We start from the raw sequence: 278,515 nt of genomic DNA, 5'->3' as shown, positions 1-278,515 counted from the left end.
AAATTGTAATGCCTCTAATTCCCCCAAATATATAGAGAAATAAGTGAATGTGGGCTTATGGTGGAACAGTGGGAAATTCATATACAAAATTAATAAATTGTGCCTAATAAACCCCAATTAAACACCAAAGTTTTCAGCTAATTTGCCTTATTGCAAATATTTAAATAATCCTCATCCTCCTCCAGCTAAAACTGAGATTTTTGGACCATGGTTTAAGGAAAAAAAGACCTTAATTGAACAGACATGGAAATTATGAGATCCATGTTTTACAATCAATGGTCCTTCACTTCATACCATAAAAATCTTTTTGACACCTCCAGTTTTCAAAGTGTGCAAAAGCTCCACTCGTTTCACTATTTAGAGGAAACTCTTTGCACTGGACATGACATGAGCACATATTATTTTGTTTTCACGTGTCCCAGGTGTTAGGACATTTTAAACATTTCTTCTTGGGTAGGTAAAAAATAGTTTTTTGCTTATTTTTTAATCTAAGGGTTCTTTTGCTGAATATCTTGGATTTTTTCCCCCAGCTGTGTGAGACACTGTAGTACCAGCTATAAATAAACTCAGGGCATAAACAGAAATGTTCTGTGCTCCAGGAGTTTTCTTGTTTCTTTATAGTCAGCTTAGCAAATAAGGAGGAGAAAGTAGAGGAGCCCAGGAGTCACCTGCATTTATTTTGCTGGAAGAAGGGTCCTGAGCAAAGGGAAATGAGACTGGAAGTTCAAAAAGAAAAAGGAAGGAAGGAAATGTGAAGCATGCTCAGACAATTAATTGTGGTTTTAGTGATTAATGAATTCTTAGTCTTAGACTTGCAGTCCTAATGTATATAATCACATGATGAATGTTCAAAATAACATAGGGAATGGTCCTGTTTACTTATGGGTTTTTTTTAAAAAGAGTATAACATTAGATAACCTAAACATAGGCTACAGTTCAGAATATAGGCTCAGATTAGTTTTAGTACTTTCAAATCTGTGTGATTTTTGGTGCAGGTCAGGAAAAAAAGAAGTTTTAAAGTGTATGATGGTGATTATACTGTGATGAGCTTACACAAAATATCATGTAAATGATTTTGTTCATTTAAATTAAAATACTTTCAGTATGAAGGGCAAATTTCACATGAAAATATAAATTCTCACTTATTAACTGTGAAATAAAGGTACTGCTTTTCCTCCCCCTGTTTTGCTGAAATACATCAGCACTCATAGTCACTCATCTTCCTTTTAAATGGAATTCCATCAGTGACTCAATGGGATCCAATGTACACTTTCTTTACTGTAATTCATCCTAAATTCAGAATGAATATCTCAAATATTTTCAGTACTCCCCTTTACTCTTAAATATCCTCTTTAATATTTTTAACTGTGACTCACAAGAGACACTGAAAGCTTGAGTAAGAAGTGCTGAATGAATTCCTCTTTCATTACAGGAACAAAGATAAGTACACAAGAGTACTTCCAAATATGTGAGCATTAAGAAAAAAAGATTTCCCCTTTAGCAAGAAGATTTTGGGACATACATTAACTCAGGCTTCTAGATCAAGGCCCTGTCTTCAGAAGAGGAAATGATCCTTAAATTAACTCTGACTTAATGAACTTTCCTTCATAATGACAAAATACACTTTATGCAGTTCTTTGCCATGATTTTCATTGCTGTGTCAAGAAGAAAGGAGTTGCTTCTCAAGGAGCCAAGGACAGTGAATTTTTCTTAAGCTCCATGGATAAATTGCCCTCCTTCCTACAAAAAATTTTCCAGTTCTTCTGGTGGTTTTCCAAATTTTTTGCAACTCTTCAAATAATTTCGCTATCGAGACCTCTTTGGGTTTAAAACATTTGTTTCTTAGATTCTCAGTGCTTCTATTAAATCTTGTCCTAAAATAAACAAAAAATGTTTTATTTTTCATATTCTTTTATGGCACTCAGTCCTCACTGCCATACCTAAGATAAAAGATTTCTTCCTGCTAAAGACATTCAACCTTAATGAATTCAGTCTAAAGATCTTTAATATATTTGTTGAAGACCTCAAGTTCTATTGAGTGCCCTTCGGTACATTATAATTTTATAAATATACTGTAATATGTACTTAGAAATATTAATTCTACAATGAAAAAGACTGAAATTCACCATCTTGGCCAAATCATCAGATAAAGGGATATATTGCAAAATAAATCAGAAAAAAACTTTATCCTGAGGTCACTGTCAATGAAAGCTGAATTAAACCACCTTGATATAAGAATACAACCAGAAATCTGTTTAGACTCAGAAAACCTGAGTGAGGTGTTTGAACAAAAAGTGCTGCAAGTTTCTAACAAAAATCAGAATTTACATATTGACATCATTTTTCTTCTGGGAAATGAGACTAGACCATCCTACTCATAGGGTAGATTATATTCAGTACCGAAACTGTAACAAAAGAGAATGATTTAGACAGAGGGACTGAGAGATCACATTTGAAATCACAATAGTAAGATTTAGGAACAACAGCCCCCTTATTTCAGAGGAAAACTACAGCCAGTAACTTCAGTGCTAACTTAAAATGAGTTATTTATGAGTTTTCTATACAAATTCTGATGTTTCATTCAGCAAAATTACAGGACTTTCCATGTGGTTTTGAAAAACAAAAATGGGGTTATGGAAATTTCTGAGGATGGCTTCTGAGGTTTTGTAGAATTGCTGGTATCAGTCTGTTGTCCAAAATGTTAAATCAGTGAAGTTGTGTTAAAGATGATTCACATCTTCAGAGAAAACACTGAATGGGCCAAAGTCATGCTTGGTGCAACTCCAGTGCATTTAATGGAGTTACATGAGGGATTGATTTTTGTTAATCTTGGATCAAACTGTTCAGTTACATTAAATTTTAGCTTAAAAAATAATAAACTGAGAAGGATAACACAAGGGCCTGGAGCCTTGGGGCCCACAGGCCTCATTCCTCACGGACACCATGAGCTCATCTTGAAGGTTGGTTCACAGATATTAAACAAATTGACTTCCACCTCCTCCCTTGGAAATGGTGCTGCAGTGGGACTCTCCTCTGTTTGTTCCTGTTTTCTCAGGGATGAACGACTGGAGAGGCTGGTCCCCACTGTGGGGAGGTGATCCAAAATAAACCTGGTTCATTTTGGAAGGAGGCACAGTTATTGCAGGAAGTGGTAGAATAGGACTTGCAGATTTCTGAGTGCTCTGGGGCATGCTGGGTGTCCATCAGCTGCTTCCACGGTGTTAAATGGAAACAAACCTTTGCTCTGGTAGCAGCAGATGAGAAACTTCAGCTTTTCTCCACAGCAAACACTTTGAAAGCGGGCCATGAGAAATAATTTACTTTTAGCCCTAAGGAAGACACATTGCACTTTATGCAAAATAAAGCTTTTCCTCCTGCAGCCACACTCCCAGAAATCCATCCAGTGGGATCAATCAGTTCTTAGATGGTTCTCCCCAGGCTGGATGACAAAACAACTTGAAGATGCTCCACAGCCCTAATTAACAATGGCTACTTGAGGCCCAGCACCCCACACCCAGTGGGGGCTGGAACCTGGAGAACCCAGTCCAGGGAAACTTCTTTCTAACTTTTACCAGGTGGAAATCCCCCTCTGTTCAGAAATGGGAAGATTTGAAGCTGACATAATTTTTTGGTTCCCCTCCTCAGCCTCCACCTAAAGATAGCAGATGTTCAAATGACGTGCTTCAATAATAGCAACTGGAAAGCTGAATTATTTTTTTTTCCTTCTTTTCAGTCCCTGAGAGGACAAGTTTAAAGGACTGGTTTTATACATTTGCTGCAAAAAAAGGAGATAATGAGAGTGTTTTGTACAACAAACCATGCTGCAGCATTTCACATACACTTGGATCAGCTGGTGGCAGGACAAACCCAAAACATTTGCAGCAGCTCTGGCATTTCAGGGTTTCTTTGGGTTGCTTCCCTCACTTAAGTGCAGCAGGGACTTTTTAATCTTTGGGGGTTTGTTTTTTTTTTCTCACCATTCACAAGCCCACCCAGGCAGCATGTAATTCATCCAGACAGGAAATATTCCATTGTGTGGGCCAGAGTACTTGGAAATGATTCATTTGTACCTGAGTTCAAAGCTTCTGGCATAGATCTATGGTACATTCTAGTCTGCAGTCATTCTTGCCTCAGACTTCTGTGTTCCATGCAAATCAGCTGCGAGAGCAAGGCTTATGAAAGTTCAGTGGCTTCACACTATCCTGGATTTAAAAGTTCATCTGGTATTTATGAAAAGAAAACAGAGAATAAATCTTGTAGGGGCAAAACCCTGCAGGAAAAGTCTGCATTTCATGCAACTGCTAACCAAGAAAAGAGAGTTTATTTTCCCCCTAGGCTGTAAAGTAATTTGAAGTCCAATATCTTAACTCACCCCATAATGATGTATGTATTTCCCACTTTCCCAGCAATCTTCTTCCTGATTTCTTCAGTGCTACAGAGTGTGGCTGCTCAGGTGGAGGAAGTAAGATAAACATCACCTTCACTGCTGTTCTGTCTTCCTCTTAGTGCATGCAATGAAGGCATATGTGAGAAATCCACATTATGCCTGGATGCAAATAGGAATTATTTTCCCATTGCATGGAAACATTGGTGATGACTCTCTGTCTCTCCTCTTACCTGATATATTTTGCATCATGTTCAAAAAACAGATCCCTTTGAAGTGAAATGTAACAGAAAGATAAGAGCAGTAAAGGGTAAAAATCTGCATCCCTCAGTGACCCAAAACTTGTAATATTACAATTCTCCAAGAAGCAGCAAAGGCAAAACTTTCAACCCACAATTTCCCTCAGTTTTAGTGTTTTTCTAAATCACTAAACATATTTTTAAGTGTTTGGACAGCACCCTCAGTCACAGGGTGAGATGGGGATTATTGGGATGTCCTTTGAAGAGCCAGGAGCTGGATGATCATTGTGGGTCCCTTCCAGCTCAGGATATTCTGTAATTCTATGTATTCAGATGTAATTTTATGAACCTAATATAGTAAGGAAAAATCTACAGTCTTTGGCAGGCTCTGCACCAAAGCATCATCTGCACCAAAGTTGCTTAGTTCTTATCAATTTCCTGAGCTATCCAGTTTATTCTGCAGCCTGTGCTGATGTGCCCCACAGAAGCTCTCTAAATACCTCCTTTTATCCATTCTAGGTGATTTGAAGCATTTTTTTATCCACTCCAAAAAATGCCAGTAGAAAACCACTGGCAAAGAAAGGTGCATACTCTGCAGGATTGAATCATTCCACAGCATAGAACAACTCTTCTATCTGGATCACTGAAAATCCATGAGTTCACCTTAGAGATCAGCACCAGGTAGAAGATTAGAACAAGGAAATGGTGCAGATTGCAGAGAACAAACACGGAGCATCCTTTATCCCTGTTCCAAATTTCCAGCATTATTTTGCAAAGCAGTTTGAAAGGAGCTGAGGCCAAGAAGAAATTGGTTACCCAGAGAAGCTGTGGCTGCCCCTGGATCCCTGGAAGTGTCCAAAGCCAGCTTGGATGGGGCTTGGAGCAGCCTGGGATAGTGGAAGGTGTCCCTGCCCATGGCAGGGGTGGAACTGGATGTGTTTTAGTGTCCCTTCCAGCCCAAACCATTCTGTGATAATTTTGGGATTCTCTGAATGACTCAGAAGACTTGAATGCAAAAATACGGATCAAACATGCTTGACAAGCTGAGGGCCATGGGATCTGTCATTTCAAAATTATTCATTTTACTGTGGGAAAATAAAAAGCAAACAACTTTCCCACTGTTTCTTGAAAAAAAACCCTACACATGAGACTCAGTAACCCAGCTAACTACAGTTTTCAAAACACCTGACCAGCATTTTCTAGAAACATATTCATAAACCAAAATTTCTCTGACTAACGAGTTCTTCATGGGAAACTACCCTCAACAATGAGAAATGTTTGTTACCAGCTGAGGCCATGTAGTTCTGGAAGGAAAACACAGTGGGAAAATACCTCATATTGACAGTTCCAGGTGCACAAGATGTCAAACACCAGCAGACTTTTCAATAGTCTGCTTCCTAAATCAGTGCTTCTGCATCAGAATTCCTGATTCCTGATTTTGGAAGGTTACCTTCACTTTTGCTTCTGGGGTTTCTTTATTTTCCCTCACTTGTTGTCACTGTTTAAAAAATGTGAAACTTTTGACCTACTGCTTTTGTCTGGTAGATTTGAACTTGTGCCTGTTTACTCAAAGTGATTGTTTAGATACAACCAGGTAGAAAGGAGCAGCAGAAGTCAGAGGAGAGAAGATGAAGAGCTAAAGAGACAAAACCCAGCAATATTTCTTTTTCAAAGATTTTCTCTAAGGAATGAGGCTGGGTCAGGAGGTTCTTTATTTTTATGCCTCATCAGACAACCTCTGGCATGCTTTTGATAAGTAAATATAAACTCTGGGATTTTGCCAAGTGATATATAAAAGGGGAATCCTAATATTGATGGCCACTATTTCCTGTTAAAACATAAATAAATCAGCAGAAATCCAGACCTAGTATTTAGGTCATAAATTTCACACAAAAACCTGAAAACACAATCACTTCACAAAGAAAAGGAAAGTTTGAGCAGAAGGGAATCACTTTCTCAAGGTCACAAAGACAGGAACAGCGAGGTGCAGGGTTTGAGCTGGGTCACCCTTCCCCAACCCGAGGATTTGGTGGGGCAGGAAGGAGGGTGCACATCTGTACACAGCTGACAGTGGTCAAGGGGGAGAAAAGAACTCAGGATTTCATCTCCAGCAGCTGGCATTGCAAATTTCCCCATGATGGACTCCTGAATGGTTTGAAGACACAGAGGAAGGGTCTAAATTACTCAAATCTAAAGAAATGGTCAGAAACTCTGTTACTCACAGATGTTCCATAAAAGTGTTTCATAGGTTCAGTGTTTGAACCAAAGGAAAAAATCCACTTGGCTAAACTTGCTGAATATTATCAAGGGATTATAAACATCCTATTTTAAAATTATATGTCCATCAGCTAGTTGGTAATTACAAATCTAGGCTTTTGTGCTGGTTTTGAGAAATATCATGTGGATATGTTCTCCCAAAATCTTGTGTGGGAAGGAAACAAAAAAGAACCATCACAAAAGCTTTTGCTGTCAGTTATCACATAGACTGAGAATTTTCCTTTGTTCCATAGTAGCTGGCAAAGTAAATTTGGATCTCATGTATGCTAACTTAAAAGTCTGATGGGAAAGTAAAGTTTTTCCTTATGTTTGGAAAACACCAATGGACTTTAGTGTAGGGAAGAAAATTCACTGTGTACTAAAAACCAAAATAAAGAACACCTTGTATGGACCTCATTTTCCATCCAAACTATTTGAAAACTGGCAAGATTTTACCAGCAAAATCAGTTCATTTTGATGTAACCATTTTGTTCCTCTAATAAGCTAAATTATTTATATTTTACCTACTACAGACTAAAGACATCTGAATTTACTGTAAAAAATCCACCTCAATATTTCCTTTTTGCATCCAGTTCCTCCTATTTGGTTCATTTCTGATGACAAGCAGACTGATGGGAAGGGGAGAAACAAACACAAATGGTCTTTAAAACAGCCTGTTCTGATTATGGGTGTGCTTGTGACTAAGGCACTTGACTGGAACTCAGTTTCTGGTTCAGTTCTTGGCTCCTGCTTGGAACTGCACAGGTCACAGGATTTATCTCATTTTCTTGAACTGAAAAATGGGGATAGATTTAATTTTGTGTTGATTTTGTCAGGACAGCTTCACTTCTATCACACACACACCTGTATGAAAAGCGGTATCCCAGGTCTCATCACCATGTGGAATGTGCTTACTCTCAGAAATGTTTACGTTCTGTTTTTAAGGAATTGTTCTCAAATTCCAGCAAGTCTTGTGCTGATTATGGACATCCCATCTCTTATGGAAACTGAAACAAACTGCTTGTTTTATGGCTTTTAATCAGACAGCAGGCAGTAACAACATATGGCAATAAGCTAAAGAATCAGAATTATTCTGGCAAATATCTGAAATAACCCTGCACTGAGAAAAGAGACCCATTTGTAACCAGATGGTAAAGAAAAATAGGAGAAAGACGTCCTGTAATGCATATTACCTCAGCAAAACCATCCTTATCTTCAGCAGAGAGCCAGCTGTGTTGCATATAACTGCAGGAGATCTCAGGGCTGAGCTCCAGCTCTGGGATTATTGATGTTGGCCTGCAATGGGAAATACACTCCTAATAAGTGAAAGCTTCTGTGCTCTTCACAGATCTCTTCAGTCTTTTGAAAGCTGATAGTTTGTAGTCATTGTTAGCCTCTCAGGCCCACTTTATGTGCTACACAAAACAGATTTAAGAGCTCTCACTGTGCTCTCAGAAATAAACATAATTTCAGAGAAGTTAAAATCCAGGGATAGCAAACAAACAGGAGATGAATCAGGTCTAAATTAATGCCCCAGCAGTGGATGTTATGAATGAGCAGAGAAAACACCATGGTACTTTGCAGGAATTTTATAGGCAAAGTTCCCATGAGTGTCAGATTCTGCTGCCTAAAAAAGGTGTCTTGATACCCCATCATTTAAGCACAGTAGGTTTGAAACTGGCCAAAAATCTCATCATTTTTCTTCTCATTTTATGTGTGTACACACAAATAAGTTTGCATAGCTTTCTTTCTTTTTTCTCCTCACATTAAGCAGCATTTCAGAGCTGCACAGGCACTTTCATTTCTGTAACCTTGCTGCACATTTCAGCCCAGCACACCTGCAAGTTAAGGGCTGCCTGGAGAGCCAGCCCTTGGACTGATTGGAATTTCATTTAAGACAACAACCCTGGAGTGCCCTGGCCTTCTCCTGCCTCTAAAACACGCATGCTGAGCTTGGAAAAACAGCTGTAAATGTGCTGAGAGGAAATTGTAGAGTGCTCTTTGCTCCGTGTCCCACTCCATGGCAGGATTGGGAAGGGCAGGCTGGGAAATTCCTTGGAAAACGCTACCACATGAGGCTCCTAATAAACCCTACACTGGTCATTCCAAGGAAAGGCCACTGAGGGCTGGACTGCTGAGAGAACATTCCCAGATTTATTGCAAGGGCCACTGCAGCTCTTTTCTGAGATTTGACAACAAGGGGTCTGTCAGCATTAGAAATGCTTGGCTCCCTTTTTATTTTTTGCATCAAAGGACTTAGGAATGGCAAGTGACACCTGATGCTTGTCACAAAGTCTGTGGAATATCCGGGAATTTTCAATCATTTCACCTGGTCTACAATTTCCACAATTCTCTCCACAAAATTGTGGGAGACAAGAAACTCTATTTAGAGCCTTCACTATAGGCAGGAAGTTTGCTAAAATTCACAAACCTCAGCCAGGAATTCACTGTTCATTTTTGATTTAAACTACCACTTGTACAATACTATTTTCTCTTCCTTTTTAAGAAGCACTTAAATATTCTTATTTAAAAAATTCAACCATAGAAATGTTTCAATACTGAAATAAAAATCTCCTTTCCTAAAGGTAAAAAATACATGTAATACTGTGCTGTATAGTGTGCAATCCTGCTTTTATACACTAAGCACCAGATTTAAATATGTGTACCAGCCCTCTAACACTCCTGAAAAGTTTACCTTCCAAAAACATGAAATTAAGTGAAGTTTTCACTTGCAGTCTCTCATAATAGTGGCCATAATTTCTTCAATCAAAAAGAAAATCACAGTTCTTTTCTCATGTTTTACTCTATTTTTAAGCATTCTACAGCAGCTAAGGCAAAAGACAGAATGTCCTTAAGACATTAATTAATTCAGAATTTAATACTACTGGAGGCATTCAACAAAATATCCCATAAACATTATGTTTTCTAGAAATCAGCTACTTCTGGAAGCTTATATTAGATATAATTTAAAAATAGAGTTGAAGGGTGGGGTGATGAAAGGGAATACATTTTCTGTACAAATTTTATGGATTGTTTGTTCTAGAGTGCTGCTGTGATAAAAATAACCTAACATAACACTGGGGGTTTCTACCTTGCCTTTAGTATGTATGTATTTTCTCATATAACTCTAAAGCAGATATTGGAGAAGAAAGTGAAATATGATCCAAAATAAAAGATTTTGTGGTAAATGAGGGGAGTGTGCCACGTGGCAGAAAGAAAGATAAGACTTTTTTCTTAAAAAAAGATAGAAACATAAGAAAAACACATAAGAAGGAGAAGATAAAGATGGATTTTCTTCTCTTAAGTATTTTTTTTATTAATTAATTTTAGTTTTGCTCTGAAAAGAAATTGTCTTCAAGGTTAAGTTTATATCATTTATAGAAAAGTGTTTTATTTAGCATATCAAAGCAGAATAGCCTCTAAAATGATTGCTGAGAAAAAAACCAAATAAAAATAGATAAATAATATTACTACAAAAGCTTTGCAATGTTTTTTTGTTTGTTTTTTTCCAGGAAATATTTCATGTGTATCAACCCCACAGACAAAACCAGAGGGAGAACATAAACAAACCAAGTGGAAAGTGCTCCTGGCAGCAGATGAGCACAGCAGAGACAACTCACTGTCACTGGAAGCACTTTTTGTTTTTACAACCACTTTATTTATTTTTCTTCGATAGAAAACTATTTTAAGAGTTATTAGGGGACTTCAGAACTTTATAGGAAATGGTGATCATAGGTCTCTGTTACAAATGGGACCATGGGGGTTGTAGCTCACATGAATTTCATGAAGATGAGGATAGATCTGACACTGGAGAGGATGGCAGAAATTCTATGGGAATAAAAAAATGGCTTAACATCCCCCATAATGTATAAAATCTATAAATTGCCACCAAAGTCTGCTTAAAAATCTGAACGCTTCTATAAAAGATGAGTCATGGAGAAACCAGTTTTACTACAGTAAATTCCAATTAATTTGTTTAGCATGTGACCTGTGTTTGGCCTCAGACCTGTGGCAAAGTTTGGAGTAAAACATTCAGTCGTGAGCATATATTGACACAGAATATCTCCCTTTTATTCCCAAGAAAGATGAAGGAAAATATATCCCATCACCTTCCCAATAAAAAAAGAAAAATAAATTCTGATAGCAAATTTGCAATGAAATATATTAAAATGTTTCACAAAAGAACACCAAAAAACCCCTACTTCCCAAACAACATGAACAGGAATGGCTATAAAAATCAGGAACATAAAAGCTTTTTTTTTCCTTTTCCCAATTTTAAAAGGATTATAATGCTATTTCCTTAATCCAAAAAAAGGACATTAAATTGAATATTAATGTCTAATTGTCTTAAATTCTCTAAGATGCAAGTGTTTGGAATTGGAACTTTCCAAAAAAAGTACAGAGCAGGATTTTAAAGCTGGCCTGAAGCTAAAAGGAGACTTACATGGCACTGAATATCCACACATTTCTCTAATGAGACTTTTTTACTGCACAGTAAATCTTAAAACAGTTTGTATATGCACTGCAATTGCAGTATGACTCAAGCAGCATTAATCAAGTGTTATGGTAACCTCATTTTAAAGCACAGTCAAACATTTCTATCACTGTGCTTCATTTCTTACCGAGTTCCTTTTAATAGGAAGGGTTTTAGGATGTCCCATGCATTGGCTTTCCTTATAAAAATGTCAACCCTTGAAGTGTACCTACATACCCAGAATTCTTTACTGTGTTTTCTGCTGTGTGCCAGGAGCTGACATCATTTCTGCTGTGTTTGAACAGCTGGTCCTCACCCAACTGCAGCAGTTCAGAGGTGCAACCTAGGCCAAAACCTCGCTCTTCATAAAGAAATAGAGCATGAGGGAATAGGATGGATCTCCAAACATGTCCCTTCCCACGAGGGAACTTGCTCAGTTAAAAGTTGCCTGCTGCTTTGCCAGTGCAGATTTTGTCCCACACCTCAGAAATCCAGTGTGATACCACAGAGTTTGAATTTCAGTGGCTCAAGGATATGATACCATGGTTTAACCCAGCAAGTAGCTCAGCACCCCAGTGGGAAAGGGACAGAACTGGGGGGAAAATAGTAAAGTTTCCTTTGAGAAGAACATCAGGTAGTATTCACAGAGGGTTTCACCTGAGTTAGTCTTTGGTTGTTCTGTCTTTGGGGTTTTTCAGCACTCGCAGTCCCAACATTAACTGATTGCATGTTTATTGTCATTTAAGTTTATAACAAGGTTATAAAACAAAAACCAATTGTCCTCATCCCAATCCTTAAATCTACTTCTCAGTGAGGTGAAAAAGATCAAGACTCAAACACCCATCAAGGAAAGGAAATACTCCTTGGCTACCAGAGTCACATCTGAAAAGGGGAGAGTCCTGTATTCAGATTTTCATGGACCTGAACCTTAAATCTTCAGAAGCCCTGGAGAACCAACATTTTCTGCTTCATCAGGTTTGCTTTGAAATGTGTTGGTTTCAGCTGCGTTTTGTCAAATGACATCCATATTTCTAAGGCTGAATTCTGCTCAGTTCAGAGTGGATCAGTTGGGCAGGGGCCTGAAGATAAACCAGACAAACCTACAGAGATGTGCCCTGTCAGGATGCTGGGTTTCCTGCATGGAATTGTATGCACCCCTTCATCTTTTCAACTCTCCTTCTCCAGTGAAATGAAATATACTCATGGAAACACAAAACACAACTTCCTTCTACTCCTTTTTGATGATAAAGGAGCTCAGGAAACCCAGATGAAGCAAAGGACCCTGAGATGGTGTTTCAGGGAATGAATTAAAATAAAAAGCACGGTGCAGATGAAGTATGCAATTCATTTTCAGCTCATAAATCCTGATTTTTAAAGTGAAAAGGATACACAGAGGATGTATAAAAATTTAGTGGCTATGGTCCTTCTAGTGTCAAAAAACATGTGCTTACATAAGAACTTCTGGGGGAAAAAAATGCGAAGCCATTAAATGGTAAGATGTTAGTAAATCAGCTTTGGGTCAACTCAGCCCCATTGTGCACCTGCACATGCATTTCCCTCTCTGCCACACCACTCACTAAATCAATCCATGATTTACTGAATGAAGGAGCTCAGAGCAAGGAGTGAGTCATGATATTTATTTGAATTTCATTGACCCCTGGTGGGAATGAGGGAACGGGTGGCACGGTCCAGTTCTGTGAATGTAGTGTTTTCTTGTCCCATGCCAAGAAACTTTATTTTTACTGGGACAACTTTTGAGTTGGAGACATAAATAACAAAACCTGTATTCCTGCTGGCCACCTCCTCAAGTAAGAAGCAGAGAAGGAGGAAGAAGATTTAGTTCAGCCTTGGTTGTCACCAAGGCAACAAAAGAATAAACATAATGACACAGAGCCACTGTAGAATAAAATTATGTGGTTTGTGTCTTTAAAATCTGTATTGATTCCTCTGCATAGAAGCATATATAATAAATATGTTTCTGCATATGAATGTGTGTGCAAAATCAAATATAGGTTTTTATTTATATGTTTATATATATATATATGAATGTGTGTGTGTTTTAACATGATAGAAGATGACTAGATACAAAAGCAGAGCTGAAGACCAAACCTTAATTATGCCTTTCCTCTACTTCAAACATGACCAACATGATCAAGGTGATGGAATTCCACCTCATAGCTCTTCCTGCTTGTGAGGATGGGCTCTTTATGTTCACAGAATTGCTCCTCTGAGGTCTGTCTGCTCTGTAAACCCACTTGGGATGCCCCATCAAAGCATCCAAAACTAGAGAGTGACTCCTGTTGCTAAGTTTATTCTATTTACGTTCCTCACAGATGAGGAAAGCAGCAAAATTAAGTGAGTTATAGTAGGAAATGAGATGTGTTTATTTTCCTTCAGGGCAATCAGCAAAACAAATGTGGTGTTAATTATCTCTAAATATTCCTGCATAGCAAAAAACCCCAAAATAAAACAACCTATCTGTTGACTGAACTACAATGTATCTTGGTGCAATGTTGACTTTTCAATTAGCCCTTAAAAGAACGAAGCAGCTGTTTTTTGGTACATGGCCCACAGTATGTCAGATCCTGTGCTGGCCTGGAAACCAAACTTAATGATCTGCTGGACTCTTGAAAATCCCTGACCTTGGAACAGTGAAGCCCAACGCAAATAATTTGTCAGGATTTGCAGTGTCTCAGTTGCTGCTTGGGTTATTCCAGTTTTAGCACCTGTGTCCATTTGAGCACACTGAGGCGTTTGGGTTGTGTCATGCTGCTGCAATGTTTTGGTAAGTGATGTTGAAAACTTATCAAGATGAATTGCTCTTCTTTGGACGCATTACCACCAAAATGGCCCAACATTACGAGGAGCACTGCTGCATGGCCATGTGCAGAACTCTGCTCTCTTGACAAATGGGCTTTAATAATCTTAACAAGAATATAAAACTCCTCACAGCTGGTGCTGAGATGAGATCAGCAGCTAACACAGCTCAGGTGACAACGGGTCCCTATTCCCTGCAGTAAAACCAACCAGGTTTCTAGCATGAGTGGGAACAAAGAAACACAGAATATCCTGAGCTGGAAGGGACCCACAAGGATCATCCAGTGCAGCTCCTGGCCCTGTCCAGACACTCCAACAGCCCCACCCTGTGCATCCCTGGCAGCGCTGTCCAAAGGCTCCTGGAGCTCTGTGGGGCCATGCCCATTCCCTGGGGAGCCTGGGCAGTGCCAGCACCCTCTGGGGGAAGAACCTTTCCCTAAAACCCAACCTAAACCTCCCCTGGCACAGCTGCAGCCCTTCCCTGGGTCCTGTCACTGTCCCAGAGAGCAGAGATCAGTGTCTGCTCCTCCTCTTCCTCTCAGGAGGAAGATGTAGAGTACTGGGGCTGAGAACAATCAGTCATGTGCTGTTTTCCTGTGCACTGCAGGATTTACCAGCAAGACTATAAAGATCAGGAAGAGGATTTCACTTGGCCTACTTCTTCAGGTTTTTTGGGTGGTTTTTTTTCAGATTCTGAAGTTCTTGAGAGGGTGTTACAAAACAATTCCTGTTATGATCCTCTGTGTGCTGCAGGTTTAGGAATTTGGAGGTTGGTTCTGCCCAGTTGTACAGCTGGAATCACTGGCCCTAGTCCTGAGCCAGTGATGTTATCAGACATCACTGATTTTATTTCTCTCTTCCATCGAACCACAGTCAGAATTCCAAGTCCGTGCTCAAAGGTTCCTCTTCTAAACACTTTTTGTGCAGTATTTTCTAGTAGAGGTTTGAAGTGTTAATTTTTTAAGACACATATATTTCTTACTGATAAATAAAAGTGTGGTGATTGAAAGTTTGTCTTGTGCCTCATGTATTGATATTATGAATCATGTGAGGGATGTCTGTTGCCATGAACTGACAGCTAAGCATGCTTTCCTTAAAAATTAAAAATAAAAAACTAATATGGACTCTTGAAAAAATTATTCACCTTCTTAATAAAAATTGGACTTATGGAAACCACAGAAATAATTCAGAACCCTAAAACATGCAAGCAAAGAATAAAGGTCATTAATGATTTCTTCATGACCATCTCAGTTCAACTGCTGTCAGAGAAGGGAATAATGTTTGGAAGTTTCCTGTTCTGAATCAGGTCACAGCAACTTCAAGCCAAACTACAGTTGCTGGGAACACCCTTCCAGACAGGAAGGATCTTGGCTAATGAATGCATCTGGGAGATATAGCTCTAATAAACTTGGCACATGTTTGCTCTATCTTGAAAAAAAAAAAAAATAGTAAGAGTAGGGATCTGGAAAAGTGTAGTTAGGAAAAGCCTGTCAGTGCTATGTACTTAACAAGGTTTTATGACTCTTACCCCATTTTCTCTACTCTATGGAACTGAATCATATGGCAAATTCCTCAAATAACAGTGTTTTACTTGGGAAAGAAATGAAAATTCAGGATTAAGTCACCAAAACAGATCTAGACTTTGATATCTAGATTCAACTATCTACAAAACTTAGTTGCTATGTGCAGTGTTTGAGGGTGCAACTTAGAAACCAACCTGTCAGAAATTATCATTAATAATAAAACCACAGTATGTTATACAGAGTGAGAATGACAGAACTATTTAGAGAACCAATCACACACAGAGCAGAAAATACAAACTGGACTCATACATTTTCTTACCAGTCCATCCTGCACTAATCTTTTTCACAGAACATTGACTATCACACCCTTGAATGAGGAAAAAAGAGTTGAGGCAGTAACAGTTCTCTGTTGGGCTTCAAAATCCACTGTGGGCCCAGAGTTGTGGGCTTGTGTTGTACAGAATTGCATTGCTTGAGACCCCTTTCTTTTTCCAATTGCTTTTCCATGGATGTATTTATTTAGAGCCATGGATGATTCCTAGAATGATTCTATGATTCTACAGTAAGAGAAGAGAGGGAAAGGATGCTCATTTGAGCTAACTTCAAGCTGAGGAAAAACATCCTCACAAAGAGCATCAGCTTCACAGTGACCTTCATAAAGTAAATTTAGGGAATGGACAGTATCCCACTCTTCTCCAGGGACTTTCACAGCCCAGAACTGCTGTGAAACTAGCAAAGTAATGAAAGTAGTAAAGAAATGTCTGCCCAGATTCTTCCCTCCCAATTCCACCTGGGCCTGTACACATCGATCCCATCCAGAGCTCTGGAGGGAAATGTCTTGCAGTTATTACACGTTTCCTCTCTGAGTCTGCATCTCCTATGTTCTGATTTTCTACACTTGATCACACTTCCCAGCAGCTAATCCCCACACAAAACCAGAAGGTGTTGTCCCTCATGGTGTGCTTTTCTAAAATACCATAAATATTTTCTATCAAAGCAGCCCCAAATTCTCGGGTGCTCTAAGATAGCTTTGGTTTATATGCCAAGCATCACGTTACCCCACACTTTCACATCCATCACAAGCAGCTGTCAGTACAGCCTGAGCTGTACTCTTCATTTAGTGTTACTAAGTTTTAACTGGAATGTGGGAAAAAATTGATTTTTAAAACATGAGGGTGAAAATGGCATAGCTGAGACTGCAATAAGGATGACATTGTATCTCTAGGTGCTTTTCATGTTTTGGAAAGAAAAAAAACCAAAAGAAACCTCTCCTTAAATTCATGTTGATAAGATGATTTTTTCTGGCTTATACAAGTGGACAAAAGCTGGAAAAATAATGAGAACTAAAAAGTAAATTCTCACATTTATTTTGAAATCTAGTTTGACCCAGTATGTCCAGACACAGAGCTAGCAGCACGGGGCTGACAAGACAGCAGAGGACCTCCCCTTGCTAAATGAAAAAATTTTCCCTTCAAATCCACTTGCAAGCTGAAGGTTTTCAAATGATAATTGCTAATTACCATTGTTAGAATCTGAAAAACATATTCTTATTCAGACCAGGCTGACGGGCAGATTGCAACTTGGCAATTGAGAACTTCTTTAGTTCAACTAAAACAAAAAAATCTGTCAGTTCATCTACTTCTTTAAAAAACAGAGAACATATCTATCTATCTATCTATCTATCTATCTATCTATCTATCTATCTATCTATCTATCATACTGATTTCAACTCTGGATAAGCTAGATAAAATGTTGTCTCAGAAGTTGCTTTAGTGAAGAATTTTATGATTTCATAAAACTATGAGGGGTCAGTGTAGAACACTTAGAATCCTTAAACATTCCAATATAACTTCAGCTCTTTTATATATAATATATAATACATACATGTATATCCATGTATATATGAATGAAACATCAGATCTGATTTCACCTAATAATTTATTGTCTTCCTCTAAATGAAAAGTCCATTTAAACAACTAAACCCAGGAATAATGCAGTTTTCAAACGAGTTTATATACTTTTTACGACGAAACAATTTCCAGTCAAAGGCAAGAGCTCCCTCTAGACAGCAGCTTGGGAATTTTTTCCAGCCTGCATTTGAAGTGAACTTTGAAGAGAACAAAATAAAGGTAATGGATGTGGGATGCACCCAAGAACAGTTGTCACTCTTCAGAGAAACACTGCACTCTGCCCCTAGGACTTATGTTGTGAAAGAATCGATGGTTTGGGGAAGAAAAAAAAAAAATCAGCACATTTAGCATTTTGAAGGGACTTTTATCATATTACATGGAATTATACAGGCTTTCTCCCAAAACTAAGAGCTCCTTACTCCTTTTCTCTCAGATTTCAGCCCAGAATTAGAACTGCTCAGGTCCCTCCCCAGGCTTAGCACTGAAATGTTCAGGTTGGAAAGCAGAGATGGGTTTGGGGGTGATGTGCCAGCGGCAGTGACAGAATCTGCCCATCAAGAGGCAAATGGTAGAAATTGGCCTATTTTTTCTAAAGAGGCAGAGACTGAGAAGAAACAGGGCTCAAGATTTAAATTCTCTGGGGGAGCAGTTTTGGAGCAACCTTAATTTGTTTCATTTGAATTTAAAGATTTCCAGCTATACCAGGAATTGCCTGGATAAAGCTGCCTCAGTGCAAGGGAATGGTTTTGGTGTCCCATCCCTTAGGACTCTCCTGAATTGGATCCCACACAAACTTCTTGGTGTCCACATCTCTGTAACAACATCGCATCCTTATGGAGGATACCCTAAAGATTTCCTACAGTTTCCAGATTCTTTCTGAGGAAAAACTTGACGATTATTCCTTTCTCTGCACAGAACGTGGTGTTTAGTTCTAATTAATAATGCTTTTTCCTTCTCCAGGACATTGCCTGCATTTTTAAAGGTAATTTTGAGCTCATTATATCACCCAGTGTGCTTACATTTTTATTAGGTGCATTGTCCATTAGCTCTCAGACTCCTTTCTCTTTTTATATACCTTCACTACTCTCCACAAAAATAGGATTGTAGATGCCTGCAAATTCTTAAGAGGAAGATTTTAAGGCTCAATCTAACTCAAATGAGCAGATCTTTGTTTTCCAACCTGTTTCTTGCCTATTTGATAATGAAACCTTGCTCTATACCAGTGATATTAACTTTATAAGCCACCTCATTCCACTTTTCCTGAAGATATTAAATACGTCAAACCCTTAAAGATATCTAGTATTTTAACTTGGACTGAATATCAAGCTACTCCTTTTTGGGAATGCGGGAAGAATTTCCTATAACTATAACTATGTCCATAAATACAATTTTTTACATGTGATTTTACTTACTATTTGCATTTTGATTTGCACAACTGGGAAAGTTCCAGTGAACTCTTCAGTGATGACATATTTTACCAGTAAACAGCACTTTCCAGAAACCAGAGAAGAAATACTAATATCAACTTCCAAGCTGGTTTCAGGGAGTTCTAGAAAATAATTAAAGCATCCATCAATGATATTTTCACATAGTGATTTACATGTCTACATCAAAGCTGAGGGAATCAGAGCAATTTGAAGAAAATTTTCTCCCCAGCAAAATTAGTTTGGTTCTGATCAGTGAAAAGATTCAGCTTTTTCCAGTTAGTCTGCCTCTAATAATGTGGCTCAATAATGCGTAAAACACAAGAATTTCTCACCATCTTTACAGAGTGCTTTTGCAGCTCCTTCTATCAAAAAGGAAACTCTAGGATAAGATTGAGATTTCTATTCAAAAACAGGAATAAATCTTCACTTTACCCGATTGTTTTCAAAATATTGAAATCAAAATGGTTCAATATTGCTGCCAAAAATTTTGCCCACCAAAATTTTACCCGTTTTGTGGTAATGACTGTTAACATTTTTCCATGTTTATGTCCTTTTTTTACAGCAAAATATTTCTCTACCACCACCACCACCACCACCATCACTCCAGTTTAGCTATAGAGGAAGAGTTATGGCTGTAGGGGGATTTGGGCTCTGTTTATGACTCCCAGAAGACCCTGACCTACAAAACACTGCACAGGGAACGTTCACTGTGAGCACTTAAATGAGGAAGTAAAAATGAAGTGTTCAAGGGAATGTTCATAGAACTTTAGTATTTGATTTTCCAGCTGAAGCTCAGAGTTGGGCATCTCTGCATCACACAAAAGCAAACTGTACACAGAAATTAAACCCTTTTAGCTGGTGGAAAAACTTTAATTGGCTGAGCCCAGAGAAAGGATTGGCAAAAAATCCCAGAAGCACCAGGAGATGGTTCTGGTTAACAGGCAGCAGGAGTGCACTGACATGCAAGCCAGCAATTACAACCCAAAATATCCATGTGCCTGCCAAAAAATGATGTCAGGCTTTGGTGTTTGGTACATATCAAAATACCCCTGCTACCAGAAACAGAGGCACGTATGTGTGAGCTGTAGATGAATTTCCCAACTTAAGAGGGCCACACACCTTGAAAATGGATAAATTAATGGTCAGCATCACAGCATACATTTATGTGCAGTAAGATTCTGTTTAAAATATTAAACATAGATTAGAGTTTGGCCTTTTTATTTGCTTTTACACACCTGGAAAAGATTAATAAGCATTAAGTTCCCAGCTTGTGGAAAAAAAAAAATCCTCTAACTTCAAGTAAAGAGTTTATAACCAATTATGTAGAATAGGGAATACTTTTAACAATACAACTTTATTAATAAGACACATCTTTCTTGTTATGCACAGAGTTTAAGGGGCAGGGGAATTCCCTCAGTATAAATAATGTGAGGAGGTAGAAAAGATTTAAAAATATGAGGAACCATCAAGACACTCTTTCTGGAGGACCCCTGAGAAACTACACTCAATTCAAACTGGGGTTTTAAAAATGATGTGGGTATTTTTCCTCTTCTCAAGTAGGGTCTCAGCTCTCATTTGTTTTTTTCTAAATGTTCTGAGAAAGTCTGGCTCTAAATACTCCTTATGGCTCCTGAATGGATATCAGAGCTTAAAACCCAGAAATTTCCCTAATATGGTTTTGATAGCATAGGCCCAAACCATGGCATGCTTTAATCTTTGAAATCTTTCTGTACATGTAAAAGGAATTTTACCCAGGCCTGATAAGCAAACCCAAGCAGTCTCTTCACAGGCAATTTCAGCTGCCTCGATGGAGAGATAACAGAATGGGGATGTAGGAATCAGCTCATTCAAGAGACAATGGGCTGCAGACGTAAAACAAACACTAATCCAAAATGCAGCAACGTAGTGGAAAGTCATAATAGATCCTGAATAACTTCCTTTTCCTCCCACACATCCAGGAGCTGAGAAAATATTGAGGGAAAGATGAGAAAATTCACAGTCATTTCTCTTGAGTGTGGAGCCAAGCCTGTCTGCCCCTCGTCTCCCGCCTCCCAGTGGAAAAAAGCTCTGTGACCATCTCCTCTTCAGCATGAATCACTGTGCTGTTGAATAATTCCCTTACCCAGACGTTTCTAAAGGGTTGCCAGCTTTGTGATTCTTTTACTGCCATGCCTCCAGCGATTCCTGTACCTGTGAGAGAGAAGGAAGCAACTGTGTTGCATCTGCAGGTGACTTACACAAGAGTCAGGGCTTTAGCTGGCAAAATAAAGCAGCCCATGCCTGCATGGTTTATGCAGTAATTTAGGATCCCAACCAGATATTCCTGCTGCAAAGAGAAAGGAAGCAGATTATCCCCCAGTCTGGCACAAGCTGGATTTTATGGAGGGTAAACTCACAAACAAGGAAAGAAGAGGCTCTACCTTCCTTCACCACCTGTTCCTGTTGTGTTTGTCCTCCTTGTTGAAACATTGCACCTCACAGTGTACTCACCTCCTAGCTGTGTTATAAGTCCCATAAAGAAATAAAAAAAAAAAGTGGTTTTCAGAAACAGGATAATGACTTTCAAACACAGGACGGTGACACAAATGTAAAAATAGGACTCTCCCTTTTTCAAAGCCCTCAACTGAGCGTGTTTTTCCTAAAAGGCTTTGTAAGCAGTGACGCCAGAATGGAAATAGCCACAATAGTGGTTACAGCTGTGCAAGTCCTTCCCAATCCTGTTCACACGGAAATCTGCTGCCTTTCTGGGGGATGAGCCTCATTCACACTCCTCAAGGCAAAACTGAGTAAACAGGGACCTCTTGATGAAGAGTCACCTCATCGTGAGAACTGCCATCACATCCTTTATGCATGATTCTGCCAGAAAAAAAAGGAGGATTGGGGTTCAGACTAACTAAGGAAGGGAAAATTGGGGAAAACACCAAAGATTTTTGGTCAGCTTCTCAGAGAATGGTTGAGCAGCCTTTGAACTGTGGATTTGCATTTGAGATGTTCTCAAATACAGCTAAGCTCATTGGAACATGCTGGAATTCACAATACATCCTTATGAAATCTGAGCTTCTAAAAACTGGTGAAGGTCATAGTCGTGCAGATTTTCCCAGGGATCTTTTGTTCTATCTCAGGAAAAGGGACATCCTTTCCACCCTCAATGTGCTGTACCTACATCCGACATCCTCCCCTCATAAAAAATCCCAGAGTGGGGAAAGACTACACCTAGAGTAGGAAATTAAATCATGCCCAGGCATATTCCTGGGCACTGGTGATGTGTTCATGGAATTAAATTGCAGGACCAGTCAGTGACTTTTTGGCCTTCACTTTCCCAAATGACTCCTAGCTTAGGCAGGGCACATTCAGAGGCTGGAAGAAATCAGCTTTTCCATTTCAGAAAAGCCATGATGGAATAAACTGTGTGAAGCTGAGGCCTGAACAGCCACCTAAGAACGTTATTGCTCTATGCAATTTCATGTATAGGTCAAATATCCTCACAGTTGTAAATCCTGTGTTATTATCTTTGTGTGACAGGTGGGAAATTGATAATCTAAAAGACAGATTATCAGGGAACAGTTCACCCTGAAATAGCCTTGTAAATCTAACAGGCTGGCCAAGGCTGGACAGGAAGGGAAGTGATGAAGCAGGTTATTGGACAAGGATGTCCTGACTACTTTATTGTCACCATGTTCAATTGATTGTCCTCTCTTCCCTTCAGTGCCACTGCCTTTATGCCATGCAAAAAGTTTAAATTATGCACAAACTCTGCAAACAAATGAAAAGAGACAAATCTAGTAAGAATTGAAAATCAAGAGTTGTGCTTCTGAAAAATACATGGTTTTCTGTTTGATTATGCTAATTATAATGGAAATCAAAATGTAGGTTATTTAAACCCTTCACAGGAGTGACAGCAAAGATATTTGTTTTAGTGAAGCTAAGGCAAATAACAGTAATAACTGAAGAAATACCTTCTGCATCTGCTGATCTCACATACCAGATGTCCTGCCTTTCATATAATAGAAAAGTAAAATGCAGGTTTAACACAGTGTAATATTTCTCAGATTATCTCAAGTCTACAAAATATAGAGGTTAATGATGGGTAAAAACCTGCATCAGACTATTCTGCATTCCCAAAATTTCAGATGATGACAATTTATAGTGAGTTAGAAAGAATTAGTGAGCATGATAAGTTTTTTTTTTCCTTAATTAAACACTAATCTGCTGCCTTGGAGGATCTGAATATCTCTCTACAGGAATATTAGAAGGATTAATAGGTAAAATATTTATTATCAAGTGCTGTTATCAAGGGAGCTGCATAAAATCACATTTCCATGCAGCACCTATGAGGAGTGGACTTGCAAATCAGCAAACTGAGCTTCACTCAGCTTTGGAACCACGCAAGATTTTAGGTTTGGTAGTTTCTTTGGCAATTTAGGAATGAGGGGTAAATGTATCCTTTGAACAAAAATGTATAGAGCATGTAACATCAGGATCCAGTGTTTGCAATCCCAATTTCACATATATCAGGAAAAAATGTGAAATTTTCCATTATATGTGAAAAATTCCATTATATACTAAAATTTCTTGGCAAATAGCTATTGAAAATGCTGAGGAGCAATAAATAATAGGCCCATCCCAATGAAATGCTTTAATCCTGTATTTAATCTGTATTTCCTATACAATTACTTTTGAATTTTAATAACTTTAAATTATAATTCAGTACAACAGAGGGGACAGAGTACACTTGTTGAAAATTGTGCACAAGAGCAGATGTACAGTGGGAATTTTGAGGTTTAATAAACTAAGAGAGAGACCTGCCAAATTTACCAGGCATGTGAGGCTTATTTCTGAACAGCAAAGACAACTTAAAAAATTTTGAAGCCTTTCCAAAGGGCTGAAAAATGCAAATTCATAGTGAAGAACCAGCAAGACCACTTGAAACTTTGTTTGATCAAAAGGAATTGGTGCCAGGAAGTTCAACAGTCACAGAAAACAAGCAAATCTCTCCCTTCATAGGAAGGCAAAGTGGGTTCTAAAAGGAGGGAGGCTGGAAAAGGCAGACACTTGGCTAAATTTCCCCTCTTGCTTTCTTCACCAATTTCCCCAGTGCCACCCTGTCCAATCTTGGCAGATATGTGCTTTGAGAGTCCCTCTGTCCCTGCTCCTCAAGGCAAAAATAAAATACATCTTTAAACTGAGAATGAAATCCCTCTGAAATCCAGAGGGTTGCCTCTATTTAAGTTAACAGCTGGTGAGCAGCAGCATGGCTATCACATCTTGATCATGACAGCTTATTTTTTACTATGTGATCTCACAAATACAGTTAAATTTTATAGTTTATTACTTGATTAATCATCTAGCATTCTCATCATTGATCTTATTTTCTATCAGAGTACATTGTATTCTGGTGTCCAAGCCTTTCTTACCCAAGTTTCTGCACTGCTCAAAATTTAGTCATACCACTGCAAGACATTTATGAAAATTTACTCATTCAAAGCTGAATTCCCCTTACACTTCTGGTGCTCTGCAATTTCACAATTCTCAACAGCCTGTGTGTCTCCTGGTGGATTATTGATTTTGCTATTTCTGGGGAGAGATTTATTGGGAAGAGTGATTCCTCTAACTTAATATTTAAAATAACTTTGGCTATTTTTATGATCCTTCAACCAATTCCGTAGTTTTGAACCAGTTAATTTTAATAGTTCTTTCTTAATTGAATTTTTCTTTACTCCTGCTGTCTTCCTCATATAGTATTATTTATGTTAAGCAATATTTACTTAAACTCCTGCCATTAGATATCTTGTAAACATGGACAGAACATTTGTTATTCATCTCACATTAATTTAAAAATAAGGATTTATATAAAATGGCCATTTCAATAATATTAGATGAATCCAGGAACATCTTCCAAGAACTCTATGGACAAACAGATTTATAAGGTGAAAACTGGAGAGCACAATGCACCTCTTACAGCCAAAAATTCTATCTCAAACCAGATGGATGCAGAACCTCATTCAAAAGCCAATAATCTTTTTATTGCCACAGTTAAGACTTGTGTCTCCCCCGTTTACAGTCGAGAGCTCCAGAGTTGCAATGCTCTATTTTGGTCCTGTCCCACTTCTTTTTGATTTTAGATACCCAATGATTCCATCACTGCTGTCATATTCAACTTTTTTGACTATTATCTTGGGTTTTTTGCTGTAGGTGTGACTTATTACTCCTGGCTGCAAGCCATGAAGGGATGGAAAATGCAGAGGTGGCACTTTTTGATATTGCTGGTATGGTTGAACAGACTTCATGAAAGCCAGGCACAGACCTAGGAGCTGATTGGATTTAAAAGAAAACCCTGTGTTAATATTGTTGTCTTAAAGATTCTTTCTCTTATCATCCATAAAATTTCTGACTTTCTAATATCTATATGGATATATTTGTCTCATTGTACCTTTAATATACAGAAATTCTACTAACTGTAACTGTAACTGACTATATTATTCCCTATTCTTTCAAACTTCCACACAGGTTCAAAGTTACCCCTGTAGATACATATTATTATTTTCAGTCTGTTATTATGATGGATAAACTGATCCTCACACTGATCCCCCTCAATGGACAAACCAAATAACCACAAACCCCAAAAGACTGAATTTGAAGTTTGAACAGCAATTGTATTGGACATTTGGACACCGACAGAATTTATAAAGTGATTCGTGGTGTCTTCAAATTGGCAGATTATAAAATCAGAACCTTATGGTTTCACTCAGATTTCACTTTGGATTCATATTAAGAGGTATTCATATTAATAGGCACTCACATTATATGTACTTATGTATACTGTGTTATATGTATTATATATAACTGTTATTGAAGTCCAAATGGCACAGCCTTTCTGAAACCTCAGAGCACTGATCCAGGAACACATCATAATAAAACCTTGACCTGGATTTCCCTTGGAGAATTCAGCTTTGGTTTATGCCTCTGATTATTTTCCTTTTGAATTAGTAAACATGTTGGTCTCTTTTGAAGCCTTTTCAGTTTTCCTTCCTTTCTTTTGCAGCGTCTCAGACTGGAGGAGGTTGAAAGGCACCTCTAGAGATCTTCTCCCATCAGAAAAGATTCTCTAGGTCTGTTTCCCATTTGCCTTTTAAGACCTCCACAAATGCAAATTCCAGTAGCTCTCTGGGGAATCTCTTCGAGTGTTTCTCCTCTCTTACAGTAAAATGGTGCTTGGCTGTGTTCAGAGGGAATTTCTGTGCTTTAATTTGCATCCATTGTCTTGTTTATCCCTGTCTCTGGCAGGGCTGAGCTCTCACTCGTGTTCATTCCCATGTTTATCCCCATGCAGAATATAATTTCTGTGGCTCTTTTCTAGGCTCACTCCTCTAAGCCCACATGTACTGGGAAGACCAGAACTGAACATTTCACTCCAGGTAACTCCTTTCACCATGGCAATAATTTGGTTGGCAGCAGCTCCTGTTACTGATAAGGTTTATTTTAATTCTTTGTATTCCTGTGGAACCAACGGTCCTGACTGGATCACTGCTGCTCAAAGGGAGAAACACCCAAAGAATCTTAATTTAGTAGCTAGACATCCTTATTCCTCTCTACATCAAGATCCCAATGTTCAATTCCCAACTTGCAAGTGTAGGCAAAATATGCTTTTATCTATAGAAAAATAGGGTGTAGTCTGGAGAAGCTGAGTAATTCACTGATGATCAGTCTTGGCTACAGTGATGAATATTTATTGTTTTCCCTTAATAACTGTTTTTAAATAATCTCCTTCTTGCTTTTGATGATTCAGATCTAAAAAGAACTCAACTGCCTTCACTTTACTTATTAATGATGGACAACAGTTGTTTCAAATATTATTCTGCTTCTTTACTCAGTTCTGAGATTATGGACACACTGCTCATACACCACCAAAAAATTCCCCTTTTCTCAGTGGGAGTTTTCACATGACTAAAATAACATTGGTGAATCAGAGCTCTTCTCCTCAGTCTGTACAGTTTTTGATATACTCAGTCTATATAGAAAGCATTTTATTTATGAAGTTCACATCCTGCCTTTCCAGAATTCACTACTGCATTTAGGTGCTTGTGTTTCTTAATATAGAGTTGCTAAATTAACTTGTTTTCCACAGAGATTAAAACAATTCAATATTTCCATCATGTTTAGAAAATTGAAGTTTTCAACTAAGGAGCTGTGTATGAGCTCTGCAGAATATTAGGGCTGGTTTTGGTAGTTCTTTGTCCTTTTAAAATCCTCACCTAGACAGTTCCCTCACAGAATCTGTATTCTAAAAGCAGAATTAAAACTGTAGTTTCCTATCTCACCTGATATCTCATTTTCCCTCCCAGTAAAAAGTTCAGGAGAGATAAATATCTTTCAAAAATATTCATGCAAGAGCAAAACAAGAAAAATCTCTGGCCATCAGATATCTCCACAGTTTTCTTCTTTTATTTTCTGCCAAATAAAGGACATTATGTAAGGGTGTGTTTCAATACCTTAGCCTCTCCAGGAGGAGAACTCTTTAAGATGAGTCAAAAACTTTGGAAACTTTTTGAAAGGTTTCCAAAGAAAAAAGAGCCAGAGCAACAGTAGCATTCAGGTAGGTCTTGCATGCTCTCATACCTACTGTAAACATGATTACACAGATACCGGTTCGATATCTTTTTTTTAATTAAATATTTAGAAAGTTCAGAACAGCTCTTTGGCTGGAGAGCTTATTACCACTTAGTACTAATGAAGGAAGGCTTGTTTCAATTTTAATTAGTATTTGATTTGGGTCTTTTTGTTGGGTTTTTTTTTCACACTAAGTAGTTGTGCACCTCCTAATATTAAACACTTATTCAATGAGGCCCTTAAATACTTGCTTTGTTTTAAGTGGGTACTTAGAGGCTTTATCAAATAAGACTAATTCCTAAATGATTAAACACATGCCAAAATAAACTTAGAAATTTGTAAGCTGGAATCATGTATTTGGTTTAGCTTTTCAGCAGAGTACATGGAATGATGAGAACGCTTCTCCTTTTTTTGGCTGCACTCAAGTTCCACTGCCCTGCACCTGAGGACAGAGCTGCTTTATATTTCCCAGCAGTTTTCCCAAAGGATTTTTCTGGACACTCCTCATATCCCAGTTTGTTACTCCAGCACAGCTACAGCCAAAAGTGCCTATGGAGAGATGGACTCCTTACCCCACACATGGATTTTTTTCCTTCCACTGTGGATGCAAGACCTTTTTAGGCCTGGCTTTAGCTGCAAACCCAAAACCATGGGTTTGAAGTGAGGAGGGGATGATGAAAGAGCCAGGCTTTGATAAAAGGGAACGATGATTGTTATTTTCAGCCTTCCTGGGCTGGTTTTTCCAGATTCCACCAGGGAGCACAGAAGGCCCCACAGGGCTGATCAGATCCTATTAGGCTGACACTGGAGATTCTGCAATTCCTTGCTACCTACACTTCCTGCTGCTTAAAGATCTTAAAGATTTCAGAGCAGGAATAGAACATGATGAAGGTTTCAATCTCCATTTATCTCTTACCTCTTCCTTTTCAGTTGTGGAAATTTCCGTTCTAGTGGCTGCTGTGAAGACAACACTTTATTTGGTATTTTTTCTTGCTATAAATCACGTCAAGAAAATGCTTTCAGATCTACTTTTCCTAGTCTTGACTCATTGCAGCCCAGAAATATTTTAATATATATAAAGCACATCAACCTTAAAAGAAATAAAAATTGAAACAAGATGTAAAAATGAAAGAAGGAAACAAAATCATGCCAATGAAATTAAGCCTTAATTCCTCTCTAATTCTTCCATGAACATTATTCTGATGATTTCTCTTAAGACTGTCTAAATTCCAAGGTATACAGGTAATTTATTTTACAAATATTTTAATGTTTTTTTAAAAATTAAAAAAAGTTTATAAGAAGATATTGTCCATGATGTGCTTTAATTAGCCATTAATAAAGAAAAGCTTATAAACACCCAAACATTTTTTGTAACATCTTCTTTCAAAGTGTTTTCTATAACACAATTTTAACAGCTCAGAAAAAAAAGGTAATCCAAGATAAAATGAGATTTTGCTGAAGTTTTCCATCTCTTAGTCACCTTCTACTGAGCTAAGCCACATTCTTGGTGTGATTTACATCCACTAGATCTTGCAAAGACTTGATTGACTTGATTCAAGGCAGTAAAAAATGCAGATGCTGTCCAAATAGCTTTATTTGTTGGACATAAAGAGAATGGAATTGCATTCATCATTTTAAAAATATGTTTAAATCCTCTCATAAGGCCATTACAGTTAATCAATGTTCCAAATTCTGTCCTGCTTCAATAAAAATCTGTGTCTGTTCTACACACAAAATTGTACATGGAAAGTACATGTCTTCATTGTTTGGATTCCCACATGATCCACTCAAAAATAAAATTTGGATTAAAATTATAAAAAAAAAAAATGAGAAAAGGAAAAACAAAGGTTGTATATTTTTATCCTGAAATGGAATTGCATTTGCATCTGCAATGGTTCCATCCAAGCTTGAAAAAATTCAGAGATAGCCAGTCAGCCACATGCAAATGCTCACAGCAAACTGCCTTGATTTTTAAGTTTTTGAGATCAGTTTTATTATTTCCTGATAATTTCAAAACTCATGGATGACTTTAAGCTCTTCCCTTCATTTTATATATTCTTGTGGCTGAGTGCATGAGGCAGAGAAGTGGCAGGCAAAAATGCACACTAGCAAGTTCTTCTTATCAAGGCACAATAAAATCTAATATCTCTAAAAGAGAGATCTCTTTTAGATATAATCTAAAAGGTTATTAATATAAAGCACTGTAAGCATTTGGAAACATCATTAGAATTACAGTTCCCTTTATAAAAAAGTGATATTCAGAATAAGATGTCCAAAACCCCCTGAATTCTGTACAACTGAAAACTGCTGAATTCTAGAAGCAGCTAAATTCTGTCCTAATTTATAGGAGCTGGAAGGAAACATTAATTCTGATTTACAAAGTGGTTTAGTAGTCTACATTTGATTGCAAATTCTGAAACATTTCAAAGGTATTTGTAAAAAACAAAGTAGTACCAGCATTTCTAATTTCAATTTATTTCATTTTAGGGCTTGGGTAAGGGCCAGGTAGCAGAAATATTACTGCTTTGCTTGGATAACCATCCCCAAGAAGACCAAAAGGACCTGAGAGAAAAAGGGGTGGCAAAGTCTAAGATGATCACTGATTTAACTTCCAAAAGCTGTGTGAGCTTCTTCTCTGACGGTAAGAAAACTCTGCCTAAACCATCTCTCTTTTTAAGGAACTGCTCAGGAAAATAACTACTGCCATTAGCAACAGAGTTTCAATGCAGCATAACCAAAATAAACTAAAGGGGAAAACAAACAAACAACAACCCATTACCTAAATCAAAAGATGCAAAACACTTAAAAAATATTTGTGATGGAATAATTTTGGTTAGGACAATTTTTATGGAATTTCACTCATGCTTTGTGTTACAAAAAGCACTTACAGGCCCCACACCTGATCATTAAGTACCATGTGTGTTGTGTGGACAGAGGATAATGGAAAAGAGTTAAGGGAAAAGGTTATTCATACTGACAGTAGTCAGCCTTGGACTGGATCAAAAGATAATAGAAAATACTGTGGTAGAAGAGAAATCAACAACTGTGTTCTGGGAAAAGGCGAAGGAACACAAACGTCAGAAAAAGAGAGGAGAAAAAAAAAAGAGAACTGGGAATTCTGTCAGCATTATCTTGGAGAAAAATGAAAATGTGGAAGTGGTCAAGACACCATGAGGTTACAACTCTCTGGAAACATTACAGTCTGCTTTGGCCTGGGTTTCCTTGTCAAGTGCCTTTTCTCTTCCAGAGTGAGGGGAACTCCTCCCTGCGCCCAGTCTGCGGCTTTGGAGCGACCCTTCCAAAGGAAATACTCAGCTTGAGCTGCTGCTCTGAAACCCTGCAGGGAAGAGAGGATCTGTGGCTCAGTTCTGCTGTGTTAATGGGATGGAGCTTCCCAGCCAGTAGCCATCCTTCTATCAACTGCAAATTAAAGCAATCTCAAAACAGAACTGGTTTATACTGGTGCCCTATTAAATGTTGCAGGAAGCAGCTGGAAAACAACCCACTAAAATTTCATCTTGCTCCTGCTGCTGCCTGATTTGCCCTCCCTCATCTTTCTGCTGGGAGCCCGGAGTGCTTTTAGCCCCAATTGCTCTCTGGAGTTCAGTGATGACATTCATTTCTTCCTGGAATTATGTAAAAACTGTAAATGCTCCCCTTCAATAAGATAAAGAAACTTCAGTGTTACAGAATGTCAGTTCTAAGGCTACCTGTAACCAGAAAAAAAAGTGTCTTCTCCCAGCTACCAGGCATTCTTCTTGGAAGTTTCCTAAAATTCCAGACAGAAGGAGAGCCATGCAAACATTTATTTTTTTTTTCCAAGGTTCTAACTTGTGGTTGCAGTCAGGAAGAAGACATAGCAAAAATAAGTGAATAAAAAGGAAAACAGGGACTATTTTTACAAGTGGATACTGTAAAGAACCAAAAAGAGTATTTCACAAAATCAATTCCAAGTAATATAATTGTTCAATATTTTGAAGAGGCAGAACACCACGGATTTGGCTCTTTGATCATCAACCCTGCTTATTGTTTCATTAAGGCAGAGATCACTATTTCTCAAGGAGTTATTAATGCTTAAAGTGAGAAAAGTATGATAGATTTATCCAGAAAAGGCTGAAAATGGCTTTTAGCACATACGGAGGCTCAGAGCTGCTTTTTAAACCTCAGCCATGGAAGTAGAGAGGGGATTTCAGCAGCACTTTGGCTTCCTCTGCACAGATCCCAAAAAAACCATTTGTGTCACCCATTTTTCCAAATCTTAGTATTTATTAACTGGATAGTGATTTTCATAGGAAAAATTGGTTATATACCACTTGAAAATCTAAGCCCAAGGAATTGAAAACTGGGCATACTTTTGATTCAGCTAAAAATGCTTCAATTCAGAACTGTCACAACTGTGTGACAAAATTGTTTCCCACTCCTCACCCAAAGAGTGATTCTTTGCTGCCATCACTTCCAGATTTTCTTATTATTTCTTTGTCACATAAAATCGTGGCAGACTGGACAGTTTCTTCTCCAGGAAGATTTTTAAAACCCCAAACAAACAGATGTTGGTTGGTACAAGTAGTCCAAATGATCTAAATCATTTGAGGATGGTTTCATACGGTTTTATCTTCCAAAGATTAAGATTTCTCTCTGACAGCTTGACTGGACATAAGAAAAAAGTATAAGGAATAATTCACATATATAAGTAGCCAATGTCAGAGCCAAAATTTCCACTGAAAAGGAATTGAGAAACTGGTAATAATGTAAAGGCCCACCAAATCAGAGTTATGTTTTTGTTACCACACAAAAGATAATGTTCCTGATGTTTTTTTTTCCCCTCTTCATTTCCATCTATGATAAGCCAATGCATTCACATAAGAAAATAATTTAATTTTTTAAATAAATGGTGCACTCAGTGTAATTAACCTGCACATCTGTGGTGGCCAAATATACAACAGCAAAAAATGTGGCTTTGATTCTAGTTACAGACACAGGATATAGTCTGTCTAGACCATCAAATAATGCACCTCTAAAGTGAAAGTTTTACATTTGAGATTGCATCTCTGAAATGAGAGCTGCTGGAGGAATACTGGCCAGAGAAAGGAAAAAACTAGATTCTTTTACACTGTCCTATTTTTTTACCCACCTACTCTTCCAGCCAGACCTTGGAAACTTTAAAAGTGGGGTATTTTCAGACTATTGGATATGTCAGCTTTTCATAGAACATAAAAATCAGGTGCCACCTGCTTTCCTCTAGAAAAAATGCATACTTTTCATTTCATGACCAAATTTAAAGAAAGCAACACAGACAAGAGAAAGAAAAAGTAATGATCCAAGACAAAGTGTTACAACCCATGACAAAGTTAACTTGCAGACTTAAGTTCATATGACATTTCAATTGACAATTTTTTCTGATTTTTCTGTTATCTCTGCATGACTTCAACAAGCAAGCATGGATTCAGATTCACTGAATCTTGGGCTAGAATATGTCAGAAATGTGATTAAAATCTTAAATTTAAGGACTCATTTTGTTTTCTCCATTTGTACTGCAGGGTCATGAGGAAATCCTCGTCCCCAGCAGTGTAGCTGATGCCTAAAGGAAGTGAAATACACCCAAAGAATCAGAACTCAGGCAATAAAAAGCTAGGAATTCTCTTAAAACCCTGAATTCCCTACAACATCCTTGTCATTTATCTTCTGCATCAGGGAAATAACAGAGGACAGGTAGACTTGAGAAAGTGTTTATGTGAATGGTGCACTCACTGATCCCATGGCCAAGACATCAGCCTGTAGAGAGATGTGAATGGCTACAAGGATTTTTAGCTGTAGAACAGTCTAATTTGGGTCTACAATAAACATGGTCTCAATGCAAATATCAGCTGGAGTCTGGCCTGCCCATGGCACTAAAATAAATCTGAAGATCCCTCAAAGGACATTTGGTGTGGCAAAGAGAGGTGAGGAAGGGGCTCAGTAAGGATCTAAACCCCTTCTCAGGGTAAAGGGTGAGCACCTGCCTGTCAAAGGCACATCTGGCCAGCAAAAAGGGAAAAAGTGGAGCAGATTGGAGGCAGGAATGCTGAAGAGGGGCTGTTTGGGAGAATGGGAGGCTGAGCAAGGAGCAGCCAGGCAGAGAACATGTGAGCTCCTGTGTGTGTCCTGGCAGCAGAGAGAGAGGAACAACAAAGCTGTGCACAGACCAAGCCAAGCCCAGGAGCTGCCAAAGATCCTGGGAGCTGTGTCCAGCCAGCAGAGCTGTCTCTCAAAGCCTGCACTGGATTTGACAAGGCGAGGAAAAAGCTGCAAGTCACCACTTTCAGACTTTGTATTTTTTATGTCTTAAACAATGTTGCTCTAAACCCACTAAGCTTCAACACCTTCAGAAGGGGTTTTTGGATACCCACATGGAGTGAAAACACCTGATTTTCAGCAGCCTCTCTACCTTTAAATGTAGGATAACATGCATCCAGTGATGACGATGACACGCTTGATGCAAGAATATCCAATTCAAATTTGCAGAGTAAAGGATATAAACACCTCTCATGGCTCACATGGCCAAAAATAAGCTCTTTCATACATGCACACCAATTATGAAATAGATTTGACACAGCTGCCATTATTATTAATTAATTCTAAAATACAGTTTTTATTTTCAATCCTTTTTCTACCTTATTTATTCTCACTGTGAAAATTCAGTTGTTTCAGAACCATGTTTGGCTACATTTTGTAGTAAACCGAAGAAATCAGGAGAAACTGAAAGAAACAGAAAGTTATTAAATAAATACTGATATTTCATGAAGGGGAGAGGGAGAAATTGCCTTCACCTTCAAATGATTTACAGAAACTATTTTCTGGCAAGCAATTTTGGCTCAATTCCTCCATTGGATATCAGCACTGGTAACACTCTGGATGTCTACCAGGGGTCTTGAGGAACTCAGTGAATTCCTCTTGAAAGTGTGGAGGAAACACAAGAAAAGTATCCAAAGTAACAGCCCTTATTTTTCAGTTTTGATGCCTGGAAAAATTAGAGGCTCCTACTCAAGCAAACATTGGTTTGTGTTCCCTAAAAAAGTGAATTTTTGCTGGGAGCATGTGCTTGGTTATAACCCTAATCATATGTTGGACCAATGGCCAAATCTCTACTCCTACCTAAGAGTCAAATGTTTATTTTTCAGCAAATTCCAGCTGGTTACAGAGGATATTTGATGGATGAGGTCTTTGCCAGTTTATTGACAGAACACTGCTGGAAAAGTAGTTTACACTTTGGAAAATGAAGTGATGCTTCCCAACATTTCCCAAGCATTTGTTGAGAAGCCGGTTAACAAAATTGTTTCCAGTTTTTTCCTGAGAGTACAACTGGAAATGATTGCTGCTCTGATTTAGTGTTTATCTGGGAGGAGCTGAGGAGAAGATATTGGGGTAGCTGAGTAGAAATCAGGTAGACAAGACTGCACATGGCACACGATCCCTAGAGCTGGGTAGAAAATAGAATTCTGTCATTTCTTCTAGTCAGGATCTAGAGAATTAAGCAGAGGTGCATTAAAGTCAATGTTTCCTTGGCAATGTTGTAATAATGTGTGGGAAACAAAAAGTAAAATTTGAGCCTAAGTTCAAACAAAGTGCAGTGAAACAGGCACTTAGAAGTACTCAAGGCTTAGGCCACCTGTGTAAATTACTGGAAATATCTCATTCCCCATTATATTTGCTTTCTCTTTCCACACCAACTCTCTCTACATCAAGTGCTGACTAATGGTGACAGTCATTAACAGGTTTCTCTGTGCAAATAAACTTGACTTTGTATTTCAGTTCTCCTACTTCCAAGTGAAGGAGAACACAGGATATCTGGTGGTGTTAAGTTATCCATTCTGGAAACATTCAGGAAAGCAAGCTCTTTGATATTTAGTATATATTACTGATGTAGAAATTCTAAACTCTTTGATTTGTGGATAGGCTTAAGGTTGTTTTTTTCCCCAACTTAACAGAGGGAAAACAATTCACAAGGTCCCAGGCTGTGAAACAAGACAGATTTTCAGTGTCATCCAGAGACATCATTAGGGTTTGGAGCATCTCTGTGGCAGCACTAAAATGAGGAGCACCATTCCCAAATCAAGACAGCTGGCCCTCGAGCACAGGGGAAACAGGGAGGTACATTCAGGGAGTAAAATGCTGGAGGAGACTTCAGCAGGAAAGCTGAACCTGTGCATGCTATGCTGGATGGAAATGGCTTAAAAAGGCAAAATAAATCCATAAAACTGCTCAGCTAATCAGAATTACAGCAAGAGCCAAAACACCCTTATTCATTTCACACTGATGACAGTTCAGAAGAACACAGCAGAGCAATCACCACCCTGCCTGAGCATGACATTTACAGTCTGGCACATCAGTAACAGTCTCTGAACCAAGCAAAGCCATTCCTGGAAAAGTCCTATTACCTGGAATGTGGGAGAATTAAAGGCGTCTGCTACTGATTTTTGATCATCCCAACAGAGAAAAGCTGCAATTTGTTTTTAGAATTTATGACTAAACCATGTGGAAAATGTTTCAAGCTCAAGACAGAGCTTCTCTCCCTTGCTCCTACTTCTATTATCCTCACAGGTTTTTAAGACCACATTTACCACCAGCAAGGGGCACATTTTAATGACATCTGTAAGCCAAAAATAAAACCCCCGCATTCTGAATTTCATGCCTGAAAGACAAACACCTTTGAATACAGAAAAAGTTGGGAAAATTTGTCACCTCCAGGCAACCCCTGAAGTACAAAATTACTCACGTGCTGGTTGGGAGCCTGGTGTGAAGAAAGCTGAAATGGTTGTAAATTTTAATTAATCAAATAGGACACCCACAAAGACAGATGTTTGTGACTCATGTGGCCACACTCTGCCCATTTCCCCTCTCATTCCATAAAAAAGGCAAAGCTAAGTCCATACAAACCATTTATAGAATCCCAGAAATCTGGTGGAACTTCCACTTTTCTACAAGAACAGCACTGAAGTTGTGAAAATAAGATAAATGAACGGCAATGGGCAGGGGCAGGCTTTCTATTTCCTAAAAAGTCTTTTGTGCCTGCCAGAGGGGCATAATGGCAACCAATTAAAACATGGGCCAAAAACATGTCAGAAGAGTCAGTAATTATAGATGTTTCTTAGTCACTATCTTTTTACTTAGATATTATCACAGAATCACAGGATGGATTAGTTTGGAAGAGGTCTTAAAGATCATCCATTCGCACCCCCTGCCATGGCAGGGACACCTTCCATTGTCCCAGGGTGCCCCAAGCCCTGTCCAGCCTGGCCTTGGACACTTCCAGGGATCCAGGGGCAGCCACAGCTTCTCTGGGTAACTTTTACCAGTGTCTCACCCAACTCACAGTAAAAACTTTCCTGATATCTAATCTAAACCCTTTTTTTTTTTTTAAATTTGAAGCAATTTTCCCTTATCCAGTGGCCCTGGGAAGCCTGTGACAGACATTGCTCCTGTTCTGGGTGTTCTAGGATGTCTTAGTCCCCTCAGTCATGTGAAAACTGCTGTCTATCCACACTCCAACAGTGGGACAAGGAGAGCCAGACACACAGGCACACACCAAGTACAGGAGCTGGGTGAACACCTGCATGAGTGCAGCTGTCCTCATTTTCCTAAATATAGCTCTTATCATTGTCTGCATCTAATATTGCTTTGGGCCAATTGATAAGCTGGCTCTGTACCCACCCTGTTCATTTCTAGGAACACCACATCAATTTCAGCCTCATCAATTCACACTGTGCCCATCTTTTATCCAGTGATTGCTCAGGTGGGGGCATGGAGGGAGACAAGAATGTCACATCTCCCCATTCCCCAGCAGATTACCTCACCAGATCACTGCTAGTCTGACTCACACCAAAACAAACCATAACCACATGAAAATATACTTAGTGTACAGCAAACTGCTCCTATACATCTCCTCCTGCTGCCACACATTCCAGCACGATTAATCCTCATCAGGTGAAAGATTCTCTGCTAATATGTGCATTTGGGAGCCAGCCAAATCCAACAAGGTTCATGCCATCAACAATCTCACTGACTTCACCTCACTGCTGGTGAGGACAAACTCCTCTGTGTTTGTCTTGCATCTGTGGGTGCTATGAGACAATGGATCTATTTATATTGTTTATAATTAAGGTGTTTATAACAAAAAAACAAAAGGAAGGAGACAGTGAGTTGCTAAGGCAGTCATTGGACATTTCTCCACCCAGCAATCCCCAGGACCATTTTAACTTTATTTTATGAACAGTTCTCAACTACCATCTCCAAAGAATGTGAGGAAATATTGTGTGACTTCTCATCTGGAAAAAAGAAGTTGATAGCAACATAAGAAACACTCCTTTTCCTGTCTGGGCATTGAGGGTGCCAGAGATGGGCAGAAGTCACTGAGATCTACTCCAGATGTGTCCCTGTAAAAAGCAGAGCAGTATTTAAAAGTAACTGAGATTATTTTTAAAACCCTATGACAAAGACAGCACCTATGAATTTTCCCTGGCTCCCAGTGGAGAATCAATCTACTCCCCTTATGTAAGATCAAGCTCTGAGTTGTACAGGTGCCATTCTATTAACCATGGCTTAAAAATCCATATTCCCACTATTTTGCTGTTTTCCACAGGACTGGGCTAGAAGTAGCACCTGTCATCTATTCAGCTGTCATTTGGGGCTCTAATTCTGCCTTTATTCCTCTTTGGACAATCTTCTGAGCCTGTTCTTAAAAGATCTTTATAATAATGGGTATAGGGTTTCTGCTTCCACTGCTTCACTTAAATATGGACTTCATCTATTCTTCCTAAATTGAATTCCATGTGTTTGAAATTATTATATACTTAAGAAAGGGCAAAAAGGGGAGTTGGCCAAAGCCAAATTAGCGCATCTACACTTTAAGTTTTCACTTTCAGATGAAGACCACAGTTCTGCTCAAGAATGTGCAGCAGTGTGGGAGACAGGCTGCGGAACAATTGCAGCTCGCCAAAGAAGCTGGATTCCCAGTCTGTGGGAAAATAAGAGTTCTTGGAATTGGTTTCAGCCCAAATAGGACACCAAAAATAAAGAACAAATAAACACAACAAACTCCCAGATCCTCAAGAGCTGGAAGTTATATGGATCTTTTATCAATCCAGTGAGTTACAAAAAGATAAGTTTCATTCAGCCACAGAGATCACCCAGTGATGCTGGTCCCAGGGCAGATGTCACCAGGCCACCCATGACCAACAGCTCCCTAATTTCAGGGAGGACCTGCCAAACCCAGCCATGAGGCAACACTTCCTTTCTTCTTCAGAAAATTTCCAGTGAGCAGCAACAACTGTGCTTGCGAAAGCACGCCCTGGTCTTGGAGAGCAGAGATAATTTGAAAAAGAGGAGTAATCAGAGCTTCCTGTCGCCACCAAGGCTACCCAGAGCAGGGACTTTGTGCTGCACTAGCATGCTAATTAATTAACATTCTAAATTGATATCACTGTATAGAAATTAAAGTTTTACGTCTTTTCATAAACATTTTAATCCTTTAAAAATGTGTTTTAACAAACACATTAACAGGACCAGATTTTTTGTATTGGCTTTGGTGATTCAGACAAAATCTCGTTATTTTACACAGTAAAATCCCGTTGAATCTCCATTAGGAAGTCTAGTGGAAAACCCCACTGGATTATCATTTGACATCAAATCTGGCACAAAGCAACCTGGAGACATCTGACTCATGGTGTTAGGAGAGACTTGGAAACTTCCAAGGAGTCTTTCCAGTATTTAAACCAATTTAATTCCCTGGGAAAGAACAAATCAGAAAACAAATTTGCCTTGAGAAATTTTTGAGTGATCCCGTTCGGGAAGGGATTGGCTTTCTCTTAAGGAAGTGGTTGGGAATTCCCATTTAGGTTTTATGGAGGATGAAAATGGACATTTTGGGGGTTTTGGTAGCTCTAGTTGGTAGTTTCTTATAAATGGGAATTAATTTATACTACAAACTGTGGTTATTAACTGTGTGGGTTTCTGTCTGTTTTGATTTTTAAACAAAAGAAGTAAAAAAAAACTTACAGATTTCGTTAATTTCCTGATATTTTCATTCATTATCATTAATATCCTAATATAAGGCACCAATTAGTGTAAGTAATTTTTAAGTATACACACACACACACACATTGTATCTAGGTTTATCTGCAGATGCCCCAACATAAAAAGTATCTTTGCCAAAAGCACAAGTTTCTGGATCCCAATTCAGAGCCTGGTTCATTATAAGAAAATTTTGGCAGCAGTGGAGGAAATTATGGTCCTCCATTGTTAATAATGCAAATTTGTTTTAAAAAAAAATCTAGATTTAGACTTTTCACATAAATTTCAATATTCCTTGTCTATCAGTGCATGAGTGGGAAATGAGAAATGTAAGCAGCACCAGCTCCTTATCATTATCAGATTGGGCAATTTATACACCTACAGAAAGAACTACTCCAGTTTTAAATAGTTATAGAAGGTATGTGAATTTCAAAGTTTAGTTTCTTGCTTTGGCATAACAAAAAAGCTGCTGCCAAAATGGTATTTCAAACTCAGAAGTTTGGGGCTTTTTTTGCTAAATCTGTTCCAGACAATAAATAAATAAGATTAACTGGAACTTGAGCTTTTAATTGATGTTTCACTGCTTTTAATCCATCAAAATCTTCAAGTTTAAATCCTCTGATACTACTTGACAGAGCTGCTCATTGGGCTTTGTCACCCAGGTATAGGTTGAACATGCAGGAATGAGGACAAGGACTTGGTAATATGGAAGTGATGATCCTGTTGCCTCAAGAACAAATAAGTCAGCTTTTCCAAACGGACTTTTTCCTCTTTCAGGTAAAGCTTTTGTAGGGGCCATGTCAGAGACTTATTAACTCTTTTAAATCAGTGTTTTCACTGCCTTCATGAACCAGCTCTTTATGCTCATACAACAACTTTATCACCAACCAGGTTTTTGTCAGTCTGAGTGGGACAGAGAAACCTGCCTGCCTGACTTCAAAGAGCAAATGACTGCCTGTGACCAGTGCCAAGTCATACCAGCTTGTCATCAATTTGCCCTGTAAAATCTTTTGCTTCCTTATTTTAAACATAGCAGTATGAATATTCCAACTGAAAGAGGAAATGTTAAAAGCCTTAAAATGTTGCCATATCTCATCGTTCTTTCATTTTTTGTGTTTGGTGTTGCTTTTTTTAAACACATTTACCATGGGTCAGTTGTATTCTGTAGCAAACTTCTCATTCTAATTAGCACCTAAAAGTTCAGTAGAAAGGATAAATTCATTATAGGATAAGTATATGTTCATTCCCTGATGATTATAGTGACCATAAAGACATAGGTTTGTGAACCTCTGAGTAAAGTCACAAAAATTTTATTACACATCTGTAGTGCCTTAAACAGGTTTGAAATTCAGTCTGAAACTCCAATAAAATCTTTAAGCTTAGATACAGCTACAGTTTTTTTTTCAAAAAGATGAATCCTCCAGTGAGTCATAAAAAAATATGCATATCTCACCTTGGAAAAATATAGTTATGGACTGATTGAAGGGAGAAGGTGGAACCGAATAAATCTTGTCTGACTTTTTCCTTACATCAGGTAAGGGATGCACTTTTATTCATACATTCCACATTCATGGCATGAGTGGCTGGCCAGAATTTGCCTAAATAAGGTGCTATACATAGTCCAAGGAATTCTAGCAAGCCCTTTTTTGTTCCTCCACATCGGTAACGCTCCTGGAAATGGCTGAGTGTTTCCACAAACAACATTCCTATTTGTCATCTTTGCAGAAGGAAAGCATCCACAACCATTTCAGAAGCAAACAGCATTTCCTCCAGCTTTATTTACAAAAGATTACTTGACTTCCCTAAAGCCCATTGTAATTAATATTCCATATGGTAGATCCCTTTTTTATAAAGAAACCCTGAATTATCCTCTCTGTAGAGCTATATCTCAACGTAAGGAAAAAAAAAATCAGCTTCTTTTCCTGACACCCCAAAAATGTGCCAAGGAATATGTTTTAAGCCTTGGCCCTGTTACATTTGGCAGCCTCATGGTCTCCCCTTGTTTTATAATAATATCTAAATTAAAATTAATTACTTGGCATCTTGATTCAATTTTTTATCCCTGGCACTGCCACAGATAATTAGCTGAAGGCAAATTTTACTGAGTAGAATCGCAGAATTGTAGAACCATAGAATATCTTGAGTTGTGTTCTCCTGGAACACTTCCAGGGATCCAGGGGCAGTCACAGCTCCTCTGGGCAGCCTCCCCACCCTCATATTTTCTTCCTGCTCCATGCTCTTGGTTAATAGTTACATTGCACACATATTCATAATCAATAGAAGCCATCAATCCAGAGCTGAATGAATAAAAACGAAAGGCACACTCAAGACAGTAAATCCACAGTCTCTCAGCAAGCCTTTAATGCAAGCAAGGTATAGAAAGAGGAAAGCAGGAACAAAAGCAAGGAGGACTGGAATTGGAGAACTGGAAAGCAAAAGGAATAAAAAACACAAGAGAAGAAATCATAAGTCAGAATCATGGTAGCTCACTTAGGAGGAGCTATTCAGAGGAATGGTTAATGTAAGGAGTGAGGGGATGCACCAAATAGAGGAAAAAAAGGCACAAAAAAATGGAGTTAGGGTTAGTTTGATATGTTGAGTGGTGAAATTTACTCAGACACAAAATTTTATAATGAACATATGAAGACCAATATTTAAAGACAGGAATTTTCAACTGAACAAGATTTTTTTTTCTTTTTTTCATTTGTAATTTTCAAAATTTCTAACAAATAGTAGGAAACCAGTTCCTCAGGATGTCTGCCACTGGGTGGCATGACATCTAACCCATGATGTCAAATGTAGCCCCAAAAGATCTGCCCCTCCAAGGGCACCTCCAGCCCACACAAAGGAAAATGTGTGGATGTTGCCAAGTCTTCTCAGCTTGAGTTGTATCAGCACCCACTGGAGGGAAGCAGAGTGAGACTTCTACTCCAGCAGTGTTTCTGCAAGTCTGGGGAAGCCTCACAGTCCCCCATGCTGAACATTTTGCCATCCTAAGCTGAACTGTTGTGAAGACATTAACAGAGCAAACCCCAGGTTTTATGTTACATCATTCATGATCCTTTCTGTGTTTCACAAGCCATGTCTTGATTCAGAAGGTATTCTGCTGGGAAAACCCTAGGGTTATACAAGCAGAAAATCCTCTTCCCAGTTTTCTTGAAAATGAAATTCCATTCTTTCCCAAAATTACTCAGAGCAAGCCACATCCTTTCACCACCATGTGAGGATGTAATGCCACTAGATGTTGTATTCCTAAAAACATGATGAAACTGCTTAGGGTATTTCAATCCCTGCTCCAAATTAAAGCTTGACATCCTCAAACGCATTCAGAGACTATAATAATTCAACCATGAAGCCGGATAAATCTCTGTATCCTGCCTGCCAGTAAATTAGGTGTTTGCCAGCAACAAATTGCTTTGCCAGACACACAAATGTTTAATTACCATTGCTTCATATAAACTGAACAAAGCACAATGAATGTTTGAAAACAGAAATTCTAATAGATAATCCAGCCTTGAAGAACAGAAGCAAGTAGTGCCCATACTAATCCCAACAGCTGTCAGACTTAAATTAGTAGTCTGGAGATCGAATGCCATGATGAAAAAAATGTGATTCCTTATGCAAATCATGTTAGGAAATATCCAGGGATAAAACCTCTACTGACTTTTGAAACAATACCAAGAAATCATTGCATGTAATATTTTCCATGGATCAGAATGAATAAATTAATAAAGAATATCTCCAGGTGGCACCACACCTGTAGAATGAGATCTTTATGACTGTTCAGGTTTGACATCAGGAGCATGGGTCAAGAATGCAAGTGTGTTGTGAGAAAGACTTCAGGAGTGAAGACCCAAGTGGTATTTTTATGTTGACCTCTCAAAACCTTTAAGAAAGAAAGCAAAATGAGGAGAAAGGGGGAAAATAATTACCTCAGAGAAGCTGTGGCTGCCCCAGCTCTGTGAGTGCTTAAAAAGCCAAATTGGTGGAGCAACTTGGTCTGGTGAAAGGTGCATGGCAGGGGGTTGGAACTAGATATTCTTCAGGGTTCCTTCCAACCAAAACCATTCAATTATTCAAGTTATGTATATATGTTATATATGTATAAAGAATGGCCCTGTTGAAGTAAATCAGCCTGGAAATATCAATTACTACAAACCAGTCATGGAGCATATTTGTACAAATTATTGATAGAGAGCTGTTTTACACATTAAAAAGTACACACTACTGCACATTGAATTCCACAAATCAAAAGTTGGTTTTTTTTTATAAAGATATATTTTTTTAGGCCACCAACACACTGTGAGAAAGCTTAGAAAACTCTAAAACAGAAGAATGTGCATTTGGGACTAATCTTTTAAAATCTTTACTGACATCAACAAAACAGAACATAAACGAATCTGTGTGTAAAAAACAAGTTATTTCCACTGTAGGAAAAAACCAAACCCACAATCAAATAACACAAACAAACAAAATACAAACAAGGTGAGGAGGTGATGTGAGAAAAACTGTGAATGATACAGGATTATGTAGCAACTGGGGGAAAAGCTATCCCCCTTAACTTCTAATTTCCAGAATGTATTTATGTATTTCTCAAAACTAGCCAGAATATGGCATTCCTCCCCAGCCTGGGAGTTTGGGATAAGTTTTTTCAAGGATAAGGGGCAGGTGGTTGGGCAAGTTGGAGGCCTCTGAAACACGTTTGCACTCTAATTGTTTTTCCACTCCATTGTTTAACTTGTAGATCTATATGCCATACCTAAGAATAAAGTGTTTAATTCAGATATTTATGCAGCAGACAAGTTTTGTGGGTATATTTTATATTACAAATGCTGCTCTGCAGGATAAATCCCATTTGTTTTATTTCAAACACCAAATGTGTAACTCAGGAAAGGTAAATGTGTGTTAAGCTGGGTCCCAGCAGGATCTAAAAGCCATTCTCACCTGGCTGGATGCAGCAAGGCAGGAATTTCCACGGTCTGTGGGTGCCACCTGCTGCCCATCTCCAGAGCTGGAGCCTTCAATCCAGCGCCCTCCCTGAGCATTTTTCAGAACAGGAATTTATTTCAAATAAATGCAACCAACAGAGAACATTCACTGGAAAGTTTTGTGCTAATCAGTACCAGGGGATAAAATTTATCCAGAATTCCCATCTCATAAGAAAAATTATCAATATACTTCCCACTTAAGGAATCTTTTGCCCCAGGCCACTCTACCCCACTGCTGTCACAGGAACATAGCCTGAACTGCAGCTTTTACAGCACAGATGTCAAACAGCTCCTCATGCAAGGAGAGGCTCAACATGAAATTACAAAAGTGCTCTCAGAATAAGAAAATAAAAGTCAAATAAGCCTGAAGGAATTGCAGGGCTCCTCACTCCTGAGGTCCAAACCATATTATCTATAGGTTTATCTGGAAAAATTTCCATCTGTGACAGTATTATTTTTCACAGGCAGGAAAAAATCCATTATTACTGCTGCTACTTCTGTTTACTGTCTGGGTTGGATTATTCTCAGATTTACAGGGCTACATCAAAGTTTGAGTGATTTAACACAGGGTTATGGTTTTGGCCACTGCCACTGTCACAGTGTCTCTGTCCACCCTCTGAGGGCACTGTCTCTCTAGGATGTTCATCCCAGGCAAGAGTGCCCAGATGAGGGCTAAGGAAGCTGAGGACATGCAAGAAATAATAAAATCCACAATCTGCTTCCAGGAAACACAATGGACAGGGAATATGGACTCAATCCCGTGTGCTAAATCTTGGAGAAATTAAAATTCAAATTCTGTTCAGGCACCTGCTCAGATTCTGGCATTTGAGGAAGGTCAGCTGAGGCCTGGATTTATCAGCTATGGAAATCTTTAGGGCAAGGTTATTTATCTTTAACTGGTGTGCCTTAAATAGTAAAATGCAAATTAAGCCAGTGCTGGGAAATTACAGGATGATTAGTAGCAACAAACAGTATCATATTACAGTAGGCTTAAGAATTAGCTTTAAACAGGCATTTTCCATTTCAGATTTCTAGGAATATTCAGTGCTGCTTTCTGTTTTCTGTTCCATTGTTAATAGTACTCTCTGATCTATTTCAGCCCACAAATGTGGACAAATTACATTAATAAATGGACAATGTAGCAAAAAAGAAATGGAAAAAAACCCAACCTTTTATCTGTCTGCACTGAGATTAGATTTTTTTTGGAGAGTCTATCACATATCTATATAGAGACTAGCTTAAATAAATAAATAGTAGCATTGACTTCCCTTTTTCCAGCTCCCTTTCCTAAACATTTCTCTAAAGACAAATACCTTCTCTCCTTTCTGCCATTCATCCTGAACTCTGCCACCTTTCCCAGGACTTGTCCTGTAAAAGATGTTATTGCACTAAGTCCATTAGGAAATGTTTTTTGCCATTTATTAAACATTCAGTAAAGAATTTCAAACTAATATTTTTGGAGGGTACCCTGCATGATGTCAGAACTGTGAACTTGAGAGCAGGACCATAAGCAATTTATGAAAAAAAAAAAAAAAAAAAAAAAGTAAAGTAAAGTAAAGTAAAATAAAATAAAATAAAATAAAATAAAATAAAATAAAATAAAATAAAATAAAATAAAATAAAATAAAATAAAATAAAATAAAATTGCCTTCTTTCTCCAGGAGCTGCTGAAACAGGAGTGTTACTCTGGAGTTTTATTTCAGAGTACTATGGGAAAAGGCTTTCATATTTTTAGTGTGAGAGAGAAGGTGCAAACTGTTGAAATTATATGAAGAGGAGAATAAAATTCTCATAAAATGGAAAGGAAAAAAAAAAGCAGGAAGTGAAAGAAGAACCCATTAAGGCAGCAGGGAAAGGATAAAATGTGGCAATGACTCAAGTTTCCTTTAACAAAAAAAAAAAGAAACAGAACAGCTGAGAGCAGAAAGAGTGAGAAAGTTGTCAGGAAATTGTCACACCAAGCAAGGGACACTGCTCAGATCCTAGAGAACTTCCTTGTACATCCCAGATGCTCATCAGCAAATGGAGTTTTAAAACTGTGTCATCCTGCAGCTCAAAGAGGAGTGGGATATATTTTTGTCCAGCATGATTTAATGTTATTTGAGTTGACCTATTTCCTTCAGATTCCCTTTTAAGGGAAGCTTGGATTCTGCAGAAAGCAAGAGGACTCAATTCCACATTCTGCCAGGAACCTGTTTTGTGTCTCTGATCATATATCTATTTTTCTTTGCCTCTGTTTACCTTCTCATTCATTTTCTTGGCTTTATTCCGGGCCTCAAAGGGCTGGAAGAGAAATCAATGTCTTCAGTACCAAACTGAGAAACACAGGGAGGAGAGGAAAGGGGAAATTACTCTGGATTACGTGCAAATTTCTCGTATTATTTCTTTTTTTCCCTAACCAGTAGAAAAAGCCAGGAAGGAAAATCAGCTCAGATGAAAAATCTGACTCAGCATAAGACACTTTGTTCAAGTATTGCAAGAAAAACATCAGAAATGAGCAGCTATGATGTTTCCCCCCACACCCATGGAGCAGAACTCTCCCACAGGAGTACCAGGAAAGCAGAGTTACAACTGGGTGTCCCTCCTCAAAGTCGGGCATTTTTCCCCCATTAACACAGCCTGGAGATGGGTTTGATGACCTTAAATATCAGCTGGACTGAAGGAAAGTGGCTCCTCAACTTCATGGTGAGGACGTCCCACTTTCAGCCTTTGCTTTGCTGTGTTTGGAAAATGGAGACAGCTCTGATTGCAGTCAGCCTGAGAATGGGGGTGCTTTCCAGAAAAGTGTGGGAGAAGGCAGAATTCAGCCTCATTTCAAACATTTTAGGTTAAGCACTTTCAAAGAGCAGGTAATGAACTTCCTGAGTGCACCCTCTGTGCTGAAGAGTAAACATGGGGGTAGAGAAACAAGCACTGAGTCCAAAACCTGATGCTTCATTTAGGAATTATCATTAAAATCCAAATTCAGTACACTACCTTTGCTTACATCACAAAAACAACCAACCAAACCCAACCGAAATGAAAATTCCCCTCACAAAAATCAAAATAACAACACAATACTGAATGATAGATGACAATTAACACAACTATGGGCAAAACCATCCCAGCACTGTTTCCTGCCCGTGTTTGTTTGGGAATAAATCTGTATCCATAACCAAGAGCTTGCTCCTTTTCACCTCTATCCTTCCTTTCCATTGTGGAAGTGTTTTGTGGTACTGAGAGCTGCTACTCCACAATAAAATATTTGGAAAATATACAGAAAAAGGTAACTACAAGTGAACAGGTAACAAGAACAATGGTGTATATACAGAAGGATGTTTCTAACTCACTAACCCAACTCAGAATTAGCTTCCAGGCCTGGCATAGCATCACTCAAAATGTGAGACAAAACAAACTAAATTTATGTCTTTTTGTGCAAGCAGTCATCATCAAAATATGTGTTTGAGAGACTGAATCAGAAAAAAAGAGTAAATAAACAAAATGGTCGGTCACCTGCAGTGATTTTCAGGCATGCATGATGTGTTGTGTGGGACAAAACTGTTTTATTCACACATCAATTAATGGAAAGTTCTTCTTTCTTAATATTCTTTCTTTACGTGCTCACTGCCTGAGCAAGTGATGGTGGTTACTTTATCTGAGGAAATATTTAATGCCTGGTGAGCTTAATTTCCTCAGTCTCCAATTGTAAATGAATTGTGAGATCATCATCTCCTGCAGCATGGCAGAAGCCAAAGGGAGAGGCCAAGATTTGTCGTGTTGGGTCATTTTTTCTCTCCCAACAGTACTGCTGCTCTAACAGAGAAATCTCAGAAAAGCAAAGTCTGCACTCTATTCTTTGAGACTCAGCAGATGTCTTTAAAACACTTAGTCTATTAAAGCTTATAAAGCATGATTAATGGCCTGAGAGCTGCTGATCTGAGGTGAAAGACTCAGCAGAATTTGCCCAATGGCTTTTGCAGATTTCTGTGCTCTGCATTAGAAACCAGAACTATCAGTGTAATTATTTCACAGAAGCTCGGATGCAATGCTCAAAAAAACCTCTCCAGAATACCAAAACACAACTCAACAAGTGAAGATGAACTTTTGGAGCTCTGCAGCTCCTAAGTCCCAGCTTCTGTTTGCTCCTTTGCTCCTTTTTTTTTTTTTTTTTTGGTCATTCTAGTGCTGCCAGAAATTTATCTATTTGTTTATTTTCATAATACTCCATTATAGTTTTACCCAATTTAAACAACTTTTTATCCAGATCAAAAAGAAATGAATTTTTTACAGACATTTCACTCTAGACAAGGGCATGGGTTAGTAGCTTTCATGATAGACAATCTCCATTTAAAAAATCAGCCCCCTGCAGTGCTAATTTGTGTGGTGAAAGTATCACTTTGTTCTGCTTACAAATAAAGTTTTGACAAAAGAACAAAAAAGATACATCCATTTTGTATTCCTTTCTGGATCTTTAAGTAAAGGGTAGTAATTCTGAGAGAAATAAATGCTTCTCAGCTAAACATCAAGCTCAAAATAATATATAGAGATGGAAATATGCCACGTGTTTTGTTCATTGAAATGCTTTTCTCATCATTCTATTTTTTAAAAAGTTGTTGCTTTCTTACTATTTATCATTGCTTATCTGGTGAATGATATAAGAACTTAGAACCTTCAATTAGAGCATAGCTTTTTGTTCTCAGGCTTCCAAAAGAAGCAGATGTGCAATAAGGGCTAGCTCAGGACTTGTTTCCGAGTCTCAGTAGCCTTGTTATTAAACAAAAATGTGCCTGGCATTGGGCCAGTGTTAAAGAGCAGCAGTTCCCAATCAGAGAAACAGGGAAATAAGAGAAATGGTGTAGGAAACAACCACAGGGTTTACCTCAGAATAAGAGGAAAAAGGAGAAAGATGAAGAATTATGAAACTTCTTTCAGATTACCTAAACTTGTCCCAGGCCGTACTTAAACTGTCTCCATTACATCTGGCACCAGACTGGCACCATATGTCTAAATATGCAACAGTGACTAAAGTTACTTTTATATAAAAACATCACTTTGCATTCAATCCCCAAGATTCAAGTTCATACATATTCTTTGGCAAACACAACCAGCCACGTGAACTCCATTCAGTTGTCAAAACCACCACTATTTATAGACAAAACTTGTCAGTTTTACTCCCTCAGCTCCTTTCCTTTGAATAGGGTTTGAGACTGAGCAAACCTCCAGGTTAGAAGTGGATGGGCAATGCTGTCTTTACAAGACAGCTCGAAAGGAATTAGGAAACAGAGAGTACTTGGTGCCCTTGAATAGTTCTCAAAGCCTTTTGTATTGAGGCAATTAAGCATCAGTGTGATGATCACCCAGCCCCAGGCAGGGACACAGAGCTTGTACAATGCCCTCCTTTGCTGCTTTGAACAGTGGCAGCAGCTTGCCTGACAGACAGCACAACCTGGGGTTCCAGAGGCAATACCAGATGCTGGAGGGAAAACAGATTTCAAGCTTTAGGAGCTAATAGTCATCACCAGTCATGGCTGTCTTCTCCCTCCTGAACAAGGCACCCTCTGTTAGCAGACACTTTAGAGAAATCATGGAAAAGCTGTCACATGAGAGCTACTCTCATGACAAAAGCAGTTTGTGATATTACCTATTCACTCCTCTCCAGCATCTGCTCATTCGTGCCCTCCCAAACTTTAACAACCCTTCCTAACATCTGAGCTCACCCTGTCACCCAGACTGCTGAGATAATCCAGTTTTGAGGGGAAGAAAAAAACCCACGCGTGCATACACACCTAGTTCAGAATAAAAAATAACTGGGAAATAGGGAGTGGGTGCTTGCTTTATTCCAGTGCTGATTATTCCACTGAATTGTTTGTGTTGTACCCCCACAAACAAATGTGTGGGTGGTAAACTCTGCTGCAGGATGTGCCACAAGCAAGCAGGCAGCTGAGAAAAGGTCCCTGTAATCACATTCCATGTTTTCTCAGGCAATAGGAACACTCCTAGGAACACCACACACCTGCCTGTGGCCCAGGGATTTGGGGATATTTGGGATCACTTTCAGCAGGGCTCACCTTCATCAGGGCTCTCGGGAAGGCACAAGAAGCTGGTACAGAAATATTTTGGACACTTAGGGTGACAACAGCAGAATCTATCTGGCTTTTCAAATTAGCAGTGTCAAGATCACGACCAGAAATTATGATGACAGCCCTGGATGTGGAAGTTATGATGTTCTAAGATATAAACCATTCAAATATGTTACATGGGCAAAACAAAACATCCCTTGGAGCTCTGAGCAGCTACAAAGTCCCAGAAAGAAAGACAATATTTTGTCAGAAATGCTGAGGTTTTCAAGCTTCCAGGTGCATGAAGCTTGTTAACTTTTATCACCAGAGCCTTGCATGTCTGATTTTAAGCTCTTATCTTTAATTTCTGTGTTAAGTCTATCCGTTCATAACACCTAAATCAGATCCAAACTGGCACAGATGTGGCAGGATAGAAACAGCCAGGCCACATTGCTTCCATGGCCAGGATAACAGCCTGGTGAGCGGTGAGGCCTCAGGTTTAGATCATACCACAGTGCGGCTGTGACCTCTTAAAACTTCTATTGCAAAATTGTCTACTCTTTGATCCCTGAAGCACAGACTCTTGAGGGCATTTGTCAGGAAAGGGATAACAGATCACTCTGGGCAGTGAAACCCTGCTCAGCCACCCGAGGAGACAGCCCCTTTTTTGCCAAATTCCAGCTTTTTGGACACTCCTCCGAAGCTCAGGACACGCATAAGCACATATGGTGAGTGTTACAGGAGGTTTTCTTAACCCAGGCACTCTTTGAGCTGAATAGAACTTGTGAAGGAGCTGTAGGCAAAACATGATGGGTCACCTGCACGCTTTCCTTGCCATGCCTCTTTCGTCACTGCAGGATGTGCTCGAGATCAGCTGCCCTCAAGTCTGCCTTTGGCTGAGAGCCTCTCCCCTGCTGTTGTTTTCTTCCTCTCAGCCTACCAGGGCTCCCTCAGCAAAGAAACCACATCCCTGTGATTCTCTGTTGGGAAAGTTCCCATCCTCTGCTCTCTCCTGCGCAGAGGAGCCTGCTGAAACTGCTTTTCCCTCCCAGTGTCAGCCACCCTGCAAGGAACTGGGCAGAACAGAGCATGAAATTTAGTCTCCAGTAAATATGAGGGCAATTTAACCTGATGGCTGTAAAAAAATAATATTACGGAATAGAAGCTATGGGCAGGAAATTACGGCACAGAATTCATGATTTCTATCAAATATTAGGATGACTCAGATTTGGGTACCTGTGCTCTCTGGAACAGCTCTGGGAGGGAGACAGACAGAAAGAGGCACTGACTTCACAGCTCTCAGAGGGGGAAGGATTTATCTCAGCCCTTTGCCATTCTTGATACCTGCCTAGACTAAGATACAGACCTACAATTTGGCCTTTCCTTTCCTTACCCCTTTTGCTCCACGAAAATCTTCACAGATGCAAAGTTGTTTATAACAGCGTTCTATCCAGCCCTTATAAAGAGTTTTGTGTAATCAAAGGCTTCAGATTCGATATTCTACAATTATTGGAAAGTTTGTGAAATTCAATTTTGTTTCATTATCTCCCAGGTTATTCCTTCAATATTCCTTCAATTTCCTCATGAAAAGAGGTTGTAGCTAGGTGGGGGGAAGCCTCTGTTCCCAGGTGACAAGGGACAGGAGGAGAGGGAACGGCCTCAAGCTGCACCAGGGGAGGCTCAGGTTGGACATCAGCAGGAATTTCTCCATGGAAAGGGAGCTCAGGCCTTGGTAGGAGCTGCCTAGGGACACTTGGAGTCCCCATTCCTGAAGGTGTCCAAGGAAGGTCTGGATGTGATACTCAGTGCTCCAGGCTGGTGACAAGGAAGGGATCAGTCTCAGATTAGATTCGGTGATCTTGAAGGCATTTTCCAACCTAAACAATTCAATAACCCTGCCTTCCCAAGCTGTCTCCACTGGTATCACTCCCCTTGGTATCCATTTATCCCAGGCAATTATAGCCAGGATATGCTCAGAATAAACCTGCAAATCCTTGGGCACCATTCCTGGTCATTCCTGTGCACCTGAGAAGCTCCTGGCTGCTCTAGAGCACACTAAATCCATCTGCTGGGCTGGCTGCAGCAGGAAAAGAAGACAAGGGAGCTGTTTAGTAGCTCATGGATCCCTCTGGCCTGATGAGATTGTTGCTTGGCTGCTCAGGGTGGTGTCAGGGCAGCTTTGTGGCACGGGAAGGATAAAAAATGTTCTAATAATGCTCCTGATGGCCTGGCTCGAGGCATTGAGCAGAAAAGTAGGTCAGAAAGGAAATCTTGCTGCTCCAAACAGGCCAGTGGCAGTAGTCCATTGCACAGGCACAGGGTTTATGTAAGGCAGTGGCTGGGGCCGTTGCACTTTGAATTTCACAACGAACACAAAACCCAGCGCTGAAAATACCTTGCTGCTCCACAAAGAAGCAGGAACCAGCTTGTGCATGAATGTAGAAGGGCAAGCATATCCCCAGCAGCACAGCTTTGTACTAATCTAAACATTTAAATACAGTTAAAGAACATTTCAGTCCCTCAGTCACAAAGGATACACTAAAACAATATATTTGAAGGCACAACCAAAAGTTCAGTCTGTAGTTATTCCTGTGGCAATCTGCTCTCTTCCCAGTTATTCCAGAGTTTCTACGTCCCATGCCACGAGAGTAGAGACCTTAAAAGGGTGTAATCAGCTCCCTGGCCTCTCTGAAAGAGATATAATTAATGGAAGGGGATGTCTCAGCAGTGTTCCCCAGCTCTCACAGGAATCACTATCAGCTGTGTAACCAGGGAAAGTCGTGCTGTTCCCACATTTTCAGCCACCAAAGGCCAATGAGAATGACGGGCAGAGATACTGAAAGCATCAGTTATGTCACAGGAGGTCTCACTGTGGTGACACACTGGGAATTGGTTCAGACTCGGACAGATCCCACGACAACGTAGGGAAAAGTGGCTTAAAGCAACCTGAATTTACTTCCATCATTTTCATCATTATATCAGGGTGCTGGGAAAGGGGAGCTGGGGTCTTCTTCACATGCTTCAAGCTGCTCCTGAACTCTCACTGATTAAATAAACAGATTGGATTTAGAGACACAGCCTTATTCAGGGAACTAAATAATAAAAGGGACACTTCTGTGCAGCAAAAATATTTGCTCATCAGTGATTCTGCTGCTGGCCCTGCTGACTGTGCTCTTTTTGGATCCTTGTTTTTGATATGCTCCAGTTTCCAAAGCTAGCACCTGAGCTGATCCCCAAGGGCAGCAGCACATGCTTGGCAGTGGCAGGACCCAGAGGCTAAAATGTATTTTGGAGTAACAGGAGCTTCAGCACATTGGGAAGTAACCAGTTTGGAAGTCATTCTCTCACACTAAACAGCCTGCCTGGAAAGGACTGATCAAACAAAACAAGTCTCTTTCTCTAGTAAACATACCAGGTAAATATATTCAGCTAAAGAAACGCTGTAGTGGATCATGTGCACATTTATTTTGACATGAAGAAAGGGGAATATTTCATCCTGAATGCTTTGGGCTGTGCATAAACTTACCCTGGGCCAGGAACAACAACAACAGCAGAAAAATCAGCTGTGGCCTCCAGTCCCTGGAGCAGCCCATTCCCTGCTCTCAGGGAACAGAGTTTGCTTAGCAGATTTTCCAACTCTCCTAGGCCTGACCTTTCACTTTTAGCCCTCTGTTGACTGTAAATGACCGAGCAGTGACTTTAAGATTTTAATATCTCTCATCTATCACAATGGGCCATTAAAGCTGATGCCTATAAACACACAGACCACGGTTACTGGGTCTGTTGCACCGTCTGGAGTTAACACATTCCCTACTATGCTATTAAAAGACAACTGCATTGCTTTAAATCTTATTTTGGAGCATTTTCATGGCTTGAAAAGTCAGGGTGATGGCCCCACAGAGCATTGAAGGAGCTGAGCAAATGGACTTTTAGAAATGTGGTGTCCTGTAAGGGATTAAAATAAACATTTCAGATTCTTCATGCGTGCAAGCATTAGATGGATATCTGAGACAGGGGTTTTAAGTAATGTGGAAAAAAGATTTAGAGAAAACAGTGGATCAAAGAACTGTGGAGTTGTAATTTAATCAAGATGGTGTCACACTGGTGTCTGGCAAATGCTGACATCTCTTCAGACAACCAGCTTCTGTAATTTCTTTTTATTTTAATTTCTAGGAGCTAAACCTAACCAAATACTACATCAGCCCCCTTGTTAGGTCTTATCTAAACTGAAAAGGGGCTTTCATAGGTTCTTTCATTGGTTCTTTCATTGGTACACTTCCTTTGAGTGACTCTCACTCTTTAATTGAGAATCTTCATTATTTTATATGTAATTTTCAGATGTCACAAAGTACTTAACAATTGGCATAGCAAAGGAACTCTGCTGAATATTTATAACTTTGTTTACACATTTAAATATGGTGTATGACTGCTTTGTCCCTCATTATATTCAGTGTGCAGAAGCTCCAACAACAGTTAGGGCAGCATTTTACATCTCTGATCAGTGCAGATACACATGCAGGCATTATTTATCAAAATAATTTCACACCCTTGAATCTAACAAAAAACATTCCTAGCAAGTCTTTTCATGCATCAAAAATATAGTAATGAACAACAAAATTACTGTCAAGAGATGGCATTGTGAGTCCTGCCATATTATCTGAAATTTAGGAGCTTGTTAGTGCCTCATGTTGTTTACCAAAAAGCACTGTAATTATGTTCACAGAAAATGCCTGAAATATTTGATTTTGGGAAAAAAAAAAAGTCTGAGTAAGGTAAAAGCAAAAGCTTTTGTGCTGGCAGCAACAATGACAGGTGAGAGAAATGAGCAGCATGGGTTAGGCAACAATTGATCCCTCTTTGGACATGGACTTAGACCTACACCAAAATGTAAAATATCAAGAAAGAAGCCATCTAATCAATCAAGAAGTCTTGGTATATTTTCATGTAATTTCATCAGAGTATTAAAAAATCAGTCATCCCTTTTCAATGGAAAATTTCATCAGATTTGAGTCAGCGAAACCAGTGTAGAGGCAGGGGAGCATGAAATAGCCCTTTTTAGTCCTTGTACATAGAGACTTCTGATCTCTGAGCTTCAAAATTCTTCTCAAACTGATCAACAAAGTGTCATTTTCTGTCTGCAAGTAATTTCTCCTGTGACAATGGACAACGTAATCACTTCAACACACCCCAAATGTGGCCACAGTGACACCTCCCTCCTTACTGCTCCCTTTCGTTCCAGGGATCCAGGAAAGGACAGGAAAACTGGGTGTCACCTCTGTGAAGGGACAGTTCCTCAGCTGGATACAGCACAGAGATGGGAGGTGGGTCTGCACTCACAAAAGATATCTTAATAATCAAAGGCGGTGGACAAACATCCCTGCTAATGGACAACCAGACTTTTTACAAAGAATAAGGGAGCCTACAGGAAAGATGGAGACAGACAATTTACAGGAACTTGGAGTGACAGGATAAGGGGAAAGGGCTTCAAACTGACAGAGAGGAGGTTTGGAAATTGGGAAGGAATTCTTCCCTGTGAGGCTGGGGAGGCCCTGGCACAGAGTGCCCAGAGAAGCTGTGGCTGCCCCTGGATCCCTGGAAGTGTCCAAGGCCAGGTTGGAAAAGGTGTGGAGCACCTTAGGATAGTGGAAGGTGTCCCTGCCCATGGCAGGGAGTTGGAACCACCTCTCTTAAATGTCTCTTCCAACCCAAACCATTCTGTGATGATTCTGTGGTGATGATTATATGAACTCAGTTAAGAGACCTGGCAGGGCTCCCTTCCTATATCTCAGAACAAATCCCAGAGATCAGTAATTACAAGCTCAATTTCTGCTCCCCTCTCCCTCCACGACACTTCATTTGTGGCACACCACAAAACACATTTCTGCCTCCCATTCTGCTCAGAATAAACCATAAAAGGCTTCAGATTTTATAAGACTGCAACACAGCTTTAGTGATTTTGAGGTCACGGGGTCCTTGATTTAGCAAGCCCTTCTTGCAAAATGCAGACCGCAGAAACTCAGAAATTTTTAATGCTGAGAGTATGGAATTGTGTCTTCTTTAAGAGGTATTTAGGTAAGACATGATAGTACACAACAGAAAAACAGAAAAGTATATTCTTAGCTAAGAAAGTTGCTTGAAAGGAATTCTATTACCATCATTACGCAGCATAAGAAAAAATCACCCTGTAACCTGCTTTTTTTAGGACAGGTCTGGGTTTAATTCAAGATTGTCTTCAAGATACAATGAAAACACCTCTATGCTTTTATTTTTGAACTCAAAGATTGTATTACAGAGGAGCTACACAAATGCCTTGCATAAGAATGTCTTGCTTTTGGAAATATGGTTGAAATAAAGGTGCGCTCTTTTTGTGTTTGAGGAAAAGCTGCCAGTGAAAAATCGAGGTGTGATTCTGAGGCTCCTTTTCCATCCTGTGAGCTGGAGCTTGCACAGGGACACAGCCAGGTAAAAACAAACACAGAACAAACAGATGGAACACAGGCACAGTTTTATGGAAAATTTTAGTTTTCAGCAATATCTAACAGTCTCTGCCATTAGGATTTCCAGGAAGAGGTCATCCTTCTAGGTCACTAAAATCTAGTAAAATATTCAATGGAAAAGGATATATAAATTAATTTATTTTTTTTCCTCTGTGCTTTGGGTGGGAACCCTACAGATGGTAGGGGCAAGAGAAAGAAGGGCATACTAAATTTTTAATTTATGTCAGCATACTCCTAGTCTGGTTTTCCCCCTAAAAAATGTAGTTGGTAGCAGAGAGTGACCCTTCCATTAAACCATCTAAGGGCACCACAGTAATTAATTTTATCCTCCCTATTGCCTTTGAAGTTGAGATAAATGAGTGGTCCAAAGTCACATAAAAGGCTGTGGTTGATCTAGGAACAAAAGTCAGATTTTTGGTGTCTGGACCTCTGCTTTATCTCTGTAATAAACCTTGGTAGTAAGAACAGAGAAGGAAAAAGCTGTTCAGAGGACAGTAGGTTACATTCAGAGAGAGAAAGCCAAGAGAACAGAGAAAGTAATTTCTCTGTGTGAGATGTTTTTAAGGCCAGTTGGCATGTGTTTTATTGAGTTCCAACTGTTCTCTGCTCTGGAAAACAAATAAACAAGATTATAAGCAGGTTTAAATTTTAATATTTATTTTTAGAAATATGGTCAGGCCATTCTGTACATCGATGAAGAGATTTTCCACACAGTTGTTTGTTTTTTCTGCAGTGAAATTACCAGAGTGAGTGGGGAAGGGAGCACTCCAGAGGGAAGAACCAACTTGGATAGGCTGGTAGAGCCTTAACCCCACATTCCAGTATTTAAAGGGTGGCTGCAAGGAGGGTGGAGCCTCCCATTTTACAAGGAGTCACTTGGAAAACATGAGGGATAATGTACACAAGTTACTCCTGGGGAGGTTCCAGTTGGTCACCAGGGGATAATTTTGCACAATAACAATCACCCCCTGGAATAATCTCCTCAGGGAAGTGCTGGATTCTCCACCACTGGACAAATTTAAGATTCAGCAGGACAAGGTGCTGGGCTGTCTTGTCCAGACTGTGGTGTTCCCAGGAAAGGTTGGACCAGATAATCCTTGAGATCCCTTCCAACCTTGTATTCTAGGATTCTGTCATTTATTTTAATGCTTTGTTTTGTCCCCTAGGTACTGAGATTTCAATCCAAAAGCTAAGCAGGTGTTAATCAGAAAGAGTTGCTTGGTTTTAGTGCATTTAGTGCATCAGACATCAAATACTTTATTTCTAGATATTAGAAAATAAAACTTCTATGCAAGTGGTTCTATATATTACATATACTTGTATAAGTAGGCATCAGTATTAAGTAAAAATAATAATTGTAACAACAATTGTAGTTTGGATGTAATAAATAAATTCCATTTAATCCTGAAATTTTAGCAAGGTTATTACTAATTTCATCATTTCAAATGTAATCTGTTAATTCTAAATCATTAACAAAATCTGAGACAAGTAGTTGTGAATTTGGAATTATAATTCTCAACTATGATTTGTATATCTGTATAATTACAATTTGGTTTGAGTTGCACAAGTGTGTTTTGAAGTGAACTGGTTCCTATTTCAAAACCTTTCAGACTTGAAAAGAAATCATTTATTGCATTGTCTTTTTTTACTTCTGAAAAAGTTGTGAAATAATACTATAAGAAAACTCCCTGCCCCAATCCAAGAATTTGCTTTTTCTCCAATTTCCAGCCAGAAAAATCCAAATCAAACAGAAAGCACAGTTCAGTTTGTTTACAACACTGAATAATTGATCTACTTCTTGATTGCTTTGAACAAATATTGTCACTTGGATTGTCCACTCTCTTCATCCATATTTTCATCACCAGAAAAAATTCAATTAATTATTGAGCCAGATCATAATTTATTTATTGTGAACATTTTATTGATATCTATTCTTAAAAATCCTCACAGTACAGACCTTTTTTTTTTTTTACTTTTTGATATCTCTATGTCCTTTCAGGAAATTTAATCTGTTCTATGTGTGAGCTTTATTTCCTTAGCTGTACAACATGAAAATATTAATCATATTAAGAGTGGAAGCAAAGACTTCTGAGTCAATATGTTGGCCTTCAAAGCTTTTTATTTTTTAATCCAGATGTCAGCTATGCACAGCAGTGTTTCTGCAGATGGAAAAAAATGGAGAAATTAAAAAAAAAAAGCATGGAATAAAATAAATAATATAAATAATAGCCTTGTTGAGGTAAGCACAGATTCTGCAGTTCATTTCTCATACAGAGATGGCTTTTTTTGTCCTCCTTGATTAAAAAAAAACCCAAAATAATTTAGCTCTTCAGTGCTCAAAATATCATCAAATACCATGCATTACTACTTTAAGGAAATGGATTTATGAACACAAACATAAATAGCAATTTCAGTATACCTTTCAAAAACAGATCAGACCTTTGACTAAGATAACTACGGTAAAAACCCTCAAGTGTAATAATGTTGAGAAATGTCTCACGGGCAGTAGATTAATTTCTTTTTAAGCTTTATTTCAAATTTTTAAATTGTTCCATTTTCCAACAGTTAAACAACCTACACCTGTAGAACAGTACTATAAAATCTCCCTTCCAATGAAAGCATTTATTATTCTGTGATAGTACCCAATGCAAAGCAGAATTAATTCCAATTCTGATTAATTCTAATTCTAGCTCTAATCGTGCAGATATTCCAAATGTATCCTAATGGAAATCAACTGCCCATAGCAGAGTAGCTGCTTCACAAAGAACAGACTTTAGCCAGCTTTGGATTTATTTTACTGCAAATTTCTTGTGTATTTTAGATTATGTCATCATTTGTTCTCCATGTGTCAGATAAGCACAGTAAAATTTCCATCTGGATCAGTGACTTTGGTGTTTAGGGTGAGACCTATGTAGCAATAACTAAACCACCAGTGTGTTATCAGCATTATTCTCATATCAAATCCAAAACACAGCACTGTGTCAGCTACCAGGAAGAAAATGAAGTCTGTTTCAGCTGAAACCAGGACTCAGGATCTGAGAAGGCACTGCAATAATTAATGGAATCTTTTTAACACTGAATTTTTTAATGTATCTAAATAGTGTGGTGTTTCATTTAGGTGAAATAAGATATCATGCAAGATTTTGTATTTTTGAGCAGAAGATTGTTACCCATGCTTTCTTTAGGATACTGATGATGAGGCAGCACATCTGTCAGATGTCAAAAATAAGACTGAGGCTTGAAAAATCCAAGAGACTAGAAGAAGTGATTTTTTAAAATTTCTTTTTCCCCAGTATTGGTAGTAGTGTATGAACATGAGCCCAGCTGTGCCCAGGTAGGCAAGAAAGCCCAGGGCACGTGGGCTGTGGCAGCAATGGTGTGGAAGCAGGACCAGGGCCGTGAATGTCCCCTGTGCTGGGCACTGGTGAGGCCTCACCTTTAAACCTGGGGTCAGTTTTTGGACCCTAACGATAAGAAGGACATGATTGACCTGGAACATGTCCAGGGAAGGATACAGATTTGGGGAAGGGGCTGGAGCACCAGGAGAGGCTGAGGGAGCTGGGAAAAGGGGTCAGTCTGGCGAAAAGGAGGCTTGGGGCGATCAGTATTTCCTCTGTCTTGCCCTCCCCTCTTTATCCCCTCCAAGCCCCTGTACTCCCCATGCAGACACTGATCTCCAGCTGAAATAAAGAACCCTGATGTTTACACCTTGGTCTGGCTGGAATGGGACAGGAAATAGGGCATCAGCAGATGAGTTGTGCTGGGAGATGTAGATATCTCCCTGTAGCCCCTCCAAGGGCAGAAGCTCTAACTTGTCAGAAGACTGCTGAGCCATTTCATGGTGGCTGTGAGAACTGGAGAGAGGCCACACCAGGACATCTCCAGCTTCTGCCCACTCATCTGCAAAAAAAACAGGAACCCAGCAGATTTTGGTTATGGTTGTTCCATACGTTGCACTCACAGTAGGTGAGCTTCAGCTGCAAGGGGATGCAAGAGCTGAAAATACTCTTTACTCAAAAAAACCCCAAGCTTAAAGCAGAGCCAATGCCTCAGGAAATGCCCTCCTGACTGAAGCTGCTGTAATTAATTTATGTCCTCTAATCTGCACGAGGGCAGAGCACCATGAGGGCAAACAGCAGAGCAGCTTCTCCACGAGTGGCTGAAGGAAGAAGGGAAGGCAGAGGAAATGCTGAGGGGTCACTTGGTTCCATGGAAAGCTTGTGCCAAAGCCATTGCACTTCTGATTTGAAGCATTGCACCAACTGTGCACATCGAGCCTATTTTAAATCCATGACATATTTACTGTTGCCCTCAGTCTCTTTCCTATTGTTTTACACTTAGTTCTTGTTTTCCTGTCTTTAATTAAACTGTGAGTTGCTCAGGGCACCACCATGACTACTCCATTTATACAATGCTTGGCACATGGATTTTGAGGCATTGCCAAATGTGGGGCGAGAGACAAAAAAAAAGAAAAAAAAAGAAAGAAACAGAAGACAGCAAACTATTAGGAAGGAAGGTCTGACTTAGAAATCTATTTTTCTAGACTATGTAAACTTTGGTGATTCAGCTCTGGAAAAACAAAAGCAGAGAAATTAGTGGAAAAACAATCAATAGGGAGAAAGATATAACAACATAGACACATGCCCAGGGAACTGGAAACATAAGCAGGCAGGAACAGCCTCTTTAAAGCCCAGCCTTGGACCAGGAGGGCAGCACAATGTATGCAGGTGTCTTGCAACAGGAAGCCAAACAATTACTATGCCTTAGAATAAAACAAAAATAAACAGTCCCTATGACTGTTGCTCTGGATTCAGCCAGGGACCAGGTTTTTATAGAGTTTAAGGAGCATTCACTGCACTGCAGAGCATTTTAAATCTCCAGGAAGAGTATGGGACCTAGATCACATGCACACTTCACTTCTCAGAAGGGACTCACATCTGAAATCTGGATAAAATTACACAGAGGAGACCAGGATCAACCCATGTGATTTTCTATGTTTTTTCTAGACTTTCTACTCCACAGTATCATTCCAGTAGCATCTATCCTCAAGTGCATCTTGCAGCACAATACCAAGCTTCCATAGAATTTTCTATGACAGATTTCATTAAACTGTTTGATTTTTATTGAGCTGGATCAATTTATATAATGGTGAAACAGATGAAAAAAACCCAGCAAACAAACTCACCTTTTATTTACCTGAGCCTTCATTGCACACAAGGCTTTAACTGCAAACTTCCCTTAAATACTTTGTTCAACCACATGCCTTTGCTTCTACTCCAGCCACATCTTTATTGTGGTGTGTAGGTCTAAGTTTGTCATCAGTCTCTGCATCGTCAGTAATTTTATCTTTCTGCTGGTCTTGAAAGTACCTGAGGGAACCTGAAAAAAACTGGTTATGTCAGTAACTTCACATGGAAGGCCAAAAGATTACATGATACCCCTTGCTGGGGGAAGGAAAAACAAACAAACAAATAAACAAACAAACAATATATCCAACAAGAATGGGGCTCAAACAGGCAATTGAAATCAAAGGACGAAGGTATTCTGCAATATTCCTTTTCCTCACATTAAGACCTTTCACCTTAAAAAAAAACCAACAAAAAAACCCAAACCAAAACAAATCAAAACAAAAAAAAAAAATAGAAGAAGAAAAAAGAACACCTCAAAGCTCCCCATCCACAAGTCTCAACACAGGCAGCTGCATGTGAACATTTGACACATCTTCAGTGCTGTGCTTTGTTTTGGAACCTGTTCCTCCCCTTCCCGCAGCGGTGAGCTCATCACTGAGCCTTAGCAACTGCTGCTGCCGGCCGAGGAACGGCTCGGGGTGATCCAAGCACTCGGCTGGGAGAGTACAGCAGGATGACACGCTCCAGAAAAAGCTTTTTCCTGGAGCAGAAGGGGATAGTTATGGCAAACAGATGGGGGGAATTGAATCCAAAACACACTGTGTGACCTATCTCCGATAGAGTCGCCTTGCATTTGGTTCTGGCAGTGCTGGAGCATCCCCGGTGCCAACAGAATGTTCCTGAGATGAGGATCTTGTCAGCAGGCTCCAGGCTCCAGCCCTACCCCCATCAGGATTTATTGGACAACATAGCCCAGCAGTAAATATTGACTGGAAAGAAACTTATACAAAAAATAACATTACAGTGAAGCAAAACAAGAGTATTTTTTCAAAGTCCAGGGAGCACATCTTTGCCTTCCAGCTATGTGATGGGCTGGGTTTCACACTGGCTAGACCAAGGCTCTTAAAATCTACAGATAAGAAAGAAAGTGAGCTCTGAATAGGGCTGTGCCCCATTGTTAATCTTCCTAAATCAAAATGGGGAAGCAGGGTTTTCTTTCTCTGTTTGACAACAGCATGACAACATTCTAAGTGTAAAATGGAAAGAAAGTCCTGGAGCCCCACAGACATTTGCTAACAGAGGCATGGGTCAGGAAAAGCAGGGACCAAGACTACCAGCATAGCAGTTGTCATCTGAAGGACCTGGTTCTGCACTTAGGAATCCTTTGGTTATTTAATATCTGATCTCTAGAAAAAAATCATCACCCTTTAGTGGCCTGCTAAAGCCAATGATAAAAACTGGGAGAGAAAACAGAAGAAAGGGAAAGAAAGCTATAAAATAGCCAAATCCCAACTCCAGACATCTTGTGTGGCCTGTCTTCTTTTGTGTGAGTCAGGAAGAGAAACCATCACACAGAAAAATGTCATTGATATTAATAGTTGAGAGCAGAGTAACACAAAACACTCCCAAGTGCAGACATTTGAAATTTACGGTCCCTGCATGTGCCAGGAGCTGCTGCCCTTTTTGAGCTGACATCTTTGCTTCTTTGGGTGGCTACCCCCAACCTGTCTCAGCAATATCAACCCTGCCTCTCCTCTCATCCTACTGGACTAGTCTGGCTTTCTCCTGCTTGTTCATTCAGGGTATTTCTGAGCCTGTGGAAGAGAACGGGGTTCAGCACAGGGAAGTTTCTGCTTATTTTAGACAAGCTTTTGTGACCTCTGCCTGGTGCCTGTCCTTTTTCAAGGCTATGGTGGTGCTTCAGAATTGAAAGGTCTTAGACATTCTCAGAGACTTGGACACTGAGGTCCTCCTAAATCCTCCTTTAGTCACAGTAAAAGGCTGTAAGTTTTTCTGTGCTGGGGGACTGTTTCTGCCTCTGTTTTTACCCTGCCAGAACAATGGGATTCAGATGTGGAGCAAGGCCTGTGGGGACTCCTGTAATACAAATAACACATTAGTAGGACATGCTGCTGGAAGTGTGAAAACCAGGGTATAAAATCCCAGCAGCTGCATTCCTCTGCTGTTCTGGCAAACAGAACTCGATGGCAAACACAGAAAATGAATGTAGGAGCACCTGAAGCAAAACTGTCTCAGCCCAAGGGACGTGTAGTGGAAACTGCTGGGCAGTGTGTGCCAAGTCCCTGTCCCCAGTGAGTGCTGAGCTGCCTTTCCCACATACCTCCCTCGGGCAACAAAGGAGCTGGATGCCAGGATTTTTGCTGGTTTGGCAATGCACAAAAGGCCCGTGGGGTGGGTACAATGGAATTTAGGCTGGGCACAGAGGCAGCATGGGTCTCCAACAAACAATAGCAACAGCGGGATCAAAACAGCAGGCAGAAAGTGTATGCACAATTACCAGAGCAAAAGAGCTGAGACTGCAAGGATATTACAACCCCAGTCCTGTCTTCAAGCAGGATCCCACCGCTGTTAACCTAACCACCAAGGGATCAGGCATGTGTTCCACATGATGCAATGAATGTTATCCAAAAAGGAAGGTGAAAAGCAGAGGGATTAACCCAAGGCCATAAATTCCAATCAGATCCTCCAGGTTGACATAGTATTAAACAAGCCAGTGCTCAGACTTCATCACATAACAGAGGCACAGGCACGAATGTACAGAGGTATCAGGACAGAAACTCACGACAGGTGACATAATCTGTTACAGAAGAAAGCAGAGAAATAAACACAATCATGTCTGAATTATAAGTGTCCAAATGAGAAAAAGTGGAGAAGTACTCTTATTTGTAAAGAAACCTGACAACTTAATCCTCCCTTTTAGAGGGGAGGAGAGAAGAGGATAAAATATATTTCTGCTCTCTGTCTTTATTGAATAGACCATGAACATAATTGATAGTTGAAAACAAGCTAATTTGATTTAGGATGTATTCAGGAAGAAAAAAATGTATTGAAAAAAGTTCATTTCAGAATATGAACCCTTTCATTTAATATTCATGAGAAAAACATCTCCAAGTTTAGAGCTTCCAAAAGGCACCTGCTCTGTATGAGGTCTGATGTTTGCAACACCCTTTTTCATATTGGCATTGAGGAGAGAAGGAGAGATGAGGATAGAAATAATAATATGGGAAGTAAAAATGAGAGATTTAGTTTTTGATCACAGTTCTGTCAGTTAATCAGGGACATCTTTGTATGGCCATCAAAATTTAGTACACCCAGGTAACAACAACTTGCAGAACTGACTCTGTCCTTGGGGATTTAGGCTGTGTTGGTGCTCCACATCACAATGAGAGGACAAGAAAAGGATGGAGAAGATTAACCACATTTTTATAACCAGACACAATATTGTGCTAAAATCCTTTCTCCAGCATGATTCTTTGGTTCAGAGTTTGTGCTATAGACAGAAAGAATAGGTTTGATGGTGTTGATACTTTTCCGTATTTGTTGTATCTTTTAGAGTTACACATCTCATTGTTGCTTCCTCAGGATATTTTTTTGCATGTGAGACATTTGCTCTTGAAGCTAGAAAACAGCTAATAATCTAACCTGAATAAATGGAGCTTGCTCAATAATTAGTCTTCACTTACTATGTGGAAGCTTGAGTAGGGAATTGAATGGGATTTAATTCTGGGGAGGCCTAGAAAATGAAAAGGCATTCAGTGTATAAGAAAAATGACACATGCAGCTACTTAAAAACCTTTCTCACTTCTCACAGTGGAGCAGTTCATGTCTGCCAGCATGGCACTTCCCAGCTCAACAAGTGACAGACACAGAATAGCTCTCAGTCCACTCCCAGAAGAAAACTGCCAAGACATAATGTTCTATACATTTCAGAAACAGCTGCCTGGTTTGGGCTTTGGGTGTAGGTAGCTAGAGGAGATTTCTAAATCTGTTCATGCCACTCTTAAAAAGGAATTTTTGGATGGAAATGGAAAGAGAGATTTACAATCTTTTTACAAGTGCCACCTTTATGATTATCACATATTAATATCTCCTTATAACTGTTAATATCTCATTTCAACTGCAGAGGCCACGATCCTTAAATACAATAGCCAGGACTTCCCACAATTTTATCTGTTTTGCAAAAAGACAAAATATCAGTGTCTAAAACAGTGCAGAAACTCCTGATGTGAGGTATCAGCTGCTGATCAGAGAGAAGCAAACCAGAGTCAGGGCATAAGTGTTCATCCCTTGTGTTTGAACATTTGGCCCTAACATGGAACCATCTTTCAGCAGGATCTGCTATAAAAGTGAACGTGACAGATTGAGCAGCAGCTTGGTGCAAGGAGATGTGACCAAAGCATGAGTAACAGCTGCTGATAAAAACTGATCAGCAACTCCTCAGGGCCTCCTTGGAACTTACTTCCGGAAATGGCCTGCAAGTCTCATCTTGTCAAATATTTTTTCAAGTGCATTAGTGCCTGACTGCACAAAAAAAAAGGTAAAAAAATTAAACTAAGAACTGAAATAGCCCAGAATCCCAGTCTGTCTTGTGGCAGTTTTAATTTTGTTTGTTTGGTGTGGATATAGAAATATCTTTATATATATATATTAAATGCTTTACTAACAGTTTCTGTAATATTCTGTGATGATATTTTTTATGTCAACAACTTCTGACAATGCTCCAAAATCTGTGGAAATATTAAAACCTCATTTTGATTAAGCATTGGGGTCAGCACTAAACTTGCTTATACACCAAGTGAAAAAAGCTCTTACTCTCAGATCTGATCTGCCATGTGACTCATCCACTCTTGACATTTTCCCAGCAGTTGAGAGGAAAAAAAGAAGCAAAGGCTCGTTCTTCAAGAGAGAAGCTGAGCCCAGGCAGGTGGTTCTTTCCAGAGATTTTTGTGCTGGTGCTGCGCTCAGGTTTGTGAGGAGAGGGGGAGAGGAGCTGCAGAGAGGGGAAGCAGGGCTCAGCCACTGTGCCTCTCCCTGGAGCCAGGCTGATTGCTGAAAGCATTGAAGGAACAGTCCTGGCAGCAGGCAGCTCTGCAGCCTCCAGGCCACCATAAAACAGGAGCTCCTTTTTTCCACAAGAAGAAAAGGGCAGTGTCTCTGCACAAGCTCTTTACCACATGGTGCTTTTGGTGAGGAGAGAAAGCCTGATGCTACAGCTCAGCAACCAGGGGGATGAAAAGGGAAACCTGCTCATTTCCAGCGCTCCTCTACAGCATTATTTGTATGGAAGAAAACACAGGCAATGCAAGCACATCAGATTCTTGTAGCTGCTATTTAGCTGCTTTTCTGATTTCTTTGCCACCGCTTTTCTGGCACCAAACCTGTGTAAGGACTCCACAGCATTACAGTCCCACATTTTCCATCTCCAGGGCTTCAGGTATTTAGTACAGGTACCCTCAAGGGTGGGTGGGCTCAGGTCTCCACCTGTAGCACCCTGGTAACACCATCCTCCACCATGGCCTCTACATTCATTAATAATCTGCTAATGATAAACACTAACTGTGCTTTACCTACAGAAAAGGGAGCAGGAAAAGCTGGTTTGGTCAATCCAAAGAGAAATGAACTTACTGAAGACATGCAGATACAGCAAAATACCTAAACAGAATAACCTGTTACTAGGTACTGCCATCATATCAAAATTACCTTTATTTACACACGTTGGATTTTTGTGACAACAAAGTTCACAGCTGAAGTCAAAAGTAATTAGCAGCTCAATTTTTTTATATATAAAATTCTGGTGTAACAGGTAGATTTTAAATGAAAAAAATGACACATGATCTGTGTTTATCAAGAGATAATAAGAATTCATTTCAGAATTCTTCTCCTCTATTTTCAAACTCCTAACAGTCTTTGATCCTAGCAAAAGTATTGCAGTGTTGCAGTGATTCTCCATGATAATTTGCTGACATTACTGGAAATAATGATATTATAGCAGCAAACCACCTGAGCATTAAGTGTCTGCCAAAGATTTCTACCTCCTCACACTTCAATCTTGCAAACTCTGCATGTGAAATCATTATTTTTTCATTGACTTAATAAAACTACTTTTTTCTTTTTTTTTCCTATCTACGTGCTCACAAGCTGGCTTCATCAGCTTTAAACATGGAGTCTGGGAGCTGCACTGCTTGACATAAAGGTTAACTCAATAACTTAAAGAGAAGCCTCAATAAACAATTGTACCTCAAAGAGCCAAGTGACCATAAAAGACCAGTTTGAGAAGTGCCTCCACATGTTGTGTTTCCCCCTCTTGTGATGCAACAGAGCTGATGACAGAGAAGTTAGCTACGATCACTATTTTTAGGGCCTTTACATCAGGAGCTGAGATTTGTTGGGCCCTGGCTGCCCTTAGAGTTTTGAAATGGAGTTAGCAAAAGACTTATCTAGAAGAAATATTTTTAAATTCAGATTTTCCTTCATACTCTTCAAAGAACTGTGTTCAGTAATTTTGCAGTAAAGCCAGACAGGGTTTCAAGTTGGAGCAGCCAAAGCAGAGACATGTGGAGAATGTTTTCATCAGCATTTTGTACAGGTTTTGTTAGATGTTATCTCCCTCATGCTGGATGCATGATTACTTGCCCTAACCCCTCCCACACATCCCTAAATTTATTCATTCCCCCTCATCACAGGAAAGACTAAAAAAATTGCTATTGTTGTGCCCACAAGTAATATTTCTTCTTCTTGCTTTTTTGTCCCATCTATTTAAAATCATAATCTGTTCAAGACAGAGGCTGTCTGGTTTTCTGTGTTTGTAAATCATGTGACAGATGATACCCAAACTGAAGACGAGCCCTTAGGCACAAGCAAATGAACTTTGGCACTTCTTGATGAAGTGATTAATGCATCTCTCACATTTCTGCCAGAGGTCACTGTCATCCTGGAGCAAAGGGAGATATAAACTTGCTCTTCAGCCATCTCTCACTTCACAGCTCAGGGTAATAACAGGAACAGCTTCCAACTGTCTGTACAAGTTCCTGTGCCAGGCTGAGCATTGCAACAACCAAGAAAAAACAATCAAAACCTTCATCCATATATTCCAAACTAATTTCCTCACCTTCAGACCTCCCTTCTTTAGAATAAAAATGCTATTTCTTGCTGGCATATTTGACACTTCAGAAAGATTTGCACAGAATGTATTGTACAGCTCCTTAGTAAACATTTTCTATCTCTCTCCATCAGTTTGAAGGGAGGTGCTGTAGGAACCACAGAAATTTCTGTACAGCAACAAGAGAGCTTTTGTTGTGTCCCTGGTTCTACCGTCTGAAAGAGCAGAACAATTTAGTAATTAACAAATATTTAGAGGGATTTGTTCAGTGGCCTGAAGCACAATTAGGCAAACTCAATTCCTGTTGAGTTGGACAGCTGGATTTCTAATTGCCACTATGATACAAACACCTTGCACCCCACACTCTAACAAACACAACTTGTGCTGGACAAATATGCAATAACACAATTATTAAGCGTTTAACAGTTAAATATTTCAGCAGATCAGAAATAGGACATTTTCTGTAGTTTCTTGGATTCCCTGCCCTGACTGGCAAAGCCCCTGTGTCCAGGGGAGAGGAGTTTGGGCCACTAAAGGCTCCTGCTTTTTACTCACAAATTCCATGGTGAAAAAAAGGAAGCAGAGGACAGAAAAAGAGATCTTTTGGGATCCAACCAGCCCATAAAGATAACATCATAATTTCTTATTTCCTTCTCGCCCAAAGACCTATTGCCCGACAGAGCTGCACTGCCCACAGATGAGGTAAAAGGAAATTAGCAGGGAAGTCCTGTGGCAGCAATTAGCAAAGAAAAGGAGTTAGGGGCAAAAACCACCTGCTCTTCAAATCCTTTCCATTCTACAGCACTGTTTTTATCCTTCCTCCCATGTTTACCAATCCTTCCTTCCTGACCTTGCCCTTAAATCAGCAGCCTCCAGCCATGTCTGAGAGGGACTCAAACCCAAAGCACACATTTGCATCCTCCTGGCACACAATCTTTTTTGTGTCCAGCTTTTAGCCAGAAGCAGTCTGTGCTGTGGGCACTGCCTAATTCACCTCCCAGCTCAAGTCTACACACAACTCCAGGGCTGCATCTTCCCCAGCCCTGAAGCCAGAAGTGTTTATGATTCACTGGGTACCAGTGGTTAGGTCCAGCCTGTGGACTACAAGATGGACAGCCCTGGATTTTACTGTCAAAAAGGAAAAATTCACTCTTAAACACTTCCCTTTTTGTCATGGCTCAGGATACACCTTCCTAAGTTGTTCCCTCTGTAAATATGTAAGGGCATGGATCAGTGCACGTGGTTCCAAGGTTATGTAAGAACACGTCTGTTATCACTGAAAATATGGAAAGGGAGACTTATTTATTCCATATTCTTAATTTGTTCTGGGAAAGAGGATTCATTTAATCAACCCAGAACTTTCTGCTTGACTAATCTTTCTCTCTCACCATTTCCCAATCCACATTCTTCTGAAAGGAGAAAGGGCCCTAAGCAATGACATGCTTGAAGTTTACCTGGCAAGGAAGGAGCTCTTGGACTGAAATGTGTGTCCACAGATAAGGTGGGAAATGAACACTTTCATGTCTTACGAAATTTGCAATTTTTACTACAGGACAGCCAGACTGTGCTATTTCAAATATTGGCTGAACACTATTTACTGATTACTCTTACATACAGCAAAAAATGATGTCATGGTTTGGAGTTGCTTTTTTGTTTGCTTTACAGCGGTGAAACCTTCTTCAACAAAAGAGTGCAGAATAGTTTCCTTTTTCTGCTATAAAATAGAAAGGCTTGAAAAACAGGTTATGAATACCTCTGAAAACAAAGGCAGACTTGACAAAAAAGGCTGTTGACTTTGTGTAAAACAAATTAGTCTTGGTTACTTCACCCAACCCTTAAATCACGTATGAAGTACTCATTATATGAGTGAAATAGTGGATTTATCTCTCCTTGAAGAAACTCACAGCTGAATTTCCACTGTAGGAGGTATATTTTGGCTTGATGTACATTTATGAAAAAGAAAAATGGCACCAGTTATCATTTACAACTAGAATAAAGTGCATCAAACATTTTAAGACTGAATATTTATTTAAAAATCTGTGAACAGATCGGAAGTTTACTGAGATCTTTACATTTTGTTGTAAAAGCCTACATTACAATACCACCTATTCTTTCAGGGTCTAGGTTATCTTCCATTTCTGGTTTCATCCTATCTCAGCAGACCCTTCCTGTCTCACTTTTTGGCTCAGGATGCTCCACTCCCTTTTGTTTGAGCTGTAGGAAGTTCACAGCTCCAACAGGAAGGCCGCACCTTCCCAAGACAAATCAGATGTTATTGTATGACTCACTTTTCAGGGATAACCTTGATAATATGACATACAATTAATTAAAAAAAAAAAACCAAACAACTATATGAATAAAGAAATCCAAGAAAAAAGCCCCACAGGAGTTTCATCTGAGTTTTGCCTACTCCTTTTTCCTTCCCTTAAATTTTACATACATGTGCCAGATTTTCTCCCTCCTTTAAATGCATGAGAAGCTTCCATTTCTCACTGTTTATTAAAGAATTAAAAGTTTGGCCTGTTTTCTCAGTCTTTGCATGCAACAAGAAATTGAAAGAAATTTCAGATTTTTGTGCACTTAATAGTCTGTACAGCTTGATACCTGCTGGTCTAAATACACAAATAATGTGAACTATAACCTTGTTCAGATTTGGAGAGTACTGTGTTAAAATCTCATGTCATTTCCATGAGCTGAGACTAGAAAAATTTACCCTGTTCAAGAATTCACTTAGCAACACAAATTAACATGATGCAACTATTAGAAATAAAATGGAAACTCTGTAAAAGTCTCGTGTAATTTCAGAGCCTATGTCCTGTTATGATTGCATGTTTCTGGACATTCAATTTCTAGACATCCTAAAAAACTATGTAGGGTTTGAGTCTAAATTATTGCAGCAAAACAGGAAACATTTGACAGCTCTTTGTAACTATCACTGTGATACCTGAGATGAGCAAAGATCCTCAAGGATCAAATCCTAAGCAAAACTATGTGTGCAATAGATAAAACACTAAAAAAGTATTGAAAAGTCTAGAAGCCTCATGATAATTTTAGAGTTTTAATGCAAGAAGTGGCTTATGGCTAAGACCAGCTCATGTCTGCTGCAGCATAAATTCTATTGTGTTAAAAATATGATTTGAGATTATAAATTGTACTCAGGTACATCAAGGAAACATTTAATTGAAAAAGAAGTCAAAGAAGGCCACTGGTTATCTCAAGGATCCTTCCCTGGCAGGAACGAGGTCCATCCCAATCCCTCATGCACCACAACAGGCTCATGCCAACTTTTTGGATGGCTCAGCCGTGCTTCCACTTGCCTTGGCTCAACCTCTCAGTGTCCTGCCAGGGACTTCTGGCACTTCTGTTTATCCTGCCAGGGAAATTCCAGCTCCAGCTGTTGAAGTAGGTGGCTGTGTCCCAAAAAGACATGAAGCTCAGGATTATCGGTCTCACTTGAAATAGGGGTGAGCTGTCCCAGGTGATGCAGCTGTCTGGCAATGTAGAGGGGCTCTTTCCCATATTTTCCCTGAGGGTAACGAGGGTATTTGCTGTGGTGAAGTGGGGTTACAGGTCAGGGAAGGGCATGGCCAGCTGCCCTGCATAATTGATAAAAACCACTTTCACTCTTCCAGCCTCAGACCTGGAGATTAGTTTGGCAGTTCCTGTTTCAGCAGCCAGGACAGTGGGAAGGGAGATATGTGGAGAGTTTTTGGCAAGAATCACCTGCCTCTTTTCCTCTCCAATACCCACTGAGGCAGTAGGCAATGGTCAGGACAGAGGTTCAGGAGAAGGAGGCAAGACCCCCTCCAGCCCCCAAAAATTTGTTCAGCCAAGTCACAAATCTGTCAGTCTTCATTACTCAACACCACATCTTCCCCATAAATCCTCTCCAGGGATGAGTGAAAGGAGAAAGATACCTTTCTTTCCCATGTTGACCCCAGATGGGAGAGGAATATGGGAAAATGTGGAAAGAGGCATGATGTGACATGGCCATGAGATCTGGGGTGCTCAGAGACAGGTATTTTCATCAGAGGACAAAGAGAATGTATTTTTGGTGCTGTCCTGTGCAGAGCCAGGAACCGGACTCCTTGTGGATTCCTTCCACTTCAGGATATTCTGGGATTCTAAAACTCAGTAGCTTGGTCTTCTCTGTGCTGCCTCGTGAGAAGTAGGTGCTATTTGCTATGTTTAGTAGCTGTTCTGATTACACTGTGATGTGTGTGACTTACATGAAATTTAAATCTTACACTGTCTCTCAAAACATATTTATGGAACCCTAAACTTCAGATTTCATCAGTTTTACCTCTCCTGGACCACTGCTTCACCTTTGCCTTGAAATGATGAGATGAACTCTGCTGTCAGGGTGTGCAATGACACAAATTCATGACATTTAACTTACTCTTTAGTTGCCCATTCCCATTTGCTCATGGGCTGTTCACTTGCCTGTCTCATGCACACACAGCCACTGCGATGTAACCTCAGTCAGCATCCTGTTATCCTACACAAATCATACTGGGGCTGGAAGGAAGAATTCTCCATGTGGAAAACTAATCCTGTGACATTTTCAGTGTGACAAGAAACAGGACAAGCTGTAATTCTAACCAGACACTCTGTTATTGAAAGATACATGGTCCAATTTCTTGTCTAAAATGCAGATTTTAATAGGGACCAGAGCTTTGGGGTGCTAATCCAAGCCAAATTAAACTTTGTGTACTTTGAGGCTTAACTATCATTACTATATTGTGTAACTCTTTCATTACTTCTTGTTTGTCATGTAATATCTCCTTTATACTTTTTTTAGGAAAGCCAATGGAAAATGTTAGAAAAAAGAAGCAGCTCTGTATGTTAGACATAAGTAACACTATAACACATTTAAATTAAGTCATTTCTTATTCTTACAGGGCTCATTCATGAAAAAAGAATATTCTGTCTGAAATCTATGGAAAAAGAGGAAAGCTTCAGATGGGGAGTTCAAGGGGGCCATAGAAAAAAGAACATGGTGCTGGTATCTGAAGATAAGGTCAGCTGGCTTTCAGCCTTAATTTTCAGTGGTCTTTGGCAACATTGGAGACACTTCTGTTAAAAAGAAAAAAAAAATCCATTTTGAAGTTAGAAGTCATGGTCAATAGAAAACCAAAAATGTTGCTGGAGGCATGACTGACCAATCTGTGTCCTCTGTGCTGGGCCAGAGACCCTTAAATTACAGGGAAAAAAAAAATAATAAAAAAAGGAAATCTATGCCAGTCTGCTTGAAAAGTTGCCACTGAGCTGCATATATTCTGCAGACAAAACTCTCAGTAATGCTGTTTCCTAACTATCTCCATCTGGATCACTGAGTTCTGAACTACATAACAAAGCTCTTCCCATTTGGATCCTGATTTTGACCAGAGCATTATATATCCCAGAACCTCTAGGCCAAGTGAATTTGCGTCATTAAAATGTCCCAAGAATTGTGTTCCTGAAGGTGTAAATCATAGGTTGCTGTTTACCACAAAATGCTATGGGTTATGCTGGCCAGGATCAAACCAAAATGAGGAATTACAACTGCTTTTGCACATTCTCCATCCTGAACTGACATGTATAGCAGTGTTGTTTGTGGAGCAGAGGTCCCTTCTGGGAACATATAAAGTCCTTTTAAGATGATCTCACTGCCTGTAACAATTTGTATATACAAAACACAAAAGGCCAGAAGAAAACTTCTTTGAGTGCTTCAAGATTGTTTCACTAAAAGTTCCCCAGCTCTGACCGGACCCTGACTGCCTCCAGGTTTTGGTCTCCTGAGCTGAGAGTTAATTTGGAAGCAGCCTTTCCCTGTAGGTCTGGCTGATGTTGGTGACCCTCTGTAGGAATGAGACCCTAAAGCCATGAGATCCAATGTGGGATGTGGTGAAGGGGTTTCTGTGGGATATGCCATGACGAGCATGGGCATGGTGACACGCTGAGGGGTGAGATGTTAGCAAGGGGAGGCTGGATGACTCTTATTGCTGCCTCAGCCAGGTAGAAGTGGGAAAGATGTTAAAGCCTAAAGAAAAGACCTAAAGAAAGATGTTTCTGTTACATCCCTCCACAAATCCCACATCCTCTGTAACCCCTCCCTTTGTAATTCTGACATCCCTCACTATATATAAAATGGCTGCCCCCACCACGACACACAGTATTTAACTCCAGTCTCATTTGGCTTCCTCTTCCCTCCAAAGTATGAATTGGCATTTGAAATCCTCATTGTTAGAAGCTGATAATTTGACCATCTTGCAGACAACTTGACAGGCTTGGTCCTCTCTCCTCCACAAATCAGGAACCCCTCTTTGGTAGCATTTGTGCCTCCAACCCTGTTGGAACACCCAGCATTGCTACACACAGATTTTGTACAGCTAGTCCAATTATCAGTGGCAATCTAACAGAATCTAAACCCAGTTTCTTCAATAAATGTAAAATAAATCAAAACCTTTTGTTTCAACTTTTGGTGAATCTGCTGGTAAAAGTTACCGAATTCAACCAGACTTATGGGGTTAGGTTGGTAAAACACAGTGTTGGTGACACTGTGATCCTGGATGAGACCTAAATTAGGGTGTAACCCACACTGTTGGTGCTTCTGGGACCTTTCTACATGTGACCCGTAATCAAGTTGGTTATTATCAGAAATTCAGCCCAGATGCACCCAGCCCTTTGCTTTCTGAGGTGGAGAGTAAGGGGGTTTATTTCTGCCAGATTTCTGTACTCTGAATGCAGCAGTGTCTGTACCTGACACTGTCCTTGCTCCAGGGGCTTTCTGGCCAGGCCTGGGGTCTGTGACCGGCTCTTGTCACTGTCCTGGGCCCGTTTCAGCCTGACCTCTCTCTCCAGCCCTCAGACAATGACAAACCCCTTTATCTGGGCATTCAGCAGATAAATTAAAAAGCATTAAATAAAACAGTATTGATTTAATCTCTCCTCTGAAGAGTGCCACCTCATCCTGAGCAGCATCTAGCCCAAACTCCAGGAAATGGATTGCAAAGCTGTGCTCAGATGAGAACCCCTGTCAGCCATGGTGGAGATGCAAGCCCATAGGGATGACTCACATTTTCCAGCAGAATCCAAGCACAATGGTGGAATGTGAAAGGGTTATAAGGAGTACCAGGTTGGCGCTGCTGGAAGCTCCACTCTTCAGTTTTTCCACAGACTCGGTACAGCACAGCAGCAATAAAGCCGTGTTCTCACTACCCGCCCTACTGAAAAGTGTGTTTCAAGCCACTACTACACAGGGTGGAAAGTTTAGCTCTGTCTCAGTGCCCGTTCTATGTTTGGCCTTTGGGCTGCAAGTGCCAGGAGCGGGTTGTGTGAGGTTACTTTACATTAAGTATATGTGGTTTGGTGCTCCCATTTCCCTGCCCAGGCCTGTCACATAGGCCTGTGTGTCCCCCAGCCCCTCAAACACACACAGCAGGCACCACGGCCGTGCCATCACTACCAGCTTGGTCCAGATTTGGATAAATGCCTTGAACTCCATCCACTACAAATTCCTGAGTCACCCTGTTCTGCAATAAAAAAAGTTTCCAAGCCGGAGGTCCAGTTCTTGTTTGCCCATGTATTTTAGACTTGGACCTATAGATGAAAAATTAAGCAAATAGAATGTTTTATGTGTCACAATGTTCTTTTAAGCCATGCACGCTTGTGCTGGTTTAAGCTGGGGTAGAGGTAATTTTTTCTCCAGTGGCTGGTGTGGGGCTGTGGTTTGGTTCTGATAATACAGAGATGGTTTTGTTGTTGCTGAGCAGAGCTCACACAGAGCCAAGGCCTTTCCTGCTTTTTGTGCTCCTGGGGAGGAAGTTGGGGGTGCATGGGGACAGAGCCAGGACTGGTGACCCCAAGTGACCAGAGGGATATCCCAGTGACATCCTGCTCAGGATATAAAGTGGGGGGAAGAAGGAGGAAGAGGGGATATTTGGAATGATGGGGTTTGTGTTCTCAAATCACTGTTAGGTGTGATGGGCACCTCTGCTCTCCTGGGGATGCTGAGCACCTGCCCATGAGAAAAAACTGAATTAATTCCTTGTTTTGCTTTGCTTGTGTGCAGCTTTTGCTTTCCCCATGTCTTTATCTCAACCCATGAGTTTTCCAGCATTTACCCTTCCAATTCTGTCCCTGATGCTGATGAAGGGGAAGTGAGTGAGGGGCTGTGTGGAGCTGGGCTGCTGGCTGAGATTAAACCATGACAACACTTTACAATGAATTCCATTTTGGCTCCTACAGATATCAAGAAATTTTAGACTGAATTTATCTGATCATCTTAATGCATCTAAGCTGACATTTATAGTTCCATTTCTCTTCATGAACATAAAAAAACTTCCTAAAAGGTCCAATTTTTTAAAAACTAATTTAATTTTCCTATTTTTATGGAATAGAACCTTATGTACAATAATTTCCAAGGAGCACAATAAGTTTGTTATAGTCAAGTAAGAGACCGTAAGACAGATACAGCACTACCAGAAACAAAAAAACTTCCTGTTTAAATAAGCTATTATATAGGCATAAATAGTCCCAAAGTATGATTTTATATTTACATCATATGGTGGGATTTCTTATAATACTTTAAACAGGCCACAACCCTTCTTTTATCTATTCATTTTCTTTCTGGCACCCAAGTGAAAAAATCCACAGATGACACACAAAGTGACCTCTCTTCTCACTGGTTTCTGACAAGGACTGTAGGACAGTGATACCTGCTGTATATTTAATTTTTATGAAACCATCTCTCTTAATTTTCTTGCTGTTTGAGAATCTAAGACATGTGTGTGCTTGGAACAACACTGACATTAATAAAAAGGTCAAATAAAAGTGCTTATAATGAGCCAACAAAGTTGGGATCTGAGCCAGACATTTATGGACTAGCTTTGGCATAAAAGGACACTTTCCACTTCTCTGAAAGCCAGATGGACTAGGTTGCTTTCCTCAGCACTGCAATCAGAATTCTTTGATGATTCTGAAGCTAGAAAATTACTTCTTAACCAATTATTCAGCTCCTCCCGTACATCTCTGTGAGGAATTGGCGCACTGTGCTCTTCTGTCCCAGGCTTTATCTCAGATTTGCATAGGCTGCACTCTCAGCTACCTCTGGAAGAAGAATAAAGGACAGGATAATTCCATAGAAAGGCCTCCAGCCTCTCAACAGGAGCAGATGAAAAAATTACCAGCAACCTTCCTTGGTTTGGCACTCTAGAAGAGTTTGCTGGGGCAAGTAAAGTCTAGGAGAGAATGAGACCAAATGCTGAGTAGACAGTGGAATTGGCACATTGACCTCAATATTAATGGAAATACTGCTGCATTAATTCTTCCTCTGTGGTTTAGACATTTTCTTGGACAAACTCTGGCATTAATCTCCCTACGTATTTTTTCCTCCCTAGCTGGTGTATTTTAGTAGTAACTACAGAGTAAGGTATTACTCACACTAAGCCACTGCTTTGGATCTGTTTGGGAGGAGCTAAACCTGAACTGAGCTGTGACAGGAGAGGGAGACACATCAGAAACGTGGCATCCAGAAGAGGATAAAGAATGGAACTTCCCATCCTCGTGCCAAGATTCAGGAGCATTCTGATGAGGTGGTTCCCTCCCCACGGACACTTCTGATAATAAAACCTAAACGAATCCTTCGCAGTCCTCTTATCCCCCCCATAAATTCACACTCCTGTTGCTGTTAGAACACGTTCCCTTTCCTTGAGAGATTTTCCAGGAGAAAGAACTGCTGTCCATAACTCAGGTTTTAAAGGACCAAACTACTGTGTGCAGAAAATAGCTGGGGCTCTGTCAATCCCATCTTCCCTGGCTCTCCAGGGCCCATCTGGCAATTGGACTGGAAGGAGGTGTCACAGGCATTTGCTGCCTTTGGGACAAAAATTGTGATCCTAAGAATGTGGTAGTTTTTTAGGGTTTCTATCTTCCTGAGAGACAAGAAAACAGTTGGGTTTTTTTTTCACATTTGTGGTCTGCTGGCCACAGAAATTTAGGCACTAGAGATAAAGCTAATATCAAAATATAATGTGAAAAAAGTGCCTGTTTTAGTTGCATACGATACCAAAACTGTAGCGGCAAAAATGCAAAGCCCTTGTGCTTTTTCTTCTCTAATGCTCTGGATTAGAGACTTTTTCAATGTATATAATTTAATAATAATAATAATAATAATAATAATAATAATAATAATAATAATAGTACAGATTTAAGTTTACATGAGTGCAAAACTGAAGCTACTGTGCAACTGTCAGAGGAGCTGTATGATGTGGTTAATATAAGGTGACCAATCTTCTTTAGAGATTATTTTAAATGAACTTTCATTATCTTAGGATATTAAATGTAGCTGAAGGTGGAAAAACTGTCTAACATAAGTATTTCTTAAAAAAAAATTACCTTTTTCCAAAAATGAAATATTACCACTATCCTAATAATACTGCTCAGACTTGCTGGAAGTGCCAGCACAGATGTTTCCATCAGCCTCAATCCTATTTCTTGCAGCCTCATCCAGTACTACTGAATATAGGTAATTTTCTTTTTGTTTTGTAGAAATGAGAGATAGTCTTGGAAAAGACTTTGGGAACTTTCAGGATAAAGAAGAACACACTTTCTCAAGAGTTTGGATTTGAGTCACCCAGGAAGGAGGATGAGAATTTCCCTGTGAGCTCAGAAGACACTGTTTTTGGAGACCAACACTTTAGGAACTACTCAGAGGTTGATATTTTCCCAACATACCCCAAGTGATAGGTCTTTCAGCCTGGAGCTCCAAAGCTCCTCCCTCAACTGGAATTTTGGAATTTCTAGATTCTGGTGTCTGTGTCACACAGACTGATAAAGAGCTGGAAGCCACGAAGTTCAAACTCCTAGGTTTTTGTTATACCAAAAAAAATCTATTTCCATTCCTGGAAGATTTGAGTTCTCCAGATTTACCTGTTTGGCAGATTATACTCAACAAATGTTCTAAGAGAGAGCAAAACCCATTCCATCAGCATGCCAGGTTTCCCAAAGAGCAGGATTGCTCACAAGTCCAACAAAAAAAGACCCATCTCTGTCAATCTCTTCACTGCCAGTAATCAGCTGGAACACTCTTCAAGGGAAAACCCCTCAAAATCTACATCAGAAAAATAATTCCAAGGGAAGAAGCAGATCCAAAACTCCATCTGTCTAATGCTTTTGAAAAGCCCATGAATGAAACTTTTCAGTCCTGGATATACTTCGATCTGGACTAATAGTTTAAGAGATTAAATCCCTATTAAAAAAATTAAGTATCAATAAACTCTTGTTTTACAAATCCATAGAACAGACATCCTTTGGGATTAATTTTGAACTTGAAGTGATATTTAGGACAGGATGCCTTAACAGTGTCTGAACCAAAGACAATTCCTTTTCATTATATGTCATAAAGAGCCTGAACTCAGTTTAGTGGTGAGTGAGCGTTTACAAATGAACTACAAAACACAGAAAGACAAAATGGAAATACTGACAAAACAGTATTTATGTATAACTACTTTTTTTTTTTCGACAATTTGGCATCTTTATAAAATTCAGTTTTGTTTTTTTTTATGAACTCACACAATTTCTTTAAATGTCAGCCTGCAATAATTTTCTCCTTGCCAGTTATTTTCCTGGTGTACAGGAAAACAGTCCTTTTTATGTTAAGTTTTTCCTAGAAATATTTTTTTTACTGAATAAAATAACATGATTTAAACAATAACACTATGCCTATGTTTTATGCTCATGAATGTGGATTTAAAGCTTAGATAACCTGGATACAAACCGATGGAAGCACATTTACTGATGTAAATTCTTTTCTGCAAAAAACAAAGAAAGAAAGAAACAAAAACAGTAACAAAAAAATCCAATTCCCTATCAAAATAAAATAAAATTAGTTTCAAATTCTTTACATATTGTGAAACTCCAAAGAGGAGTGGTAAAGTCGTGAGAGACTGAAATATTGAGATGGATATAAATATATACATATGTATATATGTATAAATGTATATATGTATATCAGCATATATATTTTTATATCTATAACAGCTTTATAAAAAATATATAAAAATCTATCATCTATATTAAATATATATATATATTTATGTCTATATATACTTATAAAAGACAACCATTAAGGGTTGTTTCACTCTAATCTGTCCCAAGGGATCTACATTAACTGGGTCACCCTTGCATTACTCCTAAAAATCTATGTTTTTATCTTCAGTCCTGGAATGGGAATCCTTTGGAAGGAGATTCCCTTGGAGCTCTGACTGCCAACATATGAAAGTGCTGAAGGTGAAGCTATTATTTGAAAATAAACTAGAAGTAGGAAAATATATTTTCTGTTATAAAACTTCCAGTGGTTAGTTTGTTGTTTGCTTCCTGGGTTTTTTTTTTCCCCCTTAAAATAGAAAGTATTTTTGGTATGTTTTGATCCTTATTTAGCAAACATTTTTGATTAAAGCAATGCTGTGTTTTGACCTCATTCTTCTGGGTCATTCATTGCCTGAGTGGGAGATTTGCATGCATAATGTAGCCCCTGGTTCAAGGGCTGGGAAATACAAAATGTGTCCTCTCTTTTTCCAAATAACTGGTGTTCTTAGCAACATGTTGGTCCAGGGTCTTCATCTTTCAACACTTTAATTTAAAAATCAGTGCAATATCATCCTCAAAACTAACAGAAATTTGTGATCAAGGAGAAGCAAGCTAAGAGCTCACTGGACTAACAAAATAATTTTGTGTGGCTTCATTGTTTTCTGTATAAGACACCAGTGTATAACAACTTGTAATATGTAATGATTAAATTGATGAGAACCAAACAGTTCAACTCAGAGTGTGAATAAATCCTCCACATGCCAAAACAGTTTAGTGAAGACACACAGCATTATCACAGGCATAAAATGAAAGTAAAAATAATTTTTGCAAAGCTTGCTTTTGCCAAGTAAAATGTAATTGTCTTTCATTTTGACATCAAAGGCATAAATCATAATTTAAAATAATCACATTGCCTTTTGAAGTCCTTATAAAAATCAGGCATTGTCCCAATGTGCATATCCTACTTCCGTAAGGAAATATTTTATTTTTGCTTGTAGCTATAAAAAGAATTCTTTCTGCTTTTTAGATAAAATTCCTCTTCTTAAAGTTGACAGGTTAAAGGAACTGGACATCAAAAGAAAATAGAAATGCTTTATTTCTGACGTATTCCAGTCAGTTTCCTTATTTGAAGCTTTCCTGGGCTTTGAAAATGTCACTGGGCTGAGAAAGGTCAACTGTGAACCAAAAAAATAAGAAAAATTAAATAAGTACATTAAAGACATAAATAAAAAATTATACAATAAGTAGCAACAGAAATACAGCTCATGAAAGAAGGTCTATAAATGAAAAGATTGAGAATCAAAACGGAGAAAAAAGAGTGATTAGTAAAGAGGAAACATGCAAAAGGTCTTCCCAAAATCTTTTATATAAACTGCCTTGACAACTCCTTTAAAGACATGCCTTTGTGACTGGCAGTTCCCTGCTTTTTCTGGCTTCCTATGCTTCCAGAAATCTGGGAAGAGACTGAGCACTGTTTGCCTGGACAGGCAATGGGTGCCTGTGCTCAGCAAAGTGAGCGAGAGCTTGGAGTGGGAGGCAGCAGCTCTCAGATCCTTCATGATTCCTACTCCCACAAATCCCAAAGAAACCGTGAGTTTGGTAAAAGGGTTGGAATGCGAACAAAAGAATTTGGAGGAGGCAGGTATTTCTTCTAGAAAATGTGGAGCAAAGAAATCTCTCACCCAAGGGAACAGATATCCTTTGGGATAACCCTTGCTGGGCAGGAGAACTCCGAGTGCTCCATATCCACATGGGATCTTCTGCGGAATGAGTCACACACAGCTCAGCACTCATTGCAGAGCTTTTAAGGGACATCTGATATGACAACTGAAAGTTCAATCTGGGGATGCTCCTCCCATCAGGCAGGCCAAAACCAGAGGTAAAATAATTCTCTGCTGACGTCAATGGGAGTCCTGCCACTGTCTGAGGCCAGGGCCAGGAGTTCACTCCAGGATTTTTTTTTTCTCAGGTGATTTATCATAATTGCTTTTATCTGGCAGCTTCCCAGTGGAGAACCCACTCTGTCTTTTTTCTATATGGCACTAGAATGTGTTCTTGTATTTTAGAAACTGGAACATATGTCACAGCAAGACACTGAAGGCAGAGATGGGTGTTGAAATCGCACCACTGTGCACTCTCTAATATGTGTTATTTAGCCTTCTAATTGTAGTTGCTGCTGTTTGCATGAGAGGGTGTCTTGTGGATTGACTGGAGATTTGTCTCTTCCTTTTGTGGTTCCTGCTCATCACCAGCACTGGAGTAAGAAATGCCCCCATTCACAGGGAGGTAACTTTTGGAGCTGCAGATAAAGATATTTTTATTGTGTCCTAAAGGTAGAGTTGAATTGCTGTTTCTGAGAACAAAGACTCTGCTTGCCCTAATGAAGTACAAACAGTAACGAGGTTAAAATTAACTTCTAGATGTGCTCTCTAAATGTCATGAAACACACACTCTCTCTCTACAAATTAAACAACTCATAAATTCTCTGCAGAAAAGAACCAAATTACAAATGAAATGGTTTGTAAGTTCTTGTATTCCAAAATTTTTCTTTTTCTTCAAATTTTGCTTTCAACTTAAAAAGAAAAATTGTGCAAACCAATTTAAGATGAAGAGAGCTGAACTAAAATTCTCATAGAATATATATACCATTTTTCATCTTAATATATAAGAAAAAATGTACCATTTCCTATGATCCAATATGTAGTATGTACATAATAGGGAAATCCAAATAAAAATAAGGTTATTTTAGAACACATTAATTTGGATAGCAAAAAGTAATATTCCAACCTCACTGGGTACAAAAGGAAATAAAGCAGACTGAGCATGACCAACTATATTAACTTTCTTTCCAGCCAGAAGGGGGAGGGAAAGGAAATGCAAACAGAAGATGGAAACCACAACTTGTTCTGCTGGGTTAACATTGGCTTCACACCAGTGGTGTCCCTTCTATGATGAGCTTTTCAACCAGCCTTTAGGGTAGATGTCACAATACCTCAGAAAGGGACATAATGTTGCTGAAATTGTCAGAAACTTCCTAAGAGAAATTAAATATACAATGAAAAAGAGAGTAGAGTTCAGCATGAGGTGGCATTACTTTCATTCCATCAACAAATTTTTGAAATATGTGTGGTGTTTATCTCAAAGACAGACAGGAAATATTTTAAGATTTTGTAACAGTTATTTTTTTTGGAATGGATGTTTTCCCTCCTTCAGGGTCACTCCTACATGGTGAGTGGATGCATTTCCTGATGCACCTGATTAACAAAAATACAAAATCTACTGGAACAGTTGCAGAAAAATCCAGGCTGGGAGATTACAAGATTCAAATACAGGAATGCAAACACACAACATCCTCCTCAGAAAAACCCCAGAAGGCAGGAATGGAGCCCTGGGAATAACATGTAATGTATATATGGTTAATTCTTGCAGATAAAAATACTCGTATTATTCACTGTATTAGAACTGTACTGACCTATATTTCTACAAAAACAAACCCAGATGGGTGAGTCAGGCCCAGATTTCCAGATCTGCATTATTGTCAGTTACAAATAAGGAAGTTTAGCAAATAAACTCAATCCAGAAGTCCTTTTCTTTACTTCTGCTTTGGATTAGGCACACCAAAACCAAGGCTGTGTGACTCCCAGGGAGAAAGACAGATTTTCATCCCATTTCATGGTACAATGCTCAAAACTTCCCTAAATTTAAATTAAAAATAATACAGAAAAAATAGCACTGCAGAAAAGCAATTATTAAAATATTTTTAATCTTTTTATGCATCACAAGGAGACTCATCAAATAATAAGATTTGCCTGCCAGCTCTTTTTCTTATTACATATATTGGGCTGCTTCCTCATTTAAATATATATATATACATACAAAAACTAAACAAGTGAACTTCTTAACACATCATTTCATGGAAAAGAAAAAAACCAACAAAACTACAGGAAAGCTGTTTTACAACATGATGTATCATTACCAGCAGAGTCAGCAAAGAAATCCTTTTTTTTTTTTTTTTTATTGGTGAAATTTGGCATTTTTTTTGGATTCAAACACATTTGGAAAATGAGAGAAGAGCTGGGAAAAGCAGAATTACAATAAAAAGGGCAAAAGCTGGTAACTGGCACCACAAATATTTTTTTTCAGGAATTTAATTTAAGGTCAGTTGCAATATTTCCAGTGCTAGCCTCTGTCTTCTGTTGGGATAATTTTAAAATGAAAATGAGGCCTAATACATTGACAAGGTGTATGCACTAAGTAATTATTAAATGAATTCAACTGTTAAGTTTCCATCTTTCACAAAATATTATGCACTGCCATCTCCATACAGACTTGGATCTAGGCCTCAAAATGTCCTTGGCTCCAGAATGGCTCCCAATAAAGCCTGGAGCCAAAGAAGGCATTTTCTTGGCATTAGGTGGGACTGTCCCTGCCCATCCCAGGGAATGGGACAATAAACAGCACTCAGTTTACAATTTTATACCATAAATGAATTAACTATTTACTCAGTCCTTTGCAAAAGGAAAAGAATCTGATAGAAGAGGTAAAAAAGCCAGGTGATCCTTAGAGAAGGAGGGGTCATGGATGAACACAGGTAGCAAATCTCATTTCTCCTTAAAATACTGAGACAATTCTACTGTCTTGATATATAGAACTGATAACTGCTGTCCTTTAGTCAGAGTCCAACATCTGTAAAGTGAAACAGAATAACTAAAAACAAGGATGTGTTATTCCTGCAACTTAATTTATCCACAGAGTCCTGCACTAAGCATCACCAAAAGTGTTTTCCTACCACTTTGCAAATAAACTGAAAGCCTTGAGCCTCCTCACTGGGTTAATTTTTTGTTCAGTAAGATATCAGTGCACTGGCTTTTGTCTTATAAGGGAGTTTCAAACAATTAGCTTTTATCAAGGCTTTCACTTAAAAGGAAGACCAGAAAAAAAATATCTTAATCAAAAAGGCTGATTATATTAAAAATCTGCAGGGTGGTTCTACATCCAGTAAGTAAGGCACTAGATCAGTGGCACAGTTAGTGCTGTTTATGAACATCAAAGTTATGTATACATTTCCTGTTATAAGAACTTTAAACAGTCTGGAACCATTTTCTTTAGAAATAAAAAAAAAAAAAAAAAAAAAAAGAGAAAGAAAGAAACAAAGGCAAAAATGTAACACTTCGAAGCATACTCAGCTCAGACTATTTCTGTAGTATTACCTCACTGCTGGGAAACCACTGCACTGTGGCCATTTACTGGAAAACTAAATGCACAGAATATGGAAGACATAAAAATTTAATAAACTCAATATAAAAGCAGGGAACTATGCTGAAATCAAGTTCTGAAGGATTTCAATTAAAGCCAAGTAATTCATATGCAGAAAGTAAAAATGGTCTTGAGAATTTTCACTTTCTTGTCATGGTTACAGGCAGGTGAAAGGCTTCCAAGAGCTATCACTTACATTTATTTGACTTGCTCAATCGTTCATTTAATGTCATTAACAGATGGTTAACCTCAAATATATTTAACGCCAATTTTACAGCTTAAAGTAAATCCAGTGCTCCAACTGCGTTTATTTGTTTCAAATCCCAAACTGTGGGAGAAGGAACAGTTCCAGTGAATATTATAATCAGTGACATTCTTCTGCTGACTGAAGACAAGGTTGACTCAAGCCACCCAATCTCAGGTGATGTAATTTAACTCCTATGCTTTAGAGAACCAGTGACTGGGATGCCTGGTAGGTCCTCAGTTCCTTTCCCCAAAGAACAGGGCAATTCCAGAATGGAATTTAGCAGGAAGGCTGGATGGACACAAATAGATAAATATTAAAATTATAAATGACAGCTGACACATGAAATGCAGCACAGCACAAAGAGGCCTCTCCTGACATCAACAACCACAAATTCCAAAAGTCAGATTAAGCTTCAAACCTTTCTGCTCTTTACCCCAAAAGCTCCTATGATCTTGTGCGTTCCAGCTCTACAGTAAATACATTTTAAAAAAGTGTTCATGGAAATACAAGTTCTGTAGGAGTAGATTTTAGAACTTGTCTCTGGAGCCTGATATTTCTCATATACCTTTAGCCCTGTCATTCTTCTGCTAAGGAGTTGAACAAGTGCTTGATGACTTGTCTTCTGTCAGGTTATTGCTGTCAGCTCACATTTAAGTAGCAAGTAAATAAGAGATGCAAGCACCTGCTTGAACCTCTGTTAGCTGCAAGAGCTTCCTGAGCAACGATTTCAGCTGAGTGGTGACGTGGAACTGGCAGTAACATTTTGGTGGTGTGAGGAGAGGGTGACAGAGAAGTTCTGATGAGCCCTGTCTGAGGTTGCTGCTGGCAGACAGTCCTAGAGACACAAATGACTGTGTCCTATTTACTACTGATGTGTTTTGAAATGGAATATTTGATATAAACGATGACACTAAAAATCAAGGGATAAACAGGTGATGAATGCAATTTTATAAACCCAAAATATTTCTGAAAATTAAATGCTTGTTCTTCCGTTTTAGGGTGGAACAGGCTCATCCCTCTCAGATGATCTGTTGTTTCCTGCAGATGTATAGCTTTATTATACATCATACTCTTTTAGGTCTGTAAAAGCTGACATTGCTTGTAGATGTGCCTATTATATGGCAACTCAAATTTTTGTTCAATATTAATTTTTATAATGTTTTCTTTAACAAGTTTGTAGCCAGGTAAGAGTTCACAAACAGAAGGGAGCTCCTCTAAATCCACATCCTCAGCCACCTGAATGGATTCTTTCAGTTCCTTCTGTCCCATGAGAGTATTTCAAGTATTTTTTTTTTTCTAACTTTCATTTCCTCCCACTTGTCTTCCACTTACACAGAAGACTATTTTTTCCCCACTAAAAATGTCAACATTTATTGCTTTGTTGGGCCAGCCCTGAAGAAACCAAAATTGACCCAAAGTATCAAGTCTGCTGTCTTCCTTTTTCTGTTCTCCCTCCCTTTAATTAAAGCAAGGTTAAATAAAAGCCTTGCTCTGAGTCCTGGAACAGGTAGATATCTGCCAACATTTTCTTATGCCTCCTCATCCAAGGTTTTAATACATAATGGAAAAATATGGAAATCTAGGATTTATTTATGCCTGTTATTAAGCAGGTATGTGCATTTTAATGTAGATCAGATTTTTAACATCTTCTCTGTTGTAATACCAAGAACATGACAATATCTTTTGTTACAGTTAATCTCTAACTACACATAGTTGTCATAGACATGAGGAAACCAGTGAAAGCCAAGTGATTACTTAAAGTTGTAAGACTGAGGTAAAGGATCTTTTTCAGCCTTAACCAGGTGCTGCTTCCTGTGGCAAATCTATGACCAAGTGAGCATTTTCATATGCATAATAGCATGCAAAAAGTGAAAAAAAGTTTCCTTATAGCATTCCACTGATGCTTTGATGTGCATCTTCTGCACACCTTGACCTGGTGGTGTCTGAAAAGGCCACTCACAGAGAGAGAGATGGAAATGTTCTTTGCATTCACACTGGGAAACATACAGGCTGTGTCATTCCTGAGGTAGTTCAGCTCTTCACTTCTGTACTGCTTTATTTAATAGTTCAGGCTCCCAGTTCACCAGCAAAGTGATTTGTGTGCAGTCTGCCCAGTTCAGGTGTCAGCTCCCAGCCAGGTATTGAACAGGGATTCCCAGCAGAGCTCTATAAAACTGCCCAGAGCGCTGCCTCTCCATAATAACTTCTTTTCAGAGCACTTGGGAAGGTCTCCTCCCTGGTCAGCAAAGGAGTAGGAGTGTTTGGACTGGCAGTTCTCCCTGGGACAAAGACCTGCTGGCTACAAAATGTGCTCTGAAAAGGGTGTTCAGAGCAGGAGGCCCCAGTGGGCTTTGCAGGGAAGGACTTCAGCTGGAACTGCTGGAAAACTGGGGCCATCCAGCCTGGGCTGTGATGTCAGAGGGGTATCAGACTTAATGAATCATTTTATCACATGGAAACTCCCCTCTTAGCTGAGATTGGCCTTCAACCCACAGCTGGTTCCCACAGGAGCAGGTGCCACAGTGGGCCATCCATACACCTCTCCAAGGAAGCTGAGACTCCCAAAATTCCCTGGCTGAAAGCCTGCAACAACAAAACAAAGTTCTCTGACCTAGCCTAATCTTACTCTCATGCCATTTTATTTCAACACCCAGAAACCAAAGAAAGCTGTTGAAAAATCCACTCAATGTCAGTAAATTTAACACCTTTTCTAACTGCCACCAAGAAAAACACTGAAAAAAGCTCGTATTTTCAACTGCTGTATTTCAGGTTGCTCTATTCTTTAAGGCCACCTATCCACAAATTTTGTGAAACAGGGGAACAGTTCTGTTATGTCTTGGAAACCTATATTTCATTCTCTTTTATTTGGCTCAGAATTTCTGTCCCCATACCTCCATCATTCAGTAGGCTCAGTGTAAACTCTTTCTTAGGCAGTCCTTCTCAAAATATCCCTATCCTGGAAGTTCTACTCAATTGTATTTGCCAGCCCTTCAAGGGATTTGACAATTACTTGACAATTGAAAGTTCAAGCTGACTGGAACAGTTGAAAGAAATACTTTACAACTAGATTTTCTAGATTTGAGTATCTTCCTCTTCCTTTCTCCTTCTGTTACTTCATAGTGACAAAGGTAAGAAGGGATAAAAAAGAAAAATGAGGTGAAAATGGGAAAGGAGAAATATCTAGGACCTGAAAATAGTAATTTTTTCAGTAAATTAGTTGAGTTTTTAAAATTAGCTTCATGACTATCTGAATCAACATAAAAATTTGACTCAACTCTCTTCATTATGCAAAACTTGAGAAGATTCACTGCAGCTGTCTCCTGGTGTGTTTGTACTGATTGTGGAATGGAGAAAAGAGGAAGTGAATAATGAGACTCGCTGTCTCTGACGTGTTATCCCAACACACTGGGATCTTCTCTGATGTTTTCTCAGTTTGTTTTCATAAAAATTCATAAGTTCTACATTTAAATTTGAGTTCTGGCTTAAATAAATCCCAAGACTCGCAGTGAAGGGTAGCTAGGACTGCCAAAATTTCATGCAGTTATAAATCAAGACCACTCAGGATTCCTGCTATCACCACCTAAAACAATAGATTGGACAGGTTTTCTTCAAATGGGACAAGTGTGTCCCAAAATTCAGTGTGTACTCTCTGGCCCAAGAAGAAAATCAGTAATACTCTAAAATTAAATGAAGTTTTGTCTAGACTGATTTTTCAGTTCTGATTAATGGAATTAACTCCACAACAGGAAACCAAACAGTGCTGCTTTGCTCCCTACTCAGCATCTGTTGCCCATTTTAAAAATGCTTATTTATAATTTCTCTTTGCATTATTATATAAAATAAATTTATAACATAAATAGGCTATAAAAACCAACAAAAATCAGAGGTGTTTTAAAAGCCAGCATGGGCCCTGCAAATTGCTTACAGCTATCTTTGAACACTAGCAGCGTTCTCATGGATTTTTTTTTAAATTTTTTTTTAAATTTTTTGTTACTCTTTATTGTAGGAATATTGAAGGAAATTTGTGATTTACCATTCATGCATATTTTACATATGAAAAATATAATAGTAAGAAAATATAAATAATAAAAGCAGACAGTCTGCCTATGTATATTCAGGTCAACAGAACTTTTCAGTCTTCCTGCAACCACAAATAAGACACTGAGGAAAATCCATCAGCAGTAGTATGAGAAACAACCAATTCATTTTCCCTTGGAGGAGAAAAACCAGTATATAATGGAATGACAGTTTATATCTTGCCAAAAGAGGGAAAGAAAGAAGAATTTAAGGTTTTCATTTTGCTCAATTTCTACATGATTTTGTCATGAACTAGTAGTAAGTTTTGAGGAAACTTCAGTATATATCTATTATCTATATGAAAAAGTTGATTTTTCATCCCCATCTCAAGTGAACAGGGAGTTTGATGTATATTTTATTTAAAAATATGAACACCTTAATTGTTCCTTAGAAAGCTCCTAAAAACACCCTTTACAAATAGACTTTATTGTGATGACACCTGGGGCCACTCAGAGTTTGAGTCAAAGTTTACAGGGTCAAAACTCTACATTGGTTTGACAGGGAGGAGAATTTCTTTTATGCTCTGCTGCTAAAAAACTTCTTGTGAACAACCCATTGTGTCTAAATATGAACTACAAAGCCCAGAGATTTCTACTCCAAAGGTTTCACTCTCCTAGGTGTTCCTAGAACGTGTCTAAGTCAGGCCACCAGGAAAAAAATCAGTTTAAAAAAAGAAGGCAAGTGAAGAAACCGCTGTTGCTGTGCAGGAATTGATGCTGAAGGAATGGAAAAAGCTCCTGTTTGACCTGGAACAGAGAGTTCTTAGAGAGCATGGTAAGGGAGAGAGGCCCTGTGCTTTCAAAATACAGGATCGGAAACCATTCTAAGCCACCATTTAGACTTTGAATATTTAAGGGAGATTTATTAATGAATGTCTTCAATTTATTCCTAGAAAGCACAAAATTCAGATCAAGGCAGCTGCCATTTGCTACCTGTAGACAAACTGATAAAACCGTGGTGAAAGATGAATTTTCACTGGATGTTAAGTGGGAATGAGAACTGTGGATTGTTGGGAAGAATTTTTTCTGTGGAGGAAAATCATCAGAAATTTCTACCTGTGACAATGCCAGGCTGTAGGAAGACACAATAGTACTTATTAATTTAGTTGTTTTTATCAAATTCAAAGGTATGTGTAGAGTCTCCCAGCACTGCTTTCTTCCCAAAATGAATAATTAATATTATATTGCATTCATATCAACACTTTACCATGTCCTCCTTCTGTGCTGCTTCCTGATTCTCTCACACATATGAGGTTTATTGAATTATCAATGTCAGTTTTCTGCTCTTCACTGATTATTACCACTTCTCATTGATTTAAAAATGGTTTTTATAAATTATTGATGCCTCTCCCAGTGCCTTCTCATCAAAAATTCTGTGTTGTGTTAATAAGACCCAAAAGATTAGGGTTTGAGGTTGTTTTTTGTTGTTATAGGTTAATTTAATTTATGAGCTGGTTGTGTATCTACTTTTCTTAATAAACATGTAGAATTCGGGTTTGCACAGAGAGGGTTGAATATGAATTTACAGTTAGACAAAATTTGGAATTCAAGCATTCTGTAACTCTAAGAAAAAAATGTATCTCTTTAAAAGAAAGAGAATTTAGGTGCAAATTTCAAAGAGAACTACCACTGTTTATGTATTAACTTTCAAAATTCAAATTATAAATAAGTAATTGTCAGTGTACCACAAAAATTCCTTAAAATCCCACAGAGATTGCTTTTGTTACTTTCATATGAAATTTTTATCAGTACTTATAAAAAAAACCCTAAAATTATTGGAAGTAAAGGATACAGAGGAACAATTAGTGGGTAAGGGTTCATTAGTAAAAATTAAGGAATTCAATAGTGACAGATTAAAGTGCTGCATAAACTGGATTTTTTTAAGGGTTTAGTTGAAGATTTAGTAAAAAATAAAGACAGCAAATACATGCAGCTATAGATACAACATTTATATTCCTAAGTACAAATAAATCCAGTTTTAACTTGCAGTTTATGATCCCAGAGAGAACTGGACACACTCAATGGAAACTTCAAGTGAGATCACCACACCCTTTACCTATTGAAACCAGGCCAGGAAAGAAAAAAAAAATAAAAGTCAAAACTTACAGCTTATTGAGTCTTTCTAGTGTGAAATATACTTTACTCTAAAAGAAAATTTTTTAATTGCCCTGATTTTGTCAAAAAGTTGATTGTTTATAATGTATAATATCGCACATATTCTGCCACCCACAAGTTTGTTATCCACCCAAAAAAGAAGACTGAGAAGAAAGCAAACTAATAAATTTCGAGGAGTTTGGTACAAGTCTCACATCTGATTCTTTGTTTTTAAAGTTGATGAGTAGTTCAGGAGGGTTACAACCTCAAGAAGGAAAGAAGTAGAACACCACTGGAGAAGGAAAATGTCTTACTCCTTGGATTTTTGCCATCGTAATATATATATATATATGACCCAAAAAGAACACTCTGTCGGGGCCTATACATATTACAAAGCTTTTTATACATAAAAATTAAGTTTGTATAAACAACAAATCATTTGTGATTAAAAATTTTATGGTATAAAGAGCTATTTTTCCAAGGTTGTGCTTTATAGCTCTGGGTACTTCCATGTAATTTTTAGGAGTGGCTCAACCTCAGTCCTCCATAAAAAATAAGATATATATGACAATATATTCAGAGAATTTTTTACATTTTCTCCAGATAAGAAGAACAACAATTATAAAAACTGATAAAATGAATGGATTTCACTTTGTGCAAACTGACTGCTCCTACTGCATTGAAGTTCAATTATCATTATGAAAGGAAAACCCTGTTATTGGCATCTCTGAAAGGTGAAGTTTCTCTGCACTGGCAGCATGAAAGGTACTTTGGACATGCAAAATTCGAGCCTGAAACTGCAGTTAAGGCAGACAAGGACATGCAAAAAAAATTAACAAACCCCCAGTTGTTTGTTTGGGGTTTTTTTATATGCAATACAAAGCCAAGTTTCAAACCCCAAAGTTAACAAAGCAAACATTGTCTCCCAGTGTCAGCCTGTAATAAGGTCCCTAATATTTGGTGATGGATGCAGTGATTAACAAATATCAGGGTGGTGAGTCAGCACCTGCTTTCAAGATGCTTGCAGGGCAGAAATCAGGTTTCCCAGACACCGGCAAAGCATGGCAAATCACTGCCCTCAGTTCTGGCTTTCTTAATCTTTCGCCTTTCTTCCTCTGGAATTTAATATTCTCAGTTCCCACAGAAAACAGCTTTTTTTCTTTTTCTTTGTTTTGCCCTAGCAAGTTTGAAACTAGAAGGATATTTAATCAATTGACAGCTTAAAAAGTAAACAAATCTCCTTTCACTTTTGCACTACGAGTCAGTAATGTGTAATTTGTAGATGCTGTAGGAAAACCCATTATTTAAAAAACAATTCCTTGAATATTTTTATTGTAACTGTGGATATTTACCCTTTATGTTTCATGTGCTAAGTCCTCTCAGTTCCAGTAATTTACACTGACCTTACAGATTATCTACAATTGAAGATGTTTGCTGTAGCCACTAATTTTATCTTGTCTGCACATTGCTCTCTGAGCAAAAAATAAAGTTTTAAATGAAATTTTGCCTACTTTATTTATCATAAAAATAATAACAAATAAAAACTATTGAATTTTAAAAGAAAATATTTTTATTCAATTTCCAGTGGAATATAGTCTGACTATTGTTATGCAGACCAATACAATAAAAATAATTACTAATTACTAATTACTATCCATATTCTGCCTTTCATGTTTATTCTGAATACAGAAATAATCTGAGGCTAGTAGACTTTTAATTATATGCAAAAGCTGAAAGCTAAATAGAAGGGTCAGGAAAAAAAAATTTCTAAGGATCCTTATTTTTGACAGAAAATTTGGAAAATATTAATTTTAAGGCAGACCAGCAGTCACGTTCTTATTCACAGCTTCAACCCACAAAATTGAAGATATAATTTAGCTTTTTACACTGAAGAGAGGTGAAAGAAGGGAAAAGTTCACTTAAACTGGCTCTGAAAAGAGATGTTGCTGTGCATGTAATGCTATTATAATTCAAATTATTTTCTAAATATCAGATGATTTGTGGTATGTCCAAAAGCTGTAGTCTCATACGACAGCAGCAAATTAATTGTAACTGTCTTATAGAATGATTTTCTAGCATCCCATATATAAAGATTAAGAACAACAGCTATTAGAAATTATACCCTTAAATGCTCTATTCTGTACAATGGGAAAATTTAATGTAAATACAGGTTTTAATCTTTTGCATTGCCTCATTAGTATAAAGTATTTAGATAAAAACCCTGATTTTGGCATTTTAAAGGTTTGTGGGTTTGAAAGTAGGTCATGTAAGACACAGAAAATGCCCTCCAACAGTTTGGACCCATCAGTGCCAGAGATTTTCTTATTTTAGTAGAAATAGCATGAAATAATTCCACTTAATGATAGATTTATTTATTTCTAGCTTGTATTTGAAATCTGAAGGGGTGGATGTCTGCTTCCCATCTGCATTAGGCAAGTTTCATACAATCAGGATTTTCTGGGTAATCATTCATCCTGCTCAAAAGGGTGAAGTAAAAATTCAAAGAGGAAGTGAAAACACATGTCACAGGAATAAAAGAAAACCTTGTAAAAATATCAGTTTATTTTAATGAAAATTTCTAACTGATTAAAGATTCTGTCTCCAAATGTGGTATTAAAAAATTCAGGCCTAAAGAAGTTGAAAATAAAAGCTGCAGCCTTAGGTTGGAAGAGTTGCAAGAATGGCACCGATGTCTCCTGTGCTGCTTCATATTCTTACAAAATAGTCCAAATTAAGGCTTTTGGTCACTGAGGAAATTCTGGATCTCATATAACTCTCAACAAGATAGGAATTACATAGTTGGAGCTTTGGAACTGACTTTAGGGGACACAGGATTTCAGCCTGGATCCCATAATTTTCTGGGGCAGCATGGAAAAATGACTCTGCCACATTATATGAGGCCTACACACAATTACCTATCATCCCTACCTATTTTTTTAAACCTGTTTACTGATATTTGAATAGAAGCACTGATGGCAGTGAATTATTAAAAATATTTCAGCTGAGAAATTTTCCTGCTTCTTTCTGCTACAGCCACACTCTGCAAGGAACTTGAAATTTACTTGAAAAATAAATTGGCTCAGTCACTTCTTTTTCCTGGTCATATCCAGTCCCTTGATTTGACTATAATAATTAATTACTGGGATGGAAAGGGTGTGACCATGATTTTTAGACAGAATGGTAAAGGTATGAGCATGAAAACTTGAAGAAGGGAAAAGATTAAAAAAAAATTAGGTGATCTTGTTTTTACCATCCTGCTGAATATAACAATGAGTTTCGTGATTTTTAATGTTTTTGTGGCCAGGGACCTCTCCATGTTTACCCAGTAAATGCCTCTTTCCTCCATCCACTTCTTTTTTATCATCTCCTTCTTTAAAAAGTCTCCTCTTGCTTCATTTAGCCATTAGCAGTTTCCAAAGAACATTTTCCATTTTATTTCCATTTTCAATTTTATCTGCTTCTGCCATTGCATTGCTTGGACCCTGCTCACCTCACAGGCAGGAGTTCGTCCAGCTTTAAACACCCAGGTTTGCTGAGCCAATGAAATTAAACAATAAATATTTACAGCATCAGAAGGCACTTTTATGATATTCAAATATATCACAAGTGTCCCTGAATATCCTGCTTCCAAAGGAAAGCTTTCTGCAATAATTCAATAATTCTTTAGGTGTTAATTATCAGGCAGATTTGAGTCAGGATAGGTTGGAGATCTGTGCCTCAGTGGCAATGTGCAATATTCTTCAATGAAAATTGTTAATAAAAATATTGCTTATTAAATTAAACTTCCACCATTTTTAACTGTTTATTGAAACTCCATCTAAACCTTTGCATTAAAGATAATTTGGATCCAAATAATTCCAGTCTCATTTTTATGCGGCAAGTCACGAATTCATCTTTTTTTAACTTTTAGGAGCTCTTTTCCAGGTCTTCACTGAATCATCCAGCTTGGAAAAGACATCCAAGAAAATTGAGTCCAACCTGTGACCAATCCCCACCTTGTCACTAAACCATGGCACTAAATGCCAAATCCAGTCTTTCCTTGGAAACCTCCAGGGATGGGGACTCCAAACCTCCCCAGGCAGCTCCTTCAATGCTTAACCCCCTTTGCAATAAGGAAATTCTTCCTCATGTCCAGCCTTTCAAACTGGTTACGGTTTTCAGAACAAATCATCCTAAATATTTCTGTCTTGCATTTAAGAGTCTGTGAAGGTAATAAAGAGCATAAACAGCACCATATTCAAAACATACATATATGTTAGCACAGCCATCTCCTAAGATATCCTTAGTGAAACTTTATGAAAAGCTTCTATTACATCTGAAATCTCTTAGATGAATCAGATGTGTTGCATCCCTATCATAAAAATGCATTCACTTGAAATGATGAAATCATTGTATCTGTATGAAACCTTTAAAGTATACATATTTAAGGTTTCTAAGTGTATTTCGATTGCAGGTGTTGAACACTTTGGAACTGAAGTTGAGCCTGTTCTTATTATCCTTCCAGGACTGAAAATAACTAAATTGAACTCTCTGATTTTTTATCAGGAGGCAGTTTATGAGGCACCTTAGGAAAAGCATATTGATAAAGCAGATTACCTTGGCCCTAATCCCATCTCAACTACATATTCCTCAGGCCATTCTTGAACTGAAATCTTAATTATGATTAATGAGTATGGATTAAAATTATGCCTTGCAATGTAAGTGTAGGCCTCCCATGGAGTTCCAGGGGATCTCTGAGCTTATGTCAGGGGACAGAAATTGGCTCAATATATTTAATAAAAATCATCTCTTCTGCCTTCTGCCTGCAGACAGATTCCCATTTGTAACCTTAGGATCATTCATGATTAATAATGCAGCTGTGTTAGAAATGAAAACTCATTTTCTCCCTATCATGTCGCTGTACCCATTAATAAATCTGCTTGTAATTAAAATCTCATCCCTTTGCCTTCTCCTTGCCAGTAGCAGATTCTCGACACTGATCCCACTGTTATGAGCCATGACAAATATATCTGAGGTTAAAATCATCTTTCTCCAGCTTGAGGAAGCCCTTTGCCACCCAGTTTTCCTCTTGGCTCCTTGCAAATATTTTGGCAGCAGCAATGACTCCCCTGCAATGCATCTCTCAGCCTGATTGCCATTTCTCTGAGCTAATTTGAACAGGCTTTTCTAAAGTAGGAACAAACCAGGCTCAGGAGGTCCCTATGCCATGTGAATCTTGATCCCCCACACTATGCAAGATCACCCCAGTCAGGGTAAGGGGAAAACTGCAAAAAAAATTGGGTGGGATCATGATTTTCATGCCAATCTATGTATTGGCAATTGAAAATTGATGTCATAAGCTCATGGCTTTGCAGCTGAAGGATAGTTTTTCCTTGACACATTCCCCTCTTCCAGTACATTTGGAACAGGTAAAATGTTGTTAGTGCTATTGTTTACTAAAGAATCCTTGAATTGGCAAATATGATTGCTAAAGATCTGTACTGAAAAATAAATATAGATGGGTACCACCATAAAAATACAGAAAATGCTACTATTTGGTTTTTGATTACTCAGACACAAATGACAGTTGTACTTTGGCCTTCCTTCTGGAGAGAATCACAAACCAGGATGGTTTTATGATTCTCCTGAGGCCCCCTGAGTTGTACACATTTAAAACAAGGGCTTTGTAGGCACAGGGCCCTCCACGGGTGTGAGAAGGAGGAATGCTGATTAATGGAACCCAGGGACCAATAAACAACTCTTCAATCTAACACAGCCAAGTAAATGAAGACAGTACACATAAATCAGTAACATTTCCATTTCATCTCCTCCCAGAAATGCTCAACAACCAATTTTTTATCAGTGAGTAAAAGTGGAGGTGGGAGGCTCTAATATAATTCAGTTGAAGAAGCCCTCAAGAAGTACATTCCAGGGCATTTAAAGGGAAAAAAAAAGCCTTGTGTCAACACTCAGATCATGCTGATACTCATCTGTGCTACTTTTGAGTTGCAACAGAAGTTCCCAAGGCCTCATGTTTATCTCTAAAGTGTCTGGAGATCACGCAGTGACTTGGATTAGTTTGAAATTACATCGCTGTGCCACAACAGAGATGGTATTTATAAATGGAAACATTCATAAAAGGAAAACATTTATAAAGGTTACAAAAATGACAGTGCTGTCTTACTATGGCATGGAAAAAACAAACCAAACTGAACGCCACAACCCAAAGCAAACAACCAAACAAAAACATGACACAGATGCAAAAAAAAGAAGATCTCTGAACAGGATTAAAAATTGCAATTGAAATATGGAACAGATCCATGGGCCTCAGGAAGCAGGAATCCTAGTTTCAAAGAAAGGAGCAAAAGCAGAAGAGAATCCTCCTTCAGAAGCTCTCTAAGGAAGATTATGAAGAGGGAGACAGAGACAGTAAGAGGTGCATTTATTTTGGAAGTGTAGGCTGTTGCCATAAGCCTCCTTAGATCCAAGAGGAATCAGCCTTGCAGAAGTCTGGATTGCTATTTATTGTTCCTCATAAACTGTTTTTTGAATGAGTTATAGAATAATAGAATCAGATTGGAAAAATCACAGAATTAGGTTGGGAAAGGCCTCTAAAATGAAATCCAACCCTATGCTCTGTTATAAAGAGAATTTTGGCCTCTGACCACCAGTTTTCCACTCTCTTGGGGAAGGGAGTTGTAGGATGTGAGCATACGGCATGAGAAACTGGAATTCAAGCTGGGACTGAAAGTTAAAACCCAGTTTAAAAGCTGGAGAATTACACAATTCAGGTAATCACTTCTGGTCTGGGACGTGATGATAAGGAACAGAAAAATTCACGGGTGCATTTTGCCTAGAGAAAAAGAGTCCCATCTACGCCTCCTACTGAAAATAGCATATGTAGAAGCTGTAAGGGATTGATCACCCTTCTAGGGTATTTCAAGTCCAGTAATAAATTCTACAGTAAAGATATATCATTCTGTACAAGCTTTTTATTTCTAGGAGGACTTAAAGAATATACAGATTTTCTGAGGCCTCATCATATAGTATTCTGCAAACCCATCTACCACCCTAACTACCCAATATGGGTAGTTTAAAAAGACTTTTAAAATACTTTAAAAAGAAATTCTTAGATCCCAGTTCAGTAAAACAGCATTCATGGGCATTCTGGAGGTCTCAAAAGGAATTTACTGGAGTTGAGATTTGGCCTGGTATAGCAAGGACAGTAAGTTTGAAAGAGTACCTTTCAGCTGTTCTCAGCTGAAAGCTGCAACCATTCAAATGCATTTTTGGTGTTGAACTTGTAAAAATTGACAATATTCATAATAATGATCACATAAGGTAACAAAAAAGAAATTTATTTCCACTAAAAAATGGAAACCTTTTATATAAACAAATTCCCTTTTCATTTCCTAAGAAGAAAGTTACTTTTATGTTCTATTTAGTAGCAATATTAAACATTCCAGTCAGGTTTCAACCAGAAACCAAGGATGACAAGCCTTATTTACTATGTAAGCAGCACAATCTCCAAGGAAAGAGCCTTCCCACATTAAATGCAATATTTGGTTCCAGTTCCAGGGAGCTGAAATTTTATTACTGCATTCCTTAAAAACAACATGAGCCTTGTAACAATTATTAATGATTGCAATCAAGGTCAAGATAGATGACATTTCCAATGATCTGACCTGAAATCTTTTGGTTTTCTTCCATATGCTTGCCCTGGGCTTCACATTTGTCAGACCAGGCTTCAAGTTTTCATGACTAAGGGATGTCTTGGGGAGGTGAGTTTGTTATTTTGTTTATTTTGTTTTTAATCAGATATTTTGCCCCTGTGCTCTCCTCAGGAAAGTACAATATGTTAAGGTGTGGGAAATACACACCCATCATATGTTGTTGGTCTACCAAACAGATATTTTTAAAAATTCTGTTGGTTTTATTACCTCTGAGACAATTTCTTGATCAGGTCTCAAACCACCAATAATTAGTAGTATTAGTTTGGCCATCTAATTGTACCAAAGGAGTTCCTGACAAGAAGCCTCTACTTTTAAAAAAATTGTAAATGCACACTTCAAGGATATTTTAAGCTTCAGGAATGTCTCTTTAACTTGAAGAGACCTGAGGGTCTTATATAACCTCACTCTTTCCACTGAGTCCTTTAGGAGCCCCTCACCATTACCTGAAGGAGGCACCTGCTCATTCAAAATGAAAACCAAAGACAAAAACAATCACTGGTGGTTTCTGCAAATTGTTGACTGCAGCTGCAGCAACCCAACACATATAATCACTTAATTTCTGCAGCAAATTCTCTTTATATGCAACACTTATATCTGCAAGGTTATTCTTCTTGTTCTATTGCAAAGTGCTCTAATTCGGATTCTTTTTATTGGGGAACTTCTTAGTGCCTTACATAAAGGGTTCTTGTTTCAAGTCCCAAAAAAGGCACTTCCTAAACACCACACACGCCTGTTTTCTGTAAGACTAGCACCTAAAACCTTGCTTTTGCATTTAGTTTCACTTCTTGATACAAACAGAAAGGATTATTATTCCCTATGCAATAATAATTGTGGGAAATAAATTTCAGTGGAAAGAAAAGCAGGAGGAGATATGGAGGGTGAAGAACAGTCTCAAGGTAGTGTGTACATAAAGGGAAAACAATTTCCAACATTTGGCCACTTCTTGTTAAATGATAAAAAATAAGTAAGAGTTACATTGTCAAAACCATTAATGAAGCAAACAAATAACATTATTTAGTTGTTGATCAAACTATTTCATAAAAAGTTCACACATCCTAATTTTCTGCAGGTGTTTAATGCACAGTGGACATTGCTGTTGATGCATTTTAGGATAATGACATCATAAAATTCTTGTCATTCAAGCTTCAATTTAGTAAATACAAACTTTTCTCAGTAATGGGAATAATCTGAATTTCAAATCTGAGCTCAAACTTAAGTACAACTGTGAGTTAACCCTTTAGAGAAGGAAAAGAACACAGAAGGAGAAAGATAAATATCACAGGAATTTAAACGTTTTTGATACTTCTTTTACACACTTCACACAAAGGAGATATGTATGTGAGTGCTCTTGATTCACTTGCTTCTTCAGTGATGCTTTCATGATCAGGTGCAAGATTAGAAGGGAATACCATGGAAGTGGTAATTGGTGAGATGGTGTTATTCCATCAAAGATGACACATTTTCTAAGATTACTGAAGTTTAATGCATTATGTCTTGAGTTAATGGAGTTCCCTGAGGTAACTAGAGAGAAAATAATGGGATTTATGGGTGCTGAATGATAAAGGACAAGAGGCTAAATATAAAATATATTCAGGAATTACTCCCCAGTTTAGTGCTCTACAGGCTCTCCAAACCATGAGATATAGGTTCACTCCCACCCTCCTCCAACCACAGCAGCCATCCCCTTCTGTTAATTACAGTGAATTACAGTAGTACTGGGGGGTCCTGCCTTTTATATCCAGCAAAGAAACCTGCAGCTGTTCCAAGAGCTCAGGTTTTGGGCATGAATCACCCACAGCCATGGCTCTTCCACGGCTTCTTTTGGTGAATTTTTGTATCCATGTATGTATAAATTTAGGTATTTCTAAATATGTATATGCATTGTTAAATGTGAGGGGAAGAAAAGGCTGAGAAAAAACTTCATTTGAAGGGATCAGTAAGGCATCTCAGTGAACAGGGTTAAAAAAAAAAAAACTTGGTAAAAAATAATGATTAAGGATTTCTTGCACCACTGTAAACACTACTTGCACACTAACTCAAAAGACATGGCTCTCATTAGGCCCAGCAAAACACAAGATAAAAAAGACAGAAAAAATATATACCATGAAGCACAGAGTGATGTTAACCAGTGACACCAAGTATGCACTGAGTACCATCCTAATGTAAGTGAAAATGTTGCAAGTGGCTGCTGTTGACACTAAATTTTCCTGTTGCTGCTGGTTTATCTCTCAATGCTTGATGATGCAAAGGCTTTCCAAGTGAAAAACACTTTAAAATGCTTTTCTACAGCCACATTATATTAAAGTCTCAGAGGGTACCTAAAAAGGTGTATCCCAGATCCTATTTTACCCAGTTAATTTTGTGCTTATTTAACACGTTTCAATTAAAATCCTGAAAAGGAACAATTCCTCTACACTGACCAGATTCCCATTTATTCTTATCCAGAGAGCACACCTGGAATATATCACTCACTGCTGTCTTTTCTGCTGCTGTGCAGGGCACTTAGATAACAAAACCACACTGGGAGAATCAGCTAAGATACAAACTTGAGTGCAACTTTTAATTGAACCTGGAAAAGAAAGCATTGCTGGGAAGCATTAAAACCCTAACCAAACCAAAATCAAAAAGGAGCTCAATGCTACACATAGGGAGTGTTTTTTTTCCAAGTGCTCTGAATAATTTTCTTAATATTTTTAAAAGCTGTGTGGTACTCCACAATGGAAGAGGAATTATGTTACAGTGTCAGATGAGGTGTGTTGAAAGAGCCAGAGCTGATGCAGTTTGCAGCCTTGGAGTTTGCTTTCTTACTGCAAAGCTCTGTGCCAGCCTCAGGCTCCGTGGCTGAGAGAAAAGCAGGAGTGTTCCCTGTGTACGTGACCCTGCTTACGTGCAGACCCTCCAGGATCTGCAGCAGGCACTGGAAATGTGCTCAATCTCCACCAAACCCAGGCAGAGATTCCAGTGGCCAGATAGCAGCTCTGTTTATCAGCCTGTAAACAAAATTCACTGATAAAATTGGCCTTTTCTTCTTTTCCATAAATCTCCCCTCTGGATTTTTTTCTTTTTCCTAACAACTGTCACGATGCTGATGAAAAACAATCTCTTTGCCTTTTTGAACCTGGTGTCTCTTACAACACCAATCTTTTATAAAACCAAAGAAAGCAGAACAGCAATGCTTTAAGGGAATAGCTTACTGGATTTTTAGGGTTTTTGGGTTTTTTTAAAACCCAGTAATTCCAGATGAAATAAGCAATGAAAAACTGTTGCACTTAATAGCTGAAACAGTTGCCTTATAAATAGGTTTGGAAGCAGCTTGAATTATTTCATGGCAGTGAAGTGGACTGTACCCAGCTGCAAGTTTAATATCCAAAATAATACTGCTGATACTGCATTTTTAGATTCCCTTACTTGGTTTGTAAAAGGATGACATCACCTGAAGACTTACTGGGATTTCTGGGTGTTGAGGGGTAGTTTATCTACATTTTTCAAATAGACTGAAGCAGAGAATATTTCAGTGGGTACAGCACAAGGCATGACTAACCAAGTCCTGTTTCCTAAAGTTGGATACGTGATTTTTTTATCCTCACAACATTTGAAAAGTTGGATTCACCTCCCCCCAGTTTCATTCTGCATGAAATCCACTTTTAACAGAACAGATAATCAAGCAAAAGCAAAGGAAATGCAGAACTGTGAGAGCTGTTGTCATATTCATAATTCTTGTATTTTTATATTTTACCTGTCCTTTCTGTCAGTCCCATTTCATATGCAACCATCAAAACCCCCTGATTTAATGCTTCGTTAACATAGTGAAACCCAGGGAAATGCAGATATTCCTAGAGAGCTACTCAGTGAGCACTGAAATGGACTGGGAGAGAGTGGAGAGTTATTGCTATTTTTATTTGAATTCCATTCCCAGCTAGCAGAGAGAATCTAATGAGCTCACACCAGGCATCCTCCCACTGCAGATTAATCTCCATTATGGAGCACAGCCCATAATGGGGCATAATTGTGGCCCATAACATCCAAATTATTTTTCCAATATCAGAACTCTCTGGATGCTTCACAAAAATGGAGAAAAAAGTGATCAATCACAAAAATGCCTCAGGACATTACCAGAAAATAGTGAATCATAGATAAATATACGTTATGCACCTGCCCAAATTTTCACAGCAAAATCCATTCTCTCTAGCAGTTTCCTGCCTTGGAAAATGGTCTCTTCAGAGCAACATTGAAGAAGATAGAAAATAATATTAAATATGTTTTATTTCCCCTTAATATGGCTGTAATGTCTAAGTGCAGCATTCTTTCTCCATCAGTGTGTACTCTATGCCCACAAAAATAGACTTTGTTAAGGGTTTGTCAGACTCTTTTCCTAAAGACATTCCAAGGAGGTAACAGTGGGACAGGAAGTGATAAAGGTGTGACCACATGTTACATCACAAGAAAATTGTGGCTGGAAAAAACAGTAGTAAATACATGCTTGGACTCTTCAACTTTAGTGATGACAAATGTGTAAATATTTTACCATGACCATTGAGTTTGGTGAATAACTGGTGAAAAAATACCTGTATGTAGAACAAAAAATTCACAGGGATCTGGAAAGCCATATTTTCACTGAAATTACACTAATTTGGGAAGAGTCGATGACATCAAACACACTCAAAGACACTTCTTTGAAGCAAGGGGCTGGGTCTACTTTAGAACCTTAAATCTTAATAGAGTAAGTGGTTTCCTTTGGTTCAAAAGTCAGCAATATTTCAAAAGGGGCATTAATGAATAGTAATTAACACTGGGAGCAGGAGGACCATGTACCACAGAATAATTAAGGTAGAAAAAGATCTCCAAGATCATCAAGTCCAACCTTTGACCAAAGACCACCACATCAAACCAGAGCAATGACTGCCACATCCATGGGTTTCTTACACCCTTTCGGGGATGTGGCTCCACCACTTCCCTGAGCAGTCCCTTTGTGCTGGTTTTCTATTGATTGATACCTGGTAAAGAAGGAAGAAACCACCGACACAAACCATTTTTCTGAGAGAAGCGGCTAAGAGCTTCCTCTGTGCCTGGAAAAGACCAATAGCTGGCTATCTCTGAGAACTGGCATGCCATTAAACCACTTAGAAGCTGGGTCTGCCCCTGTGAATTCTACATTTTAAAAACAGTCAAGCCCGGGAGATGTCTCTCTTTCTTCCGGCCTCGAAAAGGCTCTGAGCTTGCTGCTGGGGCCCGGCTCTGCCGCAGCCCCCGCAGCCTGGGAGGCCGCAGGGCCCCGGCCGAAGCAGGGCCAGTTTGCAGCTGATAACATCTCGCTAACAGCGAGCCCTGCCCGCGCCATCGGCCCGAGCCGAGCCGGGCTCCGCTGGGCCCGGGCGTGGCGCCCCTCCCAGCGGCTGCCGGGCAGAGCTGGGGGCCCAGCGCGGCCCGAAACCCATCACGGTGACTGCTTCGGCCGCTGCCCACGACCATCTGCAGGCTGGACAAGATACTAACCATTCCTTTGCACAAAGGAGACCTGCAGATCTTGATCCTCTCTCAAAGAAATGAAAAACACGAAGTGAAGACACCTAAGTCAATAAAGGAAAAGTCCCAAACAGAAAGAAAATGAGGAAATGCCCTAGTATTAGGGCTGAAAGTTCTTTTGATAAAGCCATAGAGATGGACTATGTCACTAAGATATCTCCTTTAATTCATGAGAAAATATGAAGGGATGGAGTGTTCACACTGTAGGTGTGAGCAGAGGCATCCATGATAAATACAGAAGGAGCTGTGATCCCATGAGAAGCTTGAGCACAAAGATAAGAGTGATGAAGACCCTTTGCCCTTCTTTCTTTTAAGAAAGAAAAAAAGAAAACTTTTTCTTAGAAATGAAGATGATCGCAGAGATAGATGAAGAGAACCTTTCCTTTTGAACAGCTCATCCTTAAAATAATACCCTAGAAGTTGACATGACCCATGAACACAGCTGTCAGAAAGCTGTGAAAATAGAAGGAATTTCACCATTGCAAATCTTTCCCCGAGCAGCTACTATTTGTGGGAATTAAAAGCCACAAAAAATACTATTTCTTGTAGAGAAGTCTCCATAACATAGCAAAAGAAAACTCCTCTCCCTACAAGAACTAATAAAAGAATATTGTAAAGTTACTAACTCATTTAAAAGTTTTATCTCCACAGTGCCAGTTAGAAAAAAAAAAAAAAGAAGTCAGGAAAGGGGAGGAAAAGTGTTCTAAAAGTTTTATTCTGATTCTTATAATTCTTGTAGTTCTGTTAATAAAGTTCTCTTCATACCTTTTAAGTTTTGACACTATTTGGTCTTCCTCCTAATCCATATCTCGCAGTAAGAAATGAATAAGTACACTAGTAATTTTAGCCAATGCTAAACCCATCACATTATTTAGTGTATTAGCAAAGAAACTCAAATTAGCAAATCAAAACCACTACACTAAATCAGTGTTTCTGCCCAGTTCAAACTAAAACCGCCACATAATTCCAATGCTTGACCACCCTTTCAGTGAAGAAAATCTCCCTCATGTCCAACCTGGACCTCCCCTGGTGCAGTTTGAGGGTATTTTGTAGTCAAAGATTACATTCACAGATGTCAGAAGAGATTTAACAGAACATGAAAACCTTGTGACACAAAGAATTCCTTTTTCTATACAAAATTCTAAATTCTCATTGTCCAGTATTGCACGATTTTTAACAGTACTTTGCTATCATAACTCTTAGGACAGGTACAGAGTAGGACATACAACGGAGTAAGTTTGTTTTCCTGCTGTTCCATTAACCTTGAACAATGTGGAAAATTGCCCAGAAATGTACATTTCATTAATAGGTGTGGTGGTCACTGAAAGGAAAATGGAAGCAAAGAAGCATTTCCAGTTCTGTAAATTAGCCTAAGAGAAGCAGATGGAACCGTGTGCCCCCTCTGATAAAACTATTATCTCTGTGGTCAGGGCATTTCAGGACAGCTGCTGGAACATCTGATGAGGTGTTTACAAGGAAAATTAGAGACACCTTGCATTGCTGTGCTGGCCCTGAGTACTTACCCAGATCTAGGAGCATTTATTTGGCAGGAATTTGTCTGTAAGTGATAAAAGAGGAAATTCTGATCTCATCCCATTGTGGGAGGTTCAGCAGATACTCAGGATAAAAGCTCAAATAATGATGGTATTTTGGTGGAATATTTTTGATGGAATTCTCTGTGAGCCCCTCTGAAAAAATGGACAAGGGAGTTGATACAGATCCTTGGAAAGCATCAGTCTAAGAAATCAAATTTGTAAGTCATGTTTCCAGCTAAGCAAGTGATAACAAACCCCTTGTTATAGGCGGGGAGAGGGGAAGAGAATAACTTGAAAAAAATCTTTAAAAAATTTGAATTAAGTTTGCTTTGAAGGAGAAAATTCTGTAATTGTGCTTGGTCAAGGAGAAATAATTTTGAATAATTTTGAAAACCCCCAAGGAGAATTCAGCCACCAAAATATTGTCTTCTTTTCCAGCCTAAACCACTGATTTTCTTTTCCTGTCACTGAAGTGAGAAACAACTGGGGTGGGTAGACTCAATCAGTACCTTAACTCTGTATATCAGGCCAGGAAATGAAAGAGTCTGAAGTGAAACTAATTAATTTTTCTTTCTCTGCTTCCCTTTGCATTGCAAGACTAATAATTTTAATGGGTGCCAACTGGACATAAATACCTGGCAAAAATTGGACCCAAAGGCAAATTTTTGACCCAAATTCAAATTCAGTTCCCAAAGAATATTAAATTATCATAAACCAGAACAGAATCCACTTTAAAAGGCTTGTGCAGCTCAGAGCGACTTTTCTTGCCTCTTCTGCCTGATTTACAATATAAATAAAGCAGGGAACAGAAGTCTGGCACATATAGATCTTCTAGATACAAACCAGAACCAACTTGGATTCCTGTGCTGTAAGGTCAGCCCCCAACAGTGCTCATCAAGATTCATTAATTAATGACTAAAGATAGCTGAATATTTTTAAGTAAGAAATGTGTAATAGATTTTAAAAGGCTTAAAAGTAAGAAAAATTCCTAAGCCTGAAAGAGTTAATGGGATTCACCAGCCCATGAGTGCAGAAAATGTATTGTGGAGGAAGAGGTGGGGTGTCCCTGCCCTTGGGTATCTCTGAGTGACTCCACCTCAGGAAGCTTTATCTGGGCTGCTTCGAACCATCCCACTTCCGACTGCTGGTTCCCCTGCAGCCTCCCATCCCTTCCCCGCTGTTTTATGTGGAACTCAGCAGCTCTGGCACTTTCTGTGTTTAACTCTCCCCACAGAGACCAGCAGTGAGTGAAGTAAACACTGTACTCTTGTTTGCAGTGCACAGGCAAGCCAGGGAAAAGCTCCAGACCTGGCATCCTTCAGGGATGCTGCTCTGTGCCAAGCTGGGATCACGAAGACACTCCAGCAAATATGGCTTTGGTAGTGCCTGAAACTTCCCTCATTTTGGGAGAGCCTCTAGGTATTAGAGCTGTGCTAAGCAGCATCTCTCCAGCTTTACCCCTGAAAATACCGTGGTTGCAGTTTGTCAGCTTGTTTCAAGGTGAAAACAAATGGCATGAATTAAGACTCTGGCAGCTGGATGCAAACTGGAGCAGGCCTGAGCCTATAGCTAAGTACCCAGGGGTGCAGGATGCCAGGATGCTGAAGATAGTGTTCAGTTTTGTCCTCCCATATAACATTTTGTGCTACATGGAATTGGACTGTATCTGCCCAAACAGTTTTATCAACTGGTTACAGCCCTCTGCTCCTCAGACAAATCCCAGCTAACCTCCACATAATATTGAAACAAGTTTGGTTTCATACCAGTACTGCCACTTCTCACTTAACTTGTGATACGGCACAAACACAAACTACAGACCTAAACATCAGCACAGAGAGGTCACAGGTGTGGGTTTTTTTTATCTGGGTCACATCCTCAAACAAGTGACCTCTAGGATGAAAATGTAGTTTTAATAAAAATAGTCTTTGTGTGTTACAGAGGGCACTGAAACTTGGGGACATTTTTCATTGTATAGTGCCAGTTCCTCTGATGCTTTTTGCTGCTTCAGTTACATCCACTGAAACCTCGTGAAAATAAAGCAATTTCTAAAGCTAATGAAATTTTCTCAAGCAATAAAGCCATTATTTTCATGCTACACTCACGAATCATTCCCCTACACACTCCATGTTTCAGACTGGCATTTAGCATATGCAAATGTTTGGTGCTGTGCTATTTTTGAATTATGCTTCCACGTCCACTGTTCTAAGAGGCTTTTATTTATATCTGCTGTACAATCTTATACTACACACATGATGAGAAAAAATATCTCCAAAATTTGAGAGTTTTTCAAACAGATCCTTGATCTTGAGAAAATTAATGGGAAGCTTGTATTAAATCCCACTGAGATCTAATTGTACACTAAAGGTCTCTAATAATTCATTTGCCCAGTCAAGCTTGCAGGGAAACTGTAAATAAAAAAAATCTGGTGGCCTGGAGATTCAACTCTAGATCCAAGATGAGGGGAAAAAAGACCTGTACCTATTCCAAGTAACATCTTCCAAGCCCCTGGCACATCAAATGTAAAAAGCCATCTTGCTTTTCCACTGTGTTCTACTCTAAGAGTGTCATGGAAAACTTTCCATGCACTGATAAATGTGAAAAACATCACTTCTTCTTTAAATAATGCAGCCCTGATGCTGTGTGCAGAAAACTCAATATATCATGCCAAACATGACAAAAAACACAGGGATTTAGGTCTATCCCTTTTAATTTAGGCACAAAGCCTGGCATTGTTTTAAGGAACTGAGCTTACCTTATTTCTGACTTAATTAAGCCAGGTTTGAAATGTTATTGGAGCACTTCTATGTAAAAAACCAAAAAGCGTCCATACAGAGTTGTACCATACCAAACAAGGTTTCCAAAAAGAAAGAAAATTTATCTGAAAAGCAAACAACAGAAAGGGAGAGGAAAGACTTCTTTTGTTTGGAGGAGAGTGCATTTGTGCCTCCCTTTAAACAGCTTAACTTTGATCGAACCATAAACCACAGTGCATTTCCATTTCCAGTTCCTCTAGTCTTCAATTCTATTTAGCAGCCAGGGCACCTCACCACCTAGAGGAGGAGAACTCAGCACATTCTCAGTGTCTGAACTTGAGAACGCAGAACTTCACCTCTCAGACTTTCTGGAAAAAAAATCTACTGAATTTTAAGCTGCACATTTGTAACAAGACCATAAGAGCAAACACACAAGCAAGAGGAGGAGAAAGGGAAAGGGATTCTCTGCTGCATAAAGAAAACACAGGGATTTGAGGCAGCAAGAAAAGAGAAATTAGTGAGACAGAAAAAACACAAATCAATGATACTACTTAGACTTCTTCATGTGAAAGAAAACATTGATATCTTGATGAAAATTTGAAGAAAACAAAATATGAGTACTTTTCTGCATGTACAAAGTGTGAACTGCCTGGAACTTCTTCAGTGAGCATTTGGAAATGGCATTTTTTTGCACAAAATGTATATTCAGATCCAGGGAAAAACTGTACATAGCCTGGCAGCAAAGGAACGTTCTTCCGTCCTAATGAACCTATCCATCGAAATCAGATCATGGTGATTGGAAAGCCTGGTGTGATCCCTGAATGATTATGGCAGGAACAAAGATCCCATCAGACAGTATTTTCAATAGTTTTGCCAAGAGTGCAGGACACTTAGACCAACTGCAGAGCCCCCACCAAAACAAAAAAGCAAAATCAAAACATCCCTCTTCCCTGCAAAAAATAAAACTTCAGTAGTTCTTAAAGGAAACCAGTTGGCAAAACGTAGACTTTTAGTGAGCTAAAAATTAAAATTAAGTCTCTATTAGTCACTTTAAGTGTGGTCGAAAGCCTTCTGTCACAGGACGACGACACACTCAGGCCGGAGAATCACCAGCTGCCCAAGGGAACTGCCACCCAAGAGCCCCCGAGCTAGATCCTCAAGCAACCACCCACAGACCCCCCGAGCTACCCAAAAGTGTCCAACTTCAGCACCACGTTGCTGCTCTTACCTCGCCGCTCCGCTCTTGAGCTCAAAGCCGCTGCTCCTCTTCCTTGCCCTTGCCCCGCCGTTCCACTCTTGAGCTCGAAGCCGCTGCTCCTCTTGCTCGCTCTTGCCCCGCTGTCCCATGTCTTCTGTCACAGGACGATGACACACTCAGGCCTGTGAAGCTCCAGCTCCCCAAGGGAGCCGCCAGCCAACAGCCCCACAAGCGAGATCCTCAAGCCACCACTCACAGACCCACCCCCCTCCCCCGACCCCACTGCCCAGAAGCCTCCAACTTCAGCTTGACTCACCATCGCGACGTCCGGCGCAGTCCCACGCCGTGCTGGGGGCCAGGCCCTCTGGGCAAATGAAGCTGGGCATGCAAAGCAGCGGCCAAGAGGCTGCAGCCCTGCTTACAGGGGCCTCAAGCCTCTGCCTGGACTGCAAAGTGCCCAGGACTGCAGAGCACTGGCCCCGACTTACGGGGCGGCCCTGGTCCCTAAGGCCTGCGGAGGGAGGCTCCTTCTCTCCCTTTGCGGGGCGCTCCCCACTAACGGGGCAGGCGCCCAACGCAGGCTGCCAGCCGAAGGGAGCACCAAGGCTCCCAGACTCACAGCCTGCTTACACACCCAGGGAGCCACAGAGCTCGGCCTTCCCCCACGGCAACAGGAACGGGACTCTAGAGTCGGGCAGTCCAGCCTAAAGGCCTAAAGCCCAGGGGCCCCAGGGGCCGGGAGCCCAGCCCCGAGGACAGGGAGGGCACACGCCTGGCTCCGTGACTCCTGGCCCCGCGCCTCTGAAAGGCCGGGGCCAGGGATACCCGCCTGGTTACAGGGGGTCCCTCCGACCGCCCGCCGAGGCCAGGGGACGCACACAACCCCACTTACGGGGCCGTCCCCCGCAGCCCGGCACCCCCAAGAAGCGGCACGGAGCACAGGCTCCGGGCCTGCGCCCCACTTGGGGGCCGGCCGGAGCAGCACGGCAACACAGCCGTCTGCAGCAGCCCCGGGAGCCTCTTCAACACGGCCGCCACGCAGGTGGCAGTGGCCCAAAGCAGCGCCCTGCGGCACGGCGCTTCTTCCAGCTGCACCCTGGCAAGGGCCCGGGAGCGCTCGTTCCTGTCACCTGGCTAAAGCAGCCTCCCCGGCCCTGCTTACAGGGAGCTGGGGCTGCTCCTGGGGACAAAGGGCGCCGCAGGCTCCTGACACCTGCCCCGAGTACGGGGCCGGCACGCTGGCAGCTCGGCGGCACCGCCGGCAGCACAGGCACACACCCAGGCCCTGGCTACAGGCGGGTCCCGGCGCCCACGCTACCGTAGCTAAGCGGCTTCGTGCCGTCCTCAGGAAGCAGGGGCAAGGCCGGACACCTTCTCCAGCCGTGCATTTTGGGGCCCTGCCTGTGGCTGCACGGAACTCCTCTTTCCCTCCTGGGAGGTCTAAGCCCCGCTGCTCTATTTCTAAAGCGGGGGCTAAAGCACAAACGCACTTGCTCACACACACACCAGCTAAGGGGAAGACAGGGGAGGGGAGGGGAGGGCAAGACAGTCCCAGAAGAGGGAGCAAGTTCCGCGCAGCCAACCCGCTCAAGGGAGCCATTCCTACCGCTAAGTGGCAGAGGAAAGCGTCAGACCTGCCCCGGCACTGATGCCTCAAGTTTTGGCTTTCCTATTTCCCAGATTCTCTACTGCATTAGCATAGAACTGTGGCCTTCATATGCCAAGGTGCATCATTTGAAGGCCTTTTTCAGAAACATCTACTTTATTCCTTTAACGCTGCCTAGCCTCTGTTCTAGGGAGCCTCTCTAGGCATCAGCACTGCACGGCACGGAGGGCCCAGGGGCCTTGAGGCGCCAAAGTGCTTCAGGGCTGGCACAGGGCCAAAGGCTGTGACGCGCCCCGGCTACAGGGGGTCCCGTTGGCCAGGGGCCAGCAGCAGGCAGAAAGCTGCCGGGGCTGGGGGAAAGCCCTGCCCTGCTTACAGGGCGGCTGGGCTGGGGGCTGGGAGAGCTCCATTTCCCCCCTCAGGTGCGGAGACAGGGGCTCTCACCCTCCTTACAGGGTTGCCCCTCTCTCCGGGCAGCCAAAGGAGCACAATGGCCAAAGGCCAAGCGCACCAAAGACCCAGCCCTGCACACAGGCAGGTGGCTCAGCGCAAAGCCAGCCGCGGCACCCTGAAGGTGCCTTGGCCATGCCAGGAAGGCCCTTTGCCCACAGGGCCTCTCGTGCCCCCTCTTCAGCTCCAAGCTCGCTCTTGCCTCGCCGTTCCACTCTTGAGCTCGAAGCCGCTGCCGCACTTGCCTCGTCGTCCCACGGCTTCTGCCAATGGACGACGACACACTCAGGCCGGAGAATCACCAGCTGCCCAAGGGAACTGCCACCCAAGAGCCCCCGAGCTAGATCCTCAAGCAACCACCCACAGACCCCCCGAGCTACCCAAAAGTGTCCAACTTCAGCACCACGTTGCTGCTCTTACCTCGCCGCTCCGCTCTTGAGCTCAAAGCCGCTGCTCCTCTTCCTTGCCCTTGCCCCGCCGTTCCACTCTTGAGCTCGAAGCCGCTGCTCCTCTTGCTCGCTCTTGCCCCGCTGTCCCATGTCTTCTGTCACAGGACGATGACACACTCAGGCCTGAGAAGCTCCAGCTCCCCAAGGGAGCCGCCAGCCAACAGCCCCACAAGCGAGATCCTCAAGCCACCACTCACAGACCCACCCCCCTCCCCCGACCCCACTGCCCAGAAGCCTCCAACTTCAGCTTGACTCACCATCGCGACGTCCGGCGCAGTCCCACGCCGTGCTGGGGGCCAGGCCCTCTGGGCAAATGAAGCTGGGCATGCAAAGCAGCGGCCAAGAGGCTGCAGCCCTGCCTACAGGGGCCTCAAGCCTCTGCCTGGACTGCAAAGTGCCCAGGACTGCAGAGCACTGGCCCCGACTTACGGGGCGGCCCTGGTCCCTAAGGCCTGCGGAGGGAGGCTCCTTCTCTCCCTTTGCGGGGCGCTCCCCACTAACGGGGCAGGCGCCCAACGCAGGCTGCCAGCCGAAGGGAGCACCAAGGCTCCCAGACTCACAGCCTGCTTACACACCCAGGGAGCCACAGAGCTCGGCCTTCCCCCACGGCAACAGGAACGGGACTCTAGAGTCGGGCAGTCCAGCCTAAAGGCCTAAAGCCCAGGGGCCCCAGGGGCCGGGAGCCCAGCCCCGAGGACAGGGAGGGCACACGCCTGGCTCCGTGACTCCTGGCCCCGCGCCTCTGAAAGGCCGGGGCCAGGGATACCCGCCTGGTTACAGGGGGTCCCTCCGACCGCCCGCCGAGGCCAGGGGACGCACACAACCCCACTTACGGGGCCGTCCCCCGCAGCCCGGCACCCCCAAGAAGCGGCACGGAGCACAGGCTCCGGGCCTGCGCCCCACTTGGGGGCCGGCCGGAGCAGCACGGCAACACAGCCGTCTGCAGCAGCCCCGGGAGCCTCTTCAACACGGCCGCCACGCAGGTGGCAGTGGCCCAAAGCAGCGCCCTGCGGCACGGCGCTTCTTCCAGCTGCACCCTGGCAAGGGCCCGGGAGCGCTCGTTCCTGTCACCTGGCTAAAGCAGCCTCCCCGGCCCTGCTTACAGGGAGCTGGGGCTGCTCCTGGGGACAAAGGGCGCCGCAGGCTCCTGACACCTGCCCCGAGTACGGGGCCGGCACGCTGGCAGCTCGGCGGCACCGCCGGCAGCACAGGCACACACCCAGGCCCTGGCTACAGGCGGGTCCCGGCGCCCACGCTACCGTAGCTAAGCGGCTTCGTGCCGTCCTCAGGAAGCAGGGGCAAGGCCGGACACCTTCTCCAGCCGTGCATTTTGGGGCCCTGCCTGTGGCTGCACGGAACTCCTCTTTCCCTCCTGGGAGGTCTAAGCCCCGCTGCTCTATTTCTAAAGCGGGGGCTAAAGCACAAACGCACTTGCTCACACACACACCAGCTAAGGGGAAGACAGGGGAGGGGAGGGGAGGGCAAGACAGTCCCAGAAGAGGGAGCAAGTTCCGCGCAGCCAACCCGCTCAAGGGAGCCATTCCTACCGCTAAGTGGCAGAGGAAAGCGTCAGACCTGCCCCGGCACTGATGCCTCAAGTTTTGGCTTTCCTATTTCCCAGATTCTCTACTGCATTAGCATAGAACTGTGGCCTTCATATGCCAAGGTGCATCATTTGAAGGCCTTTTTCAGAAACATCTACTTTATTCCTTTAACGCTGCCTAGCCTCTGTTCTAGGGAGCCTCTCTAGGCATCAGCACTGCACGGCACGGAGGGCCCAGGGGCCTTGAGGCGCCAAAGTGCTTCAGGGCTGGCACAGGGCCAAAGGCTGTGACGCGCCCCGGCTACAGGGGGTCCCGTTGGCCAGGGGCCAGCAGCAGGCAGAAAGCTGCCGGGGCTGGGGGAAAGCCCTGCCCTGCTTACAGGGCGGCTGGGCTGGGGGCTGGGAGAGCTCCATTTCCCCCCTCAGGTGCGGAGACAGGGGCTCTCACCCTCCTTACAGGGTTGCCCCTCTCTCCGGGCAGCCAAAGGAGCACAATGGCCAAAGGCCAAGCGCACCAAAGACCCAGCCCTGCACACAGGCAGGTGGCTCAGCGCAAAGCCAGCCGCGGCACCCTGAAGGTGCCTTGGCCATGCCAGGAAGGCCCTTTGCCCACAGGGCCTCTCGTGCCCCCTCTTCAGCTCCAAGCTCGCTCTTGCCTCGCCGTTCCACTCTTGAGCTCGAAGCCGCTGCCGCACTTGCCTCGTCGTCCCACGGCTTCTGCCAATGGACGACGACACACTCAGGCCGGAGAATCACCAGCTGCCCAAGGGAACTGCCACCCAAGAGCCCCCGAGCTAGATCCTCAAGCAACCACCCACAGACCCCCCGAGCTACCCAAAAGTGTCCAACTTCAGCACCACGTTGCTGCTCTTACCTCGCCGCTCCGCTCTTGAGCTCAAAGCCGCTGCTCCTCTTCCTTGCCCTTGCCCCGCCGTTCCACTCTTGAGCTCGAAGCCGCTGCTCCTCTTGCTCGCTCTTGCCCCGCTGTCCCATGTCTTCTGTCACAGGACGATGACACACTCAGGCCTGAGAAGCTCCAGCTCCCCAAGGGAGCCGCCAGCCAACAGCCCCACAAGCGAGATCCTCAAGCCACCACTCACAGACCCACCCCCCTCCCCCGACCCCACTGCCCAGAAGCCTCCAACTTCAGCTTGACTCACCATCGCGACGTCCGGCGCAGTCCCACGCCGTGCTGGGGGCCAGGCCCTCTGGGCAAATGAAGCTGGGCATGCAAAGCAGCGGCCAAGAGGCTGCAGCCCTGCTTACAGGGGCCTCAAGCCTCTGCCTGGACTGCAAAGTGCCCAGGACTGCAGAGCACTGGCCCCGACTTACGGGGCGGCCCTGGTCCCTAAGGCCTGCGGAGGGAGGCTCCTTCTCTCCCTTTGCGGGGCGCTCCCCACTAACGGGGCAGGCGCCCAACGCAGGCTGCCAGCCGAAGGGAGCACCAAGGCTCCCAGACTCACAGCCTGCTTACACACCCAGGGAGCCACAGAGCTCGGCCTTCCCCCACGGCAACAGGAACGGGACTCTAGAGTCGGGCAGTCCAGCCTAAAGGCCTAAAGCCCAGGGGCCCCAGGGGGCCCAGCCCCGAGGACAGGGAGGGCACACGCCTGGCTCCGTGACTCCTGGCCCCGCGCCTCTGAAAGGCCGGGGCCAGGGATACCCGCCTGGTTACAGGGGGTCCCTCCGACCGCCCGCCGAGGCCAGGGGACGCACACAACCCCACTTACGGGGCCGTCCCCCGCAGCCCGGCACCCCCAAGAAGCGGCACGGAGCACAGGCTCCGGGCCTGCGCCCCACTTGGGGGCCGGCCGGAGCAGCACGGCAACACAGCCGTCTGCAGCAGCCCCGGGAGCCTCTTCAACACGGCCGCCACGCAGGTGGCAGTGGCCCAAAGCAGCGCCCTGCGGCACGGCGCTTCTTCCAGCTGCACCCTGGCAAGGGCCCGGGAGCGCTCGTTCCTGTCACCTGGCTAAAGCAGCCTCCCCGGCCCTGCTTACAGGGAGCTGGGGCTGCTCCTGGGGACAAAGGGCGCCGCAGGCTCCTGACACCTGCCCCGAGTACGGGGCCGGCACGCTGGCAGCTCGGCGGCACCGCCGGCAGCACAGGCACACACCCAGGCCCTGGCTACAGGCGGGTCCCGGCGCCCACGCTACCGTAGCTAAGCGGCTTCGTGCCGTCCTCAGGAAGCAGGGGCAAGGCCGGACACCTTCTCCAGCCGTGCATTTTGGGGCCCTGCCTGTGGCTGCACGGAACTCCTCTTTCCCTCCTGGGAGGTCTAAGCCCCGCTGCTCTATTTCTAAAGCGGGGGCTAAAGCACAAACGCACTTGCTCACACACACACCAGCTAAGGGGAAGACAGGGGAGGGGAGGGGAGGGCAAGACAGTCCCAGAAGAGGGAGCAAGTTCCGCGCAGCCAACCCGCTCAAGGGAGCCATTCCTACCGCTAAGTGGCAGAGGAAAGCGTCAGACCTGCCCCGGCACTGATGCCTCAAGTTTTGGCTTTCCTATTTCCCAGATTCTCTACTGCATTAGCGTTGAACTGTGGCCTTCATATGCCAAGGTGCATCATTTGAAGGCCTTTTTCAGAAACATCTACTTTATTCCTTTAACGCTGCCTAGCCTCTGTTCTAGGGAGCCTCTCTAGGCATCAGCACTGCACGGCACGGAGGGCCCAGGGGCCTTGAGGCGCCAAAGTGCTTCAGGGCTGGCACAGGGCCAAAGGCTGTGACGCGCCCCGGCTACAGGGGGTCCCGTTGGCCAGGGGCCAGCAGCAGGCAGAAAGCTGCCGGGGCTGGGGGAAAGCCCTGCCCTGCTTACAGGGCGGCTGGGCTGGGGGCTGGGAGAGCTCCATTTCCCCCCTCAGGTGCGGAGACAGGGGCTCTCACCCTCCTTACAGGGTTGCCCCTCTCTCCGGGCAGCCAAAGGAGCACAATGGCCAAAGGCCAAGCGCACCAAAGACCCAGCCCTGCACACAGGCAGGTGGCTCAGCGCAAAGCCAGCCGCGGCACCCTGAAGGTGCCTTGGCCATGCCAGGAAGGCCCTTTGCCCACAGGGCCTCTCGTGCGCCCTCTTCAGCTCCAAGCTCGCTCTTGCCTCGCCGTTCCACTCTTGAGCTCGAAGCCGCTGCCGCACTTGCCTCGTCGTCCCACGGCTTCTGCCAATGGACGACGACACACTCAGGCCGGAGAATCACCAGCTGCCCAAGGGAACTGCCACCCAAGAGCCCCCGAGCTAGATCCTCAAGCAACCACCCACAGACCCCCCGAGCTACCCAAAAGTGTCCAACTTCAGCACCACGTTGCTGCTCTTACCTCGCCGCTCCGCTCTTGAGCTCAAAGCCGCTGCTCCTCTTCCTTGCCCTTGCCCCGCCGTTCCACTCTTGAGCTCGAAGCCGCTGCTCCTCTTGCTCGCTCTTGCCCCGCTGTCCCATGTCTTCTGTCACAGGACGATGACACACTCAGGCCTGAGAAGCTCCAGCTCCCCAAGGGAGCCGCCAGCCAACAGCCCCACAAGCGAGATCCTCAAGCCACCACTCACAGACCCACCCCCCTCCCCCGACCCCACTGCCCAGAAGCCTCCAACTTCAGCTTGACTCACCATCGCGACGTCCGGCGCAGTCCCACGCCGTGCTGGGGGCCAGGCCCTCTGGGCAAATGAAGCTGGGCATGCAAAGCAGCGGCCAAGAGGCTGCAGCCCTGCCTACAGGGGCCTCAAGCCTCTGCCTGGACTGCAAAGTGCCCAGGACTGCAGAGCACTGGCCCCGACTTACGGGGCGGCCCTGGTCCCTAAGGCCTGCGGAGGGAGGCTCCTTCTCTCCCTTTGCGGGGCGCTCCCCACTAACGGGGCAGGCGCCCAACGCAGGCTGCCAGCCGAAGGGAGCACCAAGGCTCCCAGACTCACAGCCTGCTTACACACCCAGGGAGCCACAGAGCTCGGCCTTCCCCCACGGCAACAGGAACGGGACTCTAGAGTCGGGCAGTCCAGCCTAAAGGCCTAAAGCCCAGGGGCCCCAGGGGCCGGGAGCCCAGCCCCGAGGACAGGGAGGGCACACGCCTGGCTCCGTGACTCCTGGCCCCGCGCCTCTGAAAGGCCGGGGCCAGGGATACCCGCCTGGTTACAGGGGGTCCCTCCGACCGCCCGCCGAGGCCAGGGGACGCACACAACCCCACTTACGGGGCCGTCCCCCGCAGCCCGGCACCCCCAAGAAGCGGCACGGAGCACAGGCTCCGGGCCTGCGCCCCACTTGGGGGCCGGCCGGAGCAGCACGGCAACACAGCCGTCTGCAGCAGCCCCGGGAGCCTCTTCAACACGGCCGCCACGCAGGTGGCAGTGGCCCAAAGCAGCGCCCTGCGGCACGGCGCTTCTTCCAGCTGCACCCTGGCAAGGGCCCGGGAGCGCTCGTTCCTGTCACCTGGCTAAAGCAGCCTCCCCGGCCCTGCTTACAGGGAGCTGGGGCTGCTCCTGGGGACAAAGGGCGCCGCAGGCTCCTGACACCTGCCCCGAGTACGGGGCCGGCACGCTGGCAGCTCGGCGGCACCGCCGGCAGCACAGGCACACACCCAGGCCCTGGCTACAGGCGGGTCCCGGCGCCCACGCTACCGTAGCTAAGCGGCTTCGTGCCGTCCTCAGGAAGCAGGGGCAAGGCCGGACACCTTCTCCAGCCGTGCATTTTGGGGCCCTGCCTGTGGCTGCACGGAACTCCTCTTTCCCTCCTGGGAGGTCTAAGCCCCGCTGCTCTATTTCTAAAGCGGGGGCTAAAGCACAAACGCACTTGCTCACACACACACCAGCTAAGGGGAAGACAGGGGAGGGGAGGGGAGGGCAAGACAGTCCCAGAAGAGGGAGCAAGTTCCGCGCAGCCAACCCGCTCAAGGGAGCCATTCCTACCGCTAAGTGGCAGAGGAAAGCGTCAGACCTGCCCCGGCACTGATGCCTCAAGTTTTGGCTTTCCTATTTCCCAGATTCTCTACTGCATTAGCATAGAACTGTGGCCTTCATATGCCAAGGTGCATCATTTGAAGGCCTTTTTCAGAAACATCTACTTTATTCCTTTAACGCTGCCTAGCCTCTGTTCTAGGGAGCCTCTCTAGGCATCAGCACTGCACGGCACGGAGGGCCCAGGGGCCTTGAGGCGCCAAAGTGCTTCAGGGCTGGCACAGGGCCAAAGGCTGTGACGCGCCCCGGCTACAGGGGGTCCCGTTGGCCAGGGGCCAGCAGCAGGCAGAAAGCTGCCGGGGCTGGGGGAAAGCCCTGCCCTGCTTACAGGGCGGCTGGGCTGGGGGCTGGGAGAGCTCCATTTCCCCCCTCAGGTGCGGAGACAGGGGCTCTCACCCTCCTTACAGGGTTGCCCCTCTCTCCGGGCAGCCAAAGGAGCACAATGGCCAAAGGCCAAGCGCACCAAAGACCCAGCCCTGCACACAGGCAGGTGGCTCAGCGCAAAGCCAGCCGCGGCACCCTGAAGGTGCCTTGGCCATGCCAGGAAGGCCCTTTGCCCACAGGGCCTCTCGTGCCCCCTCTTCAGCTCCAAGCTCGCTCTTGCCTCGCCGTTCCACTCTTGAGCTCGAAGCCGCTGCCGCACTTGCCTCGTCGTCCCACGGCTTCTGCCAATGGACGACGACACACTCAGGCCGGAGAATCACCAGCTGCCCAAGGGAACTGCCACCCAAGAGCCCCCGAGCTAGATCCTCAAGCAACCACCCACAGACCCCCCGAGCTACCCAAAAGTGTCCAACTTCAGCACCACGTTGCTGCTCTTACCTCGCCGCTCCGCTCTTGAGCTCAAAGCCGCTGCTCCTCTTCCTTGCCCTTGCCCCGCCGTTCCACTCTTGAGCTCGAAGCCGCTGCTCCTCTTGCTCGCTCTTGCCCCGCTGTCCCATGTCTTCTGTCACAGGACGATGACACACTCAGGCCTGAGAAGCTCCAGCTCCCCAAGGGAGCCGCCAGCCAACAGCCCCACAAGCGAGATCCTCAAGCCACCACTCACAGACCCACCCCCCTCCCCCGACCCCACTGCCCAGAAGCCTCCAACTTCAGCTTGACTCACCATCGCGACGTCCGGCGCAGTCCCACGCCGTGCTGGGGGCCAGGCCCTCTGGGCAAATGAAGCTGGGCATGCAAAGCAGCGGCCAAGAGGCTGCAGCCCTGCCTACAGGGGCCTCAAGCCTCTGCCTGGACTGCAAAGTGCCCAGGACTGCAGAGCACTGGCCCCGACTTACGGGGCGGCCCTGGTCCCTAAGGCCTGCGGAGGGAGGCTCCTTCTCTCCCTTTGCGGGGCGCTCCCCACTAACGGGGCAGGCGCCCAACGCAGGCTGCCAGCCGAAGGGAGCACCAAGGCTCCCAGACTCACAGCCTGCTTACACACCCAGGGAGCCACAGAGCTCGGCCTTCCCCCACGGCAACAGGAACGGGACTCTAGAGTCGGGCAGTCCAGCCTAAAGGCCTAAAGCCCAGGGGCCCCAGGGGGCCCAGCCCCGAGGACAGGGAGGGCACACGCCTGGCTCCGTGACTCCTGGCCCCGCGCCTCTGAAAGGCCGGGGCCAGGGATACCCGCCTGGTTACAGGGGGTCCCTCCGACCGCCCGCCGAGGCCAGGGGACGCACACAACCCCACTTACGGGGCCGTCCCCCGCAGCCCGGCACCCCCAAGAAGCGGCACGGAGCACAGGCTCCGGGCCTGCGCCCCACTTGGGGGCCAGCCGGAGCAGCACGGCAACACAGCCGTCTGCAGCAGCCCCGGGAGCCTCTTCAACACGGCCGCCACGCAGGTGGCAGTGGCCCAAAGCAGCGCCCTGCGGCACGGCGCTTCTTCCAGCTGCACCCTGGCAAGGGCCCGGGAGCGCTCGTTCCTGTCACCTGGCTAAAGCAGCCTCCCCGGCCCTGCTTACAGGGAGCTGGGGCTGCTCCTGGGGACAAAGGGCGCCGCAGGCTCCTGACACCTGCCCCGAGTACGGGGCCGGCACGCTGGCAGCTCGGCGGCACCGCCGGCAGCACAGGCACACACCCAGGCCCTGGCTACAGGCGGGTCCCGGCGCCCACGCTACCGTAGCTAAGCGGCTTCGTGCCGTCCTCAGGAAGCAGGGGCAAGGCCGGACACCTTCTCCAGCCGTGCATTTTGGGGCCCTGCCTGTGGCTGCACGGAACTCCTCTTTCCCTCCTGGGAGGTCTAAGCCCCGCTGCTCTATTTCTAAAGCGGGGGCTAAAGCACAAACGCACTTGCTCACACACACACCAGCTAAGGGGAAGACAGGGGAGGGGAGGGGAGGGCAAGACAGTCCCAGAAGAGGGAGCAAGTTCCGCGCAGCCAACCCGCTCAAGGGAGCCATTCCTACCGCTAAGTGGCAGAGGAAAGCGTCAGACCTGCCCCGGCACTGATGCCTCAAGTTTTGGCTTTCCTATTTCCCAGATTCTCTACTGCATTAGCGTTGAACTGTGGCCTTCATATGCCAAGGTGCATCATTTGAAGGCCTTTTTCAGAAACATCTACTTTATTCCTTTAACGCTGCCTAGCCTCTGTTCTAGGGAGCCTCTCTAGGCATCAGCACTGCACGGCACGGAGGGCCCAGGGGCCTTGAGGCGCCAAAGTGCTTCAGGGCTGGCACAGGGCCAAAGGCTGTGACGCGCCCCGGCTACAGGGGGTCCCGTTGGCCAGGGGCCAGCAGCAGGCAGAAAGCTGCCGGGGCTGGGGGAAAGCCCTGCCCTGCTTACAGGGCGGCTGGGCTGGGGGCTGGGAGAGCTCCATTTCCCCCCTCAGGTGCGGAGACAGGGGCTCTCACCCTCCTTACAGGGTTGCCCCTCTCTCCGGGCAGCCAAAGGAGCACAATGGCCAAAGGCCAAGCGCACCAAAGACCCAGCCCTGCACACAGGCAGGTGGCTCAGCGCAAAGCCAGCCGCGGCACCCTGAAGGTGCCTTGGCCATGCCAGGAAGGCCCTTTGCCCACAGGGCCTCTCGTGCGCCCTCTTCAGCTCCAAGCTCGCTCTTGCCTCGCCGTTCCACTCTTGAGCTCGAAGCCGCTGCCGCACTTGCCTCGTCGTCCCACGGCTTCTGCCAATGGACGACGACACACTCAGGCCGGAGAATCACCAGCTGCCCAAGGGAACTGCCACCCAAGAGCCCCCGAGCTAGATCCTCAAGCAACCACCCACAGACCCCCCGAGCTACCCAGAAGTGTCCAACTTCAGCACCACGTTGCTGCTCTTACCTCGCCGCTCCGCTCTTGAGCTCAAAGCCGCTGCTCCTCTTCCTTGCCCTTGCCCCGCCGTTCCACTCTTGAGCTCGAAGCCGCTGCTCCTCTTGCTCGCTCTTGCCCCGCTGTCCCATGTCTTCTGTCACAGGACGATGACACACTCAGGCCTGAGAAGCTCCAGCTCCCCAAGGGAGCCGCCAGCCAACAGCCCCACAAGCGAGATCCTCAAGCCACCACTCACAGACCCACCCCCCTCCCCCGACCCCACTGCCCAGAAGCCTCCAACTTCAGCTTGACTCACCATCGCGACGTCCGGCGCAGTCCCACGCCGTGCTGGGGGCCAGGCCCTCTGGGCAAATGAAGCTGGGCATGCAAAGCAGCGGCCAAGAGGCTGCAGCCCTGCTTACAGGGGCCTCAAGCCTCTGCCTGGACTGCAAAGTGCCCAGGACTGCAGAGCACTGGCCCCGACTTACGGGGCGGCCCTGGTCCCTAAGGCCTGCGGAGGGAGGCTCCTTCTCTCCCTTTGCGGGGCGCTCCCCACTAACGGGGCAGGCGCCCAACGCAGGCTGCCAGCCGAAGGGAGCACCAAGGCTCCCAGACTCACAGCCTGCTTACACACCCAGGGAGCCACAGAGCTCGGCCTTCCCCCACGGCAACAGGAACGGGACTCTAGAGTCGGGCAGTCCAGCCTAAAGGCCTAAAGCCCAGGGGCCCCAGGGGCCGGGAGCCCAGCCCCGAGGACAGGGAGGGCACACGCCTGGCTCCGTGACTCCTGGCCCCGCGCCTCTGAAAGGCCGGGGCCAGGGATACCCGCCTGGTTACAGGGGGTCCCTCCGACCGCCCACCGAGGCCAGGGGACGCACACAACCCCACTTACGGGGCCGTCCCCCGCAGCCCGGCACCCCCAAGAAGCGGCACGGAGCACAGGCTCCGGGCCTGCGCCCCACTTAGGGGCCGGCCGGAGCAGCACGGCAACACAGCCGTCTGCAGCAGCCCCGGGAGCCTCTTCAACACGGCCGCCACGCAGGTGGCAGTGGCCCAAAGCAGCGCCCTGCGGCACGGCGCTTCTTCCAGCTGCACCCTGGCAAGGGCCCGGGAGCGCTCGTTCCTGTCACCTGGCTAAAGCAGCCTCCCCGGCCCTGCTTACAGGGAGCTGGGGCTGCTCCTGGGGACAAAGGGCGCCGCAGGCTCCTGACACCTGCCCCGAGTACGGGGCCGGCACGCTGGCAGCTCGGCGGCACCGCCGGCAGCACAGGCACACACCCAGGCCCTGGCTACAGGCGGGTCCCGGCGCCCACGCTACCGTAGCTAAGCGGCTTCGTGCCGTCCTCAGGAAGCAGGGGCAAGGCCGGACACCTTCTCCAGCCGTGCATTTTGGGGCCCTGCCTGTGGCTGCACGGAACTCCTCTTTCCCTCCTGGGAGGTCTAAGCCCCGCTGCTCTATTTCTAAAGCGGGGGCTAAAGCACAAACGCACTTGCTCACACACACACCAGCTAAGGGGAAGACAGGGGAGGGGAGGGGAGGGCAAGACAGTCCCAGAAGAGGGAGCAAGTTCCGCGCAGCCAACCCGCTCAAGGGAGCCATTCCTACCGCTAAGTGGCAGAGGAAAGCGTCAGACCTGCCCCGGCACTGATGCCTCAAGTTTTGGCTTTCCTATTTCCCAGATTCTCTACTGCATTAGCATAGAACTGTGGCCTTCATATGCCAAGGTGCATCATTTGAAGGCCTTTTTCAGAAACATCTACTTTATTCCTTTAACGCTGCCTAGCCTCTGTTCTAGGGAGCCTCTCTAGGCATCAGCACTGCACGGCACGGAGGGCCCAGGGGCCTTGAGGCGCCAAAGTGCTTCAGGGCTGGCACAGGGCCAAAGGCTGTGACGCGCCCCGGCTACAGGGGGTCCCGTTGGCCAGGGGCCAGCAGCAGGCAGAAAGCTGCCGGGGCTGGGGGAAAGCCCTGCCCTGCTTACAGGGCGGCTGGGCTGGGGGCTGGGAGAGCTCCATTTCCCCCCTCAGGTGCGGAGACAGGGGCTCTCACCCTCCTTACAGGGTTGCCCCTCTCTCCGGGCAGCCAAAGGAGCACAATGGCCAAAGGCCAAGCGCACCAAAGACCCAGCCCTGCACACAGGCAGGTGGCTCAGCGCAAAGCCAGCCGCGGCACCCTGAAGGTGCCTTGGCCATGCCAGGAAGGCCCTTTGCCCACAGGGCCTCTCGTGCGCCCTCTTCAGCTCCAAGCTCGCTCTTGCCTCGCCGTTCCACTCTTGAGCTCGAAGCCGCTGCCGCACTTGCCTCGTCGTCCCACGGCTTCTGCCAATGGACGACGACACACTCAGGCCGGAGAATCACCAGCTGCCCAAGGGAACTGCCACCCAAGAGCCCCCGAGCTAGATCCTCAAGCAACCACCCACAGACCCCCCGAGCTACCCAAAAGTGTCCAACTTCAGCACCACGTTGCTGCTCTTACCTCGCCGCTCCGCTCTTGAGCTCAAAGCCGCTGCTCCTCTTCCTTGCCCTTGCCCCGCCGTTCCACTCTTGAGCTCGAAGCCGCTGCTCCTCTTGCTCGCTCTTGCCCCGCTGTCCCATGTCTTCTGTCACAGGACGATGACACACTCAGGCCTGAGAAGCTCCAGCTCCCCAAGGGAGCCGCCAGCCAACAGCCCCACAAGCGAGATCCTCAAGCCACCACTCACAGACCCACCCCCCTCCCCCGACCCCACTGCCCAGAAGCCTCCAACTTCAGCTTGACTCACCATCGCGACGTCCGGCGCAGTCCCACGCCGTGCTGGGGGCCAGGCCCTCTGGGCAAATGAAGCTGGGCATGCAAAGCAGCGGCCAAGAGGCTGCAGCCCTGCCTACAGGGGCCTCAAGCCTCTGCCTGGACTGCAAAGTGCCCAGGACTGCAGAGCACTGGCCCCGACTTACGGGGCGGCCCTGGTCCCTAAGGCCTGCGGAGGGAGGCTCCTTCTCTCCCTTTGCGGGGCGCTCCCCACTAACGGGGCAGGCGCCCAACGCAGGCTGCCAGCCGAAGGGAGCACCAAGGCTCCCAGACTCACAGCCTGCTTACACACCCAGGGAGCCACAGAGCTCGGCCTTCCCCCACGGCAACAGGAACGGGACTCTAGAGTCGGGCAGTCCAGCCTAAAGGCCTAAAGCCCAGGGGCCCCAGGGGCCGGGAGCCCAGCCCCGAGGACAGGGAGGGCACACGCCTGGCTCCGTGACTCCTGGCCCCGCGCCTCTGAAAGGCCGGGGCCAGGGATACCCGCCTGGTTACAGGGGGTCCCTCCGACCGCCCGCCGAGGCCAGGGGACGCACACAACCCCACTTACGGGGCCGTCCCCCGCAGCCCGGCACCCCCAAGAAGCGGCACGGAGCACAGGCTCCGGGCCTGCGCCCCACTTGGGGGCCGGCCGGAGCAGCACGGCAACACAGCCGTCTGCAGCAGCCCCGGGAGCCTCTTCAACACGGCCGCCACGCAGGTGGCAGTGGCCCAAAGCAGCGCCCTGCGGCACGGCGCTTCTTCCAGCTGCACCCTGGCAAGGGCCCGGGAGCGCTCGTTCCTGTCACCTGGCTAAAGCAGCCTCCCCGGCCCTGCTTACAGGGAGCTGGGGCTGCTCCTGGGGACAAAGGGCGCCGCAGGCTCCTGACACCTGCCCCGAGTACGGGGCCGGCACGCTGGCAGCTCGGCGGCACCGCCGGCAGCACAGGCACACACCCAGGCCCTGGCTACAGGCGGGTCCCGGCGCCCACGCTACCGTAGCTAAGCGGCTTCGTGCCGTCCTCAGGAAGCAGGGGCAAGGCCGGACACCTTCTCCAGCCGTGCATTTTGGGGCCCTGCCTGTGGCTGCACGGAACTCCTCTTTCCCTCCTGGGAGGTCTAAGCCCCGCTGCTCTATTTCTAAAGCGGGGGCTAAAGCACAAACGCACTTGCTCACACACACACCAGCTAAGGGGAAGACAGGGGAGGGGAGGGGAGGGCAAGACAGTCCCAGAAGAGGGAGCAAGTTCCGCGCAGCCAACCCGCTCAAGGGAGCCATTCCTACCGCTAAGTGGCAGAGGAAAGCGTCAGACCTGCCCCGGCACTGATGCCTCAAGTTTTGGCTTTCCTATTTCCCAGATTCTCTACTGCATTAGCATAGAACTGTGGCCTTCATATGCCAAGGTGCATCATTTGAAGGCCTTTTTCAGAAACATCTACTTTATTCCTTTAACGCTGCCTAGCCTCTGTTCTAGGGAGCCTCTCTAGGCATCAGCACTGCACGGCACGGAGGGCCCAGGGGCCTTGAGGCGCCAAAGTGCTTCAGGGCTGGCACAGGGCCAAAGGCTGTGACGCGCCCCGGCTACAGGGGGTCCCGTTGGCCAGGGGCCAGCAGCAGGCAGAAAGCTGCCGGGGCTGGGGGAAAGCCCTGCCCTGCTTACAGGGCGGCTGGGCTGGGGGCTGGGAGAGCTCCATTTCCCCCCTCAGGTGCGGAGACAGGGGCTCTCACCCTCCTTACAGGGTTGCCCCTCTCTCCGGGCAGCCAAAGGAGCACAATGGCCAAAGGCCAAGCGCACCAAAGACCCAGCCCTGCACACAGGCAGGTGGCTCAGCGCAAAGCCAGCCGCGGCACCCTGAAGGTGCCTTGGCCATGCCAGGAAGGCCCTTTGCCCACAGGGCCTCTCGTGCCCCCTCTTCAGCTCCAAGCTCGCTCTTGCCTCGCCGTTCCACTCTTGAGCTCGAAGCCGCTGCCGCACTTGCCTCGTCGTCCCACGGCTTCTGCCAATGGACGACGACACACTCAGGCCGGAGAATCACCAGCTGCCCAAGGGAACTGCCACCCAAGAGCCCCCGAGCTAGATCCTCAAGCAACCACCCACAGACCCCCCGAGCTACCCAAAAGTGTCCAACTTCAGCACCACGTTGCTGCTCTTACCTCGCCGCTCCGCTCTTGAGCTCAAAGCCGCTGCTCCTCTTCCTTGCCCTTGCCCCGCCGTTCCACTCTTGAGCTCGAAGCCGCTGCTCCTCTTGCTCGCTCTTGCCCCGCTGTCCCATGTCTTCTGTCACAGGACGATGACACACTCAGGCCTGAGAAGCTCCAGCTCCCCAAGGGAGCCGCCAGCCAACAGCCCCACAAGCGAGATCCTCAAGCCACCACTCACAGACCCACCCCCCTCCCCCGACCCCACTGCCCAGAAGCCTCCAACTTCAGCTTGACTCACCATCGCGACGTCCGGCGCAGTCCCACGCCGTGCTGGGGGCCAGGCCCTCTGGGCAAATGAAGCTGGGCATGCAAAGCAGCGGCCAAGAGGCTGCAGCCCTGCCTACAGGGGCCTCAAGCCTCTGCCTGGACTGCAAAGTGCCCAGGACTGCAGAGCACTGGCCCCGACTTACGGGGCGGCCCTGGTCCCTAAGGCCTGCGGAGGGAGGCTCCTTCTCTCCCTTTGCGGGGCGCTCCCCACTAACGGGGCAGGCGCCCAACGCAGGCTGCCAGCCGAAGGGAGCACCAAGGCTCCCAGACTCACAGCCTGCTTACACACCCAGGGAGCCACAGAGCTCGGCCTTCCCCCACGGCAACAGGAACGGGACTCTAGAGTCGGGCAGTCCAGCCTAAAGGCCTAAAGCCCAGGGGCCCCAGGGGGCCCAGCCCCGAGGACAGGGAGGGCACACGCCTGGCTCCGTGACTCCTGGCCCCGCGCCTCTGAAAGGCCGGGGCCAGGGATACCCGCCTGGTTACAGGGGGTCCCTCCGACCGCCCGCCGAGGCCAGGGGACGCACACAACCCCACTTACGGGGCCGTCCCCCGCAGCCCGGCACCCCCAAGAAGCGGCACGGAGCACAGGCTCCGGGCCTGCGCCCCACTTGGGGGCCAGCCGGAGCAGCACGGCAACACAGCCGTCTGCAGCAGCCCCGGGAGCCTCTTCAACACGGCCGCCACGCAGGTGGCAGTGGCCCAAAGCAGCGCCCTGCGGCACGGCGCTTCTTCCAGCTGCACCCTGGCAAGGGCCCGGGAGCGCTCGTTCCTGTCACCTGGCTAAAGCAGCCTCCCCGGCCCTGCTTACAGGGAGCTGGGGCTGCTCCTGGGGACAAAGGGCGCCGCAGGCTCCTGACACCTGCCCCGAGTACGGGGCCGGCACGCTGGCAGCTCGGCGGCACCGCCGGCAGCACAGGCACACACCCAGGCCCTGGCTACAGGCGGGTCCCGGCGCCCACGCTACCGTAGCTAAGCGGCTTCGTGCCGTCCTCAGGAAGCAGGGGCAAGGCCGGACACCTTCTCCAGCCGTGCATTTTGGGGCCCTGCCTGTGGCTGCACGGAACTCCTCTTTCCCTCCTGGGAGGTCTAAGCCCCGCTGCTCTATTTCTAAAGCGGGGGCTAAAGCACAAACGCACTTGCTCACACACACACCAGCTAAGGGGAAGACAGGGGAGGGGAGGGGAGGGCAAGACAGTCCCAGAAGAGGGAGCAAGTTCCGCGCAGCCAACCCGCTCAAGGGAGCCATTCCTACCGCTAAGTGGCAGAGGAAAGCGTCAGACCTGCCCCGGCACTGATGCCTCAAGTTTTGGCTTTCCTATTTCCCAGATTCTCTACTGCATTAGCGTTGAACTGTGGCCTTCATATGCCAAGGTGCATCATTTGAAGGCCTTTTTCAGAAACATCTACTTTATTCCTTTAACGCTGCCTAGCCTCTGTTCTAGGGAGCCTCTCTAGGCATCAGCACTGCACGGCACGGAGGGCCCAGGGGCCTTGAGGCGCCAAAGTGCTTCAGGGCTGGCACAGGGCCAAAGGCTGTGACGCGCCCCGGCTACAGGGGGTCCCGTTGGCCAGGGGCCAGCAGCAGGCAGAAAGCTGCCGGGGCTGGGGGAAAGCCCTGCCCTGCTTACAGGGCGGCTGGGCTGGGGGCTGGGAGAGCTCCATTTCCCCCCTCAGGTGCGGAGACAGGGGCTCTCACCCTCCTTACAGGGTTGCCCCTCTCTCCGGGCAGCCAAAGGAGCACAATGGCCAAAGGCCAAGCGCACCAAAGACCCAGCCCTGCACACAGGCAGGTGGCTCAGCGCAAAGCCAGCCGCGGCACCCTGAAGGTGCCTTGGCCATGCCAGGAAGGCCCTTTGCCCACAGGGCCTCTCGTGCGCCCTCTTCAGCTCCAAGCTCGCTCTTGCCTCGCCGTTCCACTCTTGAGCTCGAAGCCGCTGCCGCACTTGCCTCGTCGTCCCACGGCTTCTGCCAATGGACGACGACACACTCAGGCCGGAGAATCACCAGCTGCCCAAGGGAACTGCCACCCAAGAGCCCCCGAGCTAGATCCTCAAGCAACCACCCACAGACCCCCCGAGCTACCCAGAAGTGTCCAACTTCAGCACCACGTTGCTGCTCTTACCTCGCCGCTCCGCTCTTGAGCTCAAAGCCGCTGCTCCTCTTCCTTGCCCTTGCCCCGCCGTTCCACTCTTGAGCTCGAAGCCGCTGCTCCTCTTGCTCGCTCTTGCCCCGCTGTCCCATGTCTTCTGTCACAGGACGATGACACACTCAGGCCTGAGAAGCTCCAGCTCCCCAAGGGAGCCGCCAGCCAACAGCCCCACAAGCGAGATCCTCAAGCCACCACTCACAGACCCACCCCCCTCCCCCGACCCCACTGCCCAGAAGCCTCCAACTTCAGCTTGACTCACCATCGCGACGTCCGGCGCAGTCCCACGCCGTGCTGGGGGCCAGGCCCTCTGGGCAAATGAAGCTGGGCATGCAAAGCAGCGGCCAAGAGGCTGCAGCCCTGCTTACAGGGGCCTCAAGCCTCTGCCTGGACTGCAAAGTGCCCAGGACTGCAGAGCACTGGCCCCGACTTACGGGGCGGCCCTGGTCCCTAAGGCCTGCGGAGGGAGGCTCCTTCTCTCCCTTTGCGGGGCGCTCCCCACTAACGGGGCAGGCGCCCAACGCAGGCTGCCAGCCGAAGGGAGCACCAAGGCTCCCAGACTCACAGCCTGCTTACACACCCAGGGAGCCACAGAGCTCGGCCTTCCCCCACGGCAACAGGAACGGGACTCTAGAGTCGGGCAGTCCAGCCTAAAGGCCTAAAGCCCAGGGGCCCCAGGGGCCGGGAGCCCAGCCCCGAGGACAGGGAGGGCACACGCCTGGCTCCGTGACTCCTGGCCCCGCGCCTCTGAAAGGCCGGGGCCAGGGATACCCGCCTGGTTACAGGGGGTCCCTCCGACCGCCCACCGAGGCCAGGGGACGCACACAACCCCACTTACGGGGCCGTCCCCCGCAGCCCGGCACCCCCAAGAAGCGGCACGGAGCACAGGCTCCGGGCCTGCGCCCCACTTAGGGGCCGGCCGGAGCAGCACGGCAACACAGCCGTCTGCAGCAGCCCCGGGAGCCTCTTCAACACGGCCGCCACGCAGGTGGCAGTGGCCCAAAGCAGCGCCCTGCGGCACGGCGCTTCTTCCAGCTGCACCCTGGCAAGGGCCCGGGAGCGCTCGTTCCTGTCACCTGGCTAAAGCAGCCTCCCCGGCCCTGCTTACAGGGAGCTGGGGCTGCTCCTGGGGACAAAGGGCGCCGCAGGCTCCTGACACCTGCCCCGAGTACGGGGCCGGCACGCTGGCAGCTCGGCGGCACCGCCGGCAGCACAGGCACACACCCAGGCCCTGGCTACAGGCGGGTCCCGGCGCCCACGCTACCGTAGCTAAGCGGCTTCGTGCCGTCCTCAGGAAGCAGGGGCAAGGCCGGACACCTTCTCCAGCCGTGCATTTTGGGGCCCTGCCTGTGGCTGCACGGAACTCCTCTTTCCCTCCTGGGAGGTCTAAGCCCCGCTGCTCTATTTCTAAAGCGGGGGCTAAAGCACAAACGCACTTGCTCACACACACACCAGCTAAGGGGAAGACAGGGGAGGGGAGGGGAGGGCAAGACAGTCCCAGAAGAGGGAGCAAGTTCCGCGCAGCCAACCCGCTCAAGGGAGCCATTCCTACCGCTAAGTGGCAGAGGAAAGCGTCAGACCTGCCCCGGCACTGATGCCTCAAGTTTTGGCTTTCCTATTTCCCAGATTCTCTACTGCATTAGCATAGAACTGTGGCCTTCATATGCCAAGGTGCATCATTTGAAGGCCTTTTTCAGAAACATCTACTTTATTCCTTTAACGCTGCCTAGCCTCTGTTCTAGGGAGCCTCTCTAGGCATCAGCACTGCACGGCACGGAGGGCCCAGGGGCCTTGAGGCGCCAAAGTGCTTCAGGGCTGGCACAGGGCCAAAGGCTGTGACGCGCCCCGGCTACAGGGGGTCCCGTTGGCCAGGGGCCAGCAGCAGGCAGAAAGCTGCCGGGGCTGGGGGAAAGCCCTGCCCTGCTTACAGGGCGGCTGGGCTGGGGGCTGGGAGAGCTCCATTTCCCCCCTCAGGTGCGGAGACAGGGGCTCTCACCCTCCTTACAGGGTTGCCCCTCTCTCCGGGCAGCCAAAGGAGCACAATGGCCAAAGGCCAAGCGCACCAAAGACCCAGCCCTGCACACAGGCAGGTGGCTCAGCGCAAAGCCAGCCGCGGCACCCTGAAGGTGCCTTGGCCATGCCAGGAAGGCCCTTTGCCCACAGGGCCTCTCGTGCCCCCTCTTCAGCTCCAAGCTCGCTCTTGCCTCGCCGTTCCACTCTTGAGCTCGAAGCCGCTGCCGCACTTGCCTCGTCGTCCCACGGCTTCTGCCAATGGACGACGACACACTCAGGCCGGAGAATCACCAGCTGCCCAAGGGAACTGCCACCCAAGAGCCCCCGAGCTAGATCCTCAAGCAACCACCCACAGACCCCCCGAGCTACCCAAAAGTGTCCAACTTCAGCACCACGTTGCTGCTCTTACCTCGCCGCTCCGCTCTTGAGCTCAAAGCCGCTGCTCCTCTTCCTTGCCCTTGCCCCGCCGTTCCACTCTTGAGCTCGAAGCCGCTGCTCCTCTTGCTCGCTCTTGCCCCGCTGTCCCATGTCTTCTGTCACAGGACGATGACACACTCAGGCCTGAGAAGCTCCAGCTCCCCAAGGGAGCCGCCAGCCAACAGCCCCACAAGCGAGATCCTCAAGCCACCACTCACAGACCCACCCCCCTCCCCCGACCCCACTGCCCAGAAGCCTCCAACTTCAGCTTGACTCACCATCGCGACGTCCGGCGCAGTCCCACGCCGTGCTGGGGGCCAGGCCCTCTGGGCAAATGAAGCTGGGCATGCAAAGCAGCGGCCAAGAGGCTGCAGCCCTGCTTACAGGGGCCTCAAGCCTCTGCCTGGACTGCAAAGTGCCCAGGACTGCAGAGCACTGGCCCCGACTTACGGGGCGGCCCTGGTCCCTAAGGCCTGCGGAGGGAGGCTCCTTCTCTCCCTTTGCGGGGCGCTCCCCACTAACGGGGCAGGCGCCCAACGCAGGCTGCCAGCCGAAGGGAGCACCAAGGCTCCCAGACCCACAGCCTGCTTACACACCCAGGGAGCCACAGAGCTCGGCCTTCCCCCACGGCAACAGGAACGGGACTCTAGAGTCGGGCAGTCCAGCCTAAAGGCCTAAAGCCCAGGGGCCCCAGGGGCCGGGAGCCCAGCCCCGAGGACAGGGAGGGCACACGCCTGGCTCCGTGACTCCTGGCCCCGCGCCTCTGAAAGGCCGGGGCCAGGGATACCCGCCTGGTTACAGGGGGTCCCTCCGACCGCCCGCCGAGGCCAGGGGACGCACACAACCCCACTTACGGGGCCGTCCCCCGCAGCCCGGCACCCCCAAGAAGCGGCACGGAGCACAGGCTCCGGGCCTGCGCCCCACTTAGGGGCCGGCCGGAGCAGCACGGCAACACAGCCGTCTGCAGCAGCCCCGGGAGCCTCTTCAACACGGCCGCCACGCAGGTGGCAGTGGCCCAAAGCAGCGCCCTGCGGCACGGCGCTTCTTCCAGCTGCACCCTGGCAAGGGCCCGGGAGCGCTCGTTCCTGTCACCTGGCTAAAGCAGCCTCCCCGGCCCTGCTTACAGGGAGCTGGGGCTGCTCCTGGGGACAAAGGGCGCCGCAGGCTCCTGACACCTGCCCCGAGTACGGGGCCGGCACGCTGGCAGCTCGGCGGCACCGCCGGCAGCACAGGCACACACCCAGGCCCTGGCTACAGGCGGGTCCCGGCGCCCACGCTACCGTAGCTAAGCGGCTTCGTGCCGTCCTCAGGAAGCAGGGGCAAGGCCGGACACCTTCTCCAGCCGTGCATTTTGGGGCCCTGCCTGTGGCTGCACGGAACTCCTCTTTCCCTCCTGGGAGGTCTAAGCCCCGCTGCTCTATTTCTAAAGCGGGGGCTAAAGCACAAACGCACTTGCTCACACACACACCAGCTAAGGGGAAGACAGGGGAGGGGAGGGGAGGGCAAGACAGTCCCAGAAGAGGGAGCAAGTTCCGCGCAGCCAACCCGCTCAAGGGAGCCATTCCTACCGCTAAGTGGCAGAGGAAAGCGTCAGACCTGCCCCGGCACTGATGCCTCAAGTTTTGGCTTTCCTATTTCCCAGATTCTCTACTGCATTAGCGTTGAACTGTGGCCTTCATATGCCAAGGTGCATCATTTGAAGGCCTTTTTCAGAAACATCTACTTTATTCCTTTAACGCTGCCTAGCCTCTGTTCTAGGGAGCCTCTCTAGGCATCAGCACTGCACGGCACGGAGGGCCCAGGGGCCTTGAGGCGCCAAAGTGCTTCAGGGCTGGCACAGGGCCAAAGGCTGTGACGCGCCCCGGCTACAGGGGGTCCCGTTGGCCAGGGGCCAGCAGCAGGCAGAAAGCTGCCGGGGCTGGGGGAAAGCCCTGCCCTGCTTACAGGGCGGCTGGGCTGGGGGCTGGGAGAGCTCCATTTCCCCCCTCAGGTGCGGAGACAGGGGCTCTCACCCTCCTTACAGGGTTGCCCCTCTCTCCGGGCAGCCAAAGGAGCACAATGGCCAAAGGCCAAGCGCACCAAAGACCCAGCCCTGCACACAGGCAGGTGGCTCAGCGCAAAGCCAGCCGCGGCACCCTGAAGGTGCCTTGGCCATGCCAGGAAGGCCCTTTGCCCACAGGGCCTCTCGTGCGCCCTCTTCAGCTCCAAGCTCGCTCTTGCCTCGCCGTTCCACTCTTGAGCTCGAAGCCGCTGCCGCACTTGCCTCGTCGTCCCACGGCTTCTGCCAATGGACGACGACACACTCAGGCCGGAGAATCACCAGCTGCCCAAGGGAACTGCCACCCAAGAGCCCCCGAGCTAGATCCTCAAGCAACCACCCACAGACCCCCCGAGCTACCCAGAAGTGTCCAACTTCAGCACCACGTTGCTGCTCTTACCTCGCCGCTCCGCTCTTGAGCTCAAAGCCGCTGCTCCTCTTCCTTGCCCTTGCCCCGCCGTTCCACTCTTGAGCTCGAAGCCGCTGCTCCTCTTGCTCGCTCTTGCCCCGCTGTCCCATGTCTTCTGTCACAGGACGATGACACACTCAGGCCTGAGAAGCTCCAGCTCCCCAAGGGAGCCGCCAGCCAACAGCCCCACAAGCGAGATCCTCAAGCCACCACTCACAGACCCACCCCCCTCCCCCGACCCCACTGCCCAGAAGCCTCCAACTTCAGCTTGACTCACCATCGCGACGTCCGGCGCAGTCCCACGCCGTGCTGGGGGCCAGGCCCTCTGGGCAAATGAAGCTGGGCATGCAAAGCAGCGGCCAAGAGGCTGCAGCCCTGCTTACAGGGGCCTCAAGCCTCTGCCTGGACTGCAAAGTGCCCAGGACTGCAGAGCACTGGCCCCGACTTACGGGGCGGCCCTGGTCCCTAAGGCCTGCGGAGGGAGGCTCCTTCTCTCCCTTTGCGGGGCGCTCCCCACTAACGGGGCAGGCGCCCAACGCAGGCTGCCAGCCGAAGGGAGCACCAAGGCTCCCAGACTCACAGCCTGCTTACACACCCAGGGAGCCACAGAGCTCGGCCTTCCCCCACGGCAACAGGAACGGGACTCTAGAGTCGGGCAGTCCAGCCTAAAGGCCTAAAGCCCAGGGGCCCCAGGGGCCGGGAGCCCAGCCCCGAGGACAGGGAGGGCACACGCCTGGCTCCGTGACTCCTGGCCCCGCGCCTCTGAAAGGCCGGGGCCAGGGATACCCGCCTGGTTACAGGGGGTCCCTCCGACCGCCCACCGAGGCCAGGGGACGCACACAACCCCACTTACGGGGCCGTCCCCCGCAGCCCGGCACCCCCAAGAAGCGGCACGGAGCACAGGCTCCGGGCCTGCGCCCCACTTAGGGGCCGGCCGGAGCAGCACGGCAACACAGCCGTCTGCAGCAGCCCCGGGAGCCTCTTCAACACGGCCGCCACGCAGGTGGCAGTGGCCCAAAGCAGCGCCCTGCGGCACGGCGCTTCTTCCAGCTGCACCCTGGCAAGGGCCCGGGAGCGCTCGTTCCTGTCACCTGGCTAAAGCAGCCTCCCCGGCCCTGCTTACAGGGAGCTGGGGCTGCTCCTGGGGACAAAGGGCGCCGCAGGCTCCTGACACCTGCCCCGAGTACGGGGCCGGCACGCTGGCAGCTCGGCGGCACCGCCGGCAGCACAGGCACACACCCAGGCCCTGGCTACAGGCGGGTCCCGGCGCCCACGCTACCGTAGCTAAGCGGCTTCGTGCCGTCCTCAGGAAGCAGGGGCAAGGCCGGACACCTTCTCCAGCCGTGCATTTTGGGGCCCTGCCTGTGGCTGCACGGAACTCCTCTTTCCCTCCTGGGAGGTCTAAGCCCCGCTGCTCTATTTCTAAAGCGGGGGCTAAAGCACAAACGCACTTGCTCACACACACACCAGCTAAGGGGAAGACAGGGGAGGGGAGGGGAGGGCAAGACAGTCCCAGAAGAGGGAGCAAGTTCCGCGCAGCCAACCCGCTCAAGGGAGCCATTCCTACCGCTAAGTGGCAGAGGAAAGCGTCAGACCTGCCCCGGCACTGATGCCTCAAGTTTTGGCTTTCCTATTTCCCAGATTCTCTACTGCATTAGCATAGAACTGTGGCCTTCATATGCCAAGGTGCATCATTTGAAGGCCTTTTTCAGAAACATCTACTTTATTCCTTTAACGCTGCCTAGCCTCTGTTCTAGGGAGCCTCTCTAGGCATCAGCACTGCACGGCACGGAGGGCCCAGGGGCCTTGAGGCGCCAAAGTGCTTCAGGGCTGGCACAGGGCCAAAGGCTGTGACGCGCCCCGGCTACAGGGGGTCCCGTTGGCCAGGGGCCAGCAGCAGGCAGAAAGCTGCCGGGGCTGGGGGAAAGCCCTGCCCTGCTTACAGGGCGGCTGGGCTGGGGGCTGGGAGAGCTCCATTTCCCCCCTCAGGTGCGGAGACAGGGGCTCTCACCCTCCTTACAGGGTTGCCCCTCTCTCCGGGCAGCCAAAGGAGCACAATGGCCAAAGGCCAAGCGCACCAAAGACCCAGCCCTGCACACAGGCAGGTGGCTCAGCGCAAAGCCAGCCGCGGCACCCTGAAGGTGCCTTGGCCATGCCAGGAAGGCCCTTTGCCCACAGGGCCTCTCGTGCCCCCTCTTCAGCTCCAAGCTCGCTCTTGCCTCGCCGTTCCACTCTTGAGCTCGAAGCCGCTGCCGCACTTGCCTCGTCGTCCCACGGCTTCTGCCAATGGACGACGACACACTCAGGCCGGAGAATCACCAGCTGCCCAAGGGAACTGCCACCCAAGAGCCCCCGAGCTAGATCCTCAAGCAACCACCCACAGACCCCCCGAGCTACCCAAAAGTGTCCAACTTCAGCACCACGTTGCTGCTCTTACCTCGCCGCTCCGCTCTTGAGCTCAAAGCCGCTGCTCCTCTTCCTTGCCCTTGCCCCGCCGTTCCACTCTTGAGCTCGAAGCCGCTGCTCCTCTTGCTCGCTCTTGCCCCGCTGTCCCATGTCTTCTGTCACAGGACGATGACACACTCAGGCCTGAGAAGCTCCAGCTCCCCAAGGGAGCCGCCAGCCAACAGCCCCACAAGCGAGATCCTCAAGCCACCACTCACAGACCCACCCCCCTCCCCCGACCCCACTGCCCAGAAGCCTCCAACTTCAGCTTGACTCACCATCGCGACGTCCGGCGCAGTCCCACGCCGTGCTGGGGGCCAGGCCCTCTGGGCAAATGAAGCTGGGCATGCAAAGCAGCGGCCAAGAGGCTGCAGCCCTGCTTACAGGGGCCTCAAGCCTCTGCCTGGACTGCAAAGTGCCCAGGACTGCAGAGCACTGGCCCCGACTTACGGGGCGGCCCTGGTCCCTAAGGCCTGCGGAGGGAGGCTCCTTCTCTCCCTTTGCGGGGCGCTCCCCACTAACGGGGCAGGCGCCCAACGCAGGCTGCCAGCCGAAGGGAGCACCAAGGCTCCCAGACTCACAGCCTGCTTACACACCCAGGGAGCCACAGAGCTCGGCCTTCCCCCACGGCAACAGGAACGGGACTCTAGAGTCGGGCAGTCCAGCCTAAAGGCCTAAAGCCCAGGGGCCCCAGGGGCCGGGAGCCCAGCCCCGAGGACAGGGAGGGCACACGCCTGGCTCCGTGACTCCTGGCCCCGCGCCTCTGAAAGGCCGGGGCCAGGGATACCCGCCTGGTTACAGGGGGTCCCTCCGACCGCCCGCCGAGGCCAGGGGACGCACACAACCCCACTTACGGGGCCGTCCCCCGCAGCCCGGCACCCCCAAGAAGCGGCACGGAGCACAGGCTCCGGGCCTGCGCCCCACTTAGGGGCCGGCCGGAGCAGCACGGCAACACAGCCGTCTGCAGCAGCCCCGGGAGCCTCTTCAACACGGCCGCCACGCAGGTGGCAGTGGCCCAAAGCAGCGCCCTGCGGCACGGCGCTTCTTCCAGCTGCACCCTGGCAAGGGCCCGGGAGCGCTCGTTCCTGTCACCTGGCTAAAGCAGCCTCCCCGGCCCTGCTTACAGGGAGCTGGGGCTGCTCCTGGGGACAAAGGGCGCCGCAGGCTCCTGACACCTGCCCCGAGTACGGGGCCGGCACGCTGGCAGCTCGGCGGCACCGCCGGCAGCACAGGCACACACCCAGGCCCTGGCTACAGGCGGGTCCCGGCGCCCACGCTACCGTAGCTAAGCGGCTTCGTGCCGTCCTCAGGAAGCAGGGGCAAGGCCGGACACCTTCTCCAGCCGTGCATTTTGGGGCCCTGCCTGTGGCTGCACGGAACTCCTCTTTCCCTCCTGGGAGGTCTAAGCCCCGCTGCTCTATTTCTAAAGCGGGGGCTAAAGCACAAACGCACTTGCTCACACACACACCAGCTAAGGGGAAGACAGGGGAGGGGAGGGGAGGGCAAGACAGTCCCAGAAGAGGGAGCAAGTTCCGCGCAGCCAACCCGCTCAAGGGAGCCATTCCTACCGCTAAGTGGCAGAGGAAAGCGTCAGACCTGCCCCGGCACTGATGCCTCAAGTTTTGGCTTTCCTATTTCCCAGATTCTCTACTGCATTAGCATAGAACTGTGGCCTTCATATGCCAAGGTGCATCATTTGAAGGCCTTTTTCAGAAACATCTACTTTATTCCTTTAACGCTGCCTAGCCTCTGTTCTAGGGAGCCTCTCTAGGCATCAGCACTGCACGGCACGGAGGGCCCAGGGGCCTTGAGGCGCCAAAGTGCTTCAGGGCTGGCACAGGGCCAAAGGCTGTGACGCGCCCCGGCTACAGGGGGTCCCGTTGGCCAGGGGCCAGCAGCAGGCAGAAAGCTGCCGGGGCTGGGGGAAAGCCCTGCCCTGCTTACAGGGCGGCTGGGCTGGGGGCTGGGAGAGCTCCATTTCCCCCCTCAGGTGCGGAGACAGGGGCTCTCACCCTCCTTACAGGGTTGCCCCTCTCTCCGGGCAGCCAAAGGAGCACAATGGCCAAAGGCCAAGCGCACCAAAGACCCAGCCCTGCACACAGGCAGGTGGCTCAGCGCAAAGCCAGCCGCGGCACCCTGAAGGTGCCTTGGCCATGCCAGGAAGGCCCTTTGCCCACAGGGCCTCTCGTGCCCCCTCTTCAGCTCCAAGCTCGCTCTTGCCTCGCCGTTCCACTCTTGAGCTCGAAGCCGCTGCCGCACTTGCCTCGTCGTCCCACGGCTTCTGCCAATGGACGACGACACACTCAGGCCGGAGAATCACCAGCTGCCCAAGGGAACTGCCACCCAAGAGCCCCCGAGCTAGATCCTCAAGCAACCACCCACAGACCCCCCGAGCTACCCAAAAGTGTCCAACTTCAGCACCACGTTGCTGCTCTTACCTCGCCGCTCCGCTCTTGAGCTCAAAGCCGCTGCTCCTCTTCCTTGCCCTTGCCCCGCCGTTCCACTCTTGAGCTCGAAGCCGCTGCTCCTCTTGCTCGCTCTTGCCCCGCTGTCCCATGTCTTCTGTCACAGGACGATGACACACTCAGGCCTGAGAAGCTCCAGCTCCCCAAGGGAGCCGCCAGCCAACAGCCCCACAAGCGAGATCCTCAAGCCACCACTCACAGACCCACCCCCCTCCCCCGACCCCACTGCCCAGAAGCCTCCAACTTCAGCTTGACTCACCATCGCGACGTCCGGCGCAGTCCCACGCCGTGCTGGGGGCCAGGCCCTCTGGGCAAATGAAGCTGGGCATGCAAAGCAGCGGCCAAGAGGCTGCAGCCCTGCTTACAGGGGCCTCAAGCCTCTGCCTGGACTGCAAAGTGCCCAGGACTGCAGAGCACTGGCCCCGACTTACGGGGCGGCCCTGGTCCCTAAGGCCTGCGGAGGGAGGCTCCTTCTCTCCCTTTGCGGGGCGCTCCCCACTAACGGGGCAGGCGCCCAACGCAGGCTGCCAGCCGAAGGGAGCACCAAGGCTCCCAGACTCACAGCCTGCTTACACACCCAGGGAGCCACAGAGCTCGGCCTTCCCCCACGGCAACAGGAACGGGACTCTAGAGTCGGGCAGTCCAGCCTAAAGGCCTAAAGCCCAGGGGCCCCAGGGGGCCCAGCCCCGAGGACAGGGAGGGCACACGCCTGGCTCCGTGACTCCTGGCCCCGCGCCTCTGAAAGGCCGGGGCCAGGGATACCCGCCTGGTTACAGGGGGTCCCTCCGACCGCCCGCCGAGGCCAGGGGACGCACACAACCCCACTTACGGGGCCGTCCCCCGCAGCCCGGCACCCCCAAGAAGCGGCACGGAGCACAGGCTCCGGGCCTGCGCCCCACTTGGGGGCCGGCCGGAGCAGCACGGCAACACAGCCGTCTGCAGCAGCCCCGGGAGCCTCTTCAACACGGCCGCCACGCAGGTGGCAGTGGCCCAAAGCAGCGCCCTGCGGCACGGCGCTTCTTCCAGCTGCACCCTGGCAAGGGCCCGGGAGCGCTCGTTCCTGTCACCTGGCTAAAGCAGCCTCCCCGGCCCTGCTTACAGGGAGCTGGGGCTGCTCCTGGGGACAAAGGGCGCCGCAGGCTCCTGACACCTGCCCCGAGTACGGGGCCGGCACGCTGGCAGCTCGGCGGCACCGCCGGCAGCACAGGCACACACCCAGGCCCTGGCTACAGGCGGGTCCCGGCGCCCACGCTACCGTAGCTAAGCGGCTTCGTGCCGTCCTCAGGAAGCAGGGGCAAGGCCGGACACCTTCTCCAGCCGTGCATTTTGGGGCCCTGCCTGTGGCTGCACGGAACTCCTCTTTCCCTCCTGGGAGGTCTAAGCCCCGCTGCTCTATTTCTAAAGCGGGGGCTAAAGCACAAACGCACTTGCTCACACACACACCAGCTAAGGGGAAGACAGGGGAGGGGAGGGGAGGGCAAGACAGTCCCAGAAGAGGGAGCAAGTTCCGCGCAGCCAACCCGCTCAAGGGAGCCATTCCTACCGCTAAGTGGCAGAGGAAAGCGTCAGACCTGCCCCGGCACTGATGCCTCAAGTTTTGGCTTTCCTATTTCCCAGATTCTCTACTGCATTAGCGTTGAACTGTGGCCTTCATATGCCAAGGTGCATCATTTGAAGGCCTTTTTCAGAAACATCTACTTTATTCCTTTAACGCTGCCTAGCCTCTGTTCTAGGGAGCCTCTCTAGGCATCAGCACTGCACGGCACGGAGGGCCCAGGGGCCTTGAGGCGCCAAAGTGCTTCAGGGCTGGCACAGGGCCAAAGGCTGTGACGCGCCCCGGCTACAGGGGGTCCCGTTGGCCAGGGGCCAGCAGCAGGCAGAAAGCTGCCGGGGCTGGGGGAAAGCCCTGCCCTGCTTACAGGGCGGCTGGGCTGGGGGCTGGGAGAGCTCCATTTCCCCCCTCAGGTGCGGAGACAGGGGCTCTCACCCTCCTTACAGGGTTGCCCCTCTCTCCGGGCAGCCAAAGGAGCACAATGGCCAAAGGCCAAGCGCACCAAAGACCCAGCCCTGCACACAGGCAGGTGGCTCAGCGCAAAGCCAGCCGCGGCACCCTGAAGGTGCCTTGGCCATGCCAGGAAGGCCCTTTGCCCACAGGGCCTCTCGTGCGCCCTCTTCAGCTCCAAGCTCGCTCTTGCCTCGCCGTTCCACTCTTGAGCTCGAAGCCGCTGCCGCACTTGCCTCGTCGTCCCACGGCTTCTGCCAATGGACGACGACACACTCAGGCCGGAGAATCACCAGCTGCCCAAGGGAACTGCCACCCAAGAGCCCCCGAGCTAGATCCTCAAGCAACCACCCACAGACCCCCCGAGCTACCCAAAAGTGTCCAACTTCAGCACCACGTTGCTGCTCTTACCTCGCCGCTCCGCTCTTGAGCTCAAAGCCGCTGCTCCTCTTCCTTGCCCTTGCCCCGCCGTTCCACTCTTGAGCTCGAAGCCGCTGCTCCTCTTGCTCGCTCTTGCCCCGCTGTCCCATGTCTTCTGTCACAGGACGATGACACACTCAGGCCTGAGAAGCTCCAGCTCCCCAAGGGAGCCGCCAGCCAACAGCCCCACAAGCGAGATCCTCAAGCCACCACTCACAGACCCACCCCCCTCCCCCGACCCCACTGCCCAGAAGCCTCCAACTTCAGCTTGACTCACCATCGCGACGTCCGGCGCAGTCCCACGCCGTGCTGGGGGCCAGGCCCTCTGGGCAAATGAAGCTGGGCATGCAAAGCAGCGGCCAAGAGGCTGCAGCCCTGCCTACAGGGGCCTCAAGCCTCTGCCTGGACTGCAAAGTGCCCAGGACTGCAGAGCACTGGCCCCGACTTACGGGGCGGCCCTGGTCCCTAAGGCCTGCGGAGGGAGGCTCCTTCTCTCCCTTTGCGGGGCGCTCCCCACTAACGGGGCAGGCGCCCAACGCAGGCTGCCAGCCGAAGGGAGCACCAAGGCTCCCAGACTCACAGCCTGCTTACACACCCAGGGAGCCACAGAGCTCGGCCTTCCCCCACGGCAACAGGAACGGGACTCTAGAGTCGGGCAGTCCAGCCTAAAGGCCTAAAGCCCAGGGGCCCCAGGGGCCGGGAGCCCAGCCCCGAGGACAGGGAGGGCACACGCCTGGCTCCGTGACTCCTGGCCCCGCGCCTCTGAAAGGCCGGGGCCAGGGATACCCGCCTGGTTACAGGGGGTCCCTCCGACCGCCCGCCGAGGCCAGGGGACGCACACAACCCCACTTACGGGGCCGTCCCCCGCAGCCCGGCACCCCCAAGAAGCGGCACGGAGCACAGGCTCCGGGCCTGCGCCCCACTTGGGGGCCGGCCGGAGCAGCACGGCAACACAGCCGTCTGCAGCAGCCCCGGGAGCCTCTTCAACACGGCCGCCACGCAGGTGGCAGTGGCCCAAAGCAGCGCCCTGCGGCACGGCGCTTCTTCCAGCTGCACCCTGGCAAGGGCCCGGGAGCGCTCGTTCCTGTCACCTGGCTAAAGCAGCCTCCCCGGCCCTGCTTACAGGGAGCTGGGGCTGCTCCTGGGGACAAAGGGCGCCGCAGGCTCCTGACACCTGCCCCGAGTACGGGGCCGGCACGCTGGCAGCTCGGCGGCACCGCCGGCAGCACAGGCACACACCCAGGCCCTGGCTACAGGCGGGTCCCGGCGCCCACGCTACCGTAGCTAAGCGGCTTCGTGCCGTCCTCAGGAAGCAGGGGCAAGGCCGGACACCTTCTCCAGCCGTGCATTTTGGGGCCCTGCCTGTGGCTGCACGGAACTCCTCTTTCCCTCCTGGGAGGTCTAAGCCCCGCTGCTCTATTTCTAAAGCGGGGGCTAAAGCACAAACGCACTTGCTCACACACACACCAGCTAAGGGGAAGACAGGGGAGGGGAGGGGAGGGCAAGACAGTCCCAGAAGAGGGAGCAAGTTCCGCGCAGCCAACCCGCTCAAGGGAGCCATTCCTACCGCTAAGTGGCAGAGGAAAGCGTCAGACCTGCCCCGGCACTGATGCCTCAAGTTTTGGCTTTCCTATTTCCCAGATTCTCTACTGCATTAGCATAGAACTGTGGCCTTCATATGCCAAGGTGCATCATTTGAAGGCCTTTTTCAGAAACATCTACTTTATTCCTTTAACGCTGCCTAGCCTCTGTTCTAGGGAGCCTCTCTAGGCATCAGCACTGCACGGCACGGAGGGCCCAGGGGCCTTGAGGCGCCAAAGTGCTTCAGGGCTGGCACAGGGCCAAAGGCTGTGACGCGCCCCGGCTACAGGGGGTCCCGTTGGCCAGGGGCCAGCAGCAGGCAGAAAGCTGCCGGGGCTGGGGGAAAGCCCTGCCCTGCTTACAGGGCGGCTGGGCTGGGGGCTGGGAGAGCTCCATTTCCCCCCTCAGGTGCGGAGACAGGGGCTCTCACCCTCCTTACAGGGTTGCCCCTCTCTCCGGGCAGCCAAAGGAGCACAATGGCCAAAGGCCAAGCGCACCAAAGACCCAGCCCTGCACACAGGCAGGTGGCTCAGCGCAAAGCCAGCCGCGGCACCCTGAAGGTGCCTTGGCCATGCCAGGAAGGCCCTTTGCCCACAGGGCCTCTCGTGCCCCCTCTTCAGCTCCAAGCTCGCTCTTGCCTCGCCGTTCCACTCTTGAGCTCGAAGCCGCTGCCGCACTTGCCTCGTCGTCCCACGGCTTCTGCCAATGGACGACGACACACTCAGGCCGGAGAATCACCAGCTGCCCAAGGGAACTGCCACCCAAGAGCCCCCGAGCTAGATCCTCAAGCAACCACCCACAGACCCCCCGAGCTACCCAAAAGTGTCCAACTTCAGCACCACGTTGCTGCTCTTACCTCGCCGCTCCGCTCTTGAGCTCAAAGCCGCTGCTCCTCTTCCTTGCCCTTGCCCCGCCGTTCCACTCTTGAGCTCGAAGCCGCTGCTCCTCTTGCTCGCTCTTGCCCCGCTGTCCCATGTCTTCTGTCACAGGACGATGACACACTCAGGCCTGAGAAGCTCCAGCTCCCCAAGGGAGCCGCCAGCCAACAGCCCCACAAGCGAGATCCTCAAGCCACCACTCACAGACCCACCCCCCTCCCCCGACCCCACTGCCCAGAAGCCTCCAACTTCAGCTTGACTCACCATCGCGACGTCCGGCGCAGTCCCACGCCGTGCTGGGGGCCAGGCCCTCTGGGCAAATGAAGCTGGGCATGCAAAGCAGCGGCCAAGAGGCTGCAGCCCTGCCTACAGGGGCCTCAAGCCTCTGCCTGGACTGCAAAGTGCCCAGGACTGCAGAGCACTGGCCCCGACTTACGGGGCGGCCCTGGTCCCTAAGGCCTGCGGAGGGAGGCTCCTTCTCTCCCTTTGCGGGGCGCTCCCCACTAACGGGGCAGGCGCCCAACGCAGGCTGCCAGCCGAAGGGAGCACCAAGGCTCCCAGACTCACAGCCTGCTTACACACCCAGGGAGCCACAGAGCTCGGCCTTCCCCCACGGCAACAGGAACGGGACTCTAGAGTCGGGCAGTCCAGCCTAAAGGCCTAAAGCCCAGGGGCCCCAGGGGGCCCAGCCCCGAGGACAGGGAGGGCACACGCCTGGCTCCGTGACTCCTGGCCCCGCGCCTCTGAAAGGCCGGGGCCAGGGATACCCGCCTGGTTACAGGGGGTCCCTCCGACCGCCCGCCGAGGCCAGGGGACGCACACAACCCCACTTACGGGGCCGTCCCCCGCAGCCCGGCACCCCCAAGAAGCGGCACGGAGCACAGGCTCCGGGCCTGCGCCCCACTTGGGGGCCAGCCGGAGCAGCACGGCAACACAGCCGTCTGCAGCAGCCCCGGGAGCCTCTTCAACACGGCCGCCACGCAGGTGGCAGTGGCCCAAAGCAGCGCCCTGCGGCACGGCGCTTCTTCCAGCTGCACCCTGGCAAGGGCCCGGGAGCGCTCGTTCCTGTCACCTGGCTAAAGCAGCCTCCCCGGCCCTGCTTACAGGGAGCTGGGGCTGCTCCTGGGGACAAAGGGCGCCGCAGGCTCCTGACACCTGCCCCGAGTACGGGGCCGGCACGCTGGCAGCTCGGCGGCACCGCCGGCAGCACAGGCACACACCCAGGCCCTGGCTACAGGCGGGTCCCGGCGCCCACGCTACCGTAGCTAAGCGGCTTCGTGCCGTCCTCAGGAAGCAGGGGCAAGGCCGGACACCTTCTCCAGCCGTGCATTTTGGGGCCCTGCCTGTGGCTGCACGGAACTCCTCTTTCCCTCCTGGGAGGTCTAAGCCCCGCTGCTCTATTTCTAAAGCGGGGGCTAAAGCACAAACGCACTTGCTCACACACACACCAGCTAAGGGGAAGACAGGGGAGGGGAGGGGAGGGCAAGACAGTCCCAGAAGAGGGAGCAAGTTCCGCGCAGCCAACCCGCTCAAGGGAGCCATTCCTACCGCTAAGTGGCAGAGGAAAGCGTCAGACCTGCCCCGGCACTGATGCCTCAAGTTTTGGCTTTCCTATTTCCCAGATTCTCTACTGCATTAGCGTTGAACTGTGGCCTTCATATGCCAAGGTGCATCATTTGAAGGCCTTTTTCAGAAACATCTACTTTATTCCTTTAACGCTGCCTAGCCTCTGTTCTAGGGAGCCTCTCTAGGCATCAGCACTGCACGGCACGGAGGGCCCAGGGGCCTTGAGGCGCCAAAGTGCTTCAGGGCTGGCACAGGGCCAAAGGCTGTGACGCGCCCCGGCTACAGGGGGTCCCGTTGGCCAGGGGCCAGCAGCAGGCAGAAAGCTGCCGGGGCTGGGGGAAAGCCCTGCCCTGCTTACAGGGCGGCTGGGCTGGGGGCTGGGAGAGCTCCATTTCCCCCCTCAGGTGCGGAGACAGGGGCTCTCACCCTCCTTACAGGGTTGCCCCTCTCTCCGGGCAGCCAAAGGAGCACAATGGCCAAAGGCCAAGCGCACCAAAGACCCAGCCCTGCACACAGGCAGGTGGCTCAGCGCAAAGCCAGCCGCGGCACCCTGAAGGTGCCTTGGCCATGCCAGGAAGGCCCTTTGCCCACAGGGCCTCTCGTGCGCCCTCTTCAGCTCCAAGCTCGCTCTTGCCTCGCCGTTCCACTCTTGAGCTCGAAGCCGCTGCCGCACTTGCCTCGTCGTCCCACGGCTTCTGCCAATGGACGACGACACACTCAGGCCGGAGAATCACCAGCTGCCCAAGGGAACTGCCACCCAAGAGCCCCCGAGCTAGATCCTCAAGCAACCACCCACAGACCCCCCGAGCTACCCAGAAGTGTCCAACTTCAGCACCACGTTGCTGCTCTTACCTCGCCGCTCCGCTCTTGAGCTCAAAGCCGCTGCTCCTCTTCCTTGCCCTTGCCCCGCCGTTCCACTCTTGAGCTCGAAGCCGCTGCTCCTCTTGCTCGCTCTTGCCCCGCTGTCCCATGTCTTCTGTCACAGGACGATGACACACTCAGGCCTGAGAAGCTCCAGCTCCCCAAGGGAGCCGCCAGCCAACAGCCCCACAAGCGAGATCCTCAAGCCACCACTCACAGACCCACCCCCCTCCCCCGACCCCACTGCCCAGAAGCCTCCAACTTCAGCTTGACTCACCATCGCGACGTCCGGCGCAGTCCCACGCCGTGCTGGGGGCCAGGCCCTCTGGGCAAATGAAGCTGGGCATGCAAAGCAGCGGCCAAGAGGCTGCAGCCCTGCTTACAGGGGCCTCAAGCCTCTGCCTGGACTGCAAAGTGCCCAGGACTGCAGAGCACTGGCCCCGACTTACGGGGCGGCCCTGGTCCCTAAGGCCTGCGGAGGGAGGCTCCTTCTCTCCCTTTGCGGGGCGCTCCCCACTAACGGGGCAGGCGCCCAACGCAGGCTGCCAGCCGAAGGGAGCACCAAGGCTCCCAGACTCACAGCCTGCTTACACACCCAGGGAGCCACAGAGCTCGGCCTTCCCCCACGGCAACAGGAACGGGACTCTAGAGTCGGGCAGTCCAGCCTAAAGGCCTAAAGCCCAGGGGCCCCAGGGGCCGGGAGCCCAGCCCCGAGGACAGGGAGGGCACACGCCTGGCTCCGTGACTCCTGGCCCCGCGCCTCTGAAAGGCCGGGGCCAGGGATACCCGCCTGGTTACAGGGGGTCCCTCCGACCGCCCACCGAGGCCAGGGGACGCACACAACCCCACTTACGGGGCCGTCCCCCGCAGCCCGGCACCCCCAAGAAGCGGCACGGAGCACAGGCTCCGGGCCTGCGCCCCACTTAGGGGCCGGCCGGAGCAGCACGGCAACACAGCCGTCTGCAGCAGCCCCGGGAGCCTCTTCAACACGGCCGCCACGCAGGTGGCAGTGGCCCAAAGCAGCGCCCTGCGGCACGGCGCTTCTTCCAGCTGCACCCTGGCAAGGGCCCGGGAGCGCTCGTTCCTGTCACCTGGCTAAAGCAGCCTCCCCGGCCCTGCTTACAGGGAGCTGGGGCTGCTCCTGGGGACAAAGGGCGCCGCAGGCTCCTGACACCTGCCCCGAGTACGGGGCCGGCACGCTGGCAGCTCGGCGGCACCGCCGGCAGCACAGGCACACACCCAGGCCCTGGCTACAGGCGGGTCCCGGCGCCCACGCTACCGTAGCTAAGCGGCTTCGTGCCGTCCTCAGGAAGCAGGGGCAAGGCCGGACACCTTCTCCAGCCGTGCATTTTGGGGCCCTGCCTGTGGCTGCACGGAACTCCTCTTTCCCTCCTGGGAGGTCTAAGCCCCGCTGCTCTATTTCTAAAGCGGGGGCTAAAGCACAAACGCACTTGCTCACACACACACCAGCTAAGGGGAAGACAGGGGAGGGGAGGGGAGGGCAAGACAGTCCCAGAAGAGGGAGCAAGTTCCGCGCAGCCAACCCGCTCAAGGGAGCCATTCCTACCGCTAAGTGGCAGAGGAAAGCGTCAGACCTGCCCCGGCACTGATGCCTCAAGTTTTGGCTTTCCTATTTCCCAGATTCTCTACTGCATTAGCATAGAACTGTGGCCTTCATATGCCAAGGTGCATCATTTGAAGGCCTTTTTCAGAAACATCTACTTTATTCCTTTAATGCTGCCTAGCCTCTGTTCTAGGGAGCCTCTCTAGGCATCAGCACTGCACGGCACGGAGGGCCCAGGGGCCTTGAGGCGCCAAAGTGCTTCAGGGCTGGCACAGGGCCAAAGGCTGTGACGCGCCCCGGCTACAGGGGGTCCCGTTGGCCAGGGGCCAGCAGCAGGCAGAAAGCTGCCGGGGCTGGGGGAAAGCCCTGCCCTGCTTACAGGGCGGCTGGGCTGGGGGCTGGGAGAGCTCCATTTCCCCCCTCAGGTGCGGAGACAGGGGCTCTCACCCTCCTTACAGGGTTGCCCCTCTCTCCGGGCAGCCAAAGGAGCACAATGGCCAAAGGCCAAGCGCACCAAAGACCCAGCCCTGCACACAGGCAGGTGGCTCAGCGCAAAGCCAGCCGCGGCACCCTGAAGGTGCCTTGGCCATGCCAGGAAGGCCCTTTGCCCACAGGGCCTCTCGTGCCCCCTCTTCAGCTCCAAGCTCGCTCTTGCCTCGCCGTTCCACTCTTGAGCTCGAAGCCGCTGCCACACTTGCCTCGTCGTCCCACGGCTTCTGCCAATGGACGACGACACACTCAGGCCGGAGAATCACCAGCTGCCCAAGGGAACTGCCACCCAAGAGCCCCCGAGCTAGATCCTCAAGCAACCACCCACAGACCCCCCGAGCTACCCAAAAGTGTCCAACTTCAGCACCACGTTGCTGCTCTTACCTCGCCGCTCCGCTCTTGAGCTCAAAGCCGCTGCTCCTCTTCCTTGCCCTTGCCCCGCCGTTCCACTCTTGAGCTCGAAGCCGCTGCTCCTCTTGCTCGCTCTTGCCCCGCTGTCCCATGTCTTCTGTCACAGGACGATGACACACTCAGGCCTGAGAAGCTCCAGCTCCCCAAGGGAGCCGCCAGCCAACAGCCCCACAAGCGAGATCCTCAAGCCACCACTCACAGACCCAACCCCCTCCCCCGACCCCACTGCCCAGAAGCCTCCAACTTCAGCTTGACTCACCATCGCGACGTCCGGCGCAGTCCCACGCCGTGCTGGGGGCCAGGCCCTCTGGGCAAATGAAGCTGGGCATGCAAAGCAGCGGCCAAGAGGCTGCAGCCCTGCTTACAGGGGCCTCAAGCCTCTGCCTGGACTGCAAAGTGCCCAGGACTGCAGAGCACTGGCCCCGACTTACGGGGCGGCCCTGGTCCCTAAGGCCTGCGGAGGGAGGCTCCTTCTCTCCCTTTGCGGGGCGCTCCCCACTAACGGGGCAGGCGCCCAACGCAGGCTGCCAGCCGAAGGGAGCACCAAGGCTCCCAGACTCACAGCCTGCTTACACACCCAGGGAGCCACAGAGCTCGGCCTTCCCCCACGGCAACAGGAACGGGACTCTAGAGTCGGGCAGTCCAGCCTAAAGGCCTAAAGCCCAGGGGCCCCAGGGGGCCCAGCCCCGAGGACAGGGAGGGCACACGCCTGGCTCCGTGACTCCTGGCCCCGCGCCTCTGAAAGGCCGGGGCCAGGGATACCCGCCTGGTTACAGGGGGTCCCTCCGACCGCCCGCCGAGGCTAGGGGACGCACACAACCCCACTTACGGGGCCGTCCCCCGCAGCCCGGCACCCCCAAGAAGCGGCACGGAGCACAGGCTCCGGGCCTGCGCCCCACTTGGGGGCCGGCCGGAGCAGCACGGCAACACAGCCGTCTGCAGCAGCCCCGGGAGCCTCTTCAACACGGCCGCCACGCAGGTGGCAGTGGCCCAAAGCAGCGCCCTGCGGCACGGCGCTTCTTCCAGCTGCACCCTGGCAAGGGCCCGGGAGCGCTCGTTCCTGTCACCTGGCTAAAGCAGCCTCCCCGGCCCTGCTTACAGGGAGCTGGGGCTGCTCCTGGGGACAAAGGGCGCCGCAGGCTCCTGACATCTGCCCCGAGTACGGGGCCGGCACGCTGGCAGCTCGGCGGCACCGCCGGCAGCACAGGCACACACCCAGGCCCTGGCTACAGGCGGGTCCCGGCGCCCACGCTACCGTAGCTAAGCGGCTTCGTGCCGTCCTCAGGAAGCAGGGGCAAGGCCGGACACCTTCTCCAGCCGTGCATTTTGGGGCCCTGCCTGTGGCTGCACGGAACTCCTCTTTCCCTCCTGGGAGGTCTAAGCCCCGCTGCTCTATTTCTAAAGCGGGGGCTAAAGCACAAACGCACTTGCTCACACACACACCAGCTAAGGGGAAGACAGGGGAGAGGAGGGGGAGACTGGGGAGGGGAGGGGAGGGCAAGACAGTCCCAGAAGAGGGAGCAAGTTCCGCGCAGCCAACCCGCTCAAGGGAGCCATTCCTACCGCTAAGTGGCAGAGGAAAGCGTCAGACCTGCCCCGGCACTGATGCCTCAAGTTTTGGCTTTCCTATTTCCCAGATTCTCTACTGCATTAGCATAGAACTGTGGCCTTCATATGCCAAGGTGCATCATTTGAAGGCCTTTTTCAGAAACATCTACTTTATTCCTTTAACGCTGCCTAGCCTCTGTTCTAGGGAGCCTCTCTAGGCATCAGCACTGCACGGCACGGAGGGCCCAGGGGCCTTGAGGCGCCAAAGTGCTTCAGGGCTGGCACAGGGCCAAAGGCTGTGACGCGCCCCGGCTACAGGGGGTCCCGTTGGCCAGGGGCCAGCAGCAGGCAGAAAGCTGCCGGGGCTGGGGGAAAGCCCTGCCCTGCTTACAGGGCGGCTGGGCTGGGGGCTGGGAGAGCTCCATTTCCCCCCTCAGGTGCGGAGACAGGGGCTCTCACCCTCCTTACAGGGTTGCCCCTCTCTCCGGGCAGCCAAAGGAGCACAATGGCCAAAGGCCAAGCGCACCAAAGACCCAGCCCTGCACACAGGCAGGTGGCTCAGCGCAAAGCCAGCCGCGGCACCCTGAAGGTGCCTTGGCCATGCCAGGAAGGCCCTTTGCCCACAGGGCCTCTCGTGCCCCCTCTTCAGCTCCAAGCTCGCTCTTGCCTCGCCGTTCCACTCTTGAGCTCGAAGCCGCTGCCGCACTTGCCTCGTCGTCCCACGGCTTCTGCCAATGGACGACGACACACTCAGGCCGGAGAATCACCAGCTGCCCAAGGGAACTGCCACCCAAGAGCCCCCGAGCTAGATCCTCAAGCAACCACCCACAGACCCCCCGAGCTACCCAAAAGTGTCCAACTTCAGCACCACGTTGCTGCTCTTACCTCGCCGCTCCGCTCTTGAGCTCAAAGCCGCTGCTCCTCTTCCTTGCCCTTGCCCCGCCGTTCCACTCTTGAGCTCGAAGCCGCTGCTCCTCTTGCTCGCTCTTGCCCCGCTGTCCCATGTCTTCTGTCACAGGACGATGACACACTCAGGCCTGAGAAGCTCCAGCTCCCCAAGGGAGCCGCCAGCCAACAGCCCCACAAGCGAGATCCTCAAGCCACCACTCACAGACCCACCCCCCTCCCCCGACCCCACTGCCCAGAAGCCTCCAACTTCAGCTTGACTCACCATCGCGACGTCCGGCGCAGTCCCACGCCGTGCTGGGGGCCAGGCCCTCTGGGCAAATGAAGCTGGGCATGCAAAGCAGCGGCCAAGAGGCTGCAGCCCTGCTTACAGGGGCCTCAAGCCTCTGCCTGGACTGCAAAGTGCCCAGGACTGCAGAGCACTGGCCCCGACTTACGGGGCGGCCCTGGTCCCTAAGGCCTGCGGAGGGAGGCTCCTTCTCTCCCTTTGCGGGGCGCTCCCCACTAACGGGGCAGGCGCCCAACGCAGGCTGCCAGCCGAAGGGAGCACCAAGGCTCCCAGACTCACAGCCTGCTTACACACCCAGGGAGCCACAGAGCTCGGCCTTCCCCCACGGCAACAGGAACGGGACTCTAGAGTCGGGCAGTCCAGCCTAAAGGCCTAAAGCCCAGGGGCCCCAGGGGCCGGGAGCCCAGCCCCGAGGACAGGGAGGGCACACGCCTGGCTCCGTGACTCCTGGCCCCGCGCCTCTGAAAGGCCGGGGCCAGGGATACCCGCCTGGTTACAGGGGGTCCCTCCGACCGCCCGCCGAGGCCAGGGGACGCACACAACCCCACTTACGGGGCCGTCCCCCGCAGCCCGGCACCCCCAAGAAGCGGCACGGAGCACAGGCTCCGGGCCTGCGCCCCACTTAGGGGCCGGCCGGAGCAGCACGGCAACACAGCCGTCTGCAGCAGCCCCGGGAGCCTCTTCAACACGGCCGCCACGCAGGTGGCAGTGGCCCAAAGCAGCGCCCTGCGGCACGGCGCTTCTTCCAGCTGCACCCTGGCAAGGGCCCGGGAGCGCTCGTTCCTGTCACCTGGCTAAAGCAGCCTCCCCGGCCCTGCTTACAGGGAGCTGGGGCTGCTCCTGGGGACAAAGGGCGCCGCAGGCTCCTGACACCTGCCCCGAGTACGGGGCCGGCACGCTGGCAGCTCGGCGGCACCGCCGGCAGCACAGGCACACACCCAGGCCCTGGCTACAGGCGGGTCCCGGCGCCCACGCTACCGTAGCTAAGCGGCTTCGTGCCGTCCTCAGGAAGCAGGGGCAAGGCCGGACACCTTCTCCAGCCGTGCATTTTGGGGCCCTGCCTGTGGCTGCACGGAACTCCTCTTTCCCTCCTGGGAGGTCTAAGCCCCGCTGCTCTATTTCTAAAGCGGGGGCTAAAGCACAAACGCACTTGCTCACACACACACCAGCTAAGGGGAAGACAGGGGAGGGGAGGGGAGGGCAAGACAGTCCCAGAAGAGGGAGCAAGTTCCGCGCAGCCAACCCGCTCAAGGGAGCCATTCCTACCGCTAAGTGGCAGAGGAAAGCGTCAGACCTGCCCCGGCACTGATGCCTCAAGTTTTGGCTTTCCTATTTCCCAGATTCTCTACTGCATTAGCATAGAACTGTGGCCTTCATATGCCAAGGTGCATCATTTGAAGGCCTTTTTCAGAAACATCTACTTTATTCCTTTAATGCTGCCTAGCCTCTGTTCTAGGGAGCCTCTCTAGGCATCAGCACTGCACGGCACAGAGGGCCCAGGGGCCTTGAGGCGCCAAAGTGCTTCAGGGCTGGCACAGGGCCAAAGGCTGTGACGCGCCCCGGCTACAGGGGGTCCCGTTGGCCAGGGGCCAGCAGCAGGCAGAAAGCTGCCGGGGCTGGGGGAAAGCCCTGCCCTGCTTACAGGGCGGCTGGGCTGGGGGCTGGGAGAGCTCCATTTCCCCCCTCAGGTGCGGAGACAGGGGCTCTCACCCTCCTTACAGGGTTGCCCCTCTCTCCGGGCAGCCAAAGGAGCACAATGGCCAAAGGCCAAGCGCACCAAAGACCCAGCCCTGCACACAGGCAGGTGGCTCAGCGCAAAGCCAGCCGCGGCACCCTGAAGGTGCCTTGGCCATGCCAGGAAGGCCCTTTGCCCACAGGGCCTCTCGTGCCCCCTCTTCAGCTCCAAGCTCGCTCTTGCCTCGCCGTTCCACTCTTGAGCTCGAAGCCGCTGCCACACTTGCCTCGTCGTCCCACGGCTTCTGCCAATGGACGACGACACACTCAGGCCGGAGAATCACCAGCTGCCCAAGGGAACTGCCACCCAAGAGCCCCCGAGCTAGATCCTCAAGCAACCACCCACAGACCCCCCGAGCTACCCAAAAGTGTCCAACTTCAGCACCACGTTGCTGCTCTTACCTCGCCGCTCCGCTCTTGAGCTCAAAGCCGCTGCTCCTCTTCCTTGCCCTTGCCCCGCCGTTCCACTCTTGAGCTCGAAGCCGCTGCTCCTCTTGCTCGCTCTTGCCCCGCTGTCCCATGTCTTCTGTCACAGGACGATGACACACTCAGGCCTGAGAAGCTCCAGCTCCCCAAGGGAGCCGCCAGCCAACAGCCCCACAAGCGAGATCCTCAAGCCACCACTCACAGACCCACCCCCCTCCCCCGACCCCACTGCCCAGAAGCCTCCAACTTCAGCTTGACTCACCATCGCGACGTCCGGCGCAGTCCCACGCCGTGCTGGGGGCCAGGCCCTCTGGGCAAATGAAGCTGGGCATGCAAAGCAGCGGCCAAGAGGCTGCAGCCCTGCTTACAGGGGCCTCAAGCCTCTGCCTGAACTGCAAAGTGCCCAGGACTGCAGAGCACTGGCCCCGACTTACGGGGCGGCCCTGGTCCCTAAGGCCTGCGGAGGGAGGCTCCTTCTCTCCCTTTGCGGGGCGCTCCCCACTAACGGGGCAGGCGCCCAACGCAGGCTGCCAGCCGAAGGGAGCACCAAGGCTCCCAGACTCACAGCCTGCTTACACACCCAGGGAGCCACAGAGCTCGGCCTTCCCCCACGGCAACAGGAACGGGACTCTAGAGTCGGGCAGTCCAGCCTAAAGGCCTAAAGCCCAGGGGCCCCAGGGGCCGGGAGCCCAGCCCCGAGGACAGGGAGGGCACACGCCTGGCTCCGTGACTCCTGGCCCCGCGCCTCTGAAAGGCCGGGGCCAGGGATACCCGCCTGGTTACAGGGGGTCCCTCCGACCGCCCGCCGAGGCCAGGGGACGCACACAACCCCACTTACGGGGCCGTCCCCCGCAGCCCGGCACCCCCAAGAAGCGGCACGGAGCACAGGCTCCGGGCCTGCGCCCCACTTGGGGGCCGGCCGGAGCAGCACGGCAACACAGCCGTCTGCAGCAGCCCCGGGAGCCTCTTCAACACGGCCGCCACGCAGGTGGCAGTGGCCCAAAGCAGCGCCCTGCGGCACGGCGCTTCTTCCAGCTGCACCCTGGCAAGGGCCCGGGAGCGCTCGTTCCTGTCACCTGGCTAAAGCAGCCTCCCCGGCCCTGCTTACAGGGAGCTGGGGCTGCTCCTGGGGACAAAGGGCGCCGCAGGCTCCTGACACCTGCCCCGAGTACGGGGCCGGCACGCTGGCAGCTCGGCGGCACCGCCGGCAGCACAGGCACACACCCAGGCCCTGGCTACAGGCGGGTCCCGGCGCCCACGCTACCGTAGCTAAGCGGCTTCGTGCCGTCCTCAGGAAGCAGGGGCAAGGCCGGACACCTTCTCCAGCCGTGCATTTTGGGGCCCTGCCTGTGGCTGCACGGAACTCCTCTTTCCCTCCTGGGAGGTCTAAGCCCCGCTGCTCTATTTCTAAAGCGGGGGCTAAAGCACAAACGCACTTGCTCACACACACACCAGCTAAGGGGAAGACAGGGGAGAGGAGGGGGAGACTGGGGAGGGGAGGGGAGGGCAAGACAGTCCCAGAAGAGGGAGCAAGTTCCGCGCAGCCAACCCGCTCAAGGGAGCCATTCCTACCGCTAAGTGGCAGAGGAAAGCGTCAGACCTGCCCCGGCACTGATGCCTCAAGTTTTGGCTTTCCTATTTCCCAGATTCTCTACTGCATTAGCATAGAACTGTGGCCTTCATATGCCAAGGTGCATCATTTGAAGGCCTTTTTCAGAAACATCTACTTTATTCCTTTAACGCTGCCTAGCCTCTGTTCTAGGGAGCCTCTCTAGGCATCAGCACTGCACGGCACGGAGGGCCCAGGGGCCTTGAGGCGCCAAAGTGCTTCAGGGCTGGCACAGGGCCAAAGGCTGTGACGCGCCCCGGCTACAGGGGGTCCCGTTGGCCAGGGGCCAGCAGCAGGCAGAAAGCTGCCGGGGCTGGGGGAAAGCCCTGCCCTGCTTACAGGGCGGCTGGGCTGGGGGCTGGGAGAGCTCCATTTCCCCCCTCAGGTGCGGAGACAGGGGCTCTCACCCTCCTTACAGGGTTGCCCCTCTCTCCGGGCAGCCAAAGGAGCACAATGGCCAAAGGCCAAGCGCACCAAAGACCCAGCCCTGCACACAGGCAGGTGGCTCAGCGCAAAGCCAGCCGCGGCACCCTGAAGGTGCCTTGGCCATGCCAGGAAGGCCCTTTGCCCACAGGGCCTCTCGTGCCCCCTCTTCAGCTCCAAGCTCGCTCTTGCCTCGCCGTTCCACTCTTGAGCTCGAAGCCGCTGCCGCACTTGCCTCGTCGTCCCACGGCTTCTGCCAATGGACGACGACACACTCAGGCCGGAGAATCACCAGCTGCCCAAGGGAACTGCCACCCAAGAGCCCCCGAGCTAGATCCTCAAGCAACCACCCACAGACCCCCCGAGCTACCCAAAAGTGTCCAACTTCAGCACCACGTTGCTGCTCTTACCTCGCCGCTCCGCTCTTGAGCTCAAAGCCGCTGCTCCTCTTCCTTGCCCTTGCCCCGCCGTTCCACTCTTGAGCTCGAAGCCGCTGCTCCTCTTGCTCGCTCTTGCCCCGCTGTCCCATGTCTTCTGTCACAGGACGATGACACACTCAGGCCTGAGAAGCTCCAGCTCCCCAAGGGAGCCGCCAGCCAACAGCCCCACAAGCGAGATCCTCAAGCCACCACTCACAGACCCACCCCCCTCCCCCGACCCCACTGCCCAGAAGCCTCCAACTTCAGCTTGACTCACCATCGCGACGTCCGGCGCAGTCCCACGCCGTGCTGGGGGCCAGGCCCTCTGGGCAAATGAAGCTGGGCATGCAAAGCAGCGGCCAAGAGGCTGCAGCCCTGCTTACAGGGGCCTCAAGCCTCTGCCTGGACTGCAAAGTGCCCAGGACTGCAGAGCACTGGCCCCGACTTACGGGGCGGCCCTGGTCCCTAAGGCCTGCGGAGGGAGGCTCCTTCTCTCCCTTTGCGGGGCGCTCCCCACTAACGGGGCAGGCGCCCAACGCAGGCTGCCAGCCGAAGGGAGCACCAAGGCTCCCAGACTCACAGCCTGCTTACACACCCAGGGAGCCACAGAGCTCGGCCTTCCCCCACGGCAACAGGAACGGGACTCTAGAGTCGGGCAGTCCAGCCTAAAGGCCTAAAGCCCAGGGGCCCCAGGGGCCGGGAGCCCAGCCCCGAGGACAGGGAGGGCACACGCCTGGCTCCGTGACTCCTGGCCCCGCGCCTCTGAAAGGCCGGGGCCAGGGATACCCGCCTGGTTACAGGGGGTCCCTCCGACCGCCCGCCGAGGCCAGGGGACGCACACAACCCCACTTACGGGGCCGTCCCCCGCAGCCCGGCACCCCCAAGAAGCGGCACGGAGCACAGGCTCCGGGCCTGCGCCCCACTTGGGGGCCGGCCGGAGCAGCACGGCAACACAGCCGTCTGCAGCAGCCCCGGGAGCCTCTTCAACACGGCCGCCACGCAGGTGGCAGTGGCCCAAAGCAGCGCCCTGCGGCACGGCGCTTCTTCCAGCTGCACCCTGGCAAGGGCCCGGGAGCGCTCGTTCCTGTCACCTGGCTAAAGCAGCCTCCCCGGCCCTGCTTACAGGGAGCTGGGGCTGCTCCTGGGGACAAAGGGCGCCGCAGGCTCCTGACACCTGCCCCGAGTACGGGGCCGGCACGCTGGCAGCTCGGCGGCACCGCCGGCAGCACAGGCACACACCCAGGCCCTGGCTACAGGCGGGTCCCGGCGCCCACGCTACCGTAGCTAAGCGGCTTCGTGCCGTCCTCAGGAAGCAGGGGCAAGGCCGGACACCTTCTCCAGCCGTGCATTTTGGGGCCCTGCCTGTGGCTGCACGGAACTCCTCTTTCCCTCCTGGGAGGTCTAAGCCCCGCTGCTCTATTTCTAAAGCGGGGGCTAAAGCACAAACGCACTTGCTCACACACACACCAGCTAAGGGGAAGACAGGGGAGAGGAGGGGGAGACTGGGGAGGGGAGGGGAGGGCAAGACAGTCCCAGAAGAGGGAGCAAGTTCCGCGCAGCCAACCCGCTCAAGGGAGCCATTCCTACCGCTAAGTGGCAGAGGAAAGCGTCAGACCTGCCCCGGCACTGATGCCTCAAGTTTTGGCTTTCCTATTTCCCAGATTCTCTACTGCATTAGCATAGAACTGTGGCCTTCATATGCCAAGGTGCATCATTTGAAGGCCTTTTTCAGAAACATCTACTTTATTCCTTTAACGCTGCCTAGCCTCTGTTCTAGGGAGCCTCTCTAGGCATCAGCACTGCACGGCACGGAGGGCCCAGGGGCCTTGAGGCGCCAAAGTGCTTCAGGGCTGGCACAGGGCCAAAGGCTGTGACGCGCCCCGGCTACAGGGGGTCCCGTTGGCCAGGGGCCAGCAGCAGGCAGAAAGCTGCCGGGGCTGGGGGAAAGCCCTGCCCTGCTTACAGGGCGGCTGGGCTGGGGGCTGGGAGAGCTCCATTTCCCCCCTCAGGTGCGGAGACAGGGGCTCTCACCCTCCTTACAGGGTTGCCCCTCTCTCCGGGCAGCCAAAGGAGCACAATGGCCAAAGGCCAAGCGCACCAAAGACCCAGCCCTGCACACAGGCAGGTGGCTCAGCGCAAAGCCAGCCGCGGCACCCTGAAGGTGCCTTGGCCATGCCAGGAAGGCCCTTTGCCCACAGGGCCTCTCGTGCCCCCTCTTCAGCTCCAAGCTCGCTCTTGCCTCGCCGTTCCACTCTTGAGCTCGAAGCCGCTGCCGCACTTGCCTCGTCGTCCCACGGCTTCTGCCAATGGACGACGACACACTCAGGCCGGAGAATCACCAGCTGCCCAAGGGAGCTGCCACCCAAGAGCCCCCGAGCTAGATCCTCAAGCAACCACCCACAGACCCCCCGAGCTACCCAAAAGTGTCCAACTTCAGCACCACGTTGCTGCTCTTACCTCGCCGCTCCGCTCTTGAGCTCAAAGCCGCTGCTCCTCTTCCTTGCCCTTGCCCCGCCGTTCCACTCTTGAGCTCGAAGCCGCTGCTCCTCTTGCTCGCTCTTGCCCCGCTGTCCCATGTCTTCTGTCACAGGACGATGACACACTCAGGCCTGAGAAGCTCCAGCTCCCCAAGGGAGCCGCCAGCCAACAGCCCCACAAGCGAGATCCTCAAGCCACCACTCACAGACCCACCCCCCTCCCCCGACCCCACTGCCCAGAAGCCTCCAACTTCAGCTTGACTCACCATCGCGACGTCCGGCGCAGTCCCACGCCGTGCTGGGGGCCAGGCCCTCTGGGCAAATGAAGCTGGGCATGCAAAGCAGCGGCCAAGAGGCTGCAGCCCTGCTTACAGGGGCCTCAAGCCTCTGCCTGGACTGCAAAGTGCCCAGGACTGCAGAGCACTGGCCCCGACTTACGGGGCGGCCCTGGTCCCTAAGGCCTGCGGAGGGAGGCTCCTTCTCTCCCTTTGCGGGGCGCTCCCCACTAACGGGGCAGGCGCCCAACGCAGGCTGCCAGCCGAAGGGAGCACCAAGGCTCCCAGACTCACAGCCTGCTTACACACCCAGGGAGCCACAGAGCTCGGCCTTCCCCCACGGCAACAGGAACGGGACTCTAGAGTCGGGCAGTCCAGCCTAAAGGCCTAAAGCCCAGGGGCCCCAGGGGCCGGGAGCCCAGCCCCGAGGACAGGGAGGGCACACGCCTGGCTCCGTGACTCCTGGCCCCGCGCCTCTGAAAGGCCGGGGCCAGGGATACCCGCCTGGTTACAGGGGGTCCCTCCGACCGCCCGCCGAGGCCAGGGGACGCACACAACCCCACTTACGGGGCCGTCCCCCGCAGCCCGGCACCCCCAAGAAGCGGCACGGAGCACAGGCTCCGGGCCTGCGCCCCACTTAGGGGCCGGCCGGAGCAGCACGGCAACACAGCCGTCTGCAGCAGCCCCGGGAGCCTCTTCAACACGGCCGCCACGCAGGTGGCAGTGGCCCAAAGCAGCGCCCTGCGGCACGGCGCTTCTTCCAGCTGCACCCTGGCAAGGGCCCGGGAGCGCTCGTTCCTGTCACCTGGCTAAAGCAGCCTCCCCGGCCCTGCTTACAGGGAGCTGGGGCTGCTCCTGGGGACAAAGGGCGCCGCAGGCTCCTGACACCTGCCCCGAGTACGGGGCCGGCACGCTGGCAGCTCGGCGGCACCGCCGGCAGCACAGGCACACACCCAGGCCCTGGCTACAGGCGGGTCCCGGCGCCCACGCTACCGTAGCTAAGCGGCTTCGTGCCGTCCTCAGGAAGCAGGGGCAAGGCCGGACACCTTCTCCAGCCGTGCATTTTGGGGCCCTGCCTGTGGCTGCACGGAACTCCTCTTTCCCTCCTGGGAGGTCTAAGCCCCGCTGCTCTATTTCTAAAGCGGGGGCTAAAGCACAAACGCACTTGCTCACACACACACCAGCTAAGGGGAAGACAGGGGAGGGGAGGGGAGGGCAAGACAGTCCCAGAAGAGGGAGCAAGTTCCGCGCAGCCAACCCGCTCAAGGGAGCCATTCCTACCGCTAAGTGGCAGAGGAAAGCGTCAGACCTGCCCCGGCACTGATGCCTCAAGTTTTGGCTTTCCTATTTCCCAGATTCTCTACTGCATTAGCATAGAACTGTGGCCTTCATATGCCAAGGTGCATCATTTGAAGGCCTTTTTCAGAAACATCTACTTTATTCCTTTAACGCTGCCTAGCCTCTGTTCTAGGGAGCCTCTCTAGGCATCAGCACTGCACGGCACGGAGGGCCCAGGGGCCTTGAGGCGCCAAAGTGCTTCAGGGCTGGCACAGGGCCAAAGGCTGTGACGCGCCCCGGCTACAGGGGGTCCCGTTGGCCAGGGGCCAGCAGCAGGCAGAAAGCTGCCGGGGCTGGGGGAAAGCCCTGCCCTGCTTACAGGGCGGCTGGGCTGGGGGCTGGGAGAGCTCCATTTCCCCCCTCAGGTGCGGAGACAGGGGCTCTCACCCTCCTTACAGGGTTGCCCCTCTCTCCGGGCAGCCAAAGGAGCACAATGGCCAAAGGCCAAGCGCACCAAAGACCCAGCCCTGCACACAGGCAGGTGGCTCAGCGCAAAGCCAGCCGCGGCACCCTGAAGGTGCCTTGGCCATGCCAGGAAGGCCCTTTGCCCACAGGGCCTCTCGTGCCCCCTCTTCAGCTCCAAGCTCGCTCTTGCCTCGCCGTTCCACTCTTGAGCTCGAAGCCGCTGCCGCACTTGCCTCGTCGTCCCACGGCTTCTGCCAATGGACGACGACACACTCAGGCCGGAGAATCACCAGCTGCCCAAGGGAACTGCCACCCAAGAGCCCCCGAGCTAGATCCTCAAGCAACCACCCACAGACCCCCCGAGCTACCCAAAAGTGTCCAACTTCAGCACCACGTTGCTGCTCTTACCTCGCCGCTCCGCTCTTGAGCTCAAAGCCGCTGCTCCTCTTCCTTGCCCTTGCCCCGCCGTTCCACTCTTGAGCTCGAAGCCGCTGCTCCTCTTGCTCGCTCTTGCCCCGCTGTCCCATGTCTTCTGTCACAGGACGATGACACACTCAGGCCTGAGAAGCTCCAGCTCCCCAAGGGAGCCGCCAGCCAACAGCCCCACAAGCGAGATCCTCAAGCCACCACTCACAGACCCACCCCCCTCCCCCGACCCCACTGCCCAGAAGCCTCCAACTTCAGCTTGACTCACCATCGCGACGTCCGGCGCAGTCCCACGCCGTGCTGGGGGCCAGGCCCTCTGGGCAAATGAAGCTGGGCATGCAAAGCAGCGGCCAAGAGGCTGCAGCCCTGCTTACAGGGGCCTCAAGCCTCTGCCTGGACTGCAAAGTGCCCAGGACTGCAGAGCACTGGCCCCGACTTACGGGGCGGCCCTGGTCCCTAAGGCCTGCGGAGGGAGGCTCCTTCTCTCCCTTTGCGGGGCGCTCCCCACTAACGGGGCAGGCGCCCAACGCAGGCTGCCAGCCGAAGGGAGCACCAAGGCTCCCAGACTCACAGCCTGCTTACACACCCAGGGAGCCACAGAGCTCGGCCTTCCCCCACGGCAACAGGAACGGGACTCTAGAGTCGGGCAGTCCAGCCTAAAGGCCTAAAGCCCAGGGGCCCCAGGGGCCGGGAGCCCAGCCCCGAGGACAGGGAGGGCACACGCCTGGCTCCGTGACTCCTGGCCCCGCGCCTCTGAAAGGCCGGGGCCAGGGATACCCGCCTGGTTACAGGGGGTCCCTCCGACCGCCCGCCGAGGCCAGGGGACGCACACAACCCCACTTACGGGGCCGTCCCCCGCAGCCCGGCACCCCCAAGAAGCGGCACGGAGCACAGGCTCCGGGCCTGCGCCCCACTTGGGGGCCGGCCGGAGCAGCACGGCAACACAGCCGTCTGCAGCAGCCCCGGGAGCCTCTTCAACACGGCCGCCACGCAGGTGGCAGTGGCCCAAAGCAGCGCCCTGCGGCACGGCGCTTCTTCCAGCTGCACCCTGGCAAGGGCCCGGGAGCGCTCGTTCCTGTCACCTGGCTAAAGCAGCCTCCCCGGCCCTGCTTACAGGGAGCTGGGGCTGCTCCTGGGGACAAAGGGCGCCGCAGGCTCCTGACACCTGCCCCGAGTACGGGGCCGGCACGCTGGCAGCTCGGCGGCACCGCCGGCAGCACAGGCACACACCCAGGCCCTGGCTACAGGCGGGTCCCGGCGCCCACGCTACCGTAGCTAAGCGGCTTCGTGCCGTCCTCAGGAAGCAGGGGCAAGGCCGGACACCTTCTCCAGCCGTGCATTTTGGGGCCCTGCCTGTGGCTGCACGGAACTCCTCTTTCCCTCCTGGGAGGTCTAAGCCCCGCTGCTCTATTTCTAAAGCGGGGGCTAAAGCACAAACGCACTTGCTCACACACACACCAGCTAAGGGGAAGACAGGGGAGAGGAGGGGGAGACTGGGGAGGGGAGGGGAGGGCAAGACAGTCCCAGAAGAGGGAGCAAGTTCCGCGCAGCCAACCCGCTCAAGGGAGCCATTCCTACCGCTAAGTGGCAGAGGAAAGCGTCAGACCTGCCCCGGCACTGATGCCTCAAGTTTTGGCTTTCCTATTTCCCAGATTCTCTACTGCATTAGCATAGAACTGTGGCCTTCATATGCCAAGGTGCATCATTTGAAGGCCTTTTTCAGAAACATCTACTTTATTCCTTTAACGCTGCCTAGCCTCTGTTCTAGGGAGCCTCTCTAGGCATCAGCACTGCACGGCACGGAGGGCCCAGGGGCCTTGAGGCGCCAAAGTGCTTCAGGGCTGGCACAGGGCCAAAGGCTGTGACGCGCCCCGGCTACAGGGGGTCCCGTTGGCCAGGGGCCAGCAGCAGGCAGAAAGCTGCCGGGGCTGGGGGAAAGCCCTGCCCTGCTTACAGGGCGGCTGGGCTGGGGGCTGGGAGAGCTCCATTTCCCCCCTCAGGTGCGGAGACAGGGGCTCTCACCCTCCTTACAGGGTTGCCCCTCTCTCCGGGCAGCCAAAGGAGCACAATGGCCAAAGGCCAAGCGCACCAAAGACCCAGCCCTGCACACAGGCAGGTGGCTCAGCGCAAAGCCAGCCGCGGCACCCTGAAGGTGCCTTGGCCATGCCAGGAAGGCCCTTTGCCCACAGGGCCTCTCGTGCCCCCTCTTCAGCTCCAAGCTCGCTCTTGCCTCGCCGTTCCACTCTTGAGCTCGAAGCCGCTGCCGCACTTGCCTCGTCGTCCCACGGCTTCTGCCAATGGACGACGACACACTCAGGCCGGAGAATCACCAGCTGCCCAAGGGAACTGCCACCCAAGAGCCCCCGAGCTAGATCCTCAAGCAACCACCCACAGACCCCCCGAGCTACCCAAAAGTGTCCAACTTCAGCACCACGTTGCTGCTCTTACCTCGCCGCTCCGCTCTTGAGCTCAAAGCCGCTGCTCCTCTTCCTTGCCCTTGCCCCGCCGTTCCACTCTTGAGCTCGAAGCCGCTGCTCCTCTTGCTCGCTCTTGCCCCGCTGTCCCATGTCTTCTGTCACAGGACGATGACACACTCAGGCCTGAGAAGCTCCAGCTCCCCAAGGGAGCCGCCAGCCAACAGCCCCACAAGCGAGATCCTCAAGCCACCACTCACAGACCCACCCCCCTCCCCCGACCCCACTGCCCAGAAGCCTCCAACTTCAGCTTGACTCACCATCGCGACGTCCGGCGCAGTCCCACGCCGTGCTGGGGGCCAGGCCCTCTGGGCAAATGAAGCTGGGCATGCAAAGCAGCGGCCAAGAGGCTGCAGCCCTGCTTACAGGGGCCTCAAGCCTCTGCCTGGACTGCAAAGTGCCCAGGACTGCAGAGCACTGGCCCCGACTTACGGGGCGGCCCTGGTCCCTAAGGCCTGCGGAGGGAGGCTCCTTCTCTCCCTTTGCGGGGCGCTCCCCACTAACGGGGCAGGCGCCCAACGCAGGCTGCCAGCCGAAGGGAGCACCAAGGCTCCCAGACTCACAGCCTGCTTACACACCCAGGGAGCCACAGAGCTCGGCCTTCCCCCACGGCAACAGGAACGGGACTCTAGAGTCGGGCAGTCCAGCCTAAAGGCCTAAAGCCCAGGGGCCCCAGGGGCCGGGAGCCCAGCCCCGAGGACAGGGAGGGCACACGCCTGGCTCCGTGACTCCTGGCCCCGCGCCTCTGAAAGGCCGGGGCCAGGGATACCCGCCTGGTTACAGGGGGTCCCTCCGACCGCCCGCCGAGGCCAGGGGACGCACACAACCCCACTTACGGGGCCGTCCCCCGCAGCCCGGCACCCCCAAGAAGCGGCACGGAGCACAGGCTCCGGGCCTGCGCCCCACTTGGGGGCCGGCCGGAGCAGCACGGCAACACAGCCGTCTGCAGCAGCCCCGGGAGCCTCTTCAACACGGCCGCCACGCAGGTGGCAGTGGCCCAAAGCAGCGCCCTGCGGCACGGCGCTTCTTCCAGCTGCACCCTGGCAAGGGCCCGGGAGCGCTCGTTCCTGTCACCTGGCTAAAGCAGCCTCCCCGGCCCTGCTTACAGGGAGCTGGGGCTGCTCCTGGGGACAAAGGGCGCCGCAGGCTCCTGACACCTGCCCCGAGTACGGGGCCGGCACGCTGGCAGCTCGGCGGCACCGCCGGCAGCACAGGCACACACCCAGGCCCTGGCTACAGGCGGGTCCCGGCGCCCACGCTACCGTAGCTAAGCGGCTTCGTGCCGTCCTCAGGAAGCAGGGGCAAGGCCGGACACCTTCTCCAGCCGTGCATTTTGGGGCCCTGCCTGTGGCTGCACGGAACTCCTCTTTCCCTCCTGGGAGGTCTAAGCCCCGCTGCTCTATTTCTAAAGCGGGGGCTAAAGCACAAACGCACTTGCTCACACACACACCAGCTAAGGGGAAGACAGGGGAGGGGAGGGGAGGGCAAGACAGTCCCAGAAGAGGGAGCAAGTTCCGCGCAGCCAACCCGCTCAAGGGAGCCATTCCTACCGCTAAGTGGCAGAGGAAAGCGTCAGACCTGCCCCGGCACTGATGCCTCAAGTTTTGGCTTTCCTATTTCCCAGATTCTCTACTGCATTAGCGTTGAACTGTGGCCTTCATATGCCAAGGTGCATCATTTGAAGGCCTTTTTCAGAAACATCTACTTTATTCCTTTAACGCTGCCTAGCCTCTGTTCTAGGGAGCCTCTCTAGGCATCAGCACTGCACGGCACGGAGGGCCCAGGGGCCTTGAGGCGCCAAAGTGCTTCAGGGCTGGCACAGGGCCAAAGGCTGTGACGCGCCCCGGCTACAGGGGGTCCCGTTGGCCAGGGGCCAGCAGCAGGCAGAAAGCTGCCGGGGCTGGGGGAAAGCCCTGCCCTGCTTACAGGGCGGCTGGGCTGGGGGCTGGGAGAGCTCCATTTCCCCCCTCAGGTGCGGAGACAGGGGCTCTCACCCTCCTTACAGGGTTGCCCCTCTCTCCGGGCAGCCAAAGGAGCACAATGGCCAAAGGCCAAGCGCACCAAAGACCCAGCCCTGCACACAGGCAGGTGGCTCAGCGCAAAGCCAGCCGCGGCACCCTGAAGGTGCCTTGGCCATGCCAGGAAGGCCCTTTGCCCACAGGGCCTCTCGTGCGCCCTCTTCAGCTCCAAGCTCGCTCTTGCCTCGCCGTTCCACTCTTGAGCTCGAAGCCGCTGCCGCACTTGCCTCGTCGTCCCACGGCTTCTGCCAATGGACGACGACACACTCAGGCCGGAGAATCACCAGCTGCCCAAGGGAACTGCCACCCAAGAGCCCCCGAGCTAGATCCTCAAGCAACCACCCACAGACCCCCCGAGCTACCCAGAAGTGTCCAACTTCAGCACCACGTTGCTGCTCTTACCTCGCCGCTCCGCTCTTGAGCTCAAAGCCGCTGCTCCTCTTCCTTGCCCTTGCCCCGCCGTTCCACTCTTGAGCTCGAAGCCGCTGCTCCTCTTGCTCGCTCTTGCCCCGCTGTCCCATGTCTTCTGTCACAGGACGATGACACACTCAGGCCTGAGAAGCTCCAGCTCCCCAAGGGAGCCGCCAGCCAACAGCCCCACAAGCGAGATCCTCAAGCCACCACTCACAGACCCACCCCCCTCCCCCGACCCCACTGCCCAGAAGCCTCCAACTTCAGCTTGACTCACCATCGCGACGTCCGGCGCAGTCCCACGCCGTGCTGGGGGCCAGGCCCTCTGGGCAAATGAAGCTGGGCATGCAAAGCAGCGGCCAAGAGGCTGCAGCCCTGCTTACAGGGGCCTCAAGCCTCTGCCTGGACTGCAAAGTGCCCAGGACTGCAGAGCACTGGCCCCGACTTACGGGGCGGCCCTGGTCCCTAAGGCCTGCGGAGGGAGGCTCCTTCTCTCCCTTTGCGGGGCGCTCCCCACTAACGGGGCAGGCGCCCAACGCAGGCTGCCAGCCGAAGGGAGCACCAAGGCTCCCAGACTCACAGCCTGCTTACACACCCAGGGAGCCACAGAGCTCGGCCTTCCCCCACGGCAACAGGAACGGGACTCTAGAGTCGGGCAGTCCAGCCTAAAGGCCTAAAGCCCAGGGGCCCCAGGGGCCGGGAGCCCAGCCCCGAGGACAGGGAGGGCACACGCCTGGCTCCGTGACTCCTGGCCCCGCGCCTCTGAAAGGCCGGGGCCAGGGATACCCGCCTGGTTACAGGGGGTCCCTCCGACCGCCCACCGAGGCCAGGGGACGCACACAACCCCACTTACGGGGCCGTCCCCCGCAGCCCGGCACCCCCAAGAAGCGGCACGGAGCACAGGCTCCGGGCCTGCGCCCCACTTAGGGGCCGGCCGGAGCAGCACGGCAACACAGCCGTCTGCAGCAGCCCCGGGAGCCTCTTCAACACGGCCGCCACGCAGGTGGCAGTGGCCCAAAGCAGCGCCCTGCGGCACGGCGCTTCTTCCAGCTGCACCCTGGCAAGGGCCCGGGAGCGCTCGTTCCTGTCACCTGGCTAAAGCAGCCTCCCCGGCCCTGCTTACAGGGAGCTGGGGCTGCTCCTGGGGACAAAGGGCGCCGCAGGCTCCTGACACCTGCCCCGAGTACGGGGCCGGCACGCTGGCAGCTCGGCGGCACCGCCGGCAGCACAGGCACACACCCAGGCCCTGGCTACAGGCGGGTCCCGGCGCCCACGCTACCGTAGCTAAGCGGCTTCGTGCCGTCCTCAGGAAGCAGGGGCAAGGCCGGACACCTTCTCCAGCCGTGCATTTTGGGGCCCTGCCTGTGGCTGCACGGAACTCCTCTTTCCCTCCTGGGAGGTCTAAGCCCCGCTGCTCTATTTCTAAAGCGGGGGCTAAAGCACAAACGCACTTGCTCACACACACACCAGCTAAGGGGAAGACAGGGGAGGGGAGGGGAGGGCAAGACAGTCCCAGAAGAGGGAGCAAGTTCCGCGCAGCCAACCCGCTCAAGGGAGCCATTCCTACCGCTAAGTGGCAGAGGAAAGCGTCAGACCTGCCCCGGCACTGATGCCTCAAGTTTTGGCTTTCCTATTTCCCAGATTCTCTACTGCATTAGCATAGAACTGTGGCCTTCATATGCCAAGGTGCATCATTTGAAGGCCTTTTTCAGAAACATCTACTTTATTCCTTTAATGCTGCCTAGCCTCTGTTCTAGGGAGCCTCTCTAGGCATCAGCACTGCACGGCACGGAGGGCCCAGGGGCCTTGAGGCGCCAAAGTGCTTCAGGGCTGGCACAGGGCCAAAGGCTGTGACGCGCCCCGGCTACAGGGGGTCCCGTTGGCCAGGGGCCAGCAGCAGGCAGAAAGCTGCCGGGGCTGGGGGAAAGCCCTGCCCTGCTTACAGGGCGGCTGGGCTGGGGGCTGGGAGAGCTCCATTTCCCCCCTCAGGTGCGGAGACAGGGGCTCTCACCCTCCTTACAGGGTTGCCCCTCTCTCCGGGCAGCCAAAGGAGCACAATGGCCAAAGGCCAAGCGCACCAAAGACCCAGCCCTGCACACAGGCAGGTGGCTCAGCGCAAAGCCAGCCGCGGCACCCTGAAGGTGCCTTGGCCATGCCAGGAAGGCCCTTTGCCCACAGGGCCTCTCGTGCCCCCTCTTCAGCTCCAAGCTCGCTCTTGCCTCGCCGTTCCACTCTTGAGCTCGAAGCCGCTGCCGCACTTGCCTCGTCGTCCCACGGCTTCTGCCAATGGACGACGACACACTCAGGCCGGAGAATCACCAGCTGCCCAAGGGAACTGCCACCCAAGAGCCCCCGAGCTAGATCCTCAAGCAACCACCCACAGACCCCCCGAGCTACCCAAAAGTGTCCAACTTCAGCACCACGTTGCTGCTCTTACCTCGCCGCTCCGCTCTTGAGCTCAAAGCCGCTGCTCCTCTTCCTTGCCCTTGCCCCGCCGTTCCACTCTTGAGCTCGAAGCCGCTGCTCCTCTTGCTCGCTCTTGCCCCGCTGTCCCATGTCTTCTGTCACAGGACGATGACACACTCAGGCCTGAGAAGCTCCAGCTCCCCAAGGGAGCCGCCAGCCAACAGCCCCACAAGCGAGATCCTCAAGCCACCACTCACAGACCCACCCCCCTCCCCCGACCCCACTGCCCAGAAGCCTCCAACTTCAGCTTGACTCACCATCGCGACGTCCGGCGCAGTCCCACGCCGTGCTGGGGGCCAGGCCCTCTGGGCAAATGAAGCTGGGCATGCAAAGCAGCGGCCAAGAGGCTGCAGCCCTGCTTACAGGGGCCTCAAGCCTCTGCCTGAACTGCAAAGTGCCCAGGACTGCAGAGCACTGGCCCCGACTTACGGGGCGGCCCTGGTCCCTAAGGCCTGCGGAGGGAGGCTCCTTCTCTCCCTTTGCGGGGCGCTCCCCACTAACGGGGCAGGCGCCCAACGCAGGCTGCCAGCCGAAGGGAGCACCAAGGCTCCCAGACTCACAGCCTGCTTACACACCCAGGGAGCCACAGAGCTCGGCCTTCCCCCACGGCAACAGGAACGGGACTCTAGAGTCGGGCAGTCCAGCCTAAAGGCCTAAAGCCCAGGGGCCCCAGGGGCCGGGAGCCCAGCCCCGAGGACAGGGAGGGCACACGCCTGGCTCCGTGACTCCTGGCCCCGCGCCTCTGAAAGGCCGGGGCCAGGGATACCCGCCTGGTTACAGGGGGTCCCTCCGACCGCCCGCCGAGGCCAGGGGACGCACACAACCCCACTTACGGGGCCGTCCCCCGCAGCCCGGCACCCCCAAGAAGCGGCACGGAGCACAGGCTCCGGGCCTGCGCCCCACTTGGGGGCCGGCCGGAGCAGCACGGCAACACAGCCGTCTGCAGCAGCCCCGGGAGCCTCTTCAACACGGCCGCCACGGACGTGGCAGTGGCCCAAAGCAGCGCCCTGCGGCACGGCGCTTCTTCCAGCTGCACCCTGGCAAGGGCCCGGGAGCGCTCGTTCCTGTCACCTGGCTAAAGCAGCCTCCCCGGCCCTGCTTACAGGGAGCTGGGGCTGCTCCTGGGGACAAAGGGCGCCGCAGGCTCCTGACACCTGCCCCGAGTACGGGGCCGGCACGCTGGCAGCTCGGCGGCACCGCCGGCAGCACAGGCACACACCCAGGCCCTGGCTACAGGCGGGTCCCGGCGCCCACGCTACCGTAGCTAAGCGGCTTCGTGCCGTCCTCAGGAAGCAGGGGCAAGGCCGGACACCTTCTCCAGCCGTGCATTTTGGGGCCCTGCCTGTGGCTGCACGGAACTCCTCTTTCCCTCCTGGGAGGTCTAAGCCCCGCTGCTCTATTTCTAAAGCGGGGGCTAAAGCACAAACGCACTTGCTCACACACACACCAGCTAAGGGGAAGACAGGGGAGGGGAGGGGAGGGCAAGACAGTCCCAGAAGAGGGAGCAAGTTCCGCGCAGCCAACCCGCTCAAGGGAGCCATTCCTACCGCTAAGTGGCAGAGGAAAGCGTCAGACCTGCCCCGGCACTGATGCCTCAAGTTTTGGCTTTCCTATTTCCCAGATTCTCTACTGCATTAGCATAGAACTGTGGCCTTCATATGCCAAGGTGCATCATTTGAAGGCCTTTTTCAGAAACATCTACTTTATTCCTTTAACGCTGCCTAGCCTCTGTTCTAGGGAGCCTCTCTAGGCATCAGCACTGCACGGCACGGAGGGCCCAGGGGCCTTGAGGCGCCAAAGTGCTTCAGGGCTGGCACAGGGCCAAAGGCTGTGACGCGCCCCGGCTACAGGGGGTCCCGTTGGCCAGGGGCCAGCAGCAGGCAGAAAGCTGCCGGGGCTGGGGGAAAGCCCTGCCCTGCTTACAGGGCGGCTGGGCTGGGGGCTGGGAGAGCTCCATTTCCCCCCTCAGGTGCGGAGACAGGGGCTCTCACCCTCCTTACAGGGTTGCCCCTCTCTCCGGGCAGCCAAAGGAGCACAATGGCCAAAGGCCAAGCGCACCAAAGACCCAGCCCTGCACACAGGCAGGTGGCTCAGCGCAAAGCCAGCCGCGGCACCCTGAAGGTGCCTTGGCCATGCCAGGAAGGCCCTTTGCCCACAGGGCCTCTCGTGCCCCCTCTTCAGCTCCAAGCTCGCTCTTGCCTCGCCGTTCCACTCTTGAGCTCGAAGCCGCTGCCGCACTTGCCTCGTCGTCCCACGGCTTCTGCCAATGGACGACGACACACTCAGGCCGGAGAATCACCAGCTGCCCAAGGGAACTGCCACCCAAGAGCCCCCGAGCTAGATCCTCAAGCAACCACCCACAGACCCCCCGAGCTACCCAAAAGTGTCCAACTTCAGCACCACGTTGCTGCTCTTACCTCGCCGCTCCGCTCTTGAGCTCAAAGCCGCTGCTCCTCTTCCTTGCCCTTGCCCCGCCGTTCCACTCTTGAGCTCGAAGCCGCTGCTCCTCTTGCTCGCTCTTGCCCCGCTGTCCCATGTCTTCTGTCACAGGACGATGACACACTCAGGCCTGAGAAGCTCCAGCTCCCCAAGGGAGCCGCCAGCCAACAGCCCCACAAGCGAGATCCTCAAGCCACCACTCACAGACCCACCCCCCTCCCCCGACCCCACTGCCCAGAAGCCTCCAACTTCAGCTTGACTCACCATCGCGACGTCCGGCGCAGTCCCACGCCGTGCTGGGGGCCAGGCCCTCTGGGCAAATGAAGCTGGGCATGCAAAGCAGCGGCCAAGAGGCTGCAGCCCTGCTTACAGGGGCCTCAAGCCTCTGCCTGGACTGCAAAGTGCCCAGGACTGCAGAGCACTGGCCCCGACTTACGGGGCGGCCCTGGTCCCTAAGGCCTGCGGAGGGAGGCTCCTTCTCTCCCTTTGCGGGGCGCTCCCCACTAACGGGGCAGGCGCCCAACGCAGGCTGCCAGCCGAAGGGAGCACCAAGGCTCCCAGACTCACAGCCTGCTTACACACCCAGGGAGCCACAGAGCTCGGCCTTCCCCCACGGCAACAGGAACGGGACTCTAGAGTCGGGCAGTCCAGCCTAAAGGCCTAAAGCCCAGGGGCCCCAGGGGCCGGGAGCCCAGCCCCGAGGACAGGGAGGGCACACGCCTGGCTCCGTGACTCCTGGCCCCGCGCCTCTGAAAGGCCGGGGCCAGGGATACCCGCCTGGTTACAGGGGGTCCCTCCGACCGCCCGCCGAGGCCAGGGGACGCACACAACCCCACTTACGGGGCCGTCCCCCGCAGCCCGGCACCCCCAAGAAGCGGCACGGAGCACAGGCTCCGGGCCTGCGCCCCACTTGGGGGCCGGCCGGAGCAGCACGGCAACACAGCCGTCTGCAGCAGCCCCGGGAGCCTCTTCAACACGGCCGCCACGCAGGTGGCAGTGGCCCAAAGCAGCGCCCTGCGGCACGGCGCTTCTTCCAGCTGCACCCTGGCAAGGGCCCGGGAGCGCTCGTTCCTGTCACCTGGCTAAAGCAGCCTCCCCGGCCCTGCTTACAGGGAGCTGGGGCTGCTCCTGGGGACAAAGGGCGCCGCAGGCTCCTGACACCTGCCCCGAGTACGGGGCCGGCACGCTGGCAGCTCGGCGGCACCGCCGGCAGCACAGGCACACACCCAGGCCCTGGCTACAGGCGGGTCCCGGCGCCCACGCTACCGTAGCTAAGCGGCTTCGTGCCGTCCTCAGGAAGCAGGGGCAAGGCCGGACACCTTCTCCAGCCGTGCATTTTGGGGCCCTGCCTGTGGCTGCACGGAACTCCTCTTTCCCTCCTGGGAGGTCTAAGCCCCGCTGCTCTATTTCTAAAGCGGGGGCTAAAGCACAAACGCACTTGCTCACACACACACCAGCTAAGGGGAAGACAGGGGAGAGGAGGGGGAGACTGGGGAGGGGAGGGGAGGGCAAGACAGTCCCAGAAGAGGGAGCAAGTTCCGCGCAGCCAACCCGCTCAAGGGAGCCATTCCTACCGCTAAGTGGCAGAGGAAAGCGTCAGACCTGCCCCGGCACTGATGCCTCAAGTTTTGGCTTTCCTATTTCCCAGATTCTCTACTGCATTAGCATAGAACTGTGGCCTTCATATGCCAAGGTGCATCATTTGAAGGCCTTTTTCAGAAACATCTACTTTATTCCTTTAACGCTGCCTAGCCTCTGTTCTAGGGAGCCTCTCTAGGCATCAGCACTGCACGGCACGGAGGGCCCAGGGGCCTTGAGGCGCCAAGGTGCTTCAGGGCTGGCACAGGGCCAAAGGCTGTGACGCGCCCCGGCTACAGGGGGTCCCGTTGGCCAGGGGCCAGCAGCAGGCAGAAAGCTGCCGGGGCTGGGGGAAAGCCCTGCCCTGCTTACAGGGCGGCTGGGCTGGGGGCTGGGAGAGCTCCATTTCCCCCCTCAGGTGCGGAGACAGGGGCTCTCACCCTCCTTACAGGGTTGCCCCTCTCTCCGGGCAGCCAAAGGAGCACAATGGCCAAAGGCCAAGCGCACCAAAGACCCAGCCCTGCACACAGGCAGGTGGCTCAGCGCAAAGCCAGCCGCGGCACCCTGAAGGTGCCTTGGCCATGCCAGGAAGGCCCTTTGCCCACAGGGCCTCTCGTGCCCCCTCTTCAGCTCCAAGCTCGCTCTTGCCTCGCCGTTCCACTCTTGAGCTCGAAGCCGCTGCCGCACTTGCCTCGTCGTCCCACGGCTTCTGCCAATGGACGACGACACACTCAGGCCGGAGAATCACCAGCTGCCCAAGGGAACTGCCACCCAAGAGCCCCCGAGCTAGATCCTCAAGCAACCACCCACAGACCCCCCGAGCTACCCAAAAGTGTCCAACTTCAGCACCACGTTGCTGCTCTTACCTCGCCGCTCCGCTCTTGAGCTCAAAGCCGCTGCTCCTCTTCCTTGCCCTTGCCCCGCCGTTCCACTCTTGAGCTCGAAGCCGCTGCTCCTCTTGCTCGCTCTTGCCCCGCTGTCCCATGTCTTCTGTCACAGGACGATGACACACTCAGGCCTGAGAAGCTCCAGCTCCCCAAGGGAGCCGCCAGCCAACAGCCCCACAAGCGAGATCCTCAAGCCACCACTCACAGACCCACCCCCCTCCCCCGACCCCACTGCCCAGAAGCCTCCAACTTCAGCTTGACTCACCATCGCGACGTCCGGCGCAGTCCCACGCCGTGCTGGGGGCCAGGCCCTCTGGGCAAATGAAGCTGGGCATGCAAAGCAGCGGCCAAGAGGCTGCAGCCCTGCTTACAGGGGCCTCAAGCCTCTGCCTGGACTGCAAAGTGCCCAGGACTGCAGAGCACTGGCCCCGACTTACGGGGCGGCCCTGGTCCCTAAGGCCTGCGGAGGGAGGCTCCTTCTCTCCCTTTGCGGGGCGCTCCCCACTAACGGGGCAGGCGCCCAACGCAGGCTGCCAGCCGAAGGGAGCACCAAGGCTCCCAGACTCACAGCCTGCTTACACACCCAGGGAGCCACAGAGCTCGGCCTTCCCCCACGGCAACAGGAACGGGACTCTAGAGTCGGGCAGTCCAGCCTAAAGGCCTAAAGCCCAGGGGCCCCAGGGGCCGGGAGCCCAGCCCCGAGGACAGGGAGGGCACACGCCTGGCTCCGTGACTCCTGGCCCCGCGCCTCTGAAAGGCCGGGGCCAGGGATACCCGCCTGGTTACAGGGGGTCCTTCCGACCGCCCGCCGAGGCCAGGGGACGCACACAACCCCACTTACGGGGCCGTCCCCCGCAGCCCGGCACCCCCAAGAAGCGGCACGGAGCACAGGCTCCGGGCCTGCGCCCCACTTGGGGGCCGGCCGGAGCAGCACGGCAACACAGCCGTCTGCAGCAGCCCCGGGAGCCTCTTCAACACGGCCGCCACGCAGGTGGCAGTGGCCCAAAGCAGCGCCCTGCGGCACGGCGCTTCTTCCAGCTGCACCCTGGCAAGGGCCCGGGAGCGCTCGTTCCTGTCACCTGGCTAGAGCAGCCTCCCCGGCCCTGCTTACAGGGAGCTGGGGCTGCTCCTGGGGACAAAGGGCGCCGCAGGCTCCTGACACCTGCCCCGAGTACGGGGCCGGCACGCTGGCAGCTCGGCGGCACCGCCGGCAGCACAGGCACACACCCAGGCCCTGGCTACAGGCGGGTCCCGGCGCCCACGCTACCGTAGCTAAGCGGCTTCGTGCCGTCCTCAGGAAGCAGGGGCAAGGCCGGACACCTTCTCCAGCCGTGCATTTTGGGGCCCTGCCTGTGGCTGCACGGAACTCCTCTTTCCCTCCTGGGAGGTCTAAGCCCCGCTGCTCTATTTCTAAAGCGGGGGCTAAAGCACAAACGCACTTGCTCACACACACACCAGCTAAGGGGAAGACAGGGGAGGGGAGGGGAGGGCAAGACAGTCCCAGAAGAGGGAGCAAGTTCCGCGCAGCCAACCCGCTCAAGGGAGCCATTCCTACCGCTAAGTGGCAGAGGAAAGCGTCAGACCTGCCCCGGCACTGATGCCTCAAGTTTTGGCTTTCCTATTTCCCAGATTCTCTACTGCATTAGCATAGAACTGTGGCCTTCATATGCCAAGGTGCATCATTTGAAGGCCTTTTTCAGAAACATCTACTTTATTCCTTTAATGCTGCCTAGCCTCTGTTCTAGGGAGCCTCTCTAGGCATCAGCACTGCACGGCACGGAGGGCCCAGGGGCCTTGAGGCGCCAAAGTGCTTCAGGGCTGGCACAGGGCCAAAGGCTGTGACGCGCCCCGGCTACAGGGGGTCCCGTTGGCCAGGGGCCAGCAGCAGGCAGAAAGCTGCCGGGGCTGGGGGAAAGCCCTGCCCTGCTTACAGGGCGGCTGGGCTGGGGGCTGGGAGAGCTCCATTTCCCCCCTCAGGTGCGGAGACAGGGGCTCTCACCCTCCTTACAGGGTTGCCCCTCTCTCCGGGCAGCCAAAGGAGCACAATGGCCAAAGGCCAAGCGCACCAAAGACCCAGCCCTGCACACAGGCAGGTGGCTCAGCGCAAAGCCAGCCGCGGCACCCTGAAGGTGCCTTGGCCATGCCAGGAAGGCCCTTTGCCCACAGGGCCTCTCGTGCCCCCTCTTCAGCTCCAAGCTCGCTCTTGCCTCGCCGTTCCACTCTTGAGCTCGAAGCCGCTGCCACACTTGCCTCGTCGTCCCACGGCTTCTGCCAATGGACGACGACACACTCAGGCCGGAGAATCACCAGCTGCCCAAGGGAACTGCCACCCAAGAGCCCCCGAGCTAGATCCTCAAGCAACCACCCACAGACCCCCCGAGCTACCCAAAAGTGTCCAACTTCAGCACCACGTTGCTGCTCTTACCTCGCCGCTCCGCTCTTGAGCTCAAAGCCGCTGCTCCTCTTCCTTGCCCTTGCCCCGCCGTTCCACTCTTGAGCTCGAAGCCGCTGCTCCTCTTGCTCGCTCTTGCCCCGCTGTCCCATGTCTTCTGTCACAGGACGATGACACACTCAGGCCTGAGAAGCTCCAGCTCCCCAAGGGAGCCGCCAGCCAACAGCCCCACAAGCGAGATCCTCAAGCCACCACTCACAGACCCACCCCCCTCCCCCGACCCCACTGCCCAGAAGCCTCCAACTTCAGCTTGACTCACCATCGCGACGTCCGGCGCAGTCCCACGCCGTGCTGGGGGCCAGGCCCTCTGGGCAAATGAAGCTGGGCATGCAAAGCAGCGGCCAAGAGGCTGCAGCCCTGCTTACAGGGGCCTCAAGCCTCTGCCTGGACTGCAAAGTGCCCAGGACTGCAGAGCACTGGCCCCGACTTACGGGGCGGCCCTGGTCCCTAAGGCCTGCGGAGGGAGGCTCCTTCTCTCCCTTTGCGGGGCGCTCCCCACTAACGGGGCAGGCGCCCAACGCAGGCTGCCAGCCGAAGGGAGCACCAAGGCTCCCAGACTCACAGCCTGCTTACACACCCAGGGAGCCACAGAGCTCGGCCTTCCCCCACGGCAACAGGAACGGGACTCTAGAGTCGGGCAGTCCAGCCTAAAGGCCTAAAGCCCAGGGGCCCCAGGGGCCGGGAGCCCAGCCCCGAGGACAGGGAGGGCACACGCCTGGCTCCGTGACTCCTGGCCCCGCGCCTCTGAAAGGCCGGGGCCAGGGATACCCGCCTGGTTACAGGGGGTCCCTCCGACCGCCCGCCGAGGCCAGGGGACGCACACAACCCCACTTACGGGGCCGTCCCCCGCAGCCCGGCACCCCCAAGAAGCGGCACGGAGCACAGGCTCCGGGCCTGCGCCCCACTTAGGGGCCGGCCGGAGCAGCACGGCAACACAGCCGTCTGCAGCAGCCCCGGGAGCCTCTTCAACACGGCCGCCACGCAGGTGGCAGTGGCCCAAAGCAGCGCCCTGCGGCACGGCGCTTCTTCCAGCTGCACCCTGGCAAGGGCCCGGGAGCGCTCGTTCCTGTCACCTGGCTAAAGCAGCCTCCCCGGCCCTGCTTACAGGGAGCTGGGGCTGCTCCTGGGGACAAAGGGCGCCGCAGGCTCCTGACACCTGCCCCGAGTACGGGGCCGGCACGCTGGCAGCTCGGCGGCACCGCCGGCAGCACAGGCACACACCCAGGCCCTGGCTACAGGCGGGTCCCGGCGCCCACGCTACCGTAGCTAAGCGGCTTCGTGCCGTCCTCAGGAAGCAGGGGCAAGGCCGGACACCTTCTCCAGCCGTGCATTTTGGGGCCCTGCCTGTGGCTGCACGGAACTCCTCTTTCCCTCCTGGGAGGTCTAAGCCCCGCTGCTCTATTTCTAAAGCGGGGGCTAAAGCACAAACGCACTTGCTCACACACACACCAGCTAAGGGGAAGACAGGGGAGGGGAGGGGAGGGCAAGACAGTCCCAGAAGAGGGAGCAAGTTCCGTGCAGCCAACCCGCTCAAGGGAGCCATTCCTACCGCTAAGTGGCAGAGGAAAGCGTCAGACCTGCCCCGGCACTGATGCCTCAAGTTTTGGCTTTCCTATTTCCCAGATTCTCTACTGCATTAGCATAGAACTGTGGCCTTCATATGCCAAGGTGCATCATTTGAAGGCCTTTTTCAGAAACATCTACTTTATTCCTTTAACGCTGCCTAGCCTCTGTTCTAGGGAGCCTCTCTAGGCATCAGCACTGCACGGCACGGAGGGCCCAGGGGCCTTGAGGCGCCAAAGTGCTTCAGGGCTGGCACAGGGCCAAAGGCTGTGACGCGCCCCGGCTACAGGGGGTCCCGTTGGCCAGGGGCCAGCAGCAGGCAGAAAGCTGCCGGGGCTGGGGGAAAGCCCTGCCCTGCTTACAGGGCAGCTGGGCTGGGGGCTGGGAGAGCTCCATTTCCCCCCTCAGGTGCGGAGACAGGGGCTCTCACCCTCCTTACAGGGTTGCCCCTCTCTCCGGGCAGCCAAAGGAGCACAATGGCCAAAGGCCAAGCGCACCAAAGACCCAGCCCTGCACACAGGCAGGTGGCTCAGCGCAAAGCCAGCCGCGGCACCCTGAAGGTGCCTTGGCCATGCCAGGAAGGCCCTTTGCCCACAGGGCCTCTCGTGCCCCCTCTTCAGCTCCAAGCTCTCTCTTGCCTCGCCGTTCCACTCTTGAGCTCGAAGCCGCTGCCGCACTTGCCTCGTCGTCCCACGGCTTCTGCCAATGGACGACGACACACTCAGGCCGGAGAATCACCAGCTGCCCAAGGGAACTGCCACCCAAGAGCCCCCGAGCTAGATCCTCAAGCAACCACCCACAGACCCCCCGAGCTACCCAAAAGTGTCCAACTTCAGCACCACGTTGCTGCTCTTACCTCGCCGCTCCGCTCTTGAGCTCAAAGCCGCTGCTCCTCTTCCTTGCCCTTGCCCCGCCGTTCCACTCTTGAGCTCGAAGCCCCTGCTCCTCTTGCTCACTCTTGCCCCGCTGTCCCATGTCTTCTGTCACAGGACGATGACACACTCAGGCCTGAGAAGCTCCAGCTCCCCAAGGGAGCCGCCAGCCAACAGCCCCACAAGCGAGATCCTCAAGCCACCACTCACAGACCCACCCCCCTCCCCCGACCCCACTGCCCAGAAGCCTCCAACTTCAGCTTGACTCACCATCGCGACGTCCGGCGCAGTCCCACGCCGTGCTGGGGGCCAGGCCCTCTGGGCAAATGAAGCTGGGCATGCAAAGCAGCGGCCAAGAGGCTGCAGCCCTGCTTACAGGGGCCTCAAGCCTCTGCCTGGACTGCAAAGTGCCCAGGACTGCAGAGCACTGGCCCCGACTTACGGGGCGGCCCTGGTCCCTAAGGCCTGCGGAGGGAGGCTCCTTCTCTCCCTTTGCGGGGCGCTCCCCACTAACGGGGCAGGCGCCCAACGCAGGCTGCCAGCCGAAGGGAGCACCAAGGCTCCCAGACTCACAGCCTGCTTACACACCCAGGGAGCCACAGAGCTCGGCCTTCCCCCACGGCAACAGGAACGGGACTCTAGAGTCGGGCAGTCCAGCCTAAAGGCCTAAAGCCCAGGGGCCCCAGGGGCCGGGAGCCCAGCCCCGAGGACAGGGAGGGCACACGCCTGGCTCCGTGACTCCTGGCCCCGCGCCTCTGAAAGGCCGGGGCCAGGGATACCCGCCTGGTTACAGGGGGTCCCTCCGACCGCCCGCCGAGGCCAGGGGACGCACACAACCCCACTTACGGGGCCGTCCCCCGCAGCCCGGCACCCCCAAGAAGCGGCACGGAGCACAGGCTCCGGGCCTGCGCCCCACTTAGGGGCCGGCCGGAGCAGCACGGCAACACAGCCGTCTGCAGCAGCCCCGGGAGCCTCTTCAACACGGCCGCCACGCAGGTGGCAGTGGCCCAAAGCAGCGCCCTGCGGCACGGCGCTTCTTCCAGCTGCACCCTGGCAAGGGCCCGGGAGCGCTCGTTCCTGTCACCTGGCTAAAGCAGCCTCCCCGGCCCTGCTTACAGGGAGCTGGGGCTGCTCCTGGGGACAAAGGGCGCCGCAGGCTCCTGACACCTGCCCCGAGTACGGGGCCGGCACGCTGGCAGCTCGGCGGCACCGCCGGCAGCACAGGCACACACCCAGGCCCTGGCTACAGGCGGGTCCCGGCGCCCACGCTACCGTAGCTAAGCGGCTTCGTGCCGTCCTCAGGAAGCAGGGGCAAGGCCGGACACCTTCTCCAGCCGTGCATTTTGGGGCCCTGCCTGTGGCTGCACGGAACTCCTCTTTCCCTCCTGGGAGGTCTAAGCCCCGCTGCTCTATTTCTAAAGCGGGGGCTAAAGCACAAACGCACTTGCTCACACACACACCAGCTAAGGGGAAGACAGGGGAGGGGAGGGGAGGGCAAGACAGTCCCAGAAGAGGGAGCAAGTTCCGTGCAGCCAACCCGCTCAAGGGAGCCATTCCTACCGCTAAGTGGCAGAGGAAAGCGTCAGACCTGCCCCGGCACTGATGCCTCAAGTTTTGGCTTTCCTATTTCCCAGATTCTCTACTGCATTAGCGTAGAACTGTGGCCTTCATATGCCAAGGTGCATCATTTGAAGGCCTTTTTCAGAAACATCTACTTTATTCCTTTAACGCTGCCTAGCCTCTGTTCTAGGGAGCCTCTCTAGGCATCAGCACTGCACGGCACGGAGGGCCCAGGGGCCTTGAGGCGCCAAAGTGCTTCAGGGCTGGCACAGGGCCAAAGGCTGTGACGCGCCCCGGCTACAGGGGGTCCCGTTGGCCAGGGGCCAGCAGCAGGCAGAAAGCTGCCGGGGCTGGGGGAAAGCCCTGCCCTGCTTACAGGGCGGCTGGGCTGGGGGCTGGGAGAGCTCCATTTCCCCCCTCAGGTGCGGAGACAGGGGCCCTCACCCTCCTTACAGGGTTGCCCCTCTCTCCGGGCAGCCAAAGGAGCACAATGGCCAAAGGCCAAGCGCACCAAAGACCCAGCCCTGCACACAGGCAGGTGGCTCAGCGCAAAGCCAGCCGCGGCACCCTGAAGGTGCCTTGGCCATGCCAGGAAGGCCCTTTGCCCACAGGGCCTCTCGTGCGCCCTCTTCAGCTCCAAGCTCGCTCTTGCCTCGCCGTTCCACTCTTGAGCTCGAAGCCGCTGCCGCACTTGCCTCGTCGTCCCACGGCTTCTGCCAATGGACGACGACACACTCAGGCCGGAGAATCACCAGCTGCCCAAGGGAACTGCCACCCAAGAGCCCCCGAGCTAGATCCTCAAGCAACCACCCACAGACCCCCCGAGCTACCCAAAAGTGTCCAACTTCAGCACCACGTTGCTGCTCTTACCTCGCCGCTCCGCTCTTGAGCTCAAAGCCGCTGCTCCTCTTCCTTGCCCTTGCCCCGCCGTTCCACTCTTGAGCTCGAAGCCGCTGCTCCTCTTGCTCGCACTTGCCCCGCTGTCCCATGTCTTCTGTCACAGGACGATGACACACTCAGGCCTGAGAAGCTCCAGCTCCCCAAGGGAGCCGCCAGCCAACAGCCCCACAAGCGAGATCCTCAAGCCACCACTCACAGACCCACCCCCCTCCCCCGACCCCACTGCCCAGAAGCCTCCAACTTCAGCTTGACTCACCATCGCGACGTCCGGCGCAGTCCCACGCCGTGCTGGGGGCCAGGCCCTCTGGGCAAATGAAGCTGGGCATGCAAAGCAGCGGCCAAGAGGCTGCAGCCCTGCTTACAGGGGCCTCAAGCCTCTGCCTGGACTGCAAAGTGCCCAGGACTGCAGAGCACTGGCCCCGACTTACGGGGCGGCCCTGGTCCCTAAGGCCTGCGGAGGGAGGCTCCTTCTCTCCCTTTGCGGGGCGCTCCCCACTAACGGGGCAGGCGCCCAACGCAGGCTGCCAGCCGAAGGGAGCACCAAGGCTCCCAGACTCACAGCCTGCTTACACACCCAGGGAGCCACAGAGCTCGGCCTTCCCCCACGGCAACAGGAACGGGACTCTAGAGTCGGGCAGTCCAGCCTAAAGGCCTAAAGCCCAGGGGCCCCAGGGGCCGGGAGCCCAGCCCCGAGGACAGGGAGGGCACACGCCTGGCTCCGTGACTCCTGGCCCCGCGCCTCTGAAAGGCCGGGGCCAGGGATACCCGCCTGGTTACAGGGGGTCCCTCCGACCGCCCACCGAGGCCAGGGGACGCACACAACCCCACTTACGGGGCCGTCCCCCGCAGCCCGGCACCCCCAAGAAGCGGCACGGAGCACAGGCTCCGGGCCTGCGCCCCACTTGGGGGCCGGCCGGAGCAGCACGGCAACACAGCCGTCTGCAGCAGCCCCGGGAGCCTCTTCAACACGGCCGCCACGCAGGTGGCAGTGGCCCAAAGCAGCGCCCTGCGGCACGGCGCTTCTTCCAGCTGCACCCTGGCAAGGGCCCGGGAGCGCTCGTTCCTGTCACCTGGCTAAAGCAGCCTCCCCGGCCCTGCTTACAGGGAGCTGGGGCTGCTCCTGGGGACAAAGGGCGCCGCAGGCTCCTGACACCTGCCCCGAGTACGGGGCCGGCACGCTGGCAGCTCGGCGGCACCGCCGGCAGCACAGGCACACACCCAGGCCCTGGCTACAGGCGGGTCCCGGCGCCCACGCTACCGTAGCTAAGCGGCTTCGTGCCGTCCTCAGGAAGCAGGGGCAAGGCCGGACACCTTCTCCAGCCGTGCATTTTGGGGCCCTGCCTGTGGCTGCACGGAACTCCTCTTTCCCTCCTGGGAGGTCTAAGCCCCGCTGCTCTATTTCTAAAGCGGGGGCTAAAGCACAAACGCACTTGCTCACACACACACCAGCTAAGGGGAAGACAGGGGAGGGGAGGGGAGGGCAAGACAGTCCCAGAAGAGGGAGCAAGTTCCGTGCAGCCAACCCTCTCAAGGGAGCCATTCCTACCGCTAAGTGGCAGAGAAAAGCGTCAGACCTGCCCCGGCACTGATGCCTCAAGTTTTGGCTTTCCTATTTCCCAGATTCTCTACTGCATTAGCATAGAACTGTGGCCTTCATATGCCAAGGTGCATCATTTGAAGGCCTTTTTCAGAAACATCTACTTTATTCCTTTAACGCTGCCTAGCCTCTGTTCTAGGGAGCCTCTCTAGGCATCAGCACTGCACGGCACGGAGGGCCCAGGGGCCTTGAGGCGCCAAAGTGCTTCAGGGCTGGCACAGGGCCAAAGGCTGTGACGCGCCCCGGCTACAGGGGGTCCCGTTGGCCAGGGGCCAGCAGCAGGCAGAAAGCTGCCGGGGCTGGGGGAAAGCCCTGCCCTGCTTACAGGGCGGCTGGGCTGGGGGCTGGGAGAGCTCCATTTCCCCCCTCAGGTGCGGAGACAGGGGCCCTCACCCTCCTTACAGGGTTGCCCCTCTCTCCGGGCAGCCAAAGGAGCACAATGGCCAAAGGCCAAGCGCACCAAAGACCCAGCCCTGCACACAGGCAGGTGGCTCAGCGCAAAGCCAGCCGCGGCACCCTGAAGGTGCCTTGGCCATGCCAGGAAGGCCCTTTGCCCACAGGGCCTCTCGTGCGCCCTCTTCAGCTCCAAGCTCGCTCTTGCCTCGCCGTTCCACTCTTGAGCTCGAAGCCGCTGCCGCACTTGCCTCGTCGTCCCACGGCTTCTGCCAATGGACGACGACACACTCAGGCCGGAGAATCACCAGCTGCCCAAGGGAACTGCCACCCAAGAGCCCCCGAGCTAGATCCTCAAGCAACCACCCACAGACCCCCCGAGCTACCCAGAAGTGTCCAACTTCAGCACCACGTTGCTGCTCTTACCTCGCCGCTCCGCTCTTGAGCTCAAAGCCGCTGCTCCTCTTCCTTGCCCTTGCCCCGCCGTTCCACTCTTGAGCTCGAAGCCGCTGCTCCTCTTGCTCGCTCTTGCCCCGCTGTCCCATGTCTTCTGTCACAGGACGATGACACACTCAGGCCTGAGAAGCTCCAGCTCCCCAAGGGAGCCGCCAGCCAACAGCCCCACAAGCGAGATCCTCAAGCCACCACTCACAGACCCACCCCCCTCCCCCGACCCCACTGCCCAGAAGCCTCCAACTTCAGCTTGACTCACCATCGCGACGTCCGGCGCAGTCCCACGCCGTGCTGGGGGCCAGGCCCTCTGGGCAAATGAAGCTGGGCATGCAAAGCAGCGGCCAAGAGGCTGCAGCCCTGCTTACAGGGGCCTCAAGCCTCTGCCTGGACTGCAAAGTGCCCAGGACTGCAGAGCACTGGCCCCGACTTACGGGGCGGCCCTGGTCCCTAAGGCCTGCGGAGGGAGGCTCCTTCTCTCCCTTTGCGGGGCGCTCCCCACTAACGGGGCAGGCGCCCAACGCAGGCTGCCAGCCGAAGGGAGCACCAAGGCTCCCAGACTCACAGCCTGCTTACACACCCAGGGAGCCACAGAGCTCGGCCTTCCCCCACGGCAACAGGAACGGGACTCTAGAGTCGGGCAGTCCAGCCTAAAGGCCTAAAGCCCAGGGGCCCCAGGGGCCGGGAGCCCAGCCCCGAGGACAGGGAGGGCACACGCCTGGCTCCGTGACTCCTGGCCCCGCGCCTCTGAAAGGCCGGGGCCAGGGATACCCGCCTGGTTACAGGGGGTCCCTCCGACCGCCCGCCGAGGCCAGGGGACGCACACAACCCCACTTACGGGGCCGTCCCCCGCAGCCCGGCACCCCCAAGAAGCGGCACGGAGCACAGGCTCCGGGCCTGCGCCCCACTTAGGGGCCGGCCGGAGCAGCACGGCAACACAGCCGTCTGCAGCAGCCCCGGGAGCCTCTTCAACACGGCCGCCACGGAGGTGGCAGTGGCCCAAAGCAGCGCCCTGCGGCACGGCGCTTCTTCCAGCTGCACCCTGGCAAGGGCCCGGGAGCGCTCGTTCCTGTCACCTGGCTAAAGCAGCCTCCCCGGCCCTGCTTACAGGGAGCTGGGGCTGCTCCTGGGGACAAAGGGCGCCGCAGGCTCCTGACACCTGCCCCGAGTACGGGGCCGGCACGCTGGCAGCTCGGCGGCACCGCCGGCAGCACAGGCACACACCCAGGCCCTGGCTACAGGCGGGTCCCAGCGCCCACGCTACCGTAGCTAAGCGGCTTCGTGCCGTCCTCAGGAAGCAGGGGCAAGGCCGGACACCTTCTCCAGCCGTGCATTTTGGGGCCCTGCCTGTGGCTGCACGGAACTCCTCTTTCCCTCCTGGGAGGTCTAAGCCCCGCTGCTCTATTTCTAAAGCGGGGGCTAAAGCACAAACGCACTTGCTCACACACACACCAGCTAAGGGGAAGACAGGGGAGGGGAGGGGAGGGCAAGACAGTCCCAGAAGAGGGAGCAAGTTCCGTGCAGCCAACCCGCTCAAGGGAGCCATTCCTACCGCTAAGTGGCAGAGGAGAGCGTCAGACCTGCCCCGGCACTGATGCCTCAAGTTTTGGCTTTCCTATTTCCCAGATTCTCTACTGCATTAGCATAGAACTGTGGCCTTCATATGCCAAGGTGCATCATTTGAAGGCCTTTTTCAGAAACATCTACTTTATTCCTTTAACGCTGCCTAGCCTCTGTTCTAGGGAGCCTCTCTAGGCATCAGCACTGCACGGCACGGAGGGCCCAGGGGCCTTGAGGCGCCAAAGTGCTTCAGGGCTGGCACAGGGCCAAAGGCTGTGACGCGCCCCGGCTACAGGGGGTCCCGTTGGCCAGGGGCCAGCAGCAGGCAGAAAGCTGCCGGGGCTGGGGGAAAGCCCTGCCCTGCTTACAGGGCGGCTGGGCTGGGGGCTGGGAGAGCTCCATTTCCCCCCTCAGGTGCGGAGACAGGGGCTCTCACCCTCCTTACAGGGTTGCCCCTCTCTCCGGGCAGCCAAAGGAGCACAATGGCCAAAGGCCAAGTGCACCAAAGACCCAGCCCTGCACACAGGCAGGTGGCTCAGCGCAAAGCCAGCCGCGGCACCCTGAAGGTGCCTTGGCCATGCCAGGAAGGCCCTTTGCCCACAGGGCCTCTCGTGCCCCCTCTTCAGCTCCAAGCTCGCTCTTGCCTCGCCGTTCCACTCTTGAGCTCGAAGCCGCTGCCGCACTTGCCTCGTCGTCCCACGGCTTCTGCCAATGGACGACGACACACTCAGGCCGGAGAATCACCAGCTGCCCAAGGGAACTGCCACCCAAGAGCCCCCGAGCTAGATCCTCAAGCAACCACCCACAGACCCCCCGAGCTACCCAAAAGTGTCCAACTTCAGCACCACGTTGCTGCTCTTACCTCGCCGCTCCGCTCTTGAGCTCAAAGCCGCTGCTCCTCTTCCTTGCCCTTGCCCCGCCGTTCCACTCTTGAGCTCGAAGCCGCTGCTCCTCTTGCTCGCTCTTGCCCCGCTGTCCCATGTCTTCTGTCACAGGACGATGACACACTCAGGCCTGAGAAGCTCCAGCTCCCCAAGGGAGCCGCCAGCCAACAGCCCCACAAGCGAGATCCTCAAGCCACCACTCACAGACCCAACCCCCTCCCCCGACCCCACTGCCCAGAAGCCTCCAACTTCAGCTTGACTCACCATCGCGACGTCCGGCGCAGTCCCACGCCGTGCTGGGGGCCAGGCCCTCTGGGCAAATGAAGCTGGGCATGCAAAGCAGCGGCCAAGAGGCTGCAGCCCTGCTTACAGGGGCCTCAAGCCTCTGCCTGGACTGCAAAGTGCCCAGGACTGCAGAGCACTGGCCCCGACTTACGGGGCGGCCCTGGTCCCTAAGGCCTGCGGAGGGAGGCTCCTTCTCTCCCTTTGCGGGGCGCTCCCCACTAACGGGGCAGGCGCCCAACGCAGGCTGCCAGCCGAAGGGAGCACCAAGGCTCCCAGACTCACAGCCTGCTTACACACCCAGGGAGCCACAGAGCTCGGCCTTCCCCCACGGCAACAGGAACGGGACTCTAGAGTCGGGCAGTCCAGCCTAAAGGCCTAAAGCCCAGGGGCCCCAGGGGCCGGGAGCCCAGCCCCGAGGACAGGGAGGGCACACGCCTGGCTCCGTGACTCCTGGCCCCGCGCCTCTGAAAGGCAGGGGCCAGGGATACCCGCCTGGTTACAGGGGGTCCCTCCGACCGCCCGCCGAGGCCAGGGGACGCACACAACCCCACTTACGGGGCCGTCCCCCGCAGCCCGGCACCCCCAAGAAGCGGCACGGAGCACAGGCTCCGGGCCTGCGCCCCACTTGGGGGCCGGCCGGAGCAGCACGGCAACACAGCCGTCTGCAGCAGCCCCGGGAGCCTCTTCAACACGGCCGCCACGCAGGTGGCAGTGGCCCAAAGCAGCGCCCTGCGGCACGGCGCTTCTTCCAGCTGCACCCTGGCAAGGGCCCGGGAGCGCTCGTTCCTGTCACCTGGCTAAAGCAGCCTCCCCGGCCCTGCTTACAGGGAGCTGGGGCTGCTCCTGGGGACAAAGGGCGCCGCAGGCTCCTGACACCTGCCCCGAGTACGGGGCCGGCACGCTGGCAGCTCGGCGGCACCGCCGGCAGCACAGGCACACACCCAGGCCCTGGCTACAGGCGGGTCCCGGCGCCCACGCTACCGTAGCTAAGCGGCTTCGTGCCGTCCTCAGGAAGCAGGGGCAAGGCCGGACACCTTCTCCAGCCGTGCATTTTGGGGCCCTGCCTGTGGCTGCACGGAACTCCTCTTTCCCTCCTGGGAGGTCTAAGCCCCGCTGCTCTATTTCTAAAGCGGGGGCTAAAGCACAAACGCACTTGCTCACACACACACCAGCTAAGGGGAAGACAGGGGAGGGGAGGGGAGGGCAAGACAGTCCCAGAAGAGGGAGCAAGTTCCGTGCAGCCAACCCTCTCAAGGGAGCCATTCCTACCGCTAAGTGGCAGAGGAAAGCGTCAGACCTGCCCCGGCACTGATGCCTCAAGTTTTGGCTTTCCTATTTCCCAGATTCTCTACTGCATTAGCATAGAACTGTGGCCTTCATATGCCAAGGTGCATCATTTGAAGGCCTTTTTCAGAAACATCTACTTTATTCCTTTAACGCTGCCTAGCCTCTGTTCTAGGGAGCCTCTCTAGGCATCAGCACTGCACGGCACGGAGGGCCCAGGGGCCTTGAGGCGCCAAAGTGCTTCAGGGCTGGCACAGGGCCAAAGGCTGTGACGCGCCCCGGCTACAGGGGGTCCCGTTGGCCAGGGGCCAGCAGCAGGCAGAAAGCTGCCGGGGCTGGGGGAAAGCCCTGCCCTGCTTACAGGGCAGCTGGGCTGGGGGCTGGGAGAGCTCCATTTCCCCCCTCAGGTGCGGAGACAGGGGCTCTCACCCTCCTTACAGGGTTGCCCCTCTCTCCGGGCAGCCAAAGGAGCACAATGGCCAAAGGCCAAGCGCACCAAAGACCCAGCCCTGCACACAGGCAGGTGGCTCAGCGCAAAGCCAGCCGCGGCACCCTGAAGGTGCCTTGGCCATGCCAGGAAGGCCCTTTGCCCACAGGGCCTCTCGTGCCCCCTCTTCAGCTCCAAGCTCGCTCTTGCCTCGCCGTTCCACTCTTGAGCTCGAAGCCGCTGCCGCACTTGCCTCGTCGTCCCACGGCTTCTGCCAATGGACGACGACACACTCAGGCCGGAGAATCACCAGCTGCCCAAGGGAACTGCCACCCAAGAGCCCCCGAGCTAGATCCTCAAGCAACCACCCACAGACCCCCCGAGCTACCCAAAAGTGTCCAACTTCAGCACCACGTTGCTGCTCTTACCTCGCCGCTCCGCTCTTGAGCTCAAAGCCGCTGCTCCTCTTCCTTGCCCTTGCCCCGCCGTTCCACTCTTGAGCTCGAAGCCCCTGCTCCTCTTGCTCACTCTTGCCCCGCTGTCCCATGTCTTCTGTCACAGGACGATGACACACTCAGGCCTGAGAAGCTCCAGCTCCCCAAGGGAGCCGCCAGCCAACAGCCCCACAAGCGAGATCCTCAAGCCACCACTCACAGACCCACCCCCCTCCCCCGACCCCACTGCCCAGAAGCCTCCAACTTCAGCTTGACTCACCATCGCGACGTCCGGCGCAGTCCCACGCCGTGCTGGGGGCCAGGCCCTCTGGGCAAATGAAGCTGGGCATGCAAAGCAGCGGCCAAGAGGCTGCAGCCCTGCTTACAGGGGCCTCAAGCCTCTGCCTGGACTGCAAAGTGCCCAGGACTGCAGAGCACTGGCCCCGACTTACGGGGCGGCCCTGGTCCCTAAGGCCTGCGGAGGGAGGCTCCTTCTCTCCCTTTGCGGGGCGCTCCCCACTAACGGGGCAGGCGCCCAACGCAGGCTGCCAGCCGAAGGGAGCACCAAGGCTCCCAGACTCACAGCCTGCTTACACACCCAGGGAGCCACAGAGCTCGGCCTTCCCCCACGGCAACAGGAACGGGACTCTAGAGTCGGGCAGTCCAGCCTAAAGGCCTAAAGCCCAGGGGCCCCAGGGGCCGGGAGCCCAGCCCCGAGGACAGGGAGGGCACACGCCTGGCTCCGTGACTCCTGGCCCCGCGCCTCTGAAAGGCCGGGGCCAGGGATACCCGCCTGGTTACAGGGGGTCCCTCCGACCGCCCGCCGAGGCCAGGGGACGCACACAACCCCACTTACGGGGCCGTCCCCCGCAGCCCGGCACCCCCAAGAAGCGGCACGGAGCACAGGCTCCGGGCCTGCGCCCCACTTGGGGGCCGGCCGGAGCAGCACGGCAACACAGCCGTCTGCAGCAGCCCCGGGAGCCTCTTCAACACGGCCGCCACGCAGGTGGCAGTGGCCCAAAGCAGCGCCCTGCGGCACGGCGCTTCTTCCAGCTGCACCCTGGCAAGGGCCCGGGAGCGCTCGTTCCTGTCACCTGGCTAAAGCAGCCTCCCCGGCCCTGCTTACAGGGAGCTGGGGCTGCTCCTGGGGACAAAGGGCGCCGCAGGCTCCTGACACCTGCCCCGAGTACGGGGCCGGCACGCTGGCAGCTCGGCGGCACCGCCGGCAGCACAGGCACACACCCAGGCCCTGGCTACAGGCGGGTCCCGGCGCCCACGCTACCGTAGCTAAGCGGCTTCGTGCCGTCCTCAGGAAGCAGGGGCAAGGCCGGACACCTTCTCCAGCCGTGCATTTTGGGGCCCTGCCTGTGGCTGCACGGAACTCCTCTTTCCCTCCTGGGAGGTCTAAGCCCCGCTGCTCTATTTCTAAAGCGGGGGCTAAAGCACAAACGCACTTGCTCACACACACACCAGCTAAGGGGAAGACAGGGGAGGGGAGGGGAGGGCAAGACAGTCCCAGAAGAGGGAGCAAGTTCCGCGCAGCCAACCCGCTCAAGGGAGCCATTCCTACCGCTAAGTGGCAGAGGAAAGCGTCAGACCTGCCCCGGCACTGATGCCTCAAGTTTTGGCTTTCCTATTTCCCAGATTCTCTACTGCATTAGCATAGAACTGTGGCCTTCATATGCCAAGGTGCATCATTTGAAGGCCTTTTTCAGAAACATCTACTTTATTCCTTTAACGCTGCCTAGCCTCTGTTCTAGGGAGCCTCTCTAGGCATCAGCACTGCACGGCACGGAGGGCCCAGGGGCCTTGAGGCGCCAAAGTGCTTCAGGGCTGGCACAGGGCCAAAGGCTGTGACGCGCCCCGGCTACAGGGGGTCCCGTTGGCCAGGGGCCAGCAGCAGGCAGAAAGCTGCCGGGGCTGGGGGAAAGCCCTGCCCTGCTTACAGGGCGGCTGGGCTGGGGGCTGGGAGAGCTCCATTTCCCCCCTCAGGTGCGGAGACAGGGGCTCTCACCCTCCTTACAGGGTTGCCCCTCTCTCCGGGCAGCCAAAGGAGCACAATGGCCAAAGGCCAAGCGCACCAAAGACCCAGCCCTGCACACAGGCAGGTGGCTCAGCGCAAAGCCAGCCGCGGCACCCTGAAGGTGCCTTGGCCATGCCAGGAAGGCCCTTTGCCCACAGGGCCTCTCGTGCCCCCTCTTCAGCTCCAAGCTCGCTCTTGCCTCGCCGTTCCACTCTTGAGCTCGAAGCCGCTGCCGCACTTGCCTCGTCGTCCCACGGCTTCTGCCAATGGACGACGACACACTCAGGCCGGAGAATCACCAGCTGCCCAAGGGAACTGCCACCCAAGAGCCCCCGAGCTAGATCCTCAAGCAACCACCCACAGACCCCCCGAGCTACCCAAAAGTGTCCAACTTCAGCACCACGTTGCTGCTCTTACCTCGCCGCTCCGCTCTTGAGCTCAAAGCCGCTGCTCCTCTTCCTTGCCCTTGCCCCGCCGTTCCACTCTTGAGCTCGAAGCCGCTGCTCCTCTTGCTCGCTCTTGCCCCGCTGTCCCATGTCTTCTGTCACAGGACGATGACACACTCAGGCCTGAGAAGCTCCAGCTCCCCAAGGGAGCCGCCAGCCAACAGCCCCACAAGCGAGATCCTCAAGCCACCACTCACAGACCCACCCCCCTCCCCCGACCCCACTGCCCAGAAGCCTCCAACTTCAGCTTGACTCACCATCGCGACGTCCGGCGCAGTCCCACGCCGTGCTGGGGGCCAGGCCCTCTGGGCAAATGAAGCTGGGCATGCAAAGCAGCGGCCAAGAGGCTGCAGCCCTGCTTACAGGGGCCTCAAGCCTCTGCCTGGACTGCAAAGTGCCCAGGACTGCAGAGCACTGGCCCCGACTTACGGGGCGGCCCTGGTCCCTAAGGCCTGCGGAGGGAGGCTCCTTCTCTCCCTTTGCGGGGCGCTCCCCACTAACGGGGCAGGCGCCCAACGCAGGCTGCCAGCCGAAGGGAGCACCAAGGCTCCCAGACTCACAGCCTGCTTACACACCCAGGGAGCCACAGAGCTCGGCCTTCCCCCACGGCAACAGGAACGGGACTCTAGAGTCGGGCAGTCCAGCCTAAAGGCCTAAAGCCCAGGGGCCCCAGGGGCCGGGAGCCCAGCCCCGAGGACAGGGAGGGCACACGCCTGGCTCCGTGACTCCTGGCCCCGCGCCTCTGAAAGGCCGGGGCCAGGGATACCCGCCTGGTTACAGGGGGTCCTTCCGACCGCCCGCCGAGGCCAGGGGACGCACACAACCCCACTTACGGGGCCGTCCCCCGCAGCCCGGCACCCCCAAGAAGCGGCACGGAGCACAGGCTCCGGGCCTGCGCCCCACTTGGGGGCCGGCCGGAGCAGCACGGCAACACAGCCGTCTGCAGCAGCCCCGGGAGCCTCTTCAACACGGCCGCCACGCAGGTGGCAGTGGCCCAAAGCAGCGCCCTGCGGCACGGCGCTTCTTCCAGCTGCACCCTGGCAAGGGCCCGGGAGCGCTCGTTCCTGTCACCTGGCTAGAGCAGCCTCCCCGGCCCTGCTTACAGGGAGCTGGGGCTGCTCCTGGGGACAAAGGGCGCCGCAGGCTCCTGACACCTGCCCCGAGTACGGGGCCGGCACGCTGGCAGCTCGGCGGCACCGCCGGCAGCACAGGCACACACCCAGGCCCTGGCTACAGGCGGGTCCCGGCGCCCACGCTACCGTAGCTAAGCGGCTTCGTGCCGTCCTCAGGAAGCAGGGGCAAGGCCGGACACCTTCTCCAGCCGTGCATTTTGGGGCCCTGCCTGTGGCTGCACGGAACTCCTCTTTCCCTCCTGGGAGGTCTAAGCCCCGCTGCTCTATTTCTAAAGCGGGGGCTAAAGCACAAACGCACTTGCTCACACACACACCAGCTAAGGGGAAGACAGGGGAGGGGAGGGGAGGGCAAGACAGTCCCAGAAGAGGGAGCAAGTTCCGCGCAGCCAACCCGCTCAAGGGAGCCATTCCTACCGCTAAGTGGCAGAGGAAAGCGTCAGACCTGCCCCGGCACTGATGCCTCAAGTTTTGGCTTTCCTATTTCCCAGATTCTCTACTGCATTAGCATAGAACTGTGGCCTTCATATGCCAAGGTGCATCATTTGAAGGCCTTTTTCAGAAACATCTACTTTATTCCTTTAATGCTGCCTAGCCTCTGTTCTAGGGAGCCTCTCTAGGCATCAGCACTGCACGGCACGGAGGGCCCAGGGGCCTTGAGGCGCCAAAGTGCTTCAGGGCTGGCACAGGGCCAAAGGCTGTGACGCGCCCCGGCTACAGGGGGTCCCGTTGGCCAGGGGCCAGCAGCAGGCAGAAAGCTGCCGGGGCTGGGGGAAAGCCCTGCCCTGCTTACAGGGCGGCTGGGCTGGGGGCTGGGAGAGCTCCATTTCCCCCCTCAGGTGCGGAGACAGGGGCTCTCACCCTCCTTACAGGGTTGCCCCTCTCTCCGGGCAGCCAAAGGAGCACAATGGCCAAAGGCCAAGCGCACCAAAGACCCAGCCCTGCACACAGGCAGGTGGCTCAGCGCAAAGCCAGCCGCGGCACCCTGAAGGTGCCTTGGCCATGCCAGGAAGGCCCTTTGCCCACAGGGCCTCTCGTGCCCCCTCTTCAGCTCCAAGCTCGCTCTTGCCTCGCCGTTCCACTCTTGAGCTCGAAGCCGCTGCCACACTTGCCTCGTCGTCCCACGGCTTCTGCCAATGGACGACGACACACTCAGGCCGGAGAATCACCAGCTGCCCAAGGGAACTGCCACCCAAGAGCCCCCGAGCTAGATCCTCAAGCAACCACCCACAGACCCCCCGAGCTACCCAAAAGTGTCCAACTTCAGCACCACGTTGCTGCTCTTACCTCGCCGCTCCGCTCTTGAGCTCAAAGCCGCTGCTCCTCTTCCTTGCCCTTGCCCCGCCGTTCCACTCTTGAGCTCGAAGCCGCTGCTCCTCTTGCTCGCTCTTGCCCCGCTGTCCCATGTCTTCTGTCACAGGACGATGACACACTCAGGCCTGAGAAGCTCCAGCTCCCCAAGGGAGCCGCCAGCCAACAGCCCCACAAGCGAGATCCTCAAGCCACCACTCACAGACCCACCCCCCTCCCCCGACCCCACTGCCCAGAAGCCTCCAACTTCAGCTTGACTCACCATCGCGACGTCCGGCGCAGTCCCACGCCGTGCTGGGGGCCAGGCCCTCTGGGCAAATGAAGCTGGGCATGCAAAGCAGCGGCCAAGAGGCTGCAGCCCTGCTTACAGGGGCCTCAAGCCTCTGCCTGGACTGCAAAGTGCCCAGGACTGCAGAGCACTGGCCCCGACTTACGGGGCGGCCCTGGTCCCTAAGGCCTGCGGAGGGAGGCTCCTTCTCTCCCTTTGCGGGGCGCTCCCCACTAACGGGGCAGGCGCCCAACGCAGGCTGCCAGCCGAAGGGAGCACCAAGGCTCCCAGACTCACAGCCTGCTTACACACCCAGGGAGCCACAGAGCTCGGCCTTCCCCCACGGCAACAGGAACGGGACTCTAGAGTCGGGCAGTCCAGCCTAAAGGCCTAAAGCCCAGGGGCCCCAGGGGCCGGGAGCCCAGCCCCGAGGACAGGGAGGGCACACGCCTGGCTCCGTGACTCCTGGCCCCGCGCCTCTGAAAGGCCGGGGCCAGGGATACCCGCCTGGTTACAGGGGGTCCCTCCGACCGCCCGCCGAGGCCAGGGGACGCACACAACCCCACTTACGGGGCCGTCCCCCGCAGCCCGGCACCCCCAAGAAGCGGCACGGAGCACAGGCTCCGGGCCTGCGCCCCACTTAGGGGCCGGCCGGAGCAGCACGGCAACACAGCCGTCTGCAGCAGCCCCGGGAGCCTCTTCAACACGGCCGCCACGCAGGTGGCAGTGGCCCAAAGCAGCGCCCTGCGGCACGGCGCTTCTTCCAGCTGCACCCTGGCAAGGGCCCGGGAGCGCTCGTTCCTGTCACCTGGCTAAAGCAGCCTCCCCGGCCCTGCTTACAGGGAGCTGGGGCTGCTCCTGGGGACAAAGGGCGCCGCAGGCTCCTGACACCTGCCCCGAGTACGGGGCCGGCACGCTGGCAGCTCGGCGGCACCGCCGGCAGCACAGGCACACACCCAGGCCCTGGCTACAGGCGGGTCCCGGCGCCCACGCTACCGTAGCTAAGCGGCTTCGTGCCGTCCTCAGGAAGCAGGGGCAAGGCCGGACACCTTCTCCAGCCGTGCATTTTGGGGCCCTGCCTGTGGCTGCACGGAACTCCTCTTTCCCTCCTGGGAGGTCTAAGCCCCGCTGCTCTATTTCTAAAGCGGGGGCTAAAGCACAAACGCACTTGCTCACACACACACCAGCTAAGGGGAAGACAGGGGAGGGGAGGGGAGGGCAAGACAGTCCCAGAAGAGGGAGCAAGTTCCGTGCAGCCAACCCGCTCAAGGGAGCCATTCCTACCGCTAAGTGGCAGAGGAAAGCGTCAGACCTGCCCCGGCACTGATGCCTCAAGTTTTGGCTTTCCTATTTCCCAGATTCTCTACTGCATTAGCATAGAACTGTGGCCTTCATATGCCAAGGTGCATCATTTGAAGGCCTTTTTCAGAAACATCTACTTTATTCCTTTAACGCTGCCTAGCCTCTGTTCTAGGGAGCCTCTCTAGGCATCAGCACTGCACGGCACGGAGGGCCCAGGGGCCTTGAGGCGCCAAAGTGCTTCAGGGCTGGCACAGGGCCAAAGGCTGTGACGCGCCCCGGCTACAGGGGGTCCCGTTGGCCAGGGGCCAGCAGCAGGCAGAAAGCTGCCGGGGCTGGGGGAAAGCCCTGCCCTGCTTACAGGGCAGCCGGGCTGGGGGCTGGGAGAGCTCCATTTCCCCCCTCAGGTGCGGAGACAGGGGCTCTCACCCTCCTTACAGGGTTGCCCCTCTCTCCGGGCAGCCAAAGGAGCACAATGGCCAAAGGCCAAGCGCACCAAAGACCCAGCCCTGCACACAGGCAGGTGGCTCAGCGCAAAGCCAGCCGCGGCACCCTGAAGGTGCCTTGGCCATGCCAGGAAGGCCCTTTGCCCACAGGGCCTCTCGTGCCCCCTCTTCAGCTCCAAGCTCGCTCTTGCCTCGCCGTTCCACTCTTGAGCTCGAAGCCGCTGCCGCACTTGCCTCGTCGTCCCACGGCTTCTGCCAATGGACGACGACACACTCAGGCCGGAGAATCACCAGCTGCCCAAGGGAACTGCCACCCAAGAGCCCCCGAGCTAGATCCTCAAGCAACCACCCACAGACCCCCCGAGCTACCCAAAAGTGTCCAACTTCAGCACCACGTTGCTGCTCTTACCTCGCCGCTCCGCTCTTGAGCTCAAAGCCGCTGCTCCTCTTCCTTGCCCTTGCCCCGCCGTTCCACTCTTGAGCTCGAAGCCCCTGCTCCTCTTGCTCACTCTTGCCCCGCTGTCCCATGTCTTCTGTCACAGGACGATGACACACTCAGGCCTGAGAAGCTCCAGCTCCCCAAGGGAGCCGCCAGCCAACAGCCCCACAAGCGAGATCCTCAAGCCACCACTCACAGACCCACCCCCCTCCCCCGACCCCACTGCCCAGAAGCCTCCAACTTCAGCTTGACTCACCATCGCGACGTCCGGCGCAGTCCCACGCCGTGCTGGGGGCCAGGCCCTCTGGGCAAATGAAGCTGGGCATGCAAAGCAGCGGCCAAGAGGCTGCAGCCCTGCTTACAGGGGCCTCAAGCCTCTGCCTGGACTGCAAAGTGCCCAGGACTGCAGAGCACTGGCCCCGACTTACGGGGCGGCCCTGGTCCCTAAGGCCTGCGGAGGGAGGCTCCTTCTCTCCCTTTGCGGGGCGCTCCCCACTAACGGGGCAGGCGCCCAACGCAGGCTGCCAGCCGAAGGGAGCACCAAGGCTCCCAGACTCACAGCCTGCTTACACACCCAGGGAGCCACAGAGCTCGGCCTTCCCCCACGGCAACAGGAACGGGACTCTAGAGTCGGGCAGTCCAGCCTAAAGGCCTAAAGCCCAGGGGCCCCAGGGGCCGGGAGCCCAGCCCCGAGGACAGGGAGGGCACACGCCTGGCTCCGTGACTCCTGGCCCCGCGCCTCTGAAAGGCCGGGGCCAGGGATACCCGCCTGGTTACAGGGGGTCCCTCCGACCGCCCGCCGAGGCCAGGGGACGCACACAACCCCACTTACGGGGCCGTCCCCCGCAGCCCGGCACCCCCAAGAAGCGGCACGGAGCACAGGCTCCGGGCCTGCGCCCCACTTGGGGGCCGGCCGGAGCAGCACGGCAACACAGCCGTCTGCAGCAGCCCCGGGAGCCTCTTCAACACGGCCGCCACGCAGGTGGCAGTGGCCCAAAGCAGCGCCCTGCGGCACGGCGCTTCTTCCAGCTGCACCCTGGCAAGGGCCCGGGAGCGCTCGTTCCTGTCACCTGGCTAAAGCAGCCTCCCCGGCCCTGCTTACAGGGAGCTGGGGCTGCTCCTGGGGACAAAGGGCGCCGCAGGCTCCTGACACCTGCCCCGAGTACGGGGCCGGCACGCTGGCAGCTCGGCGGCACCGCCGGCAGCACAGGCACACACCCAGGCCCTGGCTACAGGCGGGTCCCGGCGCCCACGCTACCGTAGCTAAGCGGCTTCGTGCCGTCCTCAGGAAGCAGGGGCAAGGCCGGACACCTTCTCCAGCCGTGCATTTTGGGGCCCTGCCTGTGGCTGCACGGAACTCCTCTTTCCCTCCTGGGAGGTCTAAGCCCCGCTGCTCTATTTCTAAAGCGGGGGCTAAAGCACAAACGCACTTGCTCACACACACACCAGCTAAGGGGAAGACAGGGGAGGGGAGGGGAGGGCAAGACAGTCCCAGAAGAGGGAGCAAGTTCCGTGCAGCCAACCCGCTCAAGGGAGCCATTCCTACCGCTAAGTGGCAGAGGAAAGCGTCAGACCTGCCCCGGCACTGATGCCTCAAGTTTTGGCTTTCCTATTTCCCAGATTCTCTACTGCATTAGCGTAGAACTGTGGCCTTCATATGCCAAGGTGCATCATTTGAAGGCCTTTTTCAGAAACATCTACTTTATTCCTTTAACGCTGCCTAGCCTCTGTTCTAGGGAGCCTCTCTAGGCATCAGCACTGCACGGCACGGAGGGCCCAGGGGCCTTGAGGCGCCAAAGTGCTTCAGGGCTGGCACAGGGCCAAAGGCTGTGACGCGCCCCGGCTACAGGGGGTCCCGTTGGCCAGGGGCCAGCAGCAGGCAGAAAGCTGCCGGGGCTGGGGGAAAGCCCTGCCCTGCTTACAGGGCGGCTGGGCTGGGGGCTGGGAGAGCTCCATTTCCCCCCTCAGGTGCGGAGACAGGGGCCCTCACCCTCCTTACAGGGTTGCCCCTCTCTCCGGGCAGCCAAAGGAGCACAATGGCCAAAGGCCAAGCGCACCAAAGACCCAGCCCTGCACACAGGCAGGTGGCTCAGCGCAAAGCCAGCCGCGGCACCCTGAAGGTGCCTTGGCCATGCCAGGAAGGCCCTTTGCCCACAGGGCCTCTCGTGCGCCCTCTTCAGCTCCAAGCTCGCTCTTGCCTCGCCGTTCCACTCTTGAGCTCGAAGCCGCTGCCGCACTTGCCTCGTCGTCCCACGGCTTCTGCCAATGGACGACGACACACTCAGGCCGGAGAATCACCAGCTGCCCAAGGGAACTGCCACCCAAGAGCCCCCGAGCTAGATCCTCAAGCAACCACCCACAGACCCCCCGAGCTACCCAAAAGTGTCCAACTTCAGCACCACGTTGCTGCTCTTACCTCGCCGCTCCGCTCTTGAGCTCAAAGCCGCTGCTCCTCTTCCTTGCCCTTGCCCCGCCGTTCCACTCTTGAGCTCGAAGCCGCTGCTCCTCTTGCTCGCTCTTGCCCCGCTGTCCCATGTCTTCTGTCACAGGACGATGACACACTCAGGCCTGAGAAGCTCCAGCTCCCCAAGGGAGCCGCCAGCCAACAGCCCCACAAGCGAGATCCTCAAGCCACCACTCACAGACCCACCCCCCTCCCCCGACCCCACTGCCCAGAAGCCTCCAACTTCAGCTTGACTCACCATCGCGACGTCCGGCGCAGTCCCACGCCGTGCTGGGGGCCAGGCCCTCTGGGCAAATGAAGCTGGGCATGCAAAGCAGCGGCCAAGAGGCTGCAGCCCTGCTTACAGGGGCCTCAAGCCTCTGCCTGGACTGCAAAGTGCCCAGGACTGCAGAGCACTGGCCCCGACTTACGGGGCGGCCCTGGTCCCTAAGGCCTGCGGAGGGAGGCTCCTTCTCTCCCTTTGCGGGGCGCTCCCCACTAACGGGGCAGGCGCCCAACGCAGGCTGCCAGCCGAAGGGAGCACCAAGGCTCCCAGACTCACAGCCTGCTTACACACCCAGGGAGCCACAGAGCTCGGCCTTCCCCCACGGCAACAGGAACGGGACTCTAGAGTCGGGCAGTCCAGCCTAAAGGCCTAAAGCCCAGGGGCCCCAGGGGCCGGGAGCCCAGCCCCGAGGACAGGGAGGGCACACGCCTGGCTCCGTGACTCCTGGCCCCGCGCCTCTGAAAGGCCGGGGCCAGGGATACCCGCCTGGTTACAGGGGGTCCCTCCGACCGCCCACCGAGGCCAGGGGACGCACACAACCCCACTTACGGGGCCGTCCCCCGCAGCCCGGCACCCCCAAGAAGCGGCACGGAGCACAGGCTCCGGGCCTGCGCCCCACTTGGGGGCCGGCCGGAGCAGCACGGCAACACAGCCGTCTGCAGCAGCCCCGGGAGCCTCTTCAACACGGCCGCCACGCAGGTGGCAGTGGCCCAAAGCAGCGCCCTGCGGCACGGCGCTTCTTCCAGCTGCACCCTGGCAAGGGCCCGGGAGCGCTCGTTCCTGTCACCTGGCTAAAGCAGCCTCCCCGGCCCTGCTTACAGGGAGCTGGGGCTGCTCCTGGGGACAAAGGGCGCCGCAGGCTCCTGACACCTGCCCCGAGTACGGGGCCGGCACGCTGGCAGCTCGGCGGCACCGCCGGCAGCACAGGCACACACCCAGGCCCTGGCTACAGGCGGGTCCCGGCGCCCACGCTACCGTAGCTAAGCGGCTTCGTGCCGTCCTCAGGAAGCAGGGGCAAGGCCGGACACCTTCTCCAGCCGTGCATTTTGGGGCCCTGCCTGTGGCTGCACGGAACTCCTCTTTCCCTCCTGGGAGGTCTAAGCCCCGCTGCTCTATTTCTAAAGCGGGGGCTAAAGCACAAACGCACTTGCTCACACACACACCAGCTAAGGGGAAGACAGGGGAGGGGAGGGGAGGGCAAGACAGTCCCAGAAGAGGGAGCAAGTTCCGTGCAGCCAACCCTCTCAAGGGAGCCATTCCTACCGCTAAGTGGCAGAGAAAAGCGTCAGACCTGCCCCGGCACTGATGCCTCAAGTTTTGGCTTTCCTATTTCCCAGATTCTCTACTGCATTAGCATAGAACTGTGGCCTTCATATGCCAAGGTGCATCATTTGAAGGCCTTTTTCAGAAACATCTACTTTATTCCTTTAACGCTGCCTAGCCTCTGTTCTAGGGAGCCTCTCTAGGCATCAGCACTGCACGGCACGGAGGGCCCAGGGGCCTTGAGGCGCCAAAGTGCTTCAGGGCTGGCACAGGGCCAAAGGCTGTGACGCGCCCCGGCTACAGGGGGTCCCGTTGGCCAGGGGCCAGCAGCAGGCAGAAAGCTGCCGGGGCTGGGGGAAAGCCCTGCCCTGCTTACAGGGCGGCTGGGCTGGGGGCTGGGAGAGCTCCATTTCCCCCCTCAGGTGCGGAGACAGGGGCCCTCACCCTCCTTACAGGGTTGCCCCTCTCTCCGGGCAGCCAAAGGAGCACAATGGCCAAAGGCCAAGCGCACCAAAGACCCAGCCCTGCACACAGGCAGGTGGCTCAGCGCAAAGCCAGCCGCGGCACCCTGAAGGTGCCTTGGCCATGCCAGGAAGGCCCTTTGCCCACAGGGCCTCTCGTGCGCCCTCTTCAGCTCCAAGCTCGCTCTTGCCTCGCCGTTCCACTCTTGAGCTCGAAGCCGCTGCCGCACTTGCCTCGTCGTCCCACGGCTTCTGCCAATGGACGACGACACACTCAGGCCGGAGAATCACCAGCTGCCCAAGGGAACTGCCACCCAAGAGCCCCCGAGCTAGATCCTCAAGCAACCACCCACAGACCCCCCGAGCTACCCAGAAGTGTCCAACTTCAGCACCACGTTGCTGCTCTTACCTCGCCGCTCCGCTCTTGAGCTCAAAGCCGCTGCTCCTCTTCCTTGCCCTTGCCCCGCCGTTCCACTCTTGAGCTCGAAGCCGCTGCTCCTCTTGCTCGCTCTTGCCCCGCTGTCCCATGTCTTCTGTCACAGGACGATGACACACTCAGGCCTGAGAAGCTCCAGCTCCCCAAGGGAGCCGCCAGCCAACAGCCCCACAAGCGAGATCCTCAAGCCACCACTCACAGACCCACCCCCCTCCCCCGACCCCACTGCCCAGAAGCCTCCAACTTCAGCTTGACTCACCATCGCGACGTCCGGCGCAGTCCCACGCCGTGCTGGGGGCCAGGCCCTCTGGGCAAATGAAGCTGGGCATGCAAAGCAGCGGCCAAGAGGCTGCAGCCCTGCTTACAGGGGCCTCAAGCCTCTGCCTGGACTGCAAAGTGCCCAGGACTGCAGAGCACTGGCCCCGACTTACGGGGCGGCCCTGGTCCCTAAGGCCTGCGGAGGGAGGCTCCTTCTCTCCCTTTGCGGGGCGCTCCCCACTAACGGGGCAGGCGCCCAACGCAGGCTGCCAGCCGAAGGGAGCACCAAGGCTCCCAGACTCACAGCCTGCTTACACACCCAGGGAGCCACAGAGCTCGGCCTTCCCCCACGGCAACAGGAACGGGACTCTAGAGTCGGGCAGTCCAGCCTAAAGGCCTAAAGCCCAGGGGCCCCAGGGGCCGGGAGCCCAGCCCCGAGGACAGGGAGGGCACACGCCTGGCTCCGTGACTCCTGGCCCCGCGCCTCTGAAAGGCAGGGGCCAGGGATACCCGCCTGGTTACAGGGGGTCCCTCCGACCGCCCGCCGAGGCCAGGGGACGCACACAACCCCACTTACGGGGCCGTCCCCCGCAGCCCGGCACCCCCAAGAAGCGGCACGGAGCACAGGCTCCGGGCCTGCGCCCCACTTGGGGGCCGGCCGGAGCAGCACGGCAACACAGCCGTCTGCAGCAGCCCCGGGAGCCTCTTCAACACGGCCGCCACGCAGGTGGCAGTGGCCCAAAGCAGCGCCCTGCGGCACGGCGCTTCTTCCAGCTGCACCCTGGCAAGGGCCCGGGAGCGCTCGTTCCTGTCACCTGGCTAAAGCAGCCTCCCCGGCCCTGCTTACAGGGAGCTGGGGCTGCTCCTGGGGACAAAGGGCGCCGCAGGCTCCTGACACCTGCCCCGAGTACGGGGCCGGCACGCTGGCAGCTCGGCGGCACCGCCGGCAGCACAGGCACACACCCAGGCCCTGGCTACAGGCGGGTCCCGGCGCCCACGCTACCGTAGCTAAGCGGCTTCGTGCCGTCCTCAGGAAGCAGGGGCAAGGCCGGACACCTTCTCCAGCCGTGCATTTTGGGGCCCTGCCTGTGGCTGCACGGAACTCCTCTTTCCCTCCTGGGAGGTCTAAGCCCCGCTGCTCTATTTCTAAAGCGGGGGCTAAAGCACAAACGCACTTGCTCACACACACACCAGCTAAGGGGAAGACAGGGGAGGGGAGGGGAGGGCAAGACAGTCCCAGAAGAGGGAGCAAGTTCCGTGCAGCCAACCCTCTCAAGGGAGCCATTCCTACCGCTAAGTGGCAGAGGAAAGCGTCAGACCTGCCCCGGCACTGATGCCTCAAGTTTTGGCTTTCCTATTTCCCAGATTCTCTACTGCATTAGCGTAGAACTGTGGCCTTCATATGCCAAGGTGCATCATTTGAAGGCCTTTTTCAGAAACATCTACTTTATTCCTTTAACGCTGCCTAGCCTCTGTTCTAGGGAGCCTCTCTAGGCATCAGCACTGCACGGCACGGAGGGCCCAGGGGCCTTGAGGCGCCAAAGTGCTTCAGGGCTGGCACAGGGCCAAAGGCTGTGACGCGCCCCGGCTACAGGGGGTCCCGTTGGCCAGGGGCCAGCAGCAGGCAGAAAGCTGCCGGGGCTGGGGGAAAGCCCTGCCCTGCTTACAGGGCGGCTGGGCTGGGGGCTGGGAGAGCTCCATTTCCCCCCTCAGGTGCGGAGACAGGGGCCCTCACCCTCCTTACAGGGTTGCCCCTCTCTCCGGGCAGCCAAAGGAGCACAATGGCCAAAGGCCAAGCGCACCAAAGACCCAGCCCTGCACACAGGCAGGTGGCTCAGCGCAAAGCCAGCCGCGGCACCCTGAAGGTGCCTTGGCCATGCCAGGAAGGCCCTTTGCCCACAGGGCCTCTCGTGCCCCCTCTTCAGCTCCAAGCTCGCTCTTGCCTCGCCGTTCCACTCTTGAGCTCGAAGCCGCTGCCGCACTTGCCTCGTCGTCCCACGGCTTCTGCCAATGGACGACGACACACTCAGGCCGGAGAATCACCAGCTGCCCAAGGGAACTGCCACCCAAGAGCCCCCGAGCTAGATCCTCAAGCAACCACCCACAGACCCCCCGAGCTACCCAAAAGTGTCCAACTTCAGCACCACGTTGCTGCTCTTACCTCGCCGCTCCGCTCTTGAGCTCAAAGCCGCTGCTCCTCTTCCTTGCCCTTGCCCCGCCGTTCCACTCTTGAGCTCGAAGCCGCTGCTCCTCTTGCTCGCTCTTGCCCCGCTGTCCCATGTCTTCTGTCACAGGACGATGACACACTCAGGCCTGAGAAGCTCCAGCTCCCCAAGGGAGCCGCCAGCCAACAGCCCCACAAGCGAGATCCTCAAGCCACCACTCACAGACCCAACCCCCTCCCCCGACCCCACTGCCCAGAAGCCTCCAACTTCAGCTTGACTCACCATCGCGACGTCCGGCGCAGTCCCACGCCGTGCTGGGGGCCAGGCCCTCTGGGCAAATGAAGCTGGGCATGCAAAGCAGCGGCCAAGAGGCTGCAGCCCTGCTTACAGGGGCCTCAAGCCTCTGCCTGGACTGCAAAGTGCCCAGGACTGCAGAGCACTGGCCCCGACTTACGGGGCGGCCCTGGTCCCTAAGGCCTGCGGAGGGAGGCTCCTTCTCTCCCTTTGCGGGGCGCTCCCCACTAACGGGGCAGGCGCCCAACGCAGGCTGCCAGCCGAAGGGAGCACCAAGGCTCCCAGACTCACAGCCTGCTTACACACCCAGGGAGCCACAGAGCTCGGCCTTCCCCCACGGCAACAGGAACGGGACTCTAGAGTCGGGCAGTCCAGCCTAAAGGCCTAAAGCCCAGGGGCCCCAGGGGCCGGGAGCCCAGCCCCGAGGACAGGGAGGGCACACGCCTGGCTCCGTGACTCCTGGCCCCGCGCCTCTGAAAGGCAGGGGCCAGGGATACCCGCCTGGTTACAGGGGGTCCCTCCGACCGCCCGCCGAGGCGCAGGGGACGCACACAACCCCACTTACGGGGCCGTCCCCCGCAGCCCGGCACCCCCAAGAAGCGGCACGGAGCACAGGCTCCGGGCCTGCGCCCCACTTGGGGGCCGGCCGGAGCAGCACGGCAACACAGCCGTCTGCAGCAGCCCCGGGAGCCTCTTCAACACGGCCGCCACGCAGGTGGCAGTGGCCCAAAGCAGCGCCCTGCGGCACGGCGCTTCTTCCAGCTGCACCCTGGCAAGGGCCCGGGAGCGCTCGTTCCTGTCACCTGGCTAAAGCAGCCTCCCCGGCCCTGCTTACAGGGAGCTGGGGCTGCTCCTGGGGACAAAGGGCGCCGCAGGCTCCTGACACCTGCCCCGAGTACGGGGCCGGCACGCTGGCAGCTCGGCGGCACCGCCGGCAGCACAGGCACACACCCAGGCCCTGGCTACAGGCGGGTCCCGGCGCCCACGCTACCGTAGCTAAGCGGCTTCGTGCCGTCCTCAGGAAGCAGGGGCAAGGCCGGACACCTTCTCCAGCCGTGCATTTTGGGGCCCTGCCTGTGGCTGCACGGAACTCCTCTTTCCCTCCTGGGAGGTCTAAGCCCCGCTGCTCTATTTCTAAAGCGGGGGCTAAAGCACAAACGCACTTGCTCACACACACACCAGCTAAGGGGAAGACAGGGGAGGGGAGGGGAGGGCAAGACAGTCCCAGAAGAGGGAGCAAGTTCCGCGCAGCCAACCCGCTCAAGGGAGCCATTCCTACCGCTAAGTGGCAGAGGAAAGCGTCAGACCTGCCCCGGCACTGATGCCTCAAGTTTTGGCTTTCCTATTTCCCAGATTCTCTACTGCATTAGCATAGAACTGTGGCCTTCATATGCCAAGGTGCATCATTTGAAGGCCTTTTTCAGAAACATCTACTTTATTCCTTTAACGCTGCCTAGCCTCTGTTCTAGGGAGCCTCTCTAGGCATCAGCACTGCACGGCACGGAGGGCCCAGGGGCCTTGAGGCGCCAAAGTGCTTCAGGGCTGGCACAGGGCCAAAGGCTGTGACGCGCCCCGGCTACAGGGGGTCCCGTTGGCCAGGGGCCAGCAGCAGGCAGAAAGCTGCCGGGGCTGGGGGAAAGCCCTGCCCTGCTTACAGGGCGGCTGGGCTGGGGGCTGGGAGAGCTCCATTTCCCCCCTCAGGTGCGGAGACAGGGGCCCTCACCCTCCTTACAGGGTTGCCCCTCTCTCCGGGCAGCCAAAGGAGCACAATGGCCAAAGGCCAAGCGCACCAAAGACCCAGCCCTGCACACAGGCAGGTGGCTCAGCGCAAAGCCAGCCGCGGCACCCTGAAGGTGCCTTGGCCATGCCAGGAAGGCCCTTTGCCCACAGGGCCTCTCGTGCGCCCTCTTCAGTTCCAAGCTCGCTCTTGCCTCGCCGTTCCACTCTTGAGCTCGAAGCCGCTGCCGCACTTGCCTCGTCGTCCCACGGCTTCTGCCAATGGACGACGACACACTCAGGCCGGAGAATCACCAGCTGCCCAAGGGAACTGCCACCCAAGAGCCCCCGAGCTAGATCCTCAAGCAACCACCCACAGACCCCCCGAGCTACCCAAAAGTGTCCAACTTCAGCACCACGTTGCTGCTCTTACCTCGCCGCTCCGCTCTTGAGCTCAAAGCCGCTGCTCCTCTTCCTTGCCCTTGCCCCGCCGTTCCACTCTTGAGCTCGAAGCCGCTGCTCCTCTTGCTCGCTCTTGCCCCGCTGTCCCATGTCTTCTGTCACAGGACGATGACACACTCAGGCCTGAGAAGCTCCAGCTCCCCAAGGGAGCCGCCAGCCAACAGCCCCACAAGCGAGATCCTCAAGCCACCACTCACAGACCCACCCCCCTCCCCCGACCCCACTGCCCAGAAGCCTCCAACTTCAGCTTGACTCACCATCGCGACGTCCGGCGCAGTCCCACGCCGTGCTGGGGGCCAGGCCCTCTGGGCAAATGAAGCTGGGCATGCAAAGCAGCGGCCAAGAGGCTGCAGCCCTGCTTACAGGGGCCTCAAGCCTCTGCCTGGACTGCAAAGTGCCCAGGACTGCAGAGCACTGGCCCCGACTTACGGGGCGGCCCTGGTCCCTAAGGCCTGCGGAGGGAGGCTCCTTCTCTCCCTTTGCGGGGCGCTCCCCACTAACGGGGCAGGCGCCCAACGCAGGCTGCCAGCCGAAGGGAGCACCAAGGCTCCCAGACTCACAGCCTGCTTACACACCCAGGGAGCCACAGAGCTCGGCCTTCCCCCACGGCAACAGGAACGGGACTCTAGAGTCGGGCAGTCCAGCCTAAAGGCCTAAAGCCCAGGGGCCCCAGGGGCCGGGAGCCCAGCCCCGAGGACAGGGAGGGCACACGCCTGGCTCCGTGACTCCTGGCCCCGCGCCTCTGAAAGGCCGGGGCCAGGGATACCCGCCTGGTTACAGGGGGTCCCTCCGACCGCCCGCCGAGGCCAGGGGACGCACACAACCCCACTTACGGGGCCGTCCCCCGCAGCCCGGCACCCCCAAGAAGCGGCACGGAGCACAGGCTCCGGGCCTGCGCCCCACTTAGGGGCCGGCCGGAGCAGCACGGCAACACAGCCGTCTGCAGCAGCCCCGGGAGCCTCTTCAACACGGCCGCCACGGAGGTGGCAGTGGCCCAAAGCAGCGCCCTGCGGCACGGCGCTTCTTCCAGCTGCACCCTGGCAAGGGCCCGGGAGCGCTCGTTCCTGTCACCTGGCTAAAGCAACCTCCCCGGCCCTGCTTACAGGGAGCTGGGGCTGCTCCTGGGGACAAAGGGCGCCGCAGGCTCCTGACACCTGCCCCGAGTACGGGGCCGGCACGCTGGCAGCTCGGCGGCACCGCCGGCAGCACAGGCACACACCCAGGCCCTGGCTACAGGCGGGTCCCGGCGCCCACGCTACCGTAGCTAAGCGGCTTCGTGCCGTCCTCAGGAAGCAGGGGCAAGGCCGGACACCTTCTCCAGCCGTGCATTTTGGGGCCCTGCCTGTGGCTGCACGGAACTCCTCTTTCCCTCCTGGGAGGTCTAAGCCCCGCTGCTCTATTTCTAAAGCGGGGGCTAAAGCACAAACGCACTTGCTCACACACACACCAGCTAAGGGGAAGACAGGGGAGGGGAGGGGAGGGCAAGACAGTCCCAGAAGAGGGAGCAAGTTCCGTGCAGCCAACCCGCTCAAGGGAGCCATTCCTACCGCTAAGTGGCAGAGGAGAGCGTCAGACCTGCCCCGGCACTGATGCCTCAAGTTTTGGCTTTCCTATTTCCCAGATTCTCTACTGCATTAGCATAGAACTGTGGCCTTCATATGCCAAGGTGCATCATTTGAAGGCCTTTTTCAGAAACATCTACTTTATTCCTTTAACGCTGCCTAGCCTCTGTTCTAGGGAGCCTCTCTAGGCATCAGCACTGCACGGCACGGAGGGCCCAGGGGCCTTGAGGCGCCAAAGTGCTTCAGGGCTGGCACAGGGCCAAAGGCTGTGACGCGCCCCGGCTACAGGGGGTCCCGTTGGCCAGGGGCCAGCAGCAGGCAGAAAGCTGCCGGGGCTGGGGGAAAGCCCTGCCCTGCTTACAGGGCGGCTGGGCTGGGGGCTGGGAGAGCTCCATTTCCCCCCTCAGGTGCGGAGACAGGGGCTCTCACCCTCCTTACAGGGTTGCCCCTCTCTCCGGGCAGCCAAAGGAGCACAATGGCCAAAGGCCAAGTGCACCAAAGACCCAGCCCTGCACACAGGCAGGTGGCTCAGCGCAAAGCCAGCCGCGGCACCCTGAAGGTGCCTTGGCCATGCCAGGAAGGCCCTTTGCCCACAGGGCCTCTCGTGCCCCCTCTTCAGCTCCAAGCTCGCTCTTGCCTCGCCGTTCCACTCTTGAGCTCGAAGCCGCTGCCGCACTTGCCTCGTCGTCCCACGGCTTCTGCCAATGGACGACGACACACTCAGGCCGGAGAATCACCAGCTGCCCAAGGGAACTGCCACCCAAGAGCCCCCGAGCTAGATCCTCAAGCAACCACCCACAGACCCCCCGAGCTACCCAAAAGTGTCCAACTTCAGCACCACGTTGCTGCTCTTACCTCGCCGCTCCGCTCTTGAGCTCAAAGCCGCTGCTCCTCTTCCTTGCCCTTGCCCCGCCGTTCCACTCTTGAGCTCGAAGCCGCTGCTCCTCTTGCTCGCTCTTGCCCCGCTGTCCCATGTCTTCTGTCACAGGACGATGACACACTCAGGCCTGAGAAGCTCCAGCTCCCCAAGGGAGCCGCCAGCCAACAGCCCCACAAGCGAGATCCTCAAGCCACCACTCACAGACCCAACCCCCTCCCCCGACCCCACTGCCCAGAAGCCTCCAACTTCAGCTTGACTCACCATCGCGACGTCCGGCGCAGTCCCACGCCGTGCTGGGGGCCAGGCCCTCTGGGCAAATGAAGCTGGGCATGCAAAGCAGCGGCCAAGAGGCTGCAGCCCTGCTTACAGGGGCCTCAAGCCTCTGCCTGGACTGCAAAGTGCCCAGGACTGCAGAGCACTGGCCCCGACTTACGGGGCGGCCCTGGTCCCTAAGGCCTGCGGAGGGAGGCTCCTTCTCTCCCTTTGCGGGGCGCTCCCCACTAACGGGGCAGGCGCCCAACGCAGGCTGCCAGCCGAAGGGAGCACCAAGGCTCCCAGACTCACAGCCTGCTTACACACCCAGGGAGCCACAGAGCTCGGCCTTCCCCCACGGCAACAGGAACGGGACTCTAGAGTCGGGCAGTCCAGCCTAAAGGCCTAAAGCCCAGGGGCCCCAGGGGCCGGGAGCCCAGCCCCGAGGACAGGGAGGGCACACGCCTGGCTCCGTGACTCCTGGCCCCGCGCCTCTGAAAGGCAGGGGCCAGGGATACCCGCCTGGTTACAGGGGGTCCCTCCGACCGCCCGCCGAGGCCAGGGGACGCACACAACCCCACTTACGGGGCCGTCCCCCGCAGCCCGGCACCCCCAAGAAGCGGCACGGAGCACAGGCTCCGGGCCTGCGCCCCACTTGGGGGCCGGCCGGAGCAGCACGGCAACACAGCCGTCTGCAGCAGCCCCGGGAGCCTCTTCAACACGGCCGCCACGCAGGTGGCAGTGGCCCAAAGCAGCGCCCTGCGGCACGGCGCTTCTTCCAGCTGCACCCTGGCAAGGGCCCGGGAGCGCTCGTTCCTGTCACCTGGCTAAAGCAGCCTCCCCGGCCCTGCTTACAGGGAGCTGGGGCTGCTCCTGGGGACAAAGGGCGCCGCAGGCTCCTGACACCTGCCCCGAGTACGGGGCCGGCACGCTGGCAGCTCGGCGGCACCGCCGGCAGCACAGGCACACACCCAGGCCCTGGCTACAGGCGGGTCCCGGCGCCCACGCTACCGTAGCTAAGCGGCTTCGTGCCGTCCTCAGGAAGCAGGGGCAAGGCCGGACACCTTCTCCAGCCGTGCATTTTGGGGCCCTGCCTGTGGCTGCACGGAACTCCTCTTTCCCTCCTGGGAGGTCTAAGCCCCGCTGCTCTATTTCTAAAGCGGGGGCTAAAGCACAAACGCACTTGCTCACACACACACCAGCTAAGGGGAAGACAGGGGAGGGGAGGGGAGGGCAAGACAGTCCCAGAAGAGGGAGCAAGTTCCGCGCAGCCAACCCGCTCAAGGGAGCCATTCCTACCGCTAAGTGGCAGAGGAAAGCGTCAGACCTGCCCCGGCACTGATGCCTCAAGTTTTGGCTTTCCTATTTCCCAGATTCTCTACTGCATTAGCATAGAACTGTGGCCTTCATATGCCAAGGTGCATCATTTGAAGGCCTTTTTCAGAAACATCTACTTTATTCCTTTAACGCTGCCTAGCCTCTGTTCTAGGGAGCCTCTCTAGGCATCAGCACTGCACGGCACGGAGGGCCCAGGGGCCTTGAGGCGCCAAAGTGCTTCAGGGCTGGCACAGGGCCAAAGGCTGTGACGCGCCCCGGCTACAGGGGGTCCCGTTGGCCAGGGGCCAGCAGCAGGCAGAAAGCTGCCGGGGCTGGGGGAAAGCCCTGCCCTGCTTACAGGGCGGCTGGGCTGGGGGCTGGGAGAGCTCCATTTCCCCCCTCAGGTGCGGAGACAGGGGCTCTCACCCTCCTTACAGGGTTGCCCCTCTCTCCGGGCAGCCAAAGGAGCACAATGGCCAAAGGCCAAGCGCACCAAAGACCCAGCCCTGCACACAGGCAGGTGGCTCAGCGCAAAGCCAGCCGCGGCACCCTGAAGGTGCCTTGGCCATGCCAGGAAGGCCCTTTGCCCACAGGGCCTCTCGTGCGCCCTCTTCAGCTCCAAGCTCGCTCTTGCCTCGCCGTTCCACTCTTGAGCTCGAAGCCGCTGCCGCACTTGCCTCGTCGTCCCACGGCTTCTGCCAATGGACGACGACACACTCAGGCCGGAGAATCACCAGCTGCCCAAGGGAACTGCCACCCAAGAGCCCCCGAGCTAGATCCTCAAGCAACCACCCACAGACCCCCCGAGCTACCCAAAAGTGTCCAACTTCAGCACCACGTTGCTGCTCTTACCTCGCCGCTCCGCTCTTGAGCTCAAAGCCGCTGCTCCTCTTCCTTGCCCTTGCCCCGCCGTTCCACTCTTGAGCTCGAAGCCGCTGCTCCTCTTGCTCGCTCTTGCCCCGCTGTCCCATGTCTTCTGTCACAGGACGATGACACACTCAGGCCTGAGAAGCTCCAGCTCCCCAAGGGAGCCGCCAGCCAACAGCCCCACAAGCGAGATCCTCAAGCCACCACTCACAGACCCAACCCCCTCCCCCGACCCCACTGCCCAGAAGCCTCCAACTTCAGCTTGACTCACCATCGCGACGTCCGGCGCAGTCCCACGCCGTGCTGGGGGCCAGGCCCTCTGGGCAAATGAAGCTGGGCATGCAAAGCAGCGGCCAAGAGGCTGCAGCCCTGCTTACAGGGGCCTCAAGCCTCTGCCTGGACTGCAAAGTGCCCAGGACTGCAGAGCACTGGCCCCGACTTACGGGGCGGCCCTGGTCCCTAAGGCCTGCGGAGGGAGGCTCCTTCTCTCCCTTTGCGGGGCGCTCCCCACTAACGGGGCAGGCGCCCAACGCAGGCTGCCAGCCGAAGGGAGCACCAAGGCTCCCAGACTCACAGCCTGCTTACACACCCAGGGAGCCACAGAGCTCGGCCTTCCCCCACGGCAACAGGAACGGGACTCTAGAGTCGGGCAGTCCAGCCTAAAGGCCTAAAGCCCAGGGGCCCCAGGGGCCGGGAGCCCAGCCCCGAGGACAGGGAGGGCACACGCCTGGCTCCGTGACTCCTGGCCCCGCGCCTCTGAAAGGCAGGGGCCAGGGATACCCGCCTGGTTACAGGGGGTCCCTCCGACCGCCCGCCGAGGCGCAGGGGACGCACACAACCCCACTTACGGGGCCGTCCCCCGCAGCCCGGCACCCCCAAGAAGCGGCACGGAGCACAGGCTCCGGGCCTGCGCCCCACTTGGGGGCCGGCCGGAGCAGCACGGCAACACAGCCGTCTGCAGCAGCCCCGGGAGCCTCTTCAACACGGCCGCCACGCAGGTGGCAGTGGCCCAAAGCAGCGCCCTGCGGCACGGCGCTTCTTCCAGCTGCACCCTGGCAAGGGCCCGGGAGCGCTCGTTCCTGTCACCTGGCTAAAGCAGCCTCCCCGGCCCTGCTTACAGGGAGCTGGGGCTGCTCCTGGGGACAAAGGGCGCCGCAGGCTCCTGACACCTGCCCCGAGTACGGGGCCGGCACGCTGGCAGCTCGGCGGCACCGCCGGCAGCACAGGCACACACCCAGGCCCTGGCTACAGGCGGGTCCCGGCGCCCACGCTACCGTAGCTAAGCGGCTTCGTGCCGTCCTCAGGAAGCAGGGGCAAGGCCGGACACCTTCTCCAGCCGTGCATTTTGGGGCCCTGCCTGTGGCTGCACGGAACTCCTCTTTCCCTCCTGGGAGGTCTAAGCCCCGCTGCTCTATTTCTAAAGCGGGGGCTAAAGCACAAACGCACTTGCTCACACACACACCAGCTAAGGGGAAGACAGGGGAGGGGAGGGGAGGGCAAGACAGTCCCAGAAGAGGGAGCAAGTTCCGCGCAGCCAACCCGCTCAAGGGAGCCATTCCTACCGCTAAGTGGCAGAGGAAAGCGTCAGACCTGCCCCGGCACTGATGCCTCAAGTTTTGGCTTTCCTATTTCCCAGATTCTCTACTGCATTAGCATAGAACTGTGGCCTTCATATGCCAAGGTGCATCATTTGAAGGCCTTTTTCAGAAACATCTACTTTATTCCTTTAACGCTGCCTAGCCTCTGTTCTAGGGAGCCTCTCTAGGCATCAGCACTGCACGGCACGGAGGGCCCAGGGGCCTTGAGGCGCCAAAGTGCTTCAGGGCTGGCACAGGGCCAAAGGCTGTGACGCGCCCCGGCTACAGGGGGTCCCGTTGGCCAGGGGCCAGCAGCAGGCAGAAAGCTGCCGGGGCTGGGGGAAAGCCCTGCCCTGCTTACAGGGCGGCTGGGCTGGGGGCTGGGAGAGCTCCATTTCCCCCCTCAGGTGCGGAGACAGGGGCTCTCACCCTCCTTACAGGGTTGCCCCTCTCTCCGGGCAGCCAAAGGAGCACAATGGCCAAAGGCCAAGCGCACCAAAGACCCAGCCCTGCACACAGGCAGGTGGCTCAGCGCAAAGCCAGCCGCGGCACCCTGAAGGTGCCTTGGCCATGCCAGGAAGGCCCTTTGCCCACAGGGCCTCTCGTGCGCCCTCTTCAGCTCCAAGCTCGCTCTTGCCTCGCCGTTCCACTCTTGAGCTCGAAGCCGCTGCCGCACTTGCCTCGTCGTCCCACGGCTTCTGCCAATGGACGACGACACACTCAGGCCGGAGAATCACCAGCTGCCCAAGGGAACTGCCACCCAAGAGCCCCCGAGCTAGATCCTCAAGCAACCACCCACAGACCCCCCGAGCTACCCAAAAGTGTCCAACTTCAGCACCACGTTGCTGCTCTTACCTCGCCGCTCCGCTCTTGAGCTCAAAGCCGCTGCTCCTCTTCCTTGCCCTTGCCCCGCCGTTCCACTCTTGAGCTCGAAGCCGCTGCTCCTCTTGCTCGCTCTTGCCCCGCTGTCCCATGTCTTCTGTCACAGGACGATGACACACTCAGGCCTGAGAAGCTCCAGCTCCCCAAGGGAGCCGCCAGCCAACAGCCCCACAAGCAAGATCCTCAAGCCACCACTCACAGACCCACCCCCCTCCCCTGACCCCACTGCCCAGAAGCCTCCAACTTCAGCTTGACTCACCATCGCGACGTCCGGCGCAGTCCCACGCCGTGCTGGGGGCCAGGCCCTCTGGGCAAATGAAGCTGGGCATGCAAAGCAGCGGCCAAGAGGCTGCAGCCCTGCTTACAGGGGCCTCAAGCCACTGCCTGGACTGCAAAGTGCCCAGGACTGCAGAGCACTGGCCCCGACTTACGGGGCGGCCCTGGTCCCTAAGGCCTGCGGAGGGAGGCTCCTTCTCTCCCTTTGCGGGGCGCTCCCCACTAACGGGGCAGGCGCCCAACGCAGGCTGCCAGCCGAAGGGAGCACCAAGGCTCCCAGACCCACAGCCTGCTTACACACCCAGGGAGCCACAGAGCTCGGCCTTCCCCCACGGCAACAGGAACGGGACTCTAGAGTCGGGCAGTCCAGCCTAAAGGCCTAAAGCCCAGGGGCCCCAGGGGCCGGGAGCCCAGCCCCGAGGACAGGGAGGGCACACGCCTGGCTCCGTGACTCCTGGCCCCGCGCCTCTGAAAGGCCGGGGCCAGGGATACCCGCCTGGTTACAGGGGGTCCCTCCGACCGCCCACCGAGGCCAGGGGACGCACACAACCCCACTTACGGGGCCGTCCCCCGCAGCCCGGCACCCCCAAGAAGCGGCACGGAGCACAGGCTCCGGGCCTGCGCCCCACTTGGGGGCCGGCCGGAGCAGCACGGCAACACAGCCGTCTGCAGCAGCCCCGGGAGCCTCTTCAACACGGCCGCCACGCAGGTGGCAGTGGCCCAAAGCAGCGCCCTGCGGCACGGCGCTTCTTCCAGCTGCACCCTGGCAAGGGCCCGGGAGCGCTCGTTCCTGTCACCTGGCTAAAGCAACCTCCCCGGCCCTGCTTACAGGGAGCTGGGGCTGCTCCTGGGGACAAAGGGCGCCGCAGGCTCCTGACACCTGCCCCGAGTACGGGGCCGGCACGCTGGCAGCTCGGCGGCACCGCCGGCAGCACAGGCACACACCCAGGCCCTGGCTACAGGCGGGTCCCGGCGCCCACGCTACCGTAGCTAAGCGGCTTCGTGCCGTCCTCAGGAAGCAGGGGCAAGGCCGGACACCTTCTCCAGCCGTGCATTTTGGGGCCCTGCCTGTGGCTGCACAGAACTCCTCTTTCCCTCCTGGGAGGTCTAAGCCCCGCTGCTCTATTTCTAAAGCGGGGGCTAAAGCACAAACGCACTTGCTCACACACACACCAGCTAAGGGGAAGACAGGGGAGGGGAGGGGAGGGCAAGACAGTCCCAGAAGAGGGAGCAAGTTCCGCGCAGCCAACCCGCTCAAGGGAGCCATTCCTACCGCTAAGTGGCAGAGGAAAGCGTCAGACCTGCCCCGGCACTGATGCCTCAAGTTTTGGCTTTCCTATTTCCCAGATTCTCTACTGCATTAGCATAGAACTGTGGCCTTCATATGCCAAGGTGCATCATTTGAAGGCCTTTTTCAGAAACATCTACTTTATTCCTTTAACGCTGCCTAGCCTCTGTTCTAGGGAGCCTCTCTAGGCATCAGCACTGCACGGCACGGAGGGCCCAGGGGCCTTGAGGCGCCAAAGTGCTTCAGGGCTGGCACAGGGCCAAAGGCTGTGACGCGCCCCGGCTACAGGGGGTCCCGTTGGCCAGGGGCCAGCAGCAGGCAGAAAGCTGCCGGGGCTGGGGGAAAGCCCTGCCCTGCTTACAGGGCGGCTGGGCTGGGGGCTGGGAGAGCTCCATTTCCCCCCTCAGGTGCGGAGACAGGGGCTCTCACCCTCCTTACAGGGTTGCCCCTCTCTCCGGGCAGCCAAAGGAGCACAATGGCCAAAGGCCAAGCGCACCAAAGACCCAGCCCTGCACACAGGCAGGTGGCTCAGCGCAAAGCCAGCCGCGGCACCCTGAAGGTGCCTTGGCCATGCCAGGAAGGCCCTTTGCCCACAGGGCCTCTCGTGCCCCCTCTTCAGCTCCAAGCTCGCTCTTGCCTCGCCGTTCCACTCTTGAGCTCGAAGCCGCTGCCGCACTTGCCTCGTCGTCCCACGGCTTCTGCCAATGGACGACGACACACTCAGGCCGGAGAATCACCAGCTGCCCAAGGGAACTGCCACCCAAGAGCCCCCGAGCTAGATCCTCAAGCAACCACCCACAGACCCCCCGAGCTACCCAAAAGTGTCCAACTTCAGCACCACGTTGCTGCTCTTACCTCGCCGCTCCGCTCTTGAGCTCAAAGCCGCTGCTCCTCTTCCTTGCCCTTGCCCCGCCGTTCCACTCTTGAGCTCGAAGCCGCTGCTCCTCTTGCTCGCTCTTGCCCCGCTGTCCCATGTCTTCTGTCACAGGACGATGACACACTCAGGCCTGAGAAGCTCCAGCTCCCCAAGGGAGCCGCCAGCCAACAGCCCCACAAGCGAGATCCTCAAGCCACCACTCACAGACCCACCCCCCTCCCCCGACCCCACTGCCCAGAAGCCTCCAACTTCAGCTTGACTCACCATCGCGACGTCCGGCGCAGTCCCACGCCGTGCTGGGGGCCAGGCCCTCTGGGCAAATGAAGCTGGGCATGCAAAGCAGCGGCCAAGAGGCTGCAGCCCTGCTTACAGGGGCCTCAAGCCTCTGCCTGGACTGCAAAGTGCCCAGGACTGCAGAGCACTGGCCCCGACTTACGGGGCGGCCCTGGTCCCTAAGGCCTGCGGAGGGAGGCTCCTTCTCTCCCTTTGCGGGGCGCTCCCCACTAACGGGGCAGGCGCCCAACGCAGGCTGCCAGCCGAAGGGAGCACCAAGGCTCCCAGACTCACAGCCTGCTTACACACCCAGGGAGCCACAGAGCTCGGCCTTCCCCCACGGCAACAGGAACGGGACTCTAGAGTCGGGCAGTCCAGCCTAAAGGCCTAAAGCCCAGGGGCCCCAGGGGCCGGGAGCCCAGCCCCGAGGACAGGGAGGGCACACGCCTGGCTCCGTGACTCCTGGCCCCGCGCCTCTGAAAGGCCGGGGCCAGGGATACCCGCCTGGTTACAGGGGGTCCCTCCGACCGCCCGCCGAGGCCAGGGGACGCACACAACCCCACTTACGGGGCCGTCCCCCGCAGCCCGGCACCCCCAAGAAGCGGCACGGAGCACAGGCTCCGGGCCTGCGCCCCACTTGGGGGCCGGCCGGAGCAGCACGGCAACACAGCCGTCTGCAGCAGCCCCGGGAGCCTCTTCAACACGGCCGCCACGGAGGTGGCAGTGGCCCAAAGCAGCGCCCTGCGGCACGGCGCTTCTTCCAGCTGCACCCTGGCAAGGGCCCGGGAGCGCTCGTTCCTGTCACCTGGCTAAAGCAGCCTCCCCGGCCCTGCTTACAGGGAGCTGGGGCTGCTCCTGGGGACAAAGGGCGCCGCAGGCTCCTGACACCTGCCCCGAGTACGGGGCCGGCACGCTGGCAGCTCGGCGGCACCGCCGGCAGCACAGGCACACACCCAGGCCCTGGCTACAGGCGGGTCCCGGCGCCCACGCTACCGTAGCTAAGCGGCTTCGTGCCGTCCTCAGGAAGCAGGGGCAAGGCCGGACACCTTCTCCAGCCGTGCATTTTGGGGCCCTGCCTGTGGCTGCACGGAACTCCTCTTTCCCTCCTGGGAGGTCTAAGCCCCGCTGCTCTATTTCTAAAGCGGGGGCTAAAGCACAAACGCACTTGCTCACACACACACCAGCTAAGGGGAAGACAGGGGAGGGGAGGGGAGGGCAAGACAGTCCCAGAAGAGGGAGCAAGTTCCGTGCAGCCAACCCGCTCAAGGGAGCCATTCCTACCGCTAAGTGGCAGAGGAAAGCGTCAGACCTGCCCCGGCACTGATGCCTCAAGTTTTGGCTTTCCTATTTCCCAGATTCTCTACTGCATTAGCGTAGAACTGTGGCCTTCATATGCCAAGGTGCATCATTTGAAGGCCTTTTTCAGAAACATCTACTTTATTCCTTTAATGCTGCCTAGCCTCTGTTCTAGGGAGCCTCTCTAGGCATCAGCACTGCACGGCACGGAGGGCCCAGGGGCCTTGAGGCGCCAAAGTGCTTCAGGGCTGGCACAGGGCCAAAGGCTGTGACGCGCCCCGGCTACAGGGGGTCCCGTTGGCCAGGGGCCAGCAGCAGGCAGAAAGCTGCCGGGGCTGGGGGAAAGCCCTGCCCTGCTTACAGGGCGGCTGGGCTGGGGGCTGGGAGAGCTCCATTTCCCCCCTCAGGTGCGGAGACAGGGGCTCTCACCCTCCTTACAGGGTTGCCCCTCTCTCCGGGCAGCCAAAGGAGCACAATGGCCAAAGGCCAAGTGCACCAAAGACCCAGCCCTGCACACAGGCAGGTGGCTCAGCGCAAAGCCAGCCGCGGCACCCTGAAGGTGCCTTGGCCATGCCAGGAAGGCCCTTTGCCCACAGGGCCTCTCGTGCCCCCTCTTCAGCTCCAAGCTCGCTCTTGCCTCGCCGTTCCACTCTTGAGCTCGAAGCCGCTGCCGCACTTGCCTCGTCGTCCCACGGCTTCTGCCAATGGACGACGACACACTCAGGCCGGAGAATCACCAGCTGCCCAAGGGAACTGCCACCCAAGAGCCCCCGAGCTAGATCCTCAAGCAACCACCCACAGACCCCCCGAGCTACCCAAAAGTGTCCAACTTCAGCACCACGTTGCTGCTCTTACCTCGCCGCTCCGCTCTTGAGCTCAAAGCCGCTGCTCCTCTTCCTTGCCCTTGCCCCGCCGTTCCACTCTTGAGCTCGAAGCCGCTGCTCCTCTTGCTCGCTCTTGCCCCGCTGTCCCATGTCTTCTGTCACAGGACGATGACACACTCAGGCCTGAGAAGCTCCAGCTCCCCAAGGGAGCCGCCAGCCAACAGCCCCACAAGCGAGATCCTCAAGCCACCACTCACAGACCCAACCCCCTCCCCCGACCCCACTGCCCAGAAGCCTCCAACTTCAGCTTGACTCACCATCGCGACGTCCGGCGCAGTCCCACGCCGTGCTGGGGGCCAGGCCCTCTGGGCAAATGAAGCTGGGCATGCAAAGCAGCGGCCAAGAGGCTGCAGCCCTGCTTACAGGGGCCTCAAGCCTCTGCCTGGACTGCAAAGTGCCCAGGACTGCAGAGCACTGGCCCCGACTTACGGGGCGGCCCTGGTCCCTAAGGCCTGCGGAGGGAGGCTCCTTCTCTCCCTTTGCGGGGCGCTCCCCACTAACGGGGCAGGCGCCCAACGCAGGCTGCCAGCCGAAGGGAGCACCAAGGCTCCCAGACTCACAGCCTGCTTACACACCCAGGGAGCCACAGAGCTCGGCCTTCCCCCACGGCAACAGGAACGGGACTCTAGAGTCGGGCAGTCCAGCCTAAAGGCCTAAAGCCCAGGGGCCCCAGGGGCCGGGAGCCCAGCCCCGAGGACAGGGAGGGCACACGCCTGGCTCCGTGACTCCTGGCCCCGCGCCTCTGAAAGGCAGGGGCCAGGGATACCCGCCTGGTTACAGGGGGTCCCTCCGACCGCCCGCCGAGGCGCAGGGGACGCACACAACCCCACTTACGGGGCCGTCCCCCGCAGCCCGGCACCCCCAAGAAGCGGCACGGAGCACAGGCTCCGGGCCTGCGCCCCACTTGGGGGCCGGCCGGAGCAGCACGGCAACACAGCCGTCTGCAGCAGCCCCGGGAGCCTCTTCAACACGGCCGCCACGCAGGTGGCAGTGGCCCAAAGCAGCGCCCTGCGGCACGGCGCTTCTTCCAGCTGCACCCTGGCAAGGGCCCGGGAGCGCTCGTTCCTGTCACCTGGCTAAAGCAGCCTCCCCGGCCCTGCTTACAGGGAGCTGGGGCTGCTCCTGGGGACAAAGGGCGCCGCAGGCTCCTGACACCTGCCCCGAGTACGGGGCCGGCACGCTGGCAGCTCGGCGGCACCGCCGGCAGCACAGGCACACACCCAGGCCCTGGCTACAGGCGGGTCCCGGCGCCCACGCTACCGTAGCTAAGCGGCTTCGTGCCGTCCTCAGGAAGCAGGGGCAAGGCCGGACACCTTCTCCAGCCGTGCATTTTGGGGCCCTGCCTGTGGCTGCACGGAACTCCTCTTTCCCTCCTGGGAGGTCTAAGCCCCGCTGCTCTATTTCTAAAGCGGGGGCTAAAGCACAAACGCACTTGCTCACACACACACCAGCTAAGGGGAAGACAGGGGAGGGGAGGGGAGGGCAAGACAGTCCCAGAAGAGGGAGCAAGTTCCGCGCAGCCAACCCGCTCAAGGGAGCCATTCCTACCGCTAAGTGGCAGAGGAAAGCGTCAGACCTGCCCCGGCACTGATGCCTCAAGTTTTGGCTTTCCTATTTCCCAGATTCTCTACTGCATTAGCATAGAACTGTGGCCTTCATATGCCAAGGTGCATCATTTGAAGGCCTTTTTCAGAAACATCTACTTTATTCCTTTAACGCTGCCTAGCCTCTGTTCTAGGGAGCCTCTCTAGGCATCAGCACTGCACGGCACGGAGGGCCCAGGGGCCTTGAGGCGCCAAAGTGCTTCAGGGCTGGCACAGGGCCAAAGGCTGTGACGCGCCCCGGCTACAGGGGGTCCCGTTGGCCAGGGGCCAGCAGCAGGCAGAAAGCTGCCGGGGCTGGGGGAAAGCCCTGCCCTGCTTACAGGGCGGCTGGGCTGGGGGCTGGGAGAGCTCCATTTCCCCCCTCAGGTGCGGAGACAGGGGCTCTCACCCTCCTTACAGGGTTGCCCCTCTCTCCGGGCAGCCAAAGGAGCACAATGGCCAAAGGCCAAGCGCACCAAAGACCCAGCCCTGCACACAGGCAGGTGGCTCAGCGCAAAGCCAGCCGCGGCACCCTGAAGGTGCCTTGGCCATGCCAGGAAGGCCCTTTGCCCACAGGGCCTCTCGTGCCCCCTCTTCAGCTCCAAGCTCGCTCTTGCCTCGCCGTTCCACTCTTGAGCTCGAAGCCGCTGCCGCACTTGCCTCGTCGTCCCACGGCTTCTGCCAATGGACGACGACACACTCAGGCCGGAGAATCACCAGCTGCCCAAGGGAACTGCCACCCAAGAGCCCCCGAGCTAGATCCTCAAGCAACCACCCACAGACCCCCCGAGCTACCCAAAAGTGTCCAACTTCAGCACCACGTTGCTGCTCTTACCTCGCCGCTCCGCTCTTGAGCTCAAAGCCGCTGCTCCTCTTCCTTGCCCTTGCCCCGCCGTTCCACTCTTGAGCTCGAAGCCGCTGCTCCTCTTGCTCGCTCTTGCCCCGCTGTCCCATGTCTTCTGTCACAGGACGATGACACACTCAGGCCTGAGAAGCTCCAGCTCCCCAAGGGAGCCGCCAGCCAACAGCCCCACAAGCGAGATCCTCAAGCCACCACTCACAGACCCAACCCCCTCCCCCGACCCCACTGCCCAGAAGCCTCCAACTTCAGCTTGACTCACCATCGCGACGTCCGGCGCAGTCCCACGCCGTGCTGGGGGCCAGGCCCTCTGGGCAAATGAAGCTGGGCATGCAAAGCAGCGGCCAAGAGGCTGCAGCCCTGCTTACAGGGGCCTCAAGCCTCTGCCTGGACTGCAAAGTGCCCAGGACTGCAGAGCACTGGCCCCGACTTACGGGGCGGCCCTGGTCCCTAAGGCCTGCGGAGGGAGGCTCCTTCTCTCCCTTTGCGGGGCGCTCCCCACTAACGGGGCAGGCGCCCAACGCAGGCTGCCAGCCGAAGGGAGCACCAAGGCTCCCAGACTCACAGCCTGCTTACACACCCAGGGAGCCACAGAGCTCGGCCTTCCCCCACGGCAACAGGAACGGGACTCTAGAGTCGGGCAGTCCAGCCTAAAGGCCTAAAGCCCAGGGGCCCCAGGGGCCGGGAGCCCAGCCCCGAGGACAGGGAGGGCACACGCCTGGCTCCGTGACTCCTGGCCCCGCGCCTCTGAAAGGCAGGGGCCAGGGATACCCGCCTGGTTACAGGGGGTCCCTCCGACCGCCCGCCGAGGCGCAGGGGACGCACACAACCCCACTTACGGGGCCGTCCCCCGCAGCCCGGCACCCCCAAGAAGCGGCACGGAGCACAGGCTCCGGGCCTGCGCCCCACTTGGGGGCCGGCCGGAGCAGCACGGCAACACAGCCGTCTGCAGCAGCCCCGGGAGCCTCTTCAACACGGCCGCCACGCAGGTGGCAGTGGCCCAAAGCAGCGCCCTGCGGCACGGCGCTTCTTCCAGCTGCACCCTGGCAAGGGCCCGGGAGCGCTCGTTCCTGTCACCTGGCTAAAGCAGCCTCCCCGGCCCTGCTTACAGGGAGCTGGGGCTGCTCCTGGGGACAAAGGGCGCCGCAGGCTCCTGACACCTGCCCCGAGTACGGGGCCGGCACGCTGGCAGCTCGGCGGCACCGCCGGCAGCACAGGCACACACCCAGGCCCTGGCTACAGGCGGGTCCCGGCGCCCACGCTACCGTAGCTAAGCGGCTTCGTGCCGTCCTCAGGAAGCAGGGGCAAGGCCGGACACCTTCTCCAGCCGTGCATTTTGGGGCCCTGCCTGTGGCTGCACGGAACTCCTCTTTCCCTCCTGGGAGGTCTAAGCCCCGCTGCTCTATTTCTAAAGCGGGGGCTAAAGCACAAACGCACTTGCTCACACACACACCAGCTAAGGGGAAGACAGGGGAGGGGAGGGGAGGGCAAGACAGTCCCAGAAGAGGGAGCAAGTTCCGCGCAGCCAACCCGCTCAAGGGAGCCATTCCTACCGCTAAGTGGCAGAGGAAAGCGTCAGACCTGCCCCGGCACTGATGCCTCAAGTTTTGGCTTTCCTATTTCCCAGATTCTCTACTGCATTAGCATAGAACTGTGGCCTTCATATGCCAAGGTGCATCATTTGAAGGCCTTTTTCAGAAACATCTACTTTATTCCTTTAACGCTGCCTAGCCTCTGTTCTAGGGAGCCTCTCTAGGCATCAGCACTGCACGGCACGGAGGGCCCAGGGGCCTTGAGGCGCCAAAGTGCTTCAGGGCTGGCACAGGGCCAAAGGCTGTGACGCGCCCCGGCTACAGGGGGTCCCGTTGGCCAGGGGCCAGCAGCAGGCAGAAAGCTGCCGGGGCTGGGGGAAAGCCCTGCCCTGCTTACAGGGCGGCTGGGCTGGGGGCTGGGAGAGCTCCATTTCCCCCCTCAGGTGCGGAGACAGGGGCTCTCACCCTCCTTACAGGGTTGCCCCTCTCTCCGGGCAGCCAAAGGAGCACAATGGCCAAAGGCCAAGCGCACCAAAGACCCAGCCCTGCACACAGGCAGGTGGCTCAGCGCAAAGCCAGCCGCGGCACCCTGAAGGTGCCTTGGCCATGCCAGGAAGGCCCTTTGCCCACAGGGCCTCTCGTGCCCCCTCTTCAGCTCCAAGCTCGCTCTTGCCTCGCCGTTCCACTCTTGAGCTCGAAGCCGCTGCCGCACTTGCCTCGTCGTCCCACGGCTTCTGCCAATGGACGACGACACACTCAGGCCGGAGAATCACCAGCTGCCCAAGGGAACTGCCACCCAAGAGCCCCCGAGCTAGATCCTCAAGCAACCACCCACAGACCCCCCGAGCTACCCAAAAGTGTCCAACTTCAGCACCACGTTGCTGCTCTTACCTCGCCGCTCCGCTCTTGAGCTCAAAGCCGCTGCTCCTCTTCCTTGCCCTTGCCCCGCCGTTCCACTCTTGAGCTCGAAGCCGCTGCTCCTCTTGCTCGCTCTTGCCCCGCTGTCCCATGTCTTCTGTCACAGGACGATGACACACTCAGGCCTGAGAAGCTCCAGCTCCCCAAGGGAGCCGCCAGCCAACAGCCCCACAAGCGAGATCCTCAAGCCACCACTCACAGACCCAACCCCCTCCCCCGACCCCACTGCCCAGAAGCCTCCAACTTCAGCTTGACTCACCATCGCGACGTCCGGCGCAGTCCCACGCCGTGCTGGGGGCCAGGCCCTCTGGGCAAATGAAGCTGGGCATGCAAAGCAGCGGCCAAGAGGCTGCAGCCCTGCTTACAGGGGCCTCAAGCCTCTGCCTGGACTGCAAAGTGCCCAGGACTGCAGAGCACTGGCCCCGACTTACGGGGCGGCCCTGGTCCCTAAGGCCTGCGGAGGGAGGCTCCTTCTCTCCCTTTGCGGGGCGCTCCCCACTAACGGGGCAGGCGCCCAACGCAGGCTGCCAGCCGAAGGGAGCACCAAGGCTCCCAGACTCACAGCCTGCTTACACACCCAGGGAGCCACAGAGCTCGGCCTTCCCCCACGGCAACAGGAACGGGACTCTAGAGTCGGGCAGTCCAGCCTAAAGGCCTAAAGCCCAGGGGCCCCAGGGGCCGGGAGCCCAGCCCCGAGGACAGGGAGGGCACACGCCTGGCTCCGTGACTCCTGGCCCCGCGCCTCTGAAAGGCAGGGGCCAGGGATACCCGCCTGGTTACAGGGGGTCCCTCCGACCGCCCGCCGAGGCGCAGGGGACGCACACAACCCCACTTACGGGGCCGTCCCCCGCAGCCCGGCACCCCCAAGAAGCGGCACGGAGCACAGGCTCCGGGCCTGCGCCCCACTTGGGGGCCGGCCGGAGCAGCACGGCAACACAGCCGTCTGCAGCAGCCCCGGGAGCCTCTTCAACACGGCCGCCACGCAGGTGGCAGTGGCCCAAAGCAGCGCCCTGCGGCACGGCGCTTCTTCCAGCTGCACCCTGGCAAGGGCCCGGGAGCGCTCGTTCCTGTCACCTGGCTAAAGCAGCCTCCCCGGCCCTGCTTACAGGGAGCTGGGGCTGCTCCTGGGGACAAAGGGCGCCGCAGGCTCCTGACACCTGCCCCGAGTACGGGGCCGGCACGCTGGCAGCTCGGCGGCACCGCCGGCAGCACAGGCACACACCCAGGCCCTGGCTACAGGCGGGTCCCGGCGCCCACGCTACCGTAGCTAAGCGGCTTCGTGCCGTCCTCAGGAAGCAGGGGCAAGGCCGGACACCTTCTCCAGCCGTGCATTTTGGGGCCCTGCCTGTGGCTGCACGGAACTCCTCTTTCCCTCCTGGGAGGTCTAAGCCCCGCTGCTCTATTTCTAAAGCGGGGGCTAAAGCACAAACGCACTTGCTCACACACACACCAGCTAAGGGGAAGACAGGGGAGGGGAGGGGAGGGCAAGACAGTCCCAGAAGAGGGAGCAAGTTCCGCGCAGCCAACCCGCTCAAGGGAGCCATTCCTACCGCTAAGTGGCAGAGGAAAGCGTCAGACCTGCCCCGGCACTGATGCCTCAAGTTTTGGCTTTCCTATTTCCCAGATTCTCTACTGCATTAGCATAGAACTGTGGCCTTCATATGCCAAGGTGCATCATTTGAAGGCCTTTTTCAGAAACATCTACTTTATTCCTTTAACGCTGCCTAGCCTCTGTTCTAGGGAGCCTCTCTAGGCATCAGCACTGCACGGCACGGAGGGCCCAGGGGCCTTGAGGCGCCAAAGTGCTTCAGGGCTGGCACAGGGCCAAAGGCTGTGACGCGCCCCGGCTACAGGGGGTCCCGTTGGCCAGGGGCCAGCAGCAGGCAGAAAGCTGCCGGGGCTGGGGGAAAGCCCTGCCCTGCTTACAGGGCGGCTGGGCTGGGGGCTGGGAGAGCTCCATTTCCCCCCTCAGGTGCGGAGACAGGGGCTCTCACCCTCCTTACAGGGTTGCCCCTCTCTCCGGGCAGCCAAAGGAGCACAATGGCCAAAGGCCAAGCGCACCAAAGACCCAGCCCTGCACACAGGCAGGTGGCTCAGCGCAAAGCCAGCCGCGGCACCCTGAAGGTGCCTTGGCCATGCCAGGAAGGCCCTTTGCCCACAGGGCCTCTCGTGCCCCCTCTTCAGCTCCAAGCTCGCTCTTGCCTCGCCGTTCCACTCTTGAGCTCGAAGCCGCTGCCGCACTTGCCTCGTCGTCCCACGGCTTCTGCCAATGGACGACGACACACTCAGGCCGGAGAATCACCAGCTGCCCAAGGGAACTGCCACCCAAGAGCCCCCGAGCTAGATCCTCAAGCAACCACCCACAGACCCCCCGAGCTACCCAAAAGTGTCCAACTTCAGCACCACGTTGCTGCTCTTACCTCGCCGCTCCGCTCTTGAGCTCAAAGCCGCTGCTCCTCTTCCTTGCCCTTGCCCCGCCGTTCCACTCTTGAGCTCGAAGCCGCTGCTCCTCTTGCTCGCTCTTGCCCCGCTGTCCCATGTCTTCTGTCACAGGACGATGACACACTCAGGCCTGAGAAGCTCCAGCTCCCCAAGGGAGCCGCCAGCCAACAGCCCCACAAGCGAGATCCTCAAGCCACCACTCACAGACCCAACCCCCTCCCCCGACCCCACTGCCCAGAAGCCTCCAACTTCAGCTTGACTCACCATCGCGACGTCCGGCGCAGTCCCACGCCGTGCTGGGGGCCAGGCCCTCTGGGCAAATGAAGCTGGGCATGCAAAGCAGCGGCCAAGAGGCTGCAGCCCTGCTTACAGGGGCCTCAAGCCTCTGCCTGGACTGCAAAGTGCCCAGGACTGCAGAGCACTGGCCCCGACTTACGGGGCGGCCCTGGTCCCTAAGGCCTGCGGAGGGAGGCTCCTTCTCTCCCTTTGCGGGGCGCTCCCCACTAACGGGGCAGGCGCCCAACGCAGGCTGCCAGCCGAAGGGAGCACCAAGGCTCCCAGACTCACAGCCTGCTTACACACCCAGGGAGCCACAGAGCTCGGCCTTCCCCCACGGCAACAGGAACGGGACTCTAGAGTCGGGCAGTCCAGCCTAAAGGCCTAAAGCCCAGGGGCCCCAGGGGCCGGGAGCCCAGCCCCGAGGACAGGGAGGGCACACGCCTGGCTCCGTGACTCCTGGCCCCGCGCCTCTGAAAGGCAGGGGCCAGGGATACCCGCCTGGTTACAGGGGGTCCCTCCGACCGCCCGCCGAGGCGCAGGGGACGCACACAACCCCACTTACGGGGCCGTCCCCCGCAGCCCGGCACCCCCAAGAAGCGGCACGGAGCACAGGCTCCGGGCCTGCGCCCCACTTGGGGGCCGGCCGGAGCAGCACGGCAACACAGCCGTCTGCAGCAGCCCCGGGAGCCTCTTCAACACGGCCGCCACGCAGGTGGCAGTGGCCCAAAGCAGCGCCCTGCGGCACGGCGCTTCTTCCAGCTGCACCCTGGCAAGGGCCCGGGAGCGCTCGTTCCTGTCACCTGGCTAAAGCAGCCTCCCCGGCCCTGCTTACAGGGAGCTGGGGCTGCTCCTGGGGACAAAGGGCGCCGCAGGCTCCTGACACCTGCCCCGAGTACGGGGCCGGCACGCTGGCAGCTCGGCGGCACCGCCGGCAGCACAGGCACACACCCAGGCCCTGGCTACAGGCGGGTCCCGGCGCCCACGCTACCGTAGCTAAGCGGCTTCGTGCCGTCCTCAGGAAGCAGGGGCAAGGCCGGACACCTTCTCCAGCCGTGCATTTTGGGGCCCTGCCTGTGGCTGCACGGAACTCCTCTTTCCCTCCTGGGAGGTCTAAGCCCCGCTGCTCTATTTCTAAAGCGGGGGCTAAAGCACAAACGCACTTGCTCACACACACACCAGCTAAGGGGAAGACAGGGGAGGGGAGGGGAGGGCAAGACAGTCCCAGAAGAGGGAGCAAGTTCCGTGCAGCCAACCCTCTCAAGGGAGCCATTCCTACCGCTAAGTGGCAGAGGAAAGCGTCAGACCTGCCCCGGCACTGATGCCTCAAGTTTTGGCTTTCCTATTTCCCAGATTCTCTACTGCATTAGCGTAGAACTGTGGCCTTCATATGCCAAGGTGCATCATTTGAAGGCCTTTTTCAGAAACATCTACTTTATTCCTTTAACGCTGCCTAGCCTCTGTTCTAGGGAGCCTCTCTAGGCATCAGCACTGCACGGCACGGAGGGCCCAGGGGCCTTGAGGCGCCAAAGTGCTTCAGGGCTGGCACAGGGCCAAAGGCTGTGACGCGCCCCGGCTACAGGGGGTCCCGTTGGCCAGGGGCCAGCAGCAGGCAGAAAGCTGCCGGGGCTGGGGGAAAGCCCTGCCCTGCTTACAGGGCGGCTGGGCTGGGGGCTGGGAGAGCTCCACGTCCCCAAGGGAACCGCCACACAAGATAACCATAGTCTGAGTCTTGAGCCACCCTCTCCCCAATATTAACAATAAATCTTGTATCCGATTCCTTCTTGGAATGATTTGATTAAGTATTCATGCCTGATTTTCAATTCCCATCAGATCCATCTCAATTATAAGGAAATAAAATTTTCCTGCATTTTATTTTTGCCAATGGTATGTTATAATATGTTTCATTGAATTGTTCTTCTTCCTACCTTTATTATATTCACTGTTGTTTTGAAACTGCATTATACTGCAGTGGTGTTTATAGAGTCTATATTGTGTTGTAAATAATTCTGATTAATTTTGTGTATGTGCTACCATAATAAATCATGGAAGTTTTATCAACGTGTGTCAGTTACATTCCTTTATTCTGAAGGAGAAAATTCTCGAAAGTTCCAGTTACAGCTATCAAATCTTTTCCCCATTAACCAATGACAAATACTGGGCTATGATGAGATTATGCCACACCCGGGTTCATCTTTGAGATGTTTATAAAGCAAGGGGGTCATTTTTGCACCTCATGACTCATCAGGAGGGCTTTTCTAACAGATTTTGTCTTCAGCTCCCACTTTGTCTATGGCAATACCCTTCTAAAATATCCCAGGTTTTCAGCTAAAAATGTCACCTCATTCCCTTCTAAATCATCCCAGATTTTCTGTCAAAGATGCTGCCTCTGACTGCTGCCTGACAACAGATTCTCCCCAGATGTGCCCATTGTTCATTACCTCAAATTCACCCTATAAAAAAGCGCTGATTTCTTTCATGTAAGTTACCTCAGGTTGTGTGACAAGAAAGAGACTTTGGACAGCTCAAAAGGCTGCCTCTGATTTTCCCTCCAAAATGTTCCCAAGCTGTGTCCTATACATAACCTAAGATTTTAGCCCAAAAGTGTTTGTTTTCTCCCACACACACGTCTTCATATTTTCCCTTCGAAATATCTCCTACAGATTAGCTGAGATTTTGCTCCAAAATCTGTTCTGTACATTCTTCCAAAATGCTCAGTACCATAGAGATTACTTTAGATTTTACTTTCATCCAGTCCCTTGCAGATTACCTGAGATTTCAGCCCAAAACTGTTTCTTTCTGGCCCTTCAAAATTACTTTGAAAGCCCACTTAACTTTCGAGTGAAGTTTCCGCTCCGGGGCGGGACTCGTCCCCCTGCGTTGCCAATGGGGAGCGGCGGCCGCAGGAAGGGAACCCGCCCGGCCCTCCCGTGTCCCTCAGGGCACGCCCGCATCCCCAGCACCGAGGCACGGCAAAGCCGCATCCCGCCCCGTCAGTGGCACTCAGGGCATCTGCCACCGCCTCAGAGACACGAGCACGGAACCCCATGTGCCTCTCAGAGCCCCGCACGCTTCCTCAGCCACACTCGAGGCACCTGCCTCCCCTCAAATGACCTGTGTGTCCCCTCAGCGACACCCAGCACACACACCACTCCTTCAGAGACCCTCACGTCCCCCCGAGGAACACGGGGTACCTGCCTCCCCTCAAATGACCCTCATGTTCCCCCTCAGAGGAACACAAAAGCGCCATCTGAATGCGGAGTGGGATGTAACAAAAGGTCACAAAGCAATTGTAACAGGTACCATTGTAACAAGATGGGCAGGTAAAACCAGCAAGACAGCAAAGCCAGGAAAATAACAAGCACCATGAAGAGCAAAATGCCAAGTTTTAGTGGAACTTGCAAACTGCAAAATTAGCTAAAAACAACTCAGACTCAATAAACAAGAAGAGCAAGGCATGCGCTGAAGATAGAGGTAAAAATTTCAAGGGTGAGGAAGACTACTTTGCATCACAAGCCCACCAGAAGACTGACGACCGCCACAGGAGGAACCGTGGCATGCACAAAATCAACAAACTCTTATAAAACCATGGCACAGCTTTATACAAATACGAGTACTCTAATGGTACGCTGTATCTGTGCCATTACCTGGGGGGACTTTTAAAATGTAGCTGGAGGCTAAAGAAGATTGGGTGAGGTTTGGCTCAGAGCTCCACCTCACTCCCACCCCCAAATAAACCAACACCTGCTCTGGAGCCATCTGACTGTAGAGTTTTACTTTCTTGCCCAGATTTGGGTTTCACATCTGCATCCCCCCAGTGACACTCAGGTCCCCTCAGCAGCACATGGGGAATTGGCCATTCCTTCAGTGACCTGTTATGTCCTCGGTGGCACATGGGACACCTGCCACTCGCTCAGGGACACGTGTCCCCCTGGTGACACTCATATTCCCTCAGTGACCCTCACAGCCTCTCAGCATCTCCTGAGGACCCCTCCTCCCCCTCAGAGTTCATTCTGCTCCTTACTGATTACCTCAGATTTTGCTTCCAAAATATTCATTCAGTCTCTTGCAGATTACCTTACATTTTATCCCAAATACGTTCCTTGTGGCCTTTGAAAATTACCTCAGGTTTTAATTTCATATTTTCTTTTATAAGGCTTAATATTTATTATTTCTAAATTAAATTATTTCTAAATTAAATATATATTATTTATAAATTATTTACATTTAATACAAGTGATAAATAATTGAAATCTTAACAAACCATCTTTCATATTTAACATTAAATAATATTTATGTAATCTTATGTTTATAATGTATTTTATTAAATATTTTATTCATAGTCCAAGTTTTCTCTGCCCGTCCTCCCCAGATTACCGCAGACTTTTCCCCCAAAAACATCTTTCTCCCCTAGAGGTCACCTCAGCTTTTCCCGCCAAGAATGTCCCCTACATAAAGGCCACACATTTCCGCAGTTTTTATTCCCACTCTTCCCCGTTTCACCCCAAAATGCTCATCGCGTGCCCCCCAGGTGACGCCACGCAATTCCCGCATCCCTCTCCCGATCGAGTTCTTTCAGTCCCCCGTGACTTACCTCATCCTTTGTCCTCGGCACCTGCAGCCCGGCGTGGCCCTGTCCCGGCCGCTGCTCCTCCGCGTCTCCTCACCGCAGGGCTGCCCCAGGGCCAGTCCCGGAGCGGCCTGGAAGCCGCCCGGCGCCTCGCCCGGAGGGACGGACACGGCGGCTTCGAGTTCCCGGCGCCGCGGCCTGAGGGGCCTGAGGGGCCTGAGGGGCCTGAGGGGCCTGAGGGGCCTGAGGGGCCTGAGGGGCCTGAGGGGCCTGAGGGGCCTGAGGGGCCTGAGGGGCCTGAGGGGGCGAGGCCGCCGCACCCGGGCGGGAAACGCCGCCCTGCCGTGCCATCGGCAACACAAGTGGCATGGTGTCAGGGACCCTCGTGTCCCCTCGGCAGCACACGGGGAATCGGCCATTCCTTCAGGGACCTGTTGTGCCCTCAGGGACACGTGCGGCACTCGCCGCTCGCTCAGGGCCATGTGTCCCCTCGGTGACACTCATATTCCCTCAGTGACCCGTCACCCGTCTCTCCCTCAGTGTTCATTCTGCTCCTTACTGATTACCTCAGATTTTTCCACCAAAATGTTCTATTCCATTGACATTACCTCAGATTTTCCCTTCATAATGTCCCCATCTGCATCTATACATTACTTCTGATTTAAGCCTCAAAATGCCACCTAATAATTACCTCAGGTTTTATCTCCAAAGTGTCCCATTTCCCCCCTTCGGATTCCCCTCAGATTTTCCCTCACAAAAATTCACTATTTGTCCCATGCAAATTACCTCAGATTTTGCCTCCAAAATACTCATTAATTCCCCTGCTGATTACATGAGATTTTACCTCAAAAATGCTTTTACTGCCCCTTAAAAATTACCTCAGGTTTTGGTCACAGCATTTTCTCTGCCTCTCCTCCCCAAATGCCCTCAGACTTTTCCCGCCTTCTCCCAGGACCGCCCCCCTAGAGCTGCCCTCAGGTTTTCCCGCCAAAAATGTGCCCTCTATGTCCTCCAGAGATTAGCCCAGCTTTTATTCCCACAGTGTGGTGGAAATAAAACTCCTCAACTTTCCCCCCAAAATATTTTTTCCATGCTCTGCAGGAGATTCCAGGGAATTCCATTCCTCAACTCTGAAGTTCTTGCTGTTTCCTTGAGTTACCTCAGCATTTCCCCTCACAAAGTGAAACACCGTGCAGCCCTGTGACAGTGCAGGACCATCCATTTCTTACCATAAATTCCCTGTTCTTGGTTTCCCAATTGTCCACAACGCTTTCTGACAATTTCTTGGAGTGACATTTCTTATAGTTCTTTCCTTGCCACCCCACAGGTGACCAGTCCCTGTTTTATGTATCCATTTCAGCTGTGCATCACAGCTTTTCTTCTCTTCCTAGCATCTGTTTTCTTCATTATCCTACCCAGTTTTCCCCCCTTAGCATTCAGGTGACCTCCTTCCAGCTTGCTCTGTCATTTCCTATGAACATCTCCAGAAACACCCAAAGCTTCACCTTCCCCTTCATGGAAATAAAGCACTTGAGCCCTCTGGATGCTTTTGGACAATCTCAGTTTGGGACCAGGCAGCTGCAGGGGGACCATCATCTTCAGTCTGGGTGACTGCCTGTAGCACTCACAGGTGACCCCAGAACAGCACCCACAATGCTCTGTCTTTCCCAGGGCTGGAGATATCAGTCATCTTCTTCAGGACATTTAATGACTAAATTACAAATCCACTATAACTGTGCAATTATTATTTTTTGTTTAAATGTAAACACTTCTGTACAGTTTTGGTACATGAAGAGAGTGTTCTTCTGAAATAAAATCTACCATGTTCATCCCCCTGATAATTTTTAGCCCTTACCCCAGAGTTTAGGAAAGTTATAGACAGGTTTACCATAGTGCTTTGAAGGCTTTTTTGTACCTCGAGAGCAGTGTTTAACAGTCTCACCTCTAGGATGGCTCTCTGCCAGAGAAACTGCCAGAGAGCCGATCCCTGTGGAGACAAAGGCACGCTGCAAACCCTCACACAGCCTCAGAGCTGCTGGGAGAAGAGAATCTGATGCACTGACTTGTTCCCAAAATAGCATCCTGGGAGGTGCCTGACCTGCCAATACCTGTGGTGCTTCCTTTACTGAGTGAGATGAAGTCCAGTGCCAGGAATCCTGGGGTGGTTTCCTTGACAACCAGAAGAAATGCACAACTGAGATGCATTCAGGTGCTGTTTTAATTCCTCTGAAAACAATGAGCTGTATCACCAGAACTCAGATAAATAAAACTGAGATATGCAGGCAGATGGTGAACTGCATTTAAATTCAAGGGCAAATTTGATCTGAGCCTGAAATCTGCCATGAAACAAACCCTCAAGAGATCAAGCAGGCTGGAAGTACTTCTCCTATTCAATAGGGCAGAGATCTTGCAAGATCATCTAGTTATTTTATAGCCTTTAGATTATAAATTTCAAGAGATGGAACGTATTTCTATGAAACATATAGAAATATCTAACACTGAATTAATTTGAAAGTCTCCCCTTAAATCCAAAGGCTTCAAATTTCAAAGTTGATTGCAGACAATGCACTGTTCATCAGAAGCACTAGGGGCATTTATTGAAATCAGAACGTATTTTGAAATTGTTTTAACAAGACAGTTAAAACAGTTAAAACTGTCTTGTTACCCCAAAGCATACAACATCAATAGGAGTAACAGTATATTATTACTCATTATTTCTATGTAGGCATGGCCACAAATTTTCTATGGACAGTAAATTCACTGATAACTTCATCTTTTCATTAATTCAAGTTACACTGAGAAGCATTTTAAGTCCTATTAAGGTCAATACTTTTTCAAGGAAGAATTCCATTATAAAATATCAAAATACATAAGAATTTCAAAAGGAAATGTTCCATTAGGTTTCATAGTTTTGGCATTTTGTTTTACAATTTACCTACTCTTTAAGGGAAAATAAAAAAATAAAATAAAAAAAAGAAGCCCAGGAAGTATCATGTACAATGATTCTCTAAAGATCCAAGAAGACTAAATATCCTAATAAGGCAATTTTATTTCACAAATAATATTGCATTCACCAATAGAGTTGAACTTTAGTGTTTTCTGCAGTAGGCCAGGTCCCTGGCAGTGGGGTATGCAACATCCTAATCCAGAGGCAATTTTGGCAAAATGAGTTTTTCCTTTTCCAGAACTAAACATCAGTCAGTGGAAGATCGTCAGACAGATGGTTTACTCTGAGAGAATATTTAATAACCCAAGAAAAAGAGAGAAGAACCCTGATCACTGACTTCCTCTGGAGTGAAATTCCCCATGCTCAGAGTTTTTCGATAGTTGATATCCCCCTTTGATTGTAGGTGCAGCCTCAGGAAATGAAATTATCCTCAAATTGTCTTCCCCCTTACCAAAAGTTTCCCTTCTTCATGACAAGAGTGTAATAGATGTAGACTCTGAACCAAGGTGACATGGATGTCTTGTGCTTAAAAGACAAAATTCTCTGATGCAGCATCAGAAAAATCTTGCAAATAACTTAATCAGCTGTTCTTTTACCTATATTACATAGCAACTAATTAAACATGCAACATAGAAGTGGCCTTTCATTTGCTGGCATTCAGGAGATGTTTTAGAGCAAATCAAATTGTCTTAGTCCAGTTTACAGCAGGGTACTGCAGCAGGCACTGACTCAAACCCTGACAAAATGCACTGCCACATATCATCCTGAAACAAGCACTGAGAGGTGCTGTAAAACACCTTCCATTTCTATTTCTGTGGATCCCAGTGATTTAGAGAGAAATTAATGTGTGCTTTTCCCTCAGTTGTAGGGCCCTCTATTCATTTGCAGAATGAAAAGTGCATTAAGATTTAATGTAGGTCACACTCAGCTTTTCATGGTGTATTCAACCAAGATGCAGCTATTAAGCTTCCCTTTAAAACATTCTTATTTCCCAAGCCAAGAGCCCAGGCTCAGTGCTGTAATTATAAACTGCAAGTTCCAAAATTAGCAAGTGGTAAAGGTGAAAAAGGATAGAAGCAGAACACACCCATGATTCATTATTTGTTGAGTGAGGTCCAGCACTGGATGGGAAAACTAACAAGCACTTTGTGCTTTGAGCTGACTCAACAAAATGCATGGAAAGGACAATTTTTGTTGGATGCACAGCAAGCAGAGCTTCCACTCCAAAGGCAGAGATGCTCCTCTTGCATCAGTGTGGAACTCTGGTGGCTTCAGCTGACGAGGGACCTCTGGCAGATTTCTTCAGGGGGAGACACTGCAAGTGGAGGCATCAGGTGTTCAGACAACTCAAGTGTTTGGCAGAGACCAAAGCAGCAATTTCACAGAAACAATAAAACTTCTGTACCTTGGAGATGGAAATATTGTAGTATTTTTTTTCACTTAAGACAACAGCTCTTTCATAGCAGAACTGTTCAGGCAAAATATAACAATATATCCTGGGAAAAACTGGTGGATGTGGTGGAGGCTTTTTCCTAATCCAGAAATGAGATTCCTAATCAGAAGACCTTTCTTCTTCCACAGCAAACATGCATTGTTAAAACAACAAGGGAAGTGCATTAATTTCATGTTTTCTTTTCTTGCTGCTTAACTGCATTCCTTTGCTTTTATCATGAGCAGTAATTCCCCCTCACACACCCCCTGCTTCAGCCACATTACTACCATAGGACTTGAGCACTGTTTAGCATGGAAATAGCATTAGATTACCCAGCTTAAAATAATATTTTGCCAGGGTTCAATAATTGTAGTCAAAGGATGCTTTATTTGTATTTCAGGTAGTTAAGTACTAATTTTTCCTCTTTATACTTGGGGGGAATTTTAAAATCCTGGATTCAGAACAAGCTAAGCCTTTGTGTTCCTCAGGAGATCTGAAGTGCTTTAAAAAAAAAAAAAACAACAACCCAACATTAAAAATCTTCAAGGTCCAAGTCATACCTGTCCTGTCAGAGCAGGGGCTCAGCACAGAGAGCAGGAGGCAGCCCATAAAGGAGCCATTGTGTGGGGAGCAGCAGGACACAATCCTGCATTTGTGGAGGATTGACTGCTCTCTCCGTTTTTTAATCAAGCTTTGTCTCAGAGCACCATGGTCAAATATCCCAGCGGCACCTTTGCCTTTCAAGTGCATCCTTCACTTGATTGTCAACATAATCCATCCTTCTGTAAAGACACTCCAGGCTTTGTTTCATTAATGAGATCACCTTCTCTCCTCTCCCCTCAACACCCTCACTACTTTGACCTGGGTTGCTTTTTCAAGCTACCAGACTGGCTTCTAGTGCCATCTATTATAATACATGTTCTCTTTCTCAGCATAACAACAACTAAATAGAGCTACATTTTTAAAAAGTTTAACTTCTGTGTCTTGCCAAATTATCTGTTTCTGGAGGCACATTGGAACTTAAAAAAACAAAGAAAAAGGGAAGTGTAGTTGCTGGTTTGGTTCTCTCTAAGCATTCTTATTCACAAGCGAATTTGGTAGGAAAAACATGATGAGAAAGACCTGCCTGAGTGCCAAGGTTCTGAGTGCCAAGGTTCTCATTACCAACTTTTAAAATTGGATTGATTGAAACTGATTTTCAATCTCTCTGCAAATACTCTGTCATTCATGGGCAAATTTTCTGTATATTGCTTGATCATGATACTTACCTACTACCTGTATGCTTTGAAACCAACCAAATTTCACAAAGAGCAAACAGTCTTTGCTCAGTTAATGCAGTTCTGGTTATTCTGTCTTTAACTACAGACAGAGAAAAACAAAATTTTAGTCAGTACTTTTTTAGAGGGTCATGTCATGATTTGGGAATGGTATTCTCCCATTTAGTCCCCCCAGCAAAACCACTCCCTCCTTCCCAGAGTGGGATGGAGAGGAGAACTGGAGCCACTAAAGGTAAAACTCTTTGGGTTTTCTCTTCAGCTTTGAACTTAAATTATGTTAAACATTATGCTTTTAGTTTCATCATCAAGAAACCTTAGTTAAAAGAACAATTTAAATTATATGGTGAAGATATACAAAAGCTATATGTAATTTCCTAAGACTCGTGGGTTTAATTGATATTTTTCACTAAGTTTGCATTGGAAGCATGAAATAATTCCAAAGAGTTCCTCTGCAGTGTGTTTATCATTGGCCAGCCTCAGTCTCTCATAAACAGACTGTGCCTGGAAACTGGAATTACTCACTTAACACAGCTTTGCTTAAAAGCCTTCCCTTGGCACCTCCATCCCCCCTGAACCTTCCAGCAGGGAGAACGAGAATATTTTGGCCCCATTTCACTCAAGAATATGCCTACTTTTATCATAGTCAGCAAAATACTTGGGCACATGCTGTGCTTTATCTTTTATTTTCATTTTAAAGTGGCCTCCTTAACTTTGTTAGCCCTTAAGTCCTTTTTCAGAAAGTAGAGGGATTTACAAGTGGTTTTATATCCCTTAGAATTCTGTTAAAACAGAAATGAGGTTTTTACTTGTGTGAATCAATCCTGAAAGTGAAAAAAACCCAACCAAAACAAACAGCAAAAATACACATTTTTTTTTTTCTGAGGAGAAAGATTTGCAGGAGATAACAACTTTTCCTAGAGCAGCTGGCACAGCGGGAGAAAAAAAACATGGACAAACTTTCCAGCCTGCAAACCCTTCTTCAGTTCCAAAACAGGAGTCCTGAAAAGCACAAGGAGTTTTTCACTTGAGTTTTATTAAGTCAGGCATTGAGACAGATCCTGTAATACCTCAGGAGCCCCAGGGTGTTCCATGGACCTGGAGGTTTTGTGTGTGAAGCCCTTCTCTTCCATTACTGGGGCAGGTTCTGCAGTTCCTGTTCTTTTATTTTCTCTTTTTTTTCCCCTTCTCCCACCCCCCTTCCCTTTTACTAGAATTACAGCTCTTATGCCTTCCTGTCAACATTTTACAATAATTTCATGTAGCTGTACTTTGGATCTCACTCCTCCTTGCTCTTCTTGAAACAATGAATCATAAATGGGACATACAAGCAACCTGGTTTCCCTCAGAGAACACAATTTTTAGGTAGCTGCTGCTAATTTCCGATGTCCTAAAACACAACCCTTATCAGATTCAGCTAAAGTAAATCAAGGTGCAAACAGACAGTAGGAAATGGCCTTGTTTTGACAGGAACACTTTTGTGTTTTGTTTTGACTCCAGGAATAACCTGGAGTGTGTTTGTTCCTGAATAAAGCAAAGGCAGCTATTGATTGAGTCCAGCTCACTGGGACGATTCAAATTAAGCACCAGATTTAGGTCTTGATGTTCAGATCTCAGTCACAGAAGCGTTTCTGAGAGCTTGTATTCAAAGCTCTTGCAAGTGTGCACTCAGGGTAGCTTTTCTGCTTGTCAGAAGACAGGAACAGCTCAGAAATAGCTCAAAGACACAAATAAAAGTTGTCAAATTTGTGTTTGAAAGACACAAATAGAAGCTGTCAATTGTTTGTTTGCTTGTTTATTTCCAAGAGGGCAAACAGGGACAATACAAGCCTGGAACAAGGGTCAGAGAGAAGAGTTGGGAGAAAAAGGAAATGAGAGGAAACTCAAAAGGGGAATGTTCAGTGAAAAAGGAATTTGTAACCCTAAAAGATATTCTTCAGAGCTGAAATAAATGAAATAAATCCTAAAACTCAACAGGCCTCTACTGTCTGCATATATATATTAAACCAAATGAGGAAAGGCACAGTTCACTTCCCTCCAAGGTCTGCACTCACATCTGTGCTGAGCAGTAAAGACAAAAACCAGAGATTCCTATTCCCAGTCTGGGGCTGCTAATTAATTAGAACATCCTTCTTGGTCAGCATGCCCTCAAGAAGATTATCAAAAGTCACAGAAAGAACCTAACTTATTTCTGACTGTAAAATATTTATTTAAATAGATACCATTATTCAGGATTTTTTTTTTTTTTTAATGAGGGTTACAAACATAATCAAGCACACCATAATTGGCATATTCTTTTTACATACTCTTGCATTTGTTCCACGATCTGCTGTTCAAATTGCTCCGAATTTCAAAAGGCTTCAGGCTCTAGATCTCTAAGAGCAGCCTTTGTTAGAAAGTTCTGAAATATTGAATATTTTCAAATATATTATCTGCTTTTCCCACTTATATTTTTGCATTCATAGACTATAAAAATCAAGGAACTCTTTCTACTTTTATCTGTTTCTGCCAAAGTTTCTGTGTGTGGATTTGACACCTAAAATTAGATTATAGGTGAAGGAAAGAAGATGCAATCCCTTTTCTGAGGACACAGATCTTTTCAGGGAGTTTCCCTTCTCATGAATATAAGAGCTATTTTCATTCTAGAAATGATTGACTTATCCCCTTCAAGTGACAAGTATCAACTGGAAACAATTACCTTTGGAAAGAGGAAGTTTTCAATTTTAGGATGAGTGAGCACCATCTGTAATTTCATGCCTTCAGGCTGCCTTAACTAAAAAGTTCAATAAGTTAAAGCCAGGAAAAGGGAAGAAGGGGAAACAAAAAACCCAAAACAAGACCAAAAAAAATCCCAAAACTTTAATTATTTCCAGCAAAATGAGTTTTTTAGCCTTTTGTTTGCACACAGATATTATGCTTGTGGAATGGTTGCAAGTTGTGCTCTTTTTTTAGCATTTTCTGAGTTTGTTTGAAGTGTCAGTGCTACAGAATTGCAAGGATGAAGTCCAGATGCCATAATTTTGAAGTCCGGGGCAGATGATGGATGATCCTTAATATTGTTTATAAACAGAGGGCAAACACAGGCAGCATAACAGCCTGGATTGTCTTGCATTTAAGAAACATTAAAAAAATACAACAGATATTGGTTCATTCAGAAGAGACTTGTAGAAATTCCATGTTTAAAAAATATCATTTTACATAAGAAAAATGCCCCAAATATTCACACACAAATACTTCCCCCTCACACAAATGAAACATTTCTCTTTTGATCTTCATACAAAGCAATTCAGCAACTGGCAAACTGCAAAACTTGTCATTTGTATTAGAACAAATAACTGAAAATGGGCTCTTATCTGAATCCTATCCTAACTTCAGAATATAAACACATTGTTGGTCTGCAAAGAGGGTCTGGCAATATCACAAAAAACAATTTTCTGAGATGGTTTTCAATCCCACTATCTGGGACAGGACTGGAGCTACCATTTTCATATACAAAGCATGGTTTTGGAGTGTTTTAACACCTCACCAGAATTAAAACAATTTTTATTTTCTTTTTAAATAGATGCAAAGAAATAAGCTGAATTGTATGCAGTAAGGCCAAGGGGTTTGTTAATATTTTATATTAAATTATTATGTTATACCTTATGATTGCCAATCTCATTCAGGCCTTATTTACACCATAGAACTGCTGATTTTATTCAGGCATCAGTGGTATTTTTTCCCCCATCTATTGTTTGCTTTCTTTTTCGAAGAACTTCAGATATTTCTTGGTGTCTTATAAACCCCATTCATACTCTACTTTCTCCAAATGCAATTCTTAGCTAAGGAACTGCATAAAATTGGTTGACATCAAGGTTTTGATGCTACATCCAAGCATTCTTTACCTGATCATGCATGAAATTCTGCTGGCTTGGATTTTTTTTGTTGGTTTTTTTTGGGGGTTTTGGGTGTTTTTTTGTTGTGGCATTCTTCCTGTTTAATTGATCATATTATCTCACTCCCAAGGGTTTTTTAGCACAGACACAAAGTGGAGTTCCCAGCCCTCAGATGTTCAAGGATGGGGAGGGTGAAAAAAGAGGCAAATACAGAAGTGATGTGACCCAAGGGCTGGACAGCCCTGCTCTTTCCTGGGGAAGGGGAAGACCTTGATCCACAATTAGGTACAGGGACCTTGTAACTTGGCAAAGAAAACAAGGCCAGAAAAGATAAAGAACTAGGCAGGATTTCTCTGTTCCTTTTGTTTGCATGCCATTGTGGGGCCTGATATATTCCAATTTCTGACAGCTTTCCCTGTTCTTTGCCTCATCCTATTATCATTACCCTTGAGCTTAATGGTGTTCATCCCATAACAGTAGTGCCTCTAAAGGAACACCTCTGCAGATCAAGACAATTTGCTCTTTTACTGATAGTAAAAAGTCTCTTAAGGGAAGCAGGAAGAACCTTCTTAAAACAAATAAGGAAAGATTAATGTGTCTGAATGAAAGGAAACATTCTGAATTTTTCAGAAGCTTAGTTCACATTTTAATCAGTTTTGAGTGTATAGTAGCTTACTTGTCATTAAAATCACGCAAGAAAATCATCAAAATATTTATTTAAGTTCTACCCTGCTTGCTTTCAGTGAGAGGTGCTTTCTAAACTTCCAAGTCAGCTGTGAAAGAATATAATGTTACCATCTGGATAATACTCTGGGATGCAGTTCTTTTAACTCCCTCTGTCTCCACAGCAGCTCTCCTAAAACCCCAGCAATGCCCTTTGGGTCCTTCCCAAGGACCCCTTACTCTGTTCCCAGGAATTATTTGGGGTGGTATAAAAATAAACTCCAGGTCCTGGCCACGAGCCCTGGTGGCTACTGCAAAAAATTAAACTTCTCCTGGCTGGAACCAGGAGAACTCCCTGTTTTATAATTCTGCATTTTTACACCACCCCAAGAAGGGTTTGGAACAGTCCTTCCAGATCCTGTGCCTCCCTCTGAGCCACTCTGTCACCATGCCCTTCCTCACCCATGAAAGGCAGAGACAATAAATTGGAAAACGTTCTTTGGCTGAGATTAGGACAGGAAGATTACCAATAGCCATCACAGGCAAAACAACCTAGGAAAAATTATTATTTATTATTTATTGCCAAATGAAATTCGTTTGGACAGAGACAAATTAAGACAGATTGAAATAGCATCTTCTACCCACTCCATACCGGCAGCATCTTCAGGGATATTCACCTGCTCCACCAGGATCTTCAGTTTTTAATGTATGAAAGCAGTGCTTGAGTTCAGCAGTGTGTTTTAATGCTTTTATCAGAAGCATCTGAGAACAGACTGCAGCATGAACACAGCCCTGTTAACACCACTCTTCTCACCTTCCAGTCAAAGTGCAGGGAGAAGAATAAAAACAGGCGACTTTCTCTTACTTTAAATACTCTCAGCACACCTGCTTTACATGAATTCCTCTTTAAGAACCAAGTATCAGCTGAGACAGAAGATCTGACACTTCAGGCTGACCCAGTATTGAGCTCTTATGTAAGTTTTCATTTCTGTTTACACGATTTTCTTTCCTCCACCTTCCCCTCCTCCTCTGCATCACTTGTCCATATCCTTCTGCAATTCAATTTGGTTTCAAATTATTGAAAATGTTATGTAAAATGTTTTCATCACTCACTGCTGTGAGCTATCATCTGAGTGTGCAATCCTGTTCCAGGCCAAAGAATCCCTGGAGAACACAAACTCTCCAAGAGAAATGGGATTTCTTTGATGTCACTGAACTGGGAGGAGGAAAGTGGCCAAGGCATCCTTTGAAACCACCCCCTTCAACCAGGATGCTTCATTTTCAATGTCTGTCATTTTCAGTGTCTTATTTGCAGCCAGCTCACAAGGACATGAGGCAGTTCTGAAGTCCTGGGTATTTTCCACATTTATTCAAACCAGCTGAATGTTTTTCTCTTATTGATAAGTGCTGAAACAATTACAAAATTAGAAAATTAGAAAACTTGCTACATATAAGGATGCAATTAATAGGCAGCAGACAATCCTAATTCCATGGAAAATTTTAGTAGGAATAAGGGCATAAATAATCCTGTCACATAATTCTAAAATCAGTGAATTTATTGCATGTCCTGAGTAGCTAGGATTCCCAGGAAACACAAGTTTTACAACACAAATATAAACTGTGAGTAAAGAGAAAGATATTAGACTGAAAGTTCAAAAATCTGTTCTCTATGCTTTTTAAAGGCTTAATTTGGCAAGATCAGCTTTAGCATAACAATCTTAAAGACAGGGGTACAGATTGTGAACTCCAGAATCTCCTCACAGAAGTTAGTCTGGGGATTTTATTCAGGAGCAGAAAACATTTATTGAACACCTCCTTTTACCTGTTGCTAAAGTACAACCTCCTCCCCAATGTGACAACACGAAAAGCAGGAAAGGACCTGGTTCTGTGTGAGCCCTGCTCAGCAATAACAAAAACATTTCTGTGTCATCAATGCTGTGTTCAGCACAAATCCAAAATGCAGCCCCACGCTAGTCACTGGGAAGAAAATTACCTCAGCCAAAACAAGCACATATGCAAAAAAGCTTTAGAAGATGAATAATACATGTACATAAACACATGCATATAGATATATATATATTAAAAAAAAATCTGGGATTTGTTGGCTTTTAAAAATGTTTTAACCTTAAAAAAGGCTTTCTTTTGTTATTTTTATTTTGCACATGAGAAAGGTTTGAACAGACTGGTCTGAACTCATGACCTCCCAAGGAAGATGGAGCCAGGGATGCAATGAGCTGTGCTGCTCCAGCCCTGGCTGTCCTGGCAGAGGATGCTGTCCTGCCCATTGTCCAGCTGGGAAGGAGCAGGTGTTCTCCCAGTTCGTGCTGGCCTCTCACCTGCTGCACTCCAGCCTGGTCAAACCAAGTGACATCCAGCCTCCCAAAACATTTTGCTGTCTAAATGACCAATGGCAACAGCCTCCTGTGAGAATTTACAGAACAGACCAAGTCTCTGCATTTCAACCTGTGCAGTTCACAGCTATTTCAGTAAAGCCTGGGCTCATTTGTGGTGCAAATCATCTACTTTGTGTTTTTAATTGAACCTTTTACAGTGGAGGGGAATCAGCCTTTAGCAAAGGAGAGTAGGGGCCAGAAATGGCACAGTGAGAGTTATCTGAGTAACAACTTCAAGAGGAATGAATTTGAAATTTCGTGAGAGACGAAGTTACTAAATGGGGAGATATTGACTCCTTCCAAGGCAGAGACACCTTGCAGAGGGACCCAGACAAATGAGAGGGCTGGGAATCACCAACTGTGATTTTAGGGAAAAAAATAGGACAGGGTGGTTGAGCACCCTTCATTGGACAGGGTGGTTGAGCACTGGGGCAGGTGCCCCAGGAAATGGTCACAGCAAGCACTGACGTGACAGAGCTCAAGAAGTGTTTGGATAACACTCCCAGGGGTGCACAGGGTAGGATTGTTGGTGTGTCTGTGCAGGGCCAGGAGCTGGATTCAATGATCCTCGTGAATTCCTTCTCACTCAGGATATTCTATGTTTTTATAATTCCATTATTCTCAGCTTTGGCAGCAGCTTCCCTGAAACTGAACCAGGAAGATTTCTTGTGGCTGTACGGAGTTTTGCATCTTGAGATTGCTGTTATTTGTGTGTTTATATATTTGTTTACCCAAAATAGAGGACACTGCCCTTGCCACTGACCAGGGTTTGCCCTGATACTGGTTTGCCTGGAGCAGGATGCATGTGCACACCTCTTGCAGAGAGCCCACGTGCCCAGGATCAGCTCCCACCTGGCACAAGAGCAGAATGTTCCATCTGGGATCTTGCTTCACCCACAATCTTGCTGTATTGACAGGAATTATCTTGTTAGAGGAACAGGCAACAAAACCATAAATCTTGTCTTGCAGAGAGGACTCCATGCCCGAGGAAGGCTGTGTGACCTCTTTCTGCCATGAGGGATTCCATGTTTGGGCAAAACATCTACTCAGAATGGCTGCCTGCATCTCAGAGTCCTTTCCCCACCCTATTTCTTGAACATTTTGACAGGCTATTATTTCTTCCCTCATCCCATAGGATTTTCTGGTGGGAGAGGGGAGGTGGGGGGAAGAGGTGGTTATATGACTTTGTTTGAAATTTCAGAGCAGCTTTAATACTGATGAATTTGACAAGAAAACTATATGACAGTAATATAACACAGCATTTTTTCCCCATGTTATATATGAATTAACGTAATTCTAAACCTGAAGATTCTTCTAAGCCTACTAATCCATGTCTGACTGCCATTCCCTGGTCTGAAGAATTTTCTTCACATGAAGAAAATTATTTTTGTTTTTTTTTTTTTTCTCATCTGATAAAATTAATTCTATAAACACTGAATTATTTGCCAGTCTTTTAACCCAGTAAAACCCAGTAGCAGGTCATTACCTTATTGTTGTATATGCACATCAGCTACTGAAAATAATAATATTTATAAACACTCAGTGCTTTCCTTTACTCTTTTAAATTTGAGTGATGAAAAACCAATGATTACTGCACACACAAGTTGATCAGCTGCCAGATAAGTCTGGAAATTGTAGGAAATTTATGACTTCAGTTTCTCCTGTGGCTTTTGTGTTTTTATTCCTATTACCAAACTCTCTGTTTTCAATAGTTACCACTCACCTCATATTTGCCACAGCAGAAGAAACTACAATTCCATCATCATCCATTAACCAAACTGCCTTTCTCCCTTGCAATGATTCTTAACACATTGTTGAAAAAGAAAATATTACCAAAGATCTTGTCTGAGCCATTGTTCAACATTCAAAAAATACCACTTTTTAAAATATCAACATTATTAAAGCATGCCTGAGTGAGGTCTGTTTTCCCAGGCAAGCTCCAATTTTGCACCACCTCATTTAAATCCACACAGGCCAAGAGATGCCACTGGGAAAGAGACCAAGCACAAGAGTGGGAATTATGAATTCTGATCTGTGATTGAAGCTGTTATTTTACTTAAGTTTTCAAAATACTTGGTCACAATGCATAACACAAATCTGGCATTTAAAGCGCAGGGCCTTCCATACTGGGCAGATCTCCTGAGGCTGACATAAGAATACATTATTTCAAATCCAGCCTCTGTTTCAAGCCTCTTTTCCTTCCCTATTTCAATTCATTATTTTTATGTATTCTAATGTAGTATTAAATTTTTAATTGTGGAGACTCTACTGGTTACTGCAATATGAGTTTCACTGTCAATACTTGAATTGATTATATAGAATATGAGTAACAAAAAATACTGAGAAAAAATAAAAGCTGCTGGTAAAATGGATGAGACAAAGTAAATATCCATAGAAGACAGATTTAACCTTTATCTCCATGGCTGTGGCAGCAGTACTGGCCATAAATCTCACCTATGAGATTATTATTAAGGGATATCTATCCTTTGTTGATGGCTTGAGCAAAATTAATTAGGAGCAAGCGAACTGATTAGGTGAATGAAGCACCTCTGAAATTAGGCTAGATCAATGACAGAACAACCACTGGAACTGCTACTCTTCTCTGTGTTACAAAGAACAGCTGGCTCTGCCAAGAATCACAAAAATAAATTGGTATCATTTTAAAAAATGCCAAATGCTTCAGCTCAGAGCAGAATGGATGGAAGGTGCTCCAAACGTAAAGAAGGAAGTTACAGAGCATTCTTTGCTCAAGGATGGAACACAGAATTCTATGAGAAGAATTCCTATAAAGAATTATAGGAGAATTATATGGGGAAGGAGAACAGAGCAATTCTGGGCCTCCCTACCAGGGGGACCTGGGTCTGTCACTTAGGCACTAATTCAGGCTCTCCAGTGGCTCTCCAGAAGTTCTGAGAGTTATGGAATCACAGGTGGCAATGGTCAGTGTTCTACATCCTCCCCATCAATAATCAGTGTCCTGTATGCCCCCATCAACTTGTATCATTTGTACACTTTGTATTTTCACCTGCACAGGTCAGTGGTTTCAGGAAAGTCAGTAGGAACCTGTCTGTAAAAACATCACTATTGCTCCTTTAGATCAATCTAATAAATGATTTCTGGTAAGTGCTCAGGAGAAAATGAAAAAGGTGTGTAAGACTTTGCTTTAGATAAAGGGGAGATGTTTAAGATATGAAGTATATAGGGATGATGCCAATCTCCTCAGTTTTGATGCCTGAACTGAAGTATTCTTATATACAATAACCCCTTTGTGATCCAGGGACATGTAAGCCTTAAGGGTGGCACTCCCTGAGATAGGAAATCATGTGTCTATTGTATTTTCCAGGCTCAATGTTTTTCAAAACTAGAGGGAAAAAAATCTTCTTTAACCTCTTCCTGTGTTCACAATTTAAATCTACCCAGTTTCACTTCTCTCTCCCTTAAAACACTTGAACTCTGCCATCTTTGCTTAGGATGAAGTGCAGTTGACTTCATTAATAGTGCCAGTTGTTTTCCATAGAGTGAAACACAAGCAAGACAGATTATATTGCCTGTCCTCAGCTGCACTTTGTGCTGCAGCTTCTTTTTCCTCTTTTCAAATGCAAGGTGTGAATGCAAAACAATTGCTGAGTGGGCTGTTTCATATCCTAACAAAATATAGCGAGTGACAGGGGAGTTTTATGGTATAAAAGGAAAATAAATAAAAGAAACATGCAGTACTTGGAATGGAAGGAGCCATAGAGCAGCAGAGAAAGGAAATTATCCTTTAGGAATCTACCACGTGGACTCTTATGCTGTAAGTATTTAATAATATTTCTCGGAGAAAGAAAATTACATTTTTCCAGTCATTTTGCTGGCATCTTATCTTTCCAATTAAATTTTAATAACAAATGGAGTTCCTTCAATATGCTTCAGTCGATTCCATGGACACATGTCATTCCTGCTTTAAATTCCATGTCCTCTAATAAGACTTTTAATACATCTACTTATGGGAAATGGAGAGGAGCAAGAGTTCAGATCATAAATTTGAGTTAGTGTCTCATCATCAGCTTCGATGCAGTGACAACAATTGACATCACTGGTACTTCTGTCCATGTTATTCATTATTTCACTCAGTGTGGTTGGGAAAAGGGGATGTTTCCCAATTGACTAATGGCTTTAGTAGATTCCCTTGCATATATATTTTTCAAGGTTTCCAGAAGTCTTCAGGTTCAGCTGCCAAAACTTGAAACCAAGATGAAATTATAATCAATTCCTGTTCCAAGCCTAGCTCCATTTCAATATCTCCTTAGGAAGGGATAAATAAAACAGCAGCAAACAGAGCTGGAAGGAGGAAGGTGAAGAATCAAGAGTGCCAGCTGTGGACACCCACAGCAAAAATATTTGGACAAAAAATAGAGACTACCTCTCACTTCCTCCCACCTGGTTAAAAATCTGCCTTTTGCCACTGACATATCAGACAATCCTACAAATTATTACTATTTTGATTTCCACTGTGTGATTTCTATGGCTGAATATTCAGCCACATCAAATAATTAATCAGTCATGTTAATATTGGTGTGATCAAATTCAAGTATATCTCTCTTTTCAAATATGTTCTTTCTATGTTGGCTTTCTGAGACTGATAATATATAAAGATTATGTCAATATATAAATATATCAGCAAACCTTCTTCCTTTGTAATGCAGACTTCCTTCTGATAATTCAGTGTATATTTCTGGATAAATTTCCATCATCATAATGCTATTGATTTTAAATATTCTGAATTTTGACCATGTGGAAATTTTCCCTTGAGGTAGTTCAAGACATTTGTAGTTGTGGGGTGGGATGCTGTTATGGAATAAAAAGTGATTAAACTGTATGAAGAACAGAGGATAAAATGTTCTTTCCTCTGAAACACAGTTTAAAAGTATTAAAGTTCCTTGTTAGCTTTTTTAGAGTATATCTTATACAGCATTTTGCAATACTGAGATAGCTGAGACAAATGTAAAATTTAGTGGATTTTCATGAATCTGTGATTACCTGTAAAAAGGTGAGGGGAATATAAAAACATATAGTCAAATACTGATTAAAAATATTTTGAAACTCAAAAATGAAAGCCAAATAAGATTTATTATCTCCTATAATAAAAGATAGATGTAATAGACGTAGATATAATAAAAAGGGGGTAATTGTATTTTGTAATGAAAGCAACTTTCTCTGAACCTGAGAGCTCTTTGGTTATAAGGATATTTCCAACTGCACTGAAGGAAAATGCCAGCTTAAAAATTAGCCAACAAATATATTCTAAGTATCAATTGTCAGTGCAATAAATATCCAATGTCACTGTCATAACAATATAATAACTGATTACAGTTATATTTGTCCTACAGGAAAAGACACAAATTCAATGGAAATGTGAACTACAGTTACCAAATGACAATATTCTAAAAAATCAGACACAATTATTAGGAAGATACTGGCAAAAATATTTAACTGTGGATAAATAGTCTCGTATCTTCTCAGCCAATCCCAAATTTAGAGGTTTGCGATTTGATACCAGAACAAAAATTGCTTCAATTTCAATTATTACTATTATGGACAGGAGATGTTCTGAATTATTGAAATTTGACAATGCCAGACACCTGCTTGTGTTGCCAAAAAATATATTTCATCACTATGGTTGCAAAAACAAATAGTGACTAGCAAAATGTGGTTAAGTGAAATGAAATTATTGAGAAATGGAATGGCACAGGGTCTGAACTGCATTACCCTGCAGAGTGCTTGAGCAAAAGTGGATTTAACTGGATGAACTGGTGGAGTTTGCTGTCTTAACTGCTATAGCAAGATATATTTTCTTCTCATTTGAACTGCAGGACCTGGGAGCAATTCCTACTTCCTTGATCAGGGACTTCAGTCCTTACTGCCACATCAGAGTGAGATCTGTTCTGAATCATCCCCGTCCTGTAACTTCCTTTCCATCAAAAGAAAACCTAAACATGTGTGCATGAACTGAGCCACAGCTTTATGAAATTCATCTGTCCTTCATTCTGCCCTTCCATTGCTCTTCATTTTCGTATACAATTTGTAGTTAACTATAAGTTATTCTATAACTAAAACTGACAAACAGAAAGGTAACTTGTTTAGAAATTGAACATTTGGACACAGTGGAGTGTTGTCAAATTTTTTTTTTTTGATTTATAGATCCCCTAATTTTTTCCATTGATGGAAAGGACACTGTGCAATAAATCTGGATTACTGACAATAGACTCTTGTTCCATATTCACTGGTGGGCCACAGGTGGAACAAAATCTCATTTCTGCTCAGCAGGTTCCAGAGTAATTTACAATTAACCTGAGGAGCACACTGGACCTCCAGTGCTTGACAGGAATTTCGCCACCGCCTGCAGTTTTATGGAGAGTCAGATGTTTTCTTTTGGGGGCAAATAATTCAGTAGGAGTGAAGGAAAGTTAAATATGTGTGTTTTGAGTCCGATCCAAAGCACACTGATTGTCTGTCAGAGGGAGCATTTGCCCACATATTCCTCTGCTAGCAAAGATAACTTGTATAAGAAGCAATCATTTTAATGACTCAGAGTATAAATGGATAGCATGAGGTCATAAAGGTATTTCCTTTCCCTCCCCTGCAAATCTATGGCTCTTGCATGGCACAGCAGTTCATATTTAGAGCCAGAGAGGCTGCTCACAGAGGTGCACTGCCATCCTCTATAACCTACAGTGACAGGATTCAGTTTGAAGTGGGAAAAGGTCTATTTAAAATTTGTAGATGTGTAATGAATCCAGCACTGATCCTGAGGCCAGGAAACATCTCAGCAGTGACACAACTCCACAGGAGAGGTGGTAGGATCTCTGTCTTGTAGTGACATCACACCCAGGCTGGACTTCATTATGCCCCCAGAGTGATGTAAATGTGCATTTAAATTACAGGCAATGAAGTGGGAAATATAAAAAAACCAAAAAAACTTCTGATTTAAATATACAATTTACAATTTAGAAACGTCTTACTGAAAATAAACCCTGAGTTTCTGCTTTATGTAAAATTATGTATTCCAGTGATGGTGGGATTCATTTTTTTAACTAAATTAAAGAACAAGGTGAGTGTACTGAAAAAATAAAAGTTCTTTCTGACTCTGTGCCTGTGCTAGTAGAGGATGAGAGAAGGAAAAGTTACGTAATTCCTTAGGACATGTAACTGAGCCTTTCCCAGCTCAGGGGTACCTGGATGCTGTGGATCTGTTTCCTCAGAGTATGTCAGTGTCCCAACCAAATTCCACTGTCGTGCAGTAATGAATGGACAGGTTTTCAGGCTGTAGTATGAGATCACAGGTTTCTCCTAACTTAAAAATTGCTATAAATTACCCAGGAGTACCATGGCTGTTTGTTTTTTCAGCCAATGTGTTCATCCCCAAAGAATGTCTAAGAGCTATAAATAACCCTTAACCACCTCATGATTGAACTGGTGGAACCAGAGCCAGCAGACAGAAGCCAAATGCTTTCACTATACACCATAAGTATTCTTTTCAGTAAAATAAACTCCACATACTTCAGGACTTAAGGCATAGAGGCTCAAAAAATCCAGCATGAGGATAGCCTACCTTGGTAAATAATCACCTTTTGGAAAAAAGCAGGATAAATTTCATGATGGGCAAAAGTGTGCTGACTTTGACAGACATTTTGTATAAGCAGAGGAGTTATATCATGGGTGGCAGAGGGATCTAGACTTGAATTTCATCAGGGGATGGTGCCACTGTCACTTCTGGCCTTTGCTGTCCCATCAGAAGATGTGAGCAATCCCTTCAGTCCCAGAGTCTGCTGGAGTAGCAGCTTGTGGCAGCAGTTATTCAATAGGTTTAGCTGAGCTTGGAAGAACCACAAATCTCATCTGTTTGAGGTCAGAGGAGCTGATTTGGACAGCAATTACAGTGCCCACATTAGGAGTTTAACCAGCCTGTTCAAACACCCAGGAAATGCAAGGAACAAAAAGAATTCATGCACAGAAACCCAATATTTCAGGATGTCCTATCTAGGAGTACATAATAGAAATTTAAAGAAGCCAAAGTCCCAAATTAGAGCTTTACTCCCTTTTATAAGTGAATCACTTCACTGGGAGCTCTACTGACCCTCAAGAAAGCAGGGCCTGAACTGAAGAGTTTATACCCAGAATTAAAACCAGCAGCAGAACAGAAGGAGCCAGGAAGGCCAGAGAAGGAGAGATATAAGTTATTTACATAAATCAGCTCTGGAATGAGTTAGCAAAAACCCTAAAAGCAGAAATATTTTGGACTCCTTGAAAATAACAGACAAAGCCAGGTCCAAATGAAAGCAGAATTGACCTTTGTTCAGTACTTTGAGATCTAAATGTGAGATCTAGGCCTAGAATATGGAATTTTTTCTTCTGAAGAAATGACAATCAGGATCCACAATCAATATAAAAAAAAACCTTCAGAAAAAACCCAAACTCCACCACAGACTCCCGAAATAAGTCTTTTTTGGAGACAGATAAAACCAGGTTGTTTTTGCCTTTAAGAGTTGAATTACACTATGTGAACAGTTCTGGAGTGCAGCAGACTTCTGAAGAAGGGACATCCCTCCCAGCAGAGCTCTGAGATAAGATTTGATGGTTTCTATTGGTTACTTCTTGGGGTAAGTGAATATAGGATGATGTTCAAGTGTATCATTTCATAGCTCATGCATATAATTTAGGTAGAATAACTGAATTTTTAGTGGCATATTTTTGTTATCTAATTGTCTATTTGTTTCAGGGGGATCATGTAAATATGATTCTTTCCCTGAAAATAGAAAAAAAAGTCTGTAGTGAAAAGAAGTGTGGCATTGTCACAGATCCTGCGTTCACTCAGAAAATGTAAATATAAATTGATACATCTTTAAGGAAAATTTTTATTTTCCTAGGCAAGCTTTTTGCCTTTTGCTTTAAAAAGGGGAATTATGAAAAAAAATTCACCAGCTGGACAATTTTTCTTATAGATAAAATTTCTTCCCTGAGAGGGTGGGGGAGGATGGGCACAGGGTGCCCAGAGAAGCTGTGGCTGCCCCTGGATCCCTGGAAGTGCCCAAGGCCAGGCTGGATGGAGCTCTGAGGAACCTGGGACAGTAGAAGTGTCTCACCTGTGGCAGGGGGTGTGGTGGGATGGTCCTTAAGGTCACTTCCACCCCAGTTTATTCTGGGACTCCCTAAAACAGCCTGAACCACGGCACGGTGACCATTGGGTCAGAACCCAAGCATTGCACACGTCAAGTGAAGCTTTACAAGCACACAGCCAAACAGAGAGCACACATAGAACCCCAAATTTACAGGGGCTGCAGTTTTCCATGGAAATACACCGTGTACCAAGATAAGCTGAGAGTTCTGTTTTCTTGTAAAAAATGTGTTGGAAACAGCTTTTTTTTGGACCGACCGTCACGGAAAAAGGATCCAAGTGAGGTGTTGCAGTTTGAATTTTGTTGTATTTCTTTTTTTGGCTTTCTGGAAGGAGGGAACAGGTTTAAATAAACATTTTTATTTGGGTTCTGCAGGGTCTTAGAAAGCTGCACTGTGTGGACACTGACGTATTTGGACTTTACGTAAAGATACTTTGCCATTTTTGAAGCCAGATCTAACCTTTGTATCAACAAATCATACACAAAAACTTCAGTCTGAGCCTCAAGGTAAGAAAATATATACTTAAAGGGATTCTTTGTATTTGATTTTAAAAATACTCTCATTTACAAGCAGATTTTGAATGCCTGCCACCAACTTTGAAAATAACCTTTCCATTTATTTCAAATGTCCTTAAAGATGGATCTCTTCTAGCAATCTACAATGATCATATAGTATATAAAATAATGGACAATCACATGTATTATAGGGTCTGAGTAAACGTCACAAGAGAATTTACAGTTAAGGGTGGACTTAATCTCCTTCTGAAGGACTTCAGGGCAGTTAGACTGCATTTTACGTAAAAATCAAATTTACAGCTCATGCAAACGGGCTAAATGAATGAATAGAATGTATTCAGTCACATGAGTTTATTTCAAGCTGACTTTTTGGATGCATATCAAGTGATTACTATGGAAGGATTGATGAGGAAGTGATTGTCACTTCCTTCACTTGATTCCCACTGCTGAGGCCACACCTCAAATCCTGTGTCCAGTTTTGGGACCTTCATTGCAAGAAGGACACCGAGGGGCTGGAGTGGAAGAGGAAAGGGAATGGAGCTGGGAAGGGGCTGGAGCCCCAGGAGGGGCTGAGGGAGCTGGAAAGGGGCTCAGAAGGAGAAAGGAGGCTCAGGGGGCCCTTGTGGCTCTGCACAACTCCCTGCCAGGAGGGCACAGCCAGGGGGGAACAGGGACTGGATGACAGGAAACAGCCTCAGGCTGTGGCAGGGAAGGGTCAGCTTGGACACTTCTCCATGGGAAGGGTGGTCAGACCTTGTAAGGGACTGCCCAGGGAGTTTTGGAGTCCCCATCCCTGGACATGTCAGCACTCAGTGCTCTGGGCTGGAGACAAGGTGGTGACTGGTCAAAGATCTCTGCAAATATATTTTGGGAATATAAGCAATCCTTTCAAGATCAAAGTAACAGATCTGTTCTATCAAATCTGATGCAAGGCATATCCTTAATATTTTATTGTTTAGCATTTTCAAATTACTCAAAATCACAAAGGTTGGTGCATAAAATTGCATTAACAACACAGCATCTGTATCCTGCCCCTGAGATCAGCAGATTTTAAACACACAACATCAGCAAAGGCCTGCTTTTCTCACCTGTGGTGTGTACTGCTTTACCTGGAAAACCTGGACTTGTAAAAACTGCTAAAAAGGCAAGAATAAAAGAATACACATCTGAAGAAATGCTCCCAAAGCTGGGAACATACATATGTTAATATTCCCTTTGTCTAACGTCAGATGTGGTTTCACAGCTTCAATTCTGGATCCCATTTGTCTGTGGAAAAAATGGATGATTTCATTATTCCCAGATTTATATAACTTCTATCACCCCAAGGCAGTGGTAAGCCTGCATTTGAGACTCTTGTCGTCAACTACCAATTATTCTACAATTTATGAATTTCTTTTCTGTGGATACTCATCCAAAACCTAGAAAAGTCCATGAAAAAAAAAAAATCCTATTCAATTTAAAAAGATTCTCTTGACTGGACTCTTCTCCAGGACATTCTGTAATAAGAAGTGGGCAAAAACTCACACTTGCTGAATAAACAAAAAAATCTTCCCTGGGATGGTGGGGAGGCCCTGGTACAGGGTGCCCAGAGCAGCTGGGGCTGCCCCTGGATCCCTGGCAGTGCCCAAGGCCAGGCTGGACAGGGCTTGGAGCCACCTGGGACAGTGGAAGGTGTCCCTGCCATAGCAGGGGGTGACACTGGATGGGCTTTAAGGTCCCTTGCAACCCAAACCATTCTATGATTCCATTAAGTTTTACAAAGGTAAGAATAAGAGTAGAGAGATTTCACAGTTAAAATCCCCCAAAATCTTTACCATTGTCACTATTGTCAGATTATTAATATCCATATTCATATTCATATTCATATTCATATTCATATTCATATTCATATTATAACTAACAAAATTTTTTCCACATCAGTGGGAAATATTTTGCAAGATCTCTCATCCATGGAGGCTGAAAAACCTTAAAGTTATGCTTTAAAGCTATGCTAGGCCATATAAGTGATTTCATGAAAACTGAAAGCATGGAAATACATACTATATATATAATTTGCAGATATATATATATACACACATACATATAAATATATATATGTATAAGTTATATGTTTAGATACATATATGTACATATTATATATATATGCATGTATGTATATATATCTCCATCTATATGTATATGTTTTATCTAAGTGTTGCAAATATAAAATATAGAAAATTAATGTAATTATTAAACCCAAATTTTTTAGTGCTTTTTACTTTGCTGAAAAAAAAAGTGACTGAGTTTTTTTAATACACAGCCCTTTCCATCAGAAAACCTTTTCCACCAGAGAAAGTCTTGACTGACCAAAATATTCCTGAGACCCACAAACCCTGGGGAAAACCTGGGATTAGCACAGTTGGTCAGAGCTTGGTGCTTAACCCCAAGGTCATGGGTTCCATCCTCTTATGGGATATCCATTAAAAAGTTGCATTTGATAATCCTTGTGGGTCTTTTCCTATTCAGAATATTCTGTGAAATCTATGGAAAATTTATCGAGGAAAAGAGCTTGACTTTTTTAAGTAAAAGTGAATTTCCACAGTAAAACCTGAACACATCGGACCAAGAGCTAAGATTTGTTACATAGGAAATAGCACTGAAGTGTCTCACGGAGAGTCTACACTGGGTTCCTGATTTCCCATTGGTTTTGGGGTTGGGATTCTGCAGCAGAAGTTTGCATTCCAGCTGAATCCTTAGAAGACAGTTCCTAGAAGGGGTGACCTAAAGTGCCATGCAGCCATTTAAAATAACCACAAGAAACTCTGGTAGCAAAGACCAACAAAGCTGGTACAGTGGTGGTCATTGAACAGTCACCGTGGACTTCTGTAATTTTATAATTTGAACATTAAACTTGCGTAACAATTAACTTTTTTCCTGTATTATACTAATTAGGCAGCTGAATCTCACTCTGCCTTAGTGCTGATAGCACAGCTACTGAAGATGATGTACATCGTAATTAACTTGAGTGGATTTTGGATCAAATATGCTTCTCAGATTCAGCTTTTTTGGCTTTAATCCCGTTTTTTACAGGGTAAACAGCCTGAAGACTGTATTTCCCAGATACTTCTAAAACCACTGGAGCATTAATGTTTTGAGAACTAATATATTCTTTATGTTTTAAACTGAATTTGGCAGTGACTTCTGAACTGTGTAAGAGCACTCTGGTCTTATAAGAGCTGAGGGTCTCTAATGAGCTGGATATTCCCTGGTTTTAGTATTTCCAATGAGCCAAATCCTCAATTTACTACAAAAATCTATTAAGGGACAAATTTAGAAATATTGGTGAAGGCAATTTTCACCTTGTTCTACTCACCACAGTTACATGAAATTTGATAAATTCAGAGGTACTTAGGTGAGAAGAGAGTTTGAAAAGTGACTTAATGCCATTTCATACAGACAATCTATCCATCTGTTCTGAGTGCAGGTCTAGTTTTTTCCTCTGCAGTTTTGCACAGTGACAGATCACCTGGAATTACAGCTTCTCATAAAAACCATCAGGACTCTCAAGGCAATGATCTTGTCACTGGTGCAAATAAAACCACCCCAAAACACACCAGTCTTTTTTAGTCAATCCTCATAACAGTGTCTTCACTGCTGAAGTAAACAAGAACATAATACCTGTTTTTTCCTCAAGAAATCTTGTTTTTATATAAACTTCCCTGACCAGGAGGAATTCTCTTCTGTGCCACCCCTCCCTTGTGCACCCCAAGGATGGCTTCTCACCTTGGCTTTCCCAAGCCTTGTTGAGCTTTCCAGCTGTAAAACCAAACCCATTCTGCTCCCTACCCATTTACAGTAAATCTCTGCATAATGTGACCTTTTCCCGGTGAACTTGATGACAAATATGGTGTTATTTACACCCTGATCATTTTGGGCAGTGTTTCTTCAGACTGAAACCATTTTCCTCCATAAGTGACAATGTCACTGCATGAAACCACAGTGACATCAATCATTTGCAAGGCTAAGGATGTGGACAGGCCAGAGCATTTCGAGTTTTCTCTCAGAAAAAGTGGAGTTTCTTCTCTTTTCTCCTTCAAGAGGTTCTATTGTATGGCAAACACCACCACAGAGGTGTGGAAACTTGTGTGTCAGACCCATAGGGGAAACAAAAAAAACCCAAAACAAAACAAAAACCAAAAAGAAAAAGAAAATCAGTATCAATTTACAAAATGAGACCTGAAGTTTTCTCATATGATTATGATTTCTGTTGTTGGCAATCTTCCTGTGAGTGGTTAATAAAAAGCAGCTCATTTTTGGTTGGGTTTTTGTTTTTTTTTTTGGCAGCCTCATTTAGTGTTCTGTTTATGCCCTGATATGACAGTTCATAGAATACAAGTTAAGGAAATATATTTAAAATGCAGCTGTGGATTCTCTCAGTATTCCACCTTTCAGCAGAGCAGGAATCCAGACCTTTAGCAGATATCAACAGCAACAAGTGGCTGCACAAATTTCTGACAGTCTGTCATATACTCACTCTCAAGACCTAAGCATTGTCTGGGGGCTTCTTTTTCATTTTAAAAGAATCCCTGAGCTCAGAACACAGCAACCCACAAAAAGAAAAAAGAAAAGGCATGCACGAGTTGTAAACAGAACACAACTTTAAATGAAAGATCCCAAACAAATTCCATCTTCTACCTCATTTTTCAGCCAATAAACTGATGTTTAAAGGGTGAGCAAGAAGCAGTGAAGATCCATCACACACATGACTTCATGCTTCAACCCCAAACACCCTGCACTCAGCCTGGGACCATCTGTCAGGGCTCAGAATCCACTGGTGGGTTTGGGGATTTAAGGCAGGGTTTGTGAGAGTCAGCAGGAGCAGTGAACACAGTGAACTCAGGGGGCTCTGCTTCTTCATCTGAGGAAGGCAAAAATTGCTGCCATTGTCAAAGAAAGTGTGCTGGGAGAGGATACCAGTAACAAATGTCCGATTTCTTGGCATTTCTTTTGATGGCTTTGCTTTGGCAGGGGAGGATGGTGCTCGAGGAACTTGAATCCCTTTGAAGAAAAATGTATTTCTAGAATAAACAGAGCTGGGTGCAACACTTTCTCAGATGAGTTTGCAGGGTTAATACTACTCCACATATGTTTAAAGTTTCATATTTCCAGACTACAAAGCAGTATGGGAGCATGACTAAGTGGTATCACCCTATTCCACTAATAAAGATAAAACTCCACAGTGATTACTGACACAAAACTAACAGAAACTCTTTATCAACCTTTTTTTTTTTTTTTAAATGAAAAGGTATGAATTGATCAAAAGATGCTACAATATTAGTGAAGGGAATGGACTATGATTTTTATCATTATTTTTACTCTGGTTTAAATATTCTGATCTAAATTTTGCCCTGAATAAATAAACTGTATTTGAGGGCACCCTTCTCTGAGCCTGCATTGGGATCAGCACCTACAATTCAGGACAGGATTTCAGCTGCAGCAGGATGAGACAGCTGCTGATTTTTTAGGGGAAGGGAGCTATTCTCAACCTTAAACCCTCCCTACTTTTTCCTAACACTGATTTTGATGAGTATCAGCCACAATGAAGTAGAAAGCAGACTTGCCTTCAGGGTATTTTATTCGTTCCATTCAGCAATTTATAATTTCCATATCTTGATGGAGAATTTTAGCACTGGTGATTTCTCCCAGCTCCATCTTTGTGGAAGAAATGGGGGAGACTTGGGCTACTTCATTTATGAAATCAATGGCAATGCTTTCTGAATGGATTTTCATAACTAAGTTGTGAGTTGAAGCTGATTAATCTCATTTTAGTTGGTAGGAATAAAGAGGACTCAGGTTTACTGGCTTAAAGGGAGAGAGTCTAGTGAAAGCTCATTTGTACAGCACTACAGAAGTACAGCAATAACTAGAGGATATTTAAAATAATATAGGCTTTTATGCTTTTGAAAGAAGAAGGAACACATGCAATGAGCTGTTCAGGCCACAATCTAGAGTTTCATGATATCACTGCTGTAGAATCCAACACTATTGAAATAAATTTAATTTTAAATGCAGCAAGGTAATTGCAAATCTCTGCTGAAAAGGACACTTTGAATGAGATAAGGTGGATTGCTGTTAAGTCTGGAAATGTGCAGATTTTGTTATTCAGCCTTTAAATGAGCATGAGTGACTGCCCAGAGGAGTTAATGTACAAAGACAAGGGTCAAAAATGAGAAGTGTCAGCTAAAATGTGAATTTAAGGTATTCTGTAACCCCCACACAGCTGCCCAGCTCTGGCTGTCATCTTGCCTTCTCCTTTTATTACTTTCCAGCCTGATGAGTTGATCCATAAGAGCACTCCAAGGAAAAAAACGCTTTTCAATAGAGCATCATTAATTTATTTCCTGATGGCTCCTTTGTGGTTCCCACGTAACTCTGAGCCCCTCTGCTCTGTGACATGCTCAGTTAAACAGAGCTGAGGCCAGAATGATATTGATCTGTGGTTTGGTTATTTGGTTTCTCCCATAAATGTCCTTTTCAATAAATTTAACATGTTCTGAAGTCACTCTGCTGTTCAGGTACCTGAATGCCACCTGTATCACCACAAAGCATTCAGCGGCTCTGCTTCCCATGGAACCAACACAAGCAGCCTGAAGGTGGATACATTCGTTTGAATAACAAAGGAAATAAGTGGGCTTAGCATCTTATTGCCAGACACTGGAAGGAGTGCTTCCATTGCCTTTCATTTTCCACTGAGAAAATGAGAAAATTAGAGCTACAGATGACATGTTAAATTTACCTAATGTGACCAGGCTTCCTAGCACTTGAAGAAATTCAGAGAAAAACCTTTCCCATTGTCTCTCCACCTGCAGGACTGACAAAAGGGTACAGCTGAGCTCTGGATCCCTTCAGATCTCTGCAAAATACCTCATCAGAGAGAAGCAGCAGCCCCATTGTTGGTGATAAAGCTGTGGAAACGTTTCCAAGAGCCCAATTTCAGGTGGTATGGCAAGGCTAAATTTACCACATCAGGCTTTAAACAGACATTACCCACATTACACATAAACTGACCTGGGTGACTTGCAGGCATAACATCCTTTTTCCAGGACCAAACATATAACCCAGAATGAAAGGGCCATTCTGTAACTGTAAAAAAGCCTCACTATTTTGCAAAGAAAAGAATAAGAGGATTAAAAAGGTAAAAAAAGCCCAAGAAAATAACCCTTCTGTGTAGAACTACTTGCCTGGGTGTTGTGATCTGCAGCTCATTCAGAGGATTTGCCCTCAAAGGCAAGCCTGCATTACTGGCCAAATATTCACTTAAAGTGGGTTATTTCAGCTGAAATAAATAAATGTATACATTGGCAACAAATGAGCTTCAATTAAACCCTTAAAATGCAAAATACTCCAGCAGGTTATACTGAGGTACAAATAATAATTTGCATGTCATTCTTGACACATTTAATAGCAAATTTCAGTGGTCATGGCAGAGTTCAGGGCAAAGATTGCTTGCTAGGAGGCAGCTCTTCCTTCTTTCCTTCTCCAAGCCTACAAGATTATTTCTTTATCCTTCCTCCCTCCTTAACTGCAATTAGAGAAGCAGGAGCTTCATTCCACACTGGTTGAAATAAACTACCACTAATCTTTTAATTGAAAGTAAATGATGGAGAGGTAGCAAATAAGCAAGGGAAGCTGGAAAACACAGCTTTCCTATGTCCCTGTCACTCCACACCTCATCAGCAAACAGAGAAATATTAACTGCAGACTCCCTAATCTGTTCCATTAAGGAGGATGCTGAACCCCTGAAGAGAGCTTTAAAGCTTGACCCACACAACTGCCAAAAACTTCCTTCACTGAAAGGGTGGGAGAGGTTGAGAAATGTCTCAGAAAGGTGTGGAGTGCTCTGGAGTGAGAGGCAGAACCCAGGCAGGCAGAAAGGAACATCTCCCTGTCCTTTCCAATCCTACACCAGCTCCAGCCCAAGCCTGGTGGGCATTTCCTGCCTAAAACCCTCCCAGGAGGTCACTCTGGACCAGCACCAGTGGCAGGGAGCTCTCAGGGGCAGAGCCACACTTCAAAGAGAGTTTATCTTGGAAATTATCAGACTGCTTCCTAGGAGATAGGTTTTCTTTGTTCTAAAGTGATTTTTTATGTGTATATACATTTATATATACACACTCAGGCTTAAATTTATGTCAAACTGCATTTAAATCATCACTACTTCTGTTAAAAAACAAAGTGTTATTTGAAGTAATTTTATTTGAGTCACAGTTTAGTATTCCCCAAATTTGATGGCATAATTTAAAATGTTTAATGATACAGGGGGAGGCTGTAGGAGTTATTTGTTGTTTTGTTTAACATGCACTTTTAAAACTCAAGCCATTTTTTGGCTCTCCTGAAGTTGTCTGGCTGTGTTTCTGATCTCTTAAATTACTTGTATGTTTGTTCTCATTCTTTTTTACATTCACTAATCCCTTAGATTTAATTATTTTTTTGTTTATTCTCAAACCAACCAAAGCCAGTAGTTTTTTCTATGCTATTTGCTTTTGGGAAACATGACATGTGCACCAACACAAGAGGTTCAATTTTATGAAAGAAAACACTGAAATTGCGAATATTAAACTTTTGAAATAAGTGCTGAAGCAAACATCAGGCATAAATCATCAGGCCAGAAGTTATCACTGTAGTAACTGAGGCTGATCTCCTGTACAGCACAGATCATAGGACATTCCCAAATTAATTATTGTCTTTCACACAATATTAGACTTTGATAGAAAATGCTAGTGGTGAAAAACCCACTCATGTGAGGGTAGTCCAGTGATGAATTATTGTGATTGTGAAAAACCACCACTCACTGCTGACTCATTTTTTGCTACATTTGACCTCAGTCTAAAATGTAGAATAAAAGTCTTCATTCCTGGAGGTCTACAACAGTTTGAGGGGATTCCTTCACTGGAAACAAGGGGTTCTTCCTGAAAAAATGAGATATAATTTAACAGGATTCTCCATTCCAGCTTGGCAGGAACTGGACCAGGTCCAGCAAACACCCTCCTGATAATCATCCTAAAGCTCCCAGCTGAGATTCCTAAACAAATTTCCCAAAAAATACAATTCCAAGATGTTTGACCCTTCTTTTATTTCACTTTCACTCCTCTCTGAAGCCATTGTAGTTAAAATGGTGAGGCAATGTACAAAAATAATAAATTATTACATTGCTATTGAGCAACTTTGAAATTAATCATGTTGTACATGTATAAAGAAATGTTTACCCAAAGTACCTATTTAAAAAAAAATAAATATTAAATTTCTGCTCTGCAAATTCAATATATGTGCTGGGTCTCTGCCACTGCACAAATCTAATTTGGGATGTGATCTGTTTACATCTAATAAAATCAAGTTTGTAAAAGTAGAGTGGCTCCAGCTTATCTGTTCTCATTAATGCTGAAAGACATTATGTTTATAGGCTCTGATCTCAACTATTTAAGTGCATGTTACACACAGAACACTCTCAGTACTAGATCCTGTTAAAACAGAAAAGTATTTCATGTTCCAACCACTATAAATGACAACAGAACAGTTAAGAGTCTTTTGTTTCATTGCTGAAATAAAAACTTCTGTAAAAAAAAATTTGAGCATCACAGGTTCGATATAACTGAAATTCTTATAATTAAAACAAATGCTTTGGTTCACTAGGACACTTAAGAAGGTTGATGACTCAAGCTTTAAAGTAAAGCAAAAAATGCTCTTTTTGATTTGATTTACAATACAGGGAAAATAATTAATTCATATATGAATTAATGAATAAGTAATTCATTTTAGATGTCCAGAAATTTTGTCTGACCTCCAGACCTGCTGTCATATTAATGAGAATGGTGGAAACTTTGCAGCTCTTTTCCACCAGGACAGAGTAGAGGCAGGAGCTGTGACGTCTGCAGCCCAAAAGGACCTCTAGTGGCACTAAGAGCAGGGAAAAAATGGGAATTCCGCAGTGCTCAGCTGTTATTTCCCCCTGATTTAGATGCACAGGTTGTGCACACCTACAAATCAGGTTATTTATTATTAGGAGGTTTTTGACACAGCTTCAGTTTAGTTAAACCCTTGCTCCTTGCTCCACACCACAACTGTGTAGCATGGTAACTCTCAAATACTTGTGACTTTTACCATCCACTCTGGAAAGAGAAAGAACACCTAGAGGGGAATTCAGTATTCAGTTTTGTATATGCAAAAGAAAACTTCTTGTATGAATCCTGTTTTGTACTGTTTTGTTCATACTCTGAACAGGAGTTCTGTGTGTAAGTAATTTAAATGGCCCAAGAGTTTGCTGCAGATATTTTTTATTTATTTTTTAATTTTTAAATTTTTTTTTATTCTAAGAAATTACCATCAAAATAGGTTATTTTAAAGTAAGTATTCACATGGTTCAATTTTTCTAGTTTGCCTTAAGGTCTGAAGAGAGTTTGAGCAAATGCAGAAGTATTCTCCTGAACATGGCACCATTATGGAGCAGCAAACCACAGTAATTTGACAACTTTAGTGGTCAGAGAACTCTGAAGCCTAAAGAGGTAGGACCAAAGTGACTGAAACTCTCGCTTTTTTTGACAGCAGATAATTTTTGCTGTGCTGTACAATTAACGTGCCTATTACATAGCCCCAAATATTTGTGATACCTGCCCAGCTCCCAAGGGTCATTTTTTTCCTGACAAGTGTCCAAAACTCTTCAGATTTCTTCCAATGCTGTTACCCCTTCAATATATTGAAAATTGGAATAAAATTCAACATATAATGAATGTGACATGTAAATACAAGAGTGATTATGTGCATACACAGAATTACCCATTCCATTCAATTAAACTCTTTTTCATCTGTCACTTTTCAGCTGACTGACTTTTCAGCTCATGTCTCAGGTGAGACATTCACATCTTTTGAGTCCATTCTGCCAAAGAATCCAGAAAAGAATTTTACCCCATTGGTGGAAGGAGGAAGAGCCTTTAAAATAGGTTTTTTTTAAATTTTTTTTTTTTTTTTTTTGATGGTGTGGAACTCCCTGAATTCTCATACATTTGTAAGGGCATTTTCCTACAGATGACCTTGCAGGAGGACAGCACCTTTCAGGAATGGGAATTCCAATCACATATTGGATAATGCATGAGAAATATGAATACAGTAAAACACAACAGATTTGTATTTTTTGATTATGTTGGGAATAGTGGTTTTGTTTGACCAAGAAAAAAAATAAACTATTTTTCTTTATTTAGTTTCCTGATAGTATGAATGAATTCATATAGAATAGTGACATGATTCAGGAAAAAATTACTGATCTGAGCTGCTTTTGTTAATTATGTGTGTGTGTGTGTCAGTTGTAGTCTCAAATTTGCCGTGGCCACCTTAAGAAATGAACACCCACAGAGCCTGAGAGGAATCCATGTATATTTAATTGCAGAAAATCACTTCGCAGTCTTTTACTGACACCCAGTGGTCACACAGAGGGGTTTGTGAGAAGCAGGAGAAAAGCCAGAGCAGCCAAACATCGCCTGGAGACATCTCAGAGGAGGGCATTTATCTCACAGGAGAAACAGCTGTTTGCTTAACTGGATAAAAGCACACATGAAACTTAAACTGGGGCTTGCAAAATCACCAGGTCAAGCTCCGTGCTTAGCTTCACTTGGGCAATATCTGGTGCACTCAATAGGAACCACATCCAAAGGAAGAATCTGGTCCTACAAGAGGATGTGGGGATTTTCAAGCTTGTTCCTTCTTTTCTTGGCCCACAGCACCAGACATTAACAACCCGTCCCCTGTAAAGGACACCAGAAACCCTGAAACAAAAACAAAAACAAAGAGACAACATACAGCGTGATTGTTGTTGAGGATTTCTGAGTAAACTTTGTTTATGTATTGCAGAACCACATTTCCATTAAAATGAAAGCATTCTCTGGCCTTTTCCTGCACAGTAAACCGAGATAGCTGATCAGCTAAGGCTTTGCTTTGTGCAAGCATTACAGCTGTCTTTGATATTAAACAGAGCTGGATGCTAACAGGCAAATCAGACTTACTCTGATTTCCAGCTCAATCCCAAGCCTCTGATAAACAAGCAGCTGAAAAATTCCCTCTGCACGCTGCTCCCTCAGCCACAGGCATAGGGGAATTTGATTTTTCCTTTCAGCAGAGTCACCTGGCAGGCAGGACTGGTAACAGGTAACCAGCCAAATGGGGGAGGAATGCACAGGGAATAAAAACAATCCTCCCTGAAATCCTTGCTTCTGCATGAAAGTACCACCATACAAAATACAGAGATCCTCAGAGAGCTACACCATAATTATGTTTTCTGCACAGTGATGATGGCATCAGTGAGGTCATGGCTGCCACTCACAGCCCTGCCAGACTGCAAAGAAAAAGTGTGGATGTCATTTCCATGCCAAAACACATCTGTAGTGAAACAGTCTGGCAAAAGGATAACTGGGAAAGGTTCCTGGCAGCACAGAAGACTTGAGTAACAGGTGTGGACAGAACATGTTGTTGAGAAAGAGTATAGAGAAATAATTTTTCAAAAATCAAATGGAAAACCCCCAGAAATAAACACACTTTATTATACCTGGAAGCTGGGAACCAGCACACAGGTACAGGATCAGATAAACCCACTAAATGGCAAGCAGATTTTTTTTTTCATTTTTAAAAAGTTTTTTTTGCTTTTTTTTGTAGACCATCAAAAACTGCTTTGTACTTCCCACACGATGTCCTCAGGCACAGAAACACACAAATTTTCTTTGGACAGTGAAGTAACAAGAACACTAATTTATAATGCAAATAGTGCAAATATTTTTCTCCCTTACTAATGCTTTATATTACTTAAATCTACCTTTCACTTAAACGTTGTGTGTCTTTCCAGAATAAAGATCACAGAAATCGGCTTTCCTTGAACTCCAAATGGTGAATGCTGTAGGTACTGAAAAACTATTGTTGCATCAGAAATGGAAATAAAAGTGATCTCAATTACATCAAACACGAATTCCTATGGAAAATCTCTGCTGAGATGTCTCTTCCTGCCTTTCTTGCCAAGGTACAATATACAGATGAGTGGAAAGGCTGAGAAAACTGGAATTATTCAGCTTGGAGAAGACTTCAGGGTGACCTTCCTCAGCCATCCAGTCCCTGAGGGGAGTCTACAAAAAAGATGGAGAGGGACTTGGAGTCACAGGACAAAGGAGAATGGTTTTAAAATTAAAGTGGGCAGGTCTGATTAGATACTGTGAAGAAATTCTCGGCTGTGAGGGCCCTGGGACAGGGTTCCCAGAGAAGCTGTGGCTGCCCTGGACCCCTGGCAGTGTCCAAGGCCAGGTTGGATTGGCCTTGGAGCAGCCTGGGATAGTGGAAGGTGTCCCTGCCATGGCATGGTTTGAATGGAGATGAGCTTTAAGGTCCCTTCCAACCCAAACCATCCTGTGACACTAGGAGTCTATGAAAAGAATGACCAATGAACTGATATAAAATTTCATTTCCCATTGACAGTTTTTCTTCAGCATTTGATGTATTTAAGGACTCAGAGCCTCTGTTGGAGTTTCACAGGCTTGCAAGAAGTTAGAGGTAACATTTTACCACAAACTTGTCTCCAAAGATATTAATGAATTAAAGAATTCTACCCATCATTTTTTTCTTCTTTTTCTCCTTCTTATCCTACAATCAGGAATATCAAATATTTTTTCTCATGTGTCTTCAAAATTCAGGTTTCCCGGTGCAATCTCAGAGCACAGAGAAAGCCTTTTCCCATCCCTGAAATGAAGCCCTTCTTACTTCAGCCTTGCTCACTTGCTTGTCCTGTCCTTTCTAAAAGACTAATGAAATAACTGAATGATGCAGTTTGGCTGCTGTTCAGATGAACTCAGGGACACAGAGAGAGAGTGCAAGTGTTCCCAAATGAAAGGAAGAGAAAGTACTTCTAGATTATACAAATAATCATCATTAGTTGCTGTTTCCTGTCAGCTGCTGGATCCAAAGGCTCCTTTCCTCAGGAAGATGAATGAAATTGTGGAAGAGTAAGACACTGACAGTTCTAACAAGCCAAATTATTTTGTTCTCATCCTCAAGAAAATGAGGCCCATAAGAGAGGTGCTGCTGTCCTATAGATTAAGTCACAGCATCCTAACTCCTCCCTATTTCTGTCTGGAGAAAAATCTTCATCTGTAGTCTCAGAACTGCAGCTGAGAATCAGAGCTGGAGCTTCCATTTTCCTCACCTGCTTGTGAGCTTTGCACCCACAACCACAGCACACCATAAAAGCTGTAGATGTGCAAAATCACTGAGGGAGGACTCCATACAAAGCCATGGTGCTGTAAGAGAAAGCACAGACACATTTTGGCAAGCTGAGTGCTCTGTTTTGCTAAGTAGGCCATGTTTAAAATTATTATTTTGCATATTTACAAAGGGCAAGTAGATATAAGCTAATAAACCCCAAATTATGAAGAAAAGCAAGACTGACCACACCAATTTGGAATCTGGCCAAAGCCTTAAATGTCGTGTTGCTCCCACGAGCCTGTGACCATCTGACCCTTATGAGTGCTGGGGCAGCACAACCTTAGCAAGTCCATGGAGCTCTGCCAGTCCTTAACAGATCTGGCCCTTTGATTACATTTATTTTCTCACAACCACTGCAAAATTCAAGAACTACTCCATGCAATTTGGTAAGAGGAGGGGCAGGGGGGAAGAGGAAAAAAAAAAAAATCAGCATTCAAATGGTCAGGGCATCAAGTCACAGTGTGAGGTTTCCAGAGGGAAATACAACAAGACATGAGCTGGCTAAATCTTGGCTGTGCATGAGGTCACACTGAGGTCTCACCAGAATACTTGAGACAGAATTTTTAGTCCAATCATTATTAAGGAATGCTCACAGGTTCCTATGAATATTCCTGTGAATATTCCTGTGAATTCTAGCCTGGTTTTTTAGCCAATGAGACAAAATGTTTAAATTTACCTCATCCTAGGGATATAGGACAGTAACATGCTTAACATTTGCCTCACACTACATACATCTGAGTAGAAGGATAATGCTCCCAAGTGTTGGCTTTGCTTTTCCCATTTACACTGTGCTGGGAATTTGAGGATCCTAGGAGGGAAACTGCCCTTCTGCCGTGTTGCTGTTCTGGACAGGAGCAGGAGACCACCAAGAAAAGAGCTGGTGGCTGCAGGAAACAAGGTTTGTGACTGGATGCCTTGGCTCCCTCTCACTTTACTGGTGCCTCTCTCCTCACACAAACCAGGCTCCATTCCAGTCCCATTTCGTGTTCCACTGCAAACCGTGCAGTCACATAAAGCTGAAAAAAAAAAAAGGCTTTCAAATCCCAGTGTAGGTTGTATAAATCATGATAAGGCTGTGGAGTTAATTTTTATTTACATAACATTTCAGGCTATCTACAAAAATATTTGTAAGTTGTATGGAGGAATGTCCTGGTGGTGCACACACTTCAGCTGCCCAGCAGATGAAATGCTGCAAAAAAATTTCTGGGCCAGAGGATGCCAAAATCGGTGCAATAAGCAGTGAGCTTGGTAGTTTGTTTCTGAGGGCTTTTATTATTCCAGTGTAGGCTGTTAAGTGGGTGTTAGACACTTCAGCTGCCACCACTGAACTTTCAAAAAGAAGCAGCGAATTCCTGACACCATTTCAGTTCAGCAACTTGAAATTCAATTTTGCTGATGGAGGGAGACATTCCCCTGTATAGGGGGTACTTGAGACATAATCCTTGCTGTGTTAACCTTTATCACAGAATCCGAGATCACTGCAGCTCACAGTCTACAGGACTGACAATCTCAGCGTTCTCTTCTAAGCAAGAAGAATAATAGAGTAAAAAGTGACGACTATGAGAAAAGCTAGGTTACAAACTATAGGTGCTCAGGGAGTCTCAAAGCAAATTCTGCTAAGAGTTATAGGAACATGTAAATCTTGGAAAATTCACTAAGTTTTAACAGACATACATGGGTCTCAGCATACTTTAGGAAAAGTTGGGAATATTTCTTTCACCTCAGTTGAAGGCCACTTACCAGTGGAATTTCTGCAGAATTCTGTCCTGGGATCTATAGTTTTATAGAATCATCAAGGCTGGAAAACTCTCCACAACTCAAAATGTGTGGGTCTTCTATAACAGTGATTGAAATACCTCCAGACTCCCAAAGTAAACTCATAAAGTCTCCAAGTATTCAGATATTTTAGCAAAAATTACAGGCAAGTCCGTCTAAAACCTAAGTAATTATTTATGCGTGTAAATGCTGTATTTATGTGTACAGAACATTTGAAGAGCTAGAATTTAATCAGTTATCAATGCTTTCTTTCCAGCTGCAGAAATACAATCTTTTCAGAGGGACTGATTAATCAGTGCTGTGGGAGGAAAGCTTAGGAGGGATGATCAGACATTTCATGCATTTGACTGAACAAAATAGTGTGATTTCTTCGTATGAAACAAACATGTCAGGTCTCCATAGAAAACATGTCTAATGTGAAAGCCTTAATTCAATGTGCTTGCCAATAGGTTTGTTTCATTAAAGAAAGGGAAAAAAGGACATTCCCCATCCCCCCATAATTTCAATACACCAAAGAGAAGTCAGACATGGGCTTGGAGGACTCTTTTATCTGCTGAGAGATCAATAACAATAATTAGAAGCTTGGAAGTACTGCAGGGTTTATACTAGCACAACTGAAACAAATGTTTCACAGCAACAGAAGAATCACAGATGGCCTGGAATCAAACAGAAATTCTGCAGGATTTAAAATCTAGCAGATGATCACAGAACTTTCACTGCTCACGTTATCATTAAATAACTCTGATAAAACAGATTTCCAACACTTGCTCAAAAATAGTGCCCACAGTAAAGGATGTAACCCAGTGAACCATTATCAGCCTTTTTCCACCACCTGTTAGAGGGCCAGTGCACCATGAAGATAAACAGAGAACTCAGAAATTGTTATACCCAAAAAGGAATTGGTGCTGTGACAAGGAGGCCAGATTTTAAAAGAAAGGCAGAAACTGTGGCACAGTAAAGGAGGATGGCAGTGAGGTACATCAGCCCTCCCAAGTTTCTGTGAGCAGAAGTGACTTGGGACAGAGCTTTAACCTCATCTGTAAGAAATTACTGCACTTAAGGTCAGTGTATGTTCATGTATGGAGGAGTCTTCCCCTCGACCTGATTTCAGGTAAGTATGAAAGGTCTTAAGGGTCTAAGCAGAGATCTGATAAAATTCTTATTTCCTACAAGCTGAGGAAAAGAGGACAAGGGAAGAGTTTACAAATGCCACTTCTGAGGCAAATGCTCACAAATTTCCTTTTATGAGGCAAAAATGTGGAAAGAAACTCCAATTGGGGCCAGTACTTCCTCCTTCTCACTAAATTTTTGTTCAAAAGTGAAAAGAAAGCCATAGACCTTGAGGCCAGCACTTTCTGCCTTTCCTGTTATTTGAAAAACACAATACACAAATCTTTAAAAAACATTAATTTACTTCTCATTAGCTACTTAAGTATTTTTTAAATCTGTTTGTACATTCCTAGTCACTTGGGGGTTTTGCACATTATAAAGTGGAGCACAGGATTTTCTGCTCTACAGTTTGCAGTACTTAACAGTCATTATGCCATGAAAAAAAATACACATAAACACAGTTCAGATGCCTATTTTTTTCTTAATAACATTTTTTTTCCATTTTACATTATTTTAATGCAAGATTATGCTTTATTGAGAAACTAAGAAACGTATCAGGTGTCACATAAATTTGAAGTGAGAATCAACAAAGCAGAAGACTTAACACAAGGTTGCAGTTAATTTAAGATTGCTCTTTGTTGCCAGTTTTCCCCATTTATTGTGCTTTCTCTTCCAAATGTTCCCTGTGTTTTTTTCATTCCCAGTAGAGCCATTTCTCTGTTCATCTTTGCCAGAACACTCGAAATTCTGTCTACAGGCCAATATTTTTTGTTCTTCTGGGTCTCTCCTTCATTGCTTTGAGGCTTCTCTCATTGTTTTTGGCTATATTAGCACTAATTTAAGAGCTGCACACCCTCTCTGGACAATCTGTTCAGTGCTCAGGCAGTGCCCAGGGAAGAAGTTCTCTTTCCTGTGCAGGATGAATTTCTGGGTATCAGCTCCTGCCTGTTCCTCTGGTGCCATCGCTGGTGCTTTGTTGAGAGAAACTTGACAGTGATTTCTGTGTAGATATTTGGGTTTAGTGTTAGTAATGCTTTGATGAATTTAGTTGCAACTGCCACTGCAGCAAGGTTTGTGTTAGCAGGAAACCATACTCAGTCAGGTCCTGGGCATCATCCTGCTAGACAAAAACTCAGGTCCCTGGTCAGCCATATAGCAGAGAGGTTCCATACAAAAGTCCTCCAGACCCCACAAAAATTCCAAAGTACAAAGCACCTGCAGCTTGAGTCAGGGGCTGACATAACAGGGCAGGTCCCATCATAATATTTTCAGTGAATTTACTGTTTCTTGCTGAAATTTAGTCCAATTTATGCCACATCTCCATTTTCAGGCTCAGTCAGAACAGCTCTGAAGCACAGAGCTATGAACATGACCATAACCACAAACATATATAAGCATGGAAAAGCCAGTCCTTTCCCATCACTCAAAGACTCTGTACCCTATTTTTGTACTGATTTTTTTCTGTAACATTCTCCATATTTTTTGCCTCAAATGACCAGTGATTCTTTAAATAGGGACAAACCAACCCCAGTCCCCTGCATCTTACTCTGAGGGGGAGAGGGACTCCAGCCTCAGGCACAGAGGAGGCACCACACCAGCACTTGCTGCAGGAAGCAGGATATAGGTTTCCACTGTGAAGGCAATAAAATTTAGGGCACAAAGAATCATATCAAGGTCACTCCATCCAAACAAAACACCCAGTTTTGAAAATACTGCTCACACGTAGCCTGAAACAGTCTTTGGATGCACAAAGACCCAACAGACTGGACTTAACTACAGGTACTAAATTTACATTTGGATTTTATAAATAACTTACAAGAAATGAAGTGAAAATAAAACCTGATTGTACAAGACCTTGCTCATAGCAAAGTACAAAAAACAACCTCAACTTCACACAGGTGTTACTGACTGCAGTAGAAGTGCAGAATATATTTTCTATTTCTTTTCATCTGTTATAAACATTTCAATTGTTTCCAAACATTGCATAACCAGTGTGATTAATGTAACATTTTCCAAGGGAAAAAGGTTCATAAGTAGTTTTCAGGAACCTCAGTTAAAGCTGCCCATGTCCATGATCCCAGGAATATCTGAAGAGCCAACAAAAGGATGCATTTCAGGAAAGGTACACATGTTCTCCAGAGCACTGAAACACTTCCAGCATGTTGGAAATGCCCATGACAGATAAGAGATTTCAACCCATTTGTTGAAAGCCTTTGGAAAATACAGAGAATAGAGTTGTTAAAGGAAAGTGAGCACTCTTTCACACCTCTTTCAGCACAGTGCCTTGGACAATGCAGCTATTTAGGAAAACAGGCTTGTATTTTCTTGTTCAGTGCTTGTTCCATTTGATCAATAGTGGGTCAGGTGCAGCAAACATCTCATTTTACACCTGTGTTGCACAGAAACTTTGGCCTTGGAACACCTGTTAGAGCTGTTTCAAGATCTTTCCCCTGGACACCAGCTCTCTCAGCTGCTAGTAATTAGAAAAAACAAAGCAGAACTACCACATGGACACGGGCCCTGAGAGGGGGGAGTGCCAAAGAAAGCAGCACAAGTTTTACAAGGATGCATGTCGTATTTTTTCCCTTGGCAGCACAACCTCAGGACACCAGGCTGGATGCCAGCTGCTCCAAGTGTCAAGCAAACAACAGGATTTGCTACAGGTTCTTTTAAGCTTTGATCACCTATTTCTTTAAAATAACTGACTATAAATATGATTACAGAGAAATTCTGCGGGAAAAGTAGTTTTTACTAATTTTGACCTAGTGGGAGATGATGGTTTTAAAAATTCTTTGAAGTCACAGACTTGAGTTAGCAATTATTTATTTACCACTGCCCTCTTAAGCTGTGCCATCTAGCTGGCCTTTATTTGTTCCTGTAAAATACTTTAGAGAGCATTTTTAGATTATGAAATTAATGCATCTGTAGAGCATTATCTATTTCAGTTATGGCATCTGTGAGCAACCACAAAATTTACTGACTAGAGCACATTTTCTCTGGCAACATATAAATAATTTGGCCTTTATTGCTGCGATTCAATCCAATTAGAATTGATTTCAATGGAAAAATATGATCATAACAGGAAAAAGGCCAATTAGTTGTAAGCTCACTGCAGATAAAGATTGAAAATTCATGATGAGATAAGAAATTCTGTTACTTAACAAATAAGGATGGAAAAACTATACCAAATGCATGTATTCTTACAGGGGTGATGTGTATTTAAATCCAGTCCTGTCTGATGAGTGAATGAAGTTATGGGAGTGGAATCATTGCCTTTAGCACCTGGGAAAACGTGATTTTCTGGAAGGCCCACCACTAAGAAATTGGCATTAATGTCACAGGACGTGGTGTTATGAGTTTTTGGTACCAGTTTTTAAAGTCCTCTTCAGATCTGTAAAGATTTTAAGAACTGCTTGTTTTGGCTGCTGTCACAGAGAGGGGAAAAGAGAGAAGAAAAAACCCTAAAGGCAACTTGGCTACACAAGGGGAAATTAAACTACTGCATGGTGAAGGACTCAAAATTTGATAACCTTATCACTTGTGCAGCAAATCCTACCACATCCACAGTCACACTGAATGCCATTCTAAAACAAGCTCGGGGAAAAGATGAAAGAGCTTACATATCCCCAAAGATTTAGCAAGCCCAGAGACAGAAACCAGCCCTCTACATGAGAATAATATAAACAAAGGAGGTTATCTACTCACAGTGGTTCTCTGATGGGAGGCAGCAATCCCACGTGGCTGGCACTACATTAAAATGAATTAAATCATCCTAATTGAGGAGGTGGATGCTTTGGGAAAGAGAAAATCTATAATGATACTTGTAGAAAGGCACTTATTCTCTCTTTCTTAAGCAAAAAGACTCTGTTCAATTTGGTTTTAAGCACATGAAAAAATAAGAAGTTTTCCAGTATAGAATGGGAACTCTGAATAATTCCAGGTTATGGAAAGAAAGGATGGAGGAGAGAAGATAAATAAAAAATTTCGCTTTGGTACAATCTGAGGTTTTGGTTTAATGATGAAATTGTTTGGGATCATTTTAACTGAAAATAAAGAAGTGCTTTGTTTGATCTCCACTTCTCGACAAGAAAGAAAATATTTTATGCAAACTCCATCCATTTTGAGACAGAATTCATATTATGAATTTTAGGGGCAAATGACCTTGTCTTTACCAGTGGCTTTGCTTTTGTTATCTGAAAAAAAATAATTACAGATCCAGTCAGATTACTCACAACAGTTTCAAATGGGAGGACTGTGGGAAATATCCCCATTTCTTGTGACTTTTTGCTACCAGAAGCCACACAACCATGGCCATATAGGAAAAGACAGAGTAGGAACAGGCAGAGGAGAGATCTCAATAATGGACCTGATTTTCTGTGTCTTGTGGGTCAAGAGGAACAGAAGGCTCAGGCTCTACCAAAAGAATTGAGAAATAGGGGTGATTTCCAAGCTTTCCTCAAAAATGCAGCAATATTGTGCATTTCAAAGCCACAATAAATGCAGAAAGGCAAAGACCTACATTGCTGGCTGGCTCAGCTGAGTGCTGCTCCTTTCCACCTCTTTCCCCCTCTCCTATCTCATCCTAGAAGTTGTTTTTCCCCTCTTCTTTCTCCTGGCTGGTGGCCAACGTGAAGGCTCCACATCTGGGGCAATGTCTCACATTGCCTCGCTTGCTCTCCTCAGCAAAACAGAAACACAGAGACCAACAAGCCTGGGGACCACCCTGCCTGAGATCTTCTCCTGCATGTGTTTGTTTTTTGGTTTTCTTTTTGCTTTAGTGTAATCCTGAATTCAGAAGCTTCTGCTTTCACGAGAGATGCTCAAAGTCCAGAAACCTCCACTGGTTCATTGAACCCAAGCCACTCGACAGTCACTTGGAGTTTTAAAAGCAGTTTATTACATTTATAAAAAATATTTGTTATTACTGCAGATTAGCTCTTGTTGCACAAAAATAATAAATAAAAACATCTGAGGAGCAGATGATTCCCTTCAGCCCTGGTATATAAGGCAAGGACTCAATATTGGCAACTGCACAGACCTCAACTTTGTCCCTCTCTGCTTGGCTGCAGAGACTTTTGAAGAAATTAAAAATCTGCCAAAGTGAGTTCAGAACCTCAAGTTTTCTACAGCAGATTTATTGTCCCAGCACAAGCCAGCTCTGGGGACAACAAAAAGGCCCCTAGTGACCTGGGTAATAGCTATGAGAGGGGACCAGGGAGGTTACAAATAATCTTCCCCTCAGCCAGCTGCACAGCCAGCCCTCCCTTGGGACTCTGCAGGTGTTTGACAGATTCCTAGCTTTGGGAGGGTTGTTTGGTTTATTTGTGTTCTTCTAAAACTGCAAACTTTAACACTTACCAGAAATTTTGAAAGATGGTTTTGTCAACCATTTGAGGTCATAGCTCTTAATTTCTGTGCAATAACTGGACTCTCTGAAATATAATTCACAACAAAATCCAAGGAAGCATTTGTTCTCTTTCCTATTTCTTCATCTTTCTCACTGTATTCTACACTCCTGCTTCTATTATTTTGTGGTGTTCACAGTGAGTTGAACAAATTATTAATGGAATGGTTTTATGGAGTTTACAGTTGGACTCAATGGTCTTAAAGGTCTTTTCCAACCTAAATGACTTTATGATTTCTATACCACGTAGCTTATTCTCTTAAACACATTAACAATGAGCCAGGATCCAGGCCCCACTGATGGCTGGCTGTTATCTTACAATTGAGTATGATATCAGAATTATGTTGCTATTCTCTTTTAATAAAACCAGCCAGATTTCTTGCATGACAAAAATGGATGGAACACACATCCTTTTACATGGGTCTTAACATTTATCTTTCCAGTCTGGCTCTAATGGTTAGGGCCTGAATGGTGAGGCAGATTTTACCCCTTGTCCTATCCTAAAAATTCCCTCTCAGCTCTCTTGTAGGCTCCTTTCAGGTACTGGAAAATCCTATAAGATTTCCACTGAGCCTTCTTTTCTCCAGTGTGAATAATCACAACTCTCTCAGCCTGTCTTCACAGAAGACATCTTCTTTCAGATATTTTCTGTGCTTCCATTCAGAATAATGGTTTCAATTTTTACTTAAATAGTTTAAATAATTTACCAAGGGAAAGAGAAAGCAAGAAAAGGACAAGCCCTTTGGAAATGCACAACAGATGCACCGGTGCATGTTGGGACTGGGAGCTGTCATCACCCCTCAGAGCCACATTCTTTCCCCAGCTCATGTGGCCCACACCTGGGACACGCTTGGGAGGCTCCCAGGTTCAAAGCAGATGCTTCTACCTTTGTTCCTGCCTGCAAGCCTTAATTTCAGCATTCTCCCTCCTTGTCATCACTGTGCTCTCTCACTAGGAGTGCCTCTGACCAAATACCAGGACACCTTGAGGGGTTTGTTTGTTTGTTTGTTTTCTTATTTATTTGATTTGTAGTATATAGGAACTAACTGGAGGTGTTTGTGGGTTTTTTGTTTGTGAAGTTGGATTTTTTTCCTAGACAAAAGAAACATTAGGAACTAGAGCTAAAAGATAGATAAAAGTCACATTAGAGAAAGTTGAATAGGTGGAAGCTTGAGGACTCTTGGCAATCTCTGGGCATTTGTTACGTTGCAGGTCAGCATTACATTGCAAATTTTTCTTTAAGAGGATGTGAAAATAGTAACAAATAATTGCATCAAAAATGTGTGGCATGAAGTGCAAATAGATTTTATATCTTTACTGTTTAAATTCCCAGTCCAAGGGTGAGTAAAGACAAAACTGAGTCACACATGATTCAGTCATCCTTTAATTTTATTATTTTATTAAATATTTGTGGACATGACTAAACTCCCATCAAGCACGACATTGATGCAATACTAAATCCAATAAAAGACTTTGCCCCTTTTTATCCTGATTAGTCTCTATATACTTTTCTCACCAATGCACTATCAGAGTTGCAGAACTTTTCATGAGCTGCTGAGTCACCAGCAGCTGAAATATCTCCCAGAGGCTTCTCTTGAGCAGCATAAATCTATTTTTCCTTTTTGGATAAGACATATTATGCAAAAATCTGAGATATGTCGTTGCATTACGAGTACTTTGAAGTGACAACACAAATAGAACAATAACTAAACCATCAAGAGGTGGGGTTAAAAAATATTGAGGGAAGTGTGGTCCTGGCTGTGCTGGTCTGCAGTGGGGCTGTACCCATCCAAAAACTGCTGCCATTTGGGGTGGACAAAGTGTACTGCAAGATTTGTTTATATTTGAGGCAAACATGT

General features: G+C 50.3%; 11 protein-coding genes and 1 long non-coding RNA gene across 31 annotated transcripts; 1 reads left to right on the top strand and 11 right to left on the bottom strand.

The window, feature by feature from the left end:
- Positions 1 to 59,306: 59,306 nt before the first annotated feature.
- Positions 59,307 to 122,262, bottom strand: LOC147654461 (uncharacterized). 9 transcript variants are annotated; one of them, XR_015285234.1, is made up of 9 exons: positions 122,012 to 122,156; positions 121,726 to 121,849; positions 119,566 to 121,568; positions 119,280 to 119,403; positions 114,680 to 116,682; positions 114,394 to 114,517; positions 112,234 to 114,236; positions 111,948 to 112,071; positions 85,266 to 87,314 (listed from the first exon to the last, which is right to left on the bottom strand). XR_015285234.1 is itself a non-coding variant. In XM_086883601.1 (5 exons), exons 3-5 carry the CDS (start codon positions 114,747 to 114,749, stop codon positions 113,942 to 113,944), a joined length of 489 nt encoding a protein of 162 aa, XP_086739727.1. In that variant the 5' UTR covers positions 114,750 to 116,682; positions 119,280 to 119,403; positions 119,566 to 120,036; the 3' UTR covers positions 113,661 to 113,941. The 9 variants fall into 9 exon arrangements, 1 of the variants encoding a protein (XP_086739727.1); XR_015285238.1 differs by lacking the exons at positions 85,266 to 87,314; positions 111,948 to 112,071 and adding exons at positions 116,840 to 116,963; positions 117,126 to 119,122 and having other exon boundaries at positions 113,661 to 114,233; positions 121,726 to 121,846; positions 122,012 to 122,262; XR_015285235.1 differs by lacking the exons at positions 85,266 to 87,314; positions 111,948 to 112,071 and having other exon boundaries at positions 113,661 to 114,236; positions 114,394 to 114,514; positions 122,012 to 122,262.
- Positions 122,263 to 123,432: 1,170 nt separating this feature from the next.
- On the bottom strand, positions 123,433 to 131,340 carry LOC147654460 (uncharacterized). 2 transcript variants are annotated; one of them, XM_086883608.1, is made up of 7 exons: positions 129,344 to 131,340; positions 129,058 to 129,181; positions 126,898 to 128,900; positions 126,612 to 126,735; positions 124,452 to 126,454; positions 124,166 to 124,286; positions 123,433 to 124,008 (listed from the first exon to the last, which is right to left on the bottom strand). In XM_086883608.1, exons 3-5 carry the CDS (start codon positions 126,965 to 126,967, stop codon positions 126,160 to 126,162), a joined length of 489 nt encoding a protein of 162 aa, XP_086739734.1. In that variant the 5' UTR covers positions 126,968 to 128,900; positions 129,058 to 129,181; positions 129,344 to 131,340; the 3' UTR covers positions 123,433 to 124,008; positions 124,166 to 124,286; positions 124,452 to 126,159. The 2 variants fall into 2 exon arrangements, with proteins under 2 accessions (XP_086739734.1, XP_086739736.1); XM_086883610.1 differs by having other exon boundaries at positions 129,058 to 129,178; positions 129,344 to 129,664.
- Positions 130,765 to 135,727, bottom strand: LOC147654459 (uncharacterized). 3 transcript variants are annotated; one of them, XM_086883611.1, is made up of 5 exons: positions 134,230 to 135,727; positions 133,944 to 134,067; positions 131,784 to 133,786; positions 131,498 to 131,618; positions 130,765 to 131,340 (listed from the first exon to the last, which is right to left on the bottom strand). In XM_086883611.1, the coding sequence occupies exons 1-3, from the start codon at positions 134,297 to 134,299 to the stop codon at positions 133,492 to 133,494; spliced, it is 489 nt and encodes a 162-aa protein (XP_086739737.1). In that variant the 5' UTR covers positions 134,300 to 135,727; the 3' UTR covers positions 130,765 to 131,340; positions 131,498 to 131,618; positions 131,784 to 133,491. The 3 variants fall into 3 exon arrangements, with proteins under 3 accessions (XP_086739737.1, XP_086739738.1, XP_086739739.1); XM_086883612.1 differs by having other exon boundaries at positions 131,498 to 131,621; positions 134,230 to 135,526; XM_086883613.1 differs by having other exon boundaries at positions 131,498 to 131,621; positions 133,944 to 134,064; positions 134,230 to 134,980.
- Positions 135,728 to 138,102: 2,375 nt separating this feature from the next.
- On the bottom strand, positions 138,103 to 141,407 carry LOC147654458 (uncharacterized). Of its 4 annotated transcripts, none has more exons than XM_086883604.1 (4): positions 141,282 to 141,407; positions 139,122 to 141,124; positions 138,836 to 138,959; positions 138,103 to 138,678 (listed from the first exon to the last, which is right to left on the bottom strand). In XM_086883604.1, exons 2-4 carry the CDS (start codon positions 139,189 to 139,191, stop codon positions 138,384 to 138,386), a joined length of 489 nt encoding a protein of 162 aa, XP_086739730.1. In that variant the 5' UTR covers positions 139,192 to 141,124; positions 141,282 to 141,407; the 3' UTR covers positions 138,103 to 138,383. The 4 variants fall into 4 exon arrangements, with proteins under 4 accessions (XP_086739730.1, XP_086739732.1, XP_086739731.1 ...); XM_086883606.1 differs by having other exon boundaries at positions 138,836 to 138,956; XM_086883605.1 differs by having other exon boundaries at positions 139,122 to 141,121; positions 141,282 to 141,404.
- A 1,581-nt stretch (positions 141,408 to 142,988) lies between these two features.
- On the bottom strand, positions 142,989 to 146,291 carry LOC147654457 (uncharacterized). Its single transcript, XM_086883622.1, has 4 exons — positions 146,168 to 146,291; positions 144,008 to 146,010; positions 143,722 to 143,842; positions 142,989 to 143,564 (listed from the first exon to the last, which is right to left on the bottom strand). Exons 2-4 carry the CDS (start codon positions 144,075 to 144,077, stop codon positions 143,270 to 143,272), a joined length of 486 nt encoding a protein of 161 aa, XP_086739748.1. The 5' UTR covers positions 144,078 to 146,010; positions 146,168 to 146,291; the 3' UTR covers positions 142,989 to 143,269.
- Positions 146,292 to 147,874: 1,583 nt separating this feature from the next.
- Positions 147,875 to 167,980, bottom strand: LOC147654456 (uncharacterized). Its single transcript, XM_086883600.1, has 17 exons — positions 166,090 to 167,980; positions 165,804 to 165,924; positions 163,624 to 165,646; positions 163,338 to 163,461; positions 161,178 to 163,180; positions 160,892 to 161,015; positions 158,712 to 160,734; positions 158,426 to 158,549; positions 156,246 to 158,268; positions 155,960 to 156,083; positions 153,800 to 155,802; positions 153,514 to 153,637; positions 151,340 to 153,356; positions 151,054 to 151,177; positions 148,894 to 150,896; positions 148,608 to 148,731; positions 147,875 to 148,450 (listed from the first exon to the last, which is right to left on the bottom strand). Exons 15-17 carry the CDS (start codon positions 148,961 to 148,963, stop codon positions 148,156 to 148,158), a joined length of 489 nt encoding a protein of 162 aa, XP_086739726.1. The 5' UTR covers positions 148,964 to 150,896; positions 151,054 to 151,177; positions 151,340 to 153,356; positions 153,514 to 153,637; positions 153,800 to 155,802; positions 155,960 to 156,083; positions 156,246 to 158,268; positions 158,426 to 158,549; positions 158,712 to 160,734; positions 160,892 to 161,015; positions 161,178 to 163,180; positions 163,338 to 163,461; positions 163,624 to 165,646; positions 165,804 to 165,924; positions 166,090 to 167,980; the 3' UTR covers positions 147,875 to 148,155.
- A 1,982-nt stretch (positions 167,981 to 169,962) lies between these two features.
- Positions 169,963 to 182,054, bottom strand: LOC147654455 (uncharacterized). The gene is made up of 11 exons (XM_086883602.1): positions 180,786 to 182,054; positions 180,500 to 180,620; positions 178,340 to 180,342; positions 178,054 to 178,177; positions 175,894 to 177,896; positions 175,608 to 175,731; positions 173,428 to 175,450; positions 173,142 to 173,265; positions 170,982 to 172,984; positions 170,696 to 170,816; positions 169,963 to 170,538 (listed from the first exon to the last, which is right to left on the bottom strand). The coding sequence occupies exons 7-9, from the start codon at positions 173,495 to 173,497 to the stop codon at positions 172,690 to 172,692; spliced, it is 489 nt and encodes a 162-aa protein (XP_086739728.1). The 5' UTR covers positions 173,498 to 175,450; positions 175,608 to 175,731; positions 175,894 to 177,896; positions 178,054 to 178,177; positions 178,340 to 180,342; positions 180,500 to 180,620; positions 180,786 to 182,054; the 3' UTR covers positions 169,963 to 170,538; positions 170,696 to 170,816; positions 170,982 to 172,689.
- Positions 182,055 to 184,658: 2,604 nt separating this feature from the next.
- Positions 184,659 to 191,308, bottom strand: LOC147654454 (uncharacterized). Of its 2 annotated transcripts, XM_086883615.1 has the most exons (7): positions 190,570 to 190,834; positions 190,284 to 190,407; positions 188,124 to 190,126; positions 187,838 to 187,961; positions 185,678 to 187,680; positions 185,392 to 185,515; positions 184,659 to 185,234 (listed from the first exon to the last, which is right to left on the bottom strand). In XM_086883615.1, the coding sequence occupies exons 3-5, from the start codon at positions 188,191 to 188,193 to the stop codon at positions 187,386 to 187,388; spliced, it is 489 nt and encodes a 162-aa protein (XP_086739741.1). In that variant the 5' UTR covers positions 188,194 to 190,126; positions 190,284 to 190,407; positions 190,570 to 190,834; the 3' UTR covers positions 184,659 to 185,234; positions 185,392 to 185,515; positions 185,678 to 187,385. The 2 variants fall into 2 exon arrangements, with proteins under 2 accessions (XP_086739741.1, XP_086739742.1); XM_086883616.1 differs by lacking the exon at positions 184,659 to 185,234 and having other exon boundaries at positions 185,404 to 185,512; positions 188,124 to 190,123; positions 190,284 to 190,404; positions 190,570 to 191,308.
- Positions 191,309 to 199,332: 8,024 nt separating this feature from the next.
- Positions 199,333 to 208,801, bottom strand: LOC147654453 (uncharacterized). The gene is made up of 9 exons (XM_086883614.1): positions 207,693 to 208,801; positions 207,407 to 207,527; positions 205,246 to 207,249; positions 204,960 to 205,083; positions 202,800 to 204,802; positions 202,514 to 202,637; positions 200,354 to 202,356; positions 200,068 to 200,191; positions 199,333 to 199,910 (listed from the first exon to the last, which is right to left on the bottom strand). Exons 3-5 carry the CDS (start codon positions 205,313 to 205,315, stop codon positions 204,508 to 204,510), a joined length of 489 nt encoding a protein of 162 aa, XP_086739740.1. The 5' UTR covers positions 205,316 to 207,249; positions 207,407 to 207,527; positions 207,693 to 208,801; the 3' UTR covers positions 199,333 to 199,910; positions 200,068 to 200,191; positions 200,354 to 202,356; positions 202,514 to 202,637; positions 202,800 to 204,507.
- A 318-nt stretch (positions 208,802 to 209,119) lies between these two features.
- On the bottom strand, positions 209,120 to 215,637 carry LOC147654452 (uncharacterized). 2 transcript variants are annotated; one of them, XM_086883603.1, is made up of 7 exons: positions 215,032 to 215,637; positions 214,746 to 214,866; positions 212,585 to 214,588; positions 212,299 to 212,419; positions 210,139 to 212,141; positions 209,853 to 209,976; positions 209,120 to 209,695 (listed from the first exon to the last, which is right to left on the bottom strand). In XM_086883603.1, the coding sequence occupies exons 5-7, from the start codon at positions 210,206 to 210,208 to the stop codon at positions 209,401 to 209,403; spliced, it is 489 nt and encodes a 162-aa protein (XP_086739729.1). In that variant the 5' UTR covers positions 210,209 to 212,141; positions 212,299 to 212,419; positions 212,585 to 214,588; positions 214,746 to 214,866; positions 215,032 to 215,637; the 3' UTR covers positions 209,120 to 209,400. The 2 variants fall into 2 exon arrangements, 1 of the variants encoding a protein (XP_086739729.1); XR_015285242.1 differs by lacking the exons at positions 214,746 to 214,866; positions 215,032 to 215,637 and having other exon boundaries at positions 209,853 to 209,973; positions 212,585 to 214,540.
- A 7,247-nt stretch (positions 215,638 to 222,884) lies between these two features.
- Positions 222,885 to 233,028, bottom strand: LOC147654451 (uncharacterized). 4 transcript variants are annotated; one of them, XM_086883617.1, is made up of 6 exons: positions 232,144 to 232,810; positions 231,871 to 232,098; positions 226,979 to 227,102; positions 224,818 to 226,821; positions 224,532 to 224,655; positions 222,885 to 224,374 (listed from the first exon to the last, which is right to left on the bottom strand). In XM_086883617.1, exons 4-6 carry the CDS (start codon positions 224,885 to 224,887, stop codon positions 224,080 to 224,082), a joined length of 489 nt encoding a protein of 162 aa, XP_086739743.1. In that variant the 5' UTR covers positions 224,888 to 226,821; positions 226,979 to 227,102; positions 231,871 to 232,098; positions 232,144 to 232,810; the 3' UTR covers positions 222,885 to 224,079. The 4 variants fall into 4 exon arrangements, with proteins under 4 accessions (XP_086739743.1, XP_086739747.1, XP_086739746.1 ...); XM_086883621.1 differs by having other exon boundaries at positions 222,885 to 224,371; XM_086883620.1 differs by having other exon boundaries at positions 224,532 to 224,652; positions 231,871 to 233,028.
- A 40,731-nt stretch (positions 233,029 to 273,759) lies between these two features.
- On the top strand, positions 273,760 to 276,482 carry LOC147654450 (uncharacterized). The gene is made up of 2 exons (XR_015283989.1): positions 273,760 to 273,915; positions 274,459 to 276,482. It is a non-coding gene; the product is annotated as an uncharacterized LOC147654450 (long non-coding RNA).
- Positions 276,483 to 278,515: the final 2,033 nt, after the last annotated feature.

This window comes from Cyanistes caeruleus, chromosome 3 (assembly GCF_971803275.1).
Source record: "Cyanistes caeruleus chromosome 3, bCyaCae1.hap1.1, whole genome shotgun sequence".
NCBI classification, from domain to species: domain Eukaryota; kingdom Metazoa; phylum Chordata; class Aves; order Passeriformes; family Paridae; genus Cyanistes; species Cyanistes caeruleus.
Note: the sequence above shows the minus strand (reverse complement) of the source record. Positions and strands in the feature narration are given on the sequence as shown.

Excerpts from the sequence above, each read along its gene's own strand:
- LOC147654452 (XM_086883603.1), bottom strand. The coding sequence starts at position 210,208 with ATGCCCAGCTTCATTTGCCCAGAGGGCCTGGCCCCCAGCACGGCGTGG. Across the intron at positions 209,977-210,138 it reads CTGCGCCGGACGTCGCGATG|AAGACATGGGACAGCGGGGC; the intron begins GTGAGTCAAGCT and ends GTCCTGTGACAG. Across the intron at positions 209,696-209,852 it reads CTCAAGAGCGGAGCGGCGAG|AAGCCGTGGGACGACGAGGC; the intron begins GTAAGAGCAGCA and ends GTCCATTGGCAG.
- LOC147654454 (XM_086883616.1), bottom strand. The coding sequence starts at position 188,193 with ATGCCCAGCTTCATTTGCCCAGAGGGCCTGGCCCCCAGCACGGCGTGG. Across the intron at positions 187,962-188,123 it reads CTGCGCCGGACGTCGCGATG|AAGACATGGGACAGCGGGGC; the intron begins GTGAGTCAAGCT and ends GTCCTGTGACAG. Across the intron at positions 187,681-187,837 it reads CTCAAGAGCGGAGCGGCGAG|AAGCCGTGGGACGACGAGGC; the intron begins GTAAGAGCAGCA and ends GTCCATTGGCAG.
- LOC147654459 (XM_086883611.1), bottom strand. The coding sequence starts at position 134,299 with ATGCCCAGCTTCATTTGCCCAGAGGGCCTGGCCCCCAGCACGGCGTGG. Across the intron at positions 134,068-134,229 it reads CTGCGCCGGACGTCGCGATG|AAGACATGGGACAGCGGGGC; the intron begins GTGAGTCAAGCT and ends GTCCTGTGACAG. Across the intron at positions 133,787-133,943 it reads CTCAAGAGCGGAGCGGCGAG|AAGCCGTGGGACGACGAGGC; the intron begins GTAAGAGCAGCA and ends GTCCATTGGCAG.
- LOC147654458 (XM_086883604.1), bottom strand. The coding sequence starts at position 139,191 with ATGCCCAGCTTCATTTGCCCAGAGGGCCTGGCCCCCAGCACGGCGTGG. Across the intron at positions 138,960-139,121 it reads CTGCGCCGGACGTCGCGATG|AAGACATGGGACAGCGGGGC; the intron begins GTGAGTCAAGCT and ends GTCCTGTGACAG. Across the intron at positions 138,679-138,835 it reads CTCAAGAGCGGAGCGGCGAG|AAGCCGTGGGACGACGAGGC; the intron begins GTAAGAGCAGCA and ends GTCCATTGGCAG.
- LOC147654457 (XM_086883622.1), bottom strand. The coding sequence starts at position 144,077 with ATGCCCAGCTTCATTTGCCCAGAGGGCCTGGCCCCCAGCACGGCGTGG. Across the intron at positions 143,843-144,007 it reads CTGCGCCGGACGTCGCGATG|ACATGGGACAGCGGGGCAAG; the intron begins GTGAGTCAAGCT and ends CTGTGACAGAAG. Across the intron at positions 143,565-143,721 it reads CTCAAGAGCGGAGCGGCGAG|AAGCCGTGGGACGACGAGGC; the intron begins GTAAGAGCAGCA and ends GTCCATTGGCAG.
- LOC147654455 (XM_086883602.1), bottom strand. The coding sequence starts at position 173,497 with ATGCCCAGCTTCATTTGCCCAGAGGGCCTGGCCCCCAGCACGGCGTGG. Across the intron at positions 173,266-173,427 it reads CTGCGCCGGACGTCGCGATG|AAGACATGGGACAGCGGGGC; the intron begins GTGAGTCAAGCT and ends GTCCTGTGACAG. Across the intron at positions 172,985-173,141 it reads CTCAAGAGCGGAGCGGCGAG|AAGCCGTGGGACGACGAGGC; the intron begins GTAAGAGCAGCA and ends GTCCATTGGCAG.
- LOC147654451 (XM_086883617.1), bottom strand. The coding sequence starts at position 224,887 with ATGCCCAGCTTCATTTGCCCAGAGGGCCTGGCCCCCAGCACGGCGTGG. Across the intron at positions 224,656-224,817 it reads CTGCGCCGGACGTCGCGATG|AAGACATGGGACAGCGGGGC; the intron begins GTGAGTCAAGCT and ends GTCCTGTGACAG. Across the intron at positions 224,375-224,531 it reads CTCAAGAGCGGAGCGGCGAG|AAGCCGTGGGACGACGAGGC; the intron begins GTAAGAGCAGCA and ends GTCCATTGGCAG.
- LOC147654461 (XM_086883601.1), bottom strand. The coding sequence starts at position 114,749 with ATGCCCAGCTTCATTTGCCCAGAGGGCCTGGCCCCCAGCACGGCGTGG. Across the intron at positions 114,518-114,679 it reads CTGCGCCGGACGTCGCGATG|AAGACATGGGACAGCGGGGC; the intron begins GTGAGTCAAGCT and ends GTCCTGTGACAG. Across the intron at positions 114,237-114,393 it reads CTCAAGAGCGGAGCGGCGAG|AAGCCGTGGGACGACGAGGC; the intron begins GTAAGAGCAGCA and ends GTCCATTGGCAG.
- LOC147654453 (XM_086883614.1), bottom strand. The coding sequence starts at position 205,315 with ATGCCCAGCTTCATTTGCCCAGAGGGCCTGGCCCCCAGCACGGCGTGG. Across the intron at positions 205,084-205,245 it reads CTGCGCCGGACGTCGCGATG|AAGACATGGGACAGCGGGGC; the intron begins GTGAGTCAAGCT and ends GTCCTGTGACAG. Across the intron at positions 204,803-204,959 it reads CTCAAGAGCGGAGCGGCGAG|AAGCCGTGGGACGACGAGGC; the intron begins GTAAGAGCAGCA and ends GTCCATTGGCAG.
- LOC147654456 (XM_086883600.1), bottom strand. The coding sequence starts at position 148,963 with ATGCCCAGCTTCATTTGCCCAGAGGGCCTGGCCCCCAGCACGGCGTGG. Across the intron at positions 148,732-148,893 it reads CTGCGCCGGACGTCGCGATG|AAGACATGGGACAGCGGGGC; the intron begins GTGAGTCAAGCT and ends GTCCTGTGACAG. Across the intron at positions 148,451-148,607 it reads CTCAAGAGCGGAGCGGCGAG|AAGCCGTGGGACGACGAGGC; the intron begins GTAAGAGCAGCA and ends GTCCATTGGCAG.
- LOC147654460 (XM_086883608.1), bottom strand. The coding sequence starts at position 126,967 with ATGCCCAGCTTCATTTGCCCAGAGGGCCTGGCCCCCAGCACGGCGTGG. Across the intron at positions 126,736-126,897 it reads CTGCGCCGGACGTCGCGATG|AAGACATGGGACAGCGGGGC; the intron begins GTGAGTCAAGCT and ends GTCCTGTGACAG. Across the intron at positions 126,455-126,611 it reads CTCAAGAGCGGAGCGGCGAG|AAGCCGTGGGACGACGAGGC; the intron begins GTAAGAGCAGCA and ends GTCCATTGGCAG.